This window comes from Prinia subflava, chromosome 11, assembly GCF_021018805.1.
Source record: "Prinia subflava isolate CZ2003 ecotype Zambia chromosome 11, Cam_Psub_1.2, whole genome shotgun sequence".
Lineage (NCBI taxonomy): Eukaryota > Metazoa > Chordata > Aves > Passeriformes > Cisticolidae > Prinia > Prinia subflava.
In genome coordinates, this window is record NC_086257.1 from 24,124,486 (window position 1) to 24,408,478 (window position 283,993).

Here is a 283,993-nt window from a genome sequence, read left to right on the forward strand (position 1 = left end):
CAGAAATCAATTAAAAGGATGTTTAGGAGAAAAGTGAGCAGTTTGAATAATATTTAAAAATTCAGGAATAAATTGAAAGAACAATTTTTAGGAGAAAAGTGAGCACCTGGCACAGGAATTCAGTGACAGAGTGAGGAATCTTCCCCACCTCACAGCACACAGAATATTCCACTGCCTGTTTTATGTTTCTGAGGGCTGTATTTCATATTTGGGTTGTATTTGTGTGCAGCCCCAGCAGGGCAGGTTACCATGGCTATCCAGGGGTTCCAGAAGGTGAAGGCCAGCAGGATGTGCGAGCCCAGCGTGGTGAGCACAGCACACAGCACCCACACGATGTTCTTGCCAACCTTGTCCACCAGCAGCCCAAACACGGGGGACATGGGAGCTGAGATGATGTACACGATGCTGCAGGAGGGAGAGGAAGGGTTGGACACTCACTGAGTCCTCTGTTAACTCTGGGGCCAGAAGGAATAAACAGCCCCCCTCAAAAGCCCAGTAATTTAGAATTCCCAAAAGGTCTGAGGACGTGAAAGGGCTCAGCATCCAAGGAAACAGTGACAGGACAGAAGGAATAAACATCCCCCTCAAAATCCCAATAATTTGGAATTCCTAAAAGGTCTGAACACATGAAAGTGCTCAGCATCCAAGGAAACAGTGACAGGACAGAAGGAATAAACATCCCCCTCAAAATCCCAATAATTTAGAATTCCCAAAAGGTTTGAGCACATGAAAGTGCTCAGCATCCAAGGAAACAGTGACAGGATAGAATAAATAAACATCCCCCCTCAAAATCCCAGTAATTATGAATTCCCAAAAGGTTTGAGGACATAAAGTGCTCAGCATCCAAGGAAACAGCAACAGGCCAGGAGGAATAAACATCCCTTCTCAAAATCCCAGTAATTTAGAATTCCTAGAAGGTCTGAGGAATCAAAGTGCTCAGCATCCAAGGAAACAGTGACAGGACAGAGGAAATAAACTTTCCCCCTCAAAATCCCAATAATTTAGCATTCCCAAAAGGTCTGAGCACATGAAAGGGCTCAGCATCCAAGGAAACAGTGACAGAGCCAGAGCCCAGCAAGTGTTTTCTGGTTTTATGGCTTTGGGGTTTGGCCACATCACAAATTCACCCTCAAACTGGAGTTCCTTTAGTGTTGTTATTAAATAAACTACTTCCATCAATCAGAAATAAATCACTAAGTACTAAAACAAAACCCTACAGAGTTTTTCTTTCCAGTGTGAACATCTGGAAACATTTTTGTTATTTTTTAATAAAAAACACATCCACGTTTCCCAGTTATTCCTTGGGTCATGTCAAATTATTTCTCCACCTAAATGCAGCTCACAGGAGACCCCAAATCTCCTCCCACCTGCCCAGAGCCCAGAAATACATCCTAAAACCTGGCAGTGTTCCTCAGGAAATCAATCACAACATACCTGTTAATTGCACTGGCTTCTTGAGGGGAAAATCGAAATTTTTCAATAAAGAAAACCCTGAGGGAAGGAAAAAGAACTGTTCAGGAAAATGCAGACTTGAAGGATGGGAAATCAAAATTAAGTTAGAGAAAGACACAAGAGTCTCATTTACAAAAAAGTTAATTAGAGCATTGACATAAATATCCCAGATTCTCATTTATAATTAATTTACGAGCTGGTTATCAGACTCCACAGATTTTAATTTAAGGATCATTCAAATTATACTTTGGGGAAAACATAAAAAATCCATAATCAACATTTAACCCAAATAATGAGATACTGGGTTGTAAATAATGAAGGAATCCTACAGAACCCCAAATTCCAGCCCACGGCTTTAACCTGTGTCCAGATTTAATCAGGAAATCAAACATTCCCCGTGCTCCTGACAGCTCAGGGTGGCAATTCCCACCAAGCTCAGCTGATCAAGGGAAGTTTTTCAGCATTTTGGGTACAAGCTTGGCCAAATTCCACAGGAAGTGCTGGAGAAGCCAGTGGCACTTACTTCCCCAGGCCGATGAAGGGGAAAACTGCAGCGTAGTAACAGACACAGATGACAAAGATGAGCCACAGGGACAAGGAGAAATCCTTCACGTCTGTCAGCTTGATCACTTCTCCTGCAGGGGGTGAGACACAGCCTGGGATCAGGCAGGATAAAAAATCTGGGATTCACCCCTGGGAATGTCCAGGCGATCCCAAATCCCTCCCAAGCACAGCCCTGCCCCTGGAGATCAGAGCCCATCCCAAACCAGTCTGGGATCCCACTGGGTCTCAAATTCAGTTTGTTTTTAGTTGGTTTGAGTTCTCCCAGAGGGAAAACTCAGCCCCCACAGCTGACAGGGCAGAGCTGCAGGGTTCTGCATCCTCCTAAAGGAAACACAGAGCAGGTGGCAGTGGCACAGACTGCTGCAAATTTGTATTTTTATAAGTAAAGTAGTGACACTGCATCTGCCTGTTGAGCTGGTGTTTAGAACCAACACTTCCTGTCAAAATGAGCTAAAAATGATGTTTCTAACTGGGAGGATGTGGAGCAGCAGCCACTGACTCACCTGAAATGCAAACCTGCCCTGTGCAGAGCACTCACCTGTCTTCCCCTGCTCTTTACAGAGCAGCTTCTCTGCTCTCCTGTCCAGGTAGGCCAGGATCAAAGCACAGCTCAGGGAGAAGAGACAAGTGACTCCACCTGAGGAAGGCAACACCCCACGCTCAGCCAGCAGCTCCAGCAGTGATTTGAGTTTCCAGCCCAATCATTGCAGTTTTTGTTGGACATGTCAAGGTACCCCGAGTTCAGCACCAGCTTTAAGGCTCCAGAGCTGCACACCTCAAAGATTTGGGTGTAAAACTGAACCTGCCTCGGAGCACAAACATCTACAGGAACTGATTTTATTTAAAACATCACCTCCACTCCCCCTCAGCACAGCCAAGCTCCTCATCTGCACCTTGCAGGAACAGAAACAAAGCCTGGCCTTATTCCCAACCCCAAAATCTCCGTGCCCCTGGCTCTGAGGGAAGGGAACACACCCCAAATTGTTCAAATTTCACTTTTACAATCAGATAACCACAGGCAAGCTTTGACACTCCTCAGAACATTTTTCAAGCCTGCCCTTTGCTGGGAGGATGTGAGATATTTCATCTCCACGAGACACAGGCTTGAATTTGGCAACCCCAAAAACGCCACAGCATTTGGGAAGCTGCAATAACCTGAGAGAAAATGAGAATATGATACAAGAAGTGCTGGCATCCTAAGCTCACAGAGATTTGTGCTACTTTTAAGTGATTAATAAATGCCCTTAAGTGATTGATAAATCATGAACACACACGCAGGTGACACCAACCCCAAACATCACTGACCTATGAGCAGAGCCAGGCCGAGGGTGCTGGGGCCAGCATAGCCCAGGAGATCCTGAACCCTGGAGTAGATCCATCCCATAATATTCATGTTCACCGTGCTCCCCTAGGCACAACAGAGCCGTGTGAAGCATTCCCAGCTCCAGGGGCTCCCCAGGAGCATCAGACACCAGTGTTTAGCACTGAAATGCTGCCCAGGGAGCTTCAACCAGCAGGGAGAGGGGTACAGAGGAGTCCTGCTGGGCTGGTAATGAATTAATCACTGCAACAAGGATTTAACATCACAAACTGAGCTTTATACAGGTCTGGAAGAGCTTTCTTTTATGAGAAGTGAATAAACCCATGTGCCTGAGCTCATAAACGGGGCTGAATTTGATCTATTTGATCAAACAGGCACCAGGAAAAAGCACCTTTCACCCTCCCTCTGCCCCCAGAGCAGCACCCATGGGTGCAATCCCCACTGCTGGACACCCCCAGGCCAGCTGAGAGCACAGGGAAACACCTGCAGGGCTTCAAAACACCCAAGAGGAGCCCGCAAACCGGGGCACAGCTGCCCCCTGCACCCCCAGCGCTCACTCACGATCCTGGCCATGCTGAGCTGCAGCCCGAACACCAGGTTCAGCTCCTTGCCCTTGAACCAGCTCACTGCGTACGTGTTCTGTGCCACCGCCAGGGACTCACCGCCAATGCTGCAGGGAAAACACAAACACCCCTGCAGCGGGCATGCGACACTGCAGCAGGCATGCGTCACTGCAGCAGGCATGCGACACTGCAGCAGGCATGCGACACTGCGGCTCCTGCTGCGACAGTGCGGCTCCTGCTGCGACAGTGCGGCTCCTGCTGCGACAGTGCCGCTCCTGCTGCCACAGTGCCGCTCCTGCTGCCACAGTGCCGCTCCTGCTGCGACAGTGCCGCTCCTGCTGCCACAGTGCCGCTCCTGCTGCCACAGTGCCGCTCCTGCTGCCACAGTGCCGCTCCTGCTGCCACAGTGCCGCTCCTGCTGCCACAGTGCCGCTCCTGCTGCCACAGTGCCGCTCCTGCTGCCACAGTGCCGCTCCTGCTGCGACACTGCCGCTCCTGCTGCGACAGTGCCGCTCCTGCTGCGACAGTGCAGCTCCTGCTGCGACAGTGCAGCTCCTGCTGCGACAGTGCGGCCCCTGCTGCGACAGTGCGGCCCCTGCTGCGACAGTGCCGCTCCTGCTGCGACAGTGCCACTCCTGCTGCGACAGTGCCGCTCCTGCTGCGACAGTGCCGCTCCTGCTCCCGGCCGCAGCAGGGGCGCACAGAGACCCGGCTGTGTGCAGGCAGACTGGATCTGTACACACAGGGCAACAGGAACCAAAGATCCAAAAATGGAACTGCAGGGATTGAAGAATAATCGCTGGGGCACAGCTCTGGATTCACCTGCAAAGCCCTGGGGTTTGGTTTCTGAAAAGGAAAGTTTGGGTTCTTTCCACAAGGAAAAGAAGTGGAGCTCCTGCGTTCCTCAGCCTCAGAGGTCTCAGAACCCACCAGTTTTGGCTCCAAGTGGCAGCACTTTTCCAGGGGAGCTTTCTAGGGTTAGTTTATCTCATTTCTAGATGGCCTTACCTCACAGAGCACCAGTCTGCCCCTCCAGACTCACCCAAATATGAACCTGCCCACTTCCATCAGCCAGAACGTGTTGAACAGGGCTCCCAGAGCAAAAACCACCTGCAAACACAGCCAAGGAGAGCTGTAACTGTGCATTTCACGTGTGGAACACAGCAGAACTGTCTGAAAACACCAGCAGAAATGCTCCTCCCTTCCCAGAAACACTTCCCACCCAACGCCTGCTCTGTTTGGGTTTTGCTCCCTCTGCTGCTCATCACCCCCAGCCTGGCCCAGCTGGGGCTGTGCCATCCTCAAGCTATTCCACATCAAACACATAAATGTTTTTTATGTGGATAAATAAACATGGATTCTTCCCACCCTTCCAGTCCCATCCCAAGGTTCCCTTTCCCAACACAGGCCAGGCTTCTCCCATTCCAGCTCTCAGCTGCCTAAAGTGAAACACAAACTGCAGCCCCAGACCTTCCCTCCCTGCACTCACCTGCCCCACACACACGAAGATGCTGAATATTACAGTGCCCAACCTGGAAAGAAAAGATAATCACTTCATGCACCACCAGAACCCTTTTTTCTCCCCCTACAAAGCACTATTTCAGACCTGCAGCAGGGAACCAAGGGGAGGTGGACGGGAAATTAAAAGGTCTCTGCAATAAATTGTGCAGCTCAACAATCCCCACAGAAAACAGGCAGTACAAGGTGGTGATTTTGAAACAACTTTATTTAAATTACGAAGGAAAGGAGGCTCATCTATACAGTTAAAAAATCCTAAACTGCGTGGGGGAAAAACTATTGAAAAGGTTGGTTATGACCTTGAAAACCTTTCTAATATAAAGCCTAAACTCCCCCTGCAGTTGTAGCTCAGCACCCCTTCCACAAAGGCTGCACTCACCGGATCCCAAAGACCCTGTCTATGAGGAAGCCCCCGAAGAAGCAGAGCACCACGTTGGGCCACGAGTACCAGGCATAGAGAGCCATGAACTGCGCCGTGTTCACCCTCATGTCCTGCAACGGGAAAAGCCATTATTGCCCAGCTAACCGCAAGGATACAGAGCAGGTATTCGGGAAGAAGCAGGCAGAAACCAGGGTATTCTCTGTAATTCACAGAACTCTTAGATGGGTTGGGATGGAAGGGACTTAAAGTCCATTTTGTTCCAAACTCAGGGACACTTTCCACTGTCCCGGGTTGCTCCAAATGGCCTTGGGCACTGCCAGGGGTGCAGGGGCAGCCCCAGCTGCTCTGGGCACCTGTGCCAGGGCCTGCCCACGCTGCCAGGCAGGAATTCCTGCCCCTGTCCCACCTCCCCTGTGCCAGGGCCTGCCCACGCTGCCAGGCAGGAATTCCTGCCCCTGTCCCACCTCCCCTGTGCCAGGGCCTGCCCACGCTGCCAGGCAGGAATTCCTGCCCCTGTCCCCTGTCCCACCTCCCCTCAGGCAGCGGGACGCTCTTCCCCTGTCCCGCCAGTCCATGCCCACGCAAAGCTCACTCCCGCTGCTTTCCCGAGCCCCCGACAGCCACTCACCCGCTGAACCTGCGTCTGGAGGGCGGCGGGGTTGTCGTAGCAGAAGTAGCTGCCTGCAGGGAGAAGGGCCCGGCTCAGGGCTCTGCCCCGGCACCCACACGCGGACCCCCCGCCCCACAGCGGACCCCCCGCCCCGCGGCCCCCCGGCCCGCACCGAATCCCAGGAAGCACATGAGGGCCAGCACGAGCAGGCGGTGCGGGAGGCGGCGGGGGTCGCAGGCGGCGGGCAGGGCGCGGGGCGGGCCCGGGGCGCCGCCGCCATCGCCGCCATCGGCGCCCAGCAGCGCGCGCTCCTCCTCCGCCATCGCGCCCGCCTCACGTGAGCGCCGCCACGTGACCCGCGCGGAGCCCCGCCCGCCACGTGACCCGGCAGTCACGTGGCGCCCCGCCCCGCACGTGACCACGTTGCCATGGCAGCGCCGGGCCGAGGCCTGCGGGGGGCGGGGACTGGGAAACGGGAATGAGAAATAAACATGAAATTAATTAATATTAAATATTAATTTAATAAATATTAAAATTAATTAATATTAAATATTAATTTAATAAATATTACAATTAATTAATATTAAATTATAAATACAAATATTGAATATTAAATATGCAAATGTGATTTGCGGATAAAAAGACTTTATAATTATTAAGAATTACTCGAAGAGTAGGTATGTATTTTGTTGGTACTGGGCTCGATGCGGGATCTTTCTTAAAGGCATGTGCAAGTCTGAAGAGTTACTTTTTTCTACTTATTTTCTAAGATATTCCATATGCATATTGATCACCTAACTTGGCCTATTCTCGCCTAATATATATTAATAATGATGAAGTCTTTTTTCCCACGATTCAAGTGTAAATGTAAGAGTCAATGAAGTTTGAGTATTGCCAGGCTGCAGTAAGCGCCCAGGGGAGCAGCAGCGTGTAAAATCTGCATTGTCCATTTTGGGGGTAAAGTCACGGGATCCTGGAATCACAGCGAGGTCTGGGGTAGAAGGGACCTGAAAGGTCACCCATGGGCCTTTAACCACCCCAGGCTTCTCCAGTCTGGCCTTGGGCACTGCCAGGGGACAGGGACAGCCACAGCTCCCCAGGGAATCCCATCCCAGCCCCTCCCAGGGAACAATTCCTCCCCAAAATCCCATCCAGCCCTGTCCCCTGGCAGTGGGAATCCATTCCCCCTTGTGATAAACGCCAATCACTCGTTTTTTGAAATTTATGAATATTTAATAAAGAATAAAAATTGGTTACAAAAATATTAATACAATAATAAAAGTTTAAAAAAAGTTTTCAGAGACAGGACAAATAATGAGGCAACAAGAGCAAAGAAGGTAGCCCGGGCTTTTGTCCCCCCTCCCTCCCAGGCAAAGGCTAGGAAGGAGAAGGGCCCAGAACAAAGAGAAGTCTTCTTTTTTAAGCCTTCAGTTTATGACTATTCATATCTTACGTAAAACAAGTAATTTTCAGCTGTTTCTTGTCACAAAAGCTTTCTGTTAATTAAAAGAACACATGAGAGCATACGTCCTTGAGAAAGTTGGGTTCTGTGGATAAGAGGCCATAAATTCTTCTTCACTAGAAGGTTTAGGGGCCCCTGTGAATGTTATCTCTCTGCTGAGGAATTTTTCTTCTTGAGCAAAAAAAATATAACACACATACACAGCTTCTATTGTACTATAACTTATTGTTAATTACAAAACTACATTCACTACATTATTCTAATGTTAATATAGTATAACTTTTCTATCTATCAGATTACATATAGTAAATATCTGCGTAGAGCCACATATACAATATGCCTTTTTCACACCCTTGCCCTGACAGTCCCTGGTGAACAATTCCTCTGCAGTTTCCCTGTAGCCCCTTCCAGTGTTGGAAGGCTTCTCTTCTCCAAAGTCGTTTTTCTGGAGCTGTTTGCTCCAACAGGTTCTTGCCCTATGAGGCAAACCTTGGAAAAAGCTGCTTTTTTACTGCAAAAAGCTCCAGTCTTCCATCAAATTTCATCTTCTTGCACCAAAAATGACCTGAATCCTGTGTCCACATCATCAATTGCTTTTGGATTGAAAGATGTTCTTCTTGAATAAAATGTGCTCTTAATGAGGCCAAAACACTTGTGATTTGAGCCAAAGGATTTATTTACCTTTTCAAGGTGTAGAAAGCAAAGGGCTGAGTTTACCTGAGATGCTGAACCACATATTCAATTTCCAGCAACTCTGTCATGAATTTGATAAGGAACCGTAGAAGAAAGTCAAAACAACTTCTCAAAACATGCAGGTATCATGTTATGAATCAGCTGCAAACTCCTCTTGGACATAAAACCCTTCATTTCACTCATACATGTCTTTTCAGAGACCTGGCAGAAGAGAACTGTGTTGTTAAATGGATCATGTTCAACTGCTCTTAACTGGTTTTGATTCCTTGAAATCCGAGCATCTCAGTTACTACAGCTGCTGTGAAAAACCTGGGCTCAGATTACAGGGCTTCGCTGGGAAAGCAATTGTGCAACAAACTGGAGAGTTTCAGTGACAATCGAGAATTTCAGTGACAAACTCAAGGGGTTTTGTAAAAAACTCGAGGGTTTCTGTGACAAAGTTGAGGATTCCAGTGACCAACTCAAGGATTCCAGTGACAAACTCGAGGATTTTAGTGACAAACTCCAAGGTTTCATTGCCACTTGAGGGAGCTCAAAGATAATTGACCTTGCAGAGCCACCTCGAGCCTCCAAATTCCAGGGAAACAATTTCTATCCACAGATAAAATGGATAACTTTGGAAAGCAAAGCTAAATCGAGCCTGGGGTTGTATTTATCTTGTTCTGTGTAATATCAGGCTCTTTATCAGAGAGTAAGAAATCACAGCCATGGATCCAGAATATTTCCTAGGAGAAAAAGCCATTTTCCATTTGGTAATTCCCAATATTTGCCTTTCTCCCCACTCACTTCCCCCTTCCCCTTGGCTGTGACCTTGCCTGTGATGCTCTGTGAGCTCAGCCCGGGCTGATTCCCACAGGCATTGCAGGTGAGTGTTTATGTCCCAAATAAATGCAGTGGATTGCTCTTAAACTCAGCCTTTAGAATGTTTATTGCAGATGCAGTTGCTGCCTCCCCATAAATCAGAGCACTTAAAGTGCCAGATGGTCCCAAACGCTGCTTTTAACGGCAGCAAATGGAGGAAAAGCTGTGTACAGCACTTTATAGGGCCATAAAATCCCCGTGCCTGTGGCCTCCCCTCCGTGCACTGCAGGAGCAGGGAGCACTCAGGACAGTAAACACTCCCAGGAAACAGGGATGAGGTCAGGGTTCAGCTCCTCAGAGTTATTGCTGTCTTTGGGAAGGTGCTTCAGAACTGCAACGAAGCAGGAGCTGTATTTCACACGATTAAATTGCCTCCACCATCATTGCCCCAATATCCATTTTCTGAAGTGAAAATCTCACGCTCAGAGGATGAAGGACCTGTCACACACAGCCATGCAAACAGTTTCGAATCACTCCATGTGCTGAGGAATGGGTTGTTACAAACCCTGTCTCAAACATTACTGGATGTTTATGGGTGTTTATGCACATCCCAAGAAAAGTCTGATTTCTTCAAAGTGCTGGGAAGAGGCTGAGGAAGCTTTTCTGCCCCATGAATCTCTCTGAGAGCAAAGAGCCTGGCCTGGGGAAGCTCCTGTGGTTGGGAGGGATCCTGTGCCAAAGCAAACAGCTCCTGCCTCTGCTGAGTCACACGAGCAGGGAGCAGGGTGGGTTTGTGGCTCTTGTCCCACATTTTAAATGCTGCTCTGCATCCTTCCTGCAATGCACAGCTGGGGCCAGGCCCTTCTCCACCAGCCAGCTCAGGGACAGGAGTGAAAACAGCCCCTGGGAGAGTGCAGGAGCACCATTGGTGAGTGCAGCTTGTCAGCCCAGCCAGGACCTTCAGGAGGGTTTTCCTGATGCTCCAGGCCAGGCTGGACAGGGCTTGCAGCAGCCTGCTCCAGTGGAGGGTGTGGTATGAGACAATTTTAGGGTCCCTTCCCACCCAAACCAGTGTGGGGTTCAGGGATTCTGGGAATTCAGAGCTTTGGGCTGTGGGGACTACAGCTGAATTTCCAGTAACACTTGGACTTGGCTCCATGCACAGCTTTTCCCTTTGTGCCCGTTTTCCCCAGGATATACAAATTCCTGGTGGATCCTAATGGTGCTAAGTTTTTAAAATCCCCAGGTTATTTTGTGGAAATACTGAACAACTCCCAGGTTATTTGGTGGAAACACTGAACAACTACAGCTGCCTGAGAGCCACTGAAGCAAACATTCCCTGGGTAGTTCATCTTTGTAAAGATGAAATTCTCAAAAGATTTACACTTCTTAAAACGGACCTGTTCCTTCCAACAGGATGGACATGAAGGATTTGGTAGCTCAGCCTGGAATTTCAGGAGGAAGCTGTGATCCTGAATCACGGGCTGGAGGTTGGTGTCACCCAGCCTCAGTGCCCTGGGAATGAAGGAAGTTCCCACCCTGGACAAGGCTCTGCTTCCCTCCTGTGGCTGAAGGCCAGGAGAGCTCATTGTCCCCAGGGCTCCTCACCCCGGCACTGGGAGTGATGGGAACACAGCAATGGATGGCAGAGGGCTCTGCTGCCCGCCGGGGCCGTGGCAGGGCTGCAGTGTCCCCTTGGCACCCTGTGAACACAGAAATCACCCTGTCCCCAGATCCAGAGCTGTTCCTGGCCCTGGGACAGCCCTGGATCCATCTCCTCCCTCCTGCTGTCCCCTCTCAGCTCGCTGTTCTCTCCCTCAGTCCCTTTATTCCAAAGGCACAGCTCCTGTTTTTCCCCTGCCCAAGGCTGAGCATTTTCTGCTCATCCAGCAGTTCCTTCTCAGGCATTTCCTCTGCCCTCAGTGGCTGAACTTTGCTGGAGGCTTTCCAAGACCTGGCTGAGGTGGGGTGGATTTCTTTCCTTCTCTCTGCTGCAGCCTGGAGAACTTTCCAAGCAGACAACTTCACTCAGTGGTCCCATTGTTCCCTGAACTGTAATTCCTTTGCTGATACACCTGATCCCTCACCTTCAAATTAATTCCTCCCCTCTGTGGAATTTCTTCTCACCAGCTCTCCCAGGCCTTGGACCTGAGGAAATTCAATTAAATTCTATGCTTGTAGTTGACATGGTTATGTTAAATATTCTCACTGGGTTGAAATGGTTTAAAATAAAACCAAAAATGAAAAATCACAATTATTCCAATAATCCTGAGTCATCTCCACATATCCAGCTTCATCTCAGAGCATGAGGCTTTGCTTCAGAACCCAAGAAAGTGATACCATGGAGGAAAAATTACAAAAAGCTCTAATTTGGAGGAAAAGAGAAAAGGATGGGAAAGGGGGAGAATAATCATTTCCTCATAGGCAAAGAATTGGAAACAAGCTGGAGAGGGGAGGAAAAAACCATTTCACAAACTGATAATTCAAGTTAGAGGACAAGAAATTCTGCCTAAGTATTTGTTAAAGCAAGGGGCTGGAAAAGGAGATTAAAAATTTTTTTCTTTTTCATTTCCTTCAAAGAGTGAATGAGAAATTATTCTGCACAGAAAAAAAAAGCCAACAAACAACAACCCAGTTATGATCTAATTCTGAAAAGATATAGTTTCCTTTAGAAGCATCTTGCTCAACACTTGATTTGACAGTTTCACTCACAGATTACAATTCTTTGCATTTTTATACCCCTGATCTCCCCACCTTGTGGTTTGCAAGTGCAAACAATTTCCTCAGTATTATTCATGGCCTGAGAGGAGGAAACGAGTGTGTTCACGTTGTTGTTCCCCATAAATGACAAGTGAATAAATACAAACCCCACAGGTGAGTATCTGGAATATTCCCCTCACCTTTCCTGGCACCACAGCCAGCTCATCCCCACTCAGGAGATGTGAAGGGAATCATTCCTAGCCCAGAGTTCCAAGGAAAGGTCATTCCAGTTTCCTTGGCTTGGAAAATTTTGTCATTTCTTAGGGGAGCTCCAGGACTCACCTTCTTCCCACGAGGCAGAAAAAACGGTGCTGTGCTTTCACCTGAGTCAGAGCTGCTCCTGGGCTCCACATGTTCCTTGAAAAGGAGGGAAAGAACAGAATTCTTTGAAAATAACCTGGTTTGAGCAGGAGGAAATGAGTAAAGCAAGTTCTCAGAGTGTTTTAGTGGCAATTGTGCTGTGCTTGGAGAACTTTCCCTCCCAACTTGGTTTATTTCTGTATTTGCCTCTTCCATTTGGGCAAATCCTGAATTCCATCCACCCCTTACCACCAGCACAAGGACTGGATCCCAGAGAGATGGGAAGGCCACGTGGGATTTCAGCTCTCCCTGCCTCCATTTGGAACACCATTCCCAATGATGACAATATGGGAATGACTGACTGCACATATAAAGCAATTCCTCCTTGGATGGGGATGGAAATCCCACCCTGCTGGCCTGGCCATGGACACCTCCTGTGGAATCTGCTCTGGTTACACTCAGAGGAGCTGAAACCCTTTTGAAGCACAAGTTCTTTGTGCTTTTAGAATCATCCCAGAGTCCCTAAAGTTGGAAAAGGCCTCCAGGACCATCAATCCAGCTGCTAACCCAGCACTAAACCACTTCCACAGGCTTTAAACACTTCCAGAGATGGGACTCCACCACTCCCTGCATGGTAACCAGGAGATGAAGTCAGATTAGAAGAAACTGAAGAGAAAATAAATGAATTTTTCTTTTTTTCCTCTTATCTGGAAGGCAAAGAGTCGTTTATGTTTTTGGGGCTTTTTTCTGGAAATTTGAGATCCACGACCACAAAGCATTCATAGAAAACACAACTCCAAGTTCAAATATCTGACATCTGACAACCAGTGCCAAGGGCATGGCTCTGGAAAGCGATAGGGAGTGGGAAATGGGGAGAGCAGACTGAACTCAGGAAAGGGAACAGATAAAATCCTGTTTTAGAGAGCCATGCCAAGTCCGAACACCCCATCCTGCAGCTGCAGTGTTTGCTTCCTTGTCTGAGCTTGCTGGCAAACCTGAACTCACACTTCTTATGTTCCCCCCAACAATAAGAGCTTTGGGGCAGGCCTTGGCTGCAGGAGCTGCAGCTGAATTCCCTGGATCCAATCTACATCGATCCCTCTGGGAATGGGCTCCTCACTCCCTTGGGAATGCACCCCTGGGCTCTGCCCCAGCCCTGGGAGCCACCGGGGTGCTTTGCTTGGCTCCTCTGAGTTTGCATCCCCACCAAAAGAGGAGGAGAAACAACTGATGAGGGCTTTTATAACTCCATAAAATGTGATTATTGCAGGGAATGAGGGCCAGCAGATGCACTGGAGATAAGGGGTGGGACGAGGCTCATGTGAGCCCTGCTGGGGACGAGGGCTGGCACCACCACCACAACCCAGAGCACAGCTCTGACCAAACTGCACCCTCAGCACTCCAACCCTTCCTTTCCAAAGGCACCTCACCAAAGTCATGCTGCAAATTGGTCAGAATTCATCAGCTTTGTATGTTTGTTTTTTTGTCTAGAATTCACATCTTCAAGTTTTCTCTTCCTTTTAAGGCTGCCTGTTCCTTCCCTGCTGAGCATTCCTGCCTCCAGCTCGAGCTGTCCCAACATCATTTCAGCTTCTACCCCACACATTCCCAGCCCATTTTCCTGCACTTTCTGCTCACCAAGCAAAAATGGAGCTTTTTATAAGCTTCTTACAGTGACACCTGAAAGAGCAGTGCTGCTGTCAGCACATTCCCAGCCTTTCTTCCCTGGGAATATTTCCCAGAGCCAGCCTCACACCCTGCGTGTCCCACTGGAAAAGTGATTTCCCTACAAAGCTGAAGGGCTGGGATTTTCAGGGAGTTGCACCCAGCAGAAAAGGCCTGAGAGTGGCTGTGGATGGAGTCCAGCAGCTCCTGGTGGCCCAGCAACCTTCCCCAAACACCGAGTGCTTCTAGGAAACGGGAAAGAAACACACATCCCACGGGACTGGGAAGAGGGCCTGGATGAATCACTGCCCCCACACACATCTTCAAGGAAATGAGGGAAAATAAATGAGTTGAAACAACATAAAAGGCTCTCTGGGGGCCTTGGCTGGGGGTTTATCCTGCAGCCACAGCATCCCAGTCCCAATGGATGCAGTGCCTGGCTCAGTCCCAGCTTGGGGCTGGAAGGAAAGCACCAACAAACAGCTTTGCTGACACAGCAGCCTGTGGGGGATCTGTAAGAAAACCTTTGTGCTGTTGCAATGTTTTCCTCGTTGCTTTGTGCACTCTGCAAACAGATTTGGCAAGCAGGCATTGTTACCCTGGGATCCTCCTCCGGGATTCACCGGGGGTGTTTAACACCTGCCACAGCCATCCTGCATTTCTCTGAGCTGGCACTCACTGCTGGCCCTGAAGTGATGATTTATTGTTGGTTCTGTTGTCTCAGGATAAACAACAAAGACAACAATGGTTATAGAAGTGCCACTCCCAAAGAGTCCCACTCCAGGGCCTGGGGATGCTCCTGCTGGTTGTTCCCAGCACCTCTCAGCCAAGGGATAAGCAAGAAAACCCAATAAGCAATAAAATGTCTGAAATTCCTGTTCTGGGACAGCTGGGGAGGTGCTTGAGTCCCAGACACTGCTGGTTCCATGACCAGGTTATCTATGGGTTGGAATCATGGAATGGTTTGGGATGGAAGGACCTTAAATCCCATCCAGCCCCAGCCCTGCCATGGCAGGGACACCTCCCACTGTCCCAGGCTGCTCCAAGCCCCAGTGTCCAGCCTTGGGCACTGCCAGGGGACAGGGACAGCCACAGCTGCTCTGGGAATTCCATCCCAGCCCCTCCTCACCCTCCCAGGGAGGAATTCCTTCCCAAGATCCCATCTAAATCTCTCCTCCTTTAGTTTTAAGCCATCCCCCCTTGTCCTGGCACTCCAGGTCCTTGTCCAAGGTCCTTCTCCAGCTCTTTCAGGCTCCCTTTAGGTCTTGGGAGGCCCCAGTTAAATCTCCCCAGATCGTTCTGTTCTCCAGGCTGGACACCTCAGCCAATAGTCTGAGAAAAGTCTCTGGCAGCCAAGTGCAGAAAAGTGCAAAAATATCCAACAACTTCTTAATTTCTGCATTTTTTGTTAATTAAACAGATTGATCAGGGAAACCCCAAACTGCTTTATCAGCAGGGCAGGCCTGAACCAGACTCTCCTAAACTCCTGCCCCTTCCTTGCTTTGGAAACACAGCAAATGGAAACAGATGGAAACACAGCAAAAATAAAAGAAGGAAGAATTCATTTGGTTTGATTTTTGGTACTGATCTTCTACCCCCTCACATTTCTTTTAGCACACAACCTATTTCTGTTACCTTCTGCAGCTCACTGAAACCACTCCTGACTGCAGCGATGGCACCTCCTGAGCCAGGCCTCTCTGGTTTGTGTCAGAATTGTTTTCTGTTCCGTTCACGATGAGCAATTGGATCATTCCTGCCAAAAATCCGGGTGAGTTCAGCCCAGGTGCTGTGACTCTTACCCAGGGACTGCCAGGCATTTCCTCTCCCAACCACATCAAACATTCATACCCCTCCCCTCCCTTTGAGGAGTTAAGAAATGGCAATTTATACCTAAATCAATTTTACTCTGCTGCCTCTCAAACCCTGCGATCACTACAAATATGGAACGCTGATCACTAGATTTAAGAAGGCTGGGACAGATAATTAATTAAAAATAAATCTCTGACCTTTGTTAGAATCAGCAACACCTTCTGAATGCACCAGGAGAGTGGATCTGGGCCTTGGTTGAGGTCTCCCTGTGCCCTTCCAGCGCTGCCACTGCAATCCAGGAGTTTTCCATGTTGGGAACAATTCCCTCAGGGAGAGGCTGGAGGATCCAGAGGCTGGAGCACAGCCAGGGGATTTGCCAGGGGAAGGAAAAGGGCTCTGTGGTGATGGGAGCATTTCCCAGGATTGTGCTTTAAATACCCCCAGCACTCACTGCCCTCCCATTGTTCTCCTCTGGAATCAAGGGCAGGCAGGATCAGGGGAAAAAAGGAAACCAAAATGTCAATACAGGTTGGAGCTTCCTGCAGGGAAACTGCAATGGCTTGCACAGAGAAAAGGGAAAGTTCTCCTTTTATCCTTTATGCAAGAATTTCCCTTAAACTTCTTATATTTGTTTGGACAATTAAATATTCAATTAAAAATCCTTCCAGAGGGAAAGGTGGATGATATCAGGAATTCAGCCATAATATCACTTCAGTCATGGGTTACACCTCTCCCACTATATATATATTTATAATTTATTCAGATGTGGCACTGTGTTGTTTGTAAACACATCACCAATCTAAAGAGCTCTATACTTAATAAAAAAATTATAGCACCAGGCTCTTAACTGGCAGCAAATTATTTAATCTGAGATAACTTCACTAATTTCATCCATATAAATACTTCAGCACATTTTATAACACCAATACCTAGAGAAATAAAATTCCACAATTCTGAAGACATTTTTCTTTGGATAAAAAATTAACAAACCCATCCTGGACGTGTTTTTATATTCTAAACCAAACCCAAACCTTTTAACCCAGATCCTCCCTGGGAGGGTGGGGAGGGGCTGGAATTCCCAGAGAAGTCCTTGGATCCCTGGCAGTGCCAAGGCCAGGCTGGAGCAGCCTGGGCCAGTGGAAGGTGTCCCTGCCATGGCAGGGGTTGGGAATGAGAGATTTAAGGTCCCTCCCAGCCCATCCAATCTGGAATTCCATGGTTCTGTGAACATTTGAAGGTACCAAACTCTCATTTTCCAAACCAGAACCCCCATTTAGACATTAAACACACATTTAGACACGAAACTTTTCCCATTTTCATTGCTGTTTCTGCTATAACCACTAAACACTGGTGCCCACTGCAGCCTTTCTGATCCATTTTCCCAATGGAACACAGGGAATGCTGAGCACAGCCGTGGTCACCCTCTCTGGGATGGGTTTGGTGCTGTGGTGGGGAGCTCTGCCAGATCCCACACACTCCCTGCCCTTTCCCAGGGATCAGAGTGGAAGAGTTTTCTCCTTGCAGCCCCTCCAGGAGGAATTGGAGCTGCTGGGAATGGCTGTGCCCTCTCCTGCTCCTCACAGACTGTTCCTGGAGCTGGGAACGTTTGGAAGGCCTGTGGGCAGCTGATGCCTGGACCAAAGCCACGCTGAGCTCGCGGCCCTCGCCCGTCCCCTGGAGTTGTGACAGGATAAACACTGCTCAGGAAAAATCACACTGGCCACGCTGAGCTTGATAAAAACTCTGATTGCACCAGGTTCACTTGGACTGCCCCATCCTGCTGCTGGTTAAGGCCCTGCAGAAATAAACACGGTGGTGCTGATACATTCATTTCATGAGGAAACAAAGCCGTGTTTGTAAAACACCGTGACTAATCCTGGGGAAAGAGATCATTTTCTCCAAGTTCTGGGAACACACAGTGATGCAGAAAAGAACAAAGGAGGAGTTATTGCTAATCACAACCAAGAAAACGAGATTGCTGTGAGATAATTCACTGGCCAATGAGAGAAACCAAACCATTCATCAGTATGAAAATGAGATTTTATAGACATTGATTACTTCAAGAACTGGACATAGCTGCTCTGGTATTTTAATGCCATGTCCATCTCATACTCAGAATAAAATGTAATCCTAGTTGATTTTTAAGTCCCAGGAGTGGTGCCTACAATAACTAAATACGAACTTTGCCATACAAACCAACCACAATGTGGATTTTGATTTGTTCTTTGAAATAACTGTACGGGTTCCTGAAGAGTAACCTGCCTTTCCTGCTGTCAGGGTGCTCAATCTGCTGCAATCACCTGGAAATCCTGCAGGAGAGTAAAATTAAAAACCTGCAAATTGTCATCACACATTTTATAGGGTGAGCTGAAAATTGGGTAATAGAATCCCAGAATCATTAAGGCTGGAAAATATCTTCAGCATCATCAAGTGCAGTGAATAATTCCATGAGTAATTTATGTATCTACTGGCATAAAAACAAACTATAAGTGTTTAACTTTGAGCAAACCTTTAAAAAACCTAAGTACAAAATTCATATGTGAAGATAAAACGCTGCATTTAAGTTAATTAATCTCCCTGCAACACAAATTTTTCTTAGAACAGAGTTAACAATAAATTCTACTTGTTTTCCACCCTAAAGAACATCCCCAGCTACTCAAGGAAGGAATATTTTATTATCTATATTTATTATATAATAAATATACATAAATATGATATATATTTATTCTCTTGAACCTTCTTTTGTCTAGGAGATGTTAAAAATTATGGAATAGTTAATGTCAGGATCCCCTTTGAGGCGTGCCCAGCACAGTGACAGCGCAGGGCTGTCCCCAGGGGTTTCTGTCCCTTTTGGGTTTGGATGAAGGGAACCTCAGGGCTCAGCATCCCCAGCTCCTGGAGAAGGGCCCTGAGAGAGGACAAAGAGGGGACACAGAGGGGACCCAGGGAGCAGGAGATGGAAAACTGCCTCCTCTCTGAGGGGCCACTGCCACCCTGCAGGGAGGGGTGGCTGCTGAGACAGTGCTGAGGAGTTTTGGGGAGAATCCCTCTCTGTCCTCCCCTCATTTCAAACACCCCTGAGCCATCACCCCCTTGCTGTGCGAATATTGAATGCCTTCTCCAAACATTGTGCAACCAAACACCTCCCAAGTGCTTGTGCTGTTGCAACCCTCCTTTCCCAGGGACGTGCACTGAATCTTTACAGAATCACTGTCAAAAAGGCAGCATTACAAGGGGATTTTTACTGCTGTCAGGTAAGTAAATGTTAGCCTCAAACAAATTAAAGTTTTGTGGGGTGAGGGGTTGTGCCTCCATGCCCATGATCTGCCAGGAATTCCATTTGAACACTGCTTTAGAGGCTCCATTTCAGATTCCCATCTTTTAGGGACCTGCCCAAACATCTCTGGAGAGGCAGAACTGCTGCAAGAGCTGTCCAACAACCAAACATCCCAGCTGAGCTCCCCTGTGACCGCCAGCTAGAACTCCAAAAAGCAAATACTCCCCTCAGCAGCTCGGCTCCAAAGGGCTGCTTTAATTACGGTTTGTTTTTAAAGAGGCCTGAGCATGATCCCACACGCATTTGTTACAGTTTCCCGAGGCAGCAGGGTGGTTTCAGGTTATTAACAGGATTATTTAGTGCCCGTGTTTATTCCTGGCTCTGGGTGATGGGACCTCACTGGGCATGGAAGGGATTTGTTTGTCTGGAAAGGTTTCTCTGTCCCACAGCAGCTCCAGAACTAAAAGGAAATTATCCAGAAGAGGTTTGCCAAATATTCTGTGTCTCTCTCCAACATCAGGATCACAGTGATCATCTGCAATGATTGACTCCCTGTTTATAATCCATGTCCTTTCCCTTTCCTGGGATTAGGTCATGCAGATTTATTCCAATCTCCTTGCAAAACAACATTTGGGGAAGTGCAAGAAAAGAGGATCCTGTCAGTGCTCACGTGCCTGGGAGTTTCTGCTTCTCTGTCTCACTGGGTTCACAAGGGGTTTGTTCTGTGTGGGAATGTCTGACACTGCACAAGTATTGATTTGATACAGTAAAAACAGCAAATTGAATGAAATGGGGCATTAAAGGGGATTTTACACCAGTAACCTTCAGGCTGGAGTAGCCTCCAGGCAGCAGGAGCAGAAGTGCTGATGGATAATTCACTGGAGAAGGGGCAACAGCAGCTAAGAGAGCTCTGAAACGTCCTGGTGCCATTTCCATTGCACAGGAACTTGGCACACATTTTAAACCCAACTTAATAATGGAAACAGCATCAGTGAGTTGGTTTTGGCCAGAAGATGTTACCAGACCTTCCTTCAATATTGTCCCTTAAAAATGAAGCGCTGAGGTGACCTAATTATGGCCTGCCAGTACCTGAAAGGAGCTGCAAGAAAGATGGAGAGAGACAATTTGCAAGGGCCTGGGGAGACAGAACTGCTGCTGACACAAAATACAAATATTTCTTTGAAAAAAAAACCCTATCCATGATTTAAAAATAATCAGAAACCTTCAAACCCAAATTTTCCTGGGGAAAATGAGCCACTCTAAAGCAATACCCATATTTTATTCCTATAGGTAAGGTAAGGTCAGCCCAGCAGTGCATTAAAAGGTGACCAATTCTTGATTTATCCAGCAAAATATTTGGAGGCTAATTAAAAATAAAATCTTTGGGATTAATTATTGAGAATAAATCCCAAATCAGTTAAAATCAAGTAACAGGACTCGTTCTTAACTACAGCAAGATGGGGAAGTTAAAACTGGAAAAGTTGCACAACCAAATAAACTGAATTTTGTCCAAATTCACTGTATTAAATTACAGTCAGCTGGTAATGATTGTGAGCCAGTGAGGTCTGGTGTATACAGGGGATATAGAAATCCCCTCCAAATATGAAACAAATTAGGAATAATTGGTCTCTAAACAAGCACTTGATGTATGAAAAAGGAAAATGCAAACCTCAGAATGCTTTTTAGAGCCACTGTCTGACCCAAGCCTCGTTTCCAGTTCTGAAGGGTCCAAGTCAGCTGTGACAAAAGTGTGACACAAACCACCCTGGGCAGCTTCCCAGAGCGTCCTGGTTCCTAAGGGGAACAGAGAAGGGGAGAGAGAGAGGGGCTCTGAGACAGAACTGACACCAGCACCGTCCTCTCTGGGGCTGGAGCAAACCATGTGGGATGAGAGGGAAAAATACTGTAAAGGACAAAATCTCCCTGCGCCACATTCCAATTAACCAGAATATACAGAATTGTGGAATTATGGAATGGTTTGGGTTGGAGAGGACCTTAAATCCCATCCAGCCCCACCCCTGCCTTGGGCACCTCCCACTGTCCCAGGCTGCTCCAGCCCCAGTGTCCAGCCTGGCCTTGGGCACTGCCAGGGGACAGGGACAGCCACAGCTGCTCTGGGCACCCTGTGCCAGGGCCTGCCCACCCTGCCAGGGAACAATTCCTGCCCAATCTCCCACCCAGCCCTGCCCTCTGTCCATGTGAAGCCATTCCCTGTGTCCTGTCCCTCCATCCTTGTAGCCCATTCAGATGAGGCCACAGTGACGCCACCCCAAAGCTTCTCCAGGCTGAGTACTCCCAATTCTCCCGCCTTTCCTCCCAGCTCAGCTGCTCCATCCCTCTGATGGTCCTGCTGCCCCCTCAGGACTCATCCTGCAGTGGATGTATCCCCATCATTCACTTCAGCCCCTCTGGTACAGCTCTGACTGCAGAGCTTCGTTTCACCTTCACCAGAGGGCCTGAAGCAACCTTAGCTCTTGGAGGATGCACTCCCAGCTCTTAAGGGTCCAAACGCCTCAGAGTTTAAAATAAATACATTTCCTACATGTTGTAGAAGCACAAAACCTTGTGCTTCTTCGTTTACAAACATCCCCAGCCTTGACCTGGACCAGTTCAGCATCTCAGCTTTTCTTTTTAAAAGTCAAAGTGTTTTGTAAGTTCAGAACAACAGCAAATTACAGCAGCAACAAGAGTAGGAAATGTCCTGGGGTTGTCCCTGCTTTGTCGCAGGGGTTCAGTGCCCTTGTCACACTGACCCTGGGTTACTCACGGCCGCCTGGTTGCCCTCGGGAGGAAGGAAACTGCCCTGTCACCGGGACAGCAGGAAAAGGAGGAGAACGTGAGGGGAAGGGAAGTGCATCCAAAGTCAGGCATGGGGGCAGTCAGCGCTCTGAGCCGGGCAGGCTTTTGTGACAAAGGCGCATCTACAGGCCTTTACCTCTCTATAAGAAACCCCCCACAGTCAAAGGCAGCGAAGCTGTGAGTGTGAAACCCCCGCGCAGGGTGGCTTTAACCCCTTCCCCGAGCAGCGTGAGCAGGGGAAGCCGCTCCCACCCCACCCCACCCTGCCGCACATCCTGCAGCGGAGCCTCCCTGCCCGGCCAGCCCCGCTGCTCTCCTGCCCGGGGAGCGGCGCTTCCTGCGCTCCCACGGCACCCTCGGCTCCCCACGCCCCGGCTGGTGCTGCAGGGGCAGGCAGGGCACGGCTGGCACTGCCAGACCCCGCTGCCACTGAGGGCAGGCAGGGCACGGCTGGCACTGCCCAGACCCCGCTGCCACCGAGGGCAGGCAGGGCACGGCTGGCACTGCCAAACAAAGCCCCGCTGCCACCGAGGGCAGGCAGGGCACGGCTGGCACTGCCAACCCCCGCTGCCACCGAGGGCAGGCAGGGCACGGCTGGCACTGCCAGACCCCGCTGCCACCGAGGGCAGGCAGGGCACGGCTGGCACTGCCAACCCCCGCTGCCACCGAGGGCAGGCAGGGCACGGCTGGCACTGCCAACCCCCGCTGCCACCGAGGGCAGGCAGGGCACGGCTGGCACTGCCCAGACCCCGCTGCCATCGAGGGCAGGCAGGGCACGGCTGGCACTGCCAAACCCCGCTGCCACCGAGGGCAGGCAGGGCACGGCTGGCACTGCCCAGACCCCGCTGCCACCGAGGGCAGGCAGGGCACGGCTGGCACTGCCCAGACCCAGACCCCGCTGCCACCGAGGGCAGGCAGGGCACGGCTGGCACTGCCCAGACCCAGACCCCGCTGCCACCGAGGGCAGGCAGGGCACGGCTGGCACTGCCAACCCCCGCTGCCACCGAGGGCAGGCAGCCCGGGCATCTCAGCTTGAAAGGGGCATCAGCGCTGTCACCACTGTGAGGACAAATCAGGAAATGTTGGTTTCACCCAGAAAAATATTGGAGATAAACACACCACCTGTCCCAATAAGAAAAAAAAAATGATCCTCTGGCTAACCTGGCTACCAGGCAGGGTCACCGCCACTTGCCCAGGTTGCTCCACGCCCCTCCAGCCTGGCCTGTGGGAAATGTGAACGTAAAGAGACAAACTGTTAATTGCAGAAGCTATTTCAGGAGGGAAAATCATAATCAACAAATTCAGGACAATCAGCTGGGTGGTATAAAAAACTGTACTAAAGAATGATACTTTACCAATTCCCTCACTTAGCAAAGCCTCAGGAATACTGAATTTCCAGTTCTGTGAAAAAGCGTTCCAGTAATAAAGAGAGACTTACAGCTCCACAGGAGACAGTTTGAGTCCTTAACCAGAGTTTTGATTTACTTCTCTGAGGTCCCAGCCCAGAAACCTGCCGCAATGCTCATGCAGAGCACAAAAATAGATTTCCAGCTGCACATACAAACCCCTGTCTGCTCAGATGGTAATACAGCAGGGCATTAAAAATCAGCTTTTTTAACACAGGAAGTGCTGCAGCCTTTTACATTTTACCACATTCAGCCTCTCCAAAAGAGATGCTTCCAGGAGGAGCAAGGCAGCAAGCCCACTTGTATCCCAAACATAATTTTAAGGCAATCTGGCTGCTTTCTCTGTTGATTTTCTTCATGTTACTAAGACATGACTATACTGGTTCCAAAAACTTCACTAAGTGAGATTTATTCCAGAGATGAATGCTTCTTGTGCATTACATTTGGAATATTTCAGCCGTGTCCCAGGCAAAGCGTGTCACGGTCTGAGCGGGGCTCTGCAGCTTGGGGAGGTGTTGAGTTGTGGTAACGCTGAGAAGGAGCTAACTGTGTTTTTCCAACCATTACCTGTTTTTGCTCTCATCTGTGTCATGATTACACATCTGGCTTGAGCTGCAGGCTCCTTTCAGAGAAATCCTGTGACCCTCAGTGTCCCTGGCTCCCCTCAGAACCCCCGGTCCTGCTCGGGTTCCAGCATCTCCCCCGCTCCCAGCCCTCCCTGAGTACCCCCAGTGCCCCTCATCTCCTCTCAGAATCCCTGGCCCTCCTTGAGTCTCCCTGGTTTCCCTGGATGCTGGCACTCCTCAAATCCCTCTGAGCCCCCAGAAACCTTGGTCCCCCTCCAGCTCGTCTGGCTCCCTTCAATTCCCTCTGGCTGCCCTTAAAATCCCTGGTCCCTCTGAAGTCCCCCTGGCTGCCCTCCAAGTCCTCAGTGCCCCCTCAAATCCTCCTGGTTCCTCTCAGAACCCCTGGTCCCCATCGAGTGCCGCAGCCTCTCCTCAGTACCCAACACCCCTCAAATCCCCCTGGCTCCCCTCAGACCCCCTCAAATCCCCCTGGCTCCTCTCAGACCCCCTCAAATCCCCCTGGCTCCCCTCAGACCCCCTCATATCCCCCTGGCTCCCTTCAATACCCGGGTCCCTCTCAGTGTCCCCCCAGCATCTTCAAGGCTCCGGGTCCCCATAACGCCCTGGCTCCCCTCAAGCCCCCTCGGCTCCTCTCAAGCCCCCTGGCTCCCCTCATCCCCCCGTTCCCCTCATCCCCCCGTTCCCCTCAGCCCCCCGTTCCCCTCAGCCCCCCCGGCCCGTGCAGCCTCTGGGGTGGGAGGGCTGAGGGAAGGGGAGTCGCCGCCGGGCCGGGCCCTCCGGCGGGCGCTGGCAGCGGGCGGAGGGCGGGCGGGAGCAGCGGGCCGGGCCCCGCTATTTGTACGGGAGCGGGGCCGAGCCCGCCCCAGTGCCCGCCGCTGCCCGCACCATGCCGGGGCTCCGCTCCCCGCCGGGGCTCCGCTCTCCGCCCGCCCTGCTGGTGCTGCTGGTGCTCGCGTTTGCAGCCCCGGGCGCCGGGCAGGAGCTGCAGCCCGGCAGCCGCTCGGCCGCGGCGGCGGCGCGGGTGGCCCTGCAGTACCGCAACTTCCAGGCGGGATCCCTCGGCGGGCTCAGGGCGCTCGGGCAGGTCCGCAAGGCTACGCTGAAGGTAAGCGGGGAGCCGGCGGGGGGTAAAGGGACGCTGGGAAAGTGTAATGAACAGGAATTATTACATCAGGATTGTTATATATAAAGGAGCTTTGCGTGTTCGCACGCAGGGCACCGAGCGCCTTCCCGCGTCCCTCAAGAGCCGCTGCCCCATCCTTGGGGACACCCGGGTCTCCTCAGGGACCGCTGTCCTTCTGCCCCATCCTCGGGACACCCGGGTCTCCTCAGGGACACCCGGGTCTCCTCGGGGACCGCTGTCCCTCTGCCATCCTCGGGGACACCCGGGTCTCCTCGGGGACCGCTGTCCCACAGCCTCGTCCCTCGTGGCACCCCTGGCTCTCCTCAGGAGCGGCTGTCCCGCAGTCCCTCCCTCATACCGCGAGCTTCGTCTAAAGGCGATGCAGTTCCCACCAGAAATATTCCTTAATCTTACAAAAATCACACCGAATTGAGGTCAGAACGGGACGGGTCCCAGAGAGGAGCAGCTGCGGGGACAGAGCCTTCCCGTCCTGGGATGCTCGAGGTGGTGCTCGGGGTACAGCCCTTCTCCTCCAGGTTTGGGGATTTTTTGCAGCTTATTCAGTTTCTGAAAGGACAAGATCAGGCAAAGACTTGCGGGGAATGTTTGTCCCGGGCTGTAGATCCTGGAAGGAATGCATCACCTTCCTGGAGAGCTGAGGGATGGGATTTAAATCCAGCCCTGTGCTCCTGCTGCTGGGCAGCTCCCGAGAGCAAGGGCTGGTTCTGGGTTCCCAGAAAAACAAATTCTGGACCCTGGATTCTGCTGGGCAGTTCCTCAGAGCAAGGGCTGGTTGTTCTGGGTTCCCAGAAAAACAAATTCTGGACCCTGGATTCTGCTGGGCAGCTCCTCAGAGCAAGGGCTGGTTGTTCTGGGTTCCCAGTCTGAGGTGCCAGAGGCAGCACTGGATTCCATTGGATCCTTTCCAGGATCTGGAGATCTTCCACCACTTGTCCTGTTCAACTCCTAAAACTGAGTAAGAGGGTGTAGTGTTAAATGTCCCCCTTCAAAAAAGGTATTCCAAACCAACCAGAAATATCTAGGATGCATTAATTAATGCAGCCCTTGTATTATAGAAACCATTGGGTGCCGAGCATGGAAGTGTTCCTGGGATATTTAAGCTTTCCTTTAAATTCCTTAACTTTCCTTTCCTGAAATTACTACAAACACCTATGACAGGAATTCTCTGTGTTATTTTATACTCTCCAAAAGTACACGTGCTCCTTCTCTATTTCCTGGGCACTTTGCATATGTCTATATAAAAATATTTCCATATATAAACACCTGTGCCTGGCTGAAGAATAAGTGAATATTTGTGGGAGGGAAAGGGGGTTTTCCACCCTCTGTCAGCCACCTGCCTCCCGATACAGGAAGGAAAATAACTGGCTCATTATAGAGAAGTGAAATTGCTCCTTATTTCCTCAGTGCTGGATGCTGTAGGAGCTCCCTGGAACTCTCTGCAGTTTATTTACCTTTTTTTTTTTTGTACTTTCTGTGAAAACCAGAGGAGAAATGCACTAAGAGTGGGCACTTCCTTCTTTCCTGTCCTCCCCTGGAAAAAAATGAGAAGAATTTCCTGGAAGGAATTTGCTGTATTAGATGAAGGCAAGAGGCAGAAATGTCGGGATTGGGTCTTTTTTTTAGGTTTGTCTGGTTTTTAGTTATTTTTGAAAGGGGGCTAATTTCCTATTGCTTACTGCATTAGTGGATCTTGTAAAACCAGGATAACTTTTTAGTGGAATTTAATAATGAACATTGTAATTTAATACTAGCTTTATTAGCCCACGAGCTGGTGAAACTGGTAATTAGAAACAGGACTGGGAACTCTCTTAGATGGGAAAGATCTTTCAAGTTCAGGTAAAATGAGACTTTCTTTCCTGAGTGTTTCCAAAATGCCAGACCTGGAATAATCCTTACCTTAGTGGTGGATGCAGATGATTTTTGTTGTCCCTTTTTTCTCTGGAAAGAGGATCTTGTAGGAAACAGCAGCTCCTGGAGGTGTTGGCAGCTGCAGTTTCAAACACACTTTTGATAAGAGAAGTCTCAGTTTGTGCCAGCTGAAGGTCCCAGAATTTAAAGGGAAGCTTTTGGGAGCAGTTTCCCATCCCAAGCTGTCCTGGAAATCCTAATTTAGGAGCAGGGAGGTGAAGGGGAAAGGGAAAAGCCAGGAGATCTCGTGCAACATTTGCTTAAATTGGACTAGAAAATCCAATTTTCAAATATCTGGGTGGACATTTCACAGCCTCACCTGGGCACAAAGAGTGCAACACCACAGCTCTGCTCCCTGGCATTAGAACTCAATTAAAAATGTTCTATTAATTTCCAACAGTCAGAGCCCCACGTTTGGGTGGGAAAGGCAGAATCCATGGCAGGGGCACAGCTCTGACTCCTTTTCCCAGGGAAAAACTGATCTCAGGGGAAAAATCCTGCTGGGAAAGCAGAGGGGAGAGATGGGAACCTCCTCAGGACTTGGGGAGAGAGGGATCCTCCCTTTCCGTGCCTCTGGGGAGTGAGGGAAGTGCAAACTGATTTACACTGATTTACACTGATTTACACTGATTTACACTGATTTACACTGATTTACACTGATTTACACTGATTTACACTGATTTACACTGATTCCCTGGGGTCCTGCAGGGAAGCTGCTCTGAAATGGCTGTTTTGGCCTTCCCAGGACCAAAAATCTGTCAGGAAAATTGCAGTAATTTGGAGCCCAGAAGTAAAAGAATCCCGTGACCCAGATATTGAATGTAAAAATGAATTACTCACTTGTTTCCTTCTCTTTTTGGACACTTTTATCTCTGGCTGCTTCCCTGGGGGTTGCCACTCATCCCTGAGCTCTGCTCAGCTCACACTCTGGGGTTGGGTAACAGCATTTTGGGATGGAAGTGGGAAAAAATAGTGCAAATAAAAGTTTTCCTTTGAGACTTCAAAGACCTGTACCATTATTTTGTGCCAAATGGAGCTTCTCCCTTCTCCCTGGTGAGCTCAGGAAGCCTCAGGTGCTCACACCAGACTAAATATTTGTTTTTAGCTGTGTAGCATCATTTGAAAGCTGGCTAGGCTGCAGTAGTAGGGTGGTAGTAGCTACTAGCAGTACTGTGGGAGAGTTGTTGCAAATCAGGAGGGAATCTCTGCTTCCAAACCCCCAGAAACACAGAATTCTGTGCTCTTCTAAAAGTCCTTCTGACTATTGCAGCTTCTCTCACCCGCAGGACTGATGATACACAGGAGTAATCCTGGGTCACTGTAAAAATCCCCAAATTTAATCAGATTGGGGGTGTTGTAAACCACAGGAAAAACACCTCTTGGGTGGCTTTACAACAGTTGGAATCTTGGATTTAAATGTGGTTATTGCACGAGATGAGACCCTTGTAAACCTCCTTTCATTGCAATCACTCCTTTGGTGAGCCTGCATTTCAGAAAATCAGTTTTCACTACTCTGCCCTTGTCCCATTGTCACTTTGAGGACAATATTTGAGGCAATGCACAAAAAGGGGAGAAGGAGGATGCAGAAAAGAAAGAAATTATCAAAAAGTCTGAGTTCATCCTCTCTGTTTCCTGCACCTCCTTCATGGTGAGATTTGGCTCTGCACTGGACTTGCCCCATCCTAAAGCTCCAGGAGGACATTTTATAAAAATTGAGTGCCTAAAGCAAATTTTTACCTGCATTTTCCAGCTCTGTGTGGGTACCACAGGCAGGTGCTGAGCTGAGGCTCTGAGGGATTGAAACTCCACTCACCTTGTACCATCAATAATTTCCTGGAAAAGTGTGCTGGGAACAGGAAGGCTCAGGGTTAGAAAAGCAACACACAAAGGTTTGCTTTGGGTCCAGAATGGTTTTACACACCAAGGAAGACTAAAACCAGCAATGCTGCACCCAAACCCAGGGAATGTCAGCAGGTGCTTCCCCCCTCAGAGCTCCTTGCAGCACACAAGGCTTTAATTCCACTGCTGGCTCCCTCTGCTCTCTTCCAGAACATCCCAGAGTCTGGCCACAAGTATTACCTGCAGTTCAGCACTGAGGACTACAGGACTGGGGTGAGTTCTGCTCTGTCTCCTCTCCCTGGGCAGTAAATCAGCTCCAGCAGCTCCAAACAGGGACATTTGTGTCCTAAATCAGGAGCTGACAGCTCCGTGGTCTCTCCAATTCCACCCCCTCTGCCCCAGCTGTCAGCAGCGTTTCACTGTCCTCTTCCTTCACACACATTTTGTGGCATTCAAATGGTTTTCAGAAGTTACTGTGAAGCCTTAGATTATTTTTGTTTCAAGGCTGGCACAATGAAAGTCCCTGTTATCAATTAATGTTGTTTCTTGAGCTCTCACAAACATATTTCCAAGATGACTTAGAGCATTGTCATGTCCTGAAAGCAGGACAAGCATTAATTAAAACCTTCTGTTAAATCCCTTTTGCCTTGTAGCTTTAACCTCTTTCCTGGACAAGGAAAAATAAAATCCTTTTTGACACTTTCCTAACCCCTGAAGCTTCATACAAGGAGTGAGTTGCTGGTAAATAAAACCTTTATTAAAAATAACAGTTTGAAACTCTCCCTTGACAGGAAGATGCTGGGAACTGCCTGGCTACAGTGCTGTACCCAAAGAAAAAGTCTCCTCCTGTTGTCAGCATCAAGTGCTCCCACACCAAAGACCAGAAGGAAATCCAGGAAGAGGACAACAGACTTTACCAAAGCATCAGGCACCAAAGCAAACCCATAACTGGAAACAACATTCCAGGTATTTCATTTTATCTCAAAGAGCATGAAAGCATTTGAAAAGGGGACATTACTGACAGCAGCACCCCGAGCCCATCCTGCTGTCAAAGCAATCCCACCTCCCCAGGATTTTTGGGAGAACAGAGCCCCTCTGGATTTACCACGGGCACTCAGCACCATCCTGTGAGGGTGGTTTGGGTTAAAAGCAGCTCCCCACGTTAAAGCCAAGTCAGTGCAGATTGTCCTCAGGAATAACAGTGCCCAAACCCACACACATCCCCAGCTGTGGCTGGGAGTTCACTGAGGATGACCAACACCATTTTTCCATCCTGGAAAAATCCCATCTTTTCTCCCAGCTAGGTAAGGACTCCCATAATTGTGGATTTTGGGGTGTCTCACCTCATTGTGGGATCCCTCTCCTGGCAGTGTCAGCTCTGCCACACTTCACACTTCCCTGGAACTGCAGGCTGGGCATCATTCCCCTCCCTGTGACACATCAGAGGGCAGAGCCCCATCCAGGAATGGTGCTGTGCCAGGCAAAGCTGCTCTGAGGTTCCTCATTCTGCTGCTGCCCAGCCAGAATTAATATTCTTTTCTGTTTCTCCTTGCCTTGCAGACAGCTACGGCAACATCGAGCCTGCCCTGGAGCCAGTGTGGGCCCTGGCTGTGGCTGGCAGCAGCTCCATCATGTGGGAAAAGTCCACCGAGACCTTGGGATATTTCCTGGCCCAAGTGAAGTCCGTGAGGCAGTGGGTGAGTGGAGCAGGAGGCCCCAAATCCCCGGGCTGCTCCTCCCCAGCAGCTCCCCCTCTGCACCAGCTCGTGGTCCAGGTTTGGCTGGGAAGATTGTCCTGAGCTGGATCTGCAGGAGTGGCTCTGCAGGTGCAGCAGCTCCTGAGCCCCAGAGCAGAGCCCAGCACCCCCTGCCCCCGGCTGGGGAGCAGCTGCAGCCCCTGCAGCACATCCAGCACTTCCAGGGCCCATCCAGCACTGCCAGGGCCCATCCAGCACTGCCAGGGCCCATCCAGGGCACTTCCAGGGCCCATCCAGCACTGCCAGGGCCCATCCAGCACTGCCAGGGCCCATCCAGCACTGCCAGGGCCCATCCAGGGCACTTCCAGGGCCCATCCAGCAGCACTTCCAGGGCCCATCCAGCACTTTCAGGGCCCATCCAGCAGCACTTCCAGGGCCCATCCAGCAGCACTTCCAGGGCCCATCCAGCACTTTCAGGGCCCATCCAGCAGCACTTCCAGGGCCCATCCAGCAGCACTTCCAGGGCCCATCCAGCAGCACTTTCAGGGCCCATCCAGGGCACTTCCAGGGCCCATCCAGCAGCACTTCCAGGGCCCATCCAGGGCACTTCCAGGGCCCATCCAGCAGCACTTCCAGGGCCCATCCAGCAGCACTTCCAGGGCCCATCCAGCAGCACTTCCAGGGCCCATCCAGCAGCACTTCCAGGGCCCATCCAGCAGCACTTCCAGGGCACTTCCAGCACTTCCAGGGCCCTCAGCCCGCCGGGACCCACGGCCAGGAGCCACGTTTGGCTCCTCAGCTGTTCAGCATCTCTCTGAAGGAGAGGTTCATGTGATTCTCAGATCTACCTGAGGGCTAAATTCAATTGATAGCATCTGCTTTCAGTGCAGACAGGCTGCAGAGCCACCCAGCTCTTGGTGCCTTCTAACATTCCATGCAGGAAGTGCTCCTAATTCCATCTTTCCATGATTAAAATCCATCTCACTCCAAACAACCACAGCCACGGGGCCCTGCTCACCTCCTTCCGAGCTCCAGTAAACCACAGCAGACATCACATTTTAACAACATGAACCCGTGTTCTGATAACTCTTCTCTTTTTCACACCTGCCCAGGTCAGGGAAGATGATTTCACTGAGTTTGACTACACCGTGCTGCTGCATGAAATCCCAACCCAGGTAAGGAGGTGCACGAGAACAGCCCCTGCTGGCAGCAGGAGATGAGCTGCATGGAGATGATAAAATCTGTGTTCAAATCCCTTCTGCAGGAAATCATTTCGTGTCACATGCGCCTCAAGTGGCTCCCCGGGCACCCCCTGAAGGTGAAACATTTCTGTGCTGCCGAGAGCCACGGCGCCGACGACGGGTCCGGGGCAGAATCCGGATCAGCTGCTGGGCCCTCAGCTGAAAGGGGAGCCAATTTTTAGGTGAAATCCTCGGTTTTGTGGCTGTGGATGCAGTCAGCAAACGCTTGTGTTGACAGACCTGGAGCTGGGATGGTCCTTCCACGCGAGGCCTGAACGGGAGAGGTTTCACTGACCTGTGCCAAAATGAATTCCTGTCACTGCTCCAACTGCGAGATCCGAGTTCTGCAGCTCTGCCTGAACCCTCTGCTACTCCCTATATACACACATGAACATGCAGCAGTTGATCTGATGTCACTAATTAACTGTTACCTAAGAGTTTATACACAAAATTAATATATTTGGATTCAAATCGTGAGCAATGTGTTAATCTGTCACTAAGAGAGATTTGCCTACTAATTTTTTGTCGTGTTTTGGGCTAGAATCATGCTGATTTTCAACTCACATCTCCAATAAACCAAATGCCATCACTCAGGGTTGAGGCTGGGTTTTTTTTCTGCTGCTGTGGAGCCCAAATTTCCACCTTTCTGTTACCTCAGACCCAAACACACCTGCAGAGCCAGGGAGGCTCCTTGGGGATGAATTCCCAGGTTTGGGAACAGCTCCTGTGTTATTCCTGCCTTGTCCTGTCCCACCACAAAGTCACAGCTTTGTCCTTTGCCACCAAATTCTCCAGCAGATCCATCACTGTCCCACCTCACTGGGACTGTGCCAAACTGTCCCAAACTCACCTTTTTTCCCCACTAGCCAGGTTCGTGGCAGGATAAATTAAATCCTTCCCAAGAACACCACGTTCCTGAGGAACAGAGGCCTTGGGGTGGCTGTTCTGTTTAATTTGGGATGCTTTTCACAATCCTCAGGCTGGAATTGGGAACAACAATTCAATGATTTCACACAACAGCTTTCCCTGGATGTCTTCAGGCTGGGTGATGTCAGCTTCCCAGATTCCAGCATTTCACACAAATAAGTTTGATCTCCTGACTGAAGCTTTTCCCCTCAGCACCCAATAAACTCAGGGAAGCAGCATTCCACACCCTCCTGCTGGAAGAACCTTTCTCATCATCACAAGTGTGAGATCGGGGAGTGGAATTCCAACATTCCTTAAAGAAGCTGGTGATTAAAATATTTTTTTGGAATTAAGCCAAGAAAATAGGATGGGTCTGGCACTTTGGGGCTCTGCTTTTGTCCCCTTACCTTGTTTTTGCCACTGCTCTGCAGGGCTGGAATGGAGGATCAGGCACTTGCCAGGCACGGGGGTGGTGGAGCTGGCCAGTCACAAACTCACAGCACTTCAGGAGCTCCACAGGAACTTCTGGAGAAGTAGCAAAGCCGTTGGAATTCTAAGGCAAAGTCTCCCCCAGCTGTTTTGAGGCCAAGGTTTCAGCCTAAAACCTCAAATCATACAGCAAAATTCTTGGGGTTTGCTTCTTTTCCAGGCTGGTGGAGAACCAGCACGTCTGGCACAACTCATCAGCCAGGAATTCACATCACAACTGGTCTAAACATAAAATAACCTCCATAAATATAAATATAAATATAAATATAATCAATAGAAATAGCCCCAGAAATATAAACCTCAGAAATACAAATACAAACCTCAGAAATACAAATATAAATCCCAGAAATACAAATAAAATCATACCCACCCTGTTCCTTGTCCTGTGTTCACACTGCTTTTATCAGACATCTCCAGATTTTGGGAAAAGTGCAACATTTGCTTGTTTTAGAGAACTTCCAAATGTCTGAGAACCTGCAGGGCTTTTCTGGAAATGATTTCCAGCTGAGCATTCCCAAAACCAAAGGCACGGATGTGTGGGAATCCTGGATTTGTCCCACGGACACCCCACATCTCGCCTGGGAGCCCTCAGCAGCTCCAGGCCCTGGCAGAGCCTTTCCAAGGGTTACATAAATCATTTTCCAGTCCTTCCGTGAGGAGTTGTTGCTGTCTGGGAAGCAGCAGTGCCAGGAATGTCGCTGGGTTTGACCTGGAACTTCACTCCCTGTTTACTGGAATCTGCAAAAACACTTTTCAGCTGAGCAGGGCAGGAAGGGGGAAAGAAAATTCAACGTGGACATTCTGGGAATAATTAAAAATACAGAATTATGGGAATATCTTCTCACCTAACCCCTTTGTTTTGTCTCTGCTTTGAGTCAGCAAAGTCAAGTGATTCCCGAGCTGAACATCAGCTGCAACTCAAATCTCTGGATTGTGAGATTCTGGGAAAAGGGATCCTTGGTTTGGATTTCTAACACCCTCTGGATTGTGAAATTCTGGGAAAAGGGATCCTTGGTTTGGATTTCTAACACCCTCTGGATTGTGAGATTCTGGGAAAAGGGATCTTTGGTTTGGATTTCTAACAAACACCCTCTGGATTGTGAGATTCTGGGAAAAGGGATCCTTGGTTTGGATTTCTAACACCCTCTGGATTGTGAGATTCTGGGAAAAGGGATCTTTGGTTTGGATTTCTAACACCCCCTGGATTGTGAGATTCTGGGAAAAGGGATCCTTGGTTTGGATTTCTAACACCCCCTGGATTGTGAGATTCTGGGAAAAGGGATCCTTGGTTTGGATTTCTAACTGAGAGCCAAAAGCCAAGCCCATGAACGATCCACACCCCAAGCCCATTAAATGCACATTGCCAAGCCACAGCAATTCCATGTTCCCAGCTTTGGGAAGAGGCAGCTCCTCCCAACGTCCTTGGCAACGGAGCTCCATCCCTGTGCCACCAGTGACAGTGGATTTGGTGACAAGCACTGACTGATGGCTTTGCCCACTGGGTTGAGACTTTGCAGAATCCATTTCCAAAGGACTGGGAGGGCAAAATTCCATCTGTTCCCTGGAGGGAAGCTGGAGCAGCACGTGATGTCCCACTCCCTGTGCCCATCCAGCAGCTCTTACCTCAGCTTCCTGGTTTGGCATTTCCAAATAAAGATGTATCAAGTAAAAAATAGGATTATTTTAATAGATATTAATTAAGACAATCTCAAGCAAATCATCACCCGTGTTTTAACATCTATTTGTTACAGGAGCATTTACACGTGAGCAATCCCGTGGTGATCCCCTGGTGCTGCTGAGCCCCAGAGGAAAGGGTTGATGGTAAAATTCCAAGTCCAAATGGAGCCCACCTTACCCAGCCAGCCTCTGCTTCCACAGCCTGGAAAAGCTGCTGGAGAAGGCTGGGACAAACTGTTCAGTGCACTCCAGAGGAATCCCATCAGCTCTTGGCTTTGCCCTTCTTGGCAGGAAGTCTCCCTGTTGCTTCCAGGTATTTGTTGATGATTTCCTCCTGAGTGCTGGCTGAGCAGGGCTGGTATTTGCAGTATTCCATGGTGTACTCCCCTTTTCCCTGCAGAATTGGGACAGGAAAGTGAGGATGGGCCACGTGCAACCCTGCTGGGCACACACAGACTCCTGTCTGTGAGGGAACACCCAGGGATCCTCTACAACCCCACCCACACAGAACTCCTCAGGCACAGAAGAATTGTTTGGCCAGGAATTCCTCAGCTCTGGTTTGATCTCATTCCCTGCTGCAGCTGCCACGGACAGGATGATCCAGTGAGCCCAAATTTACAGAATCAAACCCGTTTTAGCAAACAGGACCAGCAGGACTCACCTCTGTGCAGGACCTCAGCTCAGTGGCATATCCAAACATATTGTTCAGTGGCACCTAAAATCCAAACATATTTGCTCACAACGAGGTTTTTTCCATCACTTTTGGCCTATCAGCTAATTAATCCCAATTATGACATAAAGAGTCAGTGCTGTCTGTAAACAGCTCTGATTTAATGCTCTGCTGTTGTAACGTATCTGTTATTTTAATTAGTTTATATTTGCAGCGTGTTTTCAGCAGGAAACCTCAAAAATCTGAGAGTTTGAGTGGACCAAGAACTGGGATATCCTAAATTCAGAGATGAGTCAGCCAGCAAGGCTTGAAGTATCTCCAGACATTCCTGCAAGGATAATTTGGGAAGCAGGAGGGCCACAGCGTGTGGTTGTCCCGAGCTCCCACCCAGCAGGAAAACACCCAGTGATCCTTTCCAGGCATTTTTAGGAGGGAGGTAAAAGAAGAAACATTGAAATAGACTCAACCTACACCTGTATCCATCCAAACTGAGGAAACCAAGGGGATGAAGGACAGGGCAGGGGGGTGAGGAGCACACAGACCTCAGCATAGAGAGTGAAGTAGCCCTCGGAGCCGTCCTGGCCCGTGATGACGCCGTGGCGCCGGTTGATCCCGGCTATCACGGCCCCCTGGAACTCCGTGGGAGCCAGCACCTCCACGGCCATGATGGGCTCCAGGATGCGCACGGCAGCGTTCTCCATGGCTGGGGAGGAACGGGACAAAGAACCCAGAGGTGAGGCTGGGGTGAGGGAAGTGCTCCCTGCCCTGGATTGAATGTGTAAGCAGAAGTGTGTGTTCTGTTTGCCGTCTGTTGAAACCCGCTGGGGAGGGGCTTTGTGATCTCTTCTATAACCCACCCCTCACCCCTCCAGGGATCTCTGCTGTCCATGGGCCATCGAGGCTCCCTGCAGGGCTGATACAATTCCATCATCCATGGGAGATGCTGCACCCAGGGGAGGAGCCCAGCATTCCCACCTGGATAAACCCTGGGATTCAGAGCCCAGCACAGCCTGTGTGCTCTGCATTCCCACCTGGATAAACCCTGGGATTCAGAGCCCAGCACAGCCTGTGTGCTCTGCATTCCCACCTGGATAAACCCTGGCATTCAGAGCCCAGCACAGCCTGTGTGCTCTGCATTCCCACCTGGATAAACCCTGGCATTCAGAGCCCAGCACAGCCTGTGTGCACTGCATTCCCACCTGGATAAACCCTGGCATTCAGAGCCCAGCACAGCCTGTGTGCACTGCATTCCCACCTGGATAAACCCTGGCATTCAGAGCCCAGCACAGCCTGTGTGCACTGCATTCCCACCTGGATAAACCCTGGCATTCAGAGCCCAGCACAGCCTGTGTGCACTGCATTCCCAATGGATAAACCCTGGCATTCAGAGCCCAGCACAGCCTGTGTGCACTGCATTCCCACCTGGATAAACCCTGGGATTCAGAACCCAGCACAGCCTGTGTGCAACTGCATTCCCACCTGGATAAACCCTGGCATTCAGAGCCCAGCACAGCCTGTGTGCACTGCATTCCCCCCTGGATAAACCCTGGCATTCAGAGCCCAGCACAGCCTGTGTGCTCTGCATTCCCAGAGGAAGGCTGGGCCCATCTCACCACCACTGGACCCCTCCTACAGGATCATCTCTGCTCCAACAGAACCACATCTGTCACTGAAGGATTTATCTGGACTGCCCCAACACCCTGACCAACAGGGTGTCAGTTGTGTTCTGAGTCTGTCAGTGTTTCTAGGATTTTTTTGTTTGCCTTTTTTTTACTACTACATTTGTATTTTTAATATTCCTAGTAAAGAACTGTTACTCCTATTCCCATATCTATATGCCTGAAAGCCCCTTAATTGCAAAATTACAATAATTTGGAGGGAGGAGTTTTACATTCTCCATTCCAAGGGAAGCTCCAGCTTTCCCTGGCAGACACCTGTCTTCCTAAACCAAGACACTCCCATACAGCAGCAAATGATTTATGGTTAATGCCAGGGAAAAAAACATGATCCACACATGGAATTCCAGCTCCTGGCCTTTCATTCCTGGAGCTGTGATCACAGAACTATTAAGGCTGGAAAAGACCTCCAGGAGCATCAGGACCAGCCTTTGGCTGACAGCACTGTGCTCACTAAACCCTGTGTGAAATGCCACATCCACAGGTTGTCTAAGCACCCCCAGGGACTGGGACACCACCACTTCCAAGGCTGCCCCTTCCAGTGTTGAACCTCTCCTTCAGCAAAGCAATTTTTCCTAAAAAAGGCCCAGTTTGACCAAATGTTCTCTTCCTCCCTGGTAAGGATGAAGCTGGTGGTGTTGCTGTACTGAAGTCAGGGAAAACAGGATTCCCTTCGTACAGCCACAGGAATTACTGTGTCTCCTTCAGGAATTCTATAAACTCTTGGACATATTCTGCTCCATGAAACTGGGGGGAAGGGAAGGGAAGGGAAGGGAAGGGAAGGGAAGGGAAGGGAAGGGAAGGGAAGGGAAGGGAAGGGAAGGGAAGGGAAGGGAAGGGAAGGGAAGGGAAGGGAAGGGAAGGGAAGGGAAGGGAAGGGAAGGGAAGGGAAGGGAAGGGAAGGGAAGGGGGAGGCTGTACCTTGTCTCAGGGCTCCCTCTCCCGCCCTGATGAAGGAGATCTCGTTGGAGTCCACCATGTGGTGGGCGCCGTCCTCCAGCACGAAGCGCACGCCGGAGATGCGGTGTCCCGACACCAGGCCCTTCTCACAGGCCTCCCGGAATCCCTGGAACAACACCTCAAAGTCACCACAGGAACCTGCAGCCTCTGGCACCTCGGTTTGATTTCACAAATAAAAGTCACAGAACAAGGGAAAATGGCCTCAGGATTTGCCTTTTTAAGGGATTCCGTGGCCAAACCCCAAAAGAATGCACAGTGTGGAAAGAGCTCTTGCCTGGAGAACAAGATTCCTTTAAGACCATGGTTTTTTTTGGGATTTGGCAAAAATCTTTAAGTGTTGCATCATGGAAAAATGAAGAAATAATTGTATGTTGTTACAGGAATTCCAAGATATTGGTAGGTTAATTAAAGCTGTGTGTGATAAATCGTACAGCGAGGCAGTCACAGAGGAGATAAAGAAACAGAATCTGGGAACTGAGGCAGGAAATGCAGCTTAATTACAGTTTCCTCCATGACTGGCCTCAGAGAAGTCACAGAAGTTACATATTTTGGGGTTGGGAGGAGAATTGTGGGGCCACAACCAGAAGCAGAAGAGGCCAGGAAAAAGCAGCTTGAGCAGGAGGCTCTCACAAGGGAAACAGAGCCAGCACCACCAAAGGAAACAGCAGCTCCTGAATTAACTGGAAACCCCAGGAATGCAAGACACGAAGTGAAAACACACAACTGTGATCCTGCTGCCACTGGAGCAGTGGGAAAAGCCTCCTCTGCTGGGGCAAGGCAGGCACAGCAAATGTGGGTGGTACTGCAGGAAAACAGGAATCAGGATTTTCTGTGTCACAGGGAAAGGTCTGTACCTTTTCCACAGCGGGCACAAACTGCTTGGGAATATTTGTGCCGATGGTTCTGTCCTCAAATTCCAGCTTGGTGAAGTCCTCTGGCTCCAGGGGCTCCAGCACTCCGATGACTTTGCCGTACTGGCCCGCTCCTCCCGACTGCTTCTTGTGGGTGAACTCAAACCTAAACCCCAACAGCCCCCCAGACACCGCGTCACTGGTGACACTCAGCACAGCCTTCTGTGAGAACACTCCCATTCTGCATTTCACACAACCACAGCCTGGTTCGGGCGGGAAGGGAATTTAAATTTAAAATTTCATGGCAGGGACACTTTCTGCTGTCTGAGGTTGCTCACAGCACCATCCAACCTGGACACTTCTAGGGATAGGGCGGCCAAATTCCTGAAAAACCTGTGCCATGGCCTCCCCACCCTCCCGGGGTAGGATTTATTCCCAGTACCCCGCTTCAGGCCGTTTCAAACACCATCCCCTGCTGCTGGAGGGATGCGCTTCCCCGGCATCGCCCCGTCCCGCGGAGCCCGCCCCGCCCTGCGGCCCCGCCCGGGCGCTTCCTGCGGGAGGAGGAAGCGGCTCCCGGGCCATGGAGCCGCCTACGAGCCCCTTCCCGGCCGCCCGGGCCGTGGAGCTGCCTCCGAGCCACTTCCCCGCCGCCAGGGCCGCGGCCGTGGCCGTGGGGTACCTGCGGTACCTGCGGGGCGGCCCCGGGCGGGGGCTGCAGCTGCGGGAGCTGCGGCGCGCCCGGCGCCAGGTGAGCGGGGGGACCGGGAATGGGGAACCGGGAACGGGAACGGGGAACCGGGAACGGGGAACCGGGAACGGGGAACCGGCACGGGAGCTGCCACCGGCACCGCCCTGTTCCCTTGGAGCGGGCAGAGCACAGGGCCAGCCCTGGACGGGTGGGGTGTCCCGCTCTGGGTGTCCCGGTGTCCCCGCTCCAGGTGACCCCGCCTGGGCCGATGGTGGCCACAGGTCCCTTCCAGCCGCAGCTGCTCTGCGGTTGTGTCACCGGGGGTGACACCGCCCGTGCCTCGGCAGAGCTCGGTGTCACCACGACGTGAACCCGGCCACCTGCGGGGACAGCTCCGCCCAGGGAGCCTGCCCCGGGCACCGCGCCAGGAGGAACCTCCCGAGGAGGAGGAGGAGGAAGAGGAGGAGGGTGCTGGGTGCTCCCGTGGCTGCCAGGACACGGCTCAGCCCTGCCCTGGGTTTGTAGGGACACCTGGCACTGCAGGGGCACAGCAAACCTGGCACTGCAAACCTGGCACTGCAAACCCAGCACACGGCAAACCCCCTCCCAAAACAAGGGCACAGCAAACCCCAGCTGCTGCCTTCTGTATAGCCAGAAAAACACAGGGCATGGTGCAATCCATCATAAGCTGCAAAAAGGAGTTAATAGAAGGAAGCGCTGAAGGCTTTTAGGTATTTATAACCAAGCAGCAAATTCTTGGATAGAAGCACGCAGGAGCCCAAAATTGGTAATTCAGGGGTGTTCCAAGGATAGAAATGAGGTGGAGAGGCCCTGGCACAGAGTGCCCATCCCTGGAAGTGCCCAAGGCCAGCTTGGATGGGACCTGGAGCAACCTGGAGTAGTGAGAAGTGTCCCTGCCCATGGCAGGGGATGGCACTGGATGGGATTTATTTAAGGTCCCTTCCAACCCAAACCATCCTGGGATTCTGATTTTGTCCAGGATGCAGCCATTCAACATTTGCCAAAGTTAAGTGCTATTAATATTTTCCCTTTTTTAGGACATTGATGGTGTTGGGCACAAGTACTACCTGGAGCTGGAGCTGGAAGATGTCCTGGACAAAGTGAGTCAGACTGCTTTAACCACACACTCTGTGGACACAGCACTTAATATTTTGAATTATGCTCCTGATTGTTCTGTACTACTAATCAGACCCCAAAACCGCTGAATTTTAAGCAAAAGGAGCCCACTGACCACGTGGTACCTTCCTCTAGACCACCAGACAACGCTGCAGGGATGACAAGGACATTCAGTGTCACTCAGCTCCAGCTGAACAGCACAAGGGACATTCTGCACCCCAACCACTGCCCTTGCATCACTGCAGAAAGCAAATCCCACCTTAACCATTCACAGAAATGCCAGGAATTTAACCTTGTCTTAAATAATCCCAAATCTCTCTGGACCAGACTCAGAGAAAACAGCAGCTACATAAAAATTCCATTTTCAGGAGTGCCAATTCCCCTGGTTATACACATATTCAATCACATAATGATGCACATCATTAACTCTGCAACAGGACAGGACTGTGACCTGCACTGCTGAGGTTCTCTACCACCTGGGCAGCAAAACCTCTGCTCCAGATGTGCAGGTGACAGTGCAAGGAGAGCTCAGGAGCACAGAGGAGGCAGACAAGGAGTTCTACAATCGGATCAGGAGCCTGGAAAAGGAGCTTGTGGCTGAGAACATCCCAGGTACAACCCAGGGCTGGGGAGGGCTCAGGCCTTCACCTTGCTGCTTCGCTTGCTCTTTTTGAGGGTCTGCAATCACAGCCACTGCCTTTATTGCTGATTCTGAGGGCTCTGGAAATCCAGCTGGCACTGTCCCCTGCTCCTGCCCGCTCTGAGGGTGCCCTGGCACAGCACATCCAACACCCAAATGTACAACCCCAAACGCTGCCCTCACCTCAGCAACCCCTGCCCTCGACACCACAATTTACATTAAGGGAAAAACGTGGAGAGAACACCCTGGCAGTGCCCAGGCCAGGCTGGAGGGAGCCTGGAGCAGCCTGGGACAGTGGGACGTGTCCCTGCCATGGCAGGGGTGGCACTGGGTGGGATTTGAGGTCCCTTCCAACCCAAACCATTCCAGGATTGTGTGAAGTGGGAGGAGAACTCTGGTGATGGAGCAGCTCCTGCAAACCCTGTGGAAGGCTGTGTGACAGGAGGGACTTTGGCAGCCCGGGTGAGGTGATCATGTTCTGGTAATGGCTCTCTTTAACACCCAGGGTTTATTTTGGTTCCAGACAGCCACGGGAATGTTCCCCCGGAGCTGGAGCCCATCCACCTGCTGGCCTGGGCGGCCTCTGGCTACGTGACCTGGCAGAATTCCACCGAAAACACCAAGTTCCACCTTGCCCAAGTGAAACACGTGAAGCAAGTGGTGAGTTAGCAGCAGGAGCAGAATCCCAGCCTGGGCTGGGCTGGAGGGGCCTTAAAGCTCATCCCATTCCCCCTGCACGGGCAGGGACACCTTCCACAGCCCAGGGTGCTCCCATCCAACCCGGCCTTGGCTCTCCCTGCAGAGTATTCAAGAGCTAAGCAGCTGTGGCAAGGACAATAAATTAAATTAACAAGATTCTGCAGATCCTCCCAGTTTTGCTGTGTTCCATTAGAGAAAATCGATTCTGAGTTATAAATAACCCTGAACTTGATCATCAACCTTTAAAACCCTGATCACCAGCTTTACATTCAAGGCAATTTTCTACAGGAGCCAAGAAAAAGCAGCAGGATTGAGTATTTAGAAAAATGAAAGCTCTGGAAGTTTTGCCCCTCTGAACAGACAGTGAATTCCCAGGAAGTTCTGGGTCTGAAGGAAAGACAGGAATTCCTTGTGGGAGCAGGATTTGTCAATGTTTTGCTCCCTCTGATGGCATTTTAGAGAACTCACAGCTGCTGCAGGGCTGTGACCAGCAAGAGTTTAAAGATTTTCAACCCTCTCTAACAAAGTTAAGGATAAAGGAGACAAGCAACTATTAACTAACCCAGCTGCCATCTCTCCTGTGTAATTTTGTTCCTTTTTCCCTGAAAAACACAGGAAAAGAGTCTATTCCAAAGGCCAGGGCTTATTTTGTCACTCAGAATTCCTGACTGTCACTCACTGCAAGGCCTTTGGAGTGCCCTTATCCTCTTGGCAATTTTATTTGGGACTCTTTGGGCTAAAGTGACACCTTCTAGAATGAGGTGTTCTCATCCTAAAGAATTCCTGATGGATCTGGTCTCTGAAAGGCAGGAATTAGCTGTTAAAAGCTTTACATTCAGTGTCTCCAGTGCAGTTTTGGAGAACACAGAAACTCAAACCAGGAGCTTTTAATTTTGTTATAGTTCCTGAGCTCCACCTGCTTCATTTGTGATCAGGAGCTGCCAGTTTTATCTGAAATCCATCAGGGAATTCTTGTGCTAACCACAGAGAACTGAATCACTTTTTCTGAGGTGGGAAAATCCCCAAATTCAGCCCTTTTCATCCTGTCTTGCCAGAAAAGAACTGATGAAGATCTTCAGTTTGACTACGTGCTTCTACTCCACGAAATGGTGTCCCAGGTAAATGATTTTGTTCCTAAAAAAGCCTTTTTTGGGTGTTTTAAGAGTGCAGCTGTGTGAGCTCCAGCTCAGACACAGATCTGATCCTGCAGGGTGAGCTCAGGGTCCCCACTCTCAGGATCAGGAATTCAGCATTCAGGAACAGCAGCAATTTCCAGCTGTTTTGGGGTTTTCTTGGGAATAGCTGAGGTTCAGCAGGTCCCTCCCAGCTCCCCCTCGGGAGATCCCAGTGCCAAACTGGGCAGGGATGAAGGGAAGGGGCAGCTGGAGCATCCTGGATGTCTCCATGGCCCAGGACAGAGACCTCAGCAATCCCAGTACTCCCAGCAAAATTGGCTCCCAGAACAGCATTTACACCCTGTGCTACTCCCCATCAGAATTTTGGGATCTGAGCAGGTGTTTTCATAGGAAAACCACAGAAAACTGGGCAGAGCAGCTCTTGATTGCAACAACCCAGGGATCCCCTCCCAGCTGCTCCTGACCCGCTGCCCTCCCCTTCCCTGGGGTTTCCCTGCTGGGTTTTCCATGCAAGGAGCTGCTGGAGGAGGGGAGCAGGGCTGCTGCCCGTGCTCTGTGTGTCCCCAGGAGGTGACCGTGCAGTGTGTGTGTGTCCTCAGGAGGTGACACTGCTGTGCTCTCTGTGTCCCCAGGAGGTGACTGTGCTGTGCTCTCTGTGTGTCCCCAGGAGGTGACAGTGCTCTGTGTGTGTCCCCAGGAGGTGACTGTGCTGTGCTCTCTGTGTGTCCCCAGGAGGTGATAGTGCTCTGTGTGTGTGTCCCCAGGAGGTGCAGCCCTGGCAGGTGACTGTGCTGTGCTCTGTGTGTGTGTCCCCAGGAGGTGACAGTGCTGTGTGTGTGTCCCCAGGAGGTGCAGCCCTGGGAGGTGACCGTGCTGTGTGTGTGTCCCCAGGAGGTGACCGTGCTGTGCTCTGTGTGTGTGTGTCCCTAGGAGGTGACCCTGCTCTCTGTGTGTCCCCAGGAGGTGACAGTGCTGTGTCTGTGTATGTGTCCCCAGGAGGTGACAGTGCTGTGTCTGTGTGTGTGTCCCCAGGAGGTGACAGTGCTGTGTCTGTGTATGTGTCCCCAGGAGGTGACAGTGCTGTGTCTGTGTGTGTGTCCCCAGGAGGTGACAGTGCTCTCTGTGTGTCCCCAGGAGGTGACTGTGCTCTGTGTGTCCCCAGGAGGTGCAGCCCTGGGAGGTGACCGTGCTGTGTGTGTGTCCCCAGGAGGTGACAGTGCTCTGTGTGTCCCCAGGAGGTGACAGTGCTCTCTGTGTGTCCCCAGGAGGTGACAGTGCTGTGTCTGTGTATGTGTCCCCAGGAGGTGACAGTGCTGTGTCTGTGTGTGTGTCCCCAGGAGGTGACAGTGCTGTGTCTGTGTATGTGTCCCCAGGAGGTGACAGTGCTGTGTCTGTGTGTGTGTCCCCAGGAGGTGACAGTGCTCTCTGTGTGTCCCCAGGAGGTGACTGTGCTCTGTGTGTCCCCAGGAGGTGCAGCCCTGGGAGGTGACCGTGCTGTGTGTGTGTCCCCAGGAGGTGACAGTGCTCTGTGTGTCCCCAGGAGGTGCAGCCCTGAGAGGTGACAGTGCTGTGCTCTCTGTGTGTCCCCAGGAGGTGACAGTGCTCTCTGTGTGTCCCCAGGAGGTGACAGTGCTCTCTGTGTGTCCCCAGGAGGTGCAGCCCTGGGAGGTGACTGTGCTGTGTGTGTGTCCCCAGGAGGTGACAGTGCTCTCTGTGTGTCCCCAGGAGGTGCAGCCCTGGGAGGTGACCGTGCTGTGTGTGTGTCCCCAGGAGGTGACAGTGCTCTCTGTGTGTCCCCAGGAGGTGCAGCCCTGAGAGGTGACAGTGCTGTGTCTGTGTGTGTGTCCCCAGGAGGTGCAGCTCTGGGAGGTGACAGTGCTGTGCTCTCTGTGTGTCCCCAGGAGGTGCAGCCCTGGGAGGTGACAGTGCTGTGTCTGTGTGTGTGTCCCCAGGAGGTGACAGTGCTGTGTGTGTGTCCCCAGGAGGTGCAGCCCTGGGAGGTGACCGTGCTGTGTGTGTGTCCCCAGGAGGTGACAGTGCTCTCTGTGTGTCCCCAGGAGGTGACAGTGCTCTCTGTGTGTCCCCAGGAGGTGCAGCCCTGGCAGGTGACTGTGCTGTGGCAGCCCCGGCGCGGTGCCCGCGTGTGCCGGTGCCGCGCTGGCACCGCCTGAGCCCGGAGCTGCCACGGGAGGTGACAGCAGCAGAGGGAGCAACCACGGCACAGCACAGCAAAGGGAACCTTCCTGGCATTCCTGGATTCCCAAAGGAACTTTCCCTGCACCCATGGGCCCAATTCCCAGCAGGAATACTCACGGCACGGGGGCGGAGATGTTCTCCCTGAAGGCAACTTTGGGCTTCCCCATGGTGCAAGGACAACCATATTCCCTCTCCATTCTCTGCAGGAAAAACCCCACAGTGATTAGGGTCATTCCATTGGGAATTATTTAGTAACTTCATCAGGATTCATCACTTTTTTGATTGGGGGTTGCAGTGATTTTTGGGGCTTTTCGTTTTTTTTTTTTTTAAATTAACTAATTATTTCCTATCAACTTCTTTACAACCTGCACCTTCAGATGCAGGAAAAGGAAACACTATTAATTGTGCTATTAAAATTCAAGCTTTTCAAGGCAAAAATCACTTTTTCTTCGTTCTGTCAATATTTAAGATGCATCTTTTGTGTTAAGATTAAAGTACAGACATCATCTGGAATGAAACAAATCCCTGGAACTACTCCTTTCTCCCTGTACCAGCTTTTATTAGGGAATGATACATTTAAAACCAGAGGAACGGAGGATTTTTCTGTAGAAATTAATTAGGCATTATTAATTATAATTAGGTATTATTAATTATTATAAGCAGAGGCTGCTAGAGCAAAGTGTAGTGTTTAATACATTTTTTATGGATTTGAACCAAATCCTCTTAAAAATATTTCAGGCAAAATTTCCTTTTAAAAATTTAGAAAAAAGGTTCCTTTTTTCCTTCAGAATGGAACCACTGGAGAGAAAGAACCTTCAAAAGTTGACTTAAACGTTCAACTTTTCCCTAAGCAGCTGGAAGGAGCAGGGAGGAGGCAGAGGAGATGGGAAAGGCAGAGTCCATGGGATGTGCATTCCCAGATTACCTGGGCATAGATTTCCAGGTGCAGCTCCCCCATCCCAGAGACAATGGTCTCCTTGCTCTCCTCATCAAAGTGGGTCCTGAAGGTGGGATCTTCCCTGGTGAAGCGGCCCAGGCCTTTGGAAAACTTATCCAGGTCATTCTGAAACACGAGCCAAGGTTTATTCAGCATCCATGAGTCATTCCAAGAAAAAGCCTCAAGTTTTCCCATGCACTGCTGAGCATTTCTGCTCTTTGGGGTTATTTTATGGAAGATTTATAACTCTTGATTAAAGTGTTGATTATTTATTTCAAGTTCATGTTTCTGGCTGAGTGACAGCATCCAGCTCATCCCTGGAGTATCCAAGGGATGAAATTTTGGATATTTGGGATAAAACAGTTCCAAACAGTGCTCAGACCGTTCCATAAAATCACAGAGCAGCAAAGGGAGGGAACTCAGGGAGAAGAGGTTGATCCAAAGGCTCCTACCTTGTTGGAAGGCTTCATAGCCACGGAAATGACGGGGTCAGGGACGTGGATGGACTCCTGTGTGCCAAGGCAGAGGGAGGGTTACAAACCACAGCCCAGGGCTGGGGGCTGCAGTGCCCGGGGCAGGGGGCTCACCATGGAGATGTCCGTGCTGGTTTTGTCTGTGAACGTGTCCCCGCTGGCACAGTCGATCCCAAACAGGGCACAGATGTCCCCAGCATAGACCTCGTTCACATCCTGAGGGAAGGAAGGTTCCTGGTCAGACACTCTGGAAAAGAGGAGCTGCCCCTGCATCCCTGGCAGTGCCCAAGGCCAGGCTGGACAGGGCTTGGATCACCCTGGGACAGTGGGAGGTGTTCCTGCCCTGCTGGCTGGATCATCCTTAGGGTCCCTCCATCCCAAACCATTCCAGGACTGATTGATTCTGTCTTTCCCTCACATCTGGGGTTATCCAGGGGCTGCACTCCCCTCCCTGTCCCTGTCCTGGGTTATCCAGGGGCTCACTCCTGTCCCTGTCCCGGGTTGTCCAGGGGCTCACTCCCCTCCCTGTCCCTGTCCTGGGTTATCCAGGGGCTCACTCCCCTCCCTGTCCCTGTCCTGGGTTATCCAGGGCTCACTCCTGTCCCTGTCCCTGTCCCGGGTTATCCAGGGCTCACTCCCCTCCCTGTCCTGGGTTATCCAGGGCTCACTCCTGTCACTGTCCCGGGTTATCCAGGGCTCACTCCTGTCCCTGTCCCGGGTTATCCAGGGGATTCACTCCCCTCCCTGTCCCGGGTTATCCAGGGCTCACTCCCCTCCCTGTCCCGGGTTATCCAGGGCTCACTCCCCTCCCTGTCCCGGGTTATCCAGGGCTCACTCCTGTCCCTGTCCCGGGTTATCCAGGGCTCACTCCCCTCCCTGTCCCGGGTTATCCAGGGCTCACTCCCCTCCCTATCCCTGTCCTGGGTTATCCAGGGCTCACTCCTGTCCCTGTCCCAGGTTATCCAGGGGATTCACTCACCTCCATGTTGTCCGAGTGCATCCTCACCAGTCTCTGCACGCGGACCTTCTTGCCGGTGCGGGTGTTGTAGATGTAATCCGCCTTCCTCAGCATGCCCTGGTACACCCTGACGTAGGTGAGCTGCCCAAACCTGCCAGCCTGCAAGCACAGCCCACAGAATCAGCTCTGCTCCTCCTGGGAGCAGCACCACTGCCAAGCACCAGCTGCACTGACCAAGGGTGGTGCGAGTTTCCACGCTACAGATGGAAAGGGGAGATTTTAAACAGCTTTCACTTGGCTCTACAGTGGAATTTGGGAATTTTCTGAAGCAGTTTTTCACTCCCAAACCTTCCCAACAGAAACATTACCATGGAATCTGGCCAGCCATTTCCCATATTCCATAAGAATCCTGAAGGGCTGCTCTCTAAGTAGCAAACAAATTATTTGTTTCAATCTCTGCACTTTCTCCTCTGACTCTCTCACGTCCCACTGTTTCCAAACACAGGATTTTCCTGAAAATATTTCAATTAAGCCAACAATCCCCCAAATGCTCAAGTTTTAACTAAAAAAACCAGGAAACACTTGAGGTCCAAAACCCACCCCAAAGTTCCAAACTGGCAGCATTTGTGGATTTTGTGGTTGAAGCTATTTTTTAAAAAATAAGTTAAATTTCAGTTGAATTTAAATATTAACTGATTTTCAGCGTGAAGTGATTTAAAAGTCTGCTGTAGGTAAGATTTGGTAGCACCCCCTGGACTCTCCCCATGCCTGTGGAAGGAGCAGAGTGAGACTCACCTCCAGTTTGAAGGCAAGGCCGATGAAAGGCTGGGAATCGTCACGAGCAGAGTTCAACAGGAACTTGGTTTGGTCCTGAGAATCCCTTAAAAACAGGGATGAGAGGGAGGTGAGGTCAGGAACCAACATGGGAGTCTCCTCTAAACCTTTATGGGCTCTGCTCCCAGGGAACAGGGACAGGAGGAGAGGGAACAGCCTCAGGGCAGGCTCAGGTTGGAATCAGGAGGAATTTCTCCATGGAAAGGGTGGTCAGGCCTTGGCAGGGCTGCCCTGGGAGGTTTGGAGTGCCCATCCCTGCAGGTGCCCAAGGAATTCCTGGATGTAGCACTCAGTGCTCTGGGTTGGTGACAAAAGGAGGATTTGGCACAGCTTGGACTCGATCCTGAGGCTCTTTTTCAGCTGCAGGGATTCTGGGATTCACGTCCATAAGAGTAAAACACTATTTACACACTTGGGATGTGCTCCCTCCTCTAGGCAGGCCTGGCTTAAAGGGCTGCCATCAATTCTAAAGAATTATCTGACAATCATTGTCCAAATGTAACACTGAATGTGGTAAAATCCCAGGACAGAGGAACTTTGGGACTTTGTGCCAAATCCTGCTGGCATTGCTTGATAACCAATAGCAAAAGATTGTGGATCTTGTTAGGAATGTTTCCTGCTTTGAAACTATTCCATGGAATCCCAGACTGGTTTGGGTGGGAAGAAAGCTTTAAAAGGAGGGAAGGGAGCCTTAAAGCCCAGCCAGTGCCATGGGCAGGGACACTCTCCACAGCCCTGCCCCTGGACACTGCTGCTGGCTGCACTCACCCCTGGTTGAGGAGGGCGTAGTTCTCCACCTCAGAAGGATTGGGAAGGTATTCCAGGACAGCATCCAGCAGTGGCTGCACCCCTTTGTTCTTCAAAGCACTTCCCACGAGGACAGGGGTGAAGGATTTCTGCAGCGTGGCCCTTCGGATTGCCAGCTGAAAAATATCCCTGTGAACTCCTCCTGCAGCACAGCCAATTCCCTGCCTTTCCTGGCCTCCTCCACCCCTGGAGCAAAGAGCTGCTCCCACAGTCCCCTGGACACCCCTCACCACGAGGGCTTCCCAAAAACCCTGCTCTCCAGAATTCTCTGCAATGCAAAGCAAACCCAGATTGGGAATGGGCCCTCCCGGGGGGAGCTGGAGCTTAGCTGAGGTGACACAACTCCAACAAACAGAATTCCTGATGCATTTACAGAGGAACGAGGGAACAGCCAGCACAGGAGGGTACCTTTAACTGTGCAGCTGTGGGGATCTTCTCCTCCAGGAAGAGCTCCCCCAGCAGCTCATCAGCGTTGGCCACGCACTCGATCAGCTCCCGGCGCCGCTCCGCAGCCTCCGCCCGGAACTCAGCCGGGATCTCCTCCAGCCTCAGGGTCTGGCTGCACACAGGGAACTCAGTGATTCCCAGGAATTCCACAGGGACCAGCCTGCCCACTCTGACTAGGAACAATCCCCCCTTCCCGTGGATCCAGGGAAAAAATCCCCTGCGAAGATCAGCATGTTATTTCGGATGTGGGAGAGCGCGTCCCACTCCTGGCAGGAGCTGGCAGGGAGCAGGAAAACTTCCCAGCCTCACCCACAGCTTCTCCCCATCCCAGGGAGCCTCACACGCTGCAGGATCCCGGCATGGAGCAGCCTCCTGCTTCTCCAGGAGGGAAGGGTGGCCACCAACCCTCCACAGCAACCAAGCCCTGCTGCCACCCCCACCCAGAGCTCCCTGCAGGCCCTGGGACAGCTGCAGGGGACCCTCACCCCAGCACTCCCAAATTTCCTGAGAGCTGGGTTTCATCTCTGAAGAGAAACTGCAGGAATTCCTCCTGCAAAGAGCAGCTCCAGCTAGAAAAGGAGTAATTTCCAGGACTTACCCAAGTGCCCCATCAAAATAGATGGCTTTTTCTTCAATGAGATCTATAATTCCTTTAAATTTCCCCTCCAGCCCAATTGGAATCTGAACAAAAGCTGCATTGTGTTTCAGCTTCGATCTGAAAAAGGGGAAAACAGGAATTTTTGAAGGAAAAAGTAATTTCTAAGTGTGTGCTCCAGATGGTCTTTGAGCAGCATCCCCCTCCCACAAAATCCCTGTGTTCTGTCCTTTGCAGAGTGCCCAAATCTGCCAAAATGGATAAAAACCACCCCGTGGTTCAGGGCTTTGTATCCCACCTTTTGTACCCCACCAGGCCCAGGGAGCAACTCCCACAGGAAGGGCAGCAGGGGAAACCAGTTTGAGACTGATTGCTTGATTAAGGGAGTTGCTTCTCCTTTAATGAGTATTAATGAGTTTATCTCATGGATCAAATTAGGGAGCAAGCAGCATCTCCAGGAATCCAAAGCAGCCCGTGTCACCTCCTTGCTGGAATTTCAGTAGCACCAGGATTTAGGGAAAACTAAGAGGCTGCTTTCAAAGTGGGTCCTGATACAGTTCCATCAAGAAAATAAACATCAAACCCCAGCCCTTGGTCACTTCAAGTCTTGGCTGACACCAATATTGGGGGTTTTGGGACAATGGAGATTTGTCCTGGGTCAGATCAGGATTTAACCTCGAGTCAGGAATTCTCCAAACTGCAGCTCCCAAGAGAAGCCTCTCCAATATTGTTCCTAATGACCTGCCATGTGGATGGAATTTCAGGAATCATTGTAAATGCCAAAACCTGAGCTGCTGCACTGCTCTGGCCGGGTTGGAGCCCATCCTGTCCAGCTTGTTGATGAAGGTGAGGAAGGGCACGTTGTAACGCTTCATCTGCCTGTTGACAGTGATGGTCTGGCACTGGACCCCTCCCACAGCACAGAGAACCAGGATGGCTCCATCCAGCACCCTCAGAGACCTCTCCACTTCAATGGTGAAGTCCACATGGCCTGCATGACAAATACAAATAAAAATGATAAATGCTCTGGAAAGGAGCAACAGCCAAGGGAATCACACTGAGTCACATCAGCTCAAGCGGTGGAGCACAGAGTCATGGAATGGTTTGGGTGGAAAAGGACCTTAAAGCCCATTCCAACCCCTGCCATGGGCAGGGAGACTTCCCATTGTCCCAGCCTGCTCCAAGCTCTGTCCAGCCTGGCTTTGGGCACTGCCAGGGATCCAGGGGCAGCCACAGCTGCTCTGGGCACCTGTGCCAGGGCCTGCCCACCCTCCCAGGGAACAATCCCTGCCCAATGTCCCATCTGACCCTTTGTCAGTCTGAACCATCACTCCATGTTCTGTCACATCCCCGTGTCCGTGAGGAGCAGCAGTCCCCAGGTGCTCCCGGCTGCCCTCACCTGGCGTGTCGATGATGTTGATGTTGGTGTCCTTCCACATGGTGTAAGTGGCTGCAGACTGGATGGTGATGCCCCGCTGTCGCTCCAGCTCCATGGAATCCATCACGGCTCCAACTCCATCCTTACCTTTCACCTTAGGAGAAAAATAAAATAATTAGTTCAAGGAGTTTGCTAAGAATTCATATCCCATCCCTGGCAGTGCCCAAGGCCAGGCTGGACAGGGCTTGGAGCACCCTGCTCTATAGAAAATGTCCCTGCCCATGGCAGGGGGTGGGATGGGTGAACTTTGAGTTCTCTTCCCACCCAAACCATTCCATGGCACTGTGAATCCTGTGCAGGAGTGATGCTGCATCACCCCTCACACAGAAAAACAGCGTGGAGGTGAGCAAGGCCCAGGGGGATCCCGTGGGGCCCAGCCCAACCTCGTGCATCTGCGCGATCCTGCCCGTGTAGAACAGGATCCGCTCCGTCAGCGTGGTCTTGCCGGAGTCGATGTGAGCCGAGATCCCGATGTTCCTGATCCTCTCGTTGGGAAGGACCCCCGAGGAGCAGCGCCTGCAGGAGGCCACCAGGAGCTGCAAGGCAGGAGAAGGGCACTGGGTCAGCCAGGAGTGGATCCAGCACAGCTCACAGGATACCAAGAGTGGGACAGGGGGAAAAGGCCTCAAGCTACGCCCGGGAGGCTCAGGTTGGACAGCACGAGGAATTTCTCCATGGAAAGGGTGGTCAGGAGGTCTGGAGTCCATCCCTGGAGGTATCCAAGGAATTCCTGGACGTGGCACTCAGTGCGCTGGGCTGGGGACAAGGCAGACATCGGGCACAGCTTGGACTCGATGGTCTTGGAGGGCTTTTCCAACGTAATTTATCCTGTGATTCACTGTGCCCGTGGCTAAGCTGCCAAACCGCTTCCCTACGGCTTCCTGCCAATCTGTGGCGAAGCGGTGACCTCAAACCGAGTGAACTTTCCAGGGTCACCTCGGCGCTGTCACCGCTCCCCGCGCGGCCCCTGCACGGCTCCTTCCCGGTCTCCCTGTCCCATCCATGTGACCGGAGCTGCTCGTTCCCTGCAGCTGCTGCGGCCCGCCCGGGGCTGTCCCTCCGCCCTCCGTCCCTCCCGCTCTCTCCCCGCCCTGGGCGCCGTCCCCTCATGCGGGCGCGGGGCGGTGCCGCCGCCGGTACCTGCGTGTGCCGCGGGCGGCCCGGGGCCAGCCCGGCCCGTAGCACGCTGAGCATGGCCCCGGCTGCGGCTGCGGCCCCGCTCCCGGCCCCGCTCCCGGCTCCAATCGCGGCTCCGGCCCCGGCTCCAATCGCGGGGCCAGCCCCGGGTCGCTCCCGCCTCTTCCGGGGCCCGGCGCAGGCGCCGCGGTCCCGCCCGGCTCCGCCGCTCGCTGAGGGGCCCGTGAGGGGCTGGGGGGATCGGGCGGGAGCCCCAAGGGTGGAACGGAGAGAGGGGAGGCTCCCACCGAGCCCCGGGCCCCTCACGGGCCCATCAGCGAGCGGCAGAGCCGGGCGGGAGCCCCAAGGGTGGAACGGAGAGAGGGGAGGCTCCCACCGAGCCCCGGGCCCCTCACGGGCTCCCCAGGGAGCGGAGGAGCCGGGCGGGAGCCCTGAGGCGGAATGAGGGTGGGGAGGCTCCCACCGAGCCCCGGGCCCCTCACGGGTCCCTCAGGGAGCGGAGGAGCCGGGCGGGAGCCCTGAGGCGGAATGAGGGTGGGGAGGCTCCCACCGAGCCCATCCCGGAGCGCCCTGGGGCCGGTCCCCTCCCGGGGTCCTGCCGGGGGCGGTGCTGACCCGGCCGTGCGGATTCCCGGTGTGCGGACACGGAATTCTCCGGCGGCGGCCCGAAAGGGGCGGGTTTCACCCAAACCACGGAGCGGGACGCAGCCCAGGAGTCCGGGAATTACGAGGAATTGGCCCGGGGGGCTGAAGTGGAGGAAAGGGGAACCCGAGGTTGGGATGGGCAGGACGCGTTTGGAACACGCTGTTAAAATATATTCTTGATATAAAATTATTCCCCGGGAACTGCCTTTCATACCTGCAAATGCCCCAGGAGCGGCTCCGGAACAGAGGAAGAGACCCCTGTCTGCTCTGTTTGGTCCCATCAAACTTTGTTTTTTGTGGACAATGCGTGCTCCCCTGCGGACGCTGAGGCGTTTCCAGAGATCCCAGAGTGGTTCTGCTCAGTCTCATCCCATTCCCCCTGCGTGGACAGGGACACCTCCCACAGCCCACGGTCCCGTCACTGAATTGTCTCAAAGCAGCCCAAACTCAATAATGCACAAATCCCTCTGCGGTGTGCAATAAATCAACAAACCCCATAAAGAATAAATAACTTTATTAAAGAATTGCAGCTTCAGATGTTTTTACAGAGCACAACTTGTGCTGTACATTGGAGAACAGTCTTGGTGTAGCAAAGGGATCTGGAGGGAATATTCACCTCCTCCCACTGTCATTTCAAAACCCAGGGTGTGCTTGTTTGATTTCACACAAAAATCCGAGTTATCAGGTGAATTTTCCATTTAGCAGTAGCAGGTCTCCAAGATTCCTGCTCAAATTCCAACTAGAAAACATTGCTGCTGTTAATTACTGAGTTTAATTACTAGCTAATAAATTAATTGCAGGATCCACGTTGTCTCCAGTGGATGGAAAGTGAGCCCTGGGTTGAGCTCTGACTTTAAGAGGGGTCCAAGCCCAGCTGACCTTCCCTGCTCATTAAATGGTTCAATTACTGCCATTAATATTGATCATATCAACTTATTGCCACTGACACTTCTCTAATTCACGAAGATACCACAAGCAAATAATTGTCCCTCCCTTTTCAGAGCTCAACAAAAGTGCTGCTGATTAGGTTTGCACATTAATTAACATTAATTAATTAAAATTAAATACTCTGGGGAAACTGCAGGAAGATTAAATATTATTTAGAGGCTTTTTGGCCAAACAAATATTACTCTTAACTTTAAACCCTATTTTATCATACAAATATTAATTTTAAAGGCTACATTATAATAGAAACCTTTAACAATGTAATGTTTTAATGTTATTTAATTTACAGAAACTCTTTCTGCTACACCACAGGGATAATTCTGTGTGACAGAACAGTACAGGGACTGAACACCTGGAATCCCTGGATTTTCCTGCTCCCAGACACTGCTGGCTCTTCTAAACTCCCATCAAATGTAGATTTAGGGTCACTCTGCTCTCAGTAAAACACAGAACACAAAAAGGAGAGGAGTTCCTGTATCCAGGGCTCCTTAGAACACAAGAAATGGTGAAATCATTCCAGTTAAACTCTTTTCTCCCAGGTATTTTTCCCATGAGTAACTCCTAGTTACTAATTCCTAGTAATTGAATACTACAGACAATCCACAAAATGGAAAATGATGGGCCAACTCCACAGAAAAAAACAAAGGATCAGGAATACAAAGCTGACAGCTGAGGCACAGGAAATGAGGTGCAAGCACAGCTTATTAACAGAAAAACTGATAAATTGAAAGTATTGCCATATTTCAGTATTTCCTCTCACTTTATATTCCACCCAGGTGAGTGTGGGGGTTCTCTAACAATTTATAAAATTATTTTAGAGAACAGAGAATAGTGTTTTATAGTGTATTCAAGTTCTGTAAATTAACCAGAAAATCAGTAATTATTTCAACAACTCAAAAGAAAGGAAATTTACTTTCTGTGCAACTTGGAGTGGGAAGGAGGAGCTGCAGTACCAGGCTCAGTAAAGCCTGAGATGGGTGTAGCTGCAGCAGAACAACTCTGCAAACCCAAGCTGGTTTTACCAGGATCAGAGATGTTCTGTAAAGTGCTTTTAGGCAGAAAGTTGCTGGGTTTGAATTCAGGAGGTTTGAAGGACATTCAGAAGCAGGAGAAGCAAAGGCACAACACAGAACAGAGATTGGTCACAAATCCAGGTGTATTTTTATGGACACGAGCACTGAGCACCATCATCTGCTCCAGGGAATCTCCATCCTGAGGGAATGGGACAGTTATTTCCTGGAGCTCTTCAGGGGGACCTGTGTTCCTTTCACACTCAGGGTCTCCAAGGAATCCCTGGGCATTCTGGATCCCGGGGCTCCAAGTGGCTTCTCTCTGGAAAAAGAACAACAGTGACCACAATCTCTACAAAAAAAAGGAATAAACCTGCAGTTCCCCTTGGAGCACTGCTCCAGAACTGCATTTTCCTTCTGCTGCTGGAATTTCCTTGCCCTGCAGGATAGAAAGGAACTGTTTTTACCTTCTTGATGCATTTTCCCTGGGACTGTTGTGGGCACTTCGGGATCCTGCAGCTTCCACAGCTCCTCTGCTTCGGCAAGGCCTGAACTTCATGATCTCTTTCTGCCACTCCTCATCAAAGGTGCCAGCCTCAGCTGAAAAACAGATACATTTATTTCAAATGTTAATAAACAGAGGAAAAAAACATTTAATGAACATTAGGGGAGTTGAGCAGTGATTTTAAACTTTGTAGCCCACGATTCTCCACATGGCCTGCCACTGATTTCAGGGATCTGTAAAAGAGAATTTGGATTTGGAGACTGTCTGAGAGTGCCTTTTATGACGTCTCAAGCTGGAACTTCCAAATCAGAGTGTAAAACAGTGTCAAGCCCATTAACTGCCTACAAATACCTACACTCATCCAGGTTGATGAATTCTTGGTTCAGCTCCTCATCCCCAGTCTTGGTGTTCTTGGATTTTTTGACGACATGAGCCCGATCATGAATGTGGTGACCAATGGCAATTTTCTCCACGCCACTTTCAGAATCCCTCACAGCTTTTCTTGTCTCCCTAACCTGTTAAAGAAAAAGGAAACTGAGTGTCCTTCCAGCTAAAAATGAGGTAAAAGAGTTCACAGATCCCAGGATGGTTTGGGTTGGAGGGACTGAAAGCCCATCCAGGCCCAGCCCATGGGCAGGGACACCTCCCACTGTCCCAGGCTGCTCCAGCCCTGTCCAGCCACAGCTGCTCTGGGAAGAATTTCCTTCCAGTCTCCCATCCAGCCCTGCCCTCTGCAGTGGGAAGCCTTTCCCCCTTGTCCTGGCACTCCAGGCCCATGCAAAGGGTTATTTCCTCCCCCAAGAGTTTTACATCTTTCCTTTAAAAAAGTCAGGTTTTCCAGGCTTTCCAATTCTCTCATTTCCCATCTTGGCTGCAAACACACCACACAACACAAATCAAACCTGTTTCCTTTTGGCCACCGGAGAGGAAGATTTAGTAACACCTGAAGTTTTTTAACTGGGTGTTAATCATTAGGGAGAACCCCCTCAGTTTAAAAATGCTCCAGAGCCAAGTTTCCAACACTCTCCTTGGCACCAGAAGGAGCAACACCCCATGGCAAAGTTCCCAGAAAGAGGAACAAGCAATTCTGGGGCTGTGGTGTTGACTGGCGGGGAAGGCAGGCAGCCCTTATCAGTGTGCTGGGTATTATTAGCAGCCTTGTGATAAGGGCTGTGCTGGAGCTGGGACACATTCCCAGCCAATCCTGCCAGCCCTCAGGGACCCTGTCCAGGCTTTCACGGCCATGCCAGCTTCACATTCCCACTCAGTTCCCGGCAGGATTAGACACAGCAGCTGCAAGGGAGCTCCAGGTCGGGTTATGTAACCCTGGGCAAAGGGGTGCTTTGAAGGCAGGGGTTGCATAAATCAGTGCCTCTCCTGGAGCTCCAGTGGATGGAAAAGGATTTGTTACAGCAAAGAGAAGGGTGCTGGAAAATTGCTGCTCTGTGCTCTGTTTTCCCAGCCTTGCCTGGGTCTGTAATTTATTTTGGGGTGTACTTAAAGCACAGAATTACAGGGAGGAAATCAGATCTTTAATACAGGGCAGGGTTTGAGAGCCCTGTGTTCTCCTCAATTGCTACATTTTCTTTGTGCAGTCAGGGGGGGTCAGGCTCTGCTCCAGCAACAGGGACAGGAGGAGAGGGAACGGCCTCAGGGGAGGTCAGGGTGGACAGAGCAGGAATTTCCCCATGGAAAGGGTGAACAAACCCTGGAAAGGGCTCCCAGGGGGGTTTGGAGTGCCCATCCCTGGAGGTGTCCACAGAATTTCTGGATGTGGCACTCAGTGCCAAGGGGGGATTGGGCACACACTGGACTCAATGCACCCTCAGTGACCCCAGGTTCTGTAAATTGCACTGGAAGCAGCAGCAGCAGGCACTGCTGGATCCTGCATGCTGTGAATTGCAGGAGTGACTCCAGTGACAGCAGCAGCAGCAGGCACTGCTGGATGCTGCATGCTGTGAATTGCAGGAGTGACTGCAGTGATAGCAGCAGCAGCAGGCACTGCTGGATCCTGCATGCTGTGAATTGCAGGAGTGACTGCAGTGATACCAGCAGCAGCAGGCACTGCTGGATCCTGCACGCTGTGAATTGAAGGAGAGGCTGTTTGCAGTGACAGCAGCAGCAGCAGGCACTGCTGGATCCTGCACGCTGTGAATTGAAGGAGAGGCTGTTTGCAGTGACAGCAGCAGGCACTGCTGGGTGCTGTGTGCTGTGAATTGAAGGAGAGGCTGTTTGCAGTGAAAGCAGCAGCAGCAGGCACTGCTGGATGCTGCATGCTGTGAATTGAAGGAGAGGCTGTTTGCAGTGAAAGCAGCAGCAGCAGGCACTGCTGGATGCTGCGTGTTGTGAATTGAAGGAGAGGCTGCAGTGACAGCAGCAGCAGGCACTGCTGGGTGCTGCATGCTGTGAATTGCAGGAGTGGCTGTTTGCAGTGAAAGCAGCAGCAGCAGGCACTGCTGGATCCTGCATGCTGTGAATTGAAGGAGAGGCTGCAGTGACAGCAGCAGCAGCAGGCACTGCTGGATCCTGCGTGCTGTGAATTGCAGGAGTGGCTGCAGTGACAGCAGCAGCAGCAGGCACTGCTGGATCCTGCACGCTGTGAATTGCAGGAGAGGCTGCAGTGACAGCAGCAGCAGCAGGCACTGCTGGATGCTGCATGCTGTGAAATGCAGGAGAGGCTGGCTGCAGTGACAGCAGCAGCAGCAGCAGGCACTGCTGGATGCTGGATCCTGCTCCACTCACCCCTCCCGGGGCCGTGCGGGTCTGGCTCGAGGCTTGGAAGACTTTGGGAGGTTCATCCCCCATTTTGGAGTAGGTCATGACGGAGGAGGAGCTGAAACTGTGTCCGCCGGGCTGGATGGACAGGTCATCCTGCAAGGCAAGGCAGGCTCATCAGTGCAAGGTCAAACTTGTGGGTAACAGTTACTCCTTATTATTTTATCATGGAAAATATCCCTTCACAAAATTAACCCTCCTGGCACCACTTTTATCTTCAAAGAATAACGAAAAATTATAAAAACAATATAATCTGGAAAAAAAATTCAATTCTTCCTGCCTCCTTGAGATCAGTCCCTTTTTTTCCATGGCATTATATTTGCAGGAGTATTTGAAATAACTGGCACTCTCCAGTACAATCGATTTGAGAACAACTTTTAAAAGAACTCACAAATTTCCTGTGCATTTCCAGCATGTTGTTCCTCATGTTTGACATCATCCTGTCCATTGCAGAAAATGGATCCCCAAAATCTACATCCTGCTAAAAAATGAGGAAAAAAAAAAAAGACTACAGTTAAAACAGTCTCAACTCTGCCAGTGCTGGTTTTCACATGCATTTTGAACTCAAAAAAGCTTTTCAGACTGCACTTCACACACAGACAAGCCAAAACGCATCTTTCCAAAAGGAAACTGAGGGAGCTGGACTGAGATGGAGATACTGGGAAGATGAAGGTGGAAGATTTGTCACTCAAACTGGCCACAAAATGAGTTTATTAACCAAAAATGCTCATTGGATATTCAAATATCCAGTTATTTCACAAATGTGTGCATAAACCTTGTGACCTCACCAGCTTCTGCTGTGAAAGTCCTGTATGACCCTTCAGGGTTGAAATGGAAATAAACTCATTTCCAGAGTTATGTACTTCAGCATTGCAAACTTCAAGCTGCATTTAAGCCCAAAATGATGTAAAATTAAAGGACAGAGAATCTTCAAGTTATTTTTTTTGAGTACAAGAGATTGGAATCCTCTGGGCAAGAGCTATGGAGAGATGATGGATGTTTTACAGGATATTCCAGCCCCCAGCTGGACACCACTCCAAGGCCAATCCAGGGCAATCCCATCTCCAGGGGCTGCTCTGCCTGACTGCGAGCAGGGGTTTTGTGTCCCCCCACAAAAACATTCTCCAGCAGCACTCAAAGCTTGCAGCTTCCCCAGGGATTGTTCCATCCATATGAGATGTTCAAGCCCCAGGAAGGATTTTTTCCCTGGATTTTCTCATTCCCAAACTGCAAACAGCACCAAAAGCAGGATGCAAGCACAGAGCTCAGCCTCTGCCATGCTTTGGTTACACACAGCTTACACAGGAGCTACTCCAGGGATACTAACCCCTCTCCCAAAACCTGCAAAGGGCATGAGGGAGAAGCTGGTGGCCTGGAAAGAGAGGAGCAACATCTGGAATTATTATCAGGAACAGCAGAAATTACTTTTATATGCAGCAGATTACATGAAACATTTCCCATCTAATCAAAGTCACTCAGGAGGGCCTTGGTAATTAATTAATTAATCTCTGGGTATGTGGAAATAATGTATTTATACCGATGCTATTACAAAACGCTAACTGCCACCACACCTAATAAATATTGCTAAGTGTGTGTGAAAAGCACTTGCAGGCTGGCAAACCTGCAAGTTTGCCAAACCTTCAAACCTTTGAACCCCACAAGAACCTTAGTGCTGATTTCACACCTCAGGCCCCACCCTGCAATGCTCCATTCCAGTCAGGCAGCTCTGAAAGCTGATTAAAATCAACAGATCAACAAATTATCCCCGGGAAATGGAGTATTCCTGCATGGCAGGGCAGTGAGATCCTGGGAAACACAGGGGTGTTTCCAGGAAACACCGGCTGGAGAGTGAGGCAAGGCCTGCAGACACACGGGGTGGCAGAAGGACCAAACCCTCTGCAGGAACTTCAATGGAAAAAGAAGGAATTCTCCAGATCTGGAATAGCTTTAGGAACTCTTCAGGTTTCAGCACAGATTAGGCAGAGCTGTAAATAATAACATATTTTTTTCTCTCAACATCAAGTCCTTCCCAGTAAGAGTTATTAGGAATACAAAGATTACAAACTCTGGTTTGTAACACTAAAAAGCCACTAAAAGTTGTTTAACATTTGTCTGATATACAGGATAATCAGATATTCCAAAAAACCCAATTAATAGTATCTCCTAACATGTTTTAGCTCATTCCTCCTTCCCTAAAAACTGAACTGCAAACCTGCTGGAGAAAGGAAAAGCAATTTTGAATTTGAATCCCACCGTGGCACTCATTGTCTCAACTAATTTGGTTCCTTTCAAGGCAGTTTTAGGCCTGCTGCAATTTAATTAAACACAGAATTACAACACTACTGATCAGTGTAAGCAATTTGAATGAAGTGTATTTGACGTGGTAGCAAAGCTCCACCTTTTCCTACATGAAATTGTAATTTTCAGGGTTTCAATCCTTGGTGGAGCAGCAGCTTGAGATGACAAGGCAAAGCAATCAGTGCTGAGTCTGGTGTGACATCTGACAGCTCCTCAGTGGAACAGGGGAACATCAAAGGCTCCTGGGAGGGGTTTGGCAGCTGAGGAATTCTTCAGTGCCTGTCAGGATAACACAGAGCTCCTGTGCCTCTCACTTTGGCTGCAGGCACAGATAAAGGGTTTGGGCCACACTCGTCCCTCACTGCAGGACAGGGACACAAGCCTGAGCTTTAAAGGTGAGCTTTGACAGGTCCTGTTTGTAAAGGAGAAATCTCTGATCTGGCTTTAGGCACCCCTGATCCAAGGCCCCAGGATCAGCAGAGGGAAGCTCATGCCCCAGTCAGATGCAGTTTCTGTATTTGCAGGGAATTGGATGAGCAGGGGAAGGGCTGTGCCAGTCCCCTCTGGAGCTGCAGGTGACAGGCTCAGTTCCAGCTCTGGCCTGGCCTCCAGCCCCTGTCACTGCCTCTTCTTCCAACGCTCTCTGCACATCCAGGGGATCCATCCAGGCAGCAGGAGGCAGCTGCTGTATCTGGAGGGGAGGAACCAGCTCCCAACGTTTACCCTCTATAAATACAGCTCTAGATAAGGGTTAGACGTGATTGTCCTGCATGCCTAGAGCTGAAAAACACTTTCATTCAACACAGATCACCCGTTTCACTTGGTAACATAAAGAAATACTAAATTTCACACCAATTTCCCCGAGCTTTAATGCCTACAGGTTTGTATCTAAGGGAATAGTTACCATCAGCCCAAACTCAGGGCATGAAGTGTTTATTCCCAGCTGCAAAGCTGAAACAGGGTTTAAAATCCATGGGTGGATATTCCTGAGGTGGTGAAACCCAGGCTTGTGGAAATCAAACTGAAATAGCTGCACACAAGGGACTGAAGGGCACAAATACATCATGGAATTATGGAATGGGTTGGGTTGGAAAGGACCTGGCCTTCCAGGGATAGGGCAGCCAAATCCAGGCACCTTTTGAAGTCAAGTTAACATAGAAAGGAAATACATATGCAGAGAACGTGGGACATTTTTAGTGCCTTTCACTAACAGAAACATTTAATGTACTATATTTATGACAGCAAGCATTGATAAGTGATCAGTCTGTTCACTAAAAGCTGTCTGTTCAATCAGTAATCAGTAAAACCCAGCCCGATCAGCCCTGCCAGATGTTGAGCAGAGATAAGGAACAGCAGAGGATGGAACGGGAGGCTGCAGGAGCAGGGCCCGGCCCGTTCCCCGAGCTCGGGGTCACTTACCCTGCGGGCGCCCCGCACGGCCGGGGGCTCCTGGCGGGCCGGGTCCGCCCTCCCGGGCGCCGCTCGGTCCCTGCCCTCCGGGAGGCGCAGGAACGGCTCCCGCCCGAAGGGCTCCGAGAAGCTCCGCATCATCTGCCGCATGTGCTCGTGGTGGGCAGCAAAGGGATCCCTGCGTCCAGAGAGGAACATGGTGGGAAGTGGCTCCAGGACACTGCAAACCCCACTGGCGAATATTCCATAGGCAATCCCAGAGAGAATCCCTTATCCAAAATTGTTACTTTAACAGAAGCCAACTGGGCAATCTCCCATTCCTAACAAACTCTGATTTTCTCTTCCCTTCCCATCTCTCGGGTTGGGTGTTTGGGATCCATTTTCCCTCAGCTGCCCCCACTCTCTCCTGCACTCCTGGGTGTCCCTATTCCTTTTCCTCTTTCCTCATCTTCTCCAGAAATATCCATCCTTGGCTGCACCTTTCACTCCAGCCTGTGTTTAATCCCTGCCAGAACCATAAACTGACCCATATTTTATTTATCATTTCTTCCACCTCCAACACCTGAAACTAAAATAATTTCTTTTGAATTTTCCCCCTTCATCTTCCAAAGCTTAGCACAATCCTATCACTGAACTCCTCGTGTCCCACTGGATCTACCCTCATCCCTCAAATTTATTCTGCTGGCAGTTTCCATCCTACTTTTCCTTCTGCCTGTCCCACGTGCCTAAAAATACCCATTATCCTCTGAACTCAGGCCAGTTCCATCTCCTGCAGTCACCCACTGCTGCACCTTTGCCTTCCCTCTCCACAGATCCTGTTCCTACATCCCTTTCCTGTGCTGGAAGGAGATTCCCCACTGGCTTTTTGTTTTCCTCTTATTTTCCCCTCCTCTCCCCTGCCAAAACCCTACAGAACTCCACGGGTATTCCCAAAGCTTGGCTTGCAAGAAAACATTGCTCAGCTTCCCAAACTCTCTAAGTTGGACAAGACCTGATATTCCAAATTAAGGCCAAAAGAGGAGCAAAGCAGGAATTTTTCAGAAGTACAGGGTACGAGCAGTGCTGCTGCCTGAGGCCAGGCTGCAAATGAGCACTTCCCACTACAAATGAGCACTTCCCAATACAAATGAGCACTTCCCATACAAATGAGCACTTCCCACTACAAATGAGCACTTCCCACTACAAATGAGCACTTCCCAATACAAATGAGCACTTCCCAATACAAATGAGCACTTCCCAATACAAATTACCCTGGTTTATTTCCTCCTTCCATCTCATTTTCCTCTTTGCTGTCCTGCTGAAAACCACTTCATTACCATGAACAGTCACTTCCCAGGTATGCTTATTTAGGTTTAATACACCTCACCCTCCTTCCTCTCAATTCCTGGCACTCCCCACACCCTGCAGGGCCCCGCAGCCTTTCCCAGGACATCTGAGGAGGAACAGCTTCAGGCTGTTCCTGGCTTTTCCCTGCCCAGTTATCTCCTGCCCAGCATTTCTGCTCCCCACCCCTTATCTTCTGCCCCACAAAAAGCAGTTCCCACATCACGTGCCCACTTGGATCTTGTGCCAAAGTCACACTAAACATTTATTTTTTTCCCTTTCAAGTGAGAAAGACAAACATGAGGTTGGATTCATTTTGAAACAAATTTTTTTTTTAACACAAAAATATCCCTTTAAGCTATGCCCAGACTTAAACTCAGCCCAGAAGAGACTTTTGAAGTGTTTTAGTGATGCTGTGGAGCAGCCCCTGCCTGCTCCCAGCTCTGGCTCCAGCCCTGGGGTGACAAGGAGCTCACCCAGCCGTGTCCCCTCACTGCAGGACAAAGAACAGATGGAAAAGGCCCTGGCATGAGCCAAGGGCAGGGAATCACACCAGCACCACCTCGGGATGTGCACAATTCCCACAGAACCCAAACCCCTGAGGGTATCAAACACAGAGAGCTCCTCAGCACCAGGGACATCAGGTACAAACTGAGGAATGACAGGCGTAGGAACAGCAGGAAACGCTCCCAATTCCCCATTTTAGGGGGTCATTAATAAAAAGAATTAATGCTGCCAAGCCTCAAAAGAAACACCCCAATTTTGGTGTGATCTGGAGTAGGGTAAAACCAATGGAAAGGGCACAGAAAATCCATTTGGAAGATAAAGTTTCCAAGGAATTAAACCCTGACGGTTCCAAGGACTGAAACTCAAACCAGAATTACAAGAGAAGGAGCTCACCCTGACACAGATGTACTGAGCAAGGCAAAGGCTCTGCAGGGCACCCGCAGGATTTTAGGATTCTTGCTCCAAGCACAGATTTTATAGGATGGCAGCAGGTGTAGGACACTCTAATTTAACAATTATTGACTTAAAATATGACTTTTATTTTGGGGGGGGTGGTGTGAAGATACTTTTGATGAGAAGGACATGATTGCTGTTATAGCATAAAAGTGATGGAGAAAGTGAGGGGTTCACAGGGTTTTGCATACCAAATCTGTGCCACTCATGTGTTAAACACCAAATTAATTTTAAAATTCAACTCAGGGTGGAGAGAAACAATTTATACATTTATTGTTCCAGCCCTCTGCAGTAACAGAATTTTGTCTAATATGTATTACCTGACCCTCACCTGACATTAAATATGCAAGTATAACATTACTGCTTACTTCAGTGCATGAAAAATCAGTCCTACAACAATGAATTCCACTCATTACTTTTGTAAACTGTACTTTGTATTAGATGTGTTTCTTTTTATTAGATATCAGATGGAAATATTCAATTTTTTCCCCACTCAGGGAGTTATGTAAGGCTGCAGGTGCAGATTCCCTCTGGAGAGAACACCTGGCACAGTGAACTGAAGGGAATGAAACCCAGGGCGTGCAGTTGGCAGGGCAAACACAGCTCTGCACCTGTGCAGGGCCCCAGGGATGGAGCCCAGCACCTTTGGGTGAGTGACTGCTGCTTCCCCGGGACAGCTGCTCACACAGGGCTCCAACCCAGGCACTATTTCCAGTCCAGCATCAAACTCTGTCCTTATGAGGCAGCTGGAGCCTATTATGACACTATTTTGGAAGCTAATCTTATCTGAGCTAATCAGCTCAATTCCTTCACTGTATGCAAAGCAGACTGATGAGGACAGTGCTGGGAAAATGAGTCTCAACTTCCAGCTCATCTTTCACACACACTCCCTGCCTCCACCTCCTGCAATCCTGTTTTCCCTGCACCAGTGGCTACAATAACAAGGAATAAATTAATAAATAAGCAATTGTTATTTCAAACAAGACCTGATTTCTATTATTACTTTAACTTCATGCAGAGGATCTGCATAAGGAAGTTTCCTGCATAGAACTCACGAGTTGTTACACCAGCAGGAATATTCCTAGAAACCAAGAGTGCTAATCTGCATGGCATAGCTTTGGGAATTCTCCTGGAATGTGCTGCAGATCAGCAGGAGATTCTCCTTTAAGCAGCTTCAGCCAGAGCTCCTGGTAACCAGGAGATGCAGACAACAAACCACATCACAGGCCTGCTGCTCCCTTCCTCACCCACCCCTTATCTTGGCTGCTAATTAAATTCCTGAGAGTTTTTGCAAAGATCTAAAATAATTATCGAGGCTCCTCAGAGTGCTCTGATCCCATCTGCATCCACTACAAATTGCAGTTTCTGACCAAAGATGTGAAATGGGGCCAGACCAGGTAATTCAGCAGCTCTGGCCGAGGGGAGAAGCATTTGCACCACTCACTGCTGATATTTAGATTCCAGCGGTAATAGGAGATTCCCAGAGGGAATAAACTGAGCTCAGATTGGAATACACAGACATGAGCCACCACTGTGCTCTTGGTAATAAAGGACCTTAAAGATGATCCTGTTCCCCCCCTGCCATGGGCAGGGACACCTTCCCACCATCCCAGGCTGCTCTAAACCCGTCAAACCTTGAATAATTCCAGGGAAGTGGCAGCCACAGCTTCTCTGGATAACCTGAGCCTCACAGGGAGTAAGAACAAACCCCAATCTCTGAGGCAAAGCAGCACCGTCCCCTCGGGAAATGAGCACAGGGAGCCGATCAGTGCCCTCACACACGCGTTGGCGAAGTTTTAACTGAAGGACACCCGGTGTTCGAAATAGTGCTGGCATTGAGAAGAGTTCAGGGACAGCCTGTGGCTAAGTGATTAATTAAACACGCACATAAATCCCAATGAGCTACACTCCTCAGAACCTGTAGCTAGGAAATCGAAGAGCAAACAAACTCAAGTATCTCCAGCAAGGAGGTGAAGCTCTCCTCTGTATGAAATGCGGATTAAACCCTTCCCTGCTGAGAGGGGAGGCAGAATCAAGGCTCGGCTATTGAACCTCGCTGAGGACGTTTAACCCCTGCACGGCTTTAGGGGGGCTCGGGCGGTACCGGGTGGGACACACGGGCGGTTAAACGGCGCCGACAGCGACCGGGGACCGGCACCGACCCCTTTAACCCGCCCCGATCCCGGTCCCGACACCTGCACCCATCCTGGTCCTTCCACCTCCCACGATCCCTTTAACCCAGTCCAATCCCGGTCCCGACACCTGCACCGACCCCTTTAACCCGCCCCGACCCCCTCAATCAGCACCGACCCCATGTCCTTCCCCCCGCTCCGATCTCCGGGTCCTTCTACCCGCACCGGCCCCGGAGCTGCCTCAGCCAACGGCCGGCCCCACACACCCACCCCGCCCGTTCACAGCCCCGGACCGGCCCATCGGAGCCCACCGCCGCCTCAGCCCCGTCTCGGCCGATGCCCCTCCGCCTCACCGCCGTGCCCGGCAGCCGCCCGCCCCTCACCTGAAGAAGGGATCATCCTCGAAGCACTTCCCGAGCCCCCCGAACATGGCGGCGGCCGCTGCACTCTGCGCGCCCCCTGCTCCGCGCCGCCCCTCCTCACCGCGCCGCGCGCCGCCCCGCCCCGCCCACCCACCACGGGCCGTTCCCATTGGCCGGCGCGCCGGAGGGGCGGGGCTCCGCGCGCGCCGCCGTTGCCGTGGCGACCGCGGGGCCGCCGCTGCAGAGGGATCCCGGGAACTGGGAAAGTTCGGGAAATCCGGGAATTGCGGGAAAAGCGGGAATTCCGGGAACTGAGGGAAATCCGGGAAAAGCGGGAATTGCGGGAATCGCTGCCCCGCCCGCAGCTCCGCTCCTGGGGAGCGTGAGGCGGGGACAGGCCCGGCCCCGGCGGGATGCGGCGCGTCCCGCGGCTCGGCGATTTTAGCAATAATTCTGCTTTTTCCAGTAGATGGCAGTAAAATAAAGCTGCGGCTGGGAACCGGCGGAACGTGGAAAAGCATCGAGAGGCGGGGCTGAATTATCCATGAGCAGCTATTCCAGAGAAACAGCAGTGAGGAGGGAGCGGGATGGAGCAGGGACAGGGATGGAGCAGGGACAGGGATTGAGCAGGGACAGGGATGGAGCAGGGACAGGGATGGAGCAGGGACTGGGATGGAGCAGGGACAGGGATGGAGCAGGGACAGGGATGGAGCAGGGACTGGGATGGAGCAGGGCAGGGATGGAGCAGGGGCAGGGATGGAGCAGGGACAGGGATGGAGCAGGGACAGGGATGGAGCAGGGATGGAGCAGGAATGGAGCAGGGACAGGGATGGAGCAGGGATGGAGCAGGAATGGAGCAGGGACAGGGATGGAGCAGGGACAGGGATGGAGCAGGGACAGGGATGGAGCAGGGATGGAGCAGGGACAGGGATGGAGCAGGGGCAGGGATGGATTGCCATGGGAATACTCCAGGCTTCTCTAATCTCACATGCTTATCCCAGGCGTGTTTTCTGTAGGGATCTAGGGAGTGGCAGGACACAGGGAATGAATTTCCAGTGCCAGAGGGCAGGGCTGGATGGGATTTTGGGCAGGAATTGTTCCCTGGGAGGATGGGGAGGGGCTGGGATGGGATTCCCAGAGCAGCTGTGGCTGTCCCTGGATCCCTGGCAGTGCCCAAGGCCAGGCTGGAGCAGCCTGGGACAGTGAGAGGTGTCCCTGCCCATCCAGGTGGATTTTAGGGTCCCTCCCAACCCAAACAATTCCCTGATTCCCTGAACCCAGCCCTGTACAGGATTTCTCACCCTGGACAAGGATGTGGAACTTTCCCTCAGCTGTTCCCAGAACTCCACACCCCCACACCTCCCTGGATCATTCTGGGCCAACTCTGACTGCCAAGGATGAAATCTCCCTCCCAGGCAGGGCAGGATCCTCTCCCTTCAGCGCTGGATCCTGGGCAGGAACCCAGGGATGAGGGCTGCAGTGATTGTTCTTTCCCATTTCCCTGGATCCCGTGCAGGATCTGAGGGATGAGGGCTGCAGTGATTGTTCCTCTCCATTTTCCCTGGATCCCGTGCAGGAACCCAGGGATGAAGGCTGCAGTGATTGTTCCTTTCCATTTTCCCTGGATCCTGTGCAGGAACCCAGGGATGAGGGCTGCAGTGATTGTTCCTTTCCATTTCCCTGGATCCCGTGCAGGATCTGAGGGATGAGGGCTGCAGTGATTGTTCCTTTCCATTTTCCCTGGATTTTGGGCAGGAGCCCAGGGATGAGGGCTGCAGTGATTGTTCCTTTCCATTTTCCCTGGATCCTGTGCAGGAACCCAGGGATGAGGGCTGCAGTGATTGTTCATTTCCATTTTCCCTGGATCCTGGGCAGGAACCCAGGGATGAGGGCTGCAGTGATTGTTCCTTTCCATTTTCCCTGGATCCCGTGCAGGATCTGAGGGATGAGGGCTGCAGTGATTGTTCATTTCCATTTTCCCTGGATCCCGTGCAGGATCTGAGGGATGAGGGCTGCAGTGATTGTTCCTTTCCATTTTCCCTGGATCCCGTGCAGGAACCCAGGGATGAGGGCTGCAGTGATTGTTCCTTTCCATTTTCCCTGGATTTTGGGCAGGAGCCCAGGGATGAGGGCTGCAGTGACTGTTCTTTCCCATTTTCCCTGGATCCCGTGCAGGAACCCAGGGATGAGGGCTGCAATGATTGTTCCTTTCCATTTTCCCTGGATCCCGTGCAGGATCTGAGGGATGAGGGCTGCAGTGATTGTTCTTTCCCATTTTCCCTGGATCCCGTGCAGGATCTGAGGGATGAGGGCTGCAATGTTCATTTTGCAGCTTTGGGAGGAGCTCATTATGGGGTGCTGGCTGCCAGGGATGCAGGGCTGTGTTTGCACTGGGATCTTTAATTCCCTTCTCCAGGTCTGGGGCTGCTGCAGCTCCAGTTCTTTGTGCAGATTAAAGAGTTGTGGAAGGAACTCCTCGTGCTGCAGCCCTGTCAGGCTGCAGGGCATCTCCAATGAGATTAATGATGTCTGCCTTAATAGAAGAAAACTTTGCATAAATGAGATTGTGGTTTCTGCTGAAACCTGCCAACTCTTATTCATTTGCAGTAAATATTATCTTTAATTAAAAGTTTTAAGGTATCTTGTTCCTGAGCTAATGAGATCTACAGAGATTTCCCTTAGGAATTAATTTACCTTCTTAATTCTTATTCATTTTGGTGATAGGACTATTTAAATCTGCTCCAGACTTCAGAGCTTTGTTGAGCACACTCAGCCAGAACAAAAGGTCATTTTGCCATATTGATGTTTTGTTGGTATTTATAATTCCCTTGTTCTCTCTCTGTTCCAAAGATCCCTGTTTAGGTTCTGCCCCAAACATTCCCTTCCAACCCTGAGTTCCTCTTAACTCCTCATGCTGAGAGGTTTTTTTTTCCACAGTCATTTCCCTTTGGATTTGTGTTTTCTGTTCCCTCCAGAGCAAAAATCGATTCTGGTGATGCTAAAAAAGACTCTGATTGTGATCAGCTTTTTATATAAAATACACTAAAACCTGAGGGAAACACTCGGTGCAATGCTGAAAACCAGGAGTATTTCTGCCTTTCTGGGAAATCATCCACTCTAATTCCTCTCCAAGGATTATTTTGAAGCAGCAGGGATGTTTTAACACTTGGAGGTGAAAATTGCATTCCTGAATATGTGTTTGAATGGGAAAAGTGCCAAACTGGGCTGGGAGAGCTGGGGCCAGAACCCTTCCTGAGGCTGGACACAGTGCTGCTGGCCAGATTCCAATTAATTAATTATTAGAACTAAATTGCAAGGTTCCCTTCTCTTGAACATAAATACAGATGCAACAGTAAATTTCAAAGGAAATTCCTGGTTTGCACACCCAAAGAAGAAACCAAGAGAAAAGAAAGAATTAATGCTCCTTAGCTCATTGGCAACAGATTTTTCTGCTGAAATCCAGTCTGAATCCTGTGAGTCTCCTCTGAAGATGCTGGGTCTGACAAGGTTTAAAAGCTGAGTAATTAATTACCCTAATGAAGGGAATGGAGCAATCAGAGCCCAGTGTTGACCAGAGGTGAATTTGTTCTGATGAAATATAAAACTCCTGTTCAGGACTGTGCTGTCAGCCTTACCTGCATGAGTTGAACCCTATTTTATACAAGATGCAAACCAGGGAAAGACAATTCCTCCTTTCTATAGGAAAAAATTCCATTTCTCTTACTATTATTCCAATTTTTTTCCATTTCCCATCCAACAGCTTGTGACAGAAAACCTCCCATGTGCTCTCTTTATGTATAATGAGGAAATATCCCTAAAAACTGCCCTTGTGTGTCTGCAGCTGATAAAGGAGTCACTCCGGGGCTGCAGGAGGAACTCCTGACTGCAGGAACTCCTAACCCTGAACTTGCAGCACCAAAAAAGGGGAAGAAACACATTTTGGGGCCTGGGCTGGGCTATAAATAGAACTGTCACCAACTCGTGCAGGCTGCTGATGACCTTCCTTTTATAGCTCACTGCAGCCCAGCTTCCTCCAGCCCACACAAATTAGAGATTCTCAATTAAGGATGAGCTAATAAATAATGCTGGCAGGGCAGCAAAGGTCCTCTGACAGCAGGAGGGATCCTCAGGTTGTGTCATGGTAGTTCTGTGCCTCAGCAAAGTGGGAAAATCGGATTTTTTTGGTGTTTTTCTTTGAGGAAGCTGAAAATTGGTGACAAATATCAATGTAAAGCACCAATCTTAGTACAAAACACCAGTACCTGAAGGGATTGGCAGCCTGGATTAGCTGGGATGTCTCCTTGGTGTTTTCTTTAGGCTTTACCCAGGCTTGGTAAGGAGCTGCCAGAGTGTCCCCAGGAGCTGGATGTGACACTGCCAGCCCAGGGCCTGGCACAGCACTGCCACCCCAACTCACTCCCAAGACAGCCAGGATAAGCTTTTGGGATTTTAAAAACTCCTGGGATGTTGCTTTTCAAATCATCTCCACAGCAATGATCCATTGGAGAGTTCCTGAGGTTTGGGCTTTAATGAATTCCTGAATTTTCCATCATGTGAAAAAGCATTTCCTATAATCAGCCCTAATTTTGTGACCTTTATCTTCTCCTCCTGGCTTTGTTTGGCAGAGTGACAGCTGAGGCACAGAAATATCCTTTCCAAACACCAGGGGCTGGCTCCATGGGAGCTCCATCGCTGATTCCAGGGTTGATCCAAACTGGGATTGGTTTAACTGGGATTGGTCATGGGCAGGCTGGTGATGGACAAAGCCTTGGGAAGCACAGGGGGCACAGGAATTCTGATCCTGAGCTGCAGCTCTCTCTGTTTGCCATTCCCCAGTCACCAAAAATACCTGTTGAAGGTGCTTGAACATCTTCTGTGGGATGCCAGAGTGATTCCTGAAATCCTGGCACTGGAAAAGGAGGGGGAAAATTCCTGCTCCAGCCTCAGCTCCAGCAGTGGGTGAAGAGGGAAAAACCCCTTGGATTTTGGTGCTGCCTCCAGCAGCACACCCAGGGACAGCAACCCCTGTGGGGAGCCACTGACTCCTCTCCAAAGCTGGAGAGACACCAGGAGCAGAGATCCTGGCATTGGGGGTGGCATTTGGGACATTTCCCCAGGGAAAATCTGTCTCAGGTCAATCATGGTGAAGGTGATCAAAACTGAGCCCAGCTTTGGCCAAGGCCTCAAGCTGAAAAATCAGACAAAAATACAGAACAGATAAAAAAATCTCACCTGGGCAGCAGGAGCTGCTTGATTGATTTAGGGCTTCCAGGAGCCCTTTTCCACAGGGATCCAAATCCAAGTTTTCCTGGGACTGGCCCCAGGTGAAGGCACTGTTTAAAGCTGTGCCCAGCTCAGGCCACGCTGTGTCTGTTCCAGAGGCCTCTCCTGCCTCGGGCTGGTTGTGGCTGCAGCTAAAAACGCCTCCTGCTACTTCAGCAGATCTCATTAATCCCATGTTCCAATTAGTCCTGGACAAACTGAGTGTACTCAGTGCACAAGTTATCACAACATCGGGCTGCCAGCTCAGGTTCTGGCTGATTTCACTGGGAGGCCAAGGATTAATTGTCAGTTCTAATCAGCCAGGAGAGGTTTCACTGCTCACTTGAGGAAAAAATCCCCAGCTTTTATTACACAATTACTTCTTAATTGCATTTCTTGCAGCCCCAAACTTGCAAATCTTTAGCTCTGCTTACCTAGCTAGTGAGAAACAGCAGACTTAGTAAAAATAGGGGGTTTCCAACTATTTTGGGAAGAATGGGAGCACCTGGGGCCCTGCTCCATTCTCTGCCCAGCAGTGTCAGGAGCAAGGGTGAAGGAAACCTGAGAGGGCTCAATCAGGGCTCCATCCCCTGCAGCTCCTGGTTCCATCTCCCTTGGACTGGCAGAAATGTCCTTGCTCCTTCCAGCTGCTCCTTTCAGGTGGCTCAGAGCTGCTCTGCAATTTCCAGAGGTCTGAGTGGGTTTTTGGTGGGAGAGGCTCTGGATTGGGCTGTTCCAGAGCAGATTTCAGTCCATGGGTGACATCAGCTTCTGCCAGGGCAGCTGGTGAGGAATTGTTGGTAAATGGCAGATAAAAGCAAGGACTGGAGGGAGGTGTGTAAGAACATGGAAAATAATATTTGATTTAAATATCTCTTCAGTCCCAGATGCCCAGTTCAGGAATTTGTACAAGCCTGAAATAAAAGGAGAATTTATAACCAAATACTATTAAATTCACTGCTACAGAATCACAGAGTCATGGAATGGTTTGGGTGGGAAGGAACTTAAAGATCATTTAATTCCCACCCCTGCCATGGGACACCTCCCACTGTCCCAGGCTGCTCCAAGCCCAAATTTCCAACCTGGCCTTGAGCACTACCAGGGATCCAGGGACAGCCACAGCTGCTCTGGGAATTCCATCCCAGGGATTCCTTCCCAGTCTCCCATCCATCCCTGCCTCTGGCAGTGGGAGCCATTCCCTGTGTCCTGTCCCTCTGTCCCTTGTCCCCAGTCCCTCTGCAGCTCTCCTGGAGCCCCTTTGGGCCCTGGAAGCTCTCTGAGCTCTGGAGCTGGGCTGGGCTGAGCTCACCCTGCTGGAGGCCCTGAGCCCCTCATCCACACAGGGAAAACCAAACCAGGCAGTGCTGCCCAAGTCCAAACCACGAGGGGGGAACATCTCCAATCCTGGTTCATCCTGGGTTTAGGGTTTGGTATCACTTTCACTCCACAGCCCCCTCCAGCCCTGGGTCCAGTGCCAGGTTCCAGCTGATCCCTCCTCCCAAAGGTTTCTGGAGTTCAAGGATCCCCACTAAAAATAACTCCCTCCTTGTAACCTGACAAATGGAAAAGTGTCACCGTGCAGGGCTGGTTTTGGGTTACTGCTGGGACAGAGGCTGGGATCGCCCAGCGCTGCCCTCCTGGAGTGACTGCAGCAGCAGGAGCAACACTCGATCTCCTGGCAGGGAGGGCTTTCTCTGACAGCAGCACTGCAGCAGCAAAATCTGCCTAAAATCTTGTACCAAAGATAATGATAAAGACTTAACACCAACCCCAGCTCCTTTCCAGGCAGTTATCCCACTCCAAACAGGGCTGGAGCTGCTGAGGAATGAGGAGCAGCCACATCCCCAGGTTCCATGGGAATGGAGGTTCCATGGGAATGGGAATGGAGGTTCCATGGGAATGGAGGTTCCGTGGGAATGGGAATGGAGGTTCCATGGGAATACAGGTTCCATGGGAATGGGAATGGAGATTCCATGGGAATGGAGGTTCCATGGGAATGGAGGTTCCATGGGAATGGGAATGGAGGTTCCATGGGAATGGAGGTTCCATGGGAATGGAGGTTCCATGGGAATGCAGGTTCCATGGGAATGGGAATGGAGGTTCCATGGGAATGGAGGTTCCATGGGAATGCAGGTTCCGTGCTCTGCAGGCTCAGGATGAGTTTGCTGCTGGAATCCCCGGGGCAGAGGGCTCTGCTGATGCCAGGAGTCAGAGCAGCTCCAGTCACAGCTTTGCCCTCCCCTGCTGCCCTGGCAGGAGCTCAGGCCTGAGTGGCACAGCCAGGGCACTGCAGGCTGCAAAAATCCGTGTGTGCCAGGGAGAGCTGGGCACAGCTGCTGCTGCCCCCTCCCTCTCACCAGGAGCAAATGGAAAACACAAAAAAGGGTGAACCTTCTGTAGGAAAGAGTCTTAAATGTGAGAACATCAGAACTGAAATTCCCAGGAACTAAACCCCAGGATTATTGTCACAGATTGGGATTTAGGAGATTAGGACAAGTGGGATTCTTGGATCAGTGTGGGCTGGAGCCAGCAGTGCCTTTACCCAGGCTGGGGGTGAGGATTTGAACATTTATGGGTTTATGGCCAGCTGCTGACATGAATTAATTGGGACCTGGCTGACGAGGTCACACATCCTCCCTTTTCCTCAGGGAAATGGTGAAGGGCACATTTCCTTGGACACAACCCCTTTCTAACGTGTCCAAGGGTAAAACAATTCCAGCAGTAACTTCCAAACCCACCTGGGTCACACCAAGCTGATTCCTGCTGCTGCTGCCTCCTCCCTGTCCCATTCCTGCTATTCCAACATCTGCCTGCCCTTGGCAGGAAAATCAGCACTGAGCCCAGGGTGCTGCTCAAGGAAAAGCCAAGATTGTCCCACTGGAATCTGCAGCCCAAATCTCCACACCCAGCCCTGACTCAGCTCTGGGTCCTCCCAGGGGCACAGGAGGATCCCTGGGAAGGGCCCAGCTCCCCTGGAAGCCCCGGAATTGCTGAGCTGTGCCCCTGGAATTGCTGAGCTGTGCCCGGTGCCACGGGAGCCCCGCTGAGCACAGACACCCCAGAGTGTCCCCGAGGGCTGGCACCAGCTCTGCCCCGCTGGATCCAGGCACAAACTCCATCCTGGCAATCCCAAACTCCATCCTGGCACTCCCAAACTCCATCCTGGCACTCCCAAACTCCATCCTGGCACTTCCAAACTCCATCCTGGCAATCCCAAACTCCATCCTGGCAATCCCAAACTCCATCCTGGCATTCTCAAACTCCATCCTGGCAATCCCAAACTCCATCCTGGCACTCCCAAACTCCATCCTGGCAATCCCAAACTCCATCCTGGCACTCCCAAACTCCATCCTGGCAATCCCAAACTCCATCCTGGCAATCCCAAACTCCATCCTGGCAATCCCAAACTCCATCCTGGCACTCCCCTCCTCCTCTCCCAGCACCAGCAATTTCCCATTCCACAGCCATGAACGTTCCAAGCAGGGAGCAGGACAAGAAACCAGAAAAATCCCCTTCAGTGACCCACCTGAGGTAACACCCAAGTTATTATTCCATGAAAAGTGCAGAATCCTGAGGAATTCCTGGATATTCTGATCATTGAGCTGCTACTGGAACTATAAAAAACAACTTTATCCTGATTTGCTCTGTGTTTCCAGTGGTGTTTGGAATATTTCAGTCCATTTTCCATTCAGCTGGGATTATCTAAATGTTATTTCCATTTTCTTTCCAGCTCTTGCTCCCAGCTCTCCTCCAGCAAATTTAGATGCTGATTAATAAACAATAAATAAGAAATAAACAAACCCTTGTTTATTAATCTAATAGCTTAAATCTATTTACAGCCTATTGTGAAATTTCCTAACATTCTACAGGGCTGCAAATAAAAGGAATCATTTTACATCCAATAAAAGCACCAGAATTATCCAACACAATGTGTGAAGAGAGGAATTTTACATCTGGACCTTCCATCAAACAGATTTTATTTTCTATGAAAGAAACATAAAAGGTGATTAGAAAACACAGCAATGACAAATATTTACCATTTAAAAATGCTGAAATGAAACAAGGGAAATGAATTTTTTCCCACTTTTTCCTGCAGACAAGGTCTTGGGATATTTTAATGCAGGATAAAGTCAAACTAACATTTCATAAAGGAAGTAAAAATGTGTCAGAATGCAAATTCCATACATTTTCCTTTTACATCCAAGATCTAAAATAAAAAACAAGACAACCAAAGTCCATTTCCAGAGCCTGCCTCCATTTTTTGTCACCACAGATCTGAGAACCAGGAGAAATAATCCCAAAAAGGGGATGGGGATGCTGGGGAGTTCCAGTGAGGCACAGCCAGAGGTGGGGCTCCGTTTCCTCCTCTCCTGATGTGACCTTTCCTCCCAGCTTTGCTGAAGAAATACTTCTGTATTTATTGATTTGATTTGGTTGATCTCCTGCACTTAGATGGATGAGGGGCAGATTTTTGTGGAAATTTATCCAGGTAAATTCAGATGTTCAGACTAAACTTGGATTATTTGAAAGTCCCACCTGACCAAAGGGAACTCCAGGGCTGGGAACAGTCCCTGCCCAGAACCAGGTGTGATAATTCTGTAATTTGGTGATTACAGCAACGATGAGATTGATGAAATTCCCATTTGGAGCTGCAGGAGTGGCAGATGCTCAAGGAAACGTGGAGCATTTCCCACCCAGTGAGGAACTGGGAGCAGATGGATGAACCATCCACAGGGAAGATCCCCTCAGGCAGGGCCTGCCCAGATATTGAGGATTGCTCAGAAGGGAGGAGGAAGGGATGGCAGAGATGGATCCTGGATCCTCCCCAGCTGCAGGACAGAGTGCCCTGGGATGGCACCACCCACCCCTCACTGTCCAGCCCTGAGCCTCAGTTTCCCACTTATCTCCCAGCTCCCACCTGGTTCTATGAAATGGTTTGGATTGGGAGGGATAAAATGAGGTTTCATGGGCTGCCAGGTGGTTTGTACCTGGGGAACCCCCTCCAAAAAAAGGAAATGCCCCACGCTGTGCTGCCCTGCCCATCTCCAGCACTGAGCCTGGAGAGAACCAGGGCAGGACAGTCCTGGTTATCCAGGGGGTCCAGGGGAGAACAATCCTGGTTATCCAGGGAATCAGGGCAGGACAGTCCTGGTTATCCAGGGGAACCAGGGCAGGACAGTCCTGGTTATCCAGGGGAACCAGGGGAGAACAGTCCTGGTTATCCAGGGGAACCAGGGCAGGACAGTCCTGGTTATCCAGGGGAACCAGGGGAGAACAGTCCTGGTTATCCAGGGAACCAGGGGAGAACAGTCCTGGTTATCCAGGGGAACCAGGGCAGGACAGTCCTGGTTATCCAGGGGAACCAGGGCAGGACAGTCCTGGTTATCCAGGGGAACCAGGGCAGGACAGTCCTGGTTATCCAGGGGAACCAGGGCAGGACATTCCTGGTTATCCAGGGGAACCAGGGGAGAACAGTCCTGGTTATCCAGGGAATCAGGGCAGGATATTCCTGGTTATCCAGGGAACCAGGACAAAACAATCCTGGTTATCCATGGGAACCAGGGCAGGACAGTCCTGGTTATCCACGGGAACCAGGGCAGGACAGTCCTGGTTATCCAGGGGGTCCAGGAGAGAACAGTCCTGGTTATCCATGGGAACAAGGGCAGGACAGTCCTGGTTATCCAGGGGAACCAGGGGAGAACAGTCCTGGTTATCCATGGGAACAAGGGCAGGATATTCCTGGTTATCCAGGGGGTCCAGGGGAGAACAATCCTGGTTATCCAGGGAATCAGGGCAGGATATTCCTGGTTATCCAGGGGAACCAGGGGAGAACAGTCCTGGTTATCCACGGGAACCAGGGCAGGACATTCCTGGTTATCCATGGGAACCAGGGCAGGACAGTCCTGGTTATCCAGGGGAACCAGGAGAGAACAGTCCTGGTTATCCAGGGAACCAGGAGAGAACAGTCCTGGTTATCCAGGGGAACAAGGGCAAGATATTCCTGGTTATCCAGGGAACCAGGGGAGAACAGTTCTGGTTATCCCGGTGGAGCAGGACAAAACAATCCTGGTTATCCAGGGGGAGCAGGAGAGAACAGTCCTGGTTATCCAGGGGAACAAGGGCAGGACAGTCCTGGTTATCCAGGTGGAGCAGGAGAGAACAGTCCTGGTTATCCAGGTGGAGCAGGAGAGAACAGTCCTGGTTATCCAGGGGAAGCAGGAGAGAACAGTCCTGGTTATCCAGGGGGAGCAGGAGAGAACAGTCCTGGTTATCCAGGTGGAGCAGGAGAGAACAGTCCTGGTTATCCAGCTGAAGCCTCCCTGCCCACACAGCTCACTCAGATCTCCTCCAGGAGACACAAGAAGAACAGCCGAGGGCAGGAATTCCGTGTGGGACCGGCCTGGGATGTCCTGGGAGCTGTCAGGCCACGGGGCTGCCCATGAGGCGCTCCTGGCGCAGCGCCACCAACCTCTGGAACCACCTGTGCTCCGCCTCGGCCTTCTCCACGAACAGCTGGGCAGGGCATGGGCACGGTCAGGAACCCCCTGGAGCACCCCAGAACTGCCACGGCACCCCCAGAACAGCCACGGCACCCCCAGAACTGCCACGGCACCCCCAGAACAGCCACGGCACCCCCAGAGCCCCCAGGAACAGTCACAGCACCCCCAGAACTGCCACGGCACCCCCAGAGCAGCCACGGCACCCCCAGAACAGCCACGGCACCCCCAGAACAGCCACAGCACCCCCAGAACAGCCACGGCACCCCCAGAACAGCCACAGCACCCCCAGAACAGCCACGGCACCCCCAGAGCCCCCAGAACAGCCACAGCACCCCCAGAACAGCCCCAGCACCCCCAGAACAGCCACAGCACCCCCAGAACAGCCACGGCACCCCCAGAGCCCCCAGAACAGCCACAGCACCCCCAGAACAGCCCCAGCACCCCCAGAACAGCCACAGCACCCCCAGAACAGCCACAGCACCCCCAGGAACAGCCCCAGCACCCCCAGAACAGCCACAGCACCCCCAGAACAGCCACAGCACCCCCAGAGCCCCCAGAACAGCCACAGCACCCCCAGGAACAGCCCCAGCACCCCCAGAACAGCCACAGCACCCCCAGAACAGCCACAGCACCCCCAGAGCCCCCAGGAACAGCCACAGCACCCCCAGGAACAGCCACAGCACCCCCAGAGCCCCCAGGAACAGCCACAGCACCCCCAGGAACAGCCACAGCACCCCCAGAACAGCCACAGCACCCCCAGGAACAGCCACAGCACCCCCAGAACAGCTCAGGGGGGCTGGGGACAAAGGGGATCCCAAAACATCAATAAAGGCTGAGCCTTCTCAGGGAACCCTAAAACAGCTTGGCCTGGGAGGGGTCTCAGGGATCATCATCACTGGGGATTGCAGATCTTCACTGGACATGTCCTGATCTCTGTTTTACAGAACCCACTCTGATTTCCTCACTGCAAGTCATTTTTGACTTTCTGATTCTTAAAAAACCTCTATGGAAGTCCTCCTATTTCCAACTAAAGTGCTCCCAAAGGAATTTGCTCAAGTTTAGCCACAGTGATTTAAAATTATCTTAAGTCTGTCCCGTGTTTAAAACTTTGCAAGGTGGCAAAAGGGGCAAGTTCTGTGTTTCCCACCAGGTTTCCAGCTACAGAAACCAATTTGTCCTGAATTTTTATTTCTCTTAAATTCCCCAGGGTTACATTAATTATATTTTGCTATAAAATTCATTTGTAGCTCCAGAACTCCTGGTGAACCCCCGTGGGATTGTTCTGCTGGGTGCTGGGAGGGGTGGGATCCTCTTTATCCCAGCATCTCCAGAGCAGGGGTTTTGTGAGGAGCAGAGGCTGTGGGCTCACACCTCATCCCAGGGGCTGCTCCAAAGCTAAATTAGGGATAAATCCCGGCTCAGGAGGGATCAGCACTCACGTTTGGGTGTGCTAAGGAGTTGTCATCCTGGTATTTGATGGCAGTGGGGATGCTGGCAGCTGGGGGCTCCTTCTCAGCAGCAGCTGCCTCAGGGGCTCCTGCTCCCGCACTCACAGCCTCGTGCTGGGCCTCAGGAGGGTCTGAAGACTGGAAAAGAAACAAAAATTGAGTGTTTTATCCCCAAATTCCCAAGTGTGGCAGTATTGTAACCCAGCTCTTGGCTGTCTTCCCTGAAGGGATCCTCATGAAAGAGTTCTCAGCATCCTCAGGACACAGGGTGTGCAGTGACCACAGAGAGGTGCAGGGAGAGAGCCTGAAAAACTGCACTGGGATTTTGGATCCCTTCTGAGGAAGCTGCTTCAGCTTCTTGGAGACTCCTGGAAAGGCAAAAAACTGCAAGAAATTCCTGGGGAGACAACCAGGGACAGTTCCAAACACTCCCTGCCAGGTGGGGAAACGAACACACCCCAAAGCAGTTCCTCAGAACACCTGGTGGCCAAAATTCAGGGAAATTCTGGGATCTGGATGTCTCCTGTTGGGTTTCTGGAAAGCTGATTGAAAACCAAGCTGCTTCTTTTCAGGGGATAAATACAGACCTGAACCCTGGCTTTAGTTAAGCAGCATTCAAATCATCTCCACTTTAATTACAAAGTAAATGTCTGATTACTTTGGGATTTTAACTCTTCTGCTTCTCTTAAAAAGGTCTTCAAACCAGTGATTTCCTTAAATTCTGCCACATTTCAATTCCCTGAACTCACCCTGAGACCATCAGGGAGTCCTTGGTGGGATCTCAGGTGGATTTAAGGTTGTCAACCCTGAAGCTCTTTCATCCATGGAAAATCATTAATAGTGCAGCCTCCTCCTGGCTCTGGGAGGATAATGCAGCAAAAAGGGAGTGGAAGTGCCCCTTTTGGAAGGAAAATTCACCTTTTGGAAGGAAAATTCACCTTTTGGAAGGAAAATTCACCTTTTAGAAGGAAAGTGCCCCTTTTGGGAGGGAAGTGCCCCTTTTGGAAGGAAAATTCATCTTTTGGAAGGAAAATTCACCTTTTGGTAGGAAAATTCACCTTTTAGAAGGAAAGTGCCCCTTTTGGGAGGGAAGTGGCCCTTTTGGAAGGAAAATTCACCTTTTTGACTTCTTTGCTGGACCTGAAGCTCTGTGGGACGAAGGCGTCGCTCTCGATGGCCTCGATCTCCTTCACTCGCTTCACCTGGTCCAGGAGGGTGGCTTGGTCTGCACAGGGAAGGGAGATCTGTGAGATTTGTGAGATTTGTGAGATCTGTGAGATCTGAGATCTGTGAGATCTGTGAGATCTGTGAGATTTGTGGGATCTGTGAGATCTGAGATCTGTGAGATCCGTGAGATCTGTGAGATCTGTGAGATCTGTGGGATCTGTGAGATCCGTGGGATCTGTGAGATTTGTGAGATCTGTGAGATTTGTGAGATCTGTGAGATTTGTGGGGTTTGTGGGATCTGTGGGATCTGTGAGATCTGTGGGATTTGTGGGATCTGTGGGATCTGTGGGATCTGTGAGATTTGTGAGATTTGTGAGATCTGTGAGATTTGTGAGATCTGTGAGATTTGTGGGGTTTGTGGGATCTGTGGGATCTGTGAGATCTGTGAGATCTGTGAGATCTGTGAGATTTGTGAGATTTGTGGGATCTGTGAGATCTGTGGGATTTGTGAGATCTGAGATCTGTGAGATTTGTGGGGTTTGTGGGATCTGTGAGATCTGTGGGACTTGTGGGATCTGTGAGATCTGTGGGATTTGTGGGGTTTGTGGGATCTGTGAGATCTGTGAGATTTGTGGGGTTTGTGAGATTTGTGGGGTTTGTGGGATTAGGGAGATCCTGGGATCCAGGCCCTGTCCCAGCCATGCCTGGAGGAGATTTTGGGACACGCCAGGACAAACCGCTCGTGCAGCACAGCCCAAAATCTTCTGCTCCAAGGGAGAGCTCTGAGTACAAAGAACACCAGGGGGGGCAGGGCTGGGAACATCCCAAACACTGCCCTAAGGATCTGCGGGATAACTGGAGAGGAGAAGGCTCCAGGGAGAGCTCAGAGAGGGACCAGTGGCTCCAGGAGAGCTGCAGAGGGACTGGGGACAAGGGACAGAGGGACAGGACACAGGGAATGGCTCCCACTGCCACAGGGCAGGGCTGGATGGGAGATTGGGGAGGAATTCCTGGCTGGGCTGGAATTCCCAGAGCAGCTGTGGCTGTCCCTGTCCCCTGGCAGTGCCCAGGGCCAGGCTGGAGCAGCCTGGGGCAGTGGGAGGTGGAATCAGGCTGGATCAGCAATAACCTGGAATGTCACTTGAGAACTAAAATCTGCTGGAATTCTTTTGATGCCACCCCAAAACACCTCACACACAATCATCAGAAACAGCAGAGAATCACATAAAAGTAAAAGAAAGAGAATTCAGGTGAAAGGAAAACTTCCCTAAGAGCTCTGCCTAAAATATTCCCATTTTTGCCTTAAAGACAAAATTTATTCCTCTAAGAGTTTTAAAATCACTGAAATAGAAGCATTAAATGACCAACAGTATCTTGTGAATGATCCATAACAAAAACATGTTTTAAATATTTCTTGGCTAATCCTTGAGTGTAAATTTTTACGGATTCATTGCTTATCCATAATCCTGACCATGAACATGAACTTAAAGAGATTTTTCCAAGCAGGTCTAACTCCAGAATTAAAGCAATGACAATAAACCTCAAATATTCCTCAGAATCTGCTTCTTCCTATATTACTAATTAGATTTAAGGGGTTAATTTAATTTAAAAATATAACACATTTTACATAAAAAGCTTTGAAATACAGAAAGAACCCTGCTATTTTTTCTTGCTCTTTTGAGCTGAGGATTAAAAGAAGGAAACACCCCCAGATCCCAGACTAAACAAACAACTACAGCAGAAAATACTTCCCCTTTGATCCCATTTTATTTGGGGTTATTGGAAGTGATATTTTTATCCTGCTGCCTTACAGAGCTGCGTGTTTTCCAGCAGAGCTGGGTTTCCACACATCCCACGGTTTTTAATTGAACCCAGTTTTAATCAAGCTGCACAAACTGACAAATTAAAGAAAAATGAAGATTTTCCCTGGATAGTTTGCAGTGGATGACACAAAAACCTCCCTGGCTGGGGGAGATCCTGGGTTCTGCACTAAGGACAAGGGGAGCACTGGGAAAAGGGGGGAAAATCCAGCAGGACAGGTGGGACTCACTGGGCTGTGTCACCTCAGACCTTACCAACCTTGGGGCTCTGCTTTTCAGGGAACCTTCCTGCCCCAAGTCCTTTCTGTTTGGATCGGGAGAGGATCAGTTGTTGCACCCTTCCCAGCTTGGTGCTGGAATTCTGAGGCCAGGGGAACTGCCTGGAGACCATCCCTGGAGATCCCCCCAGGAGAACTTTCCTAGAGAACCTCCCTGGAGAACCTCCCTGGAGAACTTCCCTAGAGACCCTCTCTGGAGATCATCCCTGGAGACCATCCTTGGAAAAACTCCCTGGAGATCATCCCTGGAGATCCCCCCAGGAGAACTTCCCTAGAGACCCTCTCTGGAGAAACTCCCTGGAGATCTCCCCTGGAGATCATCCCTGGAGATCATCCCTGGAGAACCTCCCTGGAGATCATCTCTGGAGATCCCTCCAGGAGAACTTTCCTAGAGAACCTCCTGGAAATCATCCCTGGAGAACTTCCCTGAAGCTCCTCCCTGGAGATTCCCCCTGGACACCTTCCCTGTCCTCTCTCCCCATCCAGACCCTCCCCGGAGCTTCAGCGGCCGCTCCAGCAGTGACAGCTCCCAGAGCCGGGATCCAGCGGGATCAGCCCGGGGATGTCCCGTCCCTGCCAGCCCTGAGCGCGGCACTCCCGCACTCCCGGTCCCTCCTGCTCCTGCCCGGGCCGGGGCGCGGCCATCCCGGGATATTCCTGGGATATTCCCGGGATATTCCCCGGGATATTCCCCGGGATATTCCTGGGATATTCCCCGGGATATTCCTGGGATATTCCCCGGGATATTCCTGGGATATTCCCCGGGATATTCCCCGGGATATTCCCCGGGATATTCCCCGGGATATTCCTGGGATATTCCCCTGCCGGGATCTCCTGTCGCTGCTCCCGTTTCCCGGCCGGGCTCCGCTGCCGTTAGAGGGAGGCACCGCCTCACTCAAAGCGCTGGAGCCGCGGATGCCGAGCCCGAGGATGCTCCGAGCGCAGCAGCCCTGCAGCCCCCAGCCCTGCAGCCCCCAGCCCTGCAGCCCCCAGCCCTGCAGCCCCCAGCCCTGCAGCCCCCAGCCCTGCAGCCCCCAGCCCTGCAGCCCCCAGCCCTGCAGCACCCAGCCCTGCAGCACCCAGCCCTGCAGCCCCCAGCCGTGCAGCACCCAGACCTGCAAGAGCCATCCCAGATTTGGGGATCAGCTCCCATCCCGCTCATCCCTTACCCAGGACAAGGTTTCCCATTCCCGGTCCCTGAGCTCAGCCCCACACCCTGCCCCACACTGGGCTTTCCCAGCTCTCGGGATTCCCAGGGCAGGAACTTTTCCCAGCCAGACTCACGGGAACAATAAATACAGCCCAGAAGAGAAACTGGGCACAGAAAGCTTGGCCTGCTCATTTCTCTGCTCCCAACTTCATTGCAAGCACTTGAAAAATACAATTGAATGTATTAAAGTAGCAATTTGGGAGTACCCCAGTATTTGTTCTCTATGGGGAGCACATAGGACTTACAAATCAAGTAGGAAAAACGCAAATTAACAAGAAAAACTTTGTCCAGGGTTGTTTTAAAATCCTATGAAAGTGAGGTTATTAAAATGTATTAAATACAGCATTTTGTGAGCACTGTTGTTCTCACTGGAGAGAATACTACAGAGAGTACCAGACTATTCTAATTTTGCTATTTTGATACATTATAGTGATAATAACCTCATTTTTATAGGATTTTAAACCAAGTGTGGACACCAACAGCTTTTCCTTTAAAAACCTGGGAGCATTAGGTATAAAATGCAGCAGAAAACAGGAGGGGAAAGTTCAGCAAGGGAGCTCTGAATTGAAGAACATTAAATTTAAGAAAATACAGTTTAAGAATGCCCAATTCCAGAACTTTGAATTTCAGCAGGTGAAATTTCTGCCGGAGCTCTGCATGCCCGAGTTTTGGGGCGTTTTGGGGCGTTTTGGGGTGTTTTTGGGGTGTTTTTGGAGAGCTCCTGGGCTCGGCAGCGCAGGGTGGGAGGGCACAGGAGTTTTCTGGATTTTCGTGGCCACCCCGTGTCTGTCACCGAGCCCGGCGCTCCCGCCCGGGCACACAAAGCCGGGGCTGTAATCCGATGCTCAATTTACCCTTGTCTCAGTGGAGATTTCTCCCCGCTAATTGATAGAAATTAAGCCATTAATCAAGGCACCAGCCATCATTCAACCCGGGGAAGATGAATCCAAACTTTCATCATAACCACCTTCCCCATTTTAGTGTTCATTAGCATTAATTTTTAATGCAATTATGCTCTTCTTTTACGCTGAGCTCATAAATTACTGCTCTTTTGTTGCTCGCTGGCCTTGTAAAATCCAAGGTAATGCTTTGTGCTCTGATCTTAAAGGCAATTACTGCCTGCCTCTGTCTCCTCCATCCCTCCATCCCAAATAACCTCTGTGCTGGAGGTGCACTCTCCAGTGGGGATCCCACACCGCTGTTCCTACAGAGGAATTTGTCCACCTTACAGCCACGCACTGGCACAGAGCAACAATTCCTGGATCCCAGGATCCAGCAGCAGAGAGGTGACAGGAAAAGGGGACTGGACAGAGGATCCAGGGGAAGAATTGGTGTGGTGGGGTGGAAATGAACCGTGCAGGACTCAGGGCTGCAGCCTGGAGCCTCCCCTGCTTTTCCAGGGATCATTTTGTGCTGCCACTTCCAAAAGTGCTGCTGGCTGTGCCCAGGGCTCCCTTCTCTCCCCTGGCCTGGCACAGGGTGACACAGAGCCCTCCCAGGGGACGCTGTGCTGGCACAGGGTGACACAGAGCCCTCCCAGGGGACGCTGTGCTGGCACAGGGTGACACAGAGCCCTCCCAGGGGACCCTGTGCTGGCACAGGGTGACACAGAGCCCTCCCAGGGGACCCTGTGCTGGCACAGGGTGACACAGAGCCCTCCCAGGGGATGCTGTGCTGGCACAGGGTGACCCAGAGCCCTCCCAGGGGACGCTGTGCTGGCACAGGGTGACCCAGAGCCCTCCCAGGGGACGCTGTGCTGGCACAGGGTGACACAGAGCCCTCCCAGGGGACGCTGTGCTGGCACAGGGTGACACAGAGCCCTCCCAGGGGACGCTGTGCTGGCACAGGGTGACCCCAGAGCCCTCCCAGGGGACGCTGTGCTGGCACAGGGTGACACAGAGCCCTCCCAGGGGACGCTGTGCTGGCACAGGGTGACACAGAGCCCTCCCAGGGGATCCTGTGCTGGCACAGGGTGACCCCACAGCCCTCCCAGGGGACGCTGTGCTGGCACAGGGTGACCCCAGAGCCCTCCCAGGGGACGCTGTGCTGGCACAGGGTGACACAGAGCCCTCCCAGGGGACGCTGTGCTGGCACAGGGTGACACAGAGCCCTCCCAGGGGACGCTGTGCTGGCACAGGGTGACCCCAGAGCCCTCCCAGGGGACGCTGTGCTGGCACAGGGTGACACAGAGCCCTCCCAGGGGATGCTGTGCTGGCACAGGGTGACACAGAGCCCTCCCAGGGGACGCTGTGCTGGCACAGGGTGACAGAGCCCTCTCAGGGCACGCTGTGCTGGCACAGGGTGACACAGAGCCCTCCCAGGGGACGCTGTGCTGGCACAGGGTGACACAGAGCCCTCCCAGGGGACGCTGTGCTGGCACAGGGTGACCCCAGGCAGAACTTCCAGCCCTTCATTCCCACTCCGTGCCCTGAGAACCCCCCAGGGAAAGGCAGGGCAGCCCCAGCTCCTCCGGCTGCCCCAAACACCCTGGGGTGGTGCAGGGAAAAGGAAATGCACATCAGCAAACGCTGCTTGGTTTGAATTGTTTCCACTTCTTTCCCAGCCTTTAGCTGGGATATGGAATAAAGGCTCCAGCTGAAGGTCTGCCCAGCAGCAATAAAATATCATCACCTCGAGATTCCCCATTTATCTGGGCCTCAGCCAGCCTGAATGGGACAATTCCCAGTGAAGCCTCATGCTCATCCCATGGATTCCCAGAAAAACACCCCTCTGGAAGTACCTGTGCCACATTCACACGGCCCAGACCCACAAACCCCGAATTTTAATCAAAATAAATCCCCACACCAGGGAATGTGGCTTGAGCAAATGGATCTGGAATTTTGTTCCATACACCTCTATTTATTTTCCCCATATACCCCTGCTTATTTCCCATAAATCCCTATTTATTTTCCCTATAACTCCCTATTTATTTTCCCCATAACCCCCTTTTTATTTTCCATACGTCCCTGACTATTTTCCCCATACACCCCTGTTTATTTCCCATACACCCCTGTTTATTTGCCCTTTAGAAACAGCTTTCCAATACGCAGCTATAAATTTGTGTTTCCACTGACTGAAGTCCAATAACCAATTCCATGATGGTTTTTACAGCCCCATTCCCTTAAGTGGCTTCTCCTTTAGCACAAATAAATGCCATGGAGATGGCAGGGAAACACACAACATTAATGAAGTACAGAAATCAGATTTGTTTCTCATCTTGAAATTTGAAGACGATTTCAAGACTTTCAATTTGTAAAAACAAATCATAAATTTCCCGGTTAGGGAGATCATAAATTTCTCTGTTTCACTTGTAGAACAGTAAAACTTTAATGACACCAGCTGTGATTGCTAAAATAAGATCACTCAAATATCAGCTTCAAATATACTTTGATATTTTTAAAGACTCATGGAATGGTTTGGGTGGGAAGGAATTAAAGATCACTTAATTCCCACCCCTGCCATGGCAGGGACACCTCCCACTGTCCCAGGCTGCTCCAAGCCCAAATTTCCAGCCTGGCCTTGGGCACTGCCAGGGATCCAGGGGCAGCCACAGCTGCTCTGGGAATTCCAGCCCAGGAATTCTTCCCCAGTCTCCCATCCAGCCCTGCCCTCTGGCACTGGGAGCCATTCCCTGTGTCCTGTCCCTCTGTCCCTTGTCCCCAGTCCCTCTCCAGCTCTCCTGGAGCCCCTTCAGGCCCTGGCAGGGGCTCTGAGCTCTCCCTGGAGCCTTCTCCTCTCCAGGGGAGCACCCCCAGCTCTCCCAGCCTGGCTCCAGCCCCGGAGCATCCCCAGGACTTTGGGATCAGGGGCTCCTCAGGGAAGCAGGAGAGGGAAGTCTGGAACACAAAGGGACAGGAGAGGATGGGCAGGCACAAAGCAGGGTGAAATTTAAGGAACACATTTAGAAGTGATTATTAATTACAGCAGCTTTAATAAAAAGCCAGGAATTGATTCCTCCAGCAGCCATTATCCATGGGGGGCCATCGATCCCCTTTCCAATCCCCTTCCCTCAGCTCTGGACACAGAGAGTGGCCAAGACCCCAAATTCCCCTTCACCCTTCCCACCTCTCATCATCACCACGAGGCTGCTCCTGCCAACAAGCCACACTCTGCCACGGCCCCCAAACCTGGCATTTTTTATTTTCTCCTTGATTTGCTCCTGCCCCCTTTCAATTCCAACCAGCAGCCCAAAGAATAAACAGAGCTAAGGGACGATGGCAGCGCTGCCAGACGCTGGGGCAGCCTCCTGGCAGCAGCAGCACAGCACCAGGTGCTGGTGCCAGCCTAATGAAGGGACACTGGCACACCAGGGACACCCAGGGCACCAGACCTGACAGCATCCAGGCAAAAACCAGGAATATCGGAAATTCCAGCTCTGAGGAGGCAGGAAAAATAATCCACGTCTTCACCTAAATGTATGATCTGTATTAAATAATTTGGGGGTTAAACGGGTTGAGTTTGGTCTTTGCCACCACATTGAACTTCAGGAAAATTTACTGGAGATAAATGAGGACCTCGGGCAGTAACTGATGAACTTGAGGGCACCCCAATCTAGGGCTGAGTAAAGCACTTTAACTTATTACTGATTGACCTCACCCCAGCAAATCTTCTCCTGGCACGTCCAGGCTGTGCTTTAATATCCATCACACCCGGGAGAGGCTTTCAGCTCTCTCTGAAGGCAGTGGGAAGGGAAATCAGGGGTTGGGGTGTCCTGGGCAGGGCAGGATTGGAGGCTGTGGAATCCCTGTGGGTCTCTTCCAGCTCAGGATACTCTGTGGTGGCCATGGATGAGATCCTTCATGGGAGAACTCCTGGCCAGCAGGTCAAGGATGAATATAAAAAATTAAACTTCTAATTTGGGTTTAGAGAGTTTGTAATTAAGGGATTTTCTAAAAAACCTCCAGGTTTTTCTGTACATTCTGACTTTGCTTCCGTGGCCCCTCCATCGCTCCAAATCACGGAATCACAGCACCACGGAACGGGTTGGGACGTGAGGAATTTCCCTGCTGCTAAAGGAAAGTCCCAGAGAGCTGTGTAAAACCCGGGAATGCCCCTCAGGGATGGGGTTTGCTCCCTGCCCAAGGACCAGCTGCCTCCCCTGCACGCTCCCGCTCTCGTTTGCATCCCCCTCCCTCCCTGCCCACGTGGGCCTCATTTCCAGGCCTATTCAAAATGATATTTTCCAAGCATGTGCCACACGACTTGTTCATATAAATGGAACAAATTAAACTGTCTCCACAGATATCCCCTCGCATTTGTAGCCCTGATTCCTCTCCCTCACACGTGGCCGAGACACCGAATTATCTCCCTGCAGAGGTTGACCTCAGGATATTGGATTCTGCCACGGAGCTCTCCGGGACTGAACCGACGGGAAGCACTTAATCACCCCTGCCTTTGCAGGGAAAAAAATCAACTTTAAATTTGCCCTGATGAAAAATCAATAAAGCAGTAATTGCTTGGCTTATCACGGCGCGGAGGGACAAACCGGGAGCGCAGCGCGGGTTCCAGGGAAAGGCGCTTCGGGATCGCCGAGCCGGAGAAGGGAAAGGTCTCGCAGCGATAATTAAATCTACTCGTGCTGATTGTCTGCCAAATTTATTTCCCCAGAGGGCTTCAAAACCTTGCAGTGCTTACCAGGGGGGTGGGGGGCAGAGCTGATCCGCTCGGCGCCGGGCCGGCACGCGCCGGGCACGGGAAAGGAGGAAAAAATTCCAGATAAAGGCACCGGGAAATGCAAATTCCAGGATAAAGGCACCGGGAAATGCAAATTCCAGATAAAGGCACCGGGAAATGCAAATTCCAGGATAGAGGAACCACCAGGAAATGCAAATTCCAGATAAAGGCACCACCAGGAAATGCAAATTCCAGGATAAAGGCACCACCAGGAAATGCAAATTCCAGGATAAAGGCACCACCAGGAAATGCAAATTCCAGGATAAAGGCACCACCAGGAAATGCAAATTCCAGATAAAGGCACCACCAGGAAATGCAAATTCCAGATAAAGGCACCACCAGGAAATGCAAATTCCAGGATAAACGCACCACCAGGAAATGCAAATTCCAGGATAAAGGCACTGGGATAACGCCCGCCCCAGCCAGCACCACCCTCCCAGCCATCCACCTATGGAATGATTGATTGATTGATTGATTGATTGATTGATTGCAAAAAAATTCCTATTTTCTGTTCTGCCATATCCTGGAACAACTCCTGTTCCCGGTTTTCTGATGAGTCCCCAGCTCCTCCTCCCCACACGAGGCCCTGCCGTGATGTACTTGAAGCTCAGTATTTAAAAATATTATTATTTGTGGTAGATTAGGAGAAACGAGCCCAAAGCCTCTCCCTAATATTATCCCATGTGTTCCAATTTTTCCTTTGCATTTTTATATTTTTTTTCAGTTTTCCTCTTCACCTATTTGGAATTTATCTGGAGTAAAACCCAGTCTGGAGGCAAAATCCCCTGTGGATTTGGTCACTTTTCAGGCAGTCCCAAAGCCAGTAAACAAAAACCAAACTACAAAAATCCACCCACTGAAAACGCTCCTGGAAAAGTCGCAGTTTTTGCTAATAAACCTAATTTCATGCAGCAAATTAGCATAGCTCCAATGGAAGTGCAAATGTAATCAAACTGAAAAATTCAAATGAGGCAGGGGGAGCCTTTTTCTTTCTTTCTTTGCTTTTTAGTCACTTTAAAAAAAAAAAAAAAAGAAAAAAAATGAGCATTTTGCTGTGTGTCCTTCACCGGGCTGGAGGGACTGTGGTAATTAAAACATTTAAACCAGCACAAGCCCCCAGCCTCTAATCTGGAGCTGGGGTCAGCTGTCTGTAGATTCTAATTTGTCCTCAATTTTTTATTCATGCTGGGGAAATGCTGCATATTGAACAGGAGAGCAGCGGGAAGGGGCAGCGCTGGGCTTGGAGGTCAAATAATTTGATTTCCGAGCAGATTACATGGAACATCCAACGTCTAATCTCACACCTGATTTGGCAATAAAATGACAATAAAAGGAATGTTAAGACACCCTCGCTATGGGGTGGGCAATAACCAGGTTTTTATGAGTTGGGAAAGGATTGGTTTATTTGGAGAATTATTTTTATTGCAGCTCCTGGGTAAAGGAGTCACAGGCTCCCTACACAGGCTGGGATTTCCTTCTGGAGGGTTCTAGTTAGGGAAATAAAATAAGGAATATTAAAAAAATAAAAATTATTTTAAAATCATGATTTATTTTTTAAAGATTTAATTTAGTATAATTTTATTATAATATTTATATAGTAACATAATATATATTTCTATATAATAATATATTATATTTCTATATAATAATATATTTTAATACAATATATTCTATTATAATTTAATTTGTAATTTTAGCTTATTTTATTATTTTATCTTATTTATCTTAATTTTTATTATTAATTTATATTTTAATTTATTATTAATTTTTTGGCTTTATTTTATTTCAGTGACTGGACGTAGCACTCTGTGCTCTGGTGGGGATCAGTCACAGGTTGGAATCGATGGTCTGGGAGGTTTTTCCCAACCTCAGTGTTCCTATGAGGCACCAAAGAGGGTTAAAAACCACCCAGAGATGATGTGTGAGGAAGGAAGAACTAAGAAAAAATGCAAAATGCTCTTTTTCCAAGCAAAAGATGCCACTGGAGCCCAGCATGGCTGGGACAGGGAAGGGAACACAATCTAGCACTGGATAAATGTCCTGCTTGCAAATCCATGGGACATAAACCTGCCTAAAACTGGAATTTTGAATCCATATGGGACATAAACCTACCAAAAACTGGAATTTCGAATCCACATGGGACATAAACCGACCCAAAACTGGAATTTTGGATCCATATGGGACATAAACCTACCCAAAACTGGAATTTTGAATCCATATGGGACATAAACCTGCCTAAAACTGGAATTTTGAATCCATATGGGACATAAACCTACCAAAAACTGGAATTTTGAATCCATATGGGACATAAACTTGACAAACACTGGAATTTTGAATCCATATGGGACATAAACCTACCCAAAACTGGAATTTTGAATCCATATGGGACATAAACCTACCCAAAACTGGAATTTTGAATCCATATGGGACATAAACCTACCCAAAACTGGAATTTTGAATCCATATGGGACATAAACCTACCCAAAACTGGAATTTTGAATCCACATGGGACATAAACCTACCCAAAACTGGAATTTTGAATCCATATGGGACATAAACCTACCCAAAACTGGAATTTTGAATCCATATGGGATATAAACTTAACAAAAACTGGAGTTTCCCAGAGTGCAGTTCCCCTGGATGTCTTGGAATGCTCCAGTGCTTTGTACACAATTTAATTTCCCTTTGTGTTTTCCAGTGAGAAGGAATTCTCCCATTCCTAACAGGGAGCCAACCCCTCAGCAAATGGAGGAATTTGAGTTATTCAGAAAAAATCGTTATATTTTCAAAGTCTGTGACATCCTCACAGCCCTTCAAAGCCCCCCAGGACAGCTTTCACAGCTCATTAATAAATTGTGGAGAAGTTTTCCTCCCCATTTTCCCAGAAATTCCATTTTTCCCAAGCCAGGAGCTGCCCTTCCACGCTCGCCCTCCCAGGCCCTGCTGGCACAGCAGCTGCCACTCACCAGGGGATGTAAGCACAAAAAAAAAAGTGTTTTTTTCCAAACATTCCCTGCCAACTGGTGCTGGTGGGACCCAAGCACCTCATCCCAGTATCCCTGCACCCGTGGGAGCCTGGCTGGGGACTCCCCTGGGTCCCTGGTTCCAAAATCCAGGAATCACAGCGGGGACGGGGCACTGCTGTGGCCCTGGTCCCTTTTCCAGTCACATCTGGAATTTCCCCTTTCCCCTCCTGCCACGTCTGGGCTGTCCCACTTTTCCACCTGGATTTCCTTCTCTGGTATCACAAGAACTCTCTCCAAGCAGGATTAACTGGGAACACCAACTAATTCCTTCCAGTCCCCAGGTAAAACAAACTAAAGATTAGAACATTTTGATTTTGAGTGAAATTCTCAGCAGCTGCTGCTTCGAAAACAGGGAATTTCCCTGAGTTCCCTCTTGTAAATAAATCAGAATAAATAAAATAAATAAAATAAATAAAATAAATAAAACAGAATGCCAGAATGGATTGGGTTGGAAGGGACCCTAAAGCCCATCCAGTTCACACAGCTCCAGGGAGGCTTTGAGGCTCTGGGGCTGTTTGGGTTGGCTCCCTCACCGTGTTGGTCTCTTCCCACCACCCCCTGAGATTTCAACTTATTTCATTTAATAATTCCACCTGCTGGACTGCAAAGCAGCAGCTCAGGGCACCAAATTCCATCCACAAAATCCCACAGCCCCACTTGGGGCTTGGGCACTGAAAAATAATCATTTCTGACTTCCTGGGCTTTGGTTTGTTATGAACTAAACAAAATTCCTCACCTTCCTCCTTTCTTCTCTTGGCTTCTTCTTCGCTTCTCTCCTTGGCCTTCAACGCTTCGTCTGCTTTAGCTGAACAGAAGAAAACAAGAGTTGGAATTAGTTAATTGATGCTATCAAATCATGGAACCATGGAAAGGTTTGGGTTGGAGGGACCTTAAATCCCATCCAGTGCCACCCTGCCATGGCAGGGACACCTCCCACTGTCCCAGGCTGCTCCCAGCCCCAGTGTCCAACCTGGCCTTGGGCACTGCCAGGGGACAGGGGCATCAACAACCTCTTCCAAACAACATTTCCTGGGCTTTAAACCCAATTTCACGTTCCTTTCTGCAGGCCCCACAACAAAATCCACGTGCATGACAGAGCAGAACTTGGCTCTTCATTTATTTCATTTAAAGTCACTCCCACAGTGAACGGCATAAATGGGATTATGCAGGGCAATACCAGGGCAATATGAGAGGCAATATCAGTTCAATACCAATCCCCACATTCAGTTTGTGCTAAGTAAAGCCCTTAGGAGACTTTGAAGAGGTTTTCTCTCTTTAAACCCCCTGTCCCCACCCCAGACAAGCTGCAGCGACCCAGGCGTGGGGCACTCATGAAGGGGCAGCTTTGCTGCACACTGAGCAATCCTTCAGAGCCATTTGAGAATAAAACAGAAACCAAACAACATTTCCAGGGCTGCAGACTCTGCTCAGAGTGGGAGTCAGCTCCTCCTCAGGACTTTATCAGGCACTACACAATCTTCTCTTCACTCCCAATCACAGCAGCACTACTTAATCCATGTTACAACAATCTTCTTTAAAAAGAATCTTTTTCCCTCTAGAAACCTCTTCCCTTATTACTTAATTATCTACCAGTTGCTCAACTGCAGGGGTTTTCAAACACTTTCCTACAGATGTTAAAGAAGATTAAAAATATACAGCACAGTAACAAGGGACTATCAATATACTCTGTAAATTAATTAAATTTCTGTTCTAGCACATCATTTATTCCAAAGCATTAATGTCTCAAAGGAGCCATTCTCTTTTATTGCCATCTCACTGCCTGATGAGTGAACTAAGTGAGAATAAGTCTCTAATAACATTATACTTGATGAAATATTAAGTTTTCAAAAGTATCACCAGGCCAGAAAGAAAAGAACCAACAAGGACCAGGAATCCAGCACATAAACCAGGCCTTCTCAGGGAGGAAAATCACTATAAACTGTGCTCTGAGAGGGAAGGCCTGAGCCAGATTTGCAAATATTTAATCCCAGCACCTCCTGAGTTCAGCAATAATTGATGAAAACCAAATTCAGCTCAGGAGGGGGGGAAGGGGTCGTTCCTTTTTGGAGCCACCAGCTCCACCTTGACATGCACAGCCTGAACAGGGTGTCACAGAGTGATCACTGCACACACTCCTCCATCTCCACACTTTTACACGTATTTAGACAACATTTAAAACCATGAAATATTAAACTTTGCTGCCACTGAAGATCATTACAAGAATCTATTAAATCCCATAATAAAACCAAACCACGAGTAACTCTAAAGACTTTTACTTCATTTACACTTTATTCTCCTTGGTAAAAGGACAGGGATAATAGAAATTCCATTTAAATTCAATTTTGGTGATATGTGTAATTGTAGATATACCCCTTGAGTCATGTAAAATGCTCAGCTTATGTTTCTTTCAAATTATCCCGCTCCGATTCCCATTCTGCTCCTTACAACTGTCTTCAATATGTATTAGCAGAGCTCATTAGGCTGGAATTTAATAATGCAAACATCAGGTGGATTTCAAGACCCTCCATTATCAGCACAAGATGGATTGCTCATATAGCTCGTGGGCCAACTGGGCACAATTTAGATTCAATAAACTACCAGGCCTAAATTTGATTTATCTATTCCACTGAGCTACTTTGTTCCTCCTGCCCGATTTGTTGCTGCACAGGAACAATTCATTGGGTATCTCAGTGGCAAAAAGATATTAAAACACACAGGAAAGATGGGACCGGTCAATGAATAAATTTTTAGCTTGTCTTTGTTAACTTTACATCGCTGGTTTCCAGCCCTTGTAAGTCGAGTTAAAACTGCTGCCGAGGCAGAGCTCGGCCTTTCAAGTCCTGGTTAATTAGGGGGACAATGGGGCAGTTTAGGAAATATCACGAGGACAATTCTCCACACAAAATTGCTCATTAACAATCATTTAATTTAGCCCATAAATGTCCAGAGCAGTCGGTCCTGGGCTCACAGGGCTCCCTCCACCATGACCAGCACAGGTTCTGAACCTCTGAGCTGCTTTCAGCACTGAACACCAGGACTCTCCTCACACATTTCCCATTTTCTGTCATTTTTGCACAGAAACCCAGAATGGGCCAGGCTGGGAGGAACCACAGAGGGCCAAGTGCTCCAGCAGGGTCATCCTGGAGAACACGGCACAGGATTGTGGGCATCCTTCCTCCTCCTCTTCCTCTTTCTCTTCCTCACCTTTTCTCCTTCTTCTTTCCCTTCTTCTTTTCTTCTCCTCCCTCTTCTTTTCTTCTCCTCCCCCTCCTTTTCTTCTCCTCCCTCTCCTTTTCTTCTCCTCCCTCTCCTTTTCTTCTCCTCCCTCTCCTTTTCTTCCCCTCCTTCTCCTTTTCTTCCCCTCCTTCTCCTTTTCTTCCCCTCCTTCTCCTTTTCTTCCCCTCCTTCTCCTTTTCTTCTTCCTTATTTCTTCTCCACTTTCTCCTTCATTCTTCTCCTTTTCTCCTCCTCTTCCTCCTTTTCTTCTCCTTTTCTCCTCCTCTTCCTCCTTTTCTTCTCCTTTTCCTCTCCTCTTCCTCCTTTTCTTCTCCTTTTCCTCTCCTCTTCCTCCTTTTCTTCTCCTTTTCCTTTCTCTTCTTTTCTTCCTCTCCCCCTCCTCCATGCTATTATTATTATTATTATTACCATTCAGTGAATATATTGTCATTCACTGCCCAAGTACCATTAAAAGCATTAAAAGAGATTCACTTTTCTCAAACCAAGCTGCAATTAAACAGCATTAAAAGATCTTGACAACCTGAGGGTTGGATTGGATGGTCTGAGAGGGCTTTTCCAACCTGAGCAATTCCATGAATCCCTGGCAGCCCTGGGGTGGTGGGAGTGCTCCAGGTTTGGGAGGCAGAGTCACTCCCTGAGGATGCTTCAATCCTGACCAGCCTCACACTGTGCAAGGTGAAATCATTCCAAAGAACGCTGCTAATGAAGGGAAACCAGGAAAAGCAGCTCAATCATTCCAGGGCAGAACCAGGGGATGGAAAGGGCATTTTGGAAAGTGTGGCCTGGGCCCATGGAGGAGCCCCTCAGCAGAGCCCCCTCCCTGCACGGGAGAAGCAGGGAAGGTGCACGGAAAAGACTCAGCCTTCACTAAGAATTTTGACATTTTCCTGTCAAAATTAACAAGACAGCAGTGTCAGAACACCCCCAACTGCAAACCACAAGAGGTCTGGAAAAATAAATTAATTCAACGTAATTGTGGACTTCTCAACTGCTCGAAGTTGAAAATACAAGATGTGTTTGAGGAAAAGAAAGCCCAGAAACTGTAAAAACACACATGGACATCCCATTTAAAATGCAGCCAACCATCCACAGGGCTCATAAGAAAGACTTCACCTTTCTTTTTTTAAATACAAACATTTTTGCACTTATAAAATATTCAGTCAGCTCACATATAAAAATACAAGTGCAATCCATTATTAATTTACAAGGCCCTGTTTAATTTACATGCTATTTTTCTCTGGTATATTAAATTTATCAAGGCTTGTGGAAATCCTCTCTGCTGAATATTCATAGGCTGACGTGTAAAATTATGTGTTATCCATCCAACAAATTCCAGCACAAACTCCAAACAACCACTTGCCTGGAGAATGCCTCTGACAGGAACACAAGGAGCAGCATCCAGGAATTCTGAGCTCCAGAGGAACAGTGACACCACCACACACATTTTTATCAGCCCAGATTTCAGCTGCTGTTCGGGATTTTTGCCTTTAGTAATGTTTCACCCTAAATTTAAAGACCGCCAATGTTCTTGGAGGTCTTAGAGGGCGTTTCCAGCCTAAATGGGTTTATGATTCTATTAATCCATGTCCCCTAAATCCACGGAATTCTGTGATTCCATGTTCTGGGTGGTCCTTGCCCAGTCCATCACGCCCATGGCCCTCTCAGTGCCTCGGGGGCTCCCATCAGCCCTGTGCTCCCTAACTGCACGTGAAATGCTGCAATTCCCAAACACGGGAAGTTCTGCTGTTCCTGCCCCATAACTTAATTACACCAGGCTAATTATGGCTATTGGAAAGGCCTGAAACGAGGGTGAGGGAGGAGCTCACTGCCCCTCCCCAGCTCCACCAGTCACGCTTAAAAATTCCCCCTAAGCCCAAATCTGGTTATTTTAACCTCCTTGGAATTCCCAGGGGAACACGCCCGGTGTTTGGGAGGAGTTATCCCACTGATCCCTCCCGGTGCAGGAATGCTGTTTGTCACCTCCTCAGCAGCACTCCTGCTCAGTTCCCTTCCCTCAGTCATTTCGGAAAATATTCCTTACTTTGGGATAAAGGCCCCGTTATGGCACAGCTCACAGCCATGAGGGTTTCCCAAATATTAAATGCATTTTTGGTAGAAGATATAGCCAGTCATGTGCAACCCAACTGCAAAAACACAGGCAAAACCCAAATGTTGTGTTATTCCAAAGCACAACCCAGATATTTGTCGCTACTTGGTGAAACTAAAATATTTGTTTATATTGGGTACAACCAAGATAATCATTAAGATAAACCTTTTCTCACCAACCAGGCAATTTCCCCCCCAGTTTCCCTCACTGTTACCATTTCCAGAAGCAGTTTGGGGATCACCTGCTGGCCAGAAATGGCTCAGGGCTGGGAGCAAGCCCAGCAGGGAGGAGAGAACACCCGAAATCCCGCGGAGCAGCCGAGTCCAAACGGGTTAAACATTGAACCAGCTCCTCTGGAGAGAGGCAGAGCTCATCCCTGGCTGGAATATCAACATGCTGGGCAGAAACCCGGGAGGGGAGAGGCTGGGAAGGGGTTCTGGGCAGGGAAAGGTAAGAGCTGACAGCTAAAATCCCGCTCTGGAGAGCAGGGCCAGCCTCCCCAAAGACTTCCCGGATCCCGGTGACTGCCTCCTGTATTAAGACTGCCTTTCTCATCACTTAATGCTTATTTTCATCACTTTGCTTAAAATATTGATAATCAATTAGGGCTACGTCTGTTTTGCCACAGAATCTGTGTCACAGTCTATCAGGCTGTCAGGGCCAATTCAATCCTCATTCAAAGTTAATTTTTTCTCCATAAATCCGCCTTTGGAGGAGTCATTAGGCGCAGAACATAGCCCGAGGTGCAATCACCTATTCTCTTTCATTAGAGGCAGGCAGGGAAGGTGAGGGAGATTATTAGAACTTTGGAATGATCACAAAGCAGCGTGCTGCCTGTCAGATCCCCCCAACATTTCATTCATCTCGCCAGCTCGCTGCCAACGCTTCTAAATGGACATTATTCATGAACATCTGTGACACGCTGAATATTCCGAGGCTGGGAGGGATGAAAAAGCCACGGCCCCCCCTTTGGCTGGCAAATTAATTCTATGGTCAGAACAATTAGGAATATAACAAACTTGGTCCGTGATGGTTTTTTTAGGCGTTCCAAGATATCCCCCTTAAAAAGGCGGGTTTTTGATTTTTCAAGCATAAATGTGGCCACTCCAAATGGTGAGACACTGGATTTTATGGTACTGGAGAATGATGAAAAAGCCATGTCCCCCTCTGACTGAGAAATTAATTCTCTGGTCACAACAATTAGGAATATAAAAAACCTGTTTCGTGTTGTTATTTTTAGTCCTTCCAAGGTATTTCACTTTAAAAAGTGCTACTTCCAATATGGATTTTTTTTGAGTGCACCCTAGAGAGTCAAACACTGTACTCTAAGGTATTGTTGAACAATGTGCATTTCCTTTGCTATGGAAATAGACTGTTGGTTGGGTTTTTTAAGCTATTACCAAATTAGCAGCTTTGCAATCTGATTTGTTGATACCCTGCTAAAATGCAGCCAAATGAGACCCCACGTTGGATTTGAAATTGCTGCCATCTGAAATTCCAGCCCACTTCAATCCTGGTGGAAAAGCAGAGTGGGAAACAGATTTCCACAATCAATTCTATTCATTTCTGTTTCCTTCCAATGAGCATGTGATGAACATCGAGGCATTTTTTGGGTAGGAGTGGCAGAAATGCTGGTGCAAGAGACAATCATGCACAAAATTAAATAAACCACCACATTTTCCATGCATATTCCCTTCCCACATGCAGGGGGTTAAGATGGAGCTACTTGGAGGAAAAGTCATTTCCATCTAATGAAATTACATCAAGTAGTTCCTTGAATCTCATTACAGAATTCAAAAGAATAGTCATTTACATCCTTTCCCTGATATTACCAGGAAAGCAGGGTTCTCATCACCAAACTTCTCACAGCCCCCATCGTTCTCCTCCCCAAATATCCTCCTTTTCCAGAATTTAGGGCCAGATCCTCAGTGAATTCAAGCTGGCACAATTCCACTGACTTGAGCCCAGCCAAGCCCATTTACTCCAGCTGAGGATCTGGCACTCCCTATTTATAATAATAATCCTAAAGAAGACTTAATCAGCACATCTTGGCTAGGTACATTCATCCATTATTTAACGCATCCCTAATTTCTTTCTTTGTCCCACAGTTTCCAAAACACACGCTGGAGGAGAAACCCAACCTAAACAGGGTTTAACACCAAGGATTAATTGGCTTCTGACTCATTGGTGTAAAATATTCCAGGGGTTTGTTTCCACCCCAGAAAAGGCTGTACATTTTCCACCTCGACACCTCCTAACCAAGCAATGCTTCACCTCGGCTCTGCTCCCCAGCCTGCAGCCCAGCCCAGGAGAACGGGGTGTGATTCTTGTCCCCTCGGATATTCAGATCAGTTCTCGGAATAATTCAGTGATTCCAACGAAAGGGTTTAAATGGCACCTTCCAGGCAAGTTTCCTTAGGGGGAGAGGAGTGGGAATCACGGAATCAGGAAATCATTCAGGTTGGAAAAGCCCTCTGAGATCATCAGGTCCAACTGTTGATCCGGCACTGGGAGTTCCAGCCTCGCCCTGTCCCCAGGTGTGGCACCCACGCGGCTGCTGAACACTTCCAGGGGTGGAGGCTCCCTGGGCAGCTCCCTCCAAAGCCTCACCACCTTTCCAGGAAGAAGTTTTTCCTCAAATCTAATCCAGACTTCCCCCAGTGCAACTTGAGGCCATTTCCTCCAGCTGATGAGAAAGGAAGAGCTTCCTCTTCCCAAGGAAAGAAGGGCCAGGGAAAGCAAAAGGATGGCCTGGAGTTAAACCTTCCCCTGAACTACTGAGACTTAAAAAGCAGCAACATTTAGGAGAAAAAAACCCCAACCTTAAAATTTATTATTTATTTAAAAATATATAAAAATTGATAGAGTAATGAATGCTCTTATTGCTATATCCTTCAGGAATAATTCCCAGCTCAAGCAGAAAACCAAGAAGCGATCCCTATGAAAAACTCCAATTTGATTTAATTTACTGAAATTGTCCTCAAGCCAGTATTTGTTCCAGAGTTGTTTCTTTCCCCCTGGCACACCAGGGGTGGAGAAGGGAGGGGACAATGGTCACGGATGTGGTGAGCAGGTGAAAGGAGGGCACCAGGGTGGACGGGGTTTGGAGCCACCTGGGCTGGTGGAGGTGTCCCTGCCCAGGACCTGCAGTCTGGATGGAACAAAGGCTTTCAAAACCACCACACAAATTCTGAAGGATAAATTTCGGCTGCTTTATTTCTCCTCAGTGGCCTCACTGCTCCCTTTCCTGAGAGGGTCTCGGCCCAAACTGTGACCTTGGCTCTGCTCCCTGTTGTGGGCAGAGCTCAACCCAGCCCTCCAGGGCTGTGTCCCATCCCAGCTCCCAGGACACCTCAATCCTCACGGGATGTGCCAGCCCCTGAGCTCCACCATCCCCTGCACCCCCATGAGAAATCACCCTGAGCTTGTCCTACCCACGCACCTCCACAGGAAAACGTACCAGCTCCTCCTTTTAATTCCACAAATAAAGCACTTTAATTCAAAAAACACTCCCTTGCTTAAAGTATAACCACTGAGACAAATTATTTAAATGATTTCTGGGGGGAAAAAAAATGGCACCGTGCCTCAAATACAATTGTCATAGCAGGCTGTAGATTGGCAGTGACAGTCAGCTTTTCTTCCTGGGGTAAGGGCAGAATTCAGCCTGACAGCTTGTCAGCAAACTTGAAAAATTCACTCCCAAAACTTCGACTCCACACGAGCCCTCCTTTCATCTGCCAATTTCCCAGCGTCAGGAATGGCCACGCTAAGTGGAAATCAAGCAGATGACAACTCATGGCAGTGCAAAGGAAGCAATAAAGCACGAGCACGCACAGCTGATTACAGGGAACAACTCTGAGAGTGCCCCGGGAGGGCTCCGGGAACTCCCAGCTCCTGTTCTCCAACCCAGCAAAAACATCAGGAGTGAAAACATGGAATAAAGCTGTGCAAGCAGCTCCTGTCTGAGCATATGTAATCAAGAAAGAAGCACAATTAATACTCAAATAGTGGGGCAAGAAAGCATTTTAGAGGATTTTTTTGAAGAAGGGAGGAGATTTGTTCACCTTATGTATGATCCTTTCCCACTTTGACCATGCCGTTAATAAAAAAAATCTTTGTGAAGCAAAAAAAATACAAAAAAAGATCAAAAAGTACTTTTTAAAGTTTTTTTTTTTTAAACTTGTAACTCCATAAACACTAAGACATGGTTAAAGAAACAAGAAAGGAGTGTAACTCACAAAGATCCTGAACGGGGCACTGGGAAAATCAGCAGAGGATGAGGTGGGAAACTCAGAGGTGGAAAAGTTCACGGTGGAAGCGCAGCAAACTCCAGGATTTACCGTGCCGGAACTGCGGAATCATGAGACAGGCAGCCAAAAGAATCTGACAGCTGGCACCAAAAGGGGGAGTGTGTGTCCAGGAAAGATTTGTGGGGAGGACTTACAGCCCGTGCCAGCACACGCTCGACTGCAGCCCGGCAGCCTCGGAGAGCACCGAGCTCATCCCGGCGGAAAAGGGACGGGAAACTCCACAGTCCCAGCCTGTGCCCTTAACTCCTCTGATCAGTTCTGTACTCAGCCTCATTAAATACTCCCCCAGGATAAAAGAGGTAAAGATATTGCTTAAATATTCAGTGGCTGGCTGTAAAGTTTCATTGCAGATGAAGTGATGAAGATGAAGAAATGCTGCTGAAAACAAACAATTTATCTTCGCTCGGCGCAGCAGAGAGCTCCTGGAACCCCGCCAGAGGCTCTGTGGGTTGGAATTCAATAACTGCATTAAAAGAAAACTACACCCCTACTACACACCAGGCTGAACATCCCTGAGTAAAGAGTTTGCTGCAGCGGCGCTTAAATAATTCAGGAAGGAATTTGGGGCATGAAACACTTTTCTGAAGTACTGTGTTTCTTAATGTATTAAATAAACGCTTAAATAAACGCGCTTAAATAAACGCTTGTTTTTAAAAGTTCGAGTAGAGCCCATTAGAGCAAGTGGGGAAACAGACAAATGCAAGACAGAAAACCACCAAAGCACTGAATTCCAGGAGAGGAGTGAAGAAAGATTTGTCACCAGGGAGGAAGTCAGCGCCAAGGGCACGGAGCTGATAATATACACATGCATTTCCAGTGCTCATCTGCAACCTTGAGAGATTCCAACTGGCTCTCGTAAGTCTGGACAGCATAATTCTCCCTCAGACACATGTGCATCCATATATTTGTATAAAGCTGTAGCAATGTAATAAATAAGCAGCCTTATTCAACACCAGAACTTCCATAAACTTTCTCCAATTAGGTTTCATTTCCAGCCAGCTTTAGCTTTGGATGGGAGAGCTCTGTGAAATACTTCAGGAGGGCATTTCTCTCATTCTCAGAAAGAATTTGAAATATTAAAACCCCATTGGGTGTCTGTTGTTTTAAGCATGAGGAAAGGGAATGCACATAACTGTGTGGGACTGGCAGCACAGCACCAGCTGAGGCCCATCACCCTCCATCCAGCAGAAGGAACGTGGCTCTGAACTTGTACGTGCACCCACGGGACCTCTGGGTACCCTTTATATGGAATTTGTGCTTTTTAATGAAGATGCTTGCATTAATCACACCTTTAATTGCACTGCTCAGTCGCCCAAGCAGAGAATCTTGGAATGGCTGGGTTGGAGGGACCTTAAATCCCACCCAGTGCCACCCCTGCCAGGAAGGGACACCTTCCACTGTCCCAGGCTGCTCCAAGCCCCAATGTCCAACCTGGCCTTGGGCACTGCCAGGGATGGAGCATCCACCAGAAGGTAGCAGGGGGTGGAACTGGGGTCTCTAAGCTCCCATCCAACCCAAACCATTCGGGGATTCTATAAAAAACTTTTTTAAAAAAATCCCTTTTTTTTCAGATAACTTCCATCGTAACATTTTCGGAAATAACACTAAAAGATTATTTTTACAATTCGTACAAACGTCACGAGCAGGATAACAACCCTCTCCAACAATCCATCCAACTGCTTCAATCCCTATTTTCTGCCAACACTGGATCTCCCCTCCTCTGGGGATCCCCCAGCCCACACCAGCCAGGCCGGAGGGGTTGGAGCTGTCCTGGTGGGGCAGGGCTGGCAGGGGCAGGGCTGGCAGGGCTGGCAGGGCAGGGCTGGCAGGGGCAGGGCGGGCAGGGGCAGGGCGGGCAGGGGCAGGGCAGGGGCAGGGCTGGCAGGGGCAGGGCTGGCAGGGCGGGCAGGGGCAGGGTGGGCAGGGGCAGGGCTGGCAGGGGCAGGGCTGGCAGGGGCAGGGCTGGCAGGGGCAGGGCTGGCAGGGCAGGGCTGGCAGGGGCAGGGCTGGCAGGGCAGGGCTGGCAGGGCAGGGCTGGCAGGGGCAGGGCTGGCAGGGGCAGGGGCAGGGCGGGCAGGGCTGGCAGGGCTGGCAGGGCAGGGCGGGCAGGGGCAGGGCTGGCAGGGGCAGGGCGGGCAGGGGCAGGGCTGGCAGGGGCAGGGCGGGCAGGGGCAGGGCTGGCAGGGGCAGGGGCAGGGTGGGCAGGGGCAGGGGCAGGGCTGGCAGGGGCAGGGCTGGCAGGGGCAGGGCTGGCAGGGGCAGGGCGGGCAGGGGCAGGGCTGGCAGGGCTGGCAGGGGCAGGGCTGGCAGGGGCAGGGGCAGGGTGGGCAGGGGCAGGGGCAGGGCTGGCAGGGGCAGGGCTGGCAGGGGCAGGGCTGGCAGGGGCAGGGCGGGCAGGGGCAGGGCTGGCAGGGCTGGCAGGGGCAGGGTGGGCAGGGGCAGGGGCAGGGCTGGCAGGGGCAGGGCTGGCAGGGGCAGGGCGGGCAGGGCGGGCAGGGGCAGGGCAGGCAGGGCAGGGGCAGGGGCAGGGCAGGCAGGGCAGGGGCAGGGCGGGCAGGGCGGGCAGGGGCAGGGCTGGCAGGGGCAGGGCTGGCAGGGGCAGGGCAGGCAGGGCAGGGGCAGGGGCAGGGCTGGCAGGGGCAGCTCCAGCTCCCGCCGTGTCCCGGAGCTGTGCTCCTCTCCTGCAGCCCCCATCGATCCCCGCACACCTCGGGGATGATCCGTGCCCGGGCAGCTCCGCACACACGGGCTGCAGGCTTTAATTACACTTTAATTACACTTTAATTACCGCGCTGCTGCTGGCGGGAGCACTGACCATGGAGACCCCGCTGCCCCCAGCGAAGGCTCCGGCTGGGAACGTGCCAGGCCAGCGCCATGGACAGCACAGGAAACCCTGCTCTGCCCCCTCTCCCTGGCAGCTGGCACGGGTTTGATTACCCTAATTAATATAACATTATCAACTCATCTTCGTATTGATCCCTAACCCGCCTTTCTAATGGAAAACTCCGAGCTCGGAGGGAGGGAGGCGAGGCAAGCAGGGTTAACGGTTTTAATCCTACCCCAGCTTTAGAATGGATTTCCTAAATGTGCCATTGATTCCTTGCAGCAGCAAACCAAATTTTTTTTTTTGGTATTTAATACTTAGTATTTTATATTTTGGTATTTTCATTTGTTACAGTAACATTCACCACTTTGCTACCAGCTGAATCAATTAAAAAAATACCATGAACACACACATCCATCTTTTTCACTGAGACTAACAAAAATATCAAGTAAGTTGAAATGGATAATCAAGCTGAGTTTTGATTTTAAACTTAATTTACTAAAATTAAACTAACAGAATCATTAATGTTGGAAAAGACTTTCAAGGCCATCCAGTCCAACTTCTAGGAATTATTTATGTTGTTGTTAAAAGTTTCTTTCCATAGCAGGTGAGTAAAACATTTAAATATGAGTCACTGCAAATAGAATATGCTGTCAAACAACATTTCGTGTCCATGAGAAAGAAAAAGGAGATGCTACTCCTGAAATTATAAAATAAATGACACATATTTTAAATTTTGGAATTTCTCCCCTTCGTTTACAGTGCAACAGGGACGTTCCTTATTACCAGGTCCAATTCCACACGGATCAAACCCTTAAGGACTTTCTAATCCCCAGCTTTGTCCTCTAACACTCATTTCCAGCCCGTGGCAGGAGCGGGCAGCCCCCGCTCCCCTGGTGCTCTCCCTGCCCGTGCCCACGCCCTCCTGTGCCCCCCATCCCTGCAAAGCCCAGCCTGGAGCATCCCCCGGGATTCCAGCCCTGCAGCCACCCCAAGCTGTTCCTCAGTCTGCGTGGAAAAGCCCTGCCCCGCCAGCCAAAGGGGAAGGCAAATAAAGCTGATTTTAAGGCAGAAAAAAAATCAAAGTGGGGTCGTTTAAAGCAACCCCTCACGTGCCAAATACATCAGCACACGTTTGCTGCCTCAAATCCGGGGAAAAAACTGGGAAATCCCGAGCGTTGTGATGTTCTAAGGAATTTGTGCTGAAGCACAAATGTTGGTAACAAAACCTGACACTTTTAATAAAAACCACGTTACACTGAAAGCTCTGCACAGCTCTGCTTCCAGCCCCTTAATATTTTTCTAATATTTGGTGTTTCTGTGGGAGCACCTTGGTTTTCTCCCCACGCTCACAGAGGGAAGGAGCAGGACTGCTCCGCTGTTCCTGCAGCCCCGATCCCGAGGGATGGGGGGATTATAAACCCCTGCCAGGACACCCACAGGAGGGCTAAAGCCATAAAATTAATGGCATTTGTCACCCTGGGCAGCAGCAGCACCAGGGAGGGGAGGGCACATCCCAAATCAGCTCCGGGGCTGCTCCTGAGGAAACACCCGAGCTCGGGATCCAGCCCACACAACTCCGAGCCTTTTCCATTTTCTTCCTCCACCCTCCCAAGTTTAATAAACAACAAACCCATCATTTTTTAACACTTTAACCAGCGAGAGCAGTGATTCATAACTCTGTCATAATTAAAATTTTATGGCAAATACACACAGCCATCAGTCATCCAGGCGGGAACGTCCGAAAAAAGCGGGATTTCAATTTATAAACCTGCGCAGGATTGTATGAGCTACACTGTATAAAAGCACATTTCTAGGGAGTTATTGAACTGGGGAAAGCAAAAGTTGGTTGGGTTTATTTTTTTAAAATCAAATACAGAGGAGGTTATGAATTTGTTGGCGCATCAGTACAGTGACTGATGGTTAAAAAGGGAAGGAAATATTATCCTGTGTCTCCTTCCTGAGCTGCACTAACCAAGTTTGGTGGTGTCCCTGGCCCTCCCTAATGCCACAAACACAGATTTCCTGAAATTATTAAATTTTTTTTAAAAAAAAGAGAGAAAAATCCACATCAATGCCAGGGGATAAAAGGGATAAATCCGTGAAATTGGTAAATTGTGAGACACGCACCTACAGAAATATTTAAATATAAAGTAAAATAATGGGTTCATTCCATTTCAATTAATTTAATCCCAGCAACAACATGAAATTCTCCCAATGAACGCAAATAATGGAATTGGTGGTCTGGTACAGACACATGTTCAGGGATTTCCAAAGTTTGTACTTGGCTCTCCTGTAGGTCCATCCTGGATCCAGACACAAAATGAAGCACTCTTTAAAACATGGATCAGGATGATTTCACTCATTTATATACAGGATATAGCAGAGAATAAATCAGTGTTTGCAGATCAGTTTCTTTTTTGCTTAGAAATACAAGAAACCCAAAACTTTCAGTAACCATTTCTCACACCTGCCCTTAAAAAGGACTTTTTCCCAAATCCCATAAATATTCCACATCACCTGGGAAATCCCCTCTGCTGGCACACACCCAGCCATTAAAGCAGTTGTGTTCTACAATGCCTTGAGAGGGAGTGGATGCTCCATGGATTCACAAGAAATATCTATTTTCAAGAGATAACTGACATCCCATTCCACCCCAAGGCCAGATGACAGGAATTCTCTGTAAGAATATTTAGGGATTCCCAATGCTCTTTGCCGCTATAACACTGTCAACATTTGAGATTCTTTATCCACTTTTAAGATGAGAAAAATACCATGGGATCTGCAGGGAAAAGTTGGATTAAGTTTTCCATGAAAATGGTGAATGTGGCAATGCTGGGTTATAAGGGCTGGGCTTGAGGATCTTGGAGGTTTTTAGGTATTTTAATGATCCCATGTTATAAATTCTACTTGGAAAAAGAATCAGTTTGTATTTTCACACAAAAAAAAATCAAAAAGGAAGGAAAAGAGCTAAACATGACACTTGGAGCTTCCACAAACTGTTATTACAGGTCTCCCAGTCCATTAAAGGAAGTAATTGAATCAGTTTGCGTTTTCTCCGTAAAATCTCATTCAGAGAAATTTTATTGCCAGCCATCTAAATAGTAAATACTTATTATCCTCTCCAAATGAGGTTTTGCTTGCCAAGGGCAAGGCCGTGGCTGTGATTGTGGTGCTCTGTCAGAGGCAGCAGAAGTTAAAAAGGTTATAAAGACCCCATTAATGTCACGGGAGGGCTCAGGGCTCCCTAATTGGGGCCTTTATTCCCAGCTCAGGCCCTGCTAATAGGATGCTGTAGGGTTTCTCTGGTGGCAGCCCCACGTAATCACCTCCACCAGCCCAATGTGGACATTTATCTGCTGGGGAGCACGGCCTGCTTTGTCAGGAGGCTGAGCCTGGAAGAAAATGTCAATAATGGCCAGAGGAAGGGCCACCGAGCCAGCGGGACCTACGGGGAACAGCCACGCTGAGAAAGGGCACAAAATCTGGGGGAAAAGGCTGGAAATGAGCTTTGAAAAGTCAGCCTGTACTGCAGGGAAACCCGGGAGTGGCAGAGGCCAAAAGGTGATATTGAGATTGATTAAAAAGAATGGATTTCTAACTGGACTGGCACAGCCTGCCCCAGCCCTGGAGGAGCCCAAGGAGCGCCCTGGTCCGTGGAAGGTGACCCTGCCCGTGGCAGGGGGTGGAATGAGATGGGCTCCAAGGACTCTTCCAATCCAAACCAGTCTGGAATTCCACGGGAGCGCAATTCCACGGGAGCACAACTCCATAACTTATTTCCTTTCCCCCTCAGCCTTACCCATCCTTCAGACCAGACAATCCAGACACAAATCCAGACACAAATCCAGACACAAATCCAGACACCAATCCAGACACCAATCCAGACACCAATCCAGACACCAATCCAGACACCAATCCAGACACCAATCCAGACACCAATCCAGACACCAATCCAGACACCAATCCAGACACAAATCCAGACACAAATCCAGACACAAATCCAGACACAAATCCAGAGCTGCTGCAAGTTAGGGACGGACAGGAGGCAAAGCCAGAGCTGCAAGGACTGGGTTTGATTCTGGGAATCCCAGAATGGTTGGGCTGAACAGGACCTTAAATCCCATCCAGTCCCAGCCCCTTCCAGGGCAGGGACACCTCCCACCGTCCCAGCTTGCTCCAAACCCCATCCAATGGAACCACCATTTTCTCTTGCTCAAAGAGGCTCATCACTATAAAATCATTCACATTCCTCACAGAAAACTCTCCAGAGGCTTAGGATGAGCAACACAAAATGCTCAAAACCTTTAAGAAACTACTGTGATTAAATAGTTTTAGTGGGTATTTTAAGAACATAAGGGGATACACGATGGCTTAAACAAAGCAGCTCAGAAATCTTCAATAATGAATCACAGTGCAGCCACAGAGAAGAGAAACAGAACTGGAATTAAAGGGAGGATCTGCTACAAAGGCACCTAATTTGATTTTTCACATAAGCTGTGTTTTGAAACACTTCTTTTCTCCTTGCTGGGGTGATCAATACGAGAGACTGGCAAAGGACACGAGCTGCCATTACTGTTGGCTGTTACTAATAGCACATTTCTGCCCTTTCCAATGGATTCTTTAATGGCCTTGTGGCAACAGGGCTCAGACCTTCTGATGCAGATTTAATTCAGTGGGAACTTGCCTTGCTTCACGCTTGGAGGAGTGGTAAAACTTACTGCTACAGAAGTTTGACATTGCTTTTCAAGAGTGTTATTTCAAGAGAAAACATTGTATAAAATCCTTTCCAAAACATTGTATAAAATCCTTTCCAAGTCACCAAAGTTATCCAACACCCCCAAGAAAATACTTTAGAAAATACAGATATTAAATATTCATAGAATAAAGGTGTGTAAACAACAAAAAGAAAGTAAAAGAAATTTTCTTATCAATCTCTTAGGTATGAGGAGCAATGTTTCACTTATAAAAATATGTTGGGGATCTTGTTTCTATCAGCCTCTGTGACCCCTCACATTTGCAAAAACCTAAGTATGAGAACTCCCCTTAAACCACCCAAAAATCCCTGCCCATGATGGGCAGCAGCCTCACAAAATGCCCACCACACTGCAAAACCCCTTGCCAAGCACCCCGTGCTCCACGCTCAGATTTATTCGGCCGACACCTCATAATCATCTCTAAATCTAATGGGACACAAATGCATTTCATCACAGATGAAAATCTTCAGCGACCGCTCAAATGGAAATCAAGGAATTATTGCAATCCCGTGGCTGGGCCTGCAGCAGGCATTAATCAGAAATCATAATAAATCCACACAGCACACTCAGCCAGCACATTAGTCAGGCAGTTTTGCATGATAACGACGTTGACTAATGGGCTCCGAGTTGGAAGGGTCAATCATAAACTCATCAAATGCTTCATTTAATTTCTTAATTTGGACAAACACGATTTGTTTATGGGAAAGATATCAGGTGTTCTTGAATGAATAATGGCTGTGAAACCAAAGTCCATTAATCAGCGCTTGATTACAAATGACTCTGAGATTGTTTGTTCTAATTTCATTCATTTGGGGCAACAAAGAGAACACGAGCGAGTGAAAGCACTTGGCCAAAATGGCACACTTAGTTCCCCATGTTTAATAAAGTTGTGATAAATGGGCTTTCAATAACTAAAACAAGGGGGTTATTACCCATATTAAATACTGCCCCTGAAAAAATTAATATATGTGAGCTCCAGGAGGTGGTGCAGGCACAGAACGAGGTGCTGGGTGGTGCTGGACTCGTGTGCTGGCATCCCAGGTTCTCCTGAAAGGATGGCTGGGAAAAGCACAAAACCAGCAGGGATTTGTTTCTACTTCCTGTGAAATACTTTAAGAAAATGATGAAATTATTTGGGTTGGAAGAGACTCTAAAGCTCAGCCAGTGCCACCCCTGCCATGGCAGGGACACCTCCCACTGTCCCAGGCTGCTCCAAACCCACCCAGCCTGGCCTGGGACACTGCCAGGGGACAGGGACAGCCACAACTGCTCTGGGCAGCCTGGGCCTCCCCACCCTCACTGGGAATTGTAATTAATTTAATCTAATCCAATCACAGGTTCTTTTCAGCAAGGTGATTCCAGCACGCTTCCCATGTGGAAATCAGAGCAGTCCCAAACATCAGAACACCAACGTGAGCCCCCAGCCACAGCAGATGGGGCAGTTTAAAACCTTTTTCTGGGCATTCAGGCTGTAAAACCCACCACTGGAATTTGTACCTGTGGATAAAAACACTGCCCACTTTCACCTGTAGAAAATCCAAAGATGTACAAGGGAAATCCAAAATTTCCAAAGGGAAAGTGCCAGAGCAAAGCTCCTGGACACGCATTCCTGGGAATGCTGGGATGACCAGAGCCCAGGGAGGGCAGCTGGACACAGGGGCTGGGACAGATCGTGTAAAACACCAGGACTAAAGATTCCCCCCATCAAAATTAAGAAATAACATTTCCCAAAAGACTTGCTAAAAACAAACGAGCCCCAAGACCACATATGGTTTGCACAGCCAAACCAGTGGATAATTAAATTACAGCAAAGTTGCTAAATATGAATTGATATAAAACTTCAGCTAACTGAAAAATTGTCTTTGACTGCAGATCAATAGCAGAGCTGAAAGATTCATCTGCACATAATTAGCACAGAGATTTGCATCAAAATCCTGGATCCCATATGCTGCAATATTACTGAAACCCATTAGGCACCGTGTAAGCCTGAGATACTTTTGGTGCCACAAAAAAAAAAAAACAAAAACAAACCTTGGATAAAAATCTAACAAAAAATTACAAATTCTAAAAGCTCTAGAATGATTTCTGAAGGCAATAAATGTTCATTAACTAATAAAGTTCCTCTGAATTCTACTTATAGGCTCTGGTTTATATTATGGCATCCCTACATCTCCTCATTGGCTTCTTACTCTAAAAACAAATTGATTTTCTACAAAAATGGTTCAAAGCAAATTTTTTTTAGTCCCTTGTAAGAACCTAAAAGAGGTCCCTGAAGTGAACAGCTTTTAGACACCAACAAAATGATATTTTATATTGCAAAAGTGAATTATTTCATTTCAAACACATTTATTCTCTACCTACATTCAATTAAAAGCCTGTATTTTTTCAGCAATCCTGCAAATTAATTTAAATTATTTAATTAATTACTATTATCCAAGTGTTTACTTTGCTCACCAATGCCACAAACCAGCTGCAAATCACATATTTGTAAAGACAACACTGTTAATATGTTTAAAAAACCAATTAATTGGAGTAATGATTTTTTTTTTACAGTTGTCACTTTGTGTGCAGAAATTCTTTTTTTTTTGGAACTCTAATGAGATGATGAAGGAATTATTATTATTTGCCAAGGAATGGTTGTAGAAATGTGTCTGTGTCCAGCCTGGCTGTGGAGCTCATCGCTGTGGAACTCAGGTGAGCTCAAATACTTCCTGAATTTTCTGAAATTCAGCCTTAGAACACCTGACATTCCTATCAAATATATAATATAAAAAGTAGCAACCTCCTCTAATGTACACCTTCTTGATTTTTAAACTAATTGTTTAATTCTTCTGTGGCTCAGAGCTTTTTCAGGTGTTCTTTCTCCTGATGCCATCATTGAAATGGGTTTTGACACCAAAACCTGCAGAGTAGGAATCAGCACCTAAAAACTGGGCTCATTAACTCCATAATTAGCTGGATTTCCTAAATTAGCTGGTGCTCAGGAACAGGATAAACCTCCCCTATGGAGCCAGGAGAGGAGAAGGCTCCAGGAGAGGGACTGGGGACAAGGCAGGGAGGGACAGGACACAGGGAATGGCTCCCAGTGCCAGAGGGCAGGGCTGGGTGGGAGATTGGGAATTGGGAATTCCTGGGCTGGAATTCCCAGAGCAGCTGTGGCTGCCCCTGGATCCCTGGCAGTGCCCAAGGCCAGGCTGGACACCGGGGCTTGGAGCAGCCTGGGACAGTGGGAGGTGTCCCTGCCATGGCAGGGGTGGCACTGGGTGGGATTTAAGGTCCCTTCCCACCCAAACCAGTTTGGGGTTCTGGGATCCCAGCTGGCCCCAGAGCAGGACATGAAGGGAGGGCGTTTGAGCAATCACTGCTGAGGCTCTTTCCAAGTGTAATTCCAGTTTATTTTCCTTTGACCCAGGGAACAGAACAAACTTCCCAGACTGCTGAAGACTCACTGGGGATGAAAATTCCTCTCCTTGCTGGGGGTTCAGGAAATGCTCCACAAAACTCCCCCAAACCTCTCTGTAGCACCTCCATCCACACTTGTCAGAAAGAGAAAACAGGATTCAAGGAAGACACCTTTGCTCTCCAAACAGAGGTTTTTACACAAATAGAAGTAAAATTTAATTATCTAAATTATTATCTAATTAAACTGCCACTATTCAAAACAAATACTTGAAAGTGATAAAAATCAGAATTTTATATAAATCAAACCTACATAGCAACTAAATTCACCTTTTTTTCAATAATCAGAACTTTCAAGCTTGTTAAAAGTTCAATTTTTGCAAGTTTGGGGGCAAGAATTATTTTTAAAGCCTGCTTTAAATTTGCACAGAACAAGTAAAATATTTTAAGTATTATTTCATCCTTTGTGCAGATATAACAGCACGTTATCCACCCCACTAAAATTCATTGCATAATTAGAAATTCAAATTAAAACCAGCGAGTTCTCAGTGGAAAGAACACAAATAAGAAAACTGAAAGAAAACCATCATCAAAACCAGAAATCCATAAACATTTGATAAATTTGGCAGTTGAAAAGAAGCCCCAATAAAGGGAAATTTTTCATACTTGTTGCCACCTGCCCGCCCGACTGCTTTGCATAGCTAGAAAAGAACAAAATAGAGGCCAACCTATTTAACTAAACAGTTTTTATTAAAGTAGAAGAAAAGCAAGAATCTATAAAGTAGCAAGTGATCCTATTAGTTCCACCAGACTAAAATCATACAGTCTACGTATGTGGTCCTTTCAGCCACATCTGTTATGAGCCATTTTGATACCCAAAAGCAGAGAATATTTGCCTGTATTTATCAGGCACTGAGTGCAAATCAGGCTTTTTCTCCTCAATAACTCCTGGCAGAATGGGTAGATTTAAAAAAAAAAGCAGCCAGAATTATAAAACATTTGTATTTACCACAGTTAAGGCTGAAGTACTCACTGTATTCCATCATTTTTCTCTTTGAGGGATATTTAAAATGCAATAAAGACGCAGGGGGCAAATTTAAAGGCAGCAATCTGATAGCATAATTGAAAGATAATGAGTTAAATATCCAATATCCAGAATTGTATCTGATAAATGGTAAATGTTTGGGATTTGGATTCCCCCATTTTCATCACCTCACATTTAGTGCCTCAGTGCTGAAGTTTCCTTTAAATAAACTCCGGCGAATTCTTTGCACAAAACGCCCCATTCTTGACTGCTCTTTCAGCCAGAGATTGAAATGCAGATCCCAAAAATAGATCAGTCACTTATTTCAACTCTGGACCTTTGAAAATCCAGATCAATTGCCTTTTGTCATCGTCTTTATATGGAGAGCAAGAAATTTCTGCTTAGCACCATGGAAAAGCTCTCGGAGCCCTTTGGAAGCGGAGCGCTATCGACAGTTTGAAACGTCCGCGTGCTGTCTCCCAGGAATCTATCGACATTTGGGGAATATTCATCCATATTTTAATCTTTAGGAGAAAGCACAGGTGCCACACAATTTACAGCACTCATCGAGCAGCTTTCGGGTCCTGAGGTTTTGCCCCAAGCTCGGGATTTAAGATTTGAAACAGCGCAAAAACTTCTCCCTAAAATCAGCGCCGGGAGCCACGTTCAGCACAAACCCCCAGCGCGGATCCGGCCCGTCCCTCGGTAATGAAGTCTGGGAGAGAAACCACAGACACCCAAGTGGTTTGGCAACTGTAAGTGACAGAAGCTGAGCTAAATCCTCTGTTTACACTGGGGATTATCCGGGTGGATTGTGCGGCGCTCCCGGAGCCGGCGCTGGTCAGGGGACGCTGCTCCCCGTCCGCCCGTGGGGCAGCGCACAAAGGGCCGGCCTGGTAGGAAGTGACCCAGAAGGAGCTGCCGAGCAAGGATTTGCACAAAGCCAGGCTGCCTCAGAAAAACTCCATATGACCATTAACTGGCCGGCAGGGCCTGCCAGGAGGCCTAATTACAGCCCTGCAGAGCCTGCTAACAAAGGCTGGAGAGCTTTAGCCCAGGGATGATCTGCTTTAGACTGACTTGAGAGAGTCCATATAGAGCCACGAAAAGAAAGAGGTTTAGCTTGGAAACCCTCCCAAGAGACAAAGCATTGTCGCTCAGTCTGGAAGGCCCACATGGAACACACTTCAGATGGGCTTAAACATCCCACCCTCTCCAAATTAACATTCAACCATTGCTGCTTAACATCTGCTCGGGCACGGCGACTTGGGGGAGGCTGTCAGAGCAGCCTGAAAAGGCTCCCCGGCACCTCAATATTAAGAAATCTAATTCAATAAATGGTGCAAATATGAATTTATAGCTGGGACCAACAACTTCTGAAGCTAAACATGGGAAATGAAGGGAATGAAGGGCTGTATAAATCAAAACTCAGTTGTCTCGAGAACTAAAGTGTTTCAGCACCTCCCAATATTGCCCTGCTTAATGAGAACAAAATACTGACATTAATCTACACTGAAAAAGAATAAAAATTATGCAGGCCTTGGAGAAAAACCTTCTCAGCACTGTATTACCTAAATATAAAAATGGCCACGTTACTCTCCTTCCCCACAGACACGGGTGAGTATTTTTTATTTTACCTGCTCTCATAATGAGAGACCAGAGTCACAATTCCCAGCTCCAAATGCACCAGGAAAAAAATAATCCCATTAATAAGAGCCTGTTGTACTACTTGCTGATTTCTGCCTTTCAGAGAAAGCAGTTGCTACTTCCTAAAATAATATCTGGGTTAAATTCTAAAAGCAGATTTTCTCAAGATCCTCAGTATCTCCACAAGGGAAGTTCAGATAGGGAAATACAGACAAGGAATTCAAGAGAAGCTGATCCCGGGCAGTGCCCAAGGCCAGGTTGGACACTGGGAGGTGTCCCTGCCATGGCAGGGCTGGCACTGGGTGGGATTTAGGGTCCCTCCCCACCCAAACCATTCCACGATGTCAGAGGGATGAACCAGGACTGTCCCCAGTGTCCCCACAAGCCCTGCTGGTGCTTTGGAGCCCTGGTTTGTCTGTCCAGACCACGGAGCAGCAGCGTGTCTAACACCAGATCCATGGAAATCCACTGGGAACACAGCACTGCCTCCTGTTCCCACCTAGTGGGACTGGAGCAATCCCTCCGAGTGCACAGACATTCCATGAGCTCATTCCCAAGGCTGGGATGGAGCCTGGACAGAGCCCTGCGTACAGCAGCACCAGCTCCATCACCACTACTGAGGCACAGAGTTAATTCAATTGTATCACAGAGTTAATTCAATTGTATCACAGAGTTAATTCAATTATATCCACACAGAACATCACCACAGCAGCAGCAATGAACCTGTGCATCCCAACTCCTCAAAAAGCTGCTGGGTAATGGCCCAGCATAAGTTTAAAACTAAAAGGTGCTGGTTTTGCAAGGAGTAAACACACAAAAATATATTGAAACAACATTTATCAACATTTCCAACCTCTGCTCACAGCAATTAAATAAAAACTAAATGTAATTGACTGAACACAGGAACTTGGAGAAGAAGGTGGGGGATGATCTCATAAATACCTGGGATGACCAAGGCTTAAATAAAGCCAGGATGGAAGTTAATTCAGTATTTTGGATTGTAAGAGACAAAGATATTAAATCTCTTCTGTTCCTTATGAACAACTTGCAGCTTCACTCTGAGATCCAGCCCCCAATGGTGGATATTTAAATTAAACCATGTCACAGACCTCTGATAAGCTTTGGAAAATTTTGGAGCCCAGGTCACGATGCTACACAACCCCCAGTTATCTTTTGTACATCTCCCAGGTGTGAAATTAAAAAATGAGATGTGATTGATGGCAGCAGAATACACAAACTGTGCTTTTGAGGTCAGGGCTGTCACATCCATTTCATAATTACATGCTTCAAAGATTTATTAAAAGTTCTGGAGAACAAGGAATGTATTGGAAGAGAGACAATGCAAAAGAGGCTGGATGGATTTTGGGAAAAAAAAAGTACATCAGCAATGTGAGGAGATTCCTCAAAACAGAGAGTATCCAAAAGCAGAAAAACAAAAAAAAATTCTTGCATTGATTTAGAACAATGCTAAAAAATAAAGAAAATCACAAAAAGATAAACAAACCCAAATTTTTGAGAGCATAGAACAAAATCTCAGTAGCAGCAGGAGCCAGAGGATAAACAGGAGGTTTTAGTGTAAAAAACAGCTTATTTTTATTTCCTTAAAGGGCTTTACTAATGCCAACGATGATGCAAACCAATTTAACCTTAACCTGAAGTTTAAGTGAGTGACAGAGAACAGGACCAGCACCTGCCAAACCCAAAGGATAAAATCCCACCTGACCCCACAAAAATGAAGTTAATTTTTGAAGATGCTCATTTTACTCACCAGCTGCCTCCAGAACCAGCTGCAGCCTGGCCTTGGCCTGTTCAGCAGGAGTCTGCAAGAGAGGATTGATCACTCACACGGGGCTGGGACACTCCAGGGTGACATTCCCACCCCCAGGGAGCTCCCAGCTCCACCAGGGACTCCGGACCAGCCACAGGAACCCCCAGACTGGAACCACACTGAGGGAGGAACTGCCAAAGAAATGCCCAGAAGCGACCCCAACCAAACGCTGAGCCTGGCCCAACCAAACGCCGAGCCCAGCCCAAACACACACCGAGCCCAGCCCAACCAAACGCCGAGCCCAGCCCAAACACACACCGAGCCCAGCCCAACCAAACGCCGAGCCCGGCCCAACCAAACGCCGAGCCCGGCCCAAACACACACCGAGCCCAGCCCAAACACACGCCGAGCCCAGCCCAAACACACGCCGAGCCCACCCCAAACACACGCCGAGCCCAGCCCAAACACACGCCGAGCCCAGCCCAAACACACACCGAGCCCAGCCCAACCAAACGCCGAGCCCAACCCAACCAAACGCCGAGCCCAACCCAACCAAACGCCGAGCCCAACCCAACCAAACGCCGAGCCCAACCCAACCACACGCCGAGCCCAGCCCAACCAAACGCCGAGCCCGGCTCAACCAAACGCCGAGCCCAGCCCAACCAAACGCCGAGCCCGGCTCAACCAAACGCCGAGCCTGGCCCAACCAAACGCCGAGCCCAGCCCAAACACACACTGAGCCCAGCCCAACCAAATGCTGAGCCCGGCCCAACCAAACGCCGAGCCCAGCCCAAACACCAAAGCCCACCCCAAACACACACCGAGCCCACGAGGCGGCTGCGGCACCGTGACCAACCCACCCCAGCTCCCCTCCAGCCCCAAATCCTCCTGGCTGACCCCGCTCCACACACACAGAGCTCCACAAAACGCCCCAAAACGGGGCTTAATGTGATTAAGGCAGAGAGCTTTCCACACTCCTCCCTTCTCTGGGGTGGTTTTCCCTCTCCTGAAGGTCTTGCTGCACATCTGCTGGCTGTGCCCCGCTGTGCTAATGATCCCAGGGATGCTGCACTGTGTCCAATGTGTTTGCCATCCCTCCAAATGTGAAGCCACTCCAACGTTGCCACAGTTAAATTGATGCACAAACCCTATCTGTCATGGGCTTCAGAAGTTATTTCTGGAAGCGTCGGAGAAGTTTGGGAGGTTTCTGCTCTGCACTGAAAACAAAACCTGACAGGAATTTTTGGTGGCGTTTTGCAGCTTAGAAAACTCTTCTCAAGATCCTAAATATCTGCAATGGGGATTTTTAAATAGGAAAATAAAGACAAGAGCAGCTGTGGCTGTCCCTGTCCCCTGGCAGTGCCCAAGGCCGGGTTGGACACTGGGGCTGGAGCAGCCTGGGACAGTGGGAGGTGTCCCTGCCATGGCAGGGGATGGGATTCCAGATCCTTTCCAACCCAAACCATCCCACGATTCCCATGACTTGAATTAGGCAGAGCTCTTTGCCATGAATGTCCCAACTGGTGATGCTCTGCATGGCCTCACCCCCCTCATCTACACCCATGAGCAGAGGCTGACAATGACAGAACAATTCCATTTCTACTCCAGGAATTTACAGACTGCTTCTCTCAACAGGAGAGACGCTGCATTAAAATGCAGTTTGGATGAAGATCCAGATTTTGGTGGTACAGAGATCTATTATTTTTAGTTCAGTTTTCTGCTGTTTGCATAAACCCGGAATTACTGGGCAGAATTTATTATTACAGCTGCAATATGGATCCTATCATCAGACCTGACCACTAATCCTGGTGGCAGCAAGAAGTATCTTGAAATTTATCATAAATTATCTTCCCATTTCTTCTTCTTGCCATGAACTAATCATTGCAATCTGTTCTGGCATCTTAAGTACATCACGGGAGGAAAGGAAGGAGAGGAAGGAAAAGATCTGCTTTTTATCCAGAACCAACTTGCCCAGCTTCAGTTCCAGAGGAGCTTTACTTGGGTTTGTGGTTTCTCCATTCCATGACAACTGTAAATTACAAACAACCCCACCAGATTAGTTGAGTTTGGCAAAAATTTGCAGAAGCAGAGAAGGAAAAGTGTTTGGTGTCAAGCACCACCTGTGCTCACATCTGCACGTGAACAGCTCAAGTCTTTGTGCACCTCATGCATCAGGTGGGCTCTGGCATCCCAAAACACAACTCCCCATTCCTACAGCAGTTATCCAGCTCAGATAGTGAACCAGAAACCCCTGGATCTCTCAAATCCCTGGATCCCCTCTTGTTGGCCACACAGCCAGTGACTGGAGGGAGATGTTTGACTGGCAGTTTTGGGATGTTGGTGTCCAGGAGATGTTCCACTGGCAGTTTTGGGACATCGGTGTCCAGGAGATGTTCCACTGGCAGTTTTGGGACATCGGTGTCCAGGAGATGTTCCACTGGCAGTTTTGGGACATCGGTGTCCAGGAGATGTTCCACTGGCAGTTTTGGGATGTTGGTGTCCAGGAGATGTTCCACTGGCAGTTTTGGGATGTCGGTGTCCAGGAGATGTTCCACTGGCAGTTTTGGGATGTCGGTGTCCAGGAGATGTTCCACTGGCAGTTTTGGGATGTCGGTGTCCAGGAGATGTTCCACTGGCAGTTTTGGGATGTTGGTGTCCAGGAGATGTTCCACTGGCAGTTTTGGGACATTGGTGTCCAGGAGATGTTCCACTGGCAGTTTTGGGACACTGGTGTCCAGGAGATGTTCCACTGGCAGTTTTGGGATGTTGGTGTCCAGGAGATGTTCCACTGGCAGTTTTGGGATGTCGATGTCCAGGAGATGTTCCACTGGCAGTTTTGGGACATTGTTGGTGTCCAGGAGATGTTCTGCTGGCAGTTTTGGGATGTTGGTGTCCAGATGTTCCACTGGCAGTTTTGGGATGTTGGTGTCCAGGAGATGTTCCACTGGCAGTTTTGGGATGTTGGTGTCCAGGAGATGTTCCACTGGCAGTTTTGGGATGTTGGTGTCCAGGAGATGTTCCACTGGCAGTTTTGGGATGTCGATGTCCAGGAGATGTTCCACTGGCAGTTTTGGGATGTTGGTGTCCAGGAGATGTTCTGCTGGCAGTTTTGGGATATCAGTGTCCAGGAGATGTTCCACTGGCAGTTTTGGGATGTTGGTGTCCAGGAGATGTTCCACTGGCAGTTTTAGGGCATTGGTGTCCAGCAGCACCACGCCCACAGGAACTCCATGAAAGGGCCAATGCCAAGCCAGGCTCCAGAGGAGCAGGGAAGCAACAGCAGCTGTACAGATGTCACCCCCAGCACTAAATATGGAGTTCCACAACTGATCCCGCTGCTCTGAGGAGCCCCAAACTCCTTTTCCCACTCCTGCCATGGAGTTATGGATGTGTCCTGGTGCTGTGAGGCAGGGAAGACTCAAATTCTTCCTTGACTCAGCAGGATCCCATGGGAGCAGCCCAGGCAGTTGCTCTGGAGCACCCTCCCCTCTGCCCTGGTGTTAATTACTGCACAGTGGTGTTCACACCCCACTCCACAGCCACCTTCTCTGCAATCAGTAAGCCCCAGCCAAGGAGGGAAAGAAGGATTCTCAAATAAAGGTGACAGCCTCGGCCCCAGAAAACATCTCTCCAACTGCTGGATGAGGCCAGCACTGGGAGAAAAAAGGACAGAGAGGATTTCAGCTGAAAACCACAATTAGAGCCTCGAAGAAGCCGGGAGCAATGGGTGAGAACAAGCAGCAACCCGAGGTCAGTATTGATTTAGGGGGCCGTTAAGTGAAAAAATTCAGCAAGACCCTCAGGAAACTTCAAAATGAGGAAATGATTGGTGGAGAAAATGTCACCAGAGTGATGCTGAGAAAAATAAACCCTTGTACTTTCCTTGTGGTCTTAAGCATAATACAAAAAAGAATTCAAAGAGAGCAAAAGGAAAAATAGAAGTACTACTAGTGCCAGCTGGTGAAGGAGCCCACAAGCTGTAAAGTAGGAGAGGAATTCCCTAAAATTCCTTAACAAGCACTGTAAAATGACCTGAGGCCATCCCCAGCGATGAATTTTACATGTGTCCAAAAGTGTCTGGAGAGGCACTGGAATCCCAGCTCACAAAAGGATGGTACAGGACAACCAGAAACACCCCTGTGATTAATAACAGCTTTTAACATTTCAAGCAAAACTTGGATTAGGTCATTCCATTTTTAATGGCAGCTGGTTCCACTCCTCCTGCTCATCCCTGACACTGCTGGGGTAAAATTCACCTACAGGACTTTTTTTTTTTTTGTCTTAAAACATCTGGATAAAAGCCCAACAAACTTCTGGTGATGGTGATCAATTTTGGGGGGTTTACATCAATCTTTTCTCTTTGCATTTGATAATGACAAATCCAGCCCTCAACATTCCCAGGAAAACCTCCTACTGAATCTACATTTCCATGTCCAACTTGCAGAGAGGACTTCATGAAAATAATCAAACTCTAATTTAAATCCAGGTGAAAACTGGAAATGGACAGTGAGCTGTGGTTGTACCCACTGTGGATCTTCTCATGTCATTTCCCAGGGTTCAGATTCCTCTGGATGCAAGTGTCAGTGGTAAAATCCCAGTTTAAAAGCAAAAAACAATACCCAAGGAGCCAGTAAATAAACACTAATTAATTAACTCCACATCAGAGCACAAATCCATCCTCCTGCTTTAACTGCAGCCTCTCATCCCTTTCCTGGGGACATTTATCCGACCTTTCCCAACGCCTCATGAGCTCAAAGAAAGGTTAAGGAGAAGAACAACGAGAAAAAGAGCAAACAAAACTTACATTTCCCAGTTGTCTGAGGAGGTGGCTACCAAAACTACTGGGAATAATTCCAAAGCGGGTCAGAAACCCACAGCAAATGTTTGGAGTGAATTCCAGGAAAAGGTAAAGTCGGCAAGGCTGGGAATGCAGGAGAAATTCCCAAGTGGAAGTGTAAGAGAGGTTGTGGCTGAGTGGGATGAAGGGAATTGTTCAGCAGGGATAAAGCCAGGGGTTCTGGTAAGACATGGATGGAATTCACGTGGAGGAAGGAGAGTAAAAGGAAAACAAACCCATCCAGGGAAGTGGTGACTTCCCTGGAGAAACAGGCACACCCCGAGAGCCTCCTCCACATCCCCACGTGCAGGGAAACACCCTGGGAAGAGCAGCTGGAGTTTCCATGGAAGGGCCAAAGGCTGTGACCCACGTCCTGTGTGAGACAGGCACACCAGTACCAAGGCACTGGGAACTCAAATCCCAGCTCCTGTGTGAGACAGGCACACCAGTACCAAGGCACTGGGCAGTGAAATCCCAGCTCCTGTGTGAGACAGGCACACCAGTACCCAGGCACTGGAAATCCCAGCTCCTGTGTGAGACAGGCACACCAGTACCAAGGCACTGGGAACTCAAATCCCAGCTCCTGTGTGAGACAGGCACACCAGTACCCAGGCACTGGAAATCCCAGCTCCTGTGTGAGACAGGCACACCAGTACCCAGGCACTGGGAACTCAAATCCCATGTCCTGTGTGAGACAGGCACACCAGTACCAAGGCACTGGGAACTCAAATCCCAGCTCCTGTGTGAGACAGGCACACCAGTACCAAGGCACTGGGCAGTGAAATCCCAGCTCCTGTGTGAGACAGGCACACCAGTACCCAGGCACTGGAAATCCCAGCTCCTGTGTGAGACAGGCACACCAGTACCAAGGCACTGGAAATCCCAGCTCCTGTGTGAGACAGGCACACCAGTACCAAGGCACTGGGAACTCAAATCCCAGCTCCTGTGTGAGACAGGCACACCAGTACCCAGGCACTGGGCAGTGAAATCCCAGCTCCTGTGTGAGACAGGCACACCAGTACCCAGGCACTGGGAACTCAAATCCCATGTCCTGTGTGAGACAGGCACACCAGTACCAAGGCACTGGGCAGTGAAATCCCAGCTCCTGTGTGAGACAGGCACACCAGTACCCAGGCACTGGAAATCCCAGCTCCTGTGTGAGACAGGCACACCAGTACCAAGGCACTGGGAACTCAAATCCCATGTCCTGTGTGAGACAGGCACACCAGTACCAAGGCACTGGGCAGTGAAATCCCAGCTCCTGTGTGAGACAGGCACACCAGTACCCAGGCACTGGAAATCCCAGCTCCTGTGTGAGACAGGCACACCAGTACCAAGGCACTGGAAATCCCAGCTCCTGTGTGAGACAGGCACACCAGTACCAAGGCACTGGGAACTCAAATCCCAGCTCCTGTGTGAGACAGGCACACCAGTACCCAGGCACTGGGCAGTGAAATCCCAGCTCCTGTGTGAGACAGGCACACCAGTACCCAGGCACTGGGCAGTGAAATCCCAGCTCCTGTGTGAGACAGGCACACCAGTACCAAGGCACTGGAAATCCCAGCTCCTGTGTGAGACAGGCACACCAGTACCCAGGCACTGGGCAGTGAAATCCCAGCTCCTGTGTGAGACAGGCACACCAGTACCAAGGCACTGGGCAGTGAAATCCCAGCTCCTGTGTGAGACAGGCACACCAGTACCAAGGCACTGGGCAGTGAAATCCCAGCTCCTGTGTGAGACAGGCACACCAGTACCCAGGCACTGGGCAGTGAAATCCCAGCTCCTGTGTGAGACAGGCACACCAGTACCCAGGCACTGGAAATCCCAGCTCCTGTGTGAGACAGGCACACCAGTACCCAGGCACTGGAAATCCCAGCTCCTGTGTGAGACAGGCACACCAGTACCCAGGCACTGGAAATCCCAGCTCCTGTGTGAGACAGGCACACCAGTACCCAGGCACTGGGCAGTGAAATCCCAGCTCCTGTGTGAGACAGGCACACCAGTACCAAGGCACTGGAAATCCCAGCTCCTGTGTGAGACAGGCACACCAGTACCCAGGCACTGGGCAGTGAAATCCCAGCTCCTGTGTGAGACAGGCACACCAGTACCAAGGCACTGGGCAGTGAAATCCCAGCTCCTGTGTGAGACAGGCACACCAGTACCCAGGCACTGGGCAGTGAAATCCCAGCTCCTGTGTGAGACAGGCACACCAGTACCCAGGCACTGGAAATCCCAGCTCCTGTGTGAGACAGGCACACCAGTACCAAGGCACTGGGCAGTGAAATCCCAGCTCCTGTGTGAGACAGGCACACCAGTACCCAGGCACTGGGCAGTGAAATCCCAGCTCCTGTGTGAGACAGGCACACCAGTACCCAGGCACTGGGCAGTGAAATCCCAGCTCCTGTGTGAGACAGGCACACCAGTACCCAGGCACTGGGAACTCAAATCCCAGCTCCTGTGTGAGACAGGCACACCAGTACCCAGGCACTGGAAATCCCAGCTCCTGTGTGAGACAGGCACACCAGTACCCAGGCACTGGAAATCCCAGCTCCTGTGTGAGACAGGCACACCAGTACCAAGGCACTGGAAATCCCAGCTCCTGTGTGAGACAGGCACACCAGTACCAAGGCACTGGAAATCCCAGCTCCTGTGTGAGACAGGCACACCAGTACCAAGGCACTGGAAATCCCAGCTCCTGTGTGAGGCACACCAGTACCCAGGCACTGGGCAGTGAAATCCCAGCTCCTGTGTGAGACAGGCACACCAGTACCAAGGCACTGGGCAGGGAAATCCCAGCTCCTGTGTGAGACAGGCACACCTGTACCAAGGCACTGGGAACTCAAATCCCAGCTCCTGTGTGAGACAGGCACACCAGTACCAAGGCACTGGGCAGTGAAATCCCAGCTCCTGTGTGAGACAGGCACACCAGTACCCAGGCACTGGGAACTCAAATCCCAGCTCCTGTGTGAGACAGACACACCAGTACCCAGGCACTGGAAATCCCAGCTCCTGTGTGAGACAGGCACACCAGTACCCAGGCACTGGAAATCCCAGCTCCTGTGTGAGACAGGCACACCAGTACCCAGGCACTGGGCAGTGAAATCCCAGCTCCTGTGTGAGACAGGCACACCAGTACCAAGGCACTGGAAATCCCAGCTCCTGTGTGAGACAGGCACACCAGTACCCAGGCACTGGGAACTCAAATCCCAGCTCCTGTGTGAGACAGGCACACCAGTACCCAGGCACTGGGCAGTGAAATCCCAGCTCCTGTGTGAGACAGGCACACCAGTACCAAGGCACTGGGCAGTGAAATCCCAGCTCTCCCAGGAATCCCTGACTGCTGCCTGCTCCTGTGACACTGCAACCAACCCAAAATTCGGGAGGAATGAGCAACAATGGATTACTGGGAGCAAATCAAAGGTGGGAGGGAATGGCTGTGGCTCACGGACGGGATTTTCAGAATTCAAAGCAGTTTTTGTAACAACAGCTCCTTTAAAAGGACCAGAAAACAACAAGGTCTTCATTTCAGTGACTATTCCTGAGAAAAAGCTAGGAAAAAGGTCTTCCTATGGGAGTGGATACAGTAAAATGGGTTAAACACCCAGCAGAAATAGGAAGAGCTGTAAAGAAGATTTAATAAAATTCATCGGCAAATCCAGGTCTTTCTAAAAGGAAAAAATTTCTGCAAGTGTTAAACTTACACTGCCATAAAACTCTGTGTGGATTCTTTAGTGAGAGAGGAAATATGGATAATATTGCACTAAAGGCTAAAAAATTACCTCCTCTCTGTTTATTTCCTTGCAACCTGGAATCTCATCCCTTAGATTTACATTTGCATGGAAATACAGCCACAGTCACCAGAAAATTCAACGTTCTGATAAAGAGCTGACAGGACAGAGATTTGTGCATCAACAACACCTGGTCATTAATCTGTAAATTCACCTATTTCTTAATTTGACTTTAAAAAGTAAAAGTAGAATGATGCCCACAGCTTACAAAAATTATAAAATTATTAATATTTCACTCTTAAATATGGATTTTTATCTTTTCTCACTGTTTCAAATTTCTGCTGCATTATGTTGCAACAAAGTCCTGGGAGAATATAAAAATAGCAGCAGATAAATGCAGGTTTTGAAATGAAAAATTTTAATTAACACATCATAAACTGCTCTGGAAACAGCTCCAGTCAGGGCTGGACTGGCTGGAAAAACAGGAGCACAACCAACAGGTAACAGGGATTAATTAACAAAAGGAGCAGTTAATACTTGAATTACTGCTTTATTTTTTCTACTATGAGAGGAGTTTTCTCTGAATAAATTAGAATTTTCCAGAAAAAGGGAATCCCATCCCCTTTAAAAACTTTGCATTGAAATGCAGCAATTGAAAAATAATGGAAAAAAAAATTAAATTAAAAGCATTTCAAATATCACAAGGATCCAGTGGGTTCTAAATCAGCACTCAGCTTCAAAATAATCTGATAATCTACCCCAAATCATGCCCAATTAGACAGGAATTAACCTGAACTTCATCAAGATTCTATAGTTTGAATAAAAGTGCATTTTCTCTTTGCTCTCAGGCTCAGTGATCAGCTCACCCCCACTGCACCATTTTTAGGGCTGTCACAGATTTGCTGGTTCAACTTTCCCAAAAATGACTTGTGTTTCACACTTTTGGCTGCTTCTTCTGACAAATAAATACAATATAAAATGTGCAGGGCAAAACATAATTATTCTGAGGAGCACCTGCATAAAATCAGGGTGCAGAGATTTGTACTTTAGGTGCAGACCACAGAGAGTTGGGCAAATTTATGCTTCATCTCAGAATTGTGCCAAGATCCCTCTTCAGTATCTGCAATAAAATATATTCAGATCAAAGATCTCCACACAAAATCCCCAAAAGAAGAGGAGAAAGAACCCCCTAAAAAGATGAATTTGCTGGTGGCCACAGTAATTAGATTAAAAATCAATTACACTTCTGCCAAAGTATTTGTTTGCTGGAGAAAAACCCTCCCTGGAAATGCATTTAAACTTGGGGAGAGTGAAGCAGCCACTGCCCTCCATAAAGTTCCTTTATATATTTTTCCACAATATGCACAAAACCAGAATATGAAATCAGAAACATTTTACACATTCTCATACTTCAGAGAGCACTAACAGCATTTTACTCGTCGAAAGCACTTTATCTTCATGTCTCTATAAGGCAGAGTTGGTGCATAATAATGTAATTTATATTGCCTAAATGTTATTTTGGGAGCATTGCATCATTTCTCAAACTTCATGACCTTTACAATTTTCTAAACTTTTATTTCCCTCATTATTCTGAACAGATTTCATTACATATTTTGAATGTAAACAACCCTGAATAATGATGGGCCCCATTACGTATGTACAGCTCTGACAATCGCGCGCGGGGCCGAGATGGAAACCCAGTGCATTAATTTACCTCTCATCCGCCGTAACTGCACTCCCATAAAAAGTTTTATACTCAACTCACATAAATCACAGGGAAGAAAAATGAGAAAATCTGGTGGCTAACTCATCTTCCACCATTCTGCGAAAATGAAATTCACTGAAATACCTATCAAAACTGCAATCATCAAGAGATAATGTCTTCTTAGGTCTATCTGCACTTTCCGATTTAATTTCCTCCATGCCCTTGACATCCACAGATACCATTAAGATTAAGAGCAGCGAGTAACTGAGCAGTTCTCAGATTTTGATATATGGGGCCCAGGCACTAAATGTAATATCATCATTTGAAAATTAATGCAATATTTCTTTTGTTAGTTTTTCCCGCTCCGAGAGCGGGATGAATGCTCGGGGTTCTCGCCAGTAATTTCCCCATCAGAATGCCGTGCAATTATGAGGAGATGTGCACCTGGGCAGAGGTCACCCAAATTACTCCATCATTTAATGAGCACCGAGATCAAACCCCAGCACACTGTTGCTGCCGAGAGACGCCTCGCAGCCTGCTACATCAAATCTGATGGAATCATTAGAGTAATAAGCAGGAAAATCTGTTTGCAGATTAACCTCTGGTTTCATGCTGCTTTCATCTAATGGGGCGCTGTGGAAATCTTGTCAGCTTTTCATCAGGCGCGATCAAATTACGGGAATTGCGAACAAACCGCCGGCGCGATTGGAAACAACACCCGCACGTGCCGCGGGTTCCGTGCGGGTGCCAGGGAAAATCACACTCCTGATATTTTACAGGTTATTTACTCCAGCTGATCACGGCTCCCTCCCGCCCTGAGCGGGGACTGGGGACGCTCCCACTGCCCCTCCAAACCCACAGCGCAGAACGGGAGCCAAACGCAGAATTTATGGGTGAGGTGACAAAGGGAAAGAAAAATAAAGGCACAAAAGTCACAGGAGGAAAGGTCACAGGGTCCCCCACCACAGCCAGGGAGGCACCTCTGCCTCGGTGGTGAACGAGAGTGATCAAAGTTCACTTTTTAATAAAGACACGGGGACATTAAAGTGTGGGTTTATGTGGAGGGCTCTGGTTTCAGAGCCCACTGGTAATGGAAGTGACAGGGTAAAACTCACCTCCCTTACAAAGTTCCCACAAAATTTGTCGCTGTTGGAACAACAAACTGTGCAAGCCTTTGAATATTCTGCCATGAAAACGTTCTGCCTCTGATGGTTTGGTCACACCGTTGTTTAAATCAATCTGCAACTAACAGCAGCAAAACCTTGGAACAAATGGAAGTGCTGTGTGCACGTGAATTTAATTCACTCTGAGGGCAGAGCTCTCCACAAACCCTCGGGATCCACGGAGCCCCTCTGCAGGAGCAGCCCAGATTCCATCCCCGGAGGCAAAAGATGCATTTTTCCATGGATATTCATAAACCATTGATCTTCTGCAGCGTGATCACCTGATAGGAACCTGATCCAGAGCTCCTGAAGGAGCTGGAGAGGTTTCCAAGGGCCACAGGCTGCTGCTGAGCAAGGGGCACGGTTGGGATGCCCTGGCACAGCCAAAGGGGCCAGCAGCCACTGTCACCTGATGAGCTGGGGACATCGGGGTCCCCTCTCAGGGGGGCACAGCCAGAGCCAGCACTGCTCCTCAAAAAGCACCTTCCAAGCTGCTGCCTCCAGCCGGACACTCAGTGGCTCTGCAGCCTGTCCCAAGGGGAATTTGGAATTCCCCTGGACACAAATGTCACTCTGGGCACGGGTGGAAAAGCTCTCCAGCCCCAGCTGCACTGCCTCCCTCTCAGAACGGGACAACAGGCACAACTAAAGAGACACAGGAGACAATTCAAGCCTGCAGAGCATAATTGACCAGCATGGAATTTTGCCAGGACAGCAAGATAAACATAATTACTCACATTAAGAGCGTTAATTAATTGTTTGTGAACATAAATAATTGGCTGCTTGGTTCACAGCTCATTAGGAAGCCCAGGACTCTGTCAGACATCCCTGTCCTGTGGCCACGCGAGCACCACGGAGCTGTGACACCACAGGTGACAAATCCAGAGAGCAGTGAGGGGCCAGCACTGCAACCAAACCCCGTGGGAAACCCAGGGACAGCCAGGAGATAAATACTGACATCTAATAAAAATACATGCTGGATCAAATATTAACACTGAGCAAAGGAGGAGGGCTCTTGGTTGGGGTTTGGGGTTTTTTTGGTTGATCAGATCAAAGAAAGATGTGGAACTTAAAGCTCATCCAGCCCCACCCCTGCCATGGCAGGGACACCTCCCACTGTCCCAGGGGCTCCCAGCCCTGTCCAGCCTGGCCTTGGGCACTGCCAGGGGACAGGGACAGCCACAGCTGCTCTGGGCACCCTGTGCCAGCCAGGAATTCCTTCCCAGTATTCCATCTAAACCTCCTCCTTTCAGTTTGAAGCCATTCCCTGTGTCCTGTCAGTCCAGACTCTCATAAATCCCAAATTGTAAACTACCTTTTTTTTTTTTTTTTTTACAGCAGGGATTCAATAACAGATTGTTAAATCAAGAAAAAGACTCTTCAGGTGGGAAAAATCTCCTTACAAGCATTTGGAGACACAGGAATTAAAGCAGGAGAGCTGGAATCATGTGCCTTAAACCTTTGGAGGAATATTCCTATAATTTATTGGAGTTCAAAAGGTCTTAAATGTTGAGGGGTATGAAAGTTTCCAGCACAAATATTCCTACCTGTGGGTGCCTTGGGAAGCAGTTTGTTTCCTTCAGCACCCATTCCCAGGACAGATTTTCTAAGATCAAAGGGAAAAGGGGAAAAATAAGTCTCAGATCTGGAGGTTTTTGACAGATCTTTCAGGAAATGTTCCCTGTCCATGGTAGGGGGTGGAATGAGACCTTTAAGATCCCTTCCAAGGGATCTTTAAGGTTCCTTCCTGCCCAGTTCTGGGATTCTAAATAAAAAGTAGCTGATTTATTTAATGAAGACATCATTTTATTCCAAATTATTGTGAGGCAGCCCCTAAAGCACTTCAGGCATCATTCCACAGGGGATATTTCCAGTGCCTTTTGCCCCAATCCCAGAGAAACCCTGACCACCACTGACCTCTTTTCCTGCTTCCCACCCCCCCAGGCTGCTCCAGGCCCACCGAGCCTCTTCCTTCCCCCTTTTTGTTGTTATAAATCAGCCCTGCAGCTCCTGCTGTGGCAGAAACCCCAGTTTAGAACAAGCCCCAGCAGGGTTAATCTGTCAGGAGGGGAGCAGATTTGTAATGCACAAGAAAAGTCCCAGGAAGCTGCTGGATTACAGCTCCTGCCACCAGCAGGGCAATGAAACCTCCCCAAAATTTATTTAAGAGATTCAACCCACAGGTGAGACACCCCTGGAAGCAGCAAACAAGACGGATTTCCGAGAACTCTGCTCTTTATCCCATTTGATGATTCCTGACACATTTCACAGGGAACCTTTAGAAAGGGAGAGCTCCCGAGAACTGTGGCAGGAGATCCATCCCACCAGCTCCTCCAGCATCCCACCAGCTCCTCCAGCATCCCACCAGCTCCTCCAGCATCCCACCAGCTCCTCCAGCATCCCACCAGCTCCTCCAGCATCCCACCAGCTCCTCCAGCATCCCACCAGCTCCTCCAGCATCCCACCAGCTCCTCCAGCATCCCACCAGCTCCTCCAGCATCCCACCAGCTCCTCCAGCATCCCACCAGCTCCTCCAGCATCCCACCAGCTCCTCCAGCATCCCACCAGCTCCTCCAGCATCCCACCAGCTCCTCCAGCATCCCACCAGCTCCTCCAGCATCCCACCAGGACCTGCATCCTTTGCATCCTTTCCAGCCCACCAGGACCTCCATCCTTTCCACCCCACCACGACCTCCATCTCAACAGGACCTCCATCCTTTCCACCCTGCCAGGACCTCCATCCCACCAGGACCTCCATCGAGATATCCATACCCAAGCTCCTCCAAATCCTTCCCGAGTGGTTCCCAAAATGGGAAGCAACAAGAGGAAAGCAATTCTGCCCAATGTGACACACGGTGATTTTAACAGCACTGTGGAACAGCAGGGACTATTCAGATATTCCATAAAAAAAAATAAAAGGCGTCTCAGGATGGATGTGGCATTAATAGAGAATATTTTAATGGGATTTAATAATCACTTCAGATGAACTATTTAATGTTCCACTGATTGCTAGTGCCAACATGTGAGGCTCAACCAGCTTCTGACTTGTGACAAGATTTTATTTTTCCCAGTTTTGATCGACTGATGAGTTTTTAAAGCTAAGCCTGGCTTGCCATCACTTGTGGGTTTAATATGTTTACTTAAACCAGAAATATTTTGCACCTCAATTATTATTTCCTACTGCAGCCCTGAATGGAATTTAAGTCGATCCATTATTCATAAAGCAAAGACAAGAGAAAACACAAAGCTGTGCACTTCTTTCAAAGCCTCCAAATGACTCAAACACACCATATTTATGCATGCAACATTTGATTGTGTCCCTGGCCCTTTTTTTTTTTTTTTTTTAATCACAAGTTTGTTGTTTTCAGATCAGGATATGCCAAAAATCCGACACCAAACAATTTTTGTTTATAATTAAGGCAATCATCAATCCAAGGATTGTAGTCCGGTTTATTTCATCTCGACATCAAAAAAAAGTAATTTAAAAAAATTAAAATTCCCTTGAAATGGGGAGATAAATGAAAATGTGAGTGCCTTCACATAATAACAGTAGCCTGACCCTCTGGGAGATGGTTGACTTTCTCAATTCAAGGTATTCAAAGCTCATTCAAAAGTGTTCATTTGGAATGCAGATATCAAAGATGATGCAAATGTTCAAGAGAAAATTAAAACTTACCAGATGTTCTAATCCAGCTTTGATGTTCGCAGAGTCCCTGTAAGAGAAGAACAAAAGTTCTAAATAGTTGCTAAACCCTTGTCTGCAATGATCTCTGTTTAACTCTGAAATGGCAAAGCTGGGTAATTTCTGCAGTGTGTCAAAATTTTCACATATTTATATATTAAATATATATATTAATATACATTATATATATGATATATAATGTATTTTATATTTTATATTAAATAAATATTATATTATATATATATACATATATTTACCTGTATTTACCTAAATAGAGATACCTAAATATCTATATATACACCTATATTTACCTAAAAAATATTGATTATCCAAATGCTCAATAACAGGATGAAACCCTCAGATACCTGCCCTGAAATGCCTACAAAATGTAGCAACACCACAGGACACACATTTAAAATGAACATTTTTAATCTAATTATCCCACTATTGCACTGGAAAGGATCAGCCAGGCCGGGGCACGGGGCTGTTTATCAAATCCACTTTTGGTTCTGCTTTGCCACCACTCCCACAATGAAATTCCCTGCCCCTTTCCGAGGGGATGGAGAGAAGGAATTGTGATTAATTCCACGGCTCGTGGCAGCCATGCTGGAGCTTGGCATCCAATTCCTGAAAGCTGCAAAAAATACAAATGTACAGGGAAAAAATGGGGAGAATTTTACATAGAGGCAGCTAAAAAAAAAATGGGCCAAAGTATCCAAATAAAAGTTTTGAAAAGCTAAAATTCAGAGGGAAGATTAATCCTTAACATATCCTGCTATGGAAAAAAATACGAAATTCAATGGAAAAGAAACTAAAAATTCCCCCAATTCCAACGCAGGTGTCCCTGCCATGGCAGGGTGGGATGGGTGGGATTCCATCTCCCTTCCAACCCAAGGCATTCCATGATTCCATGATCCATTCTGGAGCTGCCACACGCCTTTAAAAGTTGAATTTCTCTGGGAAAGGGCTGAGGGCAGGGCTGGGAGGAGCTCCAGGCCCATCCCTGCTGTTTGTGCACCTCCGCTCGGGCTGTGCTGAAAGCAGCCTTAATTCAATTACAGGCCTCAAAACTGATAAAAAAGGTCCTGAAGTGGAAAATGTGAGGAGATTATTGGCAAATGAATAAAGATTTGTATCGAACCAACACACGGGAGCAGAGCAGGGCTTGGTGGGGCTGTTTTTTAATCATCCCCTGTCTCAAACCTTCTGGGAACAGCGAGTTTCCCTTCCCCTCCTGCAGCACATCGATCCCTGAATTAGGCTGCAATATTAAATAATTAATATACTTGCCATGATTGATGTTTTGCATTAGTTGAATATTAGGTTATCAATCAAAATCCACTTGGTTTAATGCAATAATATTGAAAAAGTGTCACGGGCTGTTCAGCCAATTTGTAGTTGAGGCAGCCCAGACAGGAATATTGGTGTAACACAAGGCCCTAACGCAGGAAATGCACTGCTGGAACACCCACAAGGAAAACATTATCAAACTAAGCAGGACAAGGCTGAGCTTGTCCTAAATAAACCTTGGGGCACCTGTCACTTCCAATGAAAACCTCTTCCCAGCCCGGGGCTGCTGGGCATCAATCAGCCAGGCCATGGCAGGGTTTTATCTTTTAGTTAACCAATAGAATATATTAGAGACCTTACACTATTCTACTCTGTCTCCTGGTCTGTATCACATCAGAGATACCATAAATTATATTACATGATTAGCATTATATTTCTATAATTATATATAATTATTGTGTGTTTAAAACACACATTATAAATTATATTATAAAATTTGTTGTGCTTGTATAATTACATAAAATAAACACATATTTAAATGATATGATTTGCATCAAATTATACAAATAAGGCTCCCATTGATGTTATATTTCATGTGGTGTTTTAGGCAAAATCAGACCTATGGCCACAGCTCAGCCTCCCACATAGCCCTGAGTGTCTGCAGAATTTTAAACCATTAAACACCACAAATAAAAGCCAGGAGCAGCTTTATGCACACCCAACATTCCAATGCTCACAGCATAAAAGAAACCATAAAGTTGTATTAATTTGGTATCATTACCAGGCAATTATGTTTCACTCCATTTTATACCCCAGAGTTCCCAACATATTTGCTTTTCACACCATCTCCAATGCAGAACCTTAATCTCTTAAATTCATTAGGCAAGTTTGATTTTATTCCTGAGATTTCCTTTTTCCTATCAGAGAAGCTTTGGAATTTTTCCCCACTACAGCCAAGGATTTGCAGTAAAACACAACTTGACATGCACACATTTAAAACATCCATTAAACCCAGGAAATATCATACTCAGGCTCATCCAAATGCTTCAGCAATGCCAGGGGGAAAAAATTCCAGCTCCATTTGAATCCAGGCCATGAGGGACCTGTGGCAAGAAGCTGGGAATTCAATTAAAGAGCTGGAGGAGTTTTAAGGTCCCTTCCAACCCAAACCATTCTGGGATCCTCCAGGATTTGCCAGCTTTGGGATTGCTTAAACTCACAGTAACTAATTGAGGTGGTGTGAACTTCCTTTGCCAGTAAATTAAATTAAAACTATTCCCTAGCACTTGCTGAAATGATGATTTTAACCTGGAACACATCCATGTTCCTAAAAACACTCCCTGTATCAAATGAACCATTAATCAAGGGAGCTGAAAAATGTGCACTAGCCTCAAAATATCCCATTTAGGTATTATAAAACAGCTTAAAATTTCACATATAATGTACTTTCTAGTGAATTTATAGCAGTTCCACCCAGGAACTGTAGAACTAATTCATAGCTAATTAACAGTTAATAATTGTCTTTGCCATAGATTTTGGGTTGGGAGCCAGAGGCTGCAGGATAATCCTGTGGTTATTTATTTCTATATGGACATTACAGGATAATTCAGGTCCAAGGGCCTCTGGAGGGTGCAGAGCAGATTCTTCTCCTGAGAAGAGAATTGGGTTTCCACGTGATCACACTGCTTTATTTCTATCTCAGGATATCCCAAGATGAGATATTGCTGAACTTGTCATTTCCTGCTCCTCTTTCCAATCTTTCCTGCACAGCAAACTCACCAAGAAGAGCAAATAGTTTGGGAATCCCACACCCTGAGAGGAAAAGCATTTTAATGTGTTTTTTAAAGTGTGCAATGCTGTTTCGTTCTTCCCAAGTATCAACTTCCAACGATCTGGAGCTGATCCTGGGGTGTAAGGACTCCAAACCTGCTGGTCTTGGCTCCTCCCTCCAATCATCCCAATAATTTATCTCAGGAAAAACCAGTAGGAAGCTTGGTCTAATACATTTAACTAATAAATTTAAATGCAACAAAGACCCAAGAAGATCCCACGAAGGTCACTTAGCAAAAGCAGGAGGAAAAGCCAAAGTCACCCCACACAGACACACTGGGATAACCTGGAACTGCCAGGAACTCAGTGGAATATAAAGCAAACCAAACTGAATCATGCTAAACCAGGGACTTTAAACAGGACATAAAGTGAAACAATTCCCACAACAGGTTATCCTAGAAAGAAGGAAAATCAGTGCCCAAGAGACCTCATCAAATACAAGAGGAGGAAATACATAATAACCCTGGTCAGAGAGTAAAAGCCACGATTTTATGCAATGTCAATACTGAAACTCAACAGAGAGGGAAACCCCCAAAATACAGTGTTGATAAAAGCAGTATTTTCAAACAGACCCTACAAAGATATTGCATTTCTCTGCATGTATTTCTCAGGTAAACAAGAGACAAAACAACCACCCCAAATCTCCTGGTTTTGCTTTACACAGGCTTCAGGTCAGGTACAAAAATCCCATAAGTCACAAGAGATAAAATAACCACCCCAAATCTCCTGGTTTTGCTTTACAGAGGCTTCAGGCTGGAGATGGGAATCCCAAAAATGAGCAGAGCTGGTTCCTCTGTCCTGGCTGCCTTCAAGCCCCTCCTCGGCTCAACCTGGCCATTCCAAGGACATCATAACGTGCAAGTCCTCGGAGTTTTCCTACTTGGAGTGGGGTTTGGTTGGCTTTTCCCCTGCTTTTGGTCGGTTTTTCCCCGCTTTGGGTCTGTTTTTCCCCGCTTTGGGTCAGATTTTCCCCTGCTTTTGGGTCAGATTTTCCCCTGCTTTTGGGTCAGATTTTCCCCTGCTTTTGGGTCAGGTTTTTCCCTGCCTTTGGCTGGCTGGGTGGGATTTCTCCTCCTGTTCCCTTCACAAGGAGTGAATCCCATTCCTCCCAGTCTGCATTCCCAGCAAACACAGGCAATTAAACATCGGGCTCCAGAACGTCACTGTTCACCAGCCTCCAGTAAATCAGACAACTTTGGCCTGCTTTACCTTCTCTGTAATATTATTTAGTAGGTATTCAATTAAAACACATCCTGTAGGTGAAAGTGTAGGGAAACATTTCCATAATGGCCATCAGTGGCAGTCGGAAGTGCTGTGTGAAAAAGGCATATTGTATATGTGGCTCTACGCAGATATTTACTATATGTAATCTGATAGATAGAAAAGTTATACTATATTAACATTAGAATAATGTAGTGAATGTAGTTTTGTAATTAACAATAAGTTATAGTACAATAGAAGCTGTGTATGTGTGTTATATTTTTTTTGCTCAAGAAGAAAAATTCCTCAGCAGAGAGATAACATTCACAGAGGCCCCTAAACCTTACAGAGGCCTCTAAACCTTCTAGTGAAGAAGAATTTATGGCCTCTTATCCACAGAACCTAACTTTCTCAAGGACGTATGCTCTCATGTGTTCTTTTAATTAACAGAAAGCTTTTGTGACAAGAAACAGCTGAAAATTACTTGTTTTACGTAAGATATGAACAGTCATAAACTGAAGGCTTAAAAAAAGAAGACTTCTCTTTGTTCTGGGCCCTTCTCCTTCCTAGCCTTTGTCTGGGAGGGAGGGGGGACAAAAGCCCGGGCTACCTTCTTTGCTCTTGTTGTCTCATTATTTGTCCTGTCTCTGAAAACTTTTTTTAAACTTTTATTATTGTATTAATATTTTTGTAACCAATTTTTATTCTTTATTAAATATTCATAAATTTCAAAAAAACGAGTGATTGGCGTTTATCACATGCTGCTAATTAGGCTCCAAGTACAACCCAGATCCCAACAGCAGCAGAGCCGGGCAGTGAGAACGCCCAGGCTGGGCTGAATATTCAAACCAGTGTGGGGAAGCACAGCCATGGGAAGGAGTCCCGGACTGGCAGAGATGTTCCAGGTTAATGAGGAACATGGCAGAGAGCAGGGTAATTTCCATAGCCAACACCTCCCCATCTGTGTGGGGATGGCTGCAGAATATCAACACGGCCCAGCACTAATTACACATGTGCCATTAGCAGAGCACCAACATTGGGAACCTGAGCTTCTCCTCTGCTCCTGCTACTGAGGAGTGTTAAACACAAGTGTAAGTCAGGGAGGAAATTCAAATGTTCTAAGCACTACAACAATTTGAGTACAATCAATTTTCCATTTGCTGAAAGCTTCTAAATCCGCCTCATTCACCCAATTACTACTGTACTTAACCTAATGAAATTTTATTCTGCGGGAACAATACTATTCTTAAACAAATTGTTGAAAAAAATATAAGATTAAAAACTTCGAGACAAAGAATAAACTCCTAGAGAAAAGATGCAAATAAAATTACTATCATAATCTTTTGTTTTTTATTTGCAAGTAGAAGAGCGAAGAGAAACAAAAGCATGGAACATAGCATCTGTCATATCAGAATATAAAAAGATGATCCTGGCACCAAATGAAAAAGCTCTAATTCATTTGCAAATCAAGCCTGCCAGTTCTATTTCAAGCTGGCGGTAACTGTCAAGAGTTAACAAGATAATCACTTTCAATCCTGCCTTCAATGGTACATTACACTGTTATTCCATTCAATAAGGCCCTTCTTTGGGGCACTGGATGAATGGTTTTCATTTCCAACTCACACAAAAAGTTGCAGGGGAAAAAAAAAAATCCATGGGGCTTAAGAAAGAAATCCCTTTATGGGCATTTATCTGCCGGCACTTGCTTTTGGGCAAAATGAGATATTTGGATACATTGGTGGCCATTGACTTCCTCTATTCCTTCAGGCCCTCAGTCTGGTGATAAAAAAAAAAAATCCCACAAGGAAACCTCAAGCCTGTTTAGTTTGGGGTTGGGTTTTTTTAAACTATCTCTGCACATTAAACAAGTTCTGCAATAATCTTTGGTAAATACTTCACAGCACACCGAAACGACATCGTGTTTGAACGGCTCCATCTTCGTCTAAATTCATTATAAACTGCTCAAAAAATAGCAAATGCTCGTGAAAATTGTGCTTAGGGGAACATTTGCTAGTTGCTCATTAAATATTCAATAAAAAATAAAGTTACCAATTAAAGGCTCTCAGCCTAGGAAACAAGGCAACCTCCAATTTCTCTGAATTAATTTTTTGTAATTCTTTTCTAAGACTCTGTGCCAGGAATTCTTCCCAAGAGGAGAAAATCTTGTAGAAGTTTATTAAGTATCTTAAACTTATTTTCTGGCAATCCAACTTTCCACTAAGACCTGTGAATAAAACTCTTCCTGCTTTTGCTCAGTGCTCAAAATTCACATTACAAGACACAGCCTTGGTTCCACTGCAAAGATCTCATTCTGTTACTGCATATTCATATTTAAAGGTTGGGACTGATGATCTTGGAGATCTTTTCCAACCTCAAGGATTCTACAGTGGCAATTTAAAGCGTCTACACTGACTTTAGAAACAAATTACTAATTTATTTTTTCCCCTCTATCTTTAATCCCCACAGATCTCAGTTCAGAGAACAAAGCTAAATGTATTAAATTATTTATTTAATATCTGAACTGAACTCAGCTTATCTACCCTATAACTAATACAGAGCTGTACATACTATTATTATTTACTTTATTAATCACCAAAAATTCCTTTCCTCAAACCCAGGACCCACCTCACCCATCACTTCATCTTCCATCTGCAGAACTCCGATTTTTCAGTGTTTTTCTAACCCATCACTAGAAGTCAGACAACTTCTTCCTCACACTTCTCATGCAAATGTTCCTTTCTATTCAGGGCTTCTTTTATGGAAAGCCTGAACACCACAAGTTACAGCTTTAGTTTTGTTCTTTGCACTTCACAAGTTCTTCAAAGCTTCTAAACACAGAGATGTTCTTAGAATTCAAAAAATACTTCAACAAACCCAAACCCTAAATCTGTGAAGTACTAGGATACAGCTGTTTCTGTTTCCCTACTGCCCCTCCCACCCAAAAAAGAATGAATCTAAAATAAAAATTAATGAAGAATTCGCACAACTTTGAAGGGCCTTGAAAGAGCACAAGATGTTGCACTTCGAATAGAAATTAAGAGGAAGTGACAGATTTCAAACAGCAGCTCAGGACTTCAAGGAAGATCAATAAAATCCCCAAAAAACCCAGGAGGAATTTGGGATGTGCTCCCTTCCTCTCCAGCCAGCAGCAGGATGACACCAACACTGCTGAAAAATAAACAATTCAAAATGACAATGAACCAACACCAGCTCATTTCCACAGCCCTGCAGAAGGACCAGGATCACCCAGCAATCCCTGGATGCACAGAATTCCAGACTGAAAAAGGTTTCCAGTATCCCTGAAGAGGAATCACGGTCAAGTTCAGCTGGGCTCCACAAATTCCCTCTTGCTGGAATTCCAGCCCCTGGGACTGCATTTGGGCCAGTCTGAGCACCCTGAAACCTCCTCACGCCTTTTCAGGCATCCGTGTTGGGAGGGATAAAAATCCCGTTTGGAAATGCCCTTGCAGTGCTCCTCTGCGTGGAGTTGGTGACTTTGCTTTAATTCCTCTCCCTCCTCTCAGCCAGCCAGGGCTGATCTCCCTGAGGGACTCAGGGGCACTCTCAGAATATTCCCAGGATGGCTCAGACAGGTCCATGAAAACCCAAAGGTTTTCAGTCCTACACAAGATAAAAATTCCCAATTCCTGAACTCAGCAAATCTGCTTGATCTGAGAAGATTTCATCTCCTCAACCACCTCAGCTTTTTTGGTCAGGAGAGATTGGAGTTTCAGGCTTCCCTTCACAATTAAACTTTTTTTAATTTATTTTTTTCCATCTCAACTCGATGTATCCGTAAGGAAAACCTTTGGAAGTCTCTTGGTTTCTCCAAGATTCCAATTCCAAGCAGCCCATCTGACTCCCAGTGAGGAAGGAAGTTGCACCTTCCAACAGCTTCCATGCTGGGCTGTGTTGCAAGACAAATCTGTAAAATTTTAAAGGGAGAGCTAAAGCTGCTCAAGCTTGAGGGGGAATTCCTCAAGTTCCTTGGCCAAATGAAGAGGAAGAAATAATATTTCATCAAGATTAAATAAAACCAGACACTGATTTCAAGTCTCAAATACACCTGACCAAACCCACGCCTAGCAGACAGTGATAAAAATAAACTGGAAGTGCTTTGGAATCCATAAAAACATAAGGGAAAAAAATCAAATCAAATTCAAACCTGCTAATTGGAGCTCATGAGGGAGAGGAGATGGACAGGGATCACCGAGGGGATCCCAAGCAGTTCCCAGCTTGGTTTCCACTGGATTCAGCCCAAAGCAAGGCTGGGCACCTTTGGGACGTGGCTGTGCCAGGGCTGCAGACACAGACACAGGCTGGAGTTTGATGTCCAGCACAGCGTGGTGAGAACAAGGAAACATCTGCAAGCTCCCCTAAATCACTATTTGTATTTTTGGTAGAAAATTTGATAGCCTAAAAAACCCCCAAAACCACCAAGCAAAGCTGTCTGAGCTCTTCATGCACCAGAACCTCCCTCAGGCTGCACATTTCACCAATTATTAAATCTAAACTTCTGACCACACCACATTGCTCTTACTCATTTCACCCTCTTGCTTTCAATAATCTGCTTTTAACCTTTTACTGCCGTGAAAAACGAACACCACCTGTTTTCTTTGGCATTTCTCATTCCCAGAGAAAGCATCCAGTGGAAACAGAGCAGGAATGGATTTGGAGGATGGAACAAACTCCCAAGAAACTGCCAGACAATGTCTAGACCAGGAATCCCAGACTGGTTTGGGTTGGAAGGGACCTTAGAAACCATCCCCACTCCAGCTCCCCACCACAGGCAGGGACACCTTCCCCTTGAACCTCCCCAAAGAACTTCGTGTTTTGGCATTTCTTCAACGAAATCAAAATAATTAGTGTTGCACATTATTGATTTACCACCAAAATGAGACCAAAAAATGACAAAAATATAAGGCATGTCTCATTCTACAGCCAAGATTTCCTTCAAAGTTTTTTTTTTAGTATAGAGTGAAGAGATTCCTGAAGGAATTGGGCACCATAAACATGGCAAGCTCCAAGGAAACCTGGATCTTACGGAATTTGGAGGTTGATGGTTAAAACCAACACTTCCTGTTGTATCTGTAACTCTTGGAGATGGAATGAAATATTCTATTAAAAAAAAAAAAAAAAAAGACTAAGTAAGTGGCCAGATCCTTGCAGGGCAGCACTTCCAGAGGACTGTCTATGGTTTGGTTTTGGTTTTTTTTTGCCCAGCAGCAGAAATCCAGCACAGCCAACAGCTGGAGTGAACAATGTTCAAACTGCAGGTAAAATCAGGGAAATCATTTCAACCACGGGGTAAAACTGGCAAACTCTGCCTCGTGTCTGGGATTCAAGGTGGGCTTCTCCTTGTAAATCTGTGATGACAGAAGCTGCACAAAGCAATGGTAAAAAGAGCAGTAAAATGTCCAGTCTCTGTACATACAACACAGCCCGGCACGTGGTACTTGGTGTACTGCAAAAGGGCCAAAAAGAATTTTAAATTTAATAAATTGGTCTTTTTAAACACATTTTCCCATTCTACATCTGGCACTTACATCACGAGGGAACAAGCAAGGCTGGAATCAGCATCTGAAGCATCTCCTGCACTTGCAGGATGTCACAGACCTGACTGGGCAATGACAAAAAGCCAAGTGCTGAGAAATATTTGAGAAGCTGTAACAGCCCAGCAGCAGATAAACATTTTTTTAAAAATTAAAACACAACCCCCCCAAAGTCAGAGCCAGGGGAATTCGCTATCTCTTGGATGTGGAATTGATCTGAATGCAATTACTTTATTCTTTTCAGCACTGTCTGACTTTGAACTAAACATCAATTAATGCACAAACAAGATCTGTTAACTCCAATGCTGATTTTTCCATAAAAGATGTGACACAAATTCATTGGCCCTCCCTGAATGGCTCTGAGCAATCGCAACCATCACCCAGGCAAGCTCAACTTCATTTGCCAGTGGTCACTTAAACCCTTAATTCTCACGATAAAACTCCCCCAGCCTGAGTTTTAAACCCCTCAAATTAGCAAACAAGACATCACATAATGTATGCTCCAAAGCTGGGACCTTGCAGTGCTTCAGCTGCAGCAGCCATTGAGCCATGGCCAATATAAGCTCATTTGAATAATCAATATGACAACCTTATTTTTCTCATGCAAACAGGATTGCTACAGTAAGGTGTCTCACTGCCACATCACAGTCATGGCCTCTTTTAACCCCTAATTAGATTTAGGCGATTATCCCTGCTCTTCCTTACAAGTGTACAGCCCGGATAAGGGATGACAAAAGCTATCTGCCACTTCCTCAGCCTTTGCAGGCTGCAGGTTAGGCAGGAGATACAGGGGAAGATCAGCACACAATTGTTATTCATATCATCCCCAGTTTGGAGATAGTCACAGTTTGCCATCCACGCTGAGGGAAAATAGCCCAGAGCATTAGGTAAATGCAAAACGCTTAAGAACATCGGGGTCACACAGATGGAAATTCAAGGTGATGTTGGGGAATTATGCTTAATTCAAATTGGTTATCACAAAGAAAACGATGGGTTTGTGCCTCACACAGGAAACCCTGCCTTTTCAGCAGATTGTCTGGTGGTGTGTAAAGTTTTACACGGTTATTTCTACCAAAATTAAAAAAAAAAAAAAAAAGAAAAAGAATAAATCAAACTTAGAACCAGCAATCCCAAAAGAATTACATTGCTCAACAAAGTCCGAGCAGACAGAGAAGATCTATTACAGAAATGTAATCACATTTCATTTACAAGAACTCTTATCTCAAGCACTTAAACATAACATTTAAACAGTTTTCCATTTTATTGTGCTCAGTATTGGAGCTAATAAGATAGAAAAGTATAATCACATTAGCAACATTTCTATTGCATTACACAAGCACAGCTCGGGCTGGGAGGCAGAGCAGGGGCTGCTGCAGAGCTGGGTTTGGGCAGGGATGTCCTGGGATCTGCAGTGGGACCCTGCCCTCCAAAGGGACATTCCCAGGAAAAGGGAGCTCACCCTGCATGGGAAGGGCTCCGGAGCAGAAGGGAAGGACTGCAAGGGTCTTTTATCCAAGGCTCTTACTGGAAGGATCATTTATCCAAGGCAAGTCAGACTCTCAGAAGTGCTAAAAAACCCCACTTGGACAGAGCCCTGAAAAGCACTGAAGGGGAACATATTGTAAAAATGTTTAAGTTGTGATTAACCCCCTTAGCAGCAAGGCTCAGAGCAGCTCCAATGCAACCCCTGCACTGGGGCTTTCCTTGCCATGCAGGGATCACTGCAGCTCTGCCCAGATTCCTGCTCCATCCCTGGCACAGGGGGGCCACGCTGGGAGGGACCAGGGAGCTCGTCTGGTGTCACCTCCCTGCTCCAGCACCCACTGGGATTTTCCCTGGGAGATCCCACAGCCCCTCTGGCCCAGCTGGAATCTCCTGGGACCTGACCCTGCCCCTTCCTCTGGTGCCACCTGACCCTGCCCCTCTTCCTGGAGAATTTGTTCCAAAACTTGGAGAAGGAAGAGAACCAACCAACCATGGAGAAGGGAAAGATCCAGGGAGAGCTCAGAGCCCTCCCAGGGCCTGAAGGGGCTCCAGGAGAGCTGGAGAAGGACTGGGGACAAGGGACAGAGGGACAGGACACAGGGAATGGCTCCCACTGCCAGAGGGCAGGGATGGGTGGGATTTTGGGCAGGAATTGTTCCCTGGCAGGGTGGGCAGGCCCTGGCACAGGTGCCCAGAGCAGCTGTGGCTGCCCCTGGATCCCTGGCAGTGCCCAAGGCCAGGCTGGACAAAGCTTGGAGCAAATAAATTTTCCAAAATCTAGGAAATTTTGTCAGGAGAAAATTCCTCTCCCGTAACAACGTGAGAAGCACAGCCTAAAAATAAGGCAATTCCACAAGTCACAATATACTACAGCGCAGAGAAAAATTTTCAAAAATTGTATCTAAAACCGACAGCACATAAAATTTCAAGTCTATAACATCAAAACCTAATTATGTACTTTCAATTTACTGAGTAATTGTAGCCTGAATGTTCAAAAAACAGAAAAAAGCAGCAGAATTATTAAAATTTCCTTTAAAGCTCATGGAAGAGTTTCCAACAAGCTCTGGGGCCTAAAGCTTGTTTTGTTTTTTTTAATAAGTTAATTGATGGACTTTAATCTTTTGTCCTCCTCAATAAAAAACACATTGTGACCCTTAGAATCAGATTTAGTGGCTCTCACTCCACATAAACCCCTTCCTTCTCCTCCACCTTATGCTCCTGACTCACAGGGGACCTGCAAATTAACTCCCACCACAAACTCCCACAGCAACATTATCCAAAATGTGTCCAGGTTTTTTGGGGGGGATTTTTTGTTTGTTTGTTTTTTGTTGTTGTTTTGTGGGGTTTTTTGTGGTTTTGTTTGGTTGGTTTTGGTTTTGTTTTGGTTTTTTTGTTTGGGTTTTTGTTTTGTTTTGGGGTTTTTTTTGTTTTGTTTTTGTTTTAACACTGTTTAGTGTGGTCAGGAAATAAAAAGGAAAAAGGGAGATGGCAGAGGCAGGCACACGAAGCCTTCTCACTGCTGCCCCTGCACTCTCCCAGAAATCACTGGCTGTATTTCCCTAACATTTTCCAAAGCACCAGCAGTGCCCACCTGACCATGATCAATGGCAAAGCCCCTTCTGCCTGCTGGACACAGCAGGATCCCCTTGAGCAGCCCCTCCTGATCAATTCCTTAATCCATTGGAGAGAATGGACTGATCCTGCTGCTTCCATTTCACTCCAGGAAAAATCATTCCTGCCATAATTCACCATTAAATGGGCCTTGTAGTACACGAAGTTCAGCTGCTGGGAGCAGCTGAGGGGAGAGGCAGGATCCAGGAGAGGCCACGATGTTCCCTCTGGGTCTCCCCAGCCTGGAAATCACACAAAGCATTTCCCAGCCCCTTCCATGGATATTTGAAGATGTTGGTTTCTACACTGCAAATAAAGTAAAAACCCATGGCTGCAGTGGGAGTCACTCCCAGACTTTCCCCCCAGAACAAGTGCAATGCGTTGGGTTGCCATAACCTATAGAAAAACAGGGAATAAACCCACCATGATGCTGAATTATTGTCACAGACACCACTCTGCCCCATGGGTACACCTGAAGGTGTTTCACTCCAAGAAGGGATTGGGGAATTCTGAATGAACAGAGAGGGACATGAAGGTCAAGAGCACCCTCTGCATCTGGAAATCTCTTATGGGAACCAGACCCAGAAGTTGTCAGAATAGAAAATTTGGGTTGGACAGTCCCTTCTCCATGGGAAGATCCAAGAACTTTCCCCCTTCAATGGAAAATCACTCCACTGACAGGGTGTGGAGGCAGATAAAGGTGAGCACAGATTATCTGTAGGGTTTTACTCCTGCTGAGTAGGAACCTCCTGCTCTGCACAGAACCAGGAGGTGCCAAGGATGAAACCAGAGCCTGGAAGTAAATCATGGAATCACAGAGAGATCTGGGCTGGAAGGATCTTAAATCCCACCCAGTGCCACCCCTGCCATGGCAGGGACACCTCCCACTGTCCCAGGCTGCTCCAGCCTGGCCCTGGGCACTGCCAGGGGACAGGGACAGCCACAGCTTCCCTGGGCACCCTGTGCCAGGGCCTGCCCACCCTCCCAGCCAGGAATTCCTTCCCAATATCCAATTGACAACCCTCTTCTCTTAATTTAAAACCATTCCCTCATGTCCTATCACTAATCAACAATTTAGATTATTTCATTTAAGGTTGTCACATTATTTTATAATTCCAAACAACGGAAAGGTCCAGAATTAGACCAGGATTAGAAATGTTTCCTCCAAACAAAGATGCTCCTTGCCTTCCTAATCAAAGCCATGGATGGTTTATAATCTCCATGGCAGGTAAGCTCATTCCAGAAAAACCACTCCTGATCCAAAACACGAGGTGCAACAGCGAGTTGAATATTTGAATGTGAATTTCAATTTCACTTTCCCACAGCATCACCTTTCAGATGGGCTGTTTGTGAGCTGCCCCTCCCTTGGCTGCTCTGAGGAGCAGTTTGCTGGGCTGGGGCTGGGTTTTCCCTGAACCCTTGCTGGGGACTGGTGGTTTCAGCTGGAAGCAGGAGCAGGGTGAGGTGATTACTGTATCTCTGCTGTTCAGTATCTGCAGGGTGTCTCAGTGCCACTCCAACTCCTTAAACCCAGTAAAGAGATTACAGCTCACACTAACTGGATTTGCACAGCTCTGCAGCATTCACTCTGGATTCCTCCTGCCCAGATTAAGGGAGGCCATTAAAACAATAGTCAGCTGCTCTCCCAGCACAAGGTGTCCCAGGGAAAAAAAACCAACCCAAACTCCGTGTTTACATTCAGAGCGTGTGTGTGTTTGGACATGTGGGCAAACAAACCCCTCCTGCAGCAGGAGCACTGCACGCTCCAGGAATGATCCCACTCAAAGCCCAGGATAATGCAAATTACAGAGTTATAAAAGGACAATCATGGTGGCTGGCAGTTTTAAGGAGCGGATAGTTTGGAAAATTTTAAACAGCTTAAAAGAATGTGTGTCTTTGAAGATACTGCCTTCAAATGCATTCCAAAACCTATTTCTGGAAAGAGGGAGAAATACAAATCCCTCAACATAGTCGGTGAATTTAGCAGGGAAGCTCATTTGACAGCCATCACTAACTGACAGTCTGAACTGCAGAATTTGAACACAAAACTTCCATTTTTGTACTTGGCACACATAGTACTTAATGAATGAAAATGACATGGTTACTCTGAAGTAAAATCTATTTCTTTTCCAGAGCCAGTGGTTCCCCAGCACCTCCTGCACAGTTTTGCTCCACAGCTTACACACGTGTCCCATCCACGCTGGCTTTTCCAGCTGTCTGGAGTGAAAGGAAAAGAAATCATCCCATATGCTGCTGCCTATTAAATAAATGGCCAGCCTTTTGAATCCTAAAAGGGGATTTTTAGCAAACAAAAAGAAAAACAAGGCCAACACAGCTCAGACAACAATAGCAACAAATCTCGGTCAAAGGCGAGTGACCCTCGAGCTGCTCTGGGCATGTGGAGGTCTCAGTCCTTTTCAAGGAAAACCCTTCCTCTGCTTCCCATTAGCCTTTGGCTGACTTACTGGGAGGAAACTGTCCTCGTTTGGCCTCCCAGTGCTTCCTTGTGCCTCCAGCACAGCTCTGAGCCTGCTGCTCCACTGCCCCAAGCACGCCCAGGAGCTCCCTGGGTGCCCCCAGGATCTTCCCTGAGCGTGGCACGGAACCTTCCAGTGCTCAGCTCCTTTTCCATCAGGAACCAGACCCTGCCAGGCATCAAACTGCACTGAGGTCACCCTGACACCCAGCACTGAACCCTCTGACTCAACATTGAACTCAGCCACCAGCTGAGCTCTTCATTACCTGCTTCAGCCACCTCACCTTTGGATCCTGCCTGCAGGCTGGAGGCACGAAGGAAGGCAAAAGGAGTAAGAATAAAGAAATTAATTAGCAGTAAAAGAATCATTCTGGTTTTATTGTGGATAAGTGACTCCCTTGCCATGACAACACATCCTAAAGACCCTGGAAAACTCACTTGGAGCCCAACAAGTGCCTGGCGGTCATGGGAGTATCCCAGGCTGGACAAAGGGGCTCAACCTGTCATGAAATTTTAGAAGCTGCTCTTCAAGGAGCCACCAAAAGGAATTACTGGAACCAAGAAGTCCCACCCAGCATCTTAAAGCTTTACTACAAGCACTTCAGCAGCATGGCTGGAGCTCCTGTAAAATCCTCATAATTTAGCCCAGACATTGAAAATAAACCTGCTTGGATTAAGGCAAGGGTTTTCCCCCTGACAAAAGAACAAAGGTATTTCTCCCATAAGCATTCAAACTACTTTCCACCACAGGATGGAGTAGTTTGGTTCCAGCACTCAAAATGCAGTTGCTAATTTTAAACAGATTTTAAAGAAGTTCTCCAGTTTTTCTAGCAATGTCCATGTTTAAGGTGGACTTTTGGCCACAGACTCTACAATTCCTACCAGCCCATTTCTACTGCAGGAAGGGCTCAGCCATAATTCTCCTGGGAGCACCTCCTCTGGGATGTTCATAACTCAACAACCAGAATATGATCAAGGCTGCACCATGGCATGCAAGGTTCCAGCCCAAGAGCAATCCTTATTTATTATATTTGGGATCAAAACTTCCAAAATGAATACACTTTCCTTTTGCACTCCTGAGCTACAAACTAAACACAATGTATTTTATATTTTCCTCTTTAAAGTAAACTCCAAAGAGAATTCAAATAACCAAAAAGAACCCCTGAATTTGAGACCAGAGCAGCACAAATTAACCAAGTGCTGTAGCACCCTGAACACCAATTCATATTCACACATTTCTGCTCCTTGAGAAATGGATTTTGTCAGGTAAGATTTTGAGGAAAAGGTCTCAAAGAGACAAAAATCAGCTTTCCCAACCCTCCAGCAGCTCCTGGTGTGACACACACCCCAAACGTGGCAGAGGAATCTTCCCTCCCAGTCAAACCTTCCCCTCTGCCACTGGTGAAAGGCAGAGAGATCTCCACAAGCCTCGTCCTCCCCAATAAATTTTGCATGAAAACGTCAGGCCAGCCCAGAGCTTCCTGCTGGCAGGCTGGGAGGGTGATAAATGTTTAATGCAAACAACACCCCCAGCTCGGTGTCAGACAACAGCTCCCCCACGGCCCCTTTGATCCCAGCACAGCTCCCGAGGAGTTCTGGGGTGCTCTGCACCACACAGAGCCATCACCTATATGCAAATCAGGGCAATATGCAGGAAGCATAAATGGCTTCCTACTGCAAAGGGTGAGAGGAAGGAAGGGAAAAATCATCATGTGCCAGGCTCTAGGAGAGCCTGACTCAGGAGAGTCCCATATTGCCACTCTTCGACCCAGAAGAGTCCCATATTGCCACTCTTCGACCCAGAAGAGTCCCATATTGCCACTCTTCGACCCAGAAGAGTCCCATATTGCCACTCTTCGACCCAGAAGAGTCCAAAATTCCCACTCTGCCACTCAGGAGAGTCCAAAATTCCCACTCTGCCACTCAGGAGAGTCCAAAATTCCCACTCTGCCACTCAGGAGAGTCCAAAATTCCCACTCTGCCACTCAGGAGAGTCCAAAATTCCCACTCTGCCACTCAGGAGAGTCCAAAATTCCCACTCTGCCACTCAGGAGAGTCCAAAATTCCCACTCTGCCACTCAGGAGAGTCCAAAATTCCCACTCTGCCACTCAGGAGAGTCCAAAATTCCCACTCTGCCACTCAGGAGAGTCCAAAATTCCCACTCTGCCACTCAGGAGAGTCCAAAATTCCCACTCTGCCACTCAGGAGAGTCCAAAATTCCCACTCTGCCACTCAGGAGAGTCCAAAATTCCCACTCTGCCACTCAGGAGAGTCCAAAATTCCCACTCTGCCACTCAGGAGAGTCCAAAATTCCCACTCTGCCACTCAGGAGAGTCCAAAATTCCCACTCTGCCACTCAGGAGAGTCCAAAATTCCCACTCTGCCACTCAGGAGAGTCCAAAATTCCCACTCTGCCACTCAGGAGAGTCCAAAATTCCCACTCTGCCACTCAGGAGAGTCCAAAATTCCCACTCTGCCACTCAGGAGAGTCCAAAATTCCCACTCTGCCACTCAGGAGAGTCCAAAATTCCCACTTCACTCCTGATGTTTTCTGCCAACAGCAAAAATCTCATCAGCAGCCATCAGCCACCCCTGTCCCATCCGTGGGGCACTGGGCGTGGATCAGCTCCCAGGGATTTGGGGAGATGGCACTGGGAAAAGGCTCCTGGGCAGGGGCACCTCAGTGAAACTGGAGAGCTGAAGAGTGGAATTGAAAGGGAAAATGGAGATGGTGTTTGAACAAACAACTCCTCAGCTCTGTAACACTGACAGGACACAGGGAATGCTCTCCCCAGAGGGCAGGGATGGATGGGATTTCGGGAAGGAATTCCTGGCTGGGAGGGTGGGCAGGCCCTGGCACAGGTGCCCAGAGCAGCTGGGGCTGTCCCTGTCCCCTGGCAGTGCCCAAGGCCAGGCTGGAGCAGCCTGGGACAGTGGGAGGTGTCCCTGCCATGGCAGGGGTGGAATGAGATGGGATTTGAGATGGGATTTAAGGTCTTTCCAGCCCAAACCATTCCAGGATTCTGGGATCTGTCAGAGTATTTAAGAAGCTGTGAAACCATTAATGCCCAAATGTATCAATAACCTTATTAAGGATCAGCAATTAAACCAGTGGTCAGGTTTGATTAATTGTTCACTTCTTTTCTCTTAACAACTGAGGAGCTGCTCTTAATTTATTCCATTAAAAATTGTCAAAATCACTTGGAGAAGTAATCCAAAATTCCACTAGTACACAAGCAACAATGAGTCCCATAAATCTAGGAAAAGTTATTTAAAACTAACAAGCTCTTAGTAGCTTCCCCCCCTCAATTTAACAATTAACAAGGAGCCTTGTGAAAAACACATCTCAGAACAACAGAATTTGCATGTTTTGAAGCTGATCAAGACTTGAAACATCAAAATTCAACAGCACACCTAAGGAGGTCAATGAAGACATGCATGCAGGTTGTTTTAAAACAAGCAGATTTCAAAAAGCATAAATAAAAGATGAATGTAATGCTTTGATCAGTAAAAAAAAATAGAGGGAAAACATTGTAATACTGTAAAACCCCTCACTTGTGCAGCCCTGGACAGCTGAAGAGCTCCTGCCTGTAGATGCTGCTGGTCTAAACGTGGGATTTGGGAGTGGAGGGAAATTCCCCAGAGCTCCCAGCCCCCATTCCAGGCAGCTGCTGCCACAATTTCCCTCCATAATGGCTGGACAAGAGGAACATCCCTCAAAACCTTTCAGGATATAAGAGGAGAAGAGCTGAGCTGTTCCACAGCCCACCTCATGAACAGCTGGGACTTAAACAGTCCAGAAATTCAGTGTTAGAGAAGCATCACTGAAATGGGGAATCCCAAAGGACAATGCCCAGAACACTGGTATTTTAAAATCATTTTAATTTTTCTCATTTGAAATTTCTCTTGAGATGCTTACCATGACAAGACCTCCCATGAAAGGATCTAAAGCTGCCCAAAAAAAAAAAACCCCAAGCACCAACCTGTCCCTCTCTCACATCTACAAACACACCCAAGCCAAGGACAGAAAATCATCATTAGGGTTTGCAGGAGCCACAACCAAATTTGCTGCTTAATTAGTGGAAAAAAAGCATTTTGATTCTGTGCTTTGGAGGAGCAGTAAAGCCCCAAATATACAACACCTCTCAGACAAGCTGCAGTGCTGCCAAGCTGAAATACCTCCTTTTATGCAAAGTTAAACTATAAAGTCAAGCAGCACCTGAGAATTTATGTCCCATCTTCCCACAATCTGGCTTCAGGCTGATCTTCATTACAGCTCCAAAGCAGCTATTTTGAATAAATACATTCCAAACAGCCATGAATTTCAACTGGGAACCAGACCTGGTCCTTGAGGTGCCTTTGAGCAGGGATCTGCTCCAACACTGAGGTCACAGAATTGTTTCCACTACAAATCCCCTGATGCTGGAGGTTCTGGAAGGGCTCTGCAGAATAATGAGACTTTCAGTGCTGATCTAGACTCTGGGTCTAGAAATTAATCTGCTTGGAGAGTCCAAACTGGATCCAACTTCACCAGGAATTTTCCTGCTGCTGCAGGGAACAAAGGGAAAATTCCAGAAGCAAACAGGAGCCCACATGGGTGGAAGATGCTGCTCTAGAAATTCCCCAGGAGTGTTTCTCATTTGGAATGCACCCAAGAGAAGGTCATGAAGTGACACCTCAGTGTTTTGTTTAAAAGGGATCAGAGACACAGGGAGAAGACACCCAGGAAAGGCTGCCCTGATGTGTAAAGCAGAGGGAATTACATAAATTATATAAAATGTAAAAAAATCACACTGCCTTTCCTGAAATCTGTAATCAACAATCCAAGTGATTCCAAGCAGAAACTGGACTGAGAGCAGGTTCTCAAAGGTTCCCATTGCTCACCCAGGGCAAGGCTTGTGCTGAAACTGCATTTTTGAGCCTCAACCAAAGCCCAGGAGGAACTTCTGCCACTGGGAGGAGGTGCAGGTGTGTGTGAACAGTGAAATCCCTCCTCTCCTAGGAAGAAGAGCTCATACTTTGCAATATTCCTCCTTTTCCCCTAAATTACAGCTATTACATATGGGAAGAATGTTGATATTAACAAATTGCAGAAAGCTCTTTAACCCACCTGAAAGCAAGCAGGGAGAAAGGGTGGAAAATTTAACCATCACTTAGTGGGAAATGTTGCCACACTGCAGAACTGTAAAACTCTAAAAATCCCACTCTTCAAATATCCTGAACAATTCCCACCTAATTTATATAAAATACAATTTAAGGTAAAGTATTACAAGAGTAAAAAACACTGAGTGTCATTGTTAAGGCAGACATGACACAGAGTGACACCACAAAAGTTTAGAAGGCTCTTTATTCTGGCTGCATGCTGGTTTTATACAGTTTTTATAAACTTTGAGGGCAACTCCTAATTGGTTAATAGCTTTCTTGTTAATTATTCTAGCAGTTAATAAAAGGTATTTAACCGTGTCTATCAAATTTATCTATTCTCTGATGGTTTACACATTTTCTTTACTGATTCTCACAGGACCAATCTTTTGTTATTACAGATGCACTTATTTTTCATCTTCCATTTAATGGAATCATATTTTTAGACTAGATTGTTGCATTAAAGGAACTTTTTATTTTCAAAATAGCTTTATATAGAAATTTACAATTTATTTGTTGGCTGCATTTAGAAAGGAACAACGGGCCAGCTCTTTACTCAGCCCGGTTTTGCTCCAGCTCCATCGTTTGCCATTTCACTCACCCAGCCTTGGTGCCATGACCGTCCTTGTCCTTCCCTTTGCCCTTGTCCTTGGCCTTGTCCTTGTCCTTGTCGCGGCCCTTGCGGCGCTCCCGGGACCCGCTGGGGGTTCTCCTGTGGGACCTCTCGCTGCTGCGGCTGTAGGAGCGCTGGCGAGCCCGCGACCGGGACCTGCACACACACCACAAACACAGAACCATGGGGCTGGAGTTGGGAGAGAGCTCCAGGATCACTGAATCCAACCCAGCCCCAACACTGCAGCTGTAGGAGCGCTGCTGGACCCAGGACTGGGACCTGCACACACACCACAAACACAGAACCATGGGGCTGGAGTTGGGAGAGCTCCAGGACCATCGAGTCCAACCCAGCCCAACACCATGGCTGTAGGAGCGCTGCTGGACCCAGGACTGGGACCTGCACACACACCAGAACCACAGAAACACCGGGTCAGAGGTGGGAGAGAGCTCCAGGACCACTGAATCCAACCCAGCCCCAACACTGCGGCTGTAGGAACACTGCCATGATCAGGACCTGCACACACACCAGAACCACAGAAACACTGGGTCAGAGGTGGGAGAGAGCTCCAGGACCATTGAGTCCAACCCAGCCCCAATACCATGGCTACAGGAACGCTGCTGTGATGAGGACCTGCACAGACACCAGAACCACAGAACCGCGGGGTTGGACTTGGGAGAGAGCTCCAGGATCACTGAATCCAACCCAGCCCAACACTGCGGCTGTAGGAGCGCTGGCGCGCCCGCGACCAGGACCTGCACACACACCAGAACCACCGGGTTGGACTTGGGAGAGACCTCCAGGATCACTGAATCCAACCCAGCCCCAACACTGCGGCTGTAGGAATGCTGCCATGATCAGGACCTGCACAAACACCACAGAACCATCGGGTTGGACTTCAGAGAGAGCTCCAGGATCACTGAGTCCAACCCAGCCCCAACACTGTGGCTGTAGGAATGCTGCCATGATCAGGACCTGCACACACACCACAGAACCACGAAGCTGGAGTTGGAAGAGACCTCCAGGATCATGGAGTCCAACCCAGCCCCAACAGTGCTGCTGTAGGAATGCTGCTGCGATCGGGACCCGCACAGACACCAGAACCATTGGGTTGGAGTTGGAAGAGACTTCCAGGATCATTGAGTCCAACCCAGCCCCAACACTGTGGCTGTAGGAACACTGCTGTGATCAGGACCTGCACAGACACCACAACCACAGAACCACTGGGTTGGAAGAGAGGCTGGAGTTGGAAGAGGCCTCAAACATCATTGAGTTTAACCCGTGCCCCAACACCGTGGCTGTAGGAACCCTGCCACGGGCAGGATCAGGACCTGCACAAACACCAGAACCTCCGGGTTGGAGTTGGAAGAGACCTCGAAGATCATTGAGTCCAACCAGCCCCAACACTGTGCCTGTTAATAAGTTATTTCCTTTTAAGACATTTGATAAATACATTTAACAATGTAGCGCATTTCACAATTTAACAGCTTTAAACTGACAATTTAGCACAAGAAGTGAAAAAAACCAGTGCCCCTGCTCTGAAAAGAGATGCAAAATAACTTAAAACACACAACGTAGGATTCAGCCATTAATAAAATGGGAAAAAAGATCAAGAAGTATTAGGACACACTTTGTGTGTCCAAAATGCTTTCATTATTCCTGAATTTCTCGTAGAATATTTTCTCAATTTTATTTAATAACTTATCACAGATCAATGCTACCTGAATAGACAAGGGATATTTAGGAAAGATCAGATCAAGTTTTCCTTGGCTCCTCCTCCCTGAGCACCCTTTGGAGTGTGTCCCTTCCAGGCAGAGGATGGGATGAGAGGGGCTCCAAGGTCCCTCCCAACCCAGCCCATCCCATGACTCTACAATTCCATGATTCCCATGAAAGCTCTGATGGCACCCCATGGGAAAGCTTCATTAAGTACTGAGGGAAATGGAGAAATTTTTAAAACACTATAAAAAGTTTCTTTAGCACCTCTTGGAGCGCAAAACTCCCAAGGCCTTTAAAAGCCAAATCACACAGAAAAAAAAAATCCCTCCTTTTGTGAAACAACAACTGCTTAATAAAACTCAACAACAGACCAAGCAAAGGAAAATCCTCCATCCAGATGAGGCAATAAATTACACTGCTGGAACCTGTCCAGCACATGGGAGTGAGGTCCCTGTTCCTGCCAGGAGCAGCTCCAGAGGTCAGGCTGGGTTCCTGTTTCAGCAGCTGGTACCTTCCAGCAGCAGCTCTCCCATCCTGGTCACTCTATTAACGCTAATAAATAGATCAAATTACCACTGCAGAGCTGCACTGTGAACTGGAGAACATTTGCTGGCTCAAAATGAATTTTTAGTGTGTCATCACAAAGGTAAAAGTGTCCATCCATCCATCCTCCTCAGGCAGAGGAAGTTTTGACTTGAAAGGGCATTCTGGACATTAAATCTAATTTTTGTTTGGCACAGAGACACTGTTTTTACAAATATCATGATAAGCACTGCCCTAAATCCACTATTCCCAGGTAACCCTGATTTCTCAGAACTCTGCAGGTAAGTCCAAAACAGAAAAAAAATTCCAAACAACAAGCCAAACAAACAAACAAACAAGTCCTGTAGCAACACAAATCACCTTGAATTGATGCCTCTCCTCACTTAAGGGCACAGTCCTCCCACCAGGAATAAAGGAGGAATCTAAAATATTTATTGCTAAAGGACTTCACTTCCACCTCTTGCAGGTACAAAGAGCAAATTCAGCTCAGGTAGGTTGGATGCTCAGTTCCTGGATTTCTGCTCATCCCCGTGTCTTGCAGAACGGCTGGCAGGTGACATTTATACACAGGAAACAGCTTTTAAAAATTCAAAGAGTGATTGTATCCCTTTTCCCCATCCCTGGCAGTGTCCAGGGCCAGGCTGGACAGGGACTGGGGCTCCCTGGGGTGGTGGAAGTGTCCCTGCCATGGCACAGCTTCCCTGGGCACCCTGTGCCAGTGCCCCAGCACCCTCACAGGGATCCAGTTCCTCCCAATATCCCCCCTAAACCTCTCCCCCATCACCTTTAGGCCATTCCCACTCCTCCCATCACTCCATGGCCTTGGGAAGAGCCTCTCTATTGTTCCTTAATTCCTGTTAAAGGACCTTGCAAGATCTACAGGACAGGAAATCAAGATAAAACTTCCTGAAATAGAGCTCCCAAAAGTCATCCGTGTCCCCAGCTCACCACCAAACCACAACAAAAGTCCACAGATCTGGCAGAGAAGACAGATTTTCTATTTTATCTGCTGTTGAAAAATAACAAGAATCACAATTAGTCCTATTAAAGCAAGGCCCCAAATGTTCAAATTATGGAACTACCAGAGGGGAAAAAAAACCACCAAAAAAATGAAGCTGGAGATTTCCAGCACGGATCCCCTTCCCCCAAACAACACCCAAAACACCCACCCACCGAGCCAAAGGTTAAGTCATTTAGTCAAGTTCAAAGATCTTCAAAGGGTTCTTAGATCCAGATAAGCCCATATGTTCCCAAAATTCTGTGAAAAGCCATTACTTTCCAATCTGCTTTTCATGTCCAAGTCGCAGCACACGCAGATGCTTGGCATCACTCAGGATCCCCAAATTCTCACACCAGATAATCAAGGCTCACCAATAACTTCCCCACTCAAACCCTAAGAAATGCCTTTATTCCATCAGCGCTCGGGCCGCCTGTAAAAACCCAAAGTCTCCATAAAAGCCCATTCAGTTACTGCACAATAAGTGTTAATTTGCTAATTTCTTCACAGGTAATCAATTAAAATGTAAAATATTGGATAAAATTAGTTGCACTAAATTTAACAGCTGCTCCATAAGCATAATTAGTTTCACAAGGGCCATATGTATTCCGAGCAGAGAGCGAGTTGAAACAAATAAGCGGATTTTAAAACAAGTTTGAGGAAATCTGCATTTAATTAGCAGGTGGGCACTACAACTGCATAATGTTTTTATACATTTATATTTATGAAGTGACAGAAGATCTAAAGGCTTTTTAAAATGGCGTTTATTGTTTGAATGGGAACTGTTTTGCTGCATGCTAAAGTGATTTAAATCCTTATAGCCCCGCTTTGAAAAAATCATAAATGGTGAAAGAAAACATGTGGAAAACTGTAAAACTAGAAAGAATTTGCGACAAAAAGCAGAGCCACATACCATAACCAAAAGGAAACTACACTTAATTAAATGTACACTACATCTGGAATATCAGCCTAATAAAATGTGCAACTATTAATTCTCATTGTTCTAAAGGAAATGAGGTCAGTGGCGTTTAGTATTTCCCCAATTATATTGCACTAAAGCACTGAACTCTATCTTAGAGGTCCAATCTAATCTCTTCAAAAGGTTACAACCGCAAAAAAGAGACTTTTTAAAATGGAAAGAGGAATCAGAGCCCCAAACCAAGACAGGTTTGTTCTCCTCTTTGAGCTCTTCCAGGGAAGGTCACTTTTTGCAGAAATAATCTGTTTTTTTGGCAAACAGCAGCCCCCACCCCAAAGAACAGTGCTGAGATGTCAACTTCTCCCCTGGAATTCTTCTAAGCATCTCTCACCTGCCACAAGCCTTATTAGATTATTTTTAGCTCCACGGCCACAAACAAAAGGCAACAAACTCAGGGCTCTTTAATACTTCAGCCATAAATCCCAGAACAATGGAACAACTGCACTGCATCAAGCCTGGATGCCCAGATTGGTAATAAAGCCAGAGTGCAAACACACAAGTAATTGCAGCAAAATGCCATGTTCTCTTTCAAAGCACATTAAGAGAAAGTCCCTTGTTTAACTCAGCTTCACCACCAGGAAAAAAAAAAATCATGGTTGGAGTTATTGGAAAGGTAAAATAATTTCAGGTATCAATTGCAGGCATTCAGACTGCAGAAATTATTAAATATGTGAATATAATGCAAATTTAGCTGCCTCTATAAAACATTTCAGGTCATTATTAGTTTGCAATTTTAAAATGCATGTCTTTGAGCAAGTTAAACATAGAAAATATGTATGATAATGTGGGGGTTTTTTTAATTTACTGTTCAATATTAGGTGAGTGATAAAACTAGGCAGCAGCAGAGCCAGAGTTTAAACCTGAAATGAGACTGATGCTAAGAGGAAAAAATTGTTTCAAACCAGCAGTCTGGACAGCTGGTTAAGTGACAAAACATATTTCAGAAAAAGGGAATATCTAAGATTTTAAAAATTATTTAAAAAGCAGAATGAAATAAAAACAAGAACTGGGACAACCATGAACTTTTTTGGAGATGATGTAAAATGTGTTTCCTCCAGGACTGTAACATTTAAACCTTCATTCAGCCCGTTCTTTCCTGGTTGCCTTTTCCTCAGCCTGCGCAGGGACAGTTCTGGGACTGGGCTGGGAGAGGAGGGAATTTCCTCGCTGGTACCTTGGTGTGGCAAACCCTGCCAAAAGCAGAGCTGAGGAAATGGATTCACCAAAGAGCAGCCCAGCCATGCTGCACCGAGGAACGATGGCAACTCCAGGGTCAAACATCTGAGGAGGTGAAACTCCCACCACTGAATGGTGGAAGGATGCAGTCATGGAAAGGCAGCACGGGAACACAGCTGGAGAGAGGAACCCACGGGTGAGACGCCCCTGGAGCTCCAAAGCAGTTGGGTTTGGCACAATGGAGCTCTCCAGGCTCCTGGAGATCCTCCTGCTCTGAGTTCTGAGGGGATGAAGGCGCCTCCTCTGCCACAATGCCCTGATCATCCTCCAAGGAGCCCTTGGGAGGACTCCACAGCCAGCGTGGAAACCCACGGGAGGTCAGCTGGGAGGAGAAACCCACCCCAAACACATCTCAGTCTGGAACACCAAGTTCCAGACACAGTTAAGGGACTTTAGGGAGTTTCCTGAAGTGAGTCTGTGTGCTCAGAACCTGCTTCCCATGGATCCAGCACAGCTCCCTGCCCCGGGAGCCAGCGATGGCACAGGAGCCACCAGGCCCTGCCAGCTGCAGGGGCACCTCCAGAACACCTCGTGCCCAACCAAACCAAACCAAACCCAGACTTCACTGAGGGCTACCTGAGAGACAAATCAGGGATTAAACTGCTGCTGTCCAAGCAGGGAGACAAAGCATTTACTTCCCTTGCCAATCTGCACAAAGACTCCTTCCTAAAATTCAGCCTCAAATTAAGATCATCGGGTAAGAACCCATCTGGTTGTACCTGACATGAATTTCCCTCACATCTTCTCAGAGTGTATCCCCAAGCAGGACCTTTTCCTATCCCTCTATTCCTGCAGCCACGTCATGACTGAGCAGAAAAATCTGCAATCTAATTCTAATAAACTTTAGGGAATAAAATAATAAAGAAACGAAAGTTAATACAGAAATTGGTACACTGTCCTATTAAATAAACAGCCAAAAGTCCCTCCTATTCCTTGCCCTTTCTCATTCAAAGCACTCTTGGAGTTCAAGGGCAAAAACCCCACACACCCCTAAAAAAATGTGTGCAATACCCAGCTGCAGGTACATTAGACAGAAACTTCCATATCAAACTAAAGTTAAGGCTGATAAGGGAAGCATTATTCCAATCACCTGAAAACAAAACAAAAAAAGGCTCAGTTGAGTTGAAAACACCCAACTTGTCTTCTGCTCATACAAAAAGCTTAAAGCACGAGGTGAGGCAAAAGTAAAACAGTTGTACAAGTGGCACACCAAGGTACCAGCAAGGAAATTCCCTCCTGTCCCAGCCCAGTCCCAGAACTGTCCCTGCTCAGACTGAGGAAAAGGCAAACCAGGAAAAAATGGGCTGAATTAAAGTTTAAATGTTGCAGTCCTGGAGGAAACACGTTTTACATCATCTCCAAAAACATGGGCAAACTTGAATTCTACAGGAACAACTGAGTAACATATTCTATCAGCAAGCAGACCCAGCAGAGCTCGTAATTAACTCTTACAACCACGTGTAGCTACTCCTTCTCCATGCAGCTGGAATGGATTGAACAGACAAAGGTGCAGCTCTCCTCCAGGGCTCTGGACAAACCCCCAGATGATTCCCCCTGCAGGCACTGGGGACTGTCTCTGCCCTGCACCCTCAAAAGGCTCCAAAGCCATTTTCCAGATGGAATCACCACCCGGGTAATTAATTGTTGTAAATTTGACAACACCTCTGATATTATGGTAAAATGTTAAGGGACAGACAGGGGAGATTTTCAGGTTGAGCTTTTCCACTTCCCCCGTGCCTCAGATTAATTACAGGTAAACACTGCTGCTCTGTCTGCCTGGGACAAACTCAATATTTCAGGGTTTGGGATCATAAAACCTCCGAGACTGAGGCCCCAGGGATGGTCTGAGCTTAAAGACTCTCTAATATCTGTGTGTCCTTACATCCCCAAACTGATATTAGACAGCTGAAGGGAATTACCTAAACACATGTTTGAAATCAGTTTACACACCAGGACTCTACCTGCTCTCAGAAAAAAAACCCCAAAATCTCAATTTAGGTCACACAGCAGCTGAGATCTCCAAGTGCCACCAGCACGGAGCTAAAATTGAAACAACAGGGGGGAAAAAATCGGAATATTCCTCATTCTTCAACACTGCAACAGCGTTTAAAAGGCAAAAAAAAAACCTGCTTAAGGACAGGATTAAGGCATTTCCCAGAAATAAATATCTAACTGGGAAGACTGGAATATTGAGACTGACTGGATTCACGATGACCACAAAGAACATGCTGCAAATAACAGCATAAAAAGCTGTGTCTCTGCTTTTTCCTGAGTCAAACAAATGAACCCATTCTGTTTTTTAAAAAGGAAATTTTTTTCTTTAATTCAGTGATAACCAGGCAGGTTGAGGTTTAAATTTTATGGTGTGCAAGAAAATTTAAGGTATCCCACCTGTGCTTTTTGCCACCACATGTTTATGAAGAATATAGAATAATTTTAGAGTATCTCGTTTTCCCAGAATAAAACAAAATAAACATTTTTAATGAAAATTGCTGGGCTCCAAAAATTAAGTCCTGAAAAGGCTTTGGAAACACAGAAGAAAAGCAAAAATATTTCACTGCATTCACTCAATCTTGTGGGGGGGAAACACAACAGCACCAGGAGTTTGGATTTTTGGGGCTATTTTCCAATGCACACTCTACAAACACAGGGATAATTTTCTCATTTCCAGGCAAGTTGGATGCATCTCCCTTTAAATATTTTGCATGCAACAAACACAGAATATACAGAGGAGAGCAGGGGCTGTTTTTAATATTCTCTTGCATGAAAACTGAACAGTTCCATTCCTGGAGACTGCGCCCCAAAATCTCCTTTACTGGGAGTTACCCCCTCTGACTCTGCCCTGTCCCTCCCAAAGCCTTTTATGGCTAATTAAAAACTCCAGGGAAGGGCAGGGAAGGAACTCTGAATATTTCATTTACTAGTCCAAAAACCAATGTTTCCGTCATGGAATATGCAATAGTTACATAAAATGTTGCCAAATAAATCGCACCAGAAAGAGAAAAAACAATAAAATCTGGATTGTTTAACAAAACATACTTAAAGCAACAGAAGTAGTTAATTGTTAGATCTCAAAATGTGTTCTGACTGTTCTGATCAGCTGATGATGCTGAGCACAAACTGGTTGGTGTCAGTGCTAATTTAAATGGGCAATAAAGATGAATTATGATGTGATTTCTACATACCTAGGCTTTGTTAAAAAAAGGGTCTCATGGCACTTCCTTCTAAGCTCTGCTTTTTGTTTAAAACACAAAAGAACCTCACAAAGCAAACCCAGGAAACAGTGCCAGGTCCCTGACTCCAGAGCAGCCCTCCTGTACCACACTCACCTCCATTTCCAGACCTGGAGGCAAGAATGGAAATGGAAATGGAATTATTTCCATCTCTAAAACATCACCCAAACCAGGCACTTGAGCAACTCCAAAAACAAACCAGTACCTGTTGTGTCACCCAAAGCCTTCCACAGCTCTGGGAAGAGTCACACCACCAAGGTGTTAATTAACATCATTAATGCCATCCTGGGGTGTTGGAGGGGAGGGAACAGGAACATAATGGGATTTCGGAACTGAAATGTGTAATTTTTATTGAGTTAACAAAGAACTAACCAAGGGAAATTGGTGTGACACCCCTCCAAGAGTCACCGATGTCCCCAGGTGTTACTGCTGTGTATTTTAACTTTTTTACTGATTTATTTTTCATTTTTCTCCAATGTTTCTCCCTCCCTCACTGCTTCCTGCTGCTGCTCAGACTCCAGGCCTGTGGGATTCCTGTGCTGGGCACTCCTGGGTGCTGCAGAGAGCCAGAGCTCCATCCCAGGGGCCCTTCCCTGCTGCCCAGAACCTGGGGGTGCCCTCAGTGCCCACGGGGTGTCCCCATTCCCAGGGCCAGCATTCCCAAACCATTCCCAAACCCTTCCCCACAGCCAGGACACCCCACATCCCCACGATTGTTCCCCAGCTCTGCTCGCTGCAGCCGTGCTCTGAGCAAGGCCAGGACTTCAGTGGGTTATGCACAGAATTCCATCTTTTCACTGCCTGCACCAAGGGAGCACCCCTAATTCAGGTATTTTAGAGTCACCAGGATGCTCCAGATGTGGCTTTAACCTGCTGCCTGATCCTCAGTGTGAACATTCCCAATGCTCCTTTCAGCCAAGGGGTGAAGAGCAACCCATCCTCCCACCCCGACCATCACCCTCTGAGAAGTGGGCACCATTTGCACTGAAAGTCTCATTTAATTTAATATAATTTCCCATTTTCCATATTATATGGATGTAATTAAAACTGTAGTTTTACTCTAAAAAATGCATTTCCTAGTTCTGATAATCTACAGAGCAATTCCCATCACCATGCATTTGATGGGACTCCTTAAAATAAAATTCCTAATTAATAATACTTGTATTTTACATCATTTTTCTGTACTAAATATTTGCTAACAGAGTGATCTAAAAATTACCTTTAGGGAAGTCTCACAATTAATTAATTTTTAAAAATAAAATTAAAAGAAGAAGTCTCAAAATTAAATTAATTACACAACTGAAAAGTTTTTAAAAAATCAAAACAATTCTGCAGCTTTCCTTAAGGATTTGGTTGTCTTTTAGTTTACACTGCCACAATTCATTTGCTATAATCCTCTACCTGCTATTTGAACCAATATCTGTTATTTGAACCAACATCTCAGGAATAAATGACATTTTGGTGGTTTTTTTAACAAACAACTCTTTTAATCCACCTTACACTTTAACCACAATAATTGTTTGTGTTCTGCATTAACATGAGACCCCTCCAAGGCCATTTTTTGTGGCTGGAGGGGCAGTGCTGCCTTTGTTTTCCTCAGGCTGCAGGGGTGGCCCTGCAGATGCTGTGATTGCACCCAGCACTCCCAGGGAGCCTCCCCAGGCTCAGCACACACCCTGGGGGATGTGCTTTTATTTTAGTATATTCAACCTCCTAACTGGCATTTAAAACCTAATTTGGAAGAACTTCAAGAAGACTATATAGGAGAAAAATAGGAAAAGGCTTTGCTTTTTTTTTAACTCCAGCCCCACAGAAACGGGCAGACCCCTCCTGATGCTGCCCCCTCCAGCCAGGGCTCTTGAGAAGAGAGCCAATAATTCCAATTCCCAACGGGATCCTTGGTGGCTGTGGCATTCTGTGGAGATCTGGGATTATTCTGCTGCTGGGAGATGTCCCTGGATTCAGAGCTGTCAGCAGCCTGGAAATGGATGCCCCAAGCTCCCAAACACCGGCAAACACCGGGATTTGCCTGCTCCTGGCTGCCCCTCTCCACCTCAGTGCCCGATTCCTCGGAGATGCCTGCAAAGCCCCGCTAGTCCCAGGCTGGAAACTTGCACTGGGGAGCTGCTGGAGGGAACAGGTGACTGCAGAAAGGTTCTGCATTGAATATTCAGCACTGAACACCTGGCACTGCACCGAGGGGCTCCGGGAAGGAGCTCCGGGTCCCCGGGAAGCCACTCCGGGTGGGTAAGGTGGGTGGGTAAGGTGGGTGGGGTGGGTAAGGTGGGTGGGGTGGGTAAGGTGGGTGGGGTGGGTAAGGTGGGTGGGGTGGGTAAGGTGTGCAGGGTGTGCAAGGTGTGTACTCCTCCATGTGCCGTAAGGAACGCCGGCGATGAAAGCGCGCCCGGCCCCGCAGAAATCCAAACACAGCCACAGACACAATTATTTTACTAATTGCTAATGAATACAGTCAAGTGGCTTCAAAAAGCCAAACTTTGCTTGGACTACTTCAGGTTTTGACCTCTGCAGGAGCAAATGCATTTCAAACTGGAGCCCACCAAAACTGATTAACGGCGCCAGCCAAGGCCAGCGCGGAGCGGGAGCTTTTTTCCATCTATCACATGGCCCCAAGGATAGTTAAATGAACCTTAAAATGGCTACAAACAGCTCAATGACTACACAGAGTCCTGCCAATTAGAAATAATTAGGCACTCATTTTGGTGGTAAGTCTTTTTAAGTGCATACATAATGATGCAATGATGCTTATTAGCGAGCTCATACGAGCTCTGCTCAAACAGCCTGGAATAATTATGCAACTATCACAAAGCCTTGCACATCTCTGTACTTCACCTTAATGCATTTAAAAATCCACTTCATTACCTCCAGTAATTAATCCTCCATTAATTGCAGGAAAAGCCCAGTTTACCGTGCTTCGTTTCTAATTATCTTATAAATAGTTATGGTTCTAATTAATGTGTTCATTAAGCTGAATATCTTTCTCAAAGCCATGCTCAGAGCAAAGGTTCTGCTTTTGAGAGAAGAAGCCTAACTAGCCATAAGGTGAGGCCATTTTGGTTGTATTTGCTTTTATTTTAGTATATTCAACCTCCTAATTGGCATTTAAAATCTAATTTGGAAGAACTTCAAGAAGACTATATAGGAGAAAAATAGGAAAAGGCTTTGCTTTTTTTTTTACCCATTCTCCAATCAAGAAGCTCAGAGCTTTAACAGGAAAACTTTTAGCATCTCTTTTTGATATAGACTGGGAACAGATTTTTAGTGCTGTGCCACATATTAATTTAAATTCTATCACAATGCAGTTTATCCCTGCATGTTTCCATAGAGGAGAACCAAAAACCATGGAAGAGAAATGGATACCTAAGAGTTTATACAGAATTAAAAATAATAAACCCATACTGCTGGCCTTGCCTTCATTTCTAGGCTATAAATCCATGGCACAGAACTACAACCAGAATTTACATCAGTTATTTGAGCTGAGCATGACCTGACCCTTTAAATTCATTGAGACATTGCCTTCCTAAGAGACACGGACATGATCCAATAAAAAACACAACTGGATAATATCTTACAGTAACACCTATGGATAAGGAAACTTCCTACTGAAACATTTCCTAGGATTTGGGGACTTTGCTCATAAGAATTTTGCAGAAAACTTAGACTCAAAATAAAATTCTACAAGAGTACAATCAATATATTTCAGTAATAGTGACAATTATAATATAGATAATTGCCCTATCTTCCTAGATTTTAGGTTTTTAAATAGACATTATATAGCTAATATACCTGCCTTCAGTTACACTATGCAAAAACAAATCCAAGTTTTCCCCTATTTTTATTAACATCACCACACAGTGAACATTAAATAATTTGTTCAGAGAGTTCCTCATACTCCGTTTGAACAGCAAAAGGACACAAGCTCTGCACATGCCTGCAATTATCCCATTTCTTTTGGGATCCTTTTCCTCCTAGGACATCCCAGCCCAGGAAAATCTGGAATCACTGAAGTCAAGTGCAGCTCTGCCATGGCTCTGACAGGGCTGAGGTTTGATGCCAATAAAGCTGCATTAGGAGCAGATGAATTATCAGCTCTACAGCTTGCTCTGGAATTTTTGGGAGCCTCAATGTTTTGCCTTGGAAGCTGGGAAAATCCAAAACTCAGGAGTTCAGATGTGGGAGGAAAAGCAGCAGCACAAAGGGTGAAAGGACAGCCAGGGAGTGGCAGGATATCAGTTTTTAATCAGATTAATCCAGCATGAACTCACTCCCAGAGCACACTTTGGGAAGGGCACCAGCACAGCCTGCCTGCCTGGATCCCACAGGAAAATGGATTTTTATGGGATAAGGTTTGTTACAAACCTGCAGCAGTGACTGCCCTGCTCACACAGCAAGGCCCTGCTAAGGAGCAATGCCTGGAATCCTGGAAAAAACTGACAGCAAAGGATTCCAGGGCATGGATACAGGTTTATAGACAATCATGGAATGCTTTGGGCTGGGAGGGACCTCAAAGCTCATCCACATCCACAGCAGGGACACTTCCACTGTCCCCGGCTGCTCCAGCCTGGCCTTGGGCACTGCCACAGCTGCTCTGGGAATCCCATCCCATCCCTCCCAGGGAACAATTCCTGATTCCCAAAATCCCACCCAGCCCTGTCCCCTGGCAGGGGGAGTCATTCCCCCTGCTCTGTCACTCCACACCCAACACCACCCTCCCACCTCACTTCTTTGGCAGAAATTCTTTTTTTTTTTTGCCTTCATCATTTTAACCACATTCTGTTCCCTGCCACACACTATCAGAATGAGAAAGAGTGAAAGATGGGAAGAAAGAGTAGATTTTTACTACTAAATTCTGCTATTTTGTGTTTCACAGTGGGAAAATCACTCCTAGAAATGAACCCTGGAAGGAGCAACAATTTACAGAGCAAAGAGGGTCTTGGGTTACCAGGGATCCTCCAGACATCTGCTTTTGCAGGGCTGCCTCAAGAAACACCAGCTCTGCACCAAAGAAACAACAGATTCCATTTCATGGCCAGAGCTTTGGTAACAGAGGGAAAAATAGAATTAAAAGAAGTTAAAATACATAGTGGCTTAGAATGTAGACAAACTAAAATCAAAAAGGCAATTCCTCACTAAGGGGAGTTGTATTTTTCTTGTCTTCTTGAGTTCCTTTTCCAAACAGAAAACTGAAGCACTGAAAAACCCAACAGCCTGCAAAGACACCTTTTTCCAAAGGGAGGAATGAAAGGTTCCAGAGAAATAAGCAGCTCTGCTTTAAGCACACTGTGTGTAACACCTGGGCTGCACAAAAATCAACTTTCTGTGTGGGCAGACTCCAGCCTGAGCTCCAAATGAACAGCACTTATGCATTCAGAGCCTTTTTTAAGGCTCCTTTTTTGGTTTTACACCAATGAAAGGCATCAAAGCAGCTGTCACCCCCAGCTCTGTGGCTCATTGATAACTGCAGGGCCCTCGGCGTTGCCCTGTGAAGTTTAATTTCCCAAAGTGGTCAATTAGGGCTGGGCAATGAGCTCGGCAGTGCTCGGTGCTCCAGGACATCCCCACTGCTCCTGCTCCACCTCTGGGCCTTTCCTGGACAGCCACGAACACAAACTGATCATTCCTCTTGAAAAAAGTCAGTTATTACAACAAATAAAGAGATTTTTTAGAGGTTGGTGCTGATACAAGCTGGAATGCAACAAGATTCTAAATAAAAAACTGCAGGGTTGGATTTATTGGGGGAAAAATAAACATGAGCTGACATTTCCATCAGCAGGATCTCCCTCAGTAGTGTCAATTCCACCTTCCTGCCCCAAGCTTGTATTTGAAGTCTCATGAAAGAAATGCTGCAGTATCTTAATTAAATCTATTTGCTAATGGACCAAAGGCTTGAAACTTTCCCAGCAGTAAAAATAGAGAGGAACATGTAACATTTACACGGATTCCTCACATAATTGCACCTGAGTGGGTTAACTTGAGGAGCCAGGACAGGGGGGAAAATATCCTAAGCTGCAGATCAATACCTGAAAGGAACAGTAACTCCAGTGGTTACAACCAGGCAAAAAATTAGGCAATCAAAGGAATTAATGACAAGAATAAAGTCACAGAAGCACGGAATGGCTTGGGATGGAATTTCAAAAGCAATGTTCTAATTCAACAGCCCTGCTTGATTTCTGCCAGGACATCTGGAGGCACTTCCAGAGGATGTCCCAGGTGAGGAGGACACAGCCCTGTGTGCCCATTCCTGGTGTCCTGCACAGGAAAGGGCCCTGGCTGTCCCTGTGCCACCCCAACCCCATGGCTGAGCCCATCCTGCTGCTCCCAAATCCCTCCTCCTCCTCCTCCTCCCAGCGGGCACAGCCAGGGATGGGCACCCCAGGAGCGTGCCCTGGTCCCTGGCACAGCCACAGCTCCTGTGCCAAGGCTCACACCTCTGCTCCCACCTGCACCAGCCTCAACCCACAGCTGCATCACCCTGAAATCCTCCTCAACACCCTAAAAACCATCTTCCAATTCCACACAGCCACAGGGGATCTCTGCCCACTACTGGAGACATTTCATTATTTTTTTTTTTTAAATCAACCTCTCCTCTGCATCCTCCTGTTCCTCCAAAAACTCTCCAGGCCCATCACAATTTCACTCTTTATTTATCTGCTCTCCACTCAAAATATCCATCCCTTTTCACTTCCTCTCTCCTAAAAATCTTTATTTTCCTTTGAGGTCAATGCTGTTGGAGGAAATCCCTCCTGAAGGTCTCATCACGAAGCCCCTGCTCTGTAATCCATGAGAAGCTCTCCACCAGCATGTGCTGAGCAGGACAGACAGACACAAAATTACCACAAATTGTGTCCTCATCCACCAGTTCTCATCAGCTGGGAGGTCTGACAGGCCAGGCTGCAAGGTGGAGAGACTCCAGCACTTAAATGCCACATTAAAATCATTGTATGGAAAAAAGGAGATTAACTGAAGACAGGAACCAGTAACACAAATACAAAAACATGCAGATATCACTTCTAAAGTCTTACAGACTGTGCAGTACCAATCAATCCTCAGTAAAATATGTAACAATTTACAGCAATTTTTTGAAGAAGTTATTGAAAAAGGAAATTCTCAAAGGCCCCAAAAAACCATAATCAGTGGGGTTTTACTGTCAGTTACTGACTCACCCTTTTCACTTTGCAAAAACTGCACCCTGTTTTTACACAGTACAAATTAACTGCAGAACACAAAGAATTCTGCCAGGCTGGGAGGGCTGAACCCAGGTTATTCCAGCTCACACTGCTGGGACAGTGGCAGCTGCCCTTGCATCCCTAAAGCCAAGCCTATCCCAAAGCCAGGCCTATCCCAAAGCCAGGCCTAAGCAGCAGCTCCCCTGCCCCGGGATGCAATAAACTGCACACACTGCAATATTCAATTAAGACTGCAGAAATAGTAAAGAGAGGAGATGTAAAACCTGATCCAACACCTCCTTCAGCCACACTGCCAAGGATCAGCTCTCCAGCCAGGATTACCTCCTATAAAATCTGTTTTTCTTCCTCAATATGTATAGATGCACTTGCTGGTTTTGTGTCAATTTTTAAGCTGGAGTGCATTAAAGATATTTTAAGGCAGCAGTTTGCAGTTTAACATAATGGGAAAAGCCAAAGACGTTTGGCAGACAATAAAGCAAACTTGCATATTCACAGGGAATTCCAGTGGAATGCTCTGTAATCACAGGATTGGACTGAATCAGGGAATAAAGGTCAACGCTTCTCGGTTAATTCTATTTAAAGCTCCGTGAATTAGAAGATTTGTGCAGCAAGTTCTGCTGCAAAGTATTTTATATGTGATTAACTGAGAGAACAATCACAGTGGAAAGTCTCCCAATATTCCCAGGGCTCCATCCAGCCCCGAGTTCTGCGGGAGCCGAGCTCCTGCACGGCTCAGCAGCAGAATATTCTAATAAGAACTCCCCTAATCTTCACCCAGCAATAATTTCAAGATGATATTATTATTCTCATTTCCTTGAATAATATCCATACTCCAGGGCCATTTTCCTTCTCATATTCAATATTGGGCATGCTCCTATCAAGATTCCTTTCTTCATATCCTGTCACGGTATCAATCACTGCCTGCTGTCCACTCAATCCACTTTTGATTTATCAGCCGCCGTCTTTCTGGACTCCATAACTCGACCCAAACCATTTTAGCAAGACAGTGACAAATAACACCCAGGATCACATCAACCTGTTCCACTTAGTAAACTAAGGAACAGGAACTGTGACATCCCTCCATAAGTATTCCCTGCTATTCCCCAGCCTGATGTATATTAATGAGGAGCTGCTATTTGAAATGCTCCTTCCACATCAGCATCTAATATGATCAAATTAGGAAATGGGATGATTTATTAAATTCTGTGCAGCTGAAATATTCCTTCCCAGCTCTGGCTGTGTGCTTGCAGAGAGGGAGCTGTTGCTTCCAATTTTTCCACGGGAGGATGTGCCCGCGCCTCGCAGACGAATTATTGGCTTTAAAAAGATTGCGAGGAGGCGAAATGTTATTAAGCAAATGCTCAGTAAAACAAACTAAATCGGTTTTAAAATTCCTAATTTAATGTAAATCTTGGTTGTTTCTGCTGAAATTCAGTTTGTGATCTTATTAAGTCGTATTTGCATTGTACTCCCTCGCTGTAGGACAGCTTGGAATTTATAGCATTACTGGGAAGCTGCAATTTTTTCACTTTAAAAATGCATCTAAAATGGAATAGTTATAATATGCACAAGTTCTCTTATCTTCTCAAATCAAATGCAACCATTGCTGGGAAGCTCCACTTTTCTCACTCTAAAATGCACCTAAAATGGAATAATTATAATGTGCACAAGTTTTCTTATCTTCTCCAATAAAGTACAAGCAATACTGGGAAGCCCCACCTTTATCACCCTGAAAACTGCATCTAAAATAAAATAATCAACACATGCACCAGTTCCTTTAGCTTCTCAATAAAACACAACCAGCACTGGGAAGCTCCACTTTTCTCACTCTAAAAATGCACCTAAAATAAAATAATCATGATATGCACAAGTTTTCTTCTCCAATTAAGTACAAGAAATCAACTTGGGTTACAAACAACACTGATTTAAAATGTCTTGCCCAATGTCATTATAAAAACCCAACTTTTCAAAGGAAAACTTGATCTGTCTCAGTGCCTTGCACTGCTGGAGATCTGTAAATCACTGCTCAAATAAAGCACCTGTATTAGAGAAGATATTAAAAAAAAACATTACTTTTAACACCACCTTCTCCACCTTGAAAAACAAATTAAAAGCTGCTAGAAAAGATGTCACAGGATACAGAATCTGTGCCACCCGCATGATTTATACCAAAAACTATTCCAGGGATTTAAAGACACCAAAAGTGTTACAGACCTTAACTTCCAATGGGAAGGTCATTTTCTAGAGGCAGACTCTATACAATAAATAAGTAATATAATAATAAATAAAATAATATAACAAAAAAATATATAATAAATAAAATAAAATTTAAAACTGGCATTTGCTGGGCTCCTACAGGGGATAACCCTGGGAAGGTGCAGCAGGAGGGTTACAGGGCTGACCTTCCCTCTCCTGCAGCTTTCCAGCCTTGCCTCCCTCCTGGCACTCCAGAAGCTGGAGATCACCAGGAACATTTCCCTGGATAATCCACTCCTTCCCCAGGAACACGAGGGGCTGCCTGAGCTCCTCTGGATCCTTTTATTAATTATTTACAAGCGGTTCCTTCAGTATTTACCTCAGAAAAAATAACAGGAAATAAGTTGGCCCAACCTGGACAAAAATAATATTAGGGATTACAGATGGAATTTGTGGAAATTCCATGCCAGCACTAGAAATCCACACATTTTCCATGACAAACACTGTCACACCTGCCCCAGAGATGGGAAATCCTCAATCCTGGATCACCTTTTCCCATAATTTTCATTTTTAGGTTTATTTTTATGTTTATTTTTTCTTCCCCTCCATCATTCCCTCTCTCCCCCACGATCTCTTTTCCAGCCTGAGGAATCCTGAAGTCCTTGGAAAGCTGGTGAGCCCTTGTGCTGAGTGATTTTGAGGCAGAAAAGGGATTATTTGCATCACTGACAGGCAGGGCAAGCACAGGCCTGGAGTAGCAGCTTTGTGCTAAACCAAGATTTAACTCCCCAAAATCAGATTAATCCACAGCTGCTCAGTGCCACATTACAGCAGACTGGGAAAAACTACAATAAAGGATGGAATGTGTCCTGTTGGGTTTCATTTGAAGCTTTTGGACTCTTGTGGGATCATTTAGGATGTTATTTATCAATTTTTCCCTCAGTGTGTGTGACTAAGACCAGCATTTAAAGGAATGTGCAGCTCTACCCCTCTAGAACTGCATACCTGAGACATGAAATATTTGATACATAAAATATTTCACAGATAAAATACCTGATACATAAAGTATTTGATAAATAAAACACCTGATATATAAAATATTTGATACATAAAATACCTGCTACATCAGATATTTCATACACAGTATTTTCCAGAAGTAGCCATGCTTTTCAAGTTTTTAGGTGCCTAATTTCCACACGTTGTAACCATGATTAAAATCACATCCCTTGGAAAAGGTGACCACTAAACCATAGCTAATGAGATCTGCAAATTATATTTGTTATATATTATTTTATATCAATGTAACCATAGCTAATGAGGTCTGTAACTAATTGAATATCATTTTATTATAATAAAACCATTCTAAATCTGTTTATCACACTTCCTAACGGTGAGGATGTGACACACTGAAAAAGCTTCCTTCTCACTCTTCTGACATTTCTGTGGGTTCAAACTGATTTTCTCAGCAAAAAAGTAGATGCTCACAGGAATAGCTGTACAGCCCTGATGGGGAGGATACTCAAGAGAGGTCAGGCAGTTTAATTTCTAAATTTATGTCTAAATAATCAAATTTCTACTACAAATGCACTGCAGCAATAAAGGGTCCAAGCAGCTCTTTCAATGAACAGCTGGGAATAAGTCATGGCACAACACAAATAAGAGAAAGTGGAATATTCACATCTTTCAGCAACAAATTCTCAATATTTAGAGGCAACAGCTGTCCTGGTTTGGATATGGAAACCAGAGGTTGAATAAATTCTTAGTGCACACAAAATCACCTGGCTGAAGATTTTAAATATGCAACCAAACAGCTTTGATCTGCCTGAGCCACTCAATAATTAATTTAAAATCAATAGAAAATGCTAATGGGAAACCTGGTACCCAGGATAAACCTCAGTTAAGCCTCTTAATTGAAAAATGCACACAAACACAACCTGAGTGTCTTTTAATTAAAGAAGAAAAGCAGATTGTAAAATACCTTTTGCAACTTCTGGGTAAGATTTAAATACTTAAACTGGGAAATATTTGTCACAAACCAATGCATGCAAACTTTCACTGCAGACATCCTTAAATATTAATAAAATAAATAATAATAAAATAAAGACTCCTCCTTCTCCAAAAGAAACACAGGTGAGAAAATCAGTTTATTCTGAACTTCAGGGAGCCAATGGCGTGTGTGGGAATTATGGAAAGCAGGAGCCAAAAAAATCCTCAAGATATTTCCAAAAGATTCTATGACACCAAGAGACCTTATTTATGGTTTTTTGCTTGAATCAAATGCAAAATCTTCCAAATTGTTTCACCAGGGCAACTGACAGATTTACTGTGTGGAAAGCACCCCAGAGACCCCAAATTAGGAATTTCAAGGGATGTGTGGTTTAAAGCATCACCTGCAGCCATTATTTCCATTTATTCCAGGCTCAGTAACTACGCCAGGGTTCTCCAGGGATGTTTTTCCAGGGGAAATGACACTGTTTTTCCCTGGGGGACACTCTTACCTCCTGGTCCTGCTCTTTGACCTGGACCTTTGGGATCTGTAGGATTTGCCTCTGCCCCTGGAGCGGCTGCGCTTCCTCCTGGAGCCGTAGGAAGAGCTGCTGCTGGATCTGTGTCTGCGCCTGCAACAGAGCCAGGGGGAGGCTGGAGAAAACCCCAAACAACAGGGACAAACCCCCAAGAGATCCTGAGAAAACAGAGCCAGGGTGAGGCTGGAAAAAACCCCAAACAACAGGGACAAATACTCCAGAGTTCCTGAAAAAACAGAGCCAGGGGGAGGCTGGAAAAAACCCCAAACAACAGGGACAAACCCCAAGAGTTCCTGAAAAAACACAGCCAGGGGGAGGCTGGAGAAAACCCCAAACAACAGGGACAAATCCCCCAGAGCTCCTGAAAAAACACAGCCAGGGGGAGGCTGGAAAAAACTCCAAACAACAGGGACAAACCCCCAAGAGTTCCTGAAAAAACACAGCCAGGGTGAGGCTCTAAAACCCCAAACAACAGGGACAAACCCCCAAGAGTTCCTGAAAAAACACAGCCAGGGTGAGGCTCTAAAACCCCAAACAACAGGGACAAACCCCCAAGAGTTTCTGAGAAAACACAGCCAGGGGGAGGCTCTAAAACCCCAAACAGGGATAAATCCCCAACAATTTCTGAGAAAATAAAGCCAGGCTGAGTGCAGCACTGCTCCCCAAAACCCAAACAACAGGGAAAACCCCCCTGCTTTCCTGAGAAAACAGAGCTGGGGTGAGGCTGGAAAAAACCCCAAAGAACAGGGACAAACCCCCCACAGCTCCTGAGAAAACATGTACCAACCTGGGGGATTTGCAGGGTGCTCCAGAAGACCCAAATCCCACTGTTCCCCCATAACAACAGGAACACTGCTGCCCCAGAGAACTGATCCTCCCAAACCCACATCCCAGGCAACAAGTGAACCTTGGGTGGGGTCCTTAACTACTATTAGTAGTAATCAGTTAATCAGTGTTAATTTATTTCATTTGAGTTCATTTAAGTCCAACCAGGAATCAGAAGGGTCTCTTCCTTTTCCCCCTCCCTCCCTGTTTTGTTTATTCACAGAATAAATTCTTCTACACCAAGGAGAAAGGTGAAAGAAAAGGTATTAAACCTGAAATCGAAATGAAATCCAAATCTTAACACTTCCTTTCCATCTCCCCAATAGTTAACTAATTAACAATTACAGTCCTCCCTATTTTTGGCCTTTACATGTGATCAATATTAAAATATAACAGCCCAGAAACGCTGCTGGAATTCAGGATGTGCCCAGTGATGATCCAGCATGAGGGAAAGGGCTGGAATTCCTGCAGGAGCTGGAATGCTGGACAGGGTGTACAGGGTAACTGCTGAACAACAGGGCTGCACCTGGAAAGGGAATGGGATGATCCTGCTGGATGAGGGACAGGAATTCCAGAAACTGCTGCCCTCCATTCCTGAGGGTCAGGGATAAATCCAGCAAGGAGCACAGAACTACCAGGAGCAAATGCCCAGCCCTGAGGGCAAAGGCAAGGTTCCAAAAACAGAGCCCTGGCTCTTTCCTGGATGCAGTTTGAGTGCCCCGGGCTCCATCCAGCCCCAGCCCCCTCTGGTTTCCCTGAGCTGGCCATGGCTGTGCTGGAAAAACGGGAATGCAGCTGGGATCAGAGCTGGGATCAGTGCCCCTGGCACCCTGCCCTGGCCCTGGGGAGGACGGAGATCCCAGCAGGAGCAGGAGAGAGGGCTGGGAATAAACCCCTGAGGTTCCTCCTCACCACACCCTGCAGCCACTCCAGGAAGGTTTGGCAGGAGCATTTCCTCCTGGCTTTACAGGGTTTCCAGCTCCACTTCCCAATAAATTCACCAGCGCAAGCCAGACTGAGGCAAACAGGACAGAGCCAAGAGAAGCTCCAAGGGAGCCCCTCTGGAGCCAGGCTGGGAAAGCTGGGAATGTTCATGTGGAGAGGAGAAGGATCCAGGGAGAGCTCAGAGCCCCTGCAGGGCCTGAAGGGGCTCCAGGAGAGCTGGAGAGGGACTGGGGACAAGGGCTGGAGGGACAGGACACAGGGAATGGCTCCCACTGCCAGAGGGCAGGGCTGGATGGGATTTTGGGCAGGAATTCCTGGCTGGGAGGGGTGGGCTGGGATTCCCAGAGCAGCTGTGGCTGCCCCAGGATCCCTGGCAGTGCCCAAGGCCAGGCTGGATGAGCCCGGAGCAGCCTGGGGCAGTGGGAGGTCCCTGCTGGGAGAAGAAAGGAAGAGCTGTTTTACCTCCTGGGGTTTCTCTGGTTTAAAGCACAAGTTTCCTTTGGATCTGCACATTCCCTGCTTTATTCTCCTGGGGGGGAAGGAGGTGTGGGTACTCCTGGTCATGGTGGTGGAGTTGGGGGTTTGGTTTTGACATAAGAGAAACATTTTCACATCTCTTAAGGTTCAGAGCAATCTGCGCCACCAATTCCCAACCCACGGGACTCAAACCCTCCCAGCTTCCTGCTGTAAAATGGAAGAGCTCAACCTCTGAAAACTCCTACAAAAGCACCTTTTCTCATAGGAATGGGACCAAGACGGGAGATCCCGGGAGCGCGACCTCGACCTGGATTTCCTCCCCGCCTTCTTGCGGCTGTAGCTGCGGCTGTCCGAGGAGCTGCTGGAGGAGGAGCGCCGGCGGTGCTTCTTCTTCCTCCTGCTCCTGCTCTCCTCCTCTGTGTCCGACGAGCGCCGGCCCATCCTCAACCTGCACGAAACCCACACGTTCCCAGCTGTGAGGAGGTCTGCTGTCCGCCTTGTGTTGGTTGATATTTATATAAAAATAAACACAAGTGGTTCCCTCTCCTCCTGTTCCCTGGGAGCAGAGCCCGAACCCCCCTGGCTGTCCCCTCCTGTCAGGAGCTGTGCAGAGCCACAAGGTCCCCCCTGAGCCTCCTTTTCTCCAGGCTGAGCCCCTTCCCCAGCTCCCTCAGCCCCTCCTGGGGCTCCATTCCCTTCCCCAGCCCCGATCCCTGCTCTGCTCCTCCTCTTCCCAGCACAGACGGGTCCAGCTCGCTCATTTCCTCCATCCAAACTTTTGCCTTTCCTTCACTTTCGGCCACCGAGGCGGCACCTCCTGCTGCAGCGGGGCGAGCCTGGAGCAGAACAAAGGAGAATTCCGCGTTAAGGACAGCGCGATTCCTCCCCAGCACTGCCCGGAGCCAGCGCCGGGAGCTCAAGGGCGCATCCTGCGGAGAACGCCGCGTTCCGGGCAGGGCCTCAGGGCGGGAGGATCCCCGGGAACATCCCCGTGCTGTGCCCGGCATCATCCCTGTGCTGTGCCCGTGCCGTGCCCGGGATCATCCCTGTGCTGTGCCCGGATCATCCCCGTGCCGTGCCCGGAGCATCCCCGTGCTGTGCCCGGATCATCCCCGTGCCGTGCCCGGAGCATCCCCGTGCTGTGCCCGGAGTATCCCCGTGCTGTGCCCGGAGCATCCCCGTGCTGTGCCCGGAGTATCCCCGTGCTGTGCCCGGAGTATCCCCGTGCCGTGCCCGGATCATCCCCGTGCCGTGCCCGGATCATCCCCGTGCCGTGCCCGGAGCATCCCCGTGCCGTGCCCGGAGCATCCCCGTGCCGTGCCCGGATCATCCCCGTGCCGTGCCCGGAACATCCCCGTGCCGTGCCCGGAACATCCCCGTGCTGTGCCCGGAGCCTGCCCGTGCTGTGCCCGGAACATTCCCGTGCTGTGCCCGTGCCGTGCCCAGGATCATCCCCGTGCCGTGCCCGGGATCATCCCTGTGCTGTGCCCGGATCATCCCCGTGCCGTGCCCGGGAACATCCCCGTGCTGTGCCCGGAACATCCCCGTGCTGTGCCCGGGCCGTGCCCGGGATCATCCCGGTGCCGTGCCCGGATCATCCCCGTGCCGTGCCCGGGATCATCCCGGTGCCGTGCCCGGATCATCCCCGTGCCGTGCCCGGATCATCCCGGTGCCGTGCCCGGGATCATCCCCGTGCCGTGCCCGGAACATCCCCGTGCCGTGCCCGGGAACATCCCCGTGCCGTGCCCGTGCCGTGCCCGGAGCACCGTGCGGAGCGCGGACAGGCCCGCCAGCACCGGCGTTTCCCGGGAGCTCCCGGGCTGCCCTCGCACCGCCCCCGGCAGCTCCAGGGGCTCCTCCCCGCGCAGCCCAAGCCCGGCGCACCCCGGCTCCGCGGCGCTGCCCGGCGCGGCCGGGACGGGCCCGTGAGGGGCTCCCCCGGGGCTGTGCCCCCGCACCGGAGGCCGCGCGGCCGCTGCGCACGCCCGGCCCTGCAGCGGCCGCCGATCCCGCCCTGCCGTGCCCTGCGGGGGCCGGTGCCGCCGTGTCCCTTGTTCCCCGTGCTCCCTGTCCCCCCCTGTCCCCCCCGGTGTCCCCCCTGTCCCCCCGTGCCCCCCGTACCTGGCGGCGCCGCCGCGGCCCCGGTTCGAGCCCAGCGCCTTCCGGGGCGGCGGGCAGGCAGCACCAATCCACCGCCGAGCGCGGCCAGGCGGCCACAGCGAGCGCCGAGCCATCGATGCGGCGCGCCGGCGGGCGCCCACGCGGGACGGGCGGGGGCCGGGCCGGGGTCGGGGCCGAGGCTGGGACCGGGGTCGGGCCGGGGTCCCGCTGCCCACGGGGGCTGCAGAGCCCGCTGAGCGCTGTCGGCACCGTGCTCAACACGGCGACCAACGCGGCGACCCACCGGCTCACGGCGTGACTCGCCGCGGGTGACGGGCAGGAGGGAGCGTGGGTGGTCCCGGGGCCGGGGTCCCGCTGCCCGCGGGGCTGCGGAGCCCACGGAGCGCTGTCCGCACAGTGCCCGACACGGCGAACCACGGGCGCACGGCGTGTTCCCCCCGCCCCGTGTCCCGCCGCGGGTGGCGGGCACAGCGGCACGGAGCGGTTTTCGTTCCGTCCCCACGAGTTACCGAGGGTCGGGGTCCTGTGGCACCGAGAGCCGCCCCCGCGGGCGGAGGGCAGCGCTCCACTCGCGGCGTGGGCACCGCTGCCGCCCCGCGGGACGGAGCGCGCCGGGCACGAACCGAGCCGGGTCCCACCGGGCCGAGCGGAGCCTCCGTCGGGCAGCAACCAGAAATACACCGGAACGGTGTCATCGCTTCGCTCAATTCGATTTTCCTTCCCGAATTCGGTTCGTTCAACGCGAGCTCCCGAGCCCGCGCTCCCCCGCCACGGGGATGGCGAAAGGCGCGTGGGGACAAACGAAATGTCAGCGTGGAGGGGCTGCTGAGGGCCGCCCCGGCGCTCGGCACCCGCCCGGGGTCGGTCACGCCGAATCCCCCGGTGCCCGGTGCCCCCGGGACCGAGAACGCCCCTCGGGAGCGGCTCCCGGACGGCGCGACCCGCGCGTCCCCCGGCGCGGTGCGACCGGGACCCGCTGCCTGTCGCGACAGGGTCGCGTGCGACCGGCTCCGGACAAACTCCGGTGCCAGCCCCGGTACCGAACCCGCCCCGGTAAATGAACGCTCCGTTATGTGAAGTCATCGCTCCAAAGGTCAATGAAAAATCGATACGCAGGCGAGAGTTAAACAATTCTGAATAATTTATTAGAATTTAGCAAAGGTGGGAAAGAGGCGACTTCCGTCAACAAAAGCGCTCCTCGGCGGGATTTAAAAAAACAAAGGGAAAACAATATTAGCGCGATCGGCGTGTTCGGCGCCGGCGATGCCCCGATGCGCGCCCGCTCCTGATGCGGCCGCGCTCCTCGCTGTCCTTTATCCCCCGGTAATTCGGGGCGCCCACGGACGGAACTTCGGCGGCTCCCGCGGGGCCGGGGCCGCTCCGGTTCCCCCTGCCCGGGGCTGACCGGGGCGGTGCGCGGAGCCTGCGCGCCCCCGCCGCCCCCCCGCGCGTCCCGGTGGCCACTCCCCCGCCGCCCCGGCCCCTCTCCGCGCCGCGCTCGCCCGGGACCTCGCGCACGGTCCCGCGCCTAATTAAATTAATTAGGGCGCAGCGCGCGGCGGGCGGGCGGTGCCGTGGCCGCAGTGCCCCGCGGCGGGCGGGCGAGCGGCGAGCACGGGAGGAAGGAAGGGAGGAAGGAAGGGGTCCATTCAGAGCTCCGAGGGGAGGTAATTCGCCGGGAACAAGGGGCCGGCTTTGCAAAGTATAAATAGTGCCACTTCAATCGCGGCGTCGCTATCAGACCCCGGGAGCCCTGCACGTCGGGCGGCACGGCCCGGCCCGGCTCGGCACGGCCCGGGGCGCCGCCGCCGCCTCCCCGCCCCGTGGATGCGCGCCCGGGGAGCCGGGGCAGCGCGCCCCTGAGCCATGGAGGAGCTGACGGCGTTTGTCTCCAAGTCGTTTGATCCCAAAGCCAAGGAGAAGAAGGAGCTCATCACCTACCGCGAGGTGCTGGAGAGCGGGCCCCTGCGCGGCGGCGGCGGCCCGCGGGAGCCCGGCGGGGCGGCGGCGGAGCCGGGCCGGGAGGACACGGGCAGCCCCGCGGCGCGGCCGGCCGGGCGCTCCCCGCCGCGGGAGCCCGACGCCGCCGCCGAGAGAGCGGCCGAGGCGGCCACCCCCAAGCTCAGCGACGGTAACGGCGGCACCGCGGGCTCCCCGTTCTCCCGTTCCCTTTCTCCTTCCTCCCCTTCCCCCGCCGGGGGCGGCAGGCGCGGAGCGGCCGCGGTCGCGGGTGGACGGGGGCTGGCGGGGAGGCTGCGCCCGGCGCCGATGGGCGGCTGCCCGGGCTCTCCCAGCCACGGGAGATCGGCGGCCAGCCTCGAAGTTTTTAGATGAAAATCTTTAAATCTGGCTTTAAGTTGCTCGGAACGCGATCTTGTTCCCGTTCGGCATCCCAGGGGAAGCCGCGCCGCCTACGAAAGCCCGGCCCCGCGGGCCCGTTCGTTCCCCGCGGCTCCGGGGACTGGCGCGGGGCCGGCCCGCGCTGCCCGCGCTCAGCCCCGCGCCCTCCAGCGTATCCGCCCGCGGGTGTTTCCGCGGGGCCGCTCCCGGGCGCTGCGGGAAGCGGCCGGGCCTGTGCCCGTGGCTGCGGGGACCCGCGGGTCGCTGCCGCCCTTTTGTTCGGACCGGCGGAGCGCCCGCAGCATCCCCGCTCGGTGCCCGGGATGGGGCGCTCGGTACCGCGGGGAGCCGCGGCGGGACCGGCCCGGGCGCTCGCGGGGGCTCCGTGCGCGGGCCCCGCGCTCCGGCCGAAAGCTGCCCGGGGATGAACGGATCCCGCGGGAGCGCGGGGCGCGGAGGGGCCGCGGCGGCCGGCGGAGGCTCTCGGGACCTGTTGCTGCGCATCCCCCGGGGGCGCGGCGGGGCCGGAGGGGAGGGCTTGGTGCGGACCCCGTGCCCCCCGCCCGTGGTTACCGGAGGCAGCGGCGGAGCCCGGAACGGCGGCGGCAGAGGCGGCCTAGCGCGGCCCGGGCGCGCAGGCCCCGCTCCCGGTTGCCCCGGCCCCGCGGGGCTCCAGCCCGCAGCCCCCGGAGCGGCGGGAGCGGGGCCGGCCCCGGTGCCAGCTCCGGTCCCCGCGCTGACTGCCGTGTCGTGCCCAGTGTCCCCAGAGCTGAAGGAGCGCAAGGAGGATGCGAAAGCCATGGAAGACGAAGGGCAGACGAAAATCAAGCAGAGGAGGAGCCGGACGAATTTCACCCTGGAGCAGCTGAACGAGCTGGAAAGGCTTTTCGACGAGACGCACTACCCGGACGCGTTCATGCGGGAGGAGCTGAGCCAGCGGCTAGGGCTCTCCGAGGCCCGGGTGCAGGTAGCCGGGGTGCGGGGGTGCCGCCCGTGGGTGCGTGTGCTCGGGGAAGGGGCAGCTCGGGAGAGGATGGGGACGAGCCCCATCCCTCTGTCAGGGAGCGGAGGCGGCTCCCGAGCGCACCCGGCAGATCTGCCAGCGTTTTCCCTGCCCGGGGTTTGTCTCCCCCGTGTCCCCATCCCCTCCTTGTGCCGTGTGTTATCCCAGCCCCGCCGGTTCCCAGCCCTGCCTCGGAGCCGCTCCCGGGCCCCGCTGCCCGGCTCATCCATGGCCACGGCCCTTCCCGTCATGGATGTCGCGACCGTAAACAGAATTAGAAAGCGCCAAGCGGAACAATGATAAATACATTTTCGGTCCGTTTATGCTCGTAGTTCTTAGGTGTTGAAACGGCAGGAAAATTGAGCGAGGTGCCTTTGTTCGTGTTTATGAGATACAGAAAGTCTGGGATAAACCCGGGATATTTGGAGCTTTCTCCCCTCCCGGGAAGCCGCTGCTTCTCGGGTTTAACCTGCGCTTTGCACCCTCCCAAAGTTTTTTTCCGAACGGGTTCCCGGGCTGCTTTCTGCGAGTTGTGTCGGGATGAGCTGAGGAGCGGGGAGGAAGGGGATCTCTCAAATGAGAACAAATGTAGCTGCTGCGGTGTATTTCCGTTCTGAAAATAAAAGAAAGGAAAATGATGGTCATTATTTGCTGGAACACATGGAGAAGTTTTAGGCCCCGAACATCTGCAGCTGGTAGAAAGTATCGCTGTAACAGATACTCCCCTCAATCTTTGTGCTCGCAGGCACCATCTGCACCCAAGTATGCGCTCGGTCCTCGGGGGCTTTCCCTGAATCGTGCAAGGTTGTGAGGACAGAGGCAGGGCCGGCACGGGGGACCGAAAAACTCCAAACGAGCAGCTTTTGTCAGAGCCTGAACCACAGAAAAAAAAATTAAAAATAATAAAAGTCTTCATTTTTCCTCTCTTCCTCCCCCTTCCTTTTTTTTCTTTTTTCCTTTTTTTTTTTTTTTTTTTTTTTTTTTTTTTTTTTTTTTTGGCTGCTCGGTTGGTTTTTGGTTTCTAATTGCGTTTGTTCGTGGTTTTTCAAATTTATTTTTTTATTTCTGTTCACCAAACCTTAACAAAACCAAGGCAAAAAGTTGTTGGCGGTGGAAAATAGAGCAGGGAGGTGCTCGACAAAGGAGGCGGCGGCGGCGCATAATCCGCGCTCCCATGATGCCAAATCGCAGGGTGCATAATAACTTTTGGAGATTTACATAGATTAAACCCATTCCCTAGAAATCCTCTCGGAAAAGAAACCCGCTTTTCAATAATATTTTGCCTCGTATCTGCTCTAATTTGTAAATGACGGAAGGCGCGTTTGTTTCCACGGGAGGCTGAGGGCGAACGTGGCTCTTGGGCAGATTTTCCTTGGCTGGAGAAAATGACAGGGCGGGAGGAATTCCCGTTTATATTCGTCTCTTCGAGAAAGACCTCAAAAATGCAATTTTTATCTTTTTTATTTTCTTTTTTTCTTTTTTTTTTTTCTTTTTTTTTTTTTCTGGCCGCGGGGAAAGGAATCCTTGGTGGATGTGGCTGCTGGGATGCGCTGCAAGAGCCCTGCGTCTAAACGGGGATTTTTAGGACCGGCTCTCCCCCTTTCCCTCCCTCCTTTTTCAAAGCCGGCCGAACTTCAGGCTGGGGTTTTATTTTATTTAACGATTCCATTCCCAATATTAAAAGTATGTTCGTGTCCAACGGGGCAGCCTCTTCGGTGCAAGCAAATTAGATTATTATGCTAATGAGATAATTATTCCGCTTCTGTGCTACACTCCAGTGAACAGGGAAATTCGAAACTTCTTTGTAGCGAAGCTTTTAGGACCGTAATTCTCCTCCACTCCCCCAAAAAGAATAGAAGACAAAAAGTCATAAACCCTGTTGTTGATGAGTTTTTCTGCAGGAGAAAGCTAATTAATTTATTTATTAATGAGCGCGAGCTTCTCAGGCCATTATCGCCAGTTAGGAGTGGGTATCAAGGGCAATTTCTGCCTTTTGGGAGTCTGATGTGCAAAGAGGAGCCCGGGGCTCGGGAGATCATTTCCCTGGGGCGTGCGCTCTGCTCTCGGCGATTTTCGGGGGGTTCTGCCTCTTTTCCTTCTCCTCCCGGAGCTCGGGAGCGGGGGCTGCCCGGGAGGGGGGAGCGCACCCGCCTGTCTTTGTCTGGGGGCTGGGAATCGATTGATTTATCATTATTATTGCTGTTATTGCTGTTGCTGTGGTTGTTGCCGTTCTTCCGGGGGTTCCCGGGGCTGACCCCGCGCCCCTCCCCGCAGGTTTGGTTCCAGAACCGCCGCGCCAAGTGCCGCAAGCAGGAGAACCAGCTGCACAAAGGTAGCGGGGCGGGGGCGCGGCTCGGCCACGCCGGGGGAGCCGCGGGCGCTGCCCCCGGCGCTGACCCCGCCGCTCCCCCGCCCAGGGGTGCTGATCGGAGCCGCCACCCAGTTCGAGGCGTGCCGGGTGGCTCCCTACGTGAACGTGGGCGCGCTGAGGATGCCCTTCCAGCAGGCAAGTGCGGGCGGCGGGCGGGGGCGGCCGGCGGGGGCGGGGGGTGACACGGGCCACGCTCCGCTTGTCCCCGCAGGTGCAGGCGCAGCTGCAGCTGGACAGCGCCGTGGCCCACGCCCACCACCACCTGCACCCGCACCTGGCCCACGCCCCGTACATGATGTTCCCCGCGCCCCCCTTCGGGCTCCCGCTCGCCACCCTGGCCGAGTCCGCCTCCGCCGCCTCCGTGGTGGCCGCGGCCGCCGCCGCCAAGACCACCAGCAAGAACTCGAGCATCGCCGACCTCCGCCTCAAGGCCAAGAAACACGCGGCCGCCCTGGGGCTGTGACCGCGCCGCCCCGGCCGGGACCGCGCCGCTCGCTTTGCTTCGCTTTTCTTTTTTTTTTGGAAAAAAAAAAAAAATGGGAGGGGGTGGGGAAGAGTTTAAAAAAAAAAAAAAGAAAAAGGAAAGAAGCGAGGGAGAGGAGAAACGGACGGGAGATATATACTTATTTAAGGAATGAAGAGGACGCGCAGCTGGGAAGTTCACAGGTTTTGAAACTGACCTTTTTCTGCGAAGTTCACTTTAATACAAGAAATTTGATAAGAGAGGCGGGCCTCCTTTCACGTTGCATCAGGTACTTGAGTTTAACAACCGCGTCTGGAATAGCGACAAAAGGAAAAAAAAAAAAAAGAAAAAAAAAAAAAAAAAGAGAGAAAGACGACGACGAACAGAAAAAAAAAAGGAGAAAGAAAAAAAAAAAAAGACAATGATTTCTCTGCGAATTTCTAATGGGAAACTGTCCGGGATACTTCCTCCAGCAGCATTCCGGGTTGCATGTATTTGTATTTCATTGATGGAGTCCTTTGATTCACTTGCACTTCACCCTCATCTTTAGTAGAAAAAAAAACCAAGACAACCACAAAACCAAACAAACAAACGTGGCTGGGTTCGTTGTCCTTTAATCTTGGAGGGAAGCAGCGCAGAGAGGCAGATCAAGCGCTACCTTTTCCACTCTTCCATCCTTGCTGGCCGTTTGCTGCCCCACCTCTGAAATAAAAGGGAGCGGAAAGCGCCAGGAGAGCGGAGTTTGCCTCCCTTTGCCGGGTCTCTCCTGTCCTGAGGGCAAAAGTAAATGAAAAGAAAAAAAAAAAAAAAAAGGAAAAGACAAAAAAAAAAAAAAAAAAAGAGTATTTAATTCCCAACCACCACTTGACACCACTGCAAATTCCAATAAGAGGTACTGGGTACATGTAAAATATGTTGATACACACGAACAAAGTTTATTTTGGCTATAACTTGTGAATTGATAGTTGACTGTCAAACATTTACATTTTATCTCATAAAGGTGTATCTATTCACGTAACCTTGTGATTTTTTTGGTTATTATTATTATTATTTGAGAGACGTATAGCTATTTAACCTGGGGTACCCTGCAGTCAGTGATTGTTATCCCAGATTTTGCCATCTGACCCTCATGCTTATTGCCAAGACAGAGGGAAAGCTCTTCTACGCGGACTTTGGTATGGACGGGCTTTGTATCTATTTGTTCTCCATGAAAACGAAATTATTTATATTGACCATATTTTTTCTAGTGTATTTTAAGTTATTTAAAAAAGGAAAAGAGAAAAAAAAAAAAAAAAGAAAGCAAGATGCTGTTATCTCATTGCATTTGTTGTCGGTACAATATATTTTGTTTCACTCAGGTTTGCTTCACATTTTTTAATCCATTTTCGACGTCACGAATTTCAATAAGTGCCAAGTAATGAATTTAAGACACTTTGCGACCTATTGGCTGAGGGGCCTGGTTCGGGGCCGGTTCCAGCCCGGTTCCAGCCCGGTTCCGGGCCCGATGCCGGTGCTGTTCTTTCTTTTCCTCTCCTCGGCCCACTCTCTCTCTCTGCTCCGCAGGTATCGCCGCACGCCGGGAGCGCTCAGCGCGCCGAGGAAGCGCCGCTCGCCCCCGCGCACTTTGATTTAATTTTATTTTTTTTCTCTCTCCCCACTTTCTCCGAGTTTCCCCGGTTTTCGGCCGCACGGAGCGGGACGCGGCAGCCGCGCCGGGAGCTCTCTAGCGATTGTGTCTTTACGAGTTCTGTCGGGTTCCCTCAGGTAATAAAAGCGAGGAAAGCGGAACGGCTCGGAATCTTTTCCAGGGGGGATCCGGGGGGACCGGGACCCCCCGCCCCGGGCCGGGCGCTGCCCCCACGCCGGGATTCTCCTCCCGCTCCTCCCGGAGCGCTGGAGAGCTCCGGGAAATCCCAGCGGGAGGAGCCGCTCCGGGGCCGGCCAGGGACGGGGCTGGAGCGGGATGCGCAGCCCCCGAGCCCCACCGGGAAGGGCTGGGAAGGGTCAGAAAGAACTGGGAAGGGTCGGGAAGGGACTGGAAAGGGCTGGGAAGGGACTGGGAAGGGTCCCCCGGGCCGGCTGCGGCACGGCGGGAAGCGACGGGAGAGCCCGAAGAGTCCCCGCGGGATGGGCAGGGACAAGGACAGGGATAGGGACAAGGACCGGGACAGGGACAAGGACAGGGACAAGGACAGGGACAGTCAGAGCCCTCCCGCGAGCAGCTCGGCCGTTCCTGTGCTAATAACGGGCTGGAAATGGTGGATTTTACCGGGCTGGGTGAAACGGCTTTATCCCAGCAAAAGTGAGACACTGCTAATTACAAAGTCAATGGAAGTGCGGGTGGTGTCGATTGATCCCGATCCGAGCAGTTCATTAATAGGTGCGTGAGAGCAGCCGCCCCCAGCCCAGCCCAGCCTGACACCCTCTGCCCCCCAAACAAACCCGGCACGTCCCCCACGCTCGGCTCAAAGCAAAACTGGCCCGGGTGGAGCTGCCCCGCCAGCCTCGTGCGGGTTTTTGGGGGGTGACACAAACGTGGTGGGAGCAACGGGAACCTCGACCCTTCCCTCGGCTCTCGGCACGTCTGTGTTCAGGATGGTTGTGATAAAAAGTCAGGAAAAATGGGCTCTCATCCTGGCAGGGAAGGTGGCTGGATAGTGGAAGAGAACTGTGTGGGGTTTAGCACGGCTGTGATTAAAATAAAACAGTCTAAACGGGATGTTTTTGGACAGGAATACTCACATTCCTGGTTTCCTTGGACTGGAATCCCTAATAAGTCTGCAGGCCAACAGAAGTTGGCCAGGACTCTTCTATTTTCTTTCTTAGAGTGCCTGAACCTCTACAAAACCCCAAATTTAGATTTTGTAGATTTCCCCAAATTCAATTCCGGCTGTGTCACGAACCAGCCAGAGCTCACAGCTTCCTGCAGATAAAATTGTGTGTGGGATTGACACGGAGACTGCTGGCCTGAGGAGGGGTTTGGAGCAGGGGGTTTGGAGCAGAAATCCCGCAGGAGGGGACAGACCCCTGCCTGTGTCCCCGTAGAGCCCCGGGAGGATCCCGGAGCATTCCCAGTTTGTTGTCTCTCTGCACAGCAGGAGGAGCAGAGCGGGGCAGGGAGCAGAGCTCTGACAGCAGCTCCAGCCCGCGAATTCCTGCGTGGATCTGGGCTCTCCACACTGCAGCAGCGCCGGGAAGGGAAGGGAGGAGAGCAGCGAGTGTGAGCCTGCAGGAGATCGCGCTGAGCCCCGCACAGACCCTGCGGCTCGGGGTGCTCGCTCACAGCTCAGCTCCACTCCCGCTCGGCTTTTGCAGGAGCAGGAAAAGCACCCGAGCGTCGGGACCAGCCCTCGGAGGGAGCTGTGGCCGGGCAGCCAGGAATGAATAATGTCCTGTGCCCACGGTACACCCTGTGCTCTTTCCTGCCCAGTAAATATCGATGCTTGCTCAGTTTTGTGGCTGTTCCCGTTTTGTTCGCCCTTGAATCCTCAGTCCTTGCTGCTCCTGAGCCTGATTTCCCTCCCTGTGAGGGACCAGCAGGGCACCTGGAAGGTCACTCATGAGCAGGTTTGAGGAATGAAAGCGGCAGATCTGGATCACCTTGGTGGCTCTGAGGTGGGCAGCAAAGTTCTGCAGAGCGCTGGAGAAGCTGCGCTCATTCCTGGCCTTTCCTGCATTCCAGCAGCGACTGCCCCTCTTTTCCTGGAGGATGCAGGGAGTGCTCCCAGCCACGGGAGCTGTCACTACTCACACCTTACACCAGCACTCAGCCTTCTCTCCAGGTGTTCTTCAGGCAATTAAGTTGGTGTGAGTGAAGGAAATCCTCAGAATTTTCGACACCCGAGTTCTCACTGCTCTGGGGCAGGCTGTGGGGTCTGGGATGGTTCTCAGTGCTCTGGGGCAGGCTGTGGGGTTTGGGATGGTGCTCTGGGGCAGGCTGTGGGGTCTGGGATGGTTCTCAGTGCTCTGGGGTCAGGCTGTGGGGTTTGGGAGGGTTCCCAGTGCTCTGGGGGCAGGCTGTGGGGTTTGGGATGGGTCTCAGTGCTCTGGGGCAGGCTGTGGGGTTTGGGATGGTGCTCTGGGGCAGGCTGTGGGGTCTGGGATGGTTCTCAGTGCTCTGGGGCAGGCTGTGGGGTCTGGGATGGTTCTCAGTGCTCTGGGGCAGGCTGTGGGGTCTGGGGTGGTTCTCCATCCCCTCCCCAGGGTGAGGCTGGTTTGGCTCTGGCAGTGCCGCTGCCTGCAGGGTTCTGCCGACTCATCCGTGTGTGCATCCCCGGGCCCTGCTCCTCCTGCAGGGGCAGCCTCTCCTCCTGCAGCATTATCTGGTGCTCACCAGAGCCCCAGCTTTTCCCAGAGAGGGAAGGGAAGCTTTTCTCTGATCAGGGAAAGGTGTTTGGGAATGTTTTCCTTCACAGCAGAGGGTTTATGGCCTGTGCTGCTCACTGAACGCCCACGTGCTTTCAGCCTCCCTTTCCACAGGTTAAAACCACCCAGGGGAAATTCTGGCACAGAATTCCAGAATGGGGAGGTAGAAATTCACAACAGGAACGAGGGGCAGTTTGGCTTTCTCAGCAGCTACAGCCACCCTGAAAGCACCGAGGATCTAAATCTGGGGCCGATGAAATACCAGTGCCAGAGCTCCATGGGCATCTTCCTGCAGCTCCTTTAGGGAACAGAGAACAGCTTTAATAAGGCCTTGAGGACCTGCATCACCCTTCAGGCTGAGATCCCACGCGTGGCAGGGTGGCACCCACCTGGGAGCCGCACCCTTGGGTGTGTGGGGTCACTGGGGCTCACCCATGGCCCTCGGGGCACCCCCAGGTCTGTGCAGCCCCGTGGCTGCAGCAGCACCCCCTGCACGTCCCCCTCCCTCTGCCTGCTCTGTGCCAGCCCCACCCTGGCCTCTGCCCCCTCTGGACGAGGCAGGAGGCAGCCCCAGGTGATGAGCTGGCCAGCAGCTGCTCACACCCAGCTCTTTGGGCTCTTTGGGGTGTTTGGGGTGTTTGGGGTGCCCAGGTCAAAGTGTCCCCTGCACCAGAATTGTCACTCAAGCCATTTGGCCTCCTGGGTTTGCACAAAGTCATCTCCAGTCACAGTGACCCCCCCGTTTCTGCTCCCTGTGAAACCCAACCATGTCAAACCCAGCCCTGCCGGCCCCGGGGCTCGGGGAGGTGCTGACAAGCTGCACTCCCTGAAACAGGGGAAACGTTTTGTCACTCCCAGGTCAGGCAGCCACTGCCACCCTCCTGCTCCCACACCAATCCAGAGCTGCTGTTTTCTTTACAGGAGAGCACAGCCCAGCAGGCAGCACTGACAGAACTGCAGCTGAGGGGAGCTCCACAGAGCCGGGGTTACCCCTGCTGGAGCAGCCCAGGCAGGGGAGAGGGGCTGGAAAACAAGGATTGTCTGTGTTACAGACTCAGGGAATCGTGGAAGAGCTTGGGTTGGAAAGGACCTTAAAGCTCATCCCTTTCCAGTGCCCCCCCTGCCATGGCAGGGACACCTCCCACTGTCCCAGGCTGCCCCAACCTGGCCTTGGGCACTGCCAGGGATCCAGGGGCAGCCACAGCTGCTCTGGGAATTCCATCCCAGCCCCTCCCCACCCTCCCAGCCAGGAATTCCTTCCCAATATCCCATCCAGCCCTGCCCTCCATCCCTTTGCAGCCATCCCCCTTGCTCTATCTCTCCACACACTCTTAGAAAAAGCATCTGAATTTTGGAAGCAACCAGAAGAAACCAGGACTTTTCCTGGGGTTCGTCTCAATTTAGTGACTAAATTCTGGTGGGGCTGGCCCAGGTGCTTCCCTGTGCCAGAGGATCAGGAGGGTTTGGCACCCCAGCACAGACAGCAGTGAGCAAACTGTGATCATTAACAGCGCACTTCCCACCCGCTCATTGTCCTTTCAGTAAATATTTAAGCAGTGGAAACTTGGCTTGCACCTCCCCAGATTGGCAATCTGCTGGAAACTGAGATCCTGCCCGGATCCCCTGACAAAATCCCTGTGAACACTCAGAACATCTTTTTCACCACTCCTTCCCTTAATGTACACACTTTAATTATTATGCAGATCCTCATTTAGGAAATATTTGGATTTGGAAGTGTTTGGCCATGTGGTAATCCTTAGGAAGAAAGTAAACATATTCTTTGTTAAAGAAAATGTAAATAAGGAATTGCCCCAAAATATCTCTGCGAGGTTAAACGCAGGACAATGGGAACCACATGGAAATGTTCCTGCTGTCCTGGGCAGGGAGCTCAGGGGTGTTTCCAGTGCCTTTGGTGACTGCAGCAGGAATTCTGCTGGGCTGAAGTCCTGACCCTGTAGGAAAAAGGAAACCACAGGGTAAGGAATGAGCTGGTTTGATGGAATTGAAATCACAGAATTCCAGAATGGTTTGCTGAGGATCCTGGTGCTCATCCATTCCCACCCCTGCCATGGCAGGGACACCTCCCCCTGTCCCAGGCTGCTCCCAGCCCTGCCCAGCCTGGCCTGGGACACTGCCAGGGGACAGGGACAGCCACAGCTGCTCTGGGAGTTCCATCCCAGCCCCTCCCAGCCAGGAATTCCTTCCCAGTATCCCATCTTATCCTTTGTCATCTCCTAGCTGGTTTAGATTATCCCAATTACTTGGAGAGCCAATAATTTACAGAGATAGCCTGGCTGCACCATCCACCCTCGCCCTGCACAGGGCTGTGAGCTCAGCCACAGCATCCCTGCTCATCTTCCAGCTGCTTCCCCTCCTTGTCCAACCCCTCAGCAGGATCTGGGTTATTCCCACACTGCTGGAACTGCAGGACAGCATCTCCTGGTGGGATCTGAGGGTTTCCAGGCCAGCTCCTGAGCTGGTGGCAGCGGTGGCAGCTCTGTCCCCCACCCCCTGCAGCAGCACAAGCCCTGCCAGGCCCTTGGTGGGTTTTGTCCCCGTTCCATGCAGCTGACAAAGAGCTTTGCAGCCTTAAGCAGATGACAATTTTTACACCTGTAATCAGTTTAATTACACAAGCCGTGTACAGTATTTTCCCAGGTAAAGGATCCTGTATGAATTTTAAAACTAATTGAGCCACGTTAATACTGCTGAAGGAAACAGGAGCATTTGCAATTCAAGCATTGTTTCACATTCAGATGTAATTCATTTGGATTAATTTCTAATGAACTCATTTTGCTTGTAATCAAGAACTTCTTTTCCTGGGCTGGGGAAATGCCTGTGAATTTTCCCTCCAAGCTGCCTTGCTCAGCCTCTGCCCCGAGCTGTGTCTGGAACAATGGAGAGGCAGATTTACAGGGTGCCAGCTCTGCTCTGGGCCTGCAGGAAGATGAACTAAGCCTTCCCTCAGAAATGGAACATATAGACTGCAAACCAACTGTTATAGCCCAGATATGGCCCGGGCCACGCTGAGTTCTGTGTTCAGGAGCACTCCTGTGAGTAATTCATCTCCAGGGATCTTTAAAGTAAAAATCAGTCTAAATTTCTCTTCAAGTTGTGCATAAGTTCTTGAAGTGTCCCTCTTAGTTTTCAAGAAAATAAAAACAAACTCTGACCAGGATTTGGGTTTGGTTTTAACAATTCCTGTGTGGAATCATTGGTCACTCCTGGGGGGAAACCTCTGGGGGTTCAATGGTTCAGATGTTGTCAAGGAAGAAAAGGTGACTTTGGTCTTGTCTGAGTTCAGGGGACTCAGAGCTGAGATGTGGATTAGTGCTGGAGGCTCAGGCAGCCAAGAGAATAACTGGAGCAGAAAGAAGAATTTGTGTTCTGCCATTTGCAATTAAAATTCAGGGAATCAGAGCATGGGTTGGGTTGGAAGGACCTTAAAGCCCATCCCAACCCACCCCTGCCGTGGACAGGGACACCTCCCACCACCCCAGGGTGAGGGTGCTCCAGGCCCAGTCCAGCCTGGCCCTAAAATCCCTCAGACTTTTGTATTTTAACATCTATCAAATGGGGATAGCCACAATTTCAACATGGGACTGAAGCTGCAGAAATTTAAAGAGAACCACAAGAATCCTGCGAGTTGTTCTTGAGGCCGCGCTGGTCCCTGTGTGGGCAGCACCCCCTCATTGCTCTGAGGAGGAGGATGGAGGGATGGCCTCCAGCCAGGCTCTCCAGAGAACGAGCTGCAGAATGTAAATGAAAACAAACAAACAAAAAAGAGATCAGGTTTGGGCACAGAAGAAGTGCATTGCCCACAAATTGCATTTTTCCTGATTTTTGCACAGCTCTCCAATTGGCACAACCTTGTTTAGCTTCAAAGGTCTAAGAAAATTCCAGCCTGAGGCTCTTGGATGGTGGCTGAGCGAGGCTCTTATCTCTGAAGTCCTGGGGAATCATTTAAGGCCCAATGTCCATCCCAGCTCTCTCCCTCTGAGATTCCCAATGTTTGCCCTGGGACACCGAGGAAGGCAGAAAATCTGGGCAGTCTTTAGACCAGTTTCACATGAAAAATGTGTAAAATTGTTAAACTGCAGTTCCAGTTCCTGCAGAGAAGCATCCTGGAGCATCCCTGGAGTGTCCCAGGCCGGGCTGGACAGGGCTTGGGGCAGCCTGGGACAGTGGAGGTGTCCCTGCCATGGCTGGGGAATGAGAGGAATTTTCAGGTCCCTCCCAACCCAAACCAGTCTGGATTCTGTGTTTCTTGGAAATAAATCATCTGAAAACACCTCTTGGAAGCAAACTGCTGTTGGTCCTTGACAGGAGATTTTAAGCTTTAAATAACTTTTTTTTCCCTCCACCAGGATTTGTACAGAGAGGCACAGGAACTGCCAGCCTCACCGTGGCTACCACAAACTGTGAGCACTTAAATACAATTAATGCAAAATACCATTTAATTAGAGCTGTATCCCCTCATTTGCAGCACATGGATGATATTCCAATGGGTTGTGACTCCTGGAAAGTCTCATGAGCAGCACTCACTGAGCTGGAGCTCTGTCTGTGTAAGTGAACCCCACAAGGGATAATTCTTATTTCTGACATCCATTTTGAAGGAAATTCAACCCTGAGTAACAACTCGTGTTCCAGCCCTCAGCAGAGCCACTGGGTCCCCAAAACAAACTGTTGGTTTAGTGTTTATTTGTGTACAAGCCCAGACACATTTGTTTGCAGAGATCAAAGTGGGTTCCCCGCTCGCAGACGGAGCCGTGGCCGTGGCAGAGCTGTGCCAGCCCTCCCTGGCTGTTTGAACAGAGTGTGCTCAAACACACAAAATCACAGAGAGCCCGGGCTCCAGGGCACCCACCAGCCCTTTGTAGGCTCCGTTTGGGATTTCAGAGGGGAAAGCAGCCCCAGTCAGAGCTTCCCAGGGCCTTTATTCCCCTCAAAGCGCAGGGCAGCAGACAGGCTCTGCCGCAGCGATGTGAAGAGGTTTCCAGCTGGGAGGACGTGTTGGGATCTTAAGGCTCACGCTGGAGCAGCTCCTTGCTGCTGGAGATGAATCCCAGCGTCTTCCCCTTCTTCTGCTGGAGGGGAGCAGAGCTCCAGCTGTCCTCAGGGACCTTCCTCAGCGTTTGTCTCAGCCCATCCCTTGGGAAGCAGCCGTGACATCCATGGGGAAGGCAAAGGTGATGACGACTGTGCATGGAAATGCTGCCAGTGCTGGAATTGAGTGGATCCAGGGCTGTGAGAGCCTCTGAACACAATCAGAGTCACCCCCTGTTCAGACACTCCCCACTGGGCAGGTACCCAGAGCAGCAGATGTAAAGTTAATGGTGTTCAATAAAATATCTGCAAAGGGAAAAATGCCAGTTCACTGTCAGAGGGAGCAGGAGGAGTGCTCTGGCTGCATTTCCACGGCCAAGCCGGTTCCCCTTCTATCACCACTTTCTCAGCCTTCCAGGCTTGATTATTTGGGTACAAGAAAAGCTCTTGGGCTCCAGGAGCAGCTCAACCCTCTCAAGGACGTGGTGGGTTTCAGCTGATGCTGGTTTCTGCTCAGTGACACTACTGGCACTTGCTGTGTCTGGCGGGGTTGATCTTTAAAGCATCAATTCAGGGGTGTTTGTCTTTCCCCGTGCCTGCTGTCTGCAAATCCTTTAGCAGGCAGAGATCTGGGGCAGTCCTGACCACAGCAGCATATTTTATTTGTTGAAAATCAGTTTTGTATTGTAATAAAGAATATTTGCTGTGGCAGCCTGGGGTTTTTTCTGGAGACTGATTTATACCTGTCCAGACAGCTAAAGAAAAATGCCTGAAGACTTAACTGCACAATTCTATTATCCTAAGTATCGACTCTCAAATTCCTGTAGTGAACTGACTGTGAATTTCTGATTAAAAATGAATTCTAATTAATTTAAGGATCAGAAAGAAACAAAAGGAAAACCACGAGCTCCTAGCTGACATCATGGATGGGAATGGTGTGGTGTGGATGGAGGGTTGAAAATGTGTGACCAGATCCTGGAGTCCCAGAGTGGGTTGCAGGGACCTTAGAGCTCTGGGATCTGCCCTGGGACACCTTCCACCACCCCAGGCTGCTCCATCCCTCCCAGCCCGGCCTGGGGCACTCCCAGGGGTGAGGCAGCCCAGCTCCAGGTGGGGTGGGAGCAGCTCTGATCCCTGGTGGAGCCCAGCTGGATCCCCTGGCAGGGCCTGACAAGGCAGGAGTGAAACCCAAAGTGAGAACATCAGGGAGAGCTCCTTCCTCAGCGTCCTCTTGAAGGTGTTTCTGCTGTGAGAGGGTCCACAGGTCTGGAATGGGGGTTCAGCAGCTCAGCTCTGTGAGGGGAGGCAGAAATGCTGAATTTAACACCACCAGGAGGAGGAGGAGGGAGGGATGGGCACTCCTGGAGGGACTCGAGGCTGGGAGGGGGAGGCAGGGGGAGGCAGGAGCGGATGAAAGGCAGCAAAGACTCAGTTTGGAGCATTCTGTGTTCAGGAGCTTGGGCAGGGGGCACTTTGTGATGCTGCTCTGTCCCTCCTGCCTGCTCCCGTTTTTCCCACCGGGAAATGTTTCTATTTATAGCAATAGGATGGGTGTGCAGGGCCAGCCTAACCCTGAGCACAGCTCAGCTGGGACAGGCTTTGCTTCCCTGAAATCAGCATCCTGAGGAGGGGAGGATTCCCTGCTTTGGGGATCTCCTGTCCAGAGGGAGCTCTGGAGGTGCCTGGGGGTGATTGTGGTGCTCCCCCTCCTCCAGGCACCCTCCCCACCCCCTGATCTCCTCGGCTCCTTCCACCACCCCAGGCTGCCCCACGCCCTGGCCAGCCTGGCCTGGAGCACTCCCGGGGGGGAATGCAGGTGACATGGGAAAAAGGAGCACTGGAGGCAGAAAAACTCACTCACACAGGCAGCATTCTAAAAAAAAATGACCCTCAACCCCTGCTTATTTAACTTTTTGTTTGCTTGTTTTTAATTCTTTAATATTAGCTAGTCAGTTTTAATTATTTCAGATGCGACCAGAGCTCCTTTTTTTTCTGATTTAAACCAGTTATAAATATAATTTTCTCATTGCAAACCAAAGGAGTCCCTAAAGCGGTTCCAGATGCCAGACATGGACATTTGGAACACTCCTACTGGAGGGATAACTTTGGATATTGAATCCAAAGCAACAAGTTTAACAAACCAGACACTGACACATGAAGAGATAACATGGCAAGAATAAAAAAGTCCAGTCTGTAAAATTTTGATGAAACTTCTCCAATTTGTACAAAGAGTTCTACAAACGTTGGTTTAAGCAAAGATACAGCTCAAAAATGAAAGCTGGAAAAGGGTGAAAGAACTGGACTGGGGAGAAGTGGACTAAAATGGAAGGAAAAGAATAAAAAGAGTCAGTAAACAAATGGGGACTTCAAAAAGAAGTGCACACTGTCAAAGGAGAAAAGCAGAAAATCAAAAGAAATGCCAAGGAAGGATAATTTCAACACGGCAGGAATAAAAAATTGAGCTGTATGAGGAAAAGTGCAAGAAATACCAGGAGTTACAATGTTCTAAAGACAATAAAACTGTGCAAATACTCAGGAGGAAAGAGCAAATATGAAAAACCTCGTTTTGTATTAATTGTGTTCCCTCTCAGACAGAACATTCCAACGCTGGAAAAACTGCTGTAATGAGATTATTGTTTACAGCAGGTTATTTATTCCTCAGCTGCCTCCTGTTCAGCCTGGCTGTGTTTGATCTCATTCTGTCAAACCTTGCAGTGGAGCCCTTGAGTTGCTACCTGAAAATAAAGACTTAATCACGCCAATGGATTTGGAACAAAAATCCTCATTACAGCCCCATTTTTCCTAAAGGCTTTGTGTGATTACCCGAAGCTCAGGCTGCAGCTTTGCAGCTCCTGGCAATCACCAGCTATTGATGTTTGGGGCTTGGCTTCTTCCTTGACCTTGAGCAGCTCAGGTTTGGGGTGGCAGGGACCCAGGATCCCCCCTTCAGTGCAATGCCAAAAACGCAAATTAAATTAAATGTTAGAGCCCAAATATTCAGACAGAAGAATTATGTCTAATCCCTTAATGGCTGTTGGAAACTGCTGCCCTCGCAGCATGGCAAATCTTTGTGTTTGGGGGAAAAGAGCATTGGAAAACAGGCATGAAAACCCCCAAAGAGGCAATTAGCTAAATAATCCCAGAACACACCGAGGCAGCGAGTGGGAAATGTTGTAGGGAGATGTGGTTATAGGGGGAAAATCACTTTATGCTCATGTGTTTTAAACAAGCAGGTGCCCACATTTTTCATGCAGTGGCACAACTGCGTTAGGCACTGAAATCAGATTTTAAGGTACTTTTAAATGTTCTCCCTTCCCCTCCACTCCAGCGTTTGGAAGTGTGGGGTTTGTCACCATTCTCGTGGCTTCCAAAGGTTCTTTTAACCACCCCACAATTACCAGGGCTGGCTAATAGAGCATCTCCTTGATAAACTTCCTCGTTAAGGGGAGCCCGGGCCAAAAAATGAGCCTGGTCCTTTAAAAGTTTATCCCTGTGGCACCATCGTGTAAGCATCCATATGGGACAGTAAAAATGGAAGACGACACATTAAATGACATTATTATAAAATGCAATACTCTTGGAATGATCCCTTATTAAATTAGGCTCTATGATCTGAGATGAATTTCCCCGATCCCTAATCCATCACCAGAGAAATATTAAAAGATAGGTCTCAACTGGCATTAGAATCGCACTCAGTCTCTACTTTCATTATTTTGAATTAGGGTGCTACTGGGGGGAAGCCTCTTAATGAGAATTAGAGTGATTCACTGGCCTCCTTTTGGATTTTGACAAGTAAAATATTAACTCTTCAGTCACAGCTGTCGGAATTAAAATACTTGGCAGCCACAGATGCACAAATTAAATTGGCCTTTATGTTTCCATATTGCTGACCTCCTTAGAGGCAAAAACATCAAACCCAACAATAACAGCAAACCCACAGCATGTCATTCCTTGGAAGAAAATATATTTATTGAAGTTTTTATATTTGTTTCAGTTTTGAACACATAATTGAACAAATACGGGACGTTTCTACAAAAGGCTCTTATTTTAATTTTGTGTTCTGTAAAACTTCAGCTACAAATCAGTTCCTCTGAACCATTAATCAGGCAATAAAATAATAAATGAAGTTATTTCGGGGATTTCTTAACTGTTTAAACCAACATAAATCAGATTTACATGCAGTGCATCAGTGAAAACATCTTAATGGTTTTGACTGGCATTTCTTTGGGATTGTTTCTCTGGTTTTAATAGATTCTTTTTCTTAGGAACAATATTTGAAAATGCACAATTATTGCAAAAAGAACAAGGCTTTTCATTAGCAGCGCTCCAGTTTGGAGCAGCAAAACAAGCTGGAGTTTAGCCATGTCAAGAAAAGATCCTTTCTGATCTTTCCCCCTCTTTTTTGATTTACTGCTGTGGCAGTGGAATTTCAATTAGTGCAAGTTAAACGTGTCTCAATTAAGTGTATTTCAATAATAATGAGAGTTTCCAAAGTGGAATTGCAGCACGGTAAGGAAAGGAAGGGTGCAGAAGTGATGCGGAGGTGGCTGTATTGTGTTTTTAAAGCTCTCTTTAAATTCTCTGAGGCATCACCCCCACGCCAGCCCGGGTTTGTCATCCTTCCCTGTGTCCTGGTCCCCTCCAGCGTGTGTCCCTCCTCCTCAGCAATCCCATTGATCCGGGCTGGGCACGGCTGGCAGGGGATGCTGGTGATGCCCCGGGATGGGCTCCCCTTGGCACAGCCCGGGATGAACTCTCCCCTTGGCACAGCCCGGGATGGGCTCCCCTTGGCACAGCCCGGGATGAACTCTCCTGGGCACAGCCCCGGGATGAGCTCCCCTTGGCACAGCCCCGGGATGAACTCTCCCCTTGGCACAGCCCGGGATGGGCTCCCCTTGGCACAGCCCCGGGATGGGCTCCCCTTGGCACAGCCCGGGATGGGCTCCTCTGGGCACAGCCCCGGGATGAACTCTCCCCTTGGCACAGCCCGGGATGAACTCTCCCCTGGGCACAGCCCCGGGATGAACTCTCCCCTTGGCACAGCCCGGGATGAACTCTCCCCTTGGCACAGCCCCGGGATGGGCTCCCCTTGGCACAGCCCCGGGATGGGCTCCCCTGGGCACAGCCCGGGATGAACTCTCCCCTTGGCACAGCCCGGGATGAACTCTCCCCTTGGCACAGCCCGGGATGAACTCTCCCCTTGGCACAGCCCCGGGATGAACTCTCCCCTTGGCACAGCCCCGGGATGGGCTCCCCTTGGCACAGCCCGGGATGGGCTCCCCTGGGCACAGCCCCGGGATGAACTCTCCCCTGGGCACAGCCCGGGATGAACTCTCCCCTTGGCACAGCCCCGGGATGAGCTCTCCCCTTGGCACAGCCCGGGATGAACTCCCCTGGGCACAGCCCAGGATGAACTCTCCTGGGCACAGCCCGGGATGGGCTCCCCTTGGCACAGCCCCGGGATGAGCTCCCCTTGGCACAGCCCGGGATGGGCTCCCCTTGGCACAGCCCGGGATGAACTCTCCCCTGGGCACAGCCCGGGATGAACTCTCCCCTGGGCACAGCCCCGGGATGAGCTCCCCTTGGCACAGCCCGGGATGGGCTCCCCTTGGCACAGCCCCGGGATGGGCTCCCCTGGGCACAGCCCGGGATGAACTCCCCTTGGCACAGCCCGGGATGGGCTCCCCTTGGCACAGCCCCGGGATGGGCTCCCCTTGGCACAGCCCGGGATGGGCTCCCCTGGGCACAGCCCCGGGATGAACTCTCCTGGGCACAGTCCCGGGATGAGCTCTCACCTTGGCACAGCCTGGGATGGGCTCCCCGGCCCCGTGCGGGGAGAACCGGGGGCTGTGGCACCGGGGGTGAATTTTGGCTCCTTGGGAGGGGCTCTTCACTCGCAGGAGGTCACAGAGCACCTCCAGGGAATCCCCTGGAGCACAGGCTGGGCGTGGAGAGGCTGCAGGGCTGACAGGGTGAAGCACCTCGTGTTTGATGTGAGGAAATGGAGTTTGTTACCCACGTGGTGCTCTCCAGGTTTTGCTCATCCATATCCAGCCAGGGGAAGGTGGTGCCTCTGCTGCTCCTCACAGGGCAGTTTCAGAGCTGCTGGCACATCTAAAATAATCCAGCTCTGAAACCCTGATATTTGGAAGAGTCTTGTTATTCCCTGGCAGGGATCTGCTGGATGCATTTGCACTGTGCATGTTGGATGTTCCCCCTCTCCAAGGGCAGCTGGGAGCTCCTCCCCAGGGATGTGGGACACGCTTGCTGTGCTCAGCACTCAGGAACCGGCCTCAGGCTGTGCCAGGGGAGGTTCAGGTTGGGTGTTTGGGAAATTTCTTCACCAAAGGGGTTGTGCTGTGCCAGGGCAGTGGTGGAGCCCCCATCCCTGGAGGGGTTTAACAGCCCTGGGCATGTGGCACTTGGGGACATGGTCAGTGGTGGCCTCGGCAGTGCTGGGGAATGGCTGGACCCAGTGGTCTGAGAGGGCTTTTCCAACCTTAATTACTCTTGAGGGTGCCCTGGTGGCTGGCACAGTTTGGGGCTGTGCCATCCAGCCCTGCCTGCTCAGAGGCCCCAGCACACAGAGCCACCCCAGGGTGGGGTCCTCGTGCTGCTCTTGGTCACACGTGGGGACAACATTCCATCAGCGTCCTAAAGCTCTCCTGCAGCCACTCCTGCACTGTTTTTATCCCTTTTATTCCATGATCTCAGCCATGCAAACAGCTCAGCTGCCTCGTGGCACTGGGGCTGTCCTCGGAGCTCTCACCCCATCTTTCCTCCTTCCACGTCCCTGCCTGGTGCTGACACCCTCCTCCCTGGGAGCACCGCTCCAGCCCCGTCTCCATCCGGAATTCCCAGGCTGGACTGGGGCTGAGAGCCCACACGGAGTTCTCCAGGCTCTGTGGTTCCTTCCCGGGTTCCTCATCCGGAGCTGGGAACACCACGGAGCCACCTGGGCGCGTGAATTAGTGCTGGGAACTACTTAATCCATCTTCCCTGGAATTAAATGTGCGCGCAGAGCTGCCGGGGGCCGCGCCGCGGGCGCCTTTAATTTCTTTTTTAGAAGGCATTAAGCAGAACTCGATAAAGGGTCAAGTAATTTCATCCAACTTGCCACCAGTTAGTTAAGGGGAAGCGACAGGGCTGGAGCCTGACGCCGTTCCAGCCCCGCAGAACCGTTCCATGGAACAGCAGCTTGGAAATCCCATTTTTCCTGGCCGGATGAGCGATGGCAGCAGGGATAGCCCCGAGTTTCGAGGGGCTGCCCCAAGCAGGGCCCTGCCAGTGCTGTTTGCAGTTTGGGGTGGGCTGGGAGCCCCGAAATGAGATGGTTACTGGTGGCACGGAGCGCCGGGCCGGGGAGCGGCTCCCGGGAACGGCGAGCGGACAGCGGGCCCGCGGGGAGCGCTGGCAATCACGGCGGAAACAATGTTTGCATCGATCAGCTGTCACGGTGATTTATGGCTTCATTTTGCTGTAATGGAGAATTAGTGGAAAGATTATCAGGGACTCAACACTTTGGCTTGTTACCCATGTCCAGACGAGCAATTTGTCTCCCTGAAGCAGTGAAATACTTGTGACAGCTCCAACACTTGCCCTAATTCAATCAAGAGAAAATGTTGGAATTAATTTGTTACAAGAAAATTTAAATATGTTCAGCAAACAGTAACCGCAGAGCAGCAGCTGATTTATTGTGCTCGGCAAGATATCGATCCGCTTCGATCCGCTCCATGTTGAGGTTTTAATGTGTAATAATTTCCAATTTAAAGCTCCTTTTCAAGATCACGGGTTTAAAGAGAGGGCAGGCTGGGTCTCAAGACCTGATTAGGAGCCTGTTGCAATGGCTTTGTCAAAAGCCTGTTTGAATGTAAATTCATAGTTATCTTTTGCACTATCTTTAATATTCTTGACATGGATTTTATTGTGTGTCAAACCTCAGGCCAGCTGCCTGCCACAACCATTAATGAAACATCTTAGGAAATAAATCTCAGTCTTTATACAATATTTTTAAAAACCTGAAACATTAGATGTCAGCGAAAAAGGTGGAAGAGCATCCTTTTTTTCCCCCCTGCACAGTAAAGCATCAGAGACGGAGCAGTTTTACAGCTTCCCTACACAATTAGATTGAATTATTGTGCAAATGCTATTATGCCATGAGCCTAAATTCCAAAGTCTGCAGGAATATTTTAGGTGCTTGTACAGATCTGTTATCTTCATTGAAGGTGTGACAGCTTATTCGACCCATACAGATCTATAATTTTTAAGGTTTTCATTATTAAAATGCTCTCCCCTAACGCCTGCAGGGTGACACAGCTCAAGGAGGTGGCTGGAGTTTGGAAATTTAGCTCCTTGTAATTCATGGAGCAGCCGTGGTGGTCTGCAGGCTGTGCCAGCTCCTCTGCCACCCAACACAGCAAAATGGGGTGGAAAAAGAAATGTGCTCAATGAATCCTTTCAACCACATTGTTATGATTGATTAAAGGGAAACCCAGGCTAAAACCTTGTTTAATAACCAGCCTTGTAGCTCCAACTTTGAGTTTTCGCCAATGTTTTTAGAGCATCAGAGGGTCACATAATTAGAGAGCAATCCTGTTCAAGCTAATCAATAAAGAGTCGTCACCACCAGTGGACACATCCCCAGCCAAGGATTTTTTTTGCTCATTAGTGGAGTTTATTTTAGTTATTCTTAGTTTTGCTGCCTCAGACAGAGCAATGAAAAATCAGCTTTATTTTAACTGGTTTTGAAAGTATTTCTGACAATGTCTGGGCTGTCAAACGTGATGATGATGGTTTGGCCATCATCACCGGGTCAGCAGTGCTGGGACGTGCAGCCCCCAGGTTCTCCCAGGAAAACCCACACAGGCAGTGGGATTTCTCCCAAATGGTGATGGGAGAGGTGTGTGCACACCTCAGCCCCACCTGGGTGATCCCAGGAGGGCGTTTGCACCTTCCCAGTGCAGGAGAAAGGACCAAAGTGCAGGAGAAGCCGAGCTCCCGAGCTCCCCTGGTCACCAGAGCACCTGCATTAAACATCTCCATCCCAAGTGTGTGAAATGCTGTTTGTGGATGGATGTTGTCCCACCAAACAGGAGCCTCCTGCAGGGAGCCGCAGCCACAGGAGCCCCTTCCTGGGCTCTGGACTTTGCTGGCTTTGGAGAAACCTTTGCAGAAGCAACATTTGGCTCTGTTGGAGCTTTTGGAGACAAAATGTGAAAAATCCCTGGTCCTGCATCCAGTTCTGAGTGAAGGTAGCACCACAGGCTGTCCAACGGGGATGACATTCAATCAGTGACTGAAAATGAGGTGAATTTGGACAAAACAGGCACACGTGGCTCCCTGGGGACACTCAGCTTCAGGAGTGTGACCTCTGCAGGGTGTTTTGGTGGCCTGGCAGTGCAGTGTCCCCTGGCACACCCCCGGGGAGGGGACACAGCAGGGCCACCGTGCTGGGACACAGCCCTTGGATGGCCTTGGCCCTGCCCTGGGCTCCTCCAGAGCAGCTTGGGCAGAGCTCTGTGTGCCCTCAGCCTCCCTCCCAACAAAGCCTTCCCTGCCTCCTCAGCAAGACAAGGTTTCCTCTGCCAAGGGCTCAGAAGGCTCCCTCGGTCTCCGATGGTGTCTCTGGTGCAAGGATTTAATGCTGCAGCCTTTGCTGGCAGCCACACTCCCACCTCACTCCTCTCCACGACAGAGCTGAACATCTTCCCCCTTCCTGAGACATTCTCCCTTTATCCTTCCACACGTGTGCACTCAGTGCCTTTGGTAAAGCAAATGCAATTTTATTAAATTTTGTGCATGAGTTGGATCATAAAAGAAAAGGGATTATGGACATGTTGTAGCAGCTTTATGAAGGGAGGTGTCCCTGTATTTCTGAGATTCACTCTGACTGGGGCCTTCAGGATTGGGAATTAATGTTTTTTTATAAATGCTGTGCTGATATTGTGCTCCCATCTCTGCAAATCCATAATTACAACTCAGTTTTTCATTACAAACTAGAAACGTAAATATTTCTGTGGTCTTTGATGGAATTTAACTTCTGCAGCAAATAATATCTGCACATGTGTTTCCTATCTTGTTCTTTCCCATGTAATACCAGGCATGCTACAGCCAGTAAAATATTATTATAAAAGTCCCTTTGCTGCAAGTCTTGACCAAAAAATCCATGGCTTTCTATCCAAAGTGTTCTGAGGGTTCCTGGGAGCCAGCAGAGTTCTCATGATTGGGAAGGCCACGGCAGGAGCAGCTTTGTCCTCCCTGGTCACAACTTCAGGGGTGTCCCATGCATGAGATCCTTTGCTCTGCCCCAGAGACCCTGGCATCTCCTTTTCCCCAGTTTGAGGGGAGGCCAGGCTGCCGTGGGTGATTTTGGGGGGCTGTGAAGCTCCAGGCCCTTGGAGAGCGAGGCTGAGCATCCCTGGGCTCTGCAGCCCCCACCCCAGTCCTGTGTGGCCTGGAGGAGAATCAGGCCTTGACATTTAAAATTGAATTGGACTGATATTTAAAACAGAGATAAACTGACATTTACAAGAGTCCAATGTTCTGTTGTTTCAATTGGCTTCTTTTTTTCCTTTTCTTTCTTCGTTTTTCATGGCTCAAGGCTCCACCACATTGGAGGTGGCTCACTGGGGGTCTGCTGCTGGCTCATGACCTGCAGGGACCCCGGGGCTGAGGTCTTGCTCTTGTTCCTCCAGCCCTACAAGCAAACAGAAACCTCCTGGCTGGCTCCAGTGGGATGCAGCGTTGTCCTCACCCGTTAATGTGTCAAAATGCAACACCAAAATCAGCTTGTGATCGTTCAGGAGCAGCGCCAGCTCAAATGGTAATAAAATGTTGGTCAACAGTGCTAAAAGGCAGCATTGTAGATTAATAATGAGAGAAGCCTGAAAACCTCATCTCATTTTTGGAGCCCTGCATTTGGTTTTCTTCTCTCACTCTCTGCTGGAACAGCCAAGAACTGGTTTGGTTCCTTGTGAGCCTCAGTGAGCCTGAGAAATGAGCTTTTGCAGCTCCCACTCATCAGCCTGGCCCTGCAGCCACGGGCTGCAAATCCCGCTGGAGGATGTTTATTTGTTTTTAAAAAGTCCTATCAGAATCTGGATCTGCTTCTGCAATTGTCTTTAGTGCTAAATACAAGTTTAGGGGCTGCTCATGGCTGCAAACACCAGCGCTGGGAGAGGGCTGAGAGAATGGCTGAGAGAATTCCTTCCAAGTCAGATTTGCACAAAGCACAAAAAAATCTGAGGAAAAATAATCTTTAAACAAATTACCAATTGTGAACTTTATAACAGTGCCAGCCATTAACAATAGACCCTCTTGGGGTGGCTTTTTCTCCCTCTCCATAACCATTTTTTCTTTCTGCAAGGTCATTTTAGGTCCTCAGCCTGGATAATTATTTGCTCCACGAGCCGCTGCAGACAGGGCTGTCTTCAGCCTCTCAGCTCGGAGGGAGAAACCCGAGCCTGCCGTGGGGTTGTTCCTAAATCTCTGCCAAGGAGAATGGCTCTCTCTAGCCCAGAACGAGGATGCCAAGGGGTGCCCACGAGGCCCTGGCACCCCCGGGGCTGTGCCCCGTGGCCCCGGTGCCAGGGGAGGACGGGGCTGTTCCGTGGGTGAAGCCCTGGCTGGGCTTTCCCAGCCTCCCCATTGCTGCACAGCTGACTCCAATCTCTGCTGTTTGTTTTCCAGAGCAGCTCCCTGTTGCTGGCCGAGGTTTTCATCCGCTGACATTTAAAAGGGCGATTTCAAAACGAGCTGGGAAGGTTTCTAGAGTGACTCTATTTTTAAGGTTTTATCGAAATCAGCTTTGAATTATCTGTTTGGAAATAATTGTTAGTAAACAGCTCCGTGGTTGCTCTGAAGGCACTCACCAGACCTGTAAAAACCAGCTAAAAATGGCACATTTGAGGAAAACAGATGATTTTTCCAAACCCACTGAGTGGTCAGATAATGCTCGACCCCTCGTGCTGCATCCCAGCATTAACTATTTCCTTCAGCTCCTGAATCATTGTTCCACTCAAGAATAAAGGTAGAGCAAAGTTATTTTAAAAAGAAAGAGCCTCTTCCGTGGAAAACCCTCAGCTGGACCCTCCTGCCCCGGGGGGAGCTCCCAGCAGGAGCAGATTTCAGGAATTTCTGAGCATCCTGTTGTGACCGAGGGTCATTCTGGGGGATGCATTTCATGAAGGTTGGGAAATTGGTTTTGTTTGATTATGGTTAGGGCTCTCTTCAAATGATCTGCCAGGACTTCAGGATGTCGAGGAAGAAAAAGGGAGAAGAAATTAAGGCCTTCAGAAGACAATTTTGACCTGCTGAGCTGTTGTGTCTCCTGATCCCGCCACAAAGAGCTACCAGATGTCCCTGTCTCATTTCCAGGAGTGTTTCAATAATTTACATTCCCAGGAAAATGAGAAGCCCAAAACCCAAGGTTGACTCATGTCTGCTGTGGCCACGGGCTTTGCCCACTGGCCATCACCACAAGCAGCCCCACAACAACCAATTACTCAAAATTAATTATCAGCAAATTGTCAGAGTGGAGTTTAGGCCTCAGGTCTGTAACTTCAGCTCACAATGAATTTAATTCACCCCCAGCCTAACCCAGGTTTGACTCTGGAGCTTTGCTGACTCAAAGACAACAATCCCTGTGCCTGGATGTGAAGGAGAGGCTGCCAAAAGCCTCTGAGGGTGGGAGACCTGCAGCAATGCTTTCCAGTAAAGCATCAATCTCCAGCCCAGCAGCAGAGCCTGCATGACGTGGGGACATTTGGACATCTGTTCTCCCATGAATAAAGAGATTTTGGAACAGTTGTGACCTCTGAGGAGAGGAGGTGTCGTGGAATCATAAACCCATGGAATGGTTTGGGTTGGAGGGACCATCCCATTCCAGCCCCTGCCACGGGCAGGGTCACACGGAGCCTCCCTTTCTGCAGCACATCCAGCTCACAGAGCTTTGGGCATTTTTTAATGATCTGCCAGGATCTGGCTCTCCTGGTACCAAGGACACACTCCAAACTGAGATGACTGCTTAAATCCCACCTGGCAGAGCCAAGCTCATCAATTTACCTTATCAAGCTCCAACGTCTAATTAGAGCTCTCCTGACACCGCTCCCAGGCTGGGTTCAGCTCGTCCTGGAGGCAGTGTAGCCCTTTTATTACTTTCTACAACTTAATCACTGTGCTTTAAAGACGTTTGCTCTGAATTGCTCAAAGGTTAGCCCCCTCTGTCAATTTAGGTCAATATCCTCTTCTTTTCAAAATTAATTGCTATTAATTAATCACCATCTGAAGGAGTTTATTGGTATTGATTGGGCCCCTTTTGTGTGTTTCTGTGAGATCTCTCATTGGTCCTTCTTGCTGGGTTTGTTTTTCACTCACAGAGCCCCTCTGGGTGAGCGGTGGCTCCAGACAAACATCCCAGAGTTCAGGATTTTCCTTCTGCCAGAGTACACCCATGGTGTAGGTGCCTCTGGATTTTATGGGATTCTCTGTTCTCTCTGAGTCACTCAAAATATCACAGCCCTTCTTTCAAACCTATTCTCAGCGTTTTGAACACGTGTCTTGGTTTTGGGTCCCTGGCCCCCTTTTTCCTGTGCCCATCGGACTGAGGAGCTGTCCCAGCACCACATCTCAGTGGTGTGACCTCTGGGCACAGACTGGGGCCATTTAATCAGGATATTTAATCACCACACACCTTTCCCTGCTTCACCTGCAGCAGGAAGGAGAAGACCCCACCACAAAGTCTCTGTGCAAGGCTCTGCTTCCCTCTGCTCTGCAGTGCTGGCGGGAGGGTGGTGATGGAAAAGCATTAATTTGCTTTCAAGTTTTGCACAGTTATTGGCATTTTCTCTCCGACCTTTTTCCCAGTGTAATCAAACAGCGGTGATCAATATATTAAAAGTCAGTTTTCCTTGGAAGCCTCTCCTGGCAACGTGGAATGACCAGTGCAGCACCATCTTCCCAGCCAGTCACTGAACTGGAATTTGGGGGGGATTAAAAACACCCCAGATCGTGTTGGGACCTTACAGGGCTGAGCAGAGTGGGGAAATGCAGCAGGAATGAGGATGGTGGTGGGAAGAGGTTTCAAATCGAAGGAGAACCTGCACAATAAATTGTTTTTCACAGAATGAGGAGCCATTTAAATGCAGCCTTACCTTGGGATCAGTTTTATTCCAACAGACCTGGCAGCAGCAGGGGCTGGGACTCTTCTGACCTCCCCTCCTGGCCTTGGGACACCCTCAGGATGGTGAGAGGAGAACCAGCCACCCTTCCCAGCCTCCAGCAGGACCCACCTCAGCTCCCCCCCGAGGATGGGCAGGGAGTGATTCCTGAAGCAGAGCTCCCCACCAGCTTCCCTGGAAGAACCCGACGGCGTTTCCAGCCAGAGGACGGGTCCTGGTGGTCGCTGCTCGGTGACACCACGGCCCAGGGCTCTGTCACCGCCACTCCGTGTCTGATCCAGGGCTCCAGGAGACACGTTCCAGGCTTCTGAGTGCTGTCATTTGTCAGCCTCTGAAAAGACAGGATTCCTCCTCTCCAAAGCTTCCCCAGCTCCCCGGGGATGTCGTCAGCGGCTTTCACCGCCTTGGAAAAAATGTCATTTTTCTTTTTAAAGAGTACTACAATTATTATCACCAGGCCTCGGGGCACTTCACCCCAAATCACACAATGCTATTTCGGGTCTCTCTTTTACCACAAATGTTCAAAACCAGCTGCTTAAATCCGGTTTTCAAAAGTGAATTGGGCATTTAGCAGCCTGAGAGACTCTTGGCGTCTCTGAGATGTTGTGGCAGCTTCCAGAAGCACCCAGAGGCTCCACTCTGAGGCCAGGGACCATGTCAGGAGTGCCTTTCTGGGATCCTTCAGGGTGAGATGGGTTTGCTGGAACTTTTCTCCTTTTCTCCTCACTCTTCAGGATGCCCAGATGTGAGGAGCCAGCTGTGCAGTGCTGGCTCAAGCGGAGTCACACTCACTCCCCCCACAGAAAATATGGATTCTATTTTATATGTAAGGTTTTTTGGATTAATCCTTGCTGAATTTGAGGGGCTAATTACTCCTGGGACAGGACCTAGAGGAGTTTTTCCCTCTGCAGCCTCTCCTGTCCGTGTTTATGGGTGAGTTTCCCCGAGCACCTCCAAGACTGAAAGCTTTCTTTTTTTTTTTCCACGAGACAGATGGAGCTGTTCTTTCCAAGAGTGAGCAATATTTAACCTTAAGCACTTTCAAATCCGGCCTCAGGAATATTGAGATGAAAGGCTCGTGGCACTAAGCTCCTTTCAAATGGATATTGCAGCAGAGCAGCCTGGACATTTGTCTGGCTGAACCTGAGCAGTGTTTAACATGCTGCCCGTGTGCCCGCGCTCCTCGAGGAGCCCGGCAAGAATAAATACTCGTCTTTCAGATTGCATTTCCAGCGGCGGCTCCGCTCTCGCTATTGTGTTTCTTCTGAGCATCCTTTATTGGACTTGAAGTTCCTGAGAGTGGCAGGGAGGGTGTGGTGGCTTCACCCTCTCTGTGCCAGCGATGAGTGCAGCTCCTGTGGCTGGGGGTGGGACAGGGGACAGTGGCCCTGGTGGCTCAGCGTCACCCTGACACTGGTGCAATGCCCCTGAGGTTTGGGTGGAAAGGAGCCTTAAAAATCATCTCATTCCAGCCCCTGTGCCAGGGCCTCCCCACCTCCCAGCCAGGAATTCCTTCCCAATATCCAATTTAATCCCAAAAATCCCAATTTAAATCTACGCTCTTTCAGTTTAAATCTAAGATCAGCGTTATTGAAATGATGATATTCAATCAGTGGAATTACAGAGTGATTTGAGTTGGAGAATAACAGGTGGAGAGAATGAAACAGGGAGGTAAAAATACATTTTCAAGAGCTTTTAGGTTTGCTCTTGGCCTGTTTGTTGGATTCTTTGCACACAAATCCTCATCTCCAAGTTGTGCACTGTGGGGGAAGGGAGTGGCTTTCTCCTCAGCACACAAAACACGGGCACTTCTCAGGTTTTTTTAGGCTCTTGTGTATCCTCTGAGTTTTCCAGGGAGCCCCTTTTGGCTTTGTCCTCTGCAGTGGCCCCGTGGCCCGGCCACGATCTGTATTTGTCTTGATCAGGATATTAAACCCCAGTCGTGCACAAAGCACCGAGGTCCCAGAGCACCACTGTTGAACTAAGAAATCATTATCATCAGCCAGAGGAGAAGGATGGATGATGGATAATGGGTCTCTCCCTGCCCAGCGATCATTACGCTCCTGCCGATGAGGCAGCAACTGTCTTAAGTCCCATTAGTGGATGATGGGCTGTCTGGAAGAGGATCCTCATTCCTGGGCAGGAGCTCACTGCCTTCACCCCGCCGTGCAGGGCTGTCCCCTCCCAGCCCAGCCCCCAGCATGTGGGAAAGGTGAAACAACTCCCCGAGAGGCAGAGAAAGGCAGAAACTGGAGCTGAAAGGCAAAATGCACCTTCCTGAAGGGTCTGCTGGGCAAAAAACACACTGAGGGAAGCGTTAATGCAAGTCTGGGAGAGTTTGAGGGTTTATAACTGAGAGGCGCCTGCTGGTGTCCTTCATGTCTGTGCAGCTCGGCAAGGGTTAAACTCTCCCAGTATCCGTGTCCAGAGCATCGATGGCCGGGCTGGGGCTGGGGGTGCAGGGAGCAGGGACAGCACTGTCACCCCCTGGGATGCTCAGGGCTGTGCACACCCGTGTCACAGCCAGTCTGGGGCCTGGGCAGTGAAATGGGAACGAGCTGGACAGCAGAACTGCTCCAGCTGTGAAGGGGACGTGATGTGGGAGCCACCCCCGGTGTGAGAGGGAGCCACCCCCGGTGTGAGAGGGAGCCAGCCCTGGGATGGAGCAGGGGAGGCGAGGATGCTGCCGGGGATGGCAGGGTGCTCTGGGGTGTCTGAGCAGCCCTGTGGGCTCCTGGCACCCATTGCCAAGGTTGGCTGGGAAATGCCATGGGAAGGGCCGGGTCTCTCCTGACCCTGCAGGCTCAGAGAGGGCTCCCTGTCACAGCCAGTTCTGTTCTCATGGAATATTCTCCTGTTGCTGTGTGATCCCCGAGTCCTGCAGCTCTGCAAGGTGTGGGAGGGATCTGTTAATCCCAGAATGGTTTGAGTGGGAAGGGGCCTTAAAAATCATCTCCTTCCATCCCCTGCCATGGGCAGTGACACCTCCCACTGTCCCAGGCTGCTCCCAGCCCTGTCCAGCCTGGCCTTGGGCACTGCCAGGGATCCAGGGGCAGCCACAGCTGCTCTGGGCACCTGTGCCAGGGCCTGCCCACCCTGCCAGGGAACAATTCCTTCCTATCCACAGAATCAGAGAATCACAGAGTAACCTGAGTTTGAAGGGACCCACAAACATCACCAAATCCAGCTCCTGATGCCCGAGCTCCAGTTGGGACCTCCCACCACAAAGGGTATCTAATCCACCCTCTGATCTCACCCTCTCTCCGTGTAATGCCCCATCCCTCTATAAAAGCGTTTGCGGCTCTCAGTAATTTTAAGTAAACTTGGAGAAATTGAATTTTAAGTCATATCTAAATCAGATCCGTCCCTGGCCTGTGACCTGGGCACAGGGTAATGAACAGAGGTAACTGCTGGCTGTCCCCGGGGAGCAGCTCTTCCCCTGGCAGCTTTGCTCTCAATTACACAGCCCCGACTGCTGTGATTCATCCTGACGTGATCCCCTGGTGATGAGAGCCCAGGACAGGATCCTGTGTTTAGCTGGAAATACATTTAAAAATGCATTCTGGAGGGTTTTCTTTAAATTATTAAAGAACAGTAATTCACCTTTTAAACTCGCCAAGATGTAAAGCACTTTATGGACTATCTTTCAAATCGTTTTAAAAATCTTCAGATCCCCCTCTTGGTGCTCTCATAACTATTTAGTAAAACAATAATAAAACCAAAACCGATACAAATGTTGCCTGTTGTTTAGAGAAGTAAATATCCTTGGTAAGTCTTAGCAAAGCACTTACAACAGAGTGGTTTGGATGCAGTCCAGACTGTTCAATAGTTAATATATTATTCATATTAATAAAATAATGTTTGGAAAGGCACCAAGAGTCATAATCTGTGCAGCCAGACCTGGGGTTTAGCAGTTAGTTGACAATTAGTTACCAGTTGAGGGTTTCCCGTGCTTCTCTGACTTTTACTGGGGTGTGAAGAGGATTTCAAGCCATGTCACTGTCACAGCTGTCATTTATTCAGCATTCCCAGTGTCCCAACCAGGCTTCTCCTGGACCCTGGGGCTGGGCTCTCACCCAGGGGGCTCCATTCACTGTAAAATCAATTCCCAGTGGGACAAAAACTTTGCAGAGTTCCTTGGTGCCCTGTCTGGGGACCCCTCTGTGCCCCTGGCCCGGCCAGAGCCCTCCCGGCAGCTTGGAGGGGCTGAACCCTCCTGCCGGAGCAGCAGAAAACAAACGAGCCATTTGTAGCCCTTAATTTAAACAGCTCCCGAAGTAATAGTATAAATAGTATAATGCAATTGTAATGGCTGATGAATTATGCATGCAGCCTCTTCCCTCTTTGAATATGCATGAGGCAGGAAATCGCCAAGTGGCACAATATTGCTGCTTCAGTGCTTAGTGCGAGCCCTGCCCGGGGCTCTGGGGACAGCCAGCCCGGGGCTCTGGGGACAGCCAGCCCAGGGCTGCGGCTCCCCTGTCCCTGCTCAGCACAGGCAGCTCCAAACCTGCTGAGAAAGAGCTCCTGGCTGGGACACAGCAGCAGCAAACCCCGCACTGCCAGCCTCGGAGGGTGCAAATACCACAGCCAGCCCCAGCTTTGTACAGTCTAGCTCAAAATCAGGGTAATATCAAACTAGTTCTAGGAGCTGAAGCAAATAAATTAATTTCAGTGACAGGAATAAAGTGGATCTAATTAGAAGTCCCTCTGCAGTGCCTCATTAGTGCGGTTGGTAAGTAAATGAAATTTCAGCAGTAGTGAGTGAGACTATTTGTCTTGGGGTATTTTTAGGATTCACAAAATGCCAGCAAACCGGGTTTTCCTCACAGAAAATTCCCTTCATCAGATGTCTGGGGGCCTTTTCCACAGCGCATGGCACAGCCACTTCATTTACATTCCTCGGGCACTTGCCTCGCTCTCTGCAGCTCATTCATAAATTGAAACAAATCAAAGGGATTTTTAGAGACAAATGGATTTTCGCTGTCTCGTTGCCTGCCTGTAACTCCAGAGAGCAACGCGCTGCCGGTGAATCCGAACACTCGAGGAGCTTCATCCTTTTCCCCTGTGAATGAGCGGCTCCTTTTCCCTCCGTGGGTGCCGCACAGACACCCGCACGTCGCGGGGTAATTTCATTACAGACTGCAAGGAGCGCTCGTTTGTCAGTCTTACTCAACTGGAGGCTGCTGTTGGTAACCTGCAGTCCCGGCTTGTCAGTCAGCCACGATTCCCCGTGACTTTCAGTGCCTGGAAAGTCATAGCCCGTGGTAATTTAATGAGCGGGACATAAAAATTCTGGTCATAGCCACCCAGCAGTGGTCCTGACAGATCATTTAGTGAGAAGCCCTCCTTTCAGGACACAGCCCTCCGATGGAAAGCACAAAGTTAGCCCATTAATTATGTCCTCAACACATCAGAACCCCAAGACCCCAGCAATTCACAAGGCTGATATTTTTGGGATGTGCTGCCACCTCCGATCCCGTTGTTATTACAACACCATAAGGTCTGGACATTGGGAATTTAATCCAATTAATGGAGAGGTGGCCAAGGGACAAGTGCCCTGGCAGGGAGTGACCTGGAGCCCCGCCGAAGAGCTCTGCTCCTTGGGGAGGGGAAGTGGGAAATCCCTGGAGCTCTGCACGCTGTTTGCAGCTTTCCAGGATTTGTTTGTTATGCAAAAGGAGGGGGGTTTGCATAAAAGGTGAAATTGCTGCCAGGTAAAGGTACAGGTTGTATCTCAGTGAAGGCATTTGGGTGCTTTCTGCCAGGTCCTTCCATCAATATGTGCTCACAGCCTCCCCTGAGTCTGGAATGACAAGAACTGGGAACAGCAGGGGAAAAGCTCCCCGAAAACCTCCTTTTGTACGACTGGGATAAAAACCTCCTTGAGCTTTGGCCCTATTTGCAACTTGATTTTCTCTATTTAATAACAGCCCCAACAACTGTGATGTTGGCAAAACATTTGGATTGAGATTTTGATGTTCAGCTTCCACCTCCAGAAATGCTGGAATTTAACACAATTTTTATGGCAGATTGAAGTGTTCAAGGCCAGGTTGGACAGGGCTTGGAGCAACCTGGGGTAGTGGAAGGTGTCCTTGCTCCTGGCACGGGGGTGAAATGAAAAGAGCTTTAAGTCCCTCCCAAATCATTCTGTGATTTTAAACCTGATTTTAACACAAGAGCAGCCTTAAAGAGATGGCCTAAAATTGGGGCCTACCCAGTGCAATCAGCTCTAACAAGAACAACAATTTGAACTGGGCTTTTAAAGCTTTATTAGACTGCAGAGGTTTGAAATCTAAATTATTATAAAGTCCTCAACAGATTTTCAGCCAATGGCTGTGATTAACATCTATATTAAAAATTTTTATGTGGATTAAATTCAGACACTTCCATTCTGTTCTACAGTGTGACTGCCTAGAAATTGGGCCACACAGGATGATTCATAAAGTTTAGATACCAGAATAACATCCTCAGGCAAGAATAATTTGATTTCTCCCCTCCCCTCAAACATGTTGCCATAGATTTTCCTAAATGTTTTACAAACAGTTATTAAAAGCACATTGAGAATCTGAATTCCCTGTGGGCAAAATGTTTTTGTACTTAACTTTCGTTTAATTCAAGAAAAAAATCCCATCTGGTTGGAGTTGCAGCAAAACATGGGAAAATCTTTATCCAGCTATCACAACAACATCGATGTGAACCCGAAGATTGCTCATGGCCACCTTCCCTCACCCCATTCCCTCCGGGGCTGGGCAGAGCCAGCTTTGGCTCTGGGAACCTCGTCTGGGATCAGGACAAGGCAAAGTTTTGGGGGCTCTGACATTTCCCCCTTCCAAAGGTGGGCTCTGCTGGATTCCTGGAGCGTCCTGGGACATTCGCACAGTGGTGGCCCTGACTGGGCAACTTGAATCATGGAATCATTATGGAGTGGTTTGGACTGGAAGGACCTAAAGCTCATCCCACGGGCAGGCACATTTTCCCCACACCCAGTTGCTCAGGGTGATGTTAAACAACGAGTTGGTGATGTGGGGCTAAATGTCCAAAATGTTCTTCCTTACAGCAACCATCAGACATCAAAACAACTCCAGCATTATTTATTGAGATTCAAAATACGCATTTATCAGCTTGTGCTTTTAAATAGCTCCGAACCGAGCAAATAGATGGGAATTAAAAAAAAATAAAGTAAAAAACCTCAACACCCACCACCCCCTTTCAAACCTCCCTTTCCTTAACGGCCCCTTAAATTTTCAATGTCATATTCCTGTGCATGGCTGCCCTTAATCTGACAGTGTCACAGGGATCTATCTTCATTTTCTCACTCTTTTCATAATCTAATCCTCAGCTCTAACATGCAATTAGTGCCCTCCTCGCCCCTCGCATACCAAGCAGGCTGATTGCTACAGCTCTCCCTGTGCAATCCATTTAGCCCCGCGCCTCATAATGAATATGTACATTTGGAGGACCTCGCCGAGGAGGGTCACAGGCAATCAACCTTGAATTCAATTATGCGAGTCAAGGTTAATGACTCGGCGCAGTGGTCAGAGGCAGCGAGGCTCCCGCAGATTAAATCAGGCTGTCACAGCTGCCAGTGCCGCGTGCCGGCAGCGCGACACCGCCGGGACAGGGTGGTGGCACTGCCAGCCCCACTGCCCGGACCCCTAATGGGATCAGGCAGCGCCGGGACAGGGTGGTGGCACTGCCAGCCCCACTGCCCGCCTGTCCCAATGGGATCGGGCTGTGCTGGGACAGGGTGGTGGCACTGCCAGCCCCACTGCCCGCCTGTCCCAATGGAATCAGGCAGCGCCGGGACAGGGTGGTGGCACTGCCAGCCCCATCCCACAGTCCACAGCCCTGGAATCACGCACTGGGTGAGGCTGGAGGACCCACAGGGTCCCACCTGCTCCCACTGCCCTGCTGATCCCAGAGCTCACGGCACAGGACTGTGCCCGGGTCCCACACGGGTGGCTGTGGGGCACTGTGCCCTCTCCATCAGCTCAGGGTGCCACCAGCTTCCCCAGCCCATGGGACCTGCCAGCAAGGGCTGCTCCGAGCCCAGTCCTCACCCTCATCACCCCAAGGACAGATAATGTTTCAGGACAACTTCCCAGCTGATATTTAAATGGCACCCATTTATTTTATTTTGTCTCCCAGGGACACAATTTTCTGGTTTGCTCCAGGACTGATGATGGTGTAAAAAAGCTTAGAACAGGCTGGAGCTGGGGCTTTGGTGGGGAACTGCAAAGACTTTAGGACATATTTCCACACCCACAAGGGGTCAGTTGTACCCCTGGCTCTGGGGTGTCCCAGCTCGGGAGAAAAGTGTTTTGTGCAATGTGTCCACCCCAAACAGAACCAGAACCCACAGCCCTGCCTCCCCCTGCCCATCCAAGGCTTCCACAGGGCTGCACACTGACGAGGGAGTTATTTAGTAGTGCAGACAAATTAAAAACATAAATAACCTTCGACTGTCGGAATCTTTTCAATAAAAACAAATTATGGGGTTTATGTATGTAAAGCAGTTTCGCTTGGTGTGAAGAATCTTTTACAGGTGATTTATGCTGTTATTAAATATGGGGCAATTTTTAGAACCAAGTCACTGCTGTCATTTGGGGAGCATTACATTGTATTTAACACAAATTCCTAATGAATGTCTTTTTCAAAACGATCTTCCAATGCTTCCATTTCAAAACATAAACCCCTTTCTTTAAAAAAGATAATTTTGTTTATTTTGTCTTCTTTTCCTTCCTTTCCACTGGGAAAAAAATCAGAGAGGACACATGAACAGGTTCAGTTCCCATGACTGGGCTGCGCAGACAGGCAGCCCGGGACCTGGCAGAGCATTTTAATATATTCAAATTCCTCATCCCTCACTTTGAAACATTTCCCGTGCTCAGATGGGCATGCATGGCCTTCAGCAGGTGCCCATCCCTCTCCCCACTGCCCAGTGTCAGCAAGGATGTGCCTCAGGACATGGAGTTTTTAAATATCCTCACAAATTATTTGCTAAAAGCTGAGCAATCTTCTGGGTTTGTTTTATTTTTCTCAGTGTCTTTACCACCAAGGTGTTCAGGACTCGGATGTGCAGCACTGGGCACAGCCATCCCAGAATAACCCTGGGAAATTGGTCCTGGGGAAAACGACATCTCGATTTTTATATTTGTATTTAGAAGTCCCGGCTTTCACCTCTGCCCAGCACTGCAATGTCAGGGGAGAGGGGAGAGCCCCTGAGTGGGGTCAGAGCCAAAACAGCTCTGTTGAAAGATCCCATCACTTCCTCCATGCCCTGATGGCAGTGACCACCCTGGCCCCAGTGCTGAGCTCCCCACGATGATGGGACACTTTTAATTGTACTGGTCATTAACGCAGGAGCCATGAATTGCTCCCTACAAATGGTGATAAAAAGGAGGATAAAATACCGAGGGACAGGCTTAAATCCCTTCCTGCTACTGAGAAACTGGATAAAGTTTCTGGAGATCTGTTCGGCTCTTCCATCAGCAGTTAAACATCCAGAAATCAGCTCTCCTGGGCAAGAGGAACGAACTTGTGAGTGCTTCAGTTCAGCCCTGGAAATCTGGGACAGAAAAAAATATTTGGGTGAGACCCCATGGTCTGTGGGGTTCAGAAATCAGGAACTTTGGGAAATCGTGGGGATTGTTCCCAAACAGGAGCAGTTCCTGCAAGTGGTGGTGCAAAGTTTAAAGATTAAGCAGGGGAAAATCAGGGAAGTGCCGTGGGTGCTGCCCGTGGAGAGGTGACAGAAGGCATTAAGGGAAGGCTCTGTTGGTGTCCAGTGTGATTTCTCTGACACACAGATTCCTTCACAGCCCACAGAGACACCTCCCTGCTATTCCAGGATTTGCAGGAGCTGGTTTGGGGTGTGGGGAGCCTCTAATGAGGATTCACACATCCCCCACTCTGGCGTGGACACCTCCTGTTATTTCAGCTCCTAAATGCGATTTTGGCCAAAGCCATAACATCACATCAGGAACAAACAGCAAATTGAAGCCTGTTCAGGAGGGGCAGGGTGACAGGAGCAAAATGAAAACTTCTGAAGGGCTGGCACAGCTCAGAGCAGATCAGGGAGCCATGGAAAATCACTGCCATGGCTGGGCTGGAATTGTGGAGGATCCACTCCTCTCAGTGTTTTGGATGTCCTAATCCAAATTAGGACAATCCAGGAGTTCTCAGAGACTGAGGAGTGGGATATATTTACGATTGTCTGATTAGAGTCACTTAACATTGCTTTAATTAGATTATTGGATATTACAGCTCCAGAGGCTGCTGTGGGGGTGAATTAGGTGCTTAAACAGTTGAGGTTTTAATTGGTCCATGAGTTTACTTATAAAATATAGGATCACATCTTCTAGGTTTTATTTCACTTTCCTCCAAGAACCTAAAAAGTCTTGCAGAGGCTGCCAGGGAAAAGCAATGAGACTGTTTCCCCCCATTTAATTATGACATAAATGGTTGGCAGGTAAAGGGCTTAGAGGGGAAGTTTGGAAAACAATTTGGTGTACAGGTGATACACTGGTGTGACTGGTACCAGTATCCTTACATTTCCAAAATAAATTGTTGTAGCAAGAAGTTGTAGCAAAATATATTCAGTTATAGCTGTGAGATCAGACATTTCATACCAGTGTAATCATTATACATATTTATATTAAATGATACTTCTGTATTAATAAAAAGCACCTCAAACCCAGACTGTCAGACACTTTTCTGGGAGCCTCCCAAGCTTCCTCAATGAGCACTGAGCATTAAATAAAGCTTTCCAAAGGATTTATCAGGTAAATGTTATGGATTGCTGTGATTTAATTTATGGGATTAGTTTGACTTTCAATTACCAGGCTTCACACTGAATCACTTTATATTTTGAGCTCTGTAAGTAGCACTCCTTACACTCGATCTTTCATTTGGAGAAGGATTATCAATAATTAGACACCATGGCCTTATTGATCAACTAATCAATAACCACATTAATCATCAGCAGTCTGAAAACAATTCACTCTTTGCATGAAAAGGAGTCGGTGCAATCAAATTACCATCCTGTGCCTCACCCCTGCAGGTGGTACCTTTCTGAGAGTGGATCTCTGAGCCTGCTGTTGCACACTCGGAGAGGCTTTGCTCTTCTCTTGAACTTCTTAATTAAGTTTGGCTCGTTGTTTCTCAATTTTCTGCTGTTGATTTGTCACTAACTATAACTTTTGGCCCAAAAGTGTGTTGGATAGAGAGAGAGTCTCCAAAGGTGCCAGTTTATCCCCAGATGGGCAGTACAGAAGGATTAGAGGGTGAATCCCGAGGTTGAGCTCTCATCTACATCCCCATCACCCCAAAGTTCAGCAGAGGTGAGCTGGGGCTGTCCCCCAAACCAGCTGCTTCACATAAACGTCTCTCTCTGGGATTTTTCCCCTTTTAATCACTCAAAAATTTTCCCAGGCATTTCAAAGAATTATACATGCACATTATCCAAGTTACACAGGGTTTCTTCAGTCCAGAGTGGAACACCTGATTAAGTTTGTGTTTGCTATTCTCAGTCATAAAAAATCATTTATAGCCAAGCCTCTCCATCAATCAGGTGAGACTATTAAGAAAACAACAAACTGCCCAATAAATTATCCTAATCTGCTGTAAAACTGATCTTAGTAATTAATTTAGTCAATTATATTTAACCAGTTGGCAAGTGGCCTAAATAATGTAATCACATTGGGTTTTTCACAGAATAAAACCTGAGAGAGCTGTAAAAATCATTCAGAGTAACATGGAACTGTAATTTTGTTTTGGGATGTGACACAGAGCCGTGGCTCAGGTGGGCACACAGCCTCAGGCACAGCCATAAATGTTTTTTATGGTGGTAACTGGTGAGGGGAGATGGACGTGAGGCCTCCTGGCTCTGCTGAACCACGTCCCCTTCCAGCCGTGTGGGATGGAGGTGGCTTTAGTGGCTTTAGGGGGTCCCTGTCCTTAGGTGGAGGTGACAATGTTTGCTCTGACACCCCTGGGATGGCCTCAAAGCTTTGGCCCCTGGGGTCACTGCGGAGCCCCCTCAGCTGAGGGGGAACAACACAAATCCACCATTTTCACAGGGGCTGGGCCTGCAGGCCTCGGCCGGTTCTGTTTGTGGAGACCCAAACAGCAATTCCTGGCCTGGTTCAGAGCAGGATTTGTGTGTTTGGTGTGTTTGGTGTGTTTTTTGTGTTCACAAACCCTCTGGATTTCCAGAGAAGCAGAGGACTGTGCCAAGGGCCTGTTTGTTTCCCTTCCCCACACAGGCCCTCGCTCCGGTATCAGGGCCTGCCTCTGCACTTGGGAGCACCAGCAGCTATTCCAAAGGGATTGTAATGGGCACCCAGTGGATAAGTGAGGTGCAATCCACGTGCTGCAATTTAAGGGGTCAAATAAAGGCTGTGATGATGGTCAGGGAGGGAGAATTTGCTACCATAGGTGGGGTGGACATTGTGGAGGGCTCCACCACCAGAACCACACTGCCGGCGCTCCCTGAACACCTCTGTGCCACTGGCAGGCACACAGGGAGCTCCCAACATGCCTGCTCCTGCTTCTGCTCCTGCTCCTGCTCCTGCTCCTGCTCCTGCTCCTGCTCCTTTCCAACAGTAAAAACATTTCTTAATCACATCTTCTCGTCCCTGGCATTAATGAGGAGGCTCATTCCACGCTCCCCTCCCCACAGAAAGCAATCAAAAACCTGGCAAAGCAGCGGCGTTTGTTCCCCATCGTCACCGAGCCTTGGACTGGGAGCGACTGGAGCCTTTGTGTTTAACCCTGTGGATCCAGCCTGGGGCACGGGGACAGTGGGGGCTGCTCTGGGGGACATCACAGGACGTGCCACCATCGTGAGGGGCTCAAACTGCTGGCACAGAGTGTTTTAACTTTGAGGAGGAAGAAGATTTGCGCTGTGAAGTGGCAACAGGGCTGCTCCTCACCCAGTGTGGTCCTGGGAATGCTGCCAGGGACACAGATCCTGTCCCCACACGGGGGACAGAAAGGAACAGCCAGTCCCCTCCCAATGCAATTAGTATTTGTTACCTCAGCTGCTTATTAATAGTGGTTGCAATCATATAATAATACCCTGCAATGTGTATATCAATAGCCACATCCATCGTCAGATCCACACATCCCTGATTTCTTTGTTGGTGGCTTTGATCCAATCTGCTGTATCCTGGCAATTCCTCCTGCTTGGTACATGACATGGAATCGTGGAATTGTGGAATCATGGAGTTGTTCATTTGGCAACACTCTCTACGATCAGGGACTCTGATCACCCCCAGCACTGCCAAGGCCATCAGTGATCGTGTCCCCAGGTGCCACATCCACAGGCTTTTAAGTCCTTCCATGGATGGAAATTCCACTGCTGCTCTGGGCAGCTGTGCCAGGGCTGGACAACCTTTTCCATGAAGAAATTTTCCCAATATCCAACCTGAATCTCCTCTGTGTAACTTGAGGCTGTTTTCACTTGTTCTTCGGGAAAAGAGACCCACCCTCACCTGGCTGTCCCCTCCTGTCAGGAGCGGTGCAGAGCCACAAGGTCCCTCCTGAGCCTCCTTTTCTCCAGGCTGAGCCCCCCCAGCTCCAGACCCTTCCCCAGCTCCATTCCGCTCTCTGGACACTCCTGGAACATCCCACGTCCCCAGCAGGCTCCATGCCTCCATCCCACCCTTGGCAGGTCGGACTCTCAGCACGTGCCGGGGCTCACGGAGGAGCAAGAACCCCTCAACTCCGTGCCCAGGGTGACTCCTCCCTGCCTACAGCACCGTGCAATAAAGCCTGGCTTAAAAGCCCCATAAACCCAGCAATTGTAAGACACGGAATGATCTGAGGCTGGGCTGGAGCAGAGGCCTCCTGCCTTTGATGTTTATTGCCACAGCGGAGCAAATCGGAACAATGCCGGGCTTCGTGAGCCCTTCTTAGTGCTCGGAATTTCACATTTGTTTCCAATTTTACCAGTTCCATTGTGGGCTCTCCTTCTGCCATTGTCTAAGGGGTGGCAGTTGTAATTTCTCTTTTGTGCTCCGTAATTCGGAGCAGTCCAGGCCAGGCAGGAACATCTGCATGGAGGGCCCTGCCCTCGTGCACCGGGCCGTGTTGGAAGGTCACTCTCCTCATAAACTTCGTTATCGCTGTTGGTTTTATTCATTATATTTGACATATTAAGCTTCTGTATCTTGGCATAAAGGACACAATATTGCAGCATATTGGCAAGCTCATTTGCTTTTCACAGCCAGTGTTGTGTCCAAATAGCAGTCCCTGGGGAGCAACACGTGGATATAGACTGCAGGAAAATGAGCCTCAGCAGCAGGTGGCCTTTTGCAGCCTAATGAACACGGCAATCTGTTACCAGCACGGCGAGGCTTTTCACCAGACAATTAGGCAACTAAGCATGTAATTATTCAGGCCAACAAGAAGAGCCTCTTCTCTAATTTCATCTTTTCATTGCTGTTTACTCACCCACACTCCCCTCATTAATGAGAGATTTTCCAGTCTATGCTAATTGGTTTCAATAACATTCATTTCAGCTGAAAGGGAGCGATTCTGTTAATTGGGAATCGAAGGCGTCTTTTCATTTCGAGTGCGTCCTGCCATGGAAATCTGAACACTCTCAACAGGTTTGAGCTAATGAAATTAAGTTACACAGCCACTGGTGGTGTAATAGAAATAAAGTAATTTATTTTCACTGAAGCATGTGCTATAGGTCCTGAACAATTAATCCAGCTCGTTGGGGAGAGCCCTCGGAAGAGGTGATTTGGAACAAACAAGGCAGCAGCTCCAGAGCTGCCACTGCAATTCTCAGGGTGGTTTCACTGCCGAGCTCTTCAGCACCACCCAAAATGTTTAATGGGAACGAGAAGCATTTATGGAAACGCTAATTCTTTAAGAGCTGTTTGGGAAATAAGGAAACAGAGCGCAGAGCTTGCCAGCCAGTTAAGTGTGAGGGTGGGTTAAAGCACCATAAAATAAATAAATGGGTGGTTCCTGGCTCTGAAATTGGATCCCTCCACAGGGCACGTGGTGCTGAGAGGACTGGGGAGCTGCAATCTGATTTCTCCAGTGTTCAGGACCTGGAAAGCAAGGGGGAACTGAAGCCAAAGAGTCAAATATGTTTGGGGTTTTTCACTGACCACAACTACGAGGAATTATTTTGAAGGAAAACTGAGATTCTCAATTATCGATGTAATTTCTGGTGTTCAGGCTGTAAGGAAAACTTCAGCTGCCTTGTTCCAGCTTTAGGCTTGGAACTGGTTGATTTTTAAGGTCCCTCCCAACCCAACCCAAAGTAGGATTCTGTGATTCTGCCATAGATGAACCTTAGATATAATAAGTAATTATTATAAATTATAATTATATTATTTATAAGTAATTATATTATTTATAAAAATTATAAATAAATTTGCAGGCTGAGAACTGCAGTCTCCAAGCAATGTCAGGGCTAAAGAATGGCTTTCCATGCTGGGAAAAATTGGAAAACTTTGAAAACTTCAGTGCTTCAGTGTGGAGGAGACCAAAGCTGGAATGTGCCTGAATGCTCTCTGGAGCTGAACATGAGCCAAGGGCAGAGGGATAAGGAACTCTTTGCAAATTCAGATGTAATTATGTATTTTTCAACTAAGATACAGCATATATTTAAATTATCTTTTGGTCATCCAAAATACATACGCACAACTGTGTGAAAAGTACCCCAAACCACACATTTTCTTGAATTCATGAACTTTTAAGGGAGACTTCCAGCTTTTCCCACCTGTTTTTTTTTTTTTTTCCTGGCATTAGAGCAGCCTGATGAATTTAACACAAGTGAAAGGCCAGTGTGCAACTTCTGTTTTTATCCAACCTGATCATGGGAGGTGCTGTTCCAAACCTTTGTGGATAACCCATCCTGTGTGCTGCTCCTCCAGCTGCAGTATTTGCTTGGTGGGAGATGCCCTTTCCACCAGCAGGAAGAGGAGCCCTGGTTTGTTGCAGTTGCTGCTTGTGTTTCATCTTGAGTTTATTTAGAAGCATTTATGCCAGCGTGGGGGATGTAAATGCTAATGTTGGTTCTTTTAAAACCTGGCTTCCAAAATGCATAATAGGCAGAGCCTTATAAAATAATACTCTGCAGCCTGTTATGAATATTTCAAAGAATTATTTCTTTATTTTGCGCAGAGCTCATCGGGCTGACGTTTGATTCATAGCTGCACAAGTGTACCTGGGGTTGCTAAGGTTACCCAATTTCATTCACCCATGGATAGTTGAGATCTACATAATCCCATCAGATCTTCCACTGCATTTCCAAGTGCTGTTGATGAATGGGGCCTTGCTCAGATGATGTGTCCATTTACATGTGATATATCTCATGAGTCCTGTCTTCGGGAATATTGCAGCTGATGAAATTTCCCATTATGTGCACACACAGAAAGCAGAGGTGCGTGGGTTTATTCTCAGCTTCAACAGGCCCCAGAATTAGGAGCCAAGGAGGGTATTTTGTGCTCAAATCTCGCTTTTTCTGCCCAAATTGAGAGTATTTTGACTGTAATACCAGACTGTGCTTTGGTCACAGTTCTCTGCAGTGGTACCACCTCCTGGTTGCCACCAGAAAGGCTCAGCCCCTCACTCCACTGAGCCAGAGCTTTCCAGTGACACCTTTGAACAGGAGATATATCATGAAAAGTGAGCAGTTTTTCCAGCAGAAGCTGCAGACCAGGGGATGGCCCAGGTTGGCTCTCAGTGGTGACGGGAACCAGGGGATAACTGGGGCAGGGGGGAAGATGCACCACAGACACCTCAGTCATGAGCAGTGCCCTCCCCTTCCCACCTCCTGAGGACATAAATTACACACAACAAATTAATTTCTTTGTTAGAAACCGCAGCCAAGCCATAGGTGCCCTTTAGTTTGAATTTACAAGGCCTCAGCAGCAACCGTAGGCCCAGAGTGCTGGGAGACAAAGACTTGAACTCCACCAACCAGTCACGTCCAAATCCCTCTCCCTGTGCCCCTTTTCCTCAGAAACCCAGCCCAAACCACATCACACAGGCTGGAAGCACTGGAACTGTGGGCTGGGTGGGACTGGGGTGGGCTGCGAGGGGCTGGGGGCCCGTGGAACCCCCAGAAGCCAAACTGAAGTGTGGGTGCAGCCAGGGTGGTTATCCCAGGGGAGCATCCCCCACTGCCCTGCCAGCCCTGCTTGGTCACAGTGGGACAGACCCTGTTTGCACAAAAAGGATGAAAATAAAACAAATTTGGTGCAAGTGGGGCGAGGACCGACAGTCCCAGGTCCTTCATTCCCAGAGCAGACCTAGCCAGCAGCTGGTCTCCAAAGCCAGAGATGTTCATCCCAAATCTTCCCAGAGATACTTCTGTAAATGGACGGAGGAAGCTGTTCTTGAGGCAGTCTGAGGCTGGAGCCTGTGCAGCCCTGCAAACCCGCGCTGTATTTCATCCTTTAAAAGCTATCACTTTACTTAGCAAGCTGCTTACTACAATTATACAATGTTTTTCTTGGCCCCCAGCTACATTAAACATCCATTTTACAGCGTTTGCTGTACTCCCCTGAAAGCCTGGCTGCCGAGGAGGGGGTTGTAAAGGGTGATACTGTAAAAAAGGACACGGGTTCCTCATTAACTTTATGGTTTTACTGCCTCGTTTTGGGGCACCGTCCCTTCCTCCCCTCCTGTGGCTGGTGCACAGCTACTTTACCCAAGCGGATTTGGCTGGGAACCTTTTCCAACAGCATCCCCTGCTCTTGGCTGCAAAGCCCCTCCTAAAGTGGATCCAAAGCCCTTCCTAAAGTGGATCCAAAGCCCCTCCTAGAGTGGATCCAAAGCCCCTCCTAAAGTGGATCCAAAGCCCTTCCTAAAGTGGATCCAAAGCCCCTCCTAAAGTGGATCCAAAGCCCCTGCTAAAGCGGATCCAAAGCCTCTCCTAAAGTGGATCCAAAGCCCTTCCTAAAGTGGATCCAAAGCCACTCCTAAAGTGGATCCAAAGCCCTTCCTAAAGTGGATCCAAAGCCCCTGCTAAAGCGGATCCAAAGCCCCTCCTAAAGTGGATCCAAAGCCCTTCCTAAAGTGGATCCAAAGCCCCTCCTAGAGTGGATCCAAAGCCGCTCCTATCAAAGCCCCCACAGAATTCTGAGCACAGAATCACAGAATTTGGAATCCCAGAATTTGGAATCATAGAATTTGGAATCACAGAATCTGGAATCACAGAGCCTTGGAGTGGTTTCGTGGGAAGGGACCTCACAGCCCCTCCAGTCCCAGCCCTGCCAGGGCAGGGGCACCTCCCGCCAGTCCAGCTTGCTCCGAGCCCTGTCCAAAGCCTCTCCCGGCTCTCCCCCGCGGCTCCCCCGCTATCAGCGATCAGGCACCTCTGCAGCGGCGAGGGCAGAGCTCCCTCCAGAGCCGCCCGCCGCACGATTTATGTTTCCCACGCGTTCCCAGGCCAGCTGGACTTCTTTACACCCCTGCACATTATCGAGACAGGCAGAGCAGCCGATTAAATCATGTTTGAACGTGCATAAAACCTGTCCTCGTTCCTGCACAGCCCGGCCAGGCGCGGGCTCTGCCTGCTGCTAATTATAGCGGCTAAAACCCGCCCGGCGCGGCGGAGCCCTCCCGGAGCAGACAACGTCTGAGCTGTTGATTATTTAGCCCTATTATATATTGATAACTTAGGATTTATTCCTGAGAGCGCAGCCCAAGAGCTGGGGCTCGGCTGGCGCTGGGGAACGGGCTCTGGGGCCGCTAGCCCGGGGTAATCTATCAGCGGAGGAGGAGGAGGAGGAGGAGAGGAGGAGGAGGAGGAGAGGAGGAGGAGGGTGCTCCAGCAATTAGGGAGCAGCAATCCCGGCGATGGGCTATCGGCAGCATAATAGAGATAATGGCTTTTACTGGCCAGGCCGGGCACGGGGCTGCTGGGGAAGCAGTGACATGAGATAAATAGAGAAACGCTCATTAAAAGCTGCTGCGAGCGCGGGCGCGAGGCACCACGGTGTCTGGATGGAGCAGATCCTCCCGATAGGGGCGGATGTTGCAGGGAAACCTAGATGGCTGCGAGTTTAAGGGCATACATTAACTGGTGTTTGTGACAGAATTAAGTTATTTCCAGCCCAGCGTGTTTCTCATTACAGCCCCCCCCGCTCCCCACGATACTATTTTTACCACTTGCGCTGTGAGATGCCCTTTATTCCCTCAAGTTTTCTGCCCCAAAATGCCAGATCCTCCCCAAAACTCCCCTCAGCACCAGCGCTGGCTGCCAAGGTGGCCAAGGGCAGCTCAGAGCCTTCACCTGCAAGGGAACATCTTCTCAGGGGGGTCAAATGTCCATCACCCACCAAGAGCACTGGTCAGCCAACACCAGGCACTGATCGCTGCCCTCTGGGACAGGGACAGGACCAGCAAACGGCTGGAGCTGTGCCAGGGGAGGGTTAGGTGGAGATCAGGGCAAGGCTCTTCCCCAGAGGGTGCTGGCACTGCCCAGGCTCCCCAGGGAATGGGCACGGCCCCGAGGCTGCCACAGCTCCAGGAGAGTTTGGCCACTGCTCCCAGGGATGTCCAGGGTGGGATTGATGGGGGTCTGTGCAGGGCCAGGGGTGGGACTGGGGGATCCTGGTGGGTTCTCTCCAGCTCAGCAGATTCTGTGATTCTATTTCATGGACAGCCCACAGCAATGGTGACCACCCTCCATATTCATTTCTCCGTATTTATTACAGTCTGGCTAAACCCTCCTGATCTGTTCAGGAGTGGAAAGAGGCTACAAATGCTGGGCTCCGTATAAATGCTTCACATGGGGAGGGCCGAGCCTGGAACGGGAACAGATTTTGAAGGAAGCAGCTCTCCAGAATGACAATTTACATTTGTTACTGCTTAACCCTTAAACAAAGACCCTGGGTACAATAATTAGCAGGTGAATTATGAAGGTACCAGCTTACACCCAGGAGTAAATGAATGCCTTTACTACAAATCCCTAAAGATGAGCAGGCAGCAAAGTGTACAGGTTAATCAAATGTTCAATAATAAATAAATTAATATACTGGTAATAAATTACCTCGTTCTGTCATCACCCAGTTTATGAACCACAAGGTACCAGAGAAAAAAATCATATTGGAGTTGTGCTGCCTGAATTAATGGGAGCTGGGCACTGGAAGAGGCACAGGGCGAGCATCATTCCCTGGCTAACACCACCCACATCCCTCTGCTCTGCAAGGAGGCAGTGAAAGGGTCCGGCTTGAAGGTTTTCTCCTTCTGAATATTTCAGTTTAGCTGAATATAAATAAATCAGGCACTTCCAGACTCAGCAGGATCCTACCTCCTGCGATATTGCTCTGTCATCCTATTCCTGCCCAGCCTTCCTTCGGCATCAGCCCGGCTGCATCCTTTATTAGTCCTGTGCTCACTACTGGCCTGGGAAGATCCGGTTACCGGAACCCCCAGTGGCCACTGGGAGCTTGCCCGCTGCCCAGTTTGGCCTCCCAGTGCCCAGGGAAGGCTGGGAGTGGGCCCATCCCAGCAGTGACATCCCTGTTCCCAGCATCAGCCCTGTTCCCGCTCCCCGCAGTGGGATCAGCTCCAAAGGGAGCCCTGGCACAGGGGGGTGCACAGGGAGCAGGGACCGTGTCCCTGGGGAAGGGATTCCACCCCCTGGTATCTGCCAAATCCCACCCTGTCCAAGCAGCTGAGGGCGTTTGGGATTTTCTCTCCTCTCCTCTCTGCCTTGGAGTCAGTGAGCTCAGGCCTTTCCTGAACATCCCTAAAGAGACAATGAGCTGGGATGAACTGGGAACACTGGGGGCTGCTGGGATGTACTGGGATCAGCTGGGAGTTCCTGTCACTTGCTGGGATGAGCTGGGATGTGCTGAGGTGAACTAGGGTTTACTGTGAGGATCTGGGACACCCTGACACATGCTGGGGTCAGCTGGGATGTACTGGGATCTGCTGGGACACCCTGGCACGTTCTGGGATGACCTGGGATGTACTGGGATCTGCTGGGACACCCTGGCACACGCTGGGATGACCTGGGATGTTCACCACCATGCTCAGCTCCCTGATCCACACCAAAGCTGACTGCGAAGGGCACGGCTCTGTCCTGGCATCCCCTTTTCCCAGCATCTCTTTATTCCCAGGCTCTCCTCCCACAGGCACATGCAGGCATCAGGGTGTGACTGCTGCTCACACACTCAGGGCAGAGAGAAAGGGAGGGAAGCAGGAATCTGGCAGAGCACCTTCACTTTGGGAACTCCTACACCACCATCGATCACAGTGCCTGAAACATTGGAATTTTACGGCAGCAAGCACTTTGGAATTATTTCCAAAAGCATGCCTGAAGGTTTTCCCTGAATTTCTCTGAAAATCCTCTCAGAGGTTCATGGGATCAGGCTATATTTCCCAAGCAGGCTGAGTTTTACTGACGTGTTCTGCTCAGCAAGCAGCGATCCGATAGCGCTGGGCCGGGAGGAGGTATTGATCCCAGCCCTGAGAGCGCCTTGGCTCCGGGTGGATGAGGCCGTGCAAAACGCAGATTGATTTTAGAAAGAGCTGCCAGGAAGAGCTGGGATAGCTCAGGGATGGCAGAGGCACCTGCTTCATTCCTCAAATATTTGTCCACAACCATGGACACGGCCGAAGGACACTGCTCTGGGAGAGGGATGGGGTTGAGAGATGCTGAGATGCGTGGCCTGAGCACCCTGGTGGTGATGGGACCAGGGAGGGGGGGATTCCACACACCCTGTGGGTCTTGGTGGGGTTGGAGCATCCCCCTGTGCCTCCCTGGGGTCTCCCACATCCCCCACTGCTCCAGGCCCAGGAGTTGGACTTGATCCTTGTGGGTCCAGTTTGGGATATTCTGTGATTCTGGGATTCTGTGATTCTGGGATTCAGGGATTCTGTGATTCTGGGATTCAGGGATTCTGTGATTCTGTGATTCTGGGATTCTGTGATCCTGTGATCCTGTGATCCTGTGATCCTTGATTCTGTGATCCTGTGATCCTGTGATTCAGGGATTCTGTGATTCTGTGATTCTGGGATTCTGGGATTCTGGGATTCTGTGATCCTGTGATCCTTGATTCTGTGATCCTGTGATTCAGGGATTCTGTGATTCTGTGATCCTGTGATCCTGTGATTCTGTGATCCTGTGATTTTGTGATTCTGTGATTCTGTGTCTGACCCCCTCAAGTTCCATTAAGCCCCTCACAATTCCCCATCCCTGCCCTTCTCCAGGCCCTGATTTGCTTTCTCCTCCTTACACGGATACTGAAGATATCCCAGGGAGATGACGTGGAGCAGGGGCAATACAAACCCCAGATTTTGGGGACTGAAGCAGCACAGACCATATTCCTTCAGCCACACGCTCATTACACCTAATTTGCATGTGCTAATTTCCAGTGCACACAGAGAACACAGTGAGCACCCTCAAAGCTCCGGTCTCCATCCAGTCCCCCCAGAATGCTGGGAATTCTCCTCTGGCTAAGGGGACCAAAAAACCACGATGGGCATCAAAACCCAAGGGAAACAACAACAACAAAAGCCATGGCAGTTGTTAAAATGTCTTGTGTTTCTTTCCCGCATGAGAGAAACTATTTAAACTGGCACAAAATAAATTTAAGGAGCATATTCTTGGAATTACATAGAAAAATACCCCATACATTTTGGCAGCAGCTAAACATATCCTTAATGGAATTCATATGGGGCCTGGAGTGATCACAATGTTTGGAGAGGAGCCAGATAGTAAGTAATTTAAACATCACAGGAAATTAAATTTTAGAATTCAATTTTGCATAAAGTTTTCTGTAATGAAAATGTCACACATAAATTATGAAGTCTGATTATATTCTTTTTTGACTTTTTAATAAAATAATAGAGGCACTTGACAGTTAAGAACAAATGCATATTTTATGTGAGGAGCATTACGTTAAAGCAACGTCCTGTGGAAATAATGGAACAGATGTTAACACTGCTCTATCAGTTATCAGGTGCTCTGTTCAACAGCTTCAAACACAAGTATTTATTAAAAATGCTAACGGGATTGTCTCCCAGGGTTATCTAATTGTGGGCTTAAAATGGAGGTCTTTAATGTAATTAATTATAGCTGTGGAATTATAGAGTTAGGCCATAATTTATTGGATATGTGGATGTGTCCACGTATAAATTATATGCTGCTGTTAATACAGAATTAATTCAGGGCAGGGGGAGAAGGACTTTGGTGAAAACACACACTTGGCCATAACAGAGGCATAAATCAGAACTGATCCAAACTGTCCCTTCGTTTCCACGGAGAGACTCAACAGCAGCACGTCTCAAACTTCACCCACCCTGGGGGTCACCAAGCCCCTGAGCTGGGCTGAGACCCTGGGGGGACACAGGGACAGCCCTGAGACCCCGCTCCACTGCTGGTCCTGCAGGAGGTGGTCATCACGGTGGGCATGGTGGTGGGCATGGTGGTGGGCATCACAGTGGGAATCTCAGTGGGAATCATGGAGGATATTCATGGTGGACACTGCTGTGGTCATCATGGTGGGCATTTTTGTGGGCATTGTGATGGACATTGCAGTGGGAATCTTGGTGGTCATCATGGTGGGCACTGCAGTGGGAATCACGGTGAGAATCATGGTGGTCATCATGGTGGGCATTGCAGTGGTCACCACGGTGGGCATCGTGGTGGGCATTGCAGTGGTCATCACACTGGACATTGTGGTGGACATTGCAGTGGTCATCACGGTGGGCATCGTGGTGGGCATTGCAGTGGGAATCACAGAGGATATTCATGGTGGACATTGCAGTGGTCATCACGGTGGGCATCGTGGTGGGCATTGCAGTGGTCATCACAGCAGGCCACATGTCCAGCAGTAAAACCCAGCCCTGCAAGAGCCACCAGAGGCAGCTTTGGATCAGCAAAACCGTATTGATTCTCAACAAAGCCGGGTTTGGGCCAAGGACACGGCTCTGCAGCCTTTCTATAATAACAGCAGCTTGGCTTTGTGGGTTTTTCCATATCCTGACAAAGTCCTTGGTGCCTCTTTCCACCCAGCAGCACCGGATGGGTGTTCTGGCTGGGCTGGCACCCGGGGCTGGGGGGGATCCTTGTCCTCCTCCTCACCTTGGGGTCAGAGGGATGCAGCATTCTCCCAGCTGAGAACGTTGGGAGGTATCAGGATGTGACCCCAGTGCTGGCTGTATCCCAAAAATTATCTTTGCACGGAGCAGACAGAGGGCTATCTCCACTCCTAGCACAGAAATCTCAAAAAGCTGCATCCCTCTGACAGGGGACGTTAACAAACAGCCGGGCACAGCAGCCAGGGGAGCTCGAGGATGGCTGGAGATTCCAGAAAAACATGCCAAGGGTTTTCCTTGGCCTTCCCATACTGTCCCCGTGCATCCTTGTCCCTAAGAGATTATAAATGTGCCAAGAACAGGCTGAAGAAAGAAAAGCAGATCAGTGGGCCTGCAGTGTGTGCTCATAGCCAGTTCCCAGTCCCTCACTCCATGCTGGTTGGGAAGGGGGTGTGGGATGGGCAGCAGGGCTGGGGACACCTGCAGCAGCAGCAGCTGGGTGAGCAGGGGTGGTGCAGGGGCTGTCCCAGGAGCTCAGGCATGGGCTGGGGTTTGGGAGGGCTGGTGGGGGACAGGAATACCCCGGGGAGAGACCTCTGCTCCTCTCGGAGGTGTCCTGGAGATGCCTTGTCCCCTCTTTGGGTGTCCCTGGGGCACAGAGGGTTTCCAGCACAAACCAGCACCCAAGGCTGACAGACCCCCACTCCTGGGGTTGGTGGCACAGACATTTTGTCCCTGCAAGAGGAGCATGAACCTGATCCCAGATTTGGGGCCGGTGTCTGCTGTGGTGGCAGCTGGGACCATCCATCCTCACCCTGAATCCTCCTGCCAGTTTGAGGAGAGACTGGTGGCACATGTGGCATGTCCCTGGGGCATGTCCCCACTGCCACCCCCAGGAGGGGACCTGGATTCCTGCAGGGAGGATCCACAGCTCCTGCAGACCCAGGGCCGCAACAGGCTGCAGCCTCTTCCAAAGCGCTCAGAAAAATACAGTGGGATTTGTTTGCTTGGATTTAAATGGGTAAATTATTTGAATTTCTCCACCCCCAGGTGAATGATTTAGATGGCCTTGACCCCAGGCTGACTGCAGGGATTAATGTGGGATAATGATTGCTGAGGCTATCATTGCAGCAGGCATCATTAATTATCCTTATTGATTGGAGCTTTCAAAGATAAAGCATTATGCTGACTGGAAAATACCCTCTTCCTGCAAGGTCAAGGCTAAAATAGGGCAGCTAAATAATTGCATTAACAAACAAAGAAATAAAAATAACCTCTTGCAGAGTTGTGTAATTAAGATCCAATTACAGAGTTTGGCCCTGCTGGCAGAGCAGCCTTGCCTTGCATTGGATGTGGGATAGAGGATGGGGGATCTCATGGGATCCTGCCAGGCTCACCTGCAGCCCTGAGGGGCTGGGGATCCCTAGGAAATACTCCTGGGATGGGAGATTAAGAGAGTCAGATGGAGAAAATGATAAACGGCCTCAAATCCTACTACATCACTTTGGGGTCAGAGATGGGGTTCAGAGCTGGGGTGCTGCTGCTGCCCCTCACTGCCCCTTTCCCCTCCTGCAGCATTCCTGACCACGTGGAGCACCTGGCTGCAGTTTGCTCCCAGGTTTGTCCTGCATCACTGGGCACCCACTGCCCCAAAAAGCTGTGTCAGCCCCACCCCTGGAAGTGTCCAAGGTCAGGCTGGACGGGCCCTGGAGGACCTGGGATGGTGGAAGGTGTCCCTGACCATGGCAGGGGGTGGAATGGGATGGGTTTTAAGGTCTCTCCCAACCCAAACCATTGGGGTTGGTTGATGACCATCATCTGATGATGATTGTGTTATTCCAGGCCACCGCTCCAAAGGGGAAACCATCCAAACCCAACCCTTAAAACCACCCTGGGTAGGAGGAGAGCAAACCTTGGTCTCTGCTTCCATGAGTGCTGGGTGAGAGAGAAGATTCCCATATCTGCCTGCAGGTCTCAGTTTATTTTGTGTTTTGTCATGTGCTCCGCTGCCTGATAGGATGTGATGTGAGGTTGTGAAGTGTGTTGAGAACTGAAACATTTTTTTGACATCCATTTAATTAGAATTATTTTAATTCAAACATTTGTCATTAGGAAAGCAGACGATCTGGCACGCGCTCCAGCAGCCCTCCTGCTCCCCGTCATTAGGAATTCTTAAGCCAATAAAATAATTTATTTAAACACAAATATCAATTTCCATTTAAGGAATTTTGCAACTTGGGTTTGAGCTGAGGGAGCCCTGTCTGTATCAGCAGGAAAGATCACCTCCCATCATGGAAAACTGCCCGAGTGTGGGTTATTCATCCTTACAGTGGGGTTTGTGACAGCCAGATTCCCGAGGAGGGAGCAGGGCACTGGGCACTGCCAGGGGGAGGTTCCCCAGGAGGGGGATCCGCTCCTCAGGATGTTTCTCCACTGCTGGAACGGGGATGGGAACCTGACCATGGGCACAGGGAATGAGAGATGTGTTGGTGCAGGGACCTGCCCATCCTCTGCCCTCTGGCACCCAGGCAAGGGATCCTGCTCCCGTCCCTGGCACAATTCCGTGTGCCTTCCCCAGAGCCCTGCAGGAGCACACAGAGGATCTGCAGGGGCCTGAGGTCACACCCTGAGAGGATCAAAGTTCTGGTTCCTCCTGTTGCGGGTTCAACCTCAAGGATTAATAGATGAGACCGAACAGTTTTGATTTCCAGCTGGTTTCTTTGCTGAGGCTGGAGGATGGAGCTGTGGTGGTGATGATGGGAACAGCCAGGGCTGGATCCTGCTGCTGTGCTGCTGGGGCTGGTGACTGGGGCTGGGAGCAGCAGGAGCTGTGCTGGCCACGGGCCAGCGCCCACGGCAGGGCGGCATCGGCGCAGAGCTGCCCTGACAGCTTCATTAGCCAGAGACAATCTTTGCAGAGTTAGAGATGTCACGTTGGGTAATTAATACATCCCCAAATATGCAGATTTTCCTGGGCTTCTCGGGCAGAATAACCCAGCAAGCAGCACGGTGTGAGCTGGGGAGGGGGAAGTCTCTCGAAGAATTGTGCTGTTCCTTAGAGTTATCACTCATTATAGGTTGCAAAAGGGGGGGAAACTGTGAAAAGGCAACTCCAGGAGCAGAAAGAGTTTGCATTATTGTTCACCCTGTGAAAAGCAAGGTGCAGGATGTAAAGCACCAGGGGAAAGCTGCCAACAATAGACCCCATAGCAACAACAACTTCTAAGGGGGAGCGGGTGGCTGCACATCCCACTGCCCACGCCTTGATCTCGGTGTTCCAGCCCCGGGAGCCAGGCGGCCCCGTGGGGACAAAGGCCCCCTGCTGCCCGCCAGACAAAGGCAGCTCCTTCAGCTCCTTCCCCGCCACAATGCCCCCGGCAAGCGGGGCTGGCACAGGGCCCCGCTGCACCCTGCACCCCACCCTGCACCCAGCACCCCTGCACCCACACAGGGCATGCAGAGGGGTGCTGGGCAGCAGCAGGGGGCTGCAGGCTGCTGGAATGGAAGGGAGCCCATGGGGGTCCTGTCCCAGTTAGAGTGGCCCATTGGATCCCATCCCTGCTGGCACAGCCCATGGTGCCTGTTGGGATCCCATCCCTGCTGGCACAGCCCATGGTGCCTGTTGGGATCCCATCCCTGCTGGCACAGCCCATGGTGCCCATTGGATCCCATCCCTGCTGGCACAGCCCATGGTGCCCATTGGATCCCATCCCTGCTGGCACAGCCCATGGTGCCCATTGGATCCCATCCCTGCTGGCACAGCCCATGGTGCCCGTTGGGATCCCATCCCTCTTGACCCAGCCCATGGTGCCCATTGGATCCCATCCCTGCTGGCACAGCCCATGGTGTCCATTGGATCCCATCCCTGCTGGCACAGCCCATGGTGCCCATTGGATCCCATCCCTGCTGGCACAGCCCATGATCAGCATCCTGGGGACATCACCCGCAGCACCCTGAGCCAAGCACAGCCAGTTCCTCACTCACTCCCCATCTCCTCCCCTTCCCTCCCCTGTGGGAGCTATTTTTAGCTTTTGGGGGCCTGCTGGTGCCTGTCTCCCCCTTTGTCACCGAGCACAAACCACGGGGTTCAAACCACATTTCCCTCATTGCATTAGGAAGAAGCAGAGTAATTTTGACTCAATTTTTACATGCAAAGGTCACCATTAAAAAGTCATCATTCAGCAGCTCCCAGGGCTGGGTCCTGCCTGTGCTGTCATTAGAGCAGAACTTGAGGAGGTTCTGCCTGAAACGAGTGGGTATTTTTAGCTGACTTTATCAGAGAAGGAGCTGGGGGTGCATGGGGAGATAAGGGCACGGTTTAGATTTCTGCCTTTACGCTCACTGTCACATTCAAAAAAATAAATCATAATTTTGATTTTCCACATCCCTGAGGGAGAGATTGACAAGAGCATCCAGTGCTCATAATTGGATCATTCCTCTGGGAAAGTTGGCTCCTCCGCTGAAATCCTTACATGCTCTAAGGAAAATTGCTCTCAACATTATTGAAAATATTTTAGGAGACTGAAGATTCTGGGGCCTTTCCAATTTGAGTGCTCGGGTCGGTCATGCCAAAGGGAGACAATAATGGGAACCAAATCTGGAGAGCATTGCACTTAATTGGAGCCCGATCCTGTGAGCTCAGAAGGCGCAGGACCCCCGGGGCCCTGAGCCCTCCTCTGGTGGGGACTTGCAGGAAGGAGCCCTTCGGACGCGTTCCAAAATAGATGCCTGAAATAAATTATTGAAAATCTTCTGGGTTTTTTTGATTTTTAATACTGAAAAATTCAAGTGTTTTGACATGGGGAAGTGCTGGAGAGCAGGGCTGCAAGAGGCTGGGGCAAAACCTCTCCTGCACAACCTTTCCCCTGCCGCTGCAGGATTTTGGAGACAAACCTTTGGGATGTGTTTGAGCTGTGGTTTGCTCTCTCTTTACCTCCTCAGGATGATGAGGTTCCTTGTAGAGATGCTCTGTGATCCTCAACCTCCATCTGGAGGAGGTTGAAGCCAGGTGGGGATTGGGCTCTTCTCTGAGGGAACAAGTGACAGGAGGGGAAACAACCTCAAGTTGCCCTAAGGGAGGTTTAGGTTGGATATAATGGAAAATTTCTTCATGGAGGGGGTTGTTAAGGCCTGGAAGAGGGCAGTGGTGGAATCCCCATCCCTGGAGGGATTGAACAGCCCTGTGGATGTGGCACTTGGGGACATGGGTTAGTGGTCTTGGCACTGCTGGGGGAATGGTTGGACTCGATTTTGAAGAGCTTTTCCAACCTAAGGGATTCCCGGATTCTCTTGTCTCCCAGCCATGCTGGGGACTCTCCACCATTCCCTGTGGAATCAATGGTGCCATGCACAGCTTTACCCAGCTCACTTTTGGAGGAAGAGGCTAAAAGGGAAGGTTTTGATGAGATATAGCCTTCCCTGCCTTCCACATAAATTAATTGTGCAGTTTAATAAACTAACAGGTGGTTCCACTTCAGAGAGAGCAGATGTTACCCTGAATGAGCCGAGTCCCCCCTCGCCAACCCCTCATCCCCCAGCTCTCTCTTCCCCTTTCTCTCTTCCCCTTTCTCCTCACTTCTTCCCTTTTCCCCTTCTTCTCCCCCTGATTTATGAGCAGCTCCAGTATGAAATGTTTTGTCTTTGCTCTATGAATATTGATGATGGGGCTGTGCTGATTTGAGCTGTGTTCAGAACTTCCTGAGATCATCCCTTCTCCCAGGCTCTGGTGCTGCTCTTCCATCCCCATTTATTCCACGGAGTTTTCAGGAGGCAGCCCCATTTGTTAGAGCTGCCTCTCGCCTGCACATTTGTCTTGGATTATCTCCCGAGGAGAAGACGATAAGTACTTACACAAACCTACGCCGAAATTAAACACACAAAACAAATGAGCCTGGCGTGTTCACATTCTTTCATTTCCAGGGATAATGCCCGGGAGGAAACACTTGTGTGACCGCAGATGGAGGAGGGGTTGGGAGCCCCAGGAGGATCTGGGCTGCCCTCTTTAGAGGAAAGCTCTCCTCTGCTTCCCATATGGAGAGAAAAAATGATAGCGCTGCTAATGGCTGGGGCATGGCTGGGCACCGAAGGGAAGGAGGAGGTAGCTGGGGATGGAGGGAAGACTGGAAAATAATAATGGGAAATGTTTTGATAAGAAGCGTTGTGGTCTTATACAAATATTCCAAAACTTCTGGAGCCCATTTATCCCTAGATTGAACCCAGATGACAGCGAGCTGTTCGCATGGGCTGGAATGTGCCTCCAACAGACACCCAGTTCTCCAGGCTGGGGACCCAGGGGGGAGCGTGGGGGCAGCCCTGGGTGGCTCATGCCCTCCTGCAGAGCCCCAAACGTCCCTGTCCAACCATGGCTGGGCACCCGTGCTCCCCTGGGACCTGCTCACAGCCACTCACATCCCTCCCCTGGTAAAAGGAGGGGCCTCAAATCAGAGCACAATCCTGGAAACCATGAATGGCACATGGAAAGGACCATAAGCTTTTCCAAAGCTGGAGAGGGCCCAGCCCACACCAAAAGCAGCCTGGCACATCCCTGTGCCTTGGCGAACATCTAAACCAGAGCAACCGAGCATTTCCACCTTTCCCTTGGCAACCCTTGCTTTTTGCCTTCTCCTCATCTAGCAGGCACCACCATTGAAATTTCTTTCGTATCCCTCCTAAGCTGCTTCTGATGTTGAGGAACAAGTGGCAATAAAAAATGTTAAGCATAAATCACTAATTTCCTCCTGGAAGCTCCAAGTGTGATCCCGGTGTTTATTTTCCCTGGAGCAGCTGCAGGGCTGGGAGCATCCAGCAAGGGCCCAGCACCGTTCCCTGCTGGGGTTTGGTTCTTTACCTCAGCATGGGCAATGTCTGGAACTTGTAGCTTTGCTACAAAAGTCAGCAAGAAAATCCAGAGGCACTGGATAAGATCCATTCCTTTGTCAGCAGTCAGCACTGGCTTCTGCCGTCAGCCTCTGCAGAGCATTTGGGGAGGATGAACTCTAAACATTGTGGCACTCCTGCCACTTCTTTGCTCCATCCAGGGAAAAGTTCCAAGGAAAGGATTGTTCAGCCTGGCACAGCTGCCCAGGGCAGTGGTGGAGTCCCCATCCCTGGAGGAATTTAACAGCCATGTGGATGTGGCACTTGGGGACGTGTGTTAGTGGTGACCTTGGCAGCGCTGGGGGAATGGTTGAACTCGATCTTAGATTTTTCCAACCTATCCAATTCCATGATTTTATGATTTTGTGGGCTGGTGTTGGCCCCAGAGGCCAGGGCTGGTTGCACAAACAGAGTTGGCTGATGCAGAGCAGCTCCTGGAGAGCATCGATAGTGATCGGCAACAGCAGGAATGAACCGGGGATGTGCAATTCCCATCCAGCAGGAATAATCTTCAAAGTCCTGCTGGGGTGCTTTTGGATGACAGCGGAGTTTCCCCTGCTGGGGAAAATGGGATGCGAAAGAATTAACTGAAGTTGGAATGTTATTGTTTGTGTCAGACTCTGTTAACCACGTTAAAACTATATATAATACTTCAATTTCCTATGTCAAAACTCTCTAATGGGCAATATTCTGAAATCAAAGTCTTATGGAGCGGTTAATCTTCCGCACGGACAACGCCAAGTTTAAATCCAGTCCAAATGCCACTTCTCAGTCACAGCTTTAAAGGATTATAAATGATTATAATGGTATTTGTCTACTTGCCTGATACATAAGTTCACGTCAATGTTATCTCCAAAATTGACATTCGGTTTCATCTCGGAGGTGAGAGAATGAACTGTTGACTACCAGCTTCAGAGAGGAAAATGGATTAGCTCTAATGTAATTAGGGCTCCATTCACAGATGATTATTTTCGGCAGGGCGCACAAACGGCGCTGATAAGGAGCGCGCTGGGCAGGGGCGACCGGGGGACGCGGGGCTGGATTTGCTCTTTGTCCTGCACGGGGTCCCTGAGTGCAGCCCTGCCGCAGACCTGCACAAGGTTTGAGCAGGGCCCAAAGGCTCCGGGGCTCCAGCACTCGAGTTTCTGTGATCTCCACGCGGGTGTTGAAGGTTTGCTGCCAGTCTCCCTCTGACAGGCCAGGTCTCAAGAGTAGAGTCTCTGTTTTGGTGCCTCCCTATTCCCTGGGTGCTGTCCCGATGTCCCAACACCAACATCAATGCCAGTGTCAACACCAACATCAGCATCAATTCCAGTTGATCATCAACACCAAAGCTAAAATCAACACCAAAGCTAAAATCAACAACCAAAACCAGAATCAACACCAAAGCCAGAATCAACAAGCAAAACCAAAGCCAAGAAAACCAACACCAAAACAGAATCAACAACACCAAAATCAACACTAAAACCAAATCCAACACCAAAACTAAAGCCAACACCAGCACCAACACCAATGTCAAAACCAATGCCAACATCAATACCAACATCAACACCGATGCCACGGTCAATGCCACCACCACCACAGTGGCCTCCTCCAGCTCATGGTTTTTAACTCCTTCCAGCACTCCAAAGCCAAGAGACAGCTAAAGCCACTGTGCCTTTTTAGTCTGTTATTTGTCTGTGTGACTCTTTAGCTCTTAAAAATACATGAAAGAATAAGGATTGTCCCCAAGGATAACGGAACAATGGGAAGCAGTGATGATTTAATGAAAATAAATAAATTAATCTGTATACACTGGTGCTAATACAAATGATTTGTGAACAGCATGAAAGATTTTACATTATTTTCAAAAAAGCACAAAACCCTTTTCTTTTGCACTAAAAACTCAATTTAATTTTAAGTCACATGATAAATGGTGGCAAATTGAACTTTATTGTGAATTAACGAATGCAGTCTGATACAATTGTTATTTCTGGCCTTTGTGCTTTGAGGACAGCCCCTTCTGCCAGGATGTTGGTTTTGCCACGTGCCAGTTCAGCAGTGCTGACCTGTGGCCTCCGTGGCTGTGGGTGCCAGCGGGGTTTGGTGCTGGCAGAGCCGTGCTCCGTGTCCGATGCACTTTGGGATCACCGACTGTGGAAGAGCTTCTGCTGCCTTCCCTTCCCCTGGCTGGGCAGCAGGACCCTCACATGGAGAATTAGGGGGGATTACGGAGTGGGGATTATTTTCTGAAGACAATGCAAACTCCGAGGCGCTGCAGCTCCGGTGCGGAGCCTTGGCCTCGCAGCCTTGGCAGCGGGACAAGGGCTCAGCCAGCCCAGCTCCCAGCCACGCTCCAGGGAGCCAGCCCAGAAAATGCCAAGATGCCTCACTTTGGGCCCTGAATTGTTCTGTTCCCTCGTCAGCCTGGCCAAGTCCTCCTCATCCCCCTCCTGCCACCCCTCAGCAAGGGGAGCTCAAGGACAGGACTGAGAGTTTGTCCCTCCTGTCCCCTCACTGCTGCCCTGTGCTGTCACAATGTCCCTGTCATGGAGCCACCAGAGGAGGTGACATCTGCACATCCAGTATCCACCTGCTATGAAGAACATTAAAACTCCCACTCCTTTGGGTGATTAACGGGAGCCATCCTACTGGCTTTTTACCAGAATAAAAAACAGACTGATAAAAATTATTGAAATCTGATGGGAATTCAATAGATCTGTGCAAAGAACAGAAATGCAATTTTTGGTGAAAAATCTGTGTGTACACTCCAGGCGTTTCTGTGGGCAGAGCAGAGCCTGGGGTGCAGGAAAGGGACGCCCAGTCCTGAACAGCCCCAACCCCAGCACTGGGCTGAGATTTCTTGCAGAGTCTTTGGCAGTAAAATAACCACAGTTGCTTAGAAAAACTTTTCCTCTTCTTGCTGGATCCCCCCTAAATTTAGAAGCATTTCAGATGGACAAATTAAAAAGTACATTTGAGATAAAATACACAGTCAGACGCAGATTTGAACTCCAGATCTAACTCCAAAACCACTTGCAGCTTGACATGGCACAATGATTTACTGTGCTCATGATTATATCCTGTAGGTAGCAGCTCTGAAGTGGGAAATAACTCAGGCAGGGATGTGGAAAGGGAATAACTTTTCTTCTGAGTGTGAGACTTCAAGAGCAGCAGCACAAAGCTGGAGCCTCACAGTTTCCAGTACTTGAAGGGGGCTTATAAAAAAGGAAGGGAAGCAACTTTTTGCACAGGCAGGTAGTGATAGGATAAGGGGAATGGCCCTAAAATAAAGGAAGAAAGGTTTGGAGTAGATGTTAGGGAGAAATCCCTTCCTGTGAGGGTGGGCAGACCCTGGCACAGGTTCCCAGAGCAGCTGTGGCTGCCCCTGGATCCCTGGCAGTGCCCAAGGCCAGGCTGGACAGGGCTTGCAGCAGGCTGGGATAGTGGAATGTGCCCCTGCTTGGGGCAGGGGTGGGGCTGGATGAGCTTTAAGGTCCTTCTAATTCCAACCATTCTGGGATTCAGGGATTCTGAGCAATTCCAGAAGCAATTCCATTGGAGGCTGCTCCATGGGATGGAGGTGCAGGTCCCTATGGCACCCCTCCAGCTCCTGGGATGAAATCTCTGCTCACTGGCTGGGGTATTAAACAATTAACCAGCAGCAGTGCAGGGTGATGGTGATGATGAGGATGATGATGTGCATTTGGGATCCTGACCCCTCACTGTGCACTGAAAATTATATAACCACACATAAAATAAACTCTGCTACCCCCTTCCTCCATGCACCAGGAAATGCTCTGTGAAGGCCCTTCATAAATAGCCTGTCCCACCTTCTCAGATTTAATTATAAAAATACTCGAAACACAATAGTCCTCCACATGCAGGGCTCATTTTCTAATTGAGTTTTGATATGGATACACACCCAGGAGACCCCCGGCTGATGCACACAACAGATGGAGGGACCAAGCCCTCTCTCCCCTCTCCCTGAAGCAAAGCACAGCAGGAGGCTGTGTCAGATGTCCGGGCTCATCTCTCAGCCCCTCCTGCCCAGCAGGGATGGAGCTTGTTGGGGTGCAGTGCACTGGCCCTGGGGTGTCCCCCAGCGGCCAGGGGGGAGTGGGGCAGAGGGGGGCTCCCTTCCCTGGGAACGGTGTCCTGAAGCCTCTGTGTCACCCACCCTTCCCCTCCTGGTCAGGTTGCACTGGCACAATTAATTCTGAGAAGAGGTTCAAGCACTAATTTGGAAGCTGAGCCAAGCGAAGCGAGGAGCTCCCGCGCCGGCGCGGTGCTGGTGGGCAGCTCATCGAGGGGGGATGACACCCCGTGATGAATTACTCACTCCTCTAACATTGCCCAGCTGGAGTGGCTGGAGCAAGCCTTAATTTACTATTTATAACCCTCTCCAGCTGTATTTTGCTAGGCAGAGCAGCTGGCTCGGAGCTGGAGTGTGAAGGAGAGGATGTTAACAGGTTGGCTGGGCGGGCTCTGGAGAGCGTTTGCGGCGCTGCAGGGAAGGGGTTCATGAGCAGGACAGCCCTGAAAACCCTCCTGCAGCCAGGCTGGGCTGCAACCCCCTGGGGCCAGCCTGCAGAGGTTAAAGATGATATTGCTGGGATTATTATGGTGAGAAAACAGCTCAGGAAGGCCGAGCCCAGGGCTGGTGGTGCCAGCCTGGTGCCCTCCATGTGAATGGGGGAAAACCCCTCATTTTTGCATCCTCACTGTCCTGGGCAGCCTCTCCCCATCCTGCTCCTGCTCTCCCACTTCACCCTCATAGCAGCCAGCCCCAGCAGGGACTCAGGGAACTGGGAGCATCCCCACACCTCACCCGCCCCGCTGGGGAAAACCCCACAGGGAACAGCAAAACCCGGTAGGAACAGAGGCAAACCCCACCCGGAGCCCTTCCCGGGTCAGAACCAGCCGAGGGAGTGCAATTGCTGAGCTTTGTGCTGGGTGACACATCCCCAACTCTGCATAGGCTTCTCCTGCTGCTGCTAATGCAAACATTTAATTTTGATGATTTATAGCACAGCTATAAAAAAACTCTGGATTACGCTTTGGAGTCAAGGTCTCAGCTCCAGAGCACATTTTTATAGAGTCAGCATCTCTGTTTTTAAAAGTTATACTTCAATATTAAATATGACTTTTTTTTCCCAGCAAGTCAATAAAATCCCTTTAGAGCAGATAATAAACTCATTTCTTCTGGGCTGGCTATTGTTTCAGGCCTGGGTCATATCCTGAAGCCTTTAAGGCTGTTCTTTGGCCTCTCCGATGAGGAATTTTGAGTTCAACCCCTCCCAGGCACTGCCCGAGCGGGAGCAGACCCCCAGAGCAAGGCTGCCCTCAGACAGGCTCTGCTCCTCAGTGCAGTGGGGTTTGCAGAAGAAATCACCCAGCCTGGGCACGATAAACTCTCCAGGCTCTGATCCCTGTCCCGTGGCTGCTCCTGGCTGCAGGAGGTGCCCAGGTGGGGTTTGGTGGCACCAGGCCCTGCAGGAGACAACCCCGTGTCAGGGAGTGGATGGAATCACTGGGGAAGTGCTGCACAATAAAACACAACTCCTGCCTTTAAGGGCAGACAAGTGTTTTATGTTTTTACAGCTCTCAGAATTACCCTGTAATCTTATTTATTTCCTAATACAAGTTTCTGCGGAAAAGGGTATCACAAGATAAATAGAAATTAACTGATTATGAGGATTGTCATTCTTTAAGTACATATTTATCAGGCCATTTGCTCATTCTCTTCTAATATCTTGACATAAGAGTGTCAAATTAAACACTCCCCAGATTAGGATAATACCCAGCACTTTTGTAGCTTTCCTATCTGATTTGCAAAGCTTTCTTCTCCACAAATGCACTTGAAGTTGGTGCTTTAGAGGGCTTGATAGAATTCATTTCAGGATTAATAAGCCTTCTCTGAACCATTTAACAAAATCTCTGCAGCATCCTCGCCTTGAATGGGGAATAGATTCCAAAGAGCGCTTTAATTAATTTGTCTAATTAATGGAGGGGAATGGGAGTCGGTTCAGGGCTGCAAACTGGTTCATGTTCACGGCAGCGAATGTCAGCGGAGTTGCGGGGCTGCAGCTCCCGGCGCTCGGGGTTATCTGGGGGGGCTCAGCTCTCTCCGGATTTGTCCCGGTGAGGCTCCAGTTCCTCCTGCCGCGTCTCCTCTGTGCAGCCGCTCACCCCTGCCCGTGCTTATCTCGTCACCCCGGTGTCATTAGCGGTGTTTGAACGCATTAGTGACCGCAGGCGGGCTGGGCACCGCCGATTAGAGCGGGGGCCCTGAGTGATGTTTGAAATATCGGGGTTGTTGTGCCGTGTCTGTCCGAGCAGGAGGGCGAGGCGCGGGGGCTGCCCCGAGGGGGGCGCGATCGCTTCTCCAATTAACGCCGCGGTTAACGAGGCTGCGGGGCCGGGACACTTTGGGGCCGGGGCTTGCTTTGGACCAGGGATGTGCGGGGAAGGCTCCCCGGGAGCCGCTGCTGCCGCTGCCAGGGGGTGTCTGCACACTCCAGCACCCCTAAACCCACCCGAGCCTCGCTGGGTGCGGCTCTGATCCCGGCATGGGTGGGTGGGAGACCTCCAAGCCCACCCAGCGCCACCCTGCCATGGCAGGGACACCTCCCACTGTCCCAGGCTGCTCCAAGCCCTGTCCAGCCTGGCCTTGAGCACTGCCAGGGGACAGGGACAGCCACAGCTGCTCTGGGCACCTGTGCCAGGGCCTGCCCACCCTGCCAGAAATTCCCTCCCCATACCCCACCCATCCCTGCCCTCCCTCAGCGTGAGGCCATTCCCCGTGTGCTGCTGTGGCGAGCCCTGCTCAGCTCAAATCCTCTCCCAGAGACGTCGTGGTGGACCCAGAGCCGAGCATGGACTCAGGGGACCACGCTGGCTGTGCAATCCCTCCAGGAGCTCTCTGGGCTGAAGGACATCCCTGACCCAAGAACAAACCTGTGCAGTGACTACGGACAGAGTTTGTGCTGTTCTGATCTCTGTGGTGTGAGGAAGTCCTGCAGCATCCTACAGACACCGGGGGGAGGAAGGGAGAACAGCCCTGGGGGCTTTGGATTGGGCTCAGATTCATGGAAGGGATTCAATCCCATGGCTGCCTGTGTACAGAGCATTTTCCTGCCCCAAGCTCCCAGTGAAACCCCTGAAGTAGGAATTGTGTGCTCCTTCCTGGCTCCCACGGCAAATTAAATCAAATACTCGGACAATTAGTACAATCCTCATGTCAAGGGAACGGCCTCCCGACACAGCAAACACGCTGGATGTTTGATAGAGCTGAAAAATCTTTATAGTCAAGATATTTTACACTGAACCACATTGATTTCCCGTCCATTTTTTTTATATCAGTGTGTGCAACACCAGTCCAGCAAGGAATACAATAAATACCAGCGGTGATTTATCCAAATGGCATTCAGCAGGCACTTTGCAGCCACTCAGTTCATAGCCTCAGCATAAATAAATCAACACCAAAACAAAAGCCAGCACGTAAATCCCATGTACAGCCTGCACCCTTCTTGGGATGGAAAATCCAAGGGGAAAACAGAACTGTTCCTGCCAGAGAAGCTGCACATCTGCCTGCCCTTGCTCAGTCAAGAATTCGCTTTTCTCTTTTCATTAAATTTTGCAAAGATATTACAGCATTTCATCTGCCAGTCCTAACAGCAAAGGATCATGAATTACCTGGGGCCTGTCTCCTGGAAACTCAGAAAAGACCAGGCAGGAACAGCTCCAAAGAGGCACAAAAAAAGTTCTGTGCTCAGAGTCTGGGGGATGGAAATGGGCAGGGGAGATGGGAAGGAGGAATGGGAAGGCTGGAAATTAAAAATACTGACACAAAGGAGAAGGAGAAGGAGAAGGAGAAGGAGAAGGAGAAGGAGAACGAGAACGAGAACGAGAACGAGAACGAGAACGAGAACGAGAACGAGAAGGAAAAAGATGAACAAAATTATATCTATGCTATCTAAAATATAGAATCACAGGATCATTAATATTGGGAAAGGCCTTTAAGACCATCAAGTCCAACAATTAACCTAACACAGACACCTCCATACAGATACAGTAAATTAATGCCATGGTGGTGTCTTTCAGCTGGGTTTAAAGTGTCCACATTCAGTAGTTCATTTACCCTCTGATATTTAAGATGTTGCAGATGCCCCATTGCAGCAGATGTTGGTGCTCCCACAGTTTCCTGCAGCTGTGCATGGAAATTACTTTTTCCAATTGATTTTCTAGTTAATTTAAAATAACAAGACTAACGGCCTGTGTGCTAAATTCAGTATGAAAGTGCATACTTTGAAATGGACTTAAAGCAATTTGAACTGGAGATATTTCTTCAGTCTGCCTGTAGGAAAAATAAAACCAAAATAAAATCAATCCTAATTTAATTTGGAGGCCGCAAACCAACTTGCCTGTTCACTGCTTGCTGTGAGGCACACGAAAGGCTGGGTTGACAAACAGGATTTGGGGCAGGGAGCCTGAGAAACCTGTTGCATATCCAGCAATTTTCATTTTTGCTCCTATAAAAGGCTGATGGCTCCGATGCTCCCACAGATCCAAGGGGATCACCAAAGCCAGCTGCTATTTCAGGGCTCTGGGTATGAACAGCAGTCCTAGAAACCCTGGAGACTCCCTGAAAGCCCCGTGGAAGTGCAAAGGATTATTAGGATCAGATCAATGCTCGTATATCTGCTCTGGGCCGTGTTTATTGTGCAGTGCGTGGCTCCTGGCAGTCAGGATCAGTGCGTCCATCCTGCCTGCCCAGCGCCGCCTTTCCATGAGAACTTTGGGATCCTCGGGCTCAGCAGCACCTCAGGGGGTTCTGAGCCAGGGTTTGCAGCCCAAGGCACGAACAGGAGCATGGGCTCAGACAAACGCCCTTCCAGTGCTGGCCAGGCCAGGGGCAGGAATGGGGAATGCTCTTCTCTCCCTCTTCAAGAAAATGAACATTTTCTTTCCCAGCTCTCCTGCCTGTGGGGAGTTTCTCCCCACTCTTGCTTTCTCCACACCTGCAGGGAGGGAGGTTAATCCCCTTTGCAGCCTCCGGCAGGGACACAGAGTGGGGCAGATCCCTGACCCCGGGCTGATTTCCTTGCCAAAAGAAACCCAAACAGAGATCACAGGGACAGGCTGTGAAAACCTGAGCCTGAGAGGCAGAGCTCTCCACCTCTCTATATCATTATATCCACCCTCACAGACGCTGTGCTCCAGTTTGTGGGGCACCAAGGGGGACAAGGCTTCTCCTTTGTCCGGGGGAGAGCGGCGCTGCGCCGGCCCGGCCGCTCCCGGTGAGGAGGATCCACCAAACCCCCTTTGAAATGAACTCACAGTATCAGTGTGAGAGCCACCAGGCTGGGCTGGGGGGGAATAAAAACAGAATAAAAATCACGTTAGTGCTGGAAACTCAACTTTCTGCTTCTCTTCCTCTGGCAGAATTCAATAAAGCCGTGTCCGGGCCTAGCGCCGCTGAAAGCCGCACGAGCCCCAAGCATCAACCTCGGCACCACAGCAAGGCTTTATTAAAGCCAGGCCTAGGGAAAAACCTGTGCTCAGGCTCAGCTGAGCCACCAGCAGGGCACACAGAGGCTCCAGACAGCCTGAGCTGAGCGGCTTTTCTAGCAGGGCACATCTGCTGGTGTGAAACTGAGGGAAAAGGGGGATGGCTCAGGCGGGGGGTGGCAGCAGCCACGTCTGGGGTTGGGTGAGGCAGCTCCGCTCTCGTGGGGGTTTCAGGGGGGGACTGGCAAAAGTGACCACAAACCAGAGACCACTGCGACAGGGTGGGTATTGATGATGTCAAAATCCAGGTTTAAAACAGGAAACCCCCCTTCTCCTTCATCCTTTGTTGTTTTTTTTTTTTTTTTTAATTTAACTAGTAGAGGTTCTGAGGGTTTTATAGGAAGAGCATTCTCCTGCAACCACAGCAGCCCTGCCTTGAAGTGCTGGGCTGAGAGGCTGTTGGGCTTTGAGACTAGATTTGGGTTGGGTTAAAGATCAAGTTTGGTTTGGAGTTTGGGTTTGTGGAGGAATTTGGTTGGTTTGGGTTTGGGTTTGGGTTTAGTTGGAGGTTATCTTAGGTTGGGTTCTAGTTTAGGTTGGGCTCAGATTCAGGTTTGAGTGTGGGATTGAGTTGGGCTCAGGTTTGTGTTCGGGTTGGGCTCAACTTTGGGTTTGGTTTAGGCTTGGGTTTGGGTTGGGATTTGGGGTTTGGTTGGGTTCATGTCAGGGTTGGGTTGCATTTAGGTTCAGGTTTGGTTTGGTTTGGTTTTGGTTTGGTTTTGGTTTGGTTTTGGTTCTGGTTTTGGCCTCACCTTTGAGTTCATGGTAATGTTTTGGTGTGAGATCCTGTTGGGGTCCCAGTGGAAGTGTGAATTTGAGTTGGGACAGGAGTCCAGGCCCCTTTCCAGAGCTGTCCCCAGGCTCCAGAGGATCTGGAGCTCAGGGTGGGACAAGGACCCGGGCCAAGGATCCCAGTCCTGCTGGGATGGAAGGGGTTTGGAACCAGAGCAGGACTTTCCCAGGGCACTTCTGAGGCAGAGCCTGTCAGAAGATGAGTTCTCTAAATGCCTTTCCTAACTTCTCTTTTGGCTCCCGTTGGTAATTGGTTCATTTCCAGGTACTTGCAAGAATGTAAATATGGAATGAATCAACTTTTTCCACATTTTCTTCAGCAGCTCTTTTATGAAGAACAGATTTTCCACAGAGGAAATTAAAAAGTACATAAAACTGAGAAATCATGGTGTTGTTGAGAACAGCATCAGCTTTCAATGTCACTTTGTAACTGGCAGCACATACTGTATTCCAATGGCATTAATAGAAACTACAAAGTTTGTTTCAATTAGCTTCGTTTTTCTTTCAGAAAAGGAATTATCATAAATCCCTGAAATAACATTTGCCCAAAAGAGATGTGTAGCATTACTTTAGAAATCTCTTATGCCTGTTTTTAAATTACACATCCTTGTAAAAATGATTATACATTGATTTAATAAATGCGCTTGATTTGTGTGTATTGCTGAAATTAAAAAAAGCCACGACACAGCTCTGATTTCCTGTACAAGGCTGTCAAACAGCTCTTCTGTGGTAAATTCTGAGAGAAGGCTCTCAGCAACCTGATCTGTGCAGGAACACGTCAGTGAGGAGAAGATGGGGCTGCATTAGGATTTGGGCAGATTCTTTTGGAACAACTTCTAAAATTTTCTTCCTTCCTGGCACATCTGAGTGGTGGGAGGCCCTGGACCTTGCAGAGGGTGAGGGGTGTGGACAGCTCAGAGGGTGGGACTGACAATTCCAACCCCACACCTGGATCCTGGAGGATCCTCTGCAGCTGAAGCAGCATTTATCCCACAGGTCCCCAGGCTCCAGGCCAGAGTGTGCCCAGGCACTGCAGCACTGAAAAGAATCTTCCTTTGAGAGTCTAAACAAACCTTTCCTTTGGACTCCATGCTGGGGAGAAGCTTACAGTGCAGTCAGCAGTTAAAGGGGATTTTTATATCTGATTATCTGTTGTGGTGATGATTTGCTGACAGCCTTAATGGGAAATGCCCCCAGAACCGGTGCCTGTGTAAAATACAGCATTTCATGGTCTTGTTTCACACCAAACAACTACAGGCACTAATTCTGGGGGTGCATGAGGCAAACCCCAAATCTCTGTGGTGTGGGGAGAAGGTTGGATGATATGGGGAGAAGGTTGGATATTTGGGAAGGAGATTGGATGGGTGGGAAGGAGGTTGGGTGGTTGGGAAGGAGGTTGAATGTTTGGGAAGGATGTTGGATGGTTGGGAAGGAGGTTGGATATTTGGGAAGGAGGTTGGATGGTTGAGAAGGAGATTGGATGGGTGGGAAGGAGGTTGGGTGGTTGGGAAGGAGGTTGGTGGGTGGAGAGGAGGTTGGGGAGAAGGTTGGATGGTTGGGAAGGAGGTTGGGTGGTTGGGAAGGAGGTTGGTGGGTGGAGAGGAGGTTGGGGAGAAGGTTGGATGGTGTGGGAGGAGGTTGGGTGGTTGGGAAGGAGGTTGGATGGTGTGGGAGGAGGTTGGGGAGAAGGTTGGGTGTTGTGGTCGTTGTGTGGCTCCAGCCCCGCTCTGGGGAAGATGCACAACGGGCTGGGGGGAGCCTGCTCTTAATTAAAATATCCCAGAGGCCTCTCCCTGCAGCTGACAACAGATATAATTTATCTTGTCACTGTCCCCACATCAGAAGCGCACTCTTTGAGCAACAGTAATAATTACATTAATAAAAATCATCCCTGCCTACGATGTGGAGCAAGCTGTGGCTGCTCCCCTGCCTGAGCCTGCCCGGGTGGTGGAGCAGCCCCGGGCTCTGCTCCCAGGGACCCCTTTGCTATTTCTGCTCCAGGAAAAATGGGTTTTCCCAGACTTTTTGTGACTTTTCTCAGGAGACCATCCCATATTCCCCGGGCTCACAGTCACCACCCCAAATGGCCCTGCCCAGCACTGGGATGTTCTGGGGAAAAGAGCAATAATTGTACAATTGCTGGGAATTACACAGGATGAAGACAATTATGGGATGAGGACAATTAGGGCGTGAAGCAGATCTGATCCTGTTTCCACTGCCCGGATCACATTTCCTGCTTTGCTTTCGCGGTGCTCAGAGTCCATCCCGTGTGCGAGGTGCTGCTCACGGCGCGGCTCCCTCTGGGGACAGAGGGAAAACCCCGCCAGGGCTCTCCAAACCCAACCCCTCGCTTTGGGATTCTCTCCTTTCCAACGGGAGGGGACAAACTCCTCCCTCCCTCGGCGCCTCCAGAAAGTTTCATCACTTAAATCATGGCTGAACTTTTGGATTTCACTTCCAGGGGAGCAGCAGGACGAACCCCACGGGCGCTCGGGCCGCGTTCCCCGCGGGATTTTCCATAATCCCCCCAACAACCCGGGCAGCTCCATCCCGGTCCCCTTCCCCTGCCCCCATCGCCTCCTCCCCACCGCAATTATCATTCGAGCCAGCGCCTCGCGGCTCGTTAGCGCCTTTCAAACCTGAACTTCCTTGAAGTTCTGAGGGGTTTCGACCCCCGCCCCGGTTTAGCGGGGTTTTTCCGCGCCGCGAACGCGCGGGACGCGCCGGGAGCGCTCCCACGGCAGGCGCGGCCGCCGCGCTGATTTATTCCCGTCCCCCCAATTCTGTTAGCGGTTGTACGACAGCCGGATCCCACCCATGGGAGCGTGTGCCCTCATGAAACACAATTACAATGAGAATATCTCATTATCTCATTGGCTTTAGCTTACTCTTCTGTTACCATGGTTTCAAATACACAGAGGAGCCCGAAACTAAGCGCGCGGCTAACAAAGAACATCTCCTTGTACAATGACATCAGATCGTGTCAGACAGAGCAGACTTAATTAAACACCCCCGAACAGGGCAGAGCCCGGGGCTGGGGACGCTTCCAAACCCGCCGGGTGCTGCGGAGGAGCGGCCGGGGGCTCCTGTCCGAGCGGCGAACGCGGGCGGCCCTGGCAATAAAATGGGTTAAAAAATGGATTATAAAATGGTTTAAAAATGGGTTATAAAATGGGTTATAAAATGATCTCTCCCCTCCCTGAGCCCTCCCGCACCTCTCCCCTGTCAAAGCCCGGCGCGGGTGGCTCGGGGTGATGCTGCGGTGCCCGCAGACAGCGCAGCCCTCGCAGTGACCTCTCCCCGTCGGGATTTTCCAGCTCTTCCCCCCGGGTTTTCCAGCTCTTCCCCCCGGGATTTCCATCTCTTCCCCCCGGGTTTTCCAGCTCTTCCCCCTGGGTTTTCCAGCTCTTCCCCCGGGATTTCCAGCTCTTCCCCTCGGGTTTCCATCTTTTCCCCGCGGGTTTTCCAGCTCTTCCCCCGGGATTTCCAGCTCTTCCCCCGGGATTTCCATCTCTTCCCCCCGGGATTTCTATCTCTTTCCCCCGGGATTTCCATCTCTTTCCCCCTGGTTTTCCATCTCTTCCCCCCGGGATTTCCATCTCTTCCCCCCGGGATTTCCAGCTCTTCCCCCGGGTTTTCCAGCTCTTCCCCCGGGTTTTCCAGCTCTTCCCCCGGGATTTCCAGGGCCGGGCAGTGCCCGCAGCCCCGGTCCCACCCGGGTGCCTCAGCCGCGGCTCCGGCAGCGGCGGCATTAAAAATTCCACAAATCATTTATTTACCCTGGAGTATATCCGGTGACATAATGTGACAATAATGACATCCCTAGTGGTGTTAATTGATTTTGTCCTGGTAGAGGAGGTAATTTGGCTTCCACGGCAGCTTCTAGATCACGGACCTACTGATTGTCTGCCGAGGTAATATTCCGGTTAATGAAGAGAAAACACGCTTTCCTCTTTAAAAGACAATATGCTAATTAGGACAGACAATAGAGAGTCAGGGGTCATTTATTATTTTTAAACAGAGAGTTAATGCCAAACGACTGGCGTGGCAGTGCAAAACGACTGTAAATTAATAAGTGCAATTCCTGGCTCATAAAATCCATCGTCGCTGTTAAATAAAAAGAAGGGCATGCATGAAATATTCCGACCATCGGAATACTTGAAGGTGTGAATAATTAACAGCCACAAGTTAACATCCACCAGCTTGTAAAAGGTCTGATTAAAGGCAGTGTTCATCAGCCACCAAACTATCACAGCTCGTCGGGTCAACATCTCCTAATTAACGATTTCTTATTAGAGAGATAAAACGTGTTTTCTGAGGAGAATTATTTTTTAAAAGGAACGAGTGTTTTCGGTGTAGTGAGTGGAATAATTAAAGCTGGTTTAATGGGGCTGAGGCGGGCTGGGTTCCTCAGGGGGCGCTGCTGGGGGCTCTGGTGGCACCAGGGGCTCCTGGAGAGGGGCCTGGCAGAGGCTCCACCCGGAGCCTCCATAAAACCCAGCCCCAAACCTCGTATTTTCCATTTTCCTGGAAAATTCAGCAGCATCCAGCTCTGGCCGATGGTGCACCAAGCCCTCACTCTTGTTTTAACCCCTCAAACTGAGTTTGTGTGTTTATTTATCTCCCGAAACAGGGACTCTCTGCATTCACCTGTTGCAGAATTTTTAACAGCAGAAAGAACTGGAACCATCCCAAACTCAGGGTCACCACTGAGGGGCTGTTTTCTTGACTTCTCCTCCTTTTGCCGCCACATTAATATAAATAATCTTATTTTCAAAAGTAATTTGGTTGATGGCTCTGGGAATAGGTTTGGAGTTTGAGATTTGTGTTTGGGATAGTGTTATAATACTATATGTATATATTAATTTAATTTAAATAAGATCCCTGGGCGGATGAAGGCAATACCCTATAAATTAGGAATGGTGGTCACTGGGATTCTATAAACCACGTCAACCTGAATATTGACATTGAGGAAATGCCATTTTAACACACTGGAAATCACCCCAGGTTGAGTAAACACCTCACAGGATGATCCTGTCCTGCTGAGCCCCTTCGAGGGATTTTCGGGTGATTGCATTCCCATAAATAACCAGATTGGAGGAAGAACCAGCCCCAGCCTGCCCGGTGAGCCACATCCACAGGGTGGGACAAACAGCGGGACTGGGAGGAGCTGCTGTCACCTCGGGACCAGGAGAACCAAACAGGGAGAAGGAGGAGGATCCCGGTGTCCCTCAGAGCCCCCGGTGTCACCCAAGGGCCCCATGCACCAGCAGCAGAGGAAAATGAGCTGTGGCAGAGCGGAATTGGGGCCTGAGCCCCCGGGGAGGGAGGTTTTATCCCAACAAAGGGCTTTGGTGGCAGCGCGGCCCCCGAGCTTTGGGGTTTGGCTTTAATTTACCTTTTGAACACCGATTTACTGAAAGCATTGCCCGGTGCTCATTTGTATTTAAAGAAGACAAGTTCAGTCTCTTAAACCTCCAAATTCTGCACGAAGCAGGGGCTGATGAACCAATATTTACTCTGGCTTCATTTTGGGGTCTAAATGGCATTTTAGGAGCTGTTTTAATGAGGGAGCACCGCGCATGCCCCCGTGCTGTTTTGGACTTGCTCTAATGATCTGGAGGCGTGGCTATGCTTTAATGATTCTCTTTAATAATTTATCAATAGAGTTTGTAAGCGCTAATTTGCACTTTCAGGTGCACATTCTCCTTTTGAAGCCGCCACACAAGCCCCCATTAATGTTAATGGGAGTTGTGCAGACATTAAAAGGAGATTATACCCCTAAGGTGTTGAACATCTGAGTGAGGCAGGTCTGCAGTGGCACCGCTGAATGTCACCGCTTTCATTCCGGGGTGGCTTTGGCTGGGCTGTCACCACCAGCTTCAAACGAGGAGGAGAGCTGGGCTCTAGTAAGTCAGTGCCCCAGCCCGGCCTTCTTAGGCTTGGGCTTAAACCCAGCTGCAGGGCGGTGGAGCAGCTCCAGGGGGTGACGGTGTCACCCAGCGCTGTCACCAGAGCCACCGAGGGGTGTGCAGGGGTTAATTCGTGCCCAGGAAGGAGTGGAAGGGCCAATAGTCTGGGAAACAAATTCCTCCACCAGGTTAAGAGAGGCTCTGATCACTTCTGGGAGCAATTTTCACCGTGGCATCAAATCCCGGTGTTTATGAATTGACATCTAATTAAGGGGAAGGAGGTGAGGGCCCGCGTTTATCTCCTGACTTAACAAATCACTTCAGCAGAAATTTAAATCCTATTTACTGCGCCGGAATTAACGGGGTTAAAGACATGGCCAAGGATCGGTGCGGGAGGGTTTCACCTCGTAGCCCTTTCCTCAGCCCACACCCCCCAAAACCCGGGCTGTGGGGAGCCCACTGGGGCAGCAGCAGGAGTTTGGGTGCCTGCTTTGCACAGGGGTGTGCTGGCTGACACAGAGGAGTGTGTGGGCACAGGAGAGGGATAATTGATGACTAATGATAATTAATGACTAATGATAATTAACGACTAAACCCCATCTTCTCCCCCAGGAACTGGTCAGAGCCGTCCCCAACCACTCACCTGCATCCCCTCACTGAGGCTTTCCGAGTCACTCGCAGCTCCTTTGCAGGGATTTGGGGAGGGATCAGGTGACATCCCCGGGGTCAGCCGGGGTCAGGGACCCGGGCTGGGTGTCCCCAGCTCCCTGTGACCCCCAGCTCTGCAGCAGAGCCCTGCAGGCTGTGTGAGCCCTGCTCAGCAAGAGCAAACCCAGCCCTGGGTGATGGGTGCTGCCCCCAGCACAGATCCCAGCCAGGCTCTGTGAGGAGATTTAACTGTGCCGCAGCCAGGGCTGGCTCGGCAGCCAGGCAGAGGCAGCCCGCGGATGAATTATGCATTTCCCCACCTGGGAGTTCATATTTACCATACCTTGCTGCCATCCATTAGGAAGAACAAACACTGTATTTATCCAACACGCTCCGAAGGCGCTCATTTGCATCCCTGCCGTGAGGAGAAGGAGCCGGGGCGGCTCTGCAGGGTCTGCCCGGGCTCGGCTCGGCCCGGGGGGCTCAGACCCAGCCCAGGAGAGCCCCGGGGACCCCGGGGTGGGACAGCAGGGAGGGGACTCGGGCTGGGGGCACGGGCAGGGGCCAGGGTGGAAGGGCTGAGACCTCGGTGCAGCCCAAGCCGCTCATCCCAGCACCCCCAGAAATATCAGAACCCTCAGAACCCCCAGAACCATCAGAACCCCAGTGCCCCCAGTGCCCCCAGTATCCTCAGCACCCCCAGAATCCCAGTACTCCCAGTATCTCCAATGCCCTCAGCATCCCAACAGCCCCAGAATCCCCAGCATTCCCAGTGCCCTGAGTACCCCCAGAAACATCCCAGAAACAACCCCCAGCACCCCCAGTGACCCCAGTGACCCCCAGCACCCTCAGCAGTGCCAGCCATGGCAGCACCCAGCACCCAGGGGGGCTCGGTGTGTGGGAGGGAGCCTGGGGACCCCCCCAGCTCCCCCAGGACAAGCACGGGCCGGGTTTGGGGAGCAGGGAAGCAGAGGAGCCCCGCTCTGAAAGGTGCCGGCTGCGGAGGAAGGGGAGGCCCGGCTCTGAGGAGAGGAGCGCATCCCCCGCACCTCCCACATCACCTCCCGCATCTCCCACATCATCTCCCGCATCTCCCACATCATCTCCCGCATCATCTCCCACATCTCCCGCACCTCCCGCATCTCCCCCGTCCCCCCGGCCCGTCCCCGCCGCCCCTCGCACTCTCCGGCGTTTCAATCGCTCTGCCGGCGCCGTGTTTGAAGATGTCAGGGGAGAGCGGGGCTCTCTGTGAAGCGACGTGCAAGAAGAGAGGCCGATCCCTGTCCCTGCTCACAGACGAGCTCTTGAAAGGCTTCAGGAACGCCCCAGAGCGCCGCTCCCTTCCAGGAGCGCTGCATCCCCTGCTCCCGCCTGCCGGGATTCTCCAGCAGGGGAGGGGCGGTGCTGGGCAGGCTCAGGAGTCCACAGGAGCACTCAAATAACCCTTTTCCTTCTTATTTCCTACTCAATAAGGAAAAAAATAAAAAGAAAACTCCTTCTCTTTTTTCCTGCCAGTGTCTGGGAAGCTGTGGTGGTGTTTTCTGCAGGGCAGGAGCTCCAGCAGCCCCCAGGGCCTCCTCTGCCCACCCAGGCAAATCTGGGCAGGAACAGGCTGGGCTGGGATAATCCCGGGCCTCAGCAGCCCGGGGGGGCTCCGCAGGGATGGAATGCAGGGAGAAAATGGGAAAACTCCTTCCCGAATACCTGTGGTGAGCCATGGCTGAGGTGGGGTCTCTGTAGAGCACATCCACGAGAAATGGGAATGGCTTCACTGGACAGAGGGCAGGGATGGGATATTGGGATTTTGGGGAGGAATTCCCGGCTGGGAGGGTGGGCAGACCCCGGCACAGGTGCCCAGAGCAGCCCCTGGATCCCTGGCAGTGCCCAAGGCCAGGCTGGGCAGGGCTTGGAGCACCTGGGACAGTGGGAGGTGTCCCTGCCCATGGGACACTGGATGAGCTTTAATGTCCCTCCCACTCCAAACCCTTCTGTGATTCTGTGATCGATGCCGCTGAAAGAATAACCCAACTATCGATATAAATATTCAAACTTCACTTAGGGCCTTCAGCGTCTATTTACCGCACAGCATCCCCCTGGAAAGTTTGGTGGACATGATCTGCAAGTTAAACAACTTTTCAAAGGACGCTCCGGGGGCCGCACAAAGGACCCGACGTCTCTGTATTGTCACGGGCTTGTGCTTTAAGCCGGGTTTAACGGGGCGGTGAGCGCGGGGCGGGGCCGGGGTGGCCCTGGCCGGGGTGGCCCTGGCAGGGGTGGCAGGGGTGGCCCGGGTGGCCCGGGTGGCCGTGCCCCAGGTGCCACCGGCGCCGCGGTGGCTCCCGGCAGGGCCGGGCACTCGCCGCAGCCTGGGGAGAGAGGAGCACATGAAAGCCGGGCTGGATTTGCCTTGCAATGACAGCTGCATATTAATCTAAAGAATTTCTGAAAAATCAAAAAGACGTTTTTCAGCAAAATACACCCCTAGAGCCTGGATCCTAAAGCAGGGGAATAAACTTGAAACGGGATTGATTTCATCTTAAAGGGAATGGCTCTTTGAAATGCTACCAGCTGCAGTTGTCTTATTTGGTTTTCAATACTATAACAAAATTGTGCCATATTGTGTCAAATAAGGAGATAATATAACAGCTTTAAACAAATTTTGTAATTATGGGATCAATCAGAAATGAATTAAATCCGTGTGCATTAGGTAAGTGGTGCCACTGAATACTGAGTAGCTCCAAATACCAACTCCAGTGGCAGCCCCAGAGCTGAGGGCTTGCTGTGACACCAGCAGGGGACACGGGGGATGTGGCAGTCCCCAAAGCTGAGGGTTTGCTGTGACACCAGCCAGGGGACACGGGGGATGTGGCAGTCCCCAAAGCTGAGGGTTTGCTGTGACACCAGCCAGGGGACACGGGGGATGTGGCAGCCCCCAGCCAGCACTCCTGGACTAGGGAAGAAGCGCAAGGTGCCGAGCTGTGATTGAAGTTAAAAGAGTAAAAACTCTGCCCAGCAGCCACCAGAGCAGTGCCCAGCACCAGCTGCCCCCTGTGCCAGGGCCTGGGCAGCGCTGGGGCAGCTCCAGTGGGGTTTGTTCCTGCTGCTCCAGCACGTGGTGGTGACACTCAGGATGTTCTCACTGCCCTTGTCCAGGTGGTTCAAGGATGGATTTGTGTTCCCGCAGCCAGCTCGGATGGAAAAGCCACTCTCCAATAAAGCTGTGTGCCCCACACAGCCACCACACTCCTGGGAGTAACCCCTGGGTGTTTGAGATGGCACCAGCACAGAAATCAAACTCCTGGGAGTTATCTTTGAGTGTTTGGAATGACACCAGGACAGAAATCAAACTCCTGGGAGTTACCTTTGGGTGTTTGGTATGAGACCAGGACAGAAATCAAACTCCTGGGAGTTACCTTTGGGTGTTTGGAATGACACCAGGACAGAAATCATCCCCTGGGAGTTACCTTTGAGTGTTTGGTTTGGCACCAGCACAGAAATCAAACTCCTGGGAGTTACCTCTGGGTGTTTGGGATGGCACCAGCACAGAAATCAGCCCCAGGGCAGCTGCTGGCCTGGCCAGAGCTCCCCCCCGCCCCAGCCAGGTCTGTGCTGTCCAGCCCCGGGCACTGATAACAGCACTGATAAGAGCCCCACACCAGGGCTCAGGTGCATCACAGAGGTGGCTTCACAGAAACACCAGATAGGGCAGGGTTATCAGGAGAAACTCCTTGGCTCCTCCACAAACCCTGCCCATCCTGCCCAGGGCTGTGGGGGCCCTCACTCCTGCCATTTAATTACTTGTTAATGAACTCCTCATGCAAATGAAGCACCCGTGGCCCTCCCGGGTGTGATGTCACCCTGGCACCTGTGGGTGGAGGTGCCCCGGGTGCTGCACGGAGCAGGATTGGATCCCAGTGAATCACTGTGTGATCCCACCAGGGACTAATAAAACTATTATTTGGAAAAGCTTTTGCATATTTAAGATTCTTTATTAACTGGAGCATTCCAAATCAGGCCTTTCTGCTCTTTCAAAGAACGAGGACTGCTGTTAGGGAATAATACATTAATAGCTGAGATGCTGCACACACTCCTTTCTGAGGCTGTTTCTGCACCACTTGAATAATTCTGTTGATTCCTCCACTTGAACATCAAATTTGTATTTGAGCCGCTCTCTTAGATGCTGCTGCCACAGCTGGAGCTACAGGATGAGTCAAAACAAGAATCTGTGAACACAGGCAGCCCAGAAGGGGGACTGTGTGCAGGAGTGCTCATCATCCCTCCCCAAAATTGGGCTCTTTGTTCCTTTGTACTCTGTTTGATTTCCCTTCTCCCACCCCTCCTTCAGATCCCCGTTTCCCTTCAAGGCAGCAGCGCAGACAGGGCTGGGACAGGATTTGTGTCGAGCACCAGGAGCCCAAGTTTGGCGTGGCTGGGAAATGCAAACCCCATTTTCTCTTTTGGAAAGCAAATACCAGCAGTGGGAGGGATCAGGAGCTGAGAAATTTTGCAAATCCCAAAATTATCAATATAATAATAATAATAATAAAATCCCTCTCCCCAAATGAATTGCTCCCCACACCCTTCACCCTGAGCAGAGTCCAGGGACCCCAAACTCCTGGAGATGTGAGGGCTGAGGGAGCCCCACCAGCATGGAGAGAAGCAACCATTCTCCTAGAAAATGGAAATTTAATGTCTTAAAGAGCCGAATTTTAAATTTTTGGTTGCTTTCTAGAGGACTGAGCAGTTTTTCCTTCCATCCTGTGCAGGTCTGGCTCCTGGGCACATCACTGGGCACAGCCTCCCCCACGCTCCCAGAGCTATTCCACAGTGCTCCAAACATCTTGAGGGAGAATTCTGAGAGGAGCTGGATCTTTTCCAAAGGAATTTCCGCATCTCCTCCTCATCCACGTGTCTGACTGACTGTGGCCTTGTGATCTGAAAGGACTGATCAGGAATTGAGGCTGATGCTCCTCTCAGCAGCCCCTCTGATGATTTAACAGTGGTTCTGCAGACAAACCCGGTTCTGACAGCTCTGTCACCACTGTTCTCTGGCCGGTGGCTCCACATCCCCATTTTCAATTCAAACCCAGAGTTTTCAGGAAATGCACATTTGCACTGCTCCTGAGTGGGCTGGCAGCAGTGTCCCTTCTCCTGGAATACCTGAGGGGCTGGTGGGACTCCCTGCCCATGGCAAGGGGTCGGAATGAGACAGGTGGGAATGCTGGGCATGGAATGGTGTGCAGGGAATGCTCTGCAGGAAATGCTCTGCAGGGAGTGCTGTGCAAGGAATGCTGTGCAGGGAGTGCTGTGCAGGGAATGCTGTGCAGGGAGTGCTGTGCAGGGGATGCTCCTTCAGGGAATGCTGTGCAGGGAATGCTGTGCAGGGGATGCTGCTGCAGGAGATGCTGCTGCAGTAAATGCTCTGCAGGGAATACTGCTGCAGGGAATGCTGTGCAGGGAATGCTGCTGCAGGGAATGCTCTGCAGGGAATGCCCTGCAGGGAGTGCTGTGCAGGGAGTGCTGCTGCAGGGAATGCTGCTGCAGGGAATGCTGTGCAGGGAATGCTGCTGCAGGGAATGCCCTGCAGGGAATGCTGTGCAGGGAGTGCTGTGCAGGGAGTGCTGGGCACCCCACACATTTCAGGTGAGGGTGGTCAGGTGCCGCTGGTGCTCACAGCGCTTTCCCTCGGTGTGGATTGTCCGTCTGTCTGTCGGGTGTGAAGTCACCCTGGGTCACTCCACATTCCCACGGAACTCAGGATGTTGGAAAAGCAGGGGAGACCCTCCCACCCCAGCAGAGCCCCTGTTTTCCCATATTTGCCCTGGAGTCACACGTTATAACCGCTGTGTACACTCCACCACACAAAGTGATTCCCATTTATTCCATACAACAAATCCTGTGTCCTTTCATTAACTTGGGCTGCAGAGGAATGATCAAACATTGACCAACAATTCCCCTTTGGGACTGTCAGTGAGAATCCCTGGTGCTGTGCTTGGCCAGAGCCAGGACAGCACTCCTGGAGGGAAGTTTGGCACAGAGAGGGAAGTGTCCCTCTGCCCCTGGCTGTCACCTTAAGGACACCTCTGAGTTCAGCCCAGCAATGCTGGGTTGGCAGGAAAAACCTTCCTGCATAAGAGCAGTGAGGGGCACAGCAGGGAGGGGACACAGGCTGGTCCCAAGGGACAACCCTGAGAGAAGCACAAAGGACAAAGGCAGCCCAGGGGCTGGGGAGGTTTTCCATCACTGTCCCTGCATTCCAGGAGGGTCCAGGTGATTCCCAGCACTGGCAGCCAGAGGTGCTCCTGTGTCCTAAGCATCTCCTTTGCAGAAGACATCAGTAACTACAACACAACAAAAAATCCCCCCTTTTTAAGGGTCTCATCACACTGAGAACTTGCTGGGGTTTGTGACAGCACTCTCACATAAGTATACAACAATTCACATTTTCCACATGATGCACCACCAAAAATCACATTAGCACAGAGCTGGAGCAAGAAGATCAACATTTATTACGTCCCCATCATACACCTGCTTTTCTGTATGAAATAGAATATTGGATAAAGAGGGTGTAAAATCAAACCTGCCTCCAGCTTTGTGCTTGGGGCAAGTTCTTACAGCACCGGCATCACCGGGGTCACGTTGAATTTGTGGGGATCCAAAACACAACTCAAATCATTTGTCTGTTGTGGTTTGGGAGATGGAGCTGATTCGTGTGGGCATGGGGGGACTGGGAGGAAGGACATGCTCCAAGGGGGGATCCATCTGGATCCATCTGGAGTCAATATCAGAATCTATTCCCAGTGTCCTGTGGGGTTTGGTGCAGTGCAGAGCCCCTTCCAAACCCTTTCACCACCTCACAGTTTCCAAATCCCAAATCTCACTTTCTCTCAGCAAGGTGTGGGTTTTCCCCGGGGTGTGGATGGGCTCAGCTCCCTGTGGGACAGAAGGGTCCCAGAAGCACAAAACATCCTGAGCTGGGAGGGACCCACAAGGACCAGCCCAACTCCTGGCCCTGCACAGGACTCCCCAAATCCCACCGTGCCCTCAGAGCATCCCCACACGCTCCTCGAGCTCTGGCAGGCTGCTGGGCAGGGAGGGTGGCAGGGAAAGCACCGGTGCTGCAGGTTTTGTTGCACTGAGCAGCAGGGGTTGCACTTGGGCAGCACCTAGAGCAGGTTTGGCATGCCCAGGGAGCACAGCAGGGCCCGGGGGTGACTCTGCCTGCCCTGCCCGCACTTCCCCTGCAGGAAAAGGCAGCAGGCAGGCATGGGAGAGTTACCTGAACGAGCAGTGGTGGGGGTTGGTGTCAACAGCATTTTTGGGGCATTTTTTGTAGCAGTGTCAGCTCGATATCCAAATATTTCACCTCCAGGACACGCCACGGCCCCTGAACTCACCCCTTGCAGAAGCTCCTGCAGTTCTGTAGGCACAAACTGGCAAAAGGTGTTGGTTTTCTTTGGGAAAACTTCAACCTATCCCATCCCTCCAGCCCACAGCACCTCCCACAGCCCCAGCAGGAAAACCACGGGGATTATCCACCAGGAGAGAGGGAGGAACATCCACATCTGTGCAGGGAGAGAAAGCAATAAATAACAAATGAGACCTGATTATGTAACCCAATCTCATTTTCGGTGTGCAGGCGAGTGATGCAGTAATAAATCACACCTTTGTGTTCCACCAGCTCAGAGCCAGCTCCAAATGCAACATCTGGAGCTCTGCTGGGCCTTCCAGATTCTGGGGGTATCTGGACCCCGAGGTTCACCTCCAGCAGAGCAGATGGAAAGATGGAAAACCCCAGGTTTCAACTCTTGTGGGTCTCACAGCAGTGAGAGGGAGAGGGCATCACCCTCCATGGAGAGGTGTAGCCAGGGCAGGATGGACTGGAACATTTCTTCTAAAGCAGTAGGAAAGTCAAGGAACAGACTCTGAGAATTGTTCAGCTTGGAAAAGCCCTCTGAGCTCGAGTCCAATCATTCCCAGCTCTGCCAAGGCCACACTGAGCACGTCCCCAAGTGCCACCTCCACAGGGCTGTGAAATCCCTCCAGGGATGGGGACCCCACCCTGGGCAGCTGTGCCAGGGCTGGGCATCCCTTTCTGGGAAGAAGTTTCCCAAAATCCAACGCTGGCACAGCCTGAGGCCGTTCCCTCTGCTCCTGCCCCTGCCGGGAGCTGTGCAGAGCCCCAGGGTCAGCCCCAGCCCCAGAGCTGTGCCGGGGGGTGGGGGTGGCTGTGTGGGCACCGCTGCTGGCCCTGGACAGACCCCCCAGCCCACGCCTGCAGCACCTTCCACTCTCAGGTGCTGCCTCTCCTTGGTCACCGTTTGGCCAAACCGGGACAGAAGAGTTTGCTAAAAAAGCCCTGTGGGAGCTAAACCGGGCAAAGCTGGGGAGAACAGGGGCAGGGCCCGGGCGTGCTCGGGGAGCAGAGGCTGCTCAGACAAGCCGAGGAAGGGGCTGGAGCAGCAGGGCCCGGGGTTTGGTGCTCGGGGTCCGGGAGCTGGGGGCAGATTTACACCGGGAGCAGCGGCGGGGCCGGGCTGGGCCGGGCTGGGGATCCACGGCAGCGCTGGAACAGCAACTGCTGGAACAGCAACTGCTCCATCTGCTGGGAGCCGCTCCGGATGGGATGAGGGATGGGATGAGGGATGGGATGTGGGATGTGATGCGGGATGAGGGATGCGGGATGGGATGTGATGCAGGATGGGATGTGGGATGAGATCTGGGATGTGGGATGTGATGCGGGTTGCATGATAGGATGTGGGATGGGACGGGGGATGCGGGATGTGACGCGGGATGGGAGCTCGCAACTCCCCCGGCAGAGCGGCGGCGATGGCCCGGCCGCTCCCGGTATCCCAGGGAATCCCGGCTGGAGCGCGGGAGAGGGCACCGCTCCTGGAGAAAGCGGGCTGAGCCGGGCTGAGCCGGGCTGAGCCGGGCTGAGCCGGGCTGGCTGCTCTCTGGCTGCTCTCGGGTTACTAACAAATCACAAGAAGGAGAAATTGGATCAGATATGAGGGGAAAATCCTGCCCAGGGTGTCCAGAGCAGCTGTGGCTGCCCCTGGATCCCTGGCAGTGCCCAAGGCCAGGCTGGGTGGGTTTGGAGCAGCCTGGGACAGTGGGAGGTGTCCCTGCCATGGCAGGGTGGGATGGGATGATTTTTGGGGTCCCTTCCAACACAAACCATTCCAGGATCCCATGAGGTTTCCCAGGAGCGTGCAGGGGTGGGAGCACCCAGCCCAGGCTGGGCTCTGCCCGGGCTCCCAGGGTCCACTTTAAAAACAAACACAGAAATGCAGGGGGAAAAAAAAAAATCCATGTCCAGAATTTAAACTTTTCTTTCATATGAATTTTGGCTTCCTCCCAACCCAGGGAGAGCCCTGAGAGACCAGGCTGGACTGCAGGACTCATCCCTAAATTAATGATTGTGGATTTGATGTCTCCATGCATTTATTTGTCCTGGGCAAACATGAATGAACCCCTACCCCAGAAGGGATCAGACTGGCCCTGGTGGAATCAAACCACCCCAGAAGGGATCAGACTGGCCCTGGTGGAATCAAACCACCCCAGAAGGGATTGAACTGCCCCCGATGGAATCAAACCCCCCCAGAAGGGATTGAACTGCCCCCGATGGAATCAAACCACCCCAGAAGGGATCAGACTGCCCCTGGTGGAATCAAACCCCCCCAGAAGGGGTCAGAGTGCCCCAAAAGTGCCCAATTTCCTGGCTGTGGGTGCTCAGGTGTGTGATGGGAGGGTTGGCCCAAGCCTGGCCCTGGGGCCAGGGGCTCCCAGGGGTTTCTGTGCTATTCAAAGTGCCTGATGGATATGGAGACACCCAGGCACGGATGTTGGAAGGAGAAGGGAAGAAATACTTCCCTGCTTTCTAAGCGTGGCATTTTTGTACCTCAGCAAATTGGCGTCGCTACCACGGGCAGTCCTCACTTTAAAATATGGGCATTTCTCTGCTGGAAATGCTTTCCTGCACGATTTCCTTGACCTGAAAGCTGGGAGTGTCAATACATCAGGGCTGAAGTCTGCTGAGTGCCTAGAAATAAGGGGATATCATCTCCAAAATGAGTGCCCACCAGGCTCTGTCAGCTCTGCCAGCACAGAGCAGCTCTTTGCAACTTTGATTTACTGGCAATTGTTGGAAAAGGAGCAAGCAAGGAATGAAAACCCAATATTTCCATTACCGTTTACTTAATAAAAAAATATTGTAGGGAAGTCAGACATCATAAAACGCCCATCCTCGCTCTGTATTTACAGGGTCATCCAATAACTTGAGCCAGACCAGTAATCAATTTGAAAAAGCCCTTTGCAATTGAAGGCACAGACAAGTGAGTGCTCCATGTCAATAGTGCCAGAGCAGAGCAGCAGCCACGCTGCTCTGGAGCTCCCCAAACACCCCGGGCTGGCTCAGAGCCCTCAGGGGGAGGACAGGGAGAGCTCCACTGCCAAGGAGCCTTTTGGAACACTGAGCAATTCCTCCTCCAACGTGCCCCAGAGCTCTTCTGCACCACCCACCCACAGGACACCCCTCGTTCATGTGCAGGGGACATTTTCATCCATCCTTTTTCTCATCCAGCTCTGGGGTTCTGGCTGATCCTCAGGGCAGAAGAGCTATGACAAGAAAAGAGCAGTTCTGACCAGGTGGCTCCTCCTGTCCCCTGCCTTGGCTGCTTCTGGTCATTCCCGTTGTCACAGAACCACAGAATGGTTTGGGTTGGGAGGGACCCCAAAGTCCATCTGGTTCTGTGGGCTGGTGGCCTTAGGGCCACCTCGTGCCCAGCCACGTCCAGCTCAGCGCTGAGGCCCTGCTCACGGGCAGCTCCAATGTTCACCTTCCTCAGAGGCACCCTGGGCCACATCTACAGGAAATTCCTTGAGGAGGAGAAGCCTCAGGCTGCTGCTGAAGAAATCAAAGCTCAGTGAGGGCCGTTCCCTCTGGATGTTCCTCTGGATGTGTTCCCACCTGGAAAAGTCCTCCAGCAGAACCAGGGCTGGGCTCCAGGCAGGAGCGCGTGGACCAAGGCAAAACCACAAAATCCTTTTCCTTCCTGTTGTCTGCAGCCACCCCCCAAAGACACTTTGAGATAAATGTGCTGTTTCAAGGGTTGCTTATCCTGAGGCTGGTGGGGAGCAGTGCCTGGAATCCCCAGGGAGCAGCAGGAGGTTCCAGGGAGCAGGAGGGGCCCTGCTGGAAAGTCAAAGCAGCGTTTCTGCCAGAGTCACCCGGCGTCTCTCATTTCTCAGTCCATGGTTTAATCTATTTTAATGATTATCAATACTGATGGTGAGTGTAATCACCTTGTCTGATACAATTGCTCGAATCTAAAAGTCAACTTGATTTTAATGGTTTATCATTAGGAGTATTATTTAGTCGGATTAAACTGGTCTTAATTCCTCTGCAGTCATTATTTAAAAGCTGTTTGGAGCACATTAGGGCGACCCCCCTCATCCTGGAATGAATCAATGCCCCGTCTCCAGCCCATCTATTCCCAGCAGCCACACGATGGACACCGAGGCACTGCGAGCTGTGAATATTCATGGATCCTCCCTCCTGCCATGAACATTCCCTCCACACCCCCAGCCGGGCTGGATTTGACCCTCCCGCTGGGATGGGGCTCCTTCACCCCACGCAGGAGGGCTGGGAAAATCACGGGCTGGGGTTTGGAGGGGCTGGAGCAGCACCCAGGGGAGAGATCCAGAGCCTTGGGAGAGAGTGCTGGGCTGCCAGCGAATGTCTGGGGACATCCCTGTCCCCTCCAGGGCCTGGGGACACAGCCCGGCACAACCCCAGCAGCAGGGGAGCTGGGCTGTCCCAGTCTATCCCAGTATGGAGCAGGGGAGCTGGGCTGTCCCAGTTTATCCCAGCAGCAATCCCAGCATGGAGCAGGGGAGCTGGGCTGTCCCAGTTTATCCCAGCAGCAATCCCAGTATGGAGCAGAGGAGCTGGGCTGTCCCAGTCTGTCTCAACACAGAGCAGGAGAGCTGGGCTGTCCCAGCAGCAATCCCAGTTTATCCCAGCAGCAATCCCAGTTCATCCCAGCACAGAGCAGGGGAACTGGGCTGTCCTAGCAACAATCCCAGCTGGATGAGTAGAAATTTTTTTATAGGTGCAAGTCATTTTTTAATAAGAATAGATTGCTATGTAAATTAATTTTCATTATTTTTTTCCTCTCTGGAACTTCTTAGGCTAGCTGTTAGCATAGCCGAAGTATCAAGGCTTGACTTTGAGGCCTTTCTTTGTCAGGTTTTCTCCCTTGTGCCAGGGGCAGTCCCTTCCCAGCCCGTGTCCCTGCAGGACAGGGAAGGGTTGGGCTGCTGGGACCCTGCTCGGTGCCCAAGCACACCCACGTCCTTTCCACATTATCCATTAAGGGGTTTTGCCCCTCTCACAGGGGTTGTAAAATAAAAACAAAAAGTGGGATCAGCTTTTTTTGTTGTTTCCTGAGGATGCTGCAGGGCTCTCTGATGGGACACAGGAGTGAGGGGCTGCAGGGGCAGTGAGCAGCTGGGGCTGTGCTGCTCACACCTGAACCCCCTTCCCCTCCCCACAGCACCAGTCTGGGGAGTGGGAACACAGGGATGGGCCTGGGAAAACCTCACACTCCAAGGGAGAGGCAGAAGGTGCAAATAAAGCACATTTTTCTTATTTTAGACACGGTTTTCTTGCTGAACAAGGGATCAAACCTGGGATGTAACCACCAGGAGTGGCTCCAGTTTTGGAGGAGCCTTCTGACAACAACAGAGAACTGCGGTGGGGTGAATTTGTTTAAAATGGGATTAATTTGTTTAAAAATAAAACCCCGGAGACATTTTAGATGTTTCCTTTAGTTAATGAGATTTCCATGATAGTTAAAACAATGAAATTAGCAAACAATGCCGTTAATCTCGGATTACAAGCAGCACCAGGGCAGAATTAGTAAACTAAATCAAGGAGATTTAAGGCACTTTGCTCTTCAGTAATGAAGCTGGGATGGGAGCTCCGTGCTGTGTTTTCCTGGGATTAAGGAAGAGGTGATCAGGATCTGCCTTTCAGCCTTCAACCTGGAATAGCTGAGCATGGAAATAACATTTTCTCAAGCCTAAATTTTGATTTAACCCACACACAATAATTTCTTATATATGACCTATCAGTAAATAACTGCTGCAGCTTCACATTTATTAAAAATTCAAATTCTTTTCAATCAAAAGCCTCAAATTAAATCACAGCAACTTCATACACCCCACATTTGGCTGTTCTAACCAGCAGTATGAAATGGGGATAAAAGACATCCCGAAACAGGATTACACAGAGCAGCAATAAAAGGAGAAATAATCTTTGAAGAAATGATGGAAGAACAAATTCTAAGGGCATTAAGAAGGAACAAGTCATGGTTTCAATCACAGCCAGGCAGGAGATTGCTAATCTCATGTGTACAGCAGATAAATCTGGGAGGACAACAAATTGCATTTTAATTTATGGACTGAAAAGGTTAATTTTTAATTCCCTCTACTCACCCAAGAAATCAGGGAAATACAGACTGAAACTAATAAAGTCATGGAGTTCTTCAAGGTGGAGCCTCAAAAACACAGAGAAAAAATTTCATTTGCAGTGTGTGCTTTTGGCAGGAATTTAAATACAATCCATTGAATCCATGAGTTTATTATTTAAAAACAAATTTATTTTTGATTAGTTTTTATGATTTAAACCCAAAATTTATATTGTGTCCCTTTAAGTTACCTGAAATCAAAGGAGCTCCATGATCAGCCCACAAATGTTTAAAATGAGAGGAGAAGCTGGCAAGGAGAAAAAGTTATTAAAAATTATTTTAAAACTCTTCTTAGCAATAGCTCAGCAGGGCCTGGTCACAAAACACAATTCTCATGTCCTGCAAAACTTCCAGGCAGTCAAATTTCCAGGCACTGGCACCCAGACAACAAAAGACCCAACATTTAAAGCTGTTTTCAACACAGTTGTGCAATTAGCCATAATTATTTATCCCCATTGTAAAGCAGACCATTGAAACACTGCTCATCTAAAAAGAATTACCAAGTGTGTCCTTGGTAATTCCTGATGGTGTTCTTAATTCAGCTCTCCAGTAAAATGATTGGAGCACAGACAGCCCTTAAACACAAAATAATCCCAATTCTCCAGAAGTTTTGCTGGATAATCGAGGAGTTTGTACTTGAGTTCTGAGCTTGGTACAAACCACTTTGGTTTTTAACAGAGCCTTTCCTGTGAACTGGGAAAATCTGTTGGAAGTCCCACTATTCATTACAGAATGACAGAATTGGGGAATTTTTAAGGCTGGAAAAGCCATGGCCAAGCCCCTGGGCCCCCCGAGCCACCAAGTTGGCAACAGCCCCAGAGCTGTGCAGGTGAGTAAATGATAAACACTAATTATGTGCAGCTTATTAAAGAGTATTTCCAGAATGTTTTTGCAGCAAATCTATCGGCTGCTTCCTTAAAAAAAAAAAAAAAAAAAAGCTGAAGTGCTAAAATACTGAATCCAGGAACTTTCAGACCTCAGGAGAGAGCCCAGAGTGGAGGAGACAACCCAAGTGAGTTCCAGGGTAAACTTTCTGACAGCCACTGAGCTACTGCAGCAAATTTGTTCCATGAAATTAAACAATGTACTGGTAATTAAAAAATCTGAGACGAATTTTAAAACTGAGTTTAATAACTGCAGGCAACCCCAAGCACTTACAGGAGTGCAGGGAATGTCTGGCTGGGAGACTGTCCTGGCTCAATCGTCAGACCAGGCTTCTATTTTCAGCCCAGTAATTAAATTGCAGAGCCTGATGTTTTGTGGAGGGGTGGAAAGGATTCCAAAGGTGCAGGAGAAGTCTGTGTACAGCAGCTTGGCCCTTGCTCAGTAAACTCTGGCTACCCAGTCACAGCCTGGCCATGTTTAATGAAAAGGAAAACATGTGGAAGAGCTGAACACAATTCCCTGACAATAGGGTGATGTCAAAGCGAAAAAGAAAGGAAAAAATCTTGGTGAAGGGTTTTTTCTGAACTAAACACAAAGCAGAGTTGTTTGGGTTTGGAGGGAACAGGGGAGGAAGGACACGGGGGAGGAAATAAGAGAAAAGGATGAAGTTTTCCACAAAAACTTGCACTAGATTCGGGCTCTTCCAAACTTCAGGATGGTGCTGCTCCCAGACCAAGGGCTGGGGTGATTTAGGACTTTGGAACACGCAGGACTGCAGCCCAAGGGAAACATTAAACAGCCATGCACAGAACACAAAGCTCTGCTAAAACCCAAACCTGGATTCAGCATCCCTGGCAAGCTCCAGAACACCTCGAGGAACCCCACCCATCTCCTGCTGCAACGTGGGAGCAAACACTGCCTGGAAAAGGGAATTCTGTCCCGTTTATAACCCAAGTGTGCAGTGGTGAAACCCCTCCCACAGCGAGCAGGGGGCTGCTCACGCTGCTCAGAGGATTGGACACTGCCATTAATGATTTAAAACTGGCTTTTTGTGCAGCCAGGGCCCTTTTACCTGCAGCCACCACAGCTTTGGGGTGAGGGTGCTGTTTGTTTAACCAGGCTGAGGGGGATCCTGAGCCCGTTTGTTCCCAGGATTAACCCGGGTCAGATGGAAGCACAGCAATGCAGCAGACACAGAGTGAGTGAACTCTTAATCCTGCCTTGGACCTTGAGAAATGAGGGTTTATTTTCCACCTAATGAAACTCCGGACACAATCAGGAATAAAGTCAACCAGAATTGGGCAGTTTCTCCTCAAAGCAGACTGTTACACGAATGGCAATGATGAAACACCTCCTTCTTAGAAATTAGGACTTCTGGGGTTAATTCCTGTTTTCCAAGACCCAGGTGAGCCTTTCCTTTGGTTTCTGGACTGAAGTGATGGATAAATTGGTCAGATTTTTATTTTCTTGCTTGGCAAGGGGCAGCAGTGAAGCTCTTTTTAAAAGCAGTGCCTTCCTTACCTTCAGGGCTCTCCAAGCAGGAGGTCTGCTTTTGTTTTCCCTTGATTACAAATACTTCATCCATTCCCAACCAACACTTTATACTTGACCAGATTCCTGTGAGCTCCTCAACCTGATTTGGAAGCATCTGTTTCCAATACAATTTGAAGTGGAGGACTATTAACAAGATTGGATTCAGACCCCAATCAAGGCAGAACCCAGGAATTGATGTCATGTGCAGGCTGGCACTGCAATCCCGGGGCAGGGAATGGAGGGGGGAGCCTTGGGGGCAATAAAAAGTTGATTTTCAGAGCCTATCATAGAAAAGCATCTGCAGATCTGTACAGAATGTACTGTGAGGGTCATCAAAATCAAGTTCTGGGGGGTTTTGGGTAAATAAATACTGCCTGGCTTATGTTTCCAGCTGGGGCTGGAGCAGGAGAAAGTCAGGGCTTTGTTCATGGAGTAACTCCCTGAATCCCACACTCTGCTCACAGAATGCGCTGCCCCATAAAAGATAAAAGCTGAATTTGTTTCAGAGCAGGCCAGGACCCACAGTTCAGTGTGGGGATTTACCCACTGGTGCAGAGGGTTTTACCCAGCCATGACACTGGAATTTCAGGGCCCATCCCGGGGCTGTCTGGTCACTCCTCTGATTGCAGGGCTTTCTGAAATTCCTTTAATCAGACAGACACTGACTGGAATCATAACTGCTGGAAGAGCTCCAGGTAAATCTGGTGAAGAACTTGCTTTTAATCTGGGGTGGATTAACACAAACTGCCTGGAATCCTCCTCCTTCCACCCTGGTTTATGGCTCCAGTTCATGGAGTCAAGCACCGAGACATTTTCACACACAGAAAAAAATCAGAAAATCTCTTTATACTCTTCTAAGTGCAAATCCAAGTGTAACAAGGCAGGGTGACTGTGGAGCACAGTCCCAACCCATCCCTGTTCTCCAAGCATTTAAAGCCAAGGCACAAAAGTTTTTCCAAAGATTTTGCTTTTCATTTCTCAGGCACAAAATGCCAATGCTCCACCTAGAAAGCGCATGACTAACAATGACTACTACACTGGCTATGAATATATTAAATATAAAAACACCCCAGCACCATGTGCAACCCCTCCCAACTTCTAGTGTCTACTTATTGTCTCCGAGTTATAAATTAACCTGCTCAAAGCAGCTTTAATGTTGATATTTTCTATAAACTTGCTATTCTTGTAAGAATTATCATTATAGAAAGGGTACAAATTTTCATTCAGCAAGAAGATTGTATTAGCAGATTAGAAAAAATGTGGTTTTAAAAAAAATTCACTTCATTTCTGATCTATTTATTAAAAAGCCTACCCTGAACCTTTGGCTGTAACAGGAAAATGATACAAAAAAGTCAAGGAACAAAACTCCAAAGCTCCCAATGAGCCATGAGAGGGGGTGAACAAAGCAGAGCACCCGGGAGGATTCAGGTTTTGGCATCTTTAGAACAGGGCTCAGTCCAGAGGTGCAGGTTCATGGCCAAGGCAGAGAGCAGGTAAAAGGTGCCTTCTGTGCATCCTCTCTGGAGCTAAACACAAATTTTATACACAAAGTATTAAAATAACAGTTTCATAAATACCAAGAAATGTTAAAATGCACTCCACAGTAAACAGTTAGAGGTAATTTGGGCATTTTGTGGCATATCCCATTCAAAGACTTTCAGTCATTCTTGTCTATGTCTTCCTGGGACTCTGAATTGCTGAGTTTCAGCACAAATCACTGAAAATTCAGGAACTTTTAGTGCACTCAGATCTCTGGTTAATGCCATTTTTGTGGGAGTGCAAACAGCTGGACAATCTGCTTCCAAATTGTAAAACAGTTTTTAAGGAATCTGTTGCTGTAGCAGTCTGTTTAGCAGATCTTTTTGAAAATACTGTGGCACTCCAGGTAGAGAGGGAATATGAATAGGCTTAGAAATTAATGAATCACTTCCATAATCAATTTAAATGCCCGTATATAATTAACAAACTCTCCTGGTCTGTTGATGTGTTTGTTGGGTTCTTTAAATTATACTGATGGTGAAGAGGCTGTGGGGAAAGGTGGCCCCTTGGTGAAAAGGGGCTAAGATTTAAAACTAATTCTCCTCTAATTCTAACTTTTATTCCCAGGATGGAATAGTTTGGAGAAAGAAAAGGGGGGATGCCACTTGCTCAAGACAACCATCACACAAAGGAGATTTCTGCTGATAAATCCAGCTGTAAATATTTCCTTCCTCTTCCCCTGCCAATCAATCTTTCCCCAGCAAAGACCAGTATTTTCCTAAAATTCTCATCCTCCTTCTCTAAATGGGGAAAAAATCCCATTTTTTTCAATCACAAAACAAAGTGGGGGGTTGAGTTGAGGCAGGCTCAGTGTGAGGGGCAATCCAACGCTGGAAGGAACAGAAAATCAAATTAACAAGTGCCCAAAAAGCCCTCACGTTTTTATGGAGCTGGGGGACTCTGCTGCCCAGGAACACCCAGGACACACAAATGGAGCCTGGCATTTCAATCACATCACGAGAGCTCTGGGAAGGAAAAGCACACGGATTCTGGCAAGAAGGCTCTGAGGCATTTCAGGGGATTAAAGTGAGAGCCCAGGGGCTGAGTGTGTGGACAGAGCTCCTCTCAGGCAGGGCAGGGCTGCCCTTCAGATGACCAGAGAGGGCTAGGAAGGGTTTAATCTTCATCTCACAACAATGCAGATCAAAACTGGTGCCAGGCTTTGGGATGTGACACTGATATCAATCCAGTCCTCCTGCTAAAACAGCCTGGGCACAATAACTCAAACCAAAACTGAAAACTGTAGCTCGAGCCACGCACAAAAAAAAAGAAAAAAGAAAAAAGAATCATCCTGTCTGGAGAAAGCAAAATACTCATTTTTCACAGTTTAAGAGTTGCTGGTTTTCTCACTGTGGCTGTGTTTTGAAAATAAGCTGCCTCCCTGCTGGGCCGTGCTGCTGGATTACAATTATTTCCCTGGCATTAGCAGGAAGGCCATCAAACCGCTGGAATGGGCTGTGAACTTTCCTGCTGCACTGACAGCAGCAGGTACAATGGTGATTTTCCACTTTTATTGATTTTTTGTGGTCTCCACGTGGATGTTTACAGCATTTCCCACAGGCAGAGGCACAGCATTCATGCTCTGTTAGTTCAGAGCAGAGCATCCTCGGGGCCCAAAGCACACAACAAGCCTGGGAAGCTGCTGAAAGAAGCAATTTTATAACTTCTTTATCTTGAGATGGATGGGAAAAACATCCACATATATGATTTCTAAATCCTTGTTAAAAAATCCTCCAGGTATTTTTTTAAGTACACAAACTTTTCGAGACACTTTTATTTTTTTTTTTAATGGAAACAGGTGAGAATTGAATCCCATTATTCCTCGGGGTTGCTGGACTGTGCTGCTGGTTCCTGACAGAGGGCAGTGACACTCAGAGCTCCACACCCCACAGCCCAGGCTGTGCCCAAATTCCTCAGGCTGGGACTGCCTGGAATGACACACAAACAAATTAGCTGAAAAATAACATCTGCTGTTGATTTGAGGTCGCTTTCTGTTTGCAGTACAAATATGCAAATGTAAAGGTAGAATTTCATGGCTCTTTTTCTTGGCAGCAGTGGAAGTTCCACCTCTTTTTTCTGGGCTCTGTGCCCACCCCTGCTCGCTGTTGTGGTGCTGGGGGTGGCAGGGGAGGGACTGCTGGGGAGCTCCTTGGTGGACGTTGCTCCTGACAGGAAAGGTTCATTCTCATCTTCTCTCTTATATTTCAATTATGTATGATATCTAATTTATGACTAAATAACAGCTAACAAACAAAACTGATGAATAGAACAGAATGTAACTTTCTTTCCACATATCTTGATAACAAACTGCAAAAGCGAGGATATTTGGAATGTGAAATACTAAAATCTCACTAAGATATTGATGATTGTATCGTTTTGGAGCAGGCAGTGGCAGTTCCATGCTCCAGAGCCTGGGTTTGCTTCCAGAGGAGCAGCAGGAAGGGAATCCCTCAGCACTGCCCTCTCTCCAGGTTTATTATCAGTTCCATATTGAATCTGCTTTACCCCCATTCACTCTGTGGGGAGGCATCTGGTTTACTTCAGCTTTCTGTTGCCTCTGCTGTACCATGGATTTTCTTTCCTATTTTTTTTTAAATTGATGAGTTAATGGTTTTGATTTGATACAATATGAAGAGAGCTGTCTTCCATTTCAGACAAAACAGTAGTCCTTGGGCAGGCTGAACATTCCAGCCACAAGCACAACTCCAGTAATTTCATTCCCTGGAATATGTTTTTTCAAATGCATATATTGAAACAGAACACGTGAAGATGTCAGTGTATTTTATGCTATAAGCAAATAAAGCCCACTTTCAATCAACGGGGAGGAAACCAACTGAACCCCACAAAGAAATGAGGCTTGGTTTCAACTCCCACATATTTCCACAAAAAACCACGGAATTAGTTAAAATATGGAACCAGATTCCAAAAATCGATTGCATTTTTAATGTCTATATCAACTGAAAGTACTCCATGGAAAATATTCACAGATGTGTGTGGGTCAGAAATGAGAAGGAAGAGAAAACTGGAGGCAACAGGTCTCAGAACTCCAGAATTTGTACACTCTATTTTTTGATCCCTCTGAAAAAAATGTATTTAGATGCTGCAGGAAAATCTCTCAGTAAAGACTGTGCTACATCATGGAGAGCATTTTATTGTTGTAAAAACCTGCCTTTTGTCACCTTCTGGTTCTTAAGCTTACAGTAAACAAATTGTGAAATCATAATTAGGTCCTAGTCCACACAAAAGCAGCGGTGACAATCTGAAAGAAATGAAACTTTTACTTGTTCAGTTGGTAAATAATTTGAAATACCTCAACTGCACAAAAATGTTGCTTCATAATCATACTGTGAATGACAAACATCAAATCAGTGCCAGAAATAAACATCAGTGTGAATACTTGGGCAATTATGACTTGGTTTACAGACAGTAGAAATAAGAGAAGCCTCTGTCAAACACAGAGGGGCTCAGAATGAACAGAGAGCTCACAACTCCAGCCCCTGAACTGGAGAGCTGTGATTCAGATGGACAGAGAGGACTAGGGAGCAATCCCAAACCTGAGCCCTGGACATTGCTGAATTCCATGCTCACAAACATGACAGTTTTAATGTAAAGCCCCTTGCCAATTGATATTTCAGCTCCCATTTCTGCAGCTCACCAGCTGAGCAAGCGTGGCTTTATTCCACTTGATTTCCACAGCCCTTTTACCAGGCCAGCAAATGATATCCCCCTTAAGGAGGACAGACTTTGGAGTCAATCCCATTTTATTCCAGGCATTTTCAGCTGCTGAGATCACTCCCCCTTTTCCTTTGTCATGTCCTACCTGCAGTCTGGAACCCGAGCTCGGTGACCAAGTGATTCAGCTGTGTGCAAGTGCCAGCTCAGTGCTGCTCCTGACCTTTTCCCAGCCTGAATGGAATTGGCAGGACAGGCCTGGTGGGAAAGCACGGATTGAAATAAACCTTGAGCCAGCTTGAGCTGCAAGTGCACACACAACTCAGGCTGGAGAAGATAAGAGAGGAGAGGTGATTTATTCTCATTTGCTCTAAGTGGCAGAGATTAGTGTCAAGTCAGTACAACAGCACAGTACATCAAGCTCATTTGTCAACCACCAAATATTTTTGCAAACATGAACAACATGCTTCCCTGGCATATTATTCTGTCTGTATTATGCAGATAGAGGAACATATCCAAGATAAAATTAAAAAAAAAAAAAAAAAAGGCAGCTTTTGCAAAAGGCTTCAGGCAAGATTACTCGTGTTTGAATCTGAGAACTGCTTAAGACTTTCAACTTGGGGGAGTGCAGCAGGCAGCGAGCAGACAATGGAAATGAGCCCTGTGACAAGGCTCCAGCACTCCCACACATCCCTGGCACAGCCCTGCAGGAGCTGCCAAATCCAGGGCTCCGTTCCTGCAGTCTCCTGATGCTGAGAGCAGTGAGGAGCCATCACTCCTGAGGGAGATCCAGCCCCAGGAGCTGATTCCTGCCTCCATCCCCACCCCGTGCCAATCCCCAAATCCCGTTAGGGATGCTGAAGCTCCTCGGTGCAAAGCCCAGCACATCCAGACGGATGCAGCAGCTCCCAGCCAGCCCCAGCCTCCCGCAGGAACCTGCCAAATTCCAGGGAATAAACACAGGGAATAGACACAGGGAATAGACACAGGGAATAAACACAGGGAATAGACACAGGGACTAAACACAGGGAATAAAAACAGGGAATAAACACAGGGAATAGACACAGGGAATAGACACAGGGACTAAACACAGGGAATAGACACAGGGAATAGAGACAGGAATAAACACAGGGAATAAACACAGCACCATGAGCAAGGCATCACCCACACAGTGCCCGTTCCTGTTCGCCCATTACAGACACAAGCTGCACTTCCAAGAAAGAAAAATCCCTTGTGGATCCAACGTGTAACACTCCAAATTTATCACTGCAGCGTTTCAGTCTGAGCTCGTGGTGGGTGAGGTGGTCAGGGACACCGAGGGGCCAGAAATCTGCTACAGGGTGAGCTAAACCAGGGAATTCATGGAATTTAAGACCAGAACTCTGATTTTCCATGATCAATGCTAATAAAGTCATTTTTTCATGTGATGCTAATAAAGTCACAGTACTTTCCTTAGAGGTACTTACCCAGATTCTGAACATGCTGCTCACTCTTAAAAAACATATTTATAAAAATTATTTATCTATTCATTGCTTCCATGCTATTAATTTGGAGATAATGCTATGAACAAGAAGTAAGTTCTGACTCAAATTCCAGGTGAGCTTTGAAGTCACTAAAATCCATCCAGCCTATTCAGTGACCCAACACAAAGAGTTTATTTAACACTCCACAGTTAACATGGGAAGCATAAAAACTTGCAGAAGGCAAATGTAGGGTGATCCTGCCCCCCAAATTCCCTCAATGATGCCACCATTATGCACTAAACTATTCAAATCTTGAAAAAGTTTCAAAATTTGTTTTCACAGAGCATAATTCTCTGTAAAATTAGGAGTCGCTTTGCTTGTTGGCCAGAAATTCCTTTTTCTTTCCATGAGACTCCAGGTTTTTCTGGCTTTAAATGCTGGAACAAGTTTCCTGCAGGAATTGGCTGCCTCTCCAGAAAACTGTCATCATTGGACCTAAACCAATTAAACAATAAAAATACAACACACATTTATACACTGACAAATCACCTGAGCCTGGAGGATATATTCAGTTTATTCTGCTTATACTGGGGAAGTTATCAGACTTTGTAGCCAGCTTTGAAAACAACTTTTAAAGTTAAAAAAAAAAAGTTGCAAGTAGTATTTTCAAGTATTTTAATCCCATTCTGGCACTGTGCAGCTGAGCAGACTCACTAAAACAGGACATGGTATTTAAATTTGATTTTTTGGGCTGTTATTATTCAATATTTATGCAGCAGAATATTTGTGTTGCCAGTCCCTGAGACTATAATTTTAGTATTATAAAAATCGTTACTTTTCTTAAATCCCTGGCAAAATGTGCTGTCCCAGGAAGAGCAAACCCAGGAATTCCACATGAAGAGAGGAGAAGGAGACTGCCAGAACATTTCTTTGCTTCCTGTAGTATTGAAGCTGTCAGCGATGAGAAAAGCACAGAATGGTTTGTGTTGGAAGGGATCTTAAAGATCATCCAGCTCCAACCCCCAGATTATAAAATGGCATTAAAATGGTTTATGTTCCTATAACAACTCTCTGCCTGTAACCTCATATTCTTCCTTAGATGGCTGCTCAAACACTGGGTACTTCCATATGGAAAAGTTCCAGTGGAGGTGTGACCAGGACTCTTGGATCATCCCTTTCTGCACAGGTTTGGTGCTTGTGGAGCTACAAACACCACTGCCAAGGTATTCAGGAATAAGGAATCAGTAACCTGAGCCTCTTGTTTGGACACTTTTCTCACTTTAATATCTTACTCTGCAGTGAGTAAACAGAAATGGACAGTGGGTTAGAAGTGAAATCCACGTGCTTAGGAGCAGCCTCCCTGTGCAGACAAGGAAATGCAGGTTTTCCCTGGAATTTGGGAGGTTTGCTCTGCCTCTCCAGCTGCTGTGAGCATCCCTGCGCTCTGCATGTCGGATAACCAGGGCTGCAAGTGATGTATGAGGATGCCAGATGTGTGTTTGGCTGGTGTGCAAGGTCTTCACTCTGCAGTTAAGAACAGCTCGAGCCCCAAAAGGGGTTCGGTTTTCCAGTGTTCATCATTTAATTCCTGCTGGGGAAGGAAAAGGGGGAGCTGGGCCATGGAGTAACCAGGGTTTCTGCAAGCATGTCCCAGTATTAACCTGGTCACGGGATTTTGGCTTAAACTGTTCTCTGAAATCACTTTAGACACTCCTGGTTGTGAATTCTGCTTGGCCGGATCTCACCTGGAAACCAAGGCCAGTTCCCAGAGAACAATCCCAGTTTATCTTACCCTGGGATACAGAAAGGTGTCCCTGCCCATGGCAGGGCTGAAATGGGATGAGCTTCACGATCCCTTCCAACCCAAACCGGGCTCTTTGATCCTGCGATCTCGGATTTTATGGTTTTACTAACAAGAATAAACCAAACAACAGCAGAGAAGGAAGCGCCTTTCCGGAGAGCCCAGCAGCCCATCCCGGGGAGCTGGGAACGGGAGCCCGGGGCTGCCCTTCCCCTTTCCCTCCTCGGGGGAGCCACGGGAACGGGAGAGGCGGGACACGGGAATAACAACCGGGAACGGCGTCGGGAGCGGGGACACGGATCCGAGCGGCGCCGGCACGGATCTGCACAGGGCTGAGGCTCCGGCAGCCGGCGGGCGGGGAGGGAGCAGGGAGCACCGGGAAGAGCTGGGTAGCGGGGATGGCCGGGACAGCCGGGATGTCCAGAGCAGCGCCATCCCCTCAGCCCGGCCCTGGCCGGAGCAGCGCCATCCCCTCAGCCCGGCCCTGCCCGGAGCTGCACCATGACCGGAGCAGCGCCATCCCCTCAGCCCGGCCCTGGCCGGAGCAGCGCCATCCCCTCAGCCCGGCCCGGCCCCGCCGTTCCCCTCAGAGCGCGGTCCCGGGCGCCCCCTGCGGGCGGGCGGGGGCGCTGCGGGCTCAGCCCGCCTGAGGGCCGGGAGCCACCGGGAGCCACCGGGAGCCACCGGGAGCCACCGGGAGCCACCGGGAGCCACCGGGAGCCACCGGGAGCCACCGGGAGCCACCGGGAGCCACCGGGCCGGGCCGGGCCGGGCTCCTCGGCCCCAGCGCCCGCCAAGCTGCGGTCCCATCCCCGAGTGCTACCCTCGGGAAGGCTGGAAGGGCCCAGAGCGGGTCCTGTGCTCCCCGGGCCCAGATGTGCCCTCCAGGGCCGGGCGGAGGGGCAGCATCACCTCCTGACGTGCGGGAAATGCAAGAACATCGTGAGACCTTCCCGGTGAGGCACCAGCACGCACCTGCTCGCTTAAACACATTCAATCTGATCAGTAAGGACTGCAATGCAAATAATTCTAATTAATAATCTTAGGATCTTTGGAAGGACCTTTGTCCTTTTAGAAACATAGAATGGTTTGAGTTGGAGGGACCTTAAAGCTCCATCGCACCCGCTGCCATGGCAGGGACACCCTGCACTGTCCCAGGCTGCTCCCAGCCCTGTCCAGCCTTTGGCCTTGGGCACTGCCAGGGATCCAGGGACAGCCACAGCTTCTCTGAGCACCCTGCAGGGCTTTTTCACTCTCACAGGGAGGGATTTTTCCCTGGTATCCCATCTAACCCTGCCCACCTTCTGCTCAAGGCCATTCCCCCGTGCCCTGTCACTGCAGGCCCTTGTGAAAAGTGCCCCTCCAGCCTCTTTGCAGGCCCCCTTTAGGTCCTGGAAAGCCAGACATGAATATTTCAGAATATTTTGATAGGGAAGAGTGTTGTATAATTTACTGAATTTTAAATCCAGTTTTACTTTTTATTCTCGTACAGGCTCATCATGTCAGTGGTTGCCTCAGCCTAGCTAATTAACACGGGGCTGGGGGAATGATTAAAGGCAGGCTCTGGGTATCTGCATTGTTCTGCTTTAATTGCTGCTCAGGCAATGATTCCGTGTTGGTTTTGGCAGTTGAGCTGCATTTGTCTGGCACGGTGAAATTCCCTGTTATATGTCCATGACACTCATCTGCTGGGGGTGGACAAA

The 283,993-nt window shown here is 49.5% G+C and overlaps 7 protein-coding genes across 21 annotated transcripts in view; 3 read left to right on the forward strand and 4 right to left on the reverse strand.

Annotated features, from left to right (window-relative positions):
• MFSD1 (major facilitator superfamily domain containing 1) overlaps nt 1-6,788 on the reverse strand; it is a 14,856-nt gene extending 8,068 nt beyond the window's left edge. For 2 of the 3 annotated variants that reach the window (XM_063408461.1, XM_063408462.1), the window contains exons 1-11: nt 6,583-6,786; nt 6,429-6,481; nt 5,798-5,910; nt 5,390-5,432; nt 4,943-5,010; nt 3,899-4,007; nt 3,322-3,424; nt 2,555-2,653; nt 1,976-2,087; nt 1,435-1,491; nt 249-405 (exon numbers count right to left, since the gene is read on the reverse strand). In XM_063408461.1, the coding sequence (XP_063264531.1) occupies nt 249-405; nt 1,435-1,491; nt 1,976-2,087; nt 2,555-2,653; nt 3,322-3,424; nt 3,899-4,007; nt 4,943-5,010; nt 5,390-5,432; nt 5,798-5,910; nt 6,429-6,481; nt 6,583-6,733 (1,065 nt within the window). In that variant the 5' untranslated portion in view covers nt 6,734-6,786. Of the gene's footprint in view, nt 1-248; nt 406-1,434; nt 1,492-1,975; nt 2,088-2,554; nt 2,654-3,321; nt 3,425-3,898; nt 4,008-4,942; nt 5,011-5,389; nt 5,433-5,797; nt 5,911-6,428; nt 6,482-6,582 lie in introns of all 3 variants that reach the window. The other variant, XM_063408460.1, reaches the window with a different exon arrangement.
• Nucleotides 6,789-24,754: 17,966 nt separating this feature from the next.
• On the forward strand, nt 24,755-32,387 carry LOC134556172 (ovocalyxin-32-like). Its single transcript, XM_063408463.1, has 6 exons — nt 24,755-25,074; nt 29,071-29,133; nt 29,652-29,826; nt 30,421-30,557; nt 31,670-31,732; nt 31,822-32,387. The coding sequence occupies exons 1-6, from the start codon at nt 24,856-24,858 to the stop codon at nt 31,978-31,980; spliced, it is 816 nt and encodes a 271-aa protein (XP_063264533.1). The 5' UTR covers nt 24,755-24,855; the 3' UTR covers nt 31,981-32,387.
• Nucleotides 32,388-34,861: 2,474 nt separating this feature from the next.
• Nucleotides 34,862-53,308, reverse strand: GFM1 (G elongation factor mitochondrial 1). The gene is made up of 18 exons (XM_063408464.1): nt 53,156-53,308; nt 52,399-52,551; nt 51,977-52,109; nt 51,364-51,568; nt 50,581-50,697; nt 49,944-50,094; nt 49,497-49,651; nt 48,690-48,774; nt 47,916-48,053; nt 47,051-47,152; nt 46,916-46,972; nt 46,452-46,589; nt 45,644-45,726; nt 39,031-39,193; nt 38,138-38,282; nt 36,083-36,243; nt 35,532-35,585; nt 34,862-35,264 (listed from the first exon to the last, which is right to left on the reverse strand). Exons 1-18 carry the CDS (start codon nt 53,207-53,209, stop codon nt 35,133-35,135), a joined length of 2,226 nt encoding a protein of 741 aa, XP_063264534.1. The 5' UTR covers nt 53,210-53,308; the 3' UTR covers nt 34,862-35,132.
• On the forward strand, nt 39,231-45,967 carry LOC134556174 (latexin-like). Of its 6 annotated transcripts, none has more exons than XM_063408467.1 (7): nt 39,234-39,778; nt 40,777-40,839; nt 41,293-41,467; nt 42,019-42,155; nt 43,250-43,312; nt 45,182-45,199; nt 45,391-45,967. In XM_063408467.1, exons 1-7 carry the CDS (start codon nt 39,428-39,430, stop codon nt 45,499-45,501), a joined length of 918 nt encoding a protein of 305 aa, XP_063264537.1. In that variant the 5' UTR covers nt 39,234-39,427; the 3' UTR covers nt 45,502-45,967. The 6 variants fall into 6 exon arrangements, with proteins under 6 accessions (XP_063264536.1, XP_063264537.1, XP_063264541.1 ...); XM_063408471.1 differs by lacking the exon at nt 45,182-45,199 and adding an exon at nt 45,232-45,249 and having other exon boundaries at nt 39,235-39,778; nt 45,436-45,967; XM_063408470.1 differs by lacking the exon at nt 45,182-45,199 and adding an exon at nt 45,313-45,330 and having other exon boundaries at nt 39,235-39,778; nt 45,436-45,967.
• Nucleotides 53,309-54,294: 986 nt separating the features above from the next.
• Nucleotides 54,295-67,663, reverse strand: MLF1 (myeloid leukemia factor 1). Of its 5 annotated transcripts, none has more exons than XM_063408473.1 (8): nt 67,539-67,663; nt 62,750-62,918; nt 60,360-60,404; nt 59,424-59,510; nt 59,000-59,128; nt 56,613-56,772; nt 56,220-56,352; nt 54,295-56,074 (listed from the first exon to the last, which is right to left on the reverse strand). In XM_063408473.1, exons 1-8 carry the CDS (start codon nt 67,583-67,585, stop codon nt 55,972-55,974), a joined length of 873 nt encoding a protein of 290 aa, XP_063264543.1. In that variant the 5' UTR covers nt 67,586-67,663; the 3' UTR covers nt 54,295-55,971. The 5 variants fall into 5 exon arrangements, with proteins under 5 accessions (XP_063264543.1, XP_063264542.1, XP_063264547.1 ...); XM_063408472.1 differs by having other exon boundaries at nt 59,424-59,513; XM_063408477.1 differs by lacking the exon at nt 67,539-67,663 and adding an exon at nt 64,107-64,128 and having other exon boundaries at nt 59,424-59,513.
• An 11,490-nt stretch (nt 67,664-79,153) lies between these two features.
• On the reverse strand, nt 79,154-180,381 carry RSRC1 (arginine and serine rich coiled-coil 1). Of its 3 annotated transcripts, XM_063408481.1 has the most exons (11): nt 180,291-180,381; nt 178,956-179,005; nt 178,423-178,616; nt 175,896-176,015; nt 155,278-155,445; nt 134,084-134,120; nt 118,975-119,026; nt 94,638-94,706; nt 81,846-81,952; nt 80,719-80,865; nt 79,154-79,292 (listed from the first exon to the last, which is right to left on the reverse strand). In XM_063408481.1, exons 3-11 carry the CDS (start codon nt 178,608-178,610, stop codon nt 79,200-79,202), a joined length of 981 nt encoding a protein of 326 aa, XP_063264551.1. In that variant the 5' UTR covers nt 178,611-178,616; nt 178,956-179,005; nt 180,291-180,381; the 3' UTR covers nt 79,154-79,199. The 3 variants fall into 3 exon arrangements, with proteins under 3 accessions (XP_063264551.1, XP_063264553.1, XP_063264552.1); XM_063408483.1 differs by lacking the exon at nt 155,278-155,445; XM_063408482.1 differs by lacking the exons at nt 178,956-179,005; nt 180,291-180,381 and having other exon boundaries at nt 178,423-178,886.
• A 1,502-nt stretch (nt 180,382-181,883) lies between these two features.
• SHOX2 (SHOX homeobox 2) lies at nt 181,884-186,832 on the forward strand. Of its 2 annotated transcripts, XM_063408486.1 has the most exons (5): nt 181,884-182,421; nt 183,389-183,597; nt 185,908-185,965; nt 186,051-186,139; nt 186,216-186,832. In XM_063408486.1, exons 1-5 carry the CDS (start codon nt 182,157-182,159, stop codon nt 186,465-186,467), a joined length of 873 nt encoding a protein of 290 aa, XP_063264556.1. In that variant the 5' UTR covers nt 181,884-182,156; the 3' UTR covers nt 186,468-186,832. The 2 variants fall into 2 exon arrangements, with proteins under 2 accessions (XP_063264556.1, XP_063264554.1); XM_063408484.1 differs by having other exon boundaries at nt 182,280-183,597.
• Nucleotides 186,833-283,993: the final 97,161 nt, after the last annotated feature.

Excerpts from the sequence above, each read along its gene's own strand:
- LOC134556172 (XM_063408463.1), top strand. The coding sequence starts at position 24,856 with ATGCCGGGGCTCCGCTCCCCGCCGGGGCTCCGCTCTCCGCCCGCCCTG. Across the intron at positions 25,075-29,070 it reads TCCGCAAGGCTACGCTGAAG|AACATCCCAGAGTCTGGCCA; the intron begins GTAAGCGGGGAG and ends GCTCTCTTCCAG. Across the intron at positions 29,134-29,651 it reads CTGAGGACTACAGGACTGGG|GAAGATGCTGGGAACTGCCT; the intron begins GTGAGTTCTGCT and ends CTCCCTTGACAG.
- LOC134556174 (XM_063408466.1), top strand. The coding sequence starts at position 39,428 with ATGGCCTCCCCACCCTCCCGGGGTAGGATTTATTCCCAGTACCCCGCT. Across the intron at positions 39,779-40,776 it reads TGCGGCGCGCCCGGCGCCAG|GACATTGATGGTGTTGGGCA; the intron begins GTGAGCGGGGGG and ends TCCCTTTTTTAG. Across the intron at positions 43,313-44,434 it reads TCCACGAAATGGTGTCCCAG|GAGGTGACAGTGCTCTCTGT; the intron begins GTAAATGATTTT and ends GTGTGTCCCCAG.
- GFM1 (XM_063408464.1), bottom strand. The coding sequence starts at position 53,209 with ATGCTCAGCGTGCTACGGGCCGGGCTGGCCCCGGGCCGCCCGCGGCAC. Across the intron at positions 46,973-47,050 it reads CCAGCACGGACATCTCCATG|GAGTCCATCCACGTCCCTGA; the intron begins GTGAGCCCCCTG and ends CTTGGCACACAG. Across the intron at positions 38,283-39,030 it reads TTGTGCCCGCTGTGGAAAAG|GGATTCCGGGAGGCCTGTGA; the intron begins GTACAGACCTTT and ends GTGTTGTTCCAG.
- MLF1 (XM_063408472.1), bottom strand. The coding sequence starts at position 67,585 with ATGTTCGGGGGGCTCGGGAAGTGCTTCGAGGATGATCCCTTCTTCAG. Across the intron at positions 62,919-67,538 it reads GAGGATGATCCCTTCTTCAG|GGATCCCTTTGCTGCCCACC; the intron begins GTGAGGGGCGGG and ends CTCTGGACGCAG. Across the intron at positions 56,353-56,612 it reads ATTCATCAACCTGGATGAGT|CTGAGGCTGGCACCTTTGAT; the intron begins GTAGGTATTTGT and ends TCTGTTTTTCAG.
- RSRC1 (XM_063408481.1), bottom strand. The coding sequence starts at position 178,610 with ATGGGCCGGCGCTCGTCGGACACAGAGGAGGAGAGCAGGAGCAGGAGG. Across the intron at positions 119,027-134,083 it reads AAGCTGGATTAGAACATCTG|ACTCCTGCTGAACAGGCCAA; the intron begins GTAAGTTTTAAT and ends CCTCTCTTGCAG. Across the intron at positions 80,866-81,845 it reads CCAGCAAAGAAGTCAAAAAG|TCTTCAGACCCTCCTGAGGC; the intron begins GTGAATTTTCCT and ends TTTCTTTTCCAG.
- SHOX2 (XM_063408484.1), top strand. The coding sequence starts at position 183,055 with ATGAACGGATCCCGCGGGAGCGCGGGGCGCGGAGGGGCCGCGGCGGCC. Across the intron at positions 185,966-186,050 it reads GGAGAACCAGCTGCACAAAG|GGGTGCTGATCGGAGCCGCC; the intron begins GTAGCGGGGCGG and ends TCCCCCGCCCAG. Across the intron at positions 186,140-186,215 it reads TGAGGATGCCCTTCCAGCAG|GTGCAGGCGCAGCTGCAGCT; the intron begins GCAAGTGCGGGC and ends TTGTCCCCGCAG.